The following is a 278,478-nucleotide window of genomic DNA, read 5'->3' as shown; positions in this document are numbered from 1 at the left end:
TTATGTTTGGGTAATCGGATTTGTCATTCTTTTCCTTTGTCATTTTGGAGTTTGTGTCAGGAATTCTTCCCTCTTCAACCCGTTCCTCCGCCTCCCTCCACAGACCGGCCGGTGTTCTCTCTAGATCTGCCTCTCCCTCCATGCCATGCTCTCGGGCCCTTGGTGGTGAAGCCAAGTGGCCGTCCTCCTGCCCCTGCCCCTGAAGGAGAAAGCTCCAAGAACTGCTGTGTTCATGTTCCCTTCCTGGAGCCCCACCTTCACGTGCCCACCTACCTCCTCGACATGTCTGAGCCCCTATCGCTTTCCTCTCGCAGCAGCCTCAGGCGCAGAGCGTGGGGACTCTGGTCTGACATCGATGGCTTCTTAACTGCAATCAGCACACCTGCTGCTCACCACCCCTGGCCAGGCCAAGCCACAGCTAGGCCCAGTCCTCGATTCGAGATTGTTATTTCTGCAGAATGGATCATCCAGGCATCTCTGGCTTGTCTCTGGCCCCCCTGCAACGCCCCCATGCCCCGGAGCTGCTGCTGCTGATGTCTCCTTCCTGCCTACATCAGACCCAGCTGCCCCATGTTCATCGCTGGGGCCGGGCCACCTGCTGCTCCCCCTGGCTCATCCACTGCCCGTTACCAAGCCACACACAGTTCATCGACCTACAGCCACACTTGTCACACGTCCTTGCAGACCATGAGTCCAGAGAAGCACGTGGTGCAACCTCCCACACCTGACTCTTTTACAAACCAACAGGCCACTCGGAGGCTGCTCTCCTTGTCTCTGGGGCGGCAGCAGGGGAAGCAGGGAGAATGAACAGCCTCCAAAATTCTCCTCAGACGGAACCGCCATAGAGGAACAAAGGGTCATCATCAACAAAGTCCATTTAGCCCAATCAGCCTCCTGCCCAGCAAACTGGGGAGGCATGCTCTGCCCTCAGCCAGCATCCCAGGGGCCCAGCCCTGGCAGCCTCTTTGTTATTCCTGGCTCCCGGGACCAGGACTCTCAGGGTGCCCATGCCAGGGAGGCCTGCATGGCCTGGAGCAGATGTTTCCTTCTGTGCCCTCTGCGGGCTCAGGAAGACCCCACCCTGCAGGTGGCAGGAAGGGGCTGTGTTGAGCAAGGGGCCCAGCAGCTGGAGTGGGCCTGGGTCTAACTCTCCACTCCTGTTTGCATTGGCAAAGCACCACGGCTGACACGGGCTACGGGAGTGCCACGCTCAGAGGTGCCGGTGACGGCTGTTTCCCAGCTGCTTTGCAATTTGCTGAGTTCAACACACATGTATTGACTGCTCACTGTGTTTTTTGTGCTCAGTTGGAAATTTTGTTGAGCGCCTACTATGTGCTAGGCACTCGTCTGTGTGCTGGGGATATGGCCTGGGGCAAAGGTGTCAGCTCAGGTCCCCTGGGAAGTAGACGACAGGTGGGAGTTAGAAATACAAGAACTGTGTTAGGAGAAGGAGCTGTAAAGGAGAAAGGGGTGAGGGGCAGAGCAGTCAGGGAGAGCCTGGAGCGCACCAAGCACAATGCTTGTGAAGGAGAGGGACCACTGGAGAGCTGGGCGGAGGAGCCTCAGCCGGCCCCAGGGGGTATCTGGAGCAAAGATGGCCAGTACTGGGGTCCCAGGTTGGGCAGGATGATTTGAATGTGGCGGAGGATCCCCAAGTAGCTGGAGGCTGTCAGCTGACTGCACTTCTTGCAGAGGCTTCTCTCTTGAAGGCCGACCTGAGAAGAGCACCTCCATGGTGGCCACGGGAGATTAAATGCAGCTGCCATCCTGTGGAGGGGATGGACAACACGCCAGGCAGCAACTGCACCCCCTTCTAGAGAGGCCCCAAATGACAGTGCTTCAAGGGAGGTGGGAGCTGGCTGTGCACAGTGGCTCATGCCTGTAATCCCAGAGCTATGGGAGGCCAAGGTGGGAGGCTTACTTGAGGCCAGGAGTTCAAGGCCTGCCTGAGCAACATAACGAGACCCCATTTCTACAAAAAATACCAAAAAAAAAATTCAGCTGGACATGGTGGCATATGGCTATAGTCCCAGCTATTCAGGAAGCTGAGGTGGGAGGATTGCTAGAGCCCAGGCTAGGCTGCAGTGAGCTATGATGGTGCCACTGTACTGCAGCCTGGGTGACAGAGTGAGTCCCAGTCTCTAAAAAAAAAAAAAAAAAAAAATTATTAAGGGGAAGGCAAGCCCTTTTCCATACTTTCTTAACCCTGCTCTTTAGGATGTGGACATGATGGCGCACTGTCTTGAGCTACATGGACAAGAGAAACACCCTAGGGATGGGAGAGAGAAGGGTGGATCCCTGAATAACTGCATGGAGCAGAGTTGCCACCACAGCCCTGACCTGCCCTGCCACCCCTAGACAGTGTGCTGGAGAAATGAACCTCTGTCTTGTCAAAGTCACTGTTGTTAGACGTAGCTAAACCTAGATCCTAAATACAAACATAGCATGTTCTTTTTTTTTTTTTTTCCTGAGGCGGAGTGTCACTCTTCGCCCAGGCTGGAGTGCAATGGCACAATCTCGGCTCACTGCAACCTCCACCTCCCAGGTTGAAGCAATTCTCCCACCTCAGCCTCCCAAGTAGCTGGTATTACAGGCGTGCGCCACCACACCTGGCTAATTTTTGTATTTTTAGTAGAGACAGGGTTTCACCACTTTGGCCAGACTGCTCTCGAACTCCTGACCTCAAGTGATCCGCCTGTCTCAACCTCCCAAAGTGCTGGGATTACAGCCACTGTGCCCGGCCAAACATAGCGTGTTCTTTTTGTCCACATAAAACTTACCATCTTGACCATTGTGAAGTGCACAGTTCAGTGGCACTAAGCACATTCACATTGTTGTGCAACCATTACCACCGTCCATCCAAGAACTTTTTCGCCAGGTACGGTGGCTCACGCCTGTAATCCCAACACTTTGGGAGGCCAAGGTGGGCAGATCACAAGGTCAGGAGATCGAGACCATCCTGGCTAATACGGTGAAACCCCGTCTCTGCTAAAAATACAAAAAATTAGGCGGGCGTGGTGGCGGGCGCCTGTAGTCCCAGCTACTCTGACGCTGAGGCAGGATAATGGCGTGAACCCGGGAGGCGGAGCTGGCAGTGAGCCGAGATCGCGCCACTGCACTCCAGCCTGGGAGACAGAGCGAGACTCCGTCTCTTAAAAAGAAAAAAAAAAGAACTTTTTCATCTTCCTCAAATTGAAACTCTGTCTCCAATGAACATTCCCCATTTCCCTTCCCTTAGCTCGTGTAAGTGGAATCATATAGAGTTTGTCTTTTCATGGCTGGCTTTTTTCACAGAATATTACGTCCTCACTTTCTTCCATATTGTAACACGTGCCAGAATTTCCTTCCTCTGTAAGACTGAATAATATTTCATTGTACGCACAGACCACATTTTGTTTATCGATGGTCATTTGGGTGGCTTCCACCTTTCGGTTGTTGTAAAGAATGCTGCTATAGCGAGCCGAGACCGCGCCACTGCGCTCCAGCCTAGGCAACAGAGTGAGACTCCGTCTCAAATAAAAAGAAGGCTGCTATAAACTTGGGTGAACAAACATCTGTTGAAGACCCTGATCTCGATTATTTTTGAGTATTTTTTGGTATATGCCCAAAAGCGGAATTACTAGATTATACGGTAATTCTGCAAAGTGACTTTTCAACTAGTGTTTAACATGGTGTCTTGACAGAATAGCTACAAGATTACACAGAAAAAGCAGCAGGGGAGGTGCTGTGAAGGCGGCCCATGAGCTTATAGGAAAGGCGGTCAGCAGCGCACCTCCACCGTAATGGGTTTGTTTACCCGCTAGCCTACCAACAGCTGAGGCCCCTTTCCTGGCCCTGCCCCACATTGCTCCCCACATTAGACCCAGCTGTGCTGCACCTCTGCCCTTCTGCCCCGGCTCCTGCTTGTTACAGGGAAGGGCTGGAGGGCCCTTTGTCCAGGTTTGTCATCCAATATGAGCGTTCAGTGCACACCGATGGCTTTACCTGGCACTCAGCCAGTGAACTCAGCGTCTGCTCCGGCCCTTTAGCACTGAGCTAGGCTATCGACCTTCACAGGCCAATCACAGGTTGTCACAGGTAAATGACCACACGTGGTTTGTGCCTCACTTTCTGACTTTGGAACATAATCCCACAGTGGGGGTGGGGGTGGGGGAGGGCCTCCTATTTTCAAGCTTTATCATGCAGAACAAAACCTCCTAAGCAGAAGCCTCAATGTCCTCTCTGTGGGTTGAATGTGTCCCCCAAAAGGCGTGTATTCAACACTAATCCCCAGTGCAATGGTATTGAGAGCTGGGGCCTAATAGGAGGTGTTTAGGTTATGAGGTGCCCACCATCACGCATGGATTAATGCTGATTATAAAAGGCCTTGAGGCTGTGAGTTTGGTCTCTCACCCTCCTGATTTCCACCACGGGATGAGGCAGCAAGAAGGCCCTCACCAAATGCTGGGCTCAGGCCGGCACCATGCCCTTGGGCTTCCCAGCCTCCAGAATTATGAGCCACATAAATGTCTGATTATTATAAATGACCCAGTCTCAGGTATTCTGTTACAGCAGCACAAAAGGGACTCAGACATCTGTCTGCCAGCCCTGCCCTCCTGAGGGCTGGAATGCTGTTCGCCGCACTTCCCAGCCTCTCTACTTTGCCTCACACTGACTTTCCTCCCTGGAACCAGCAGTTCCTGCTTATTTGGGCATTTTCAGATCTTATTGATCTTTCAAGGGCACCTCCTCTGTGAACTTACCTGGGTCCTTCCCAGCTTGGAGGGATCTCACAGCACATTCTGTAGCCAGTACCATGTTCTACCGTCTCTTCTAAAGCACAGTTCCTGGGCCAGAGCCCCAGCATGGCCTGCAGGCTGCAGGAAATGCTAATTCCGGGGCCCCCCTAGACTTCCTGACTCAGAAACTGGGGGTGGAGCCAACAATCTGTGTCTTATTGGCATAGATAGTTCTAGGTCTACCAGGCTGCCAGGAGGCCTCAATGGCCTGACAATCATGGGGCACGAAGGCAACGCCCATGAGTCAGCAGCAGGGGGTCCCAGCTGGTCTCCCCAAGGGTTCTTCTTCCCTCCTCTTCTTCTTAAAGTGTGGGAAAATGTACAGCAAAGTACACAAATGTTGGTGTGCAACTCAATGCTGCAAATGTGTCCACCCCATCTTCACACCCCAGATGAAGACATGGAACCTTTCCAGGACCCCAGAAAACTCCCTGGTGCCTCCTTCCCGTCAATAAGCCCATCCTCCACCAGCCCCACCAAGAAACCACCACCATGACTTCTGTCTCCATAGATGACTTTTGCCTGCTTTTTTTTTTTTTGCTTTTTTTTTTTTTTTTTTTTTTTAAGATGGAGTCTCGCTCTGTCACACAGGCTGGAGTGCAGTGGCGCCATCTCGGCTCACTGCAAGCTCCGCCTCCCGGGTTCATGCCATTCTCCTGCCTCAGCATCCGAGTAGCTGGGACTACAGGCGCCCGCCACCCCGCCTGGCTAATTTTTTGTATATTTAGTAGAGAAGGGGTTTCACCGTGTTAGCCAGGATGGTCTCGATCTCCTGACCTCGTGATCCACCCGCCTCAGCCTCCCAAAGTGTTGGGACTACAGGCGTGAGCCACCGCACCTACTGTGCATGCTCTTTTGCATCTGGATTCTTTTGTCTGAATTTATCCGGGAGATTCATCTAACTTGTTGCATGGAAGAGTCATCTGGTCTTTTCCTTTGCTATGCAATGCAGGAGAACATTTGTTTGTTTTTAGTTTATAGAATGCAGTAAGTTTTCTTTTGGTGGACATCAGCACTTGTTTCTCTTGGGTGTCTGACCCTTTCCCATGCTTTCCAACCCTAGCTTCTAAGCTCTCTAAGGGTACAGAGTTTGCCTCTGTCTATCCTGGCCTGACACGCAGGCTCCTCCTGTCAGCATTTACTCAGTCCAAATTGCAACAGGGGCAGGTCCCTGCCAGCTGAGGGAGCTATTCTTCCAGCTCAGCCAGGGGTTGGCCAGTCTTGTCCTCTGGGACAAAGCCCAGCCAGAGTCCTGGGCACTGTGGTTCAGAAAGCCTGAGACACGTGGTTTTACCAGGGCTGGGTACCAAGAACCATGCTTGAGGCTGACGGCATTTCATTGGCAGCATCTGTGGGGGACTGGGGGACTCAGCCGTGGGAAGCCTGTTCTGCACACAGCCATGGTGCAAGAAATGCTTTTTCCTGTGACGGTTCAGTGAGAACCATGATGGCAGTGGTGCAGCATCCTCCCAGCTTGGTTTTTAGACATGGGAAGGGCTTCTAAAAAGTCACACAGCTGGTTAGTGTTTTAACCAGGTTGGCAGAGGTTTATGTGAAGCAGTGAGTGGAGCTGTCTGAATGCCAGGAGGAGGGTCGCCCTGGAGGCGGGTGACACAGGGGGCAGTGCAGGTCAGAGGCACAGGCTGGGCCCAGATGCCAGGCGAGCTCCAGGCCACTTTCCCAGAGAAGTGAGAGGCGGCCAGGCTGCCGGAGGCAGTGTGGCCTCTTCAAGCCCTCACTGGTCCTGATTTTGAGGAGTGACTCATGCCGGCTTGGACATCCACTTCTGGCTCAAGTTGCTCTGAGTTCCTCCACACAGACCAGAGGGATTCCTGCGTCACAGGAATCCAGGAAGGGGCGGGGGGAGTTGAAGGTTGAGAAGACAGAGGTGAGTGGCCCCAGGGCCCCTCCCCTGTTGAGTCACGGGAAGGGAATGGAAATAGTATGGGCTGAAGCTGAGTCAGGGCCCAGCCTCACCTTCTCAGGGCCTCATATGGGCTCTGAGGTGAGAGGCCCACCTGTCCCCCCCTCCTTGCTGCCTCCTCTCCTGAGCATGAGGAGGTCGAGCAGGAAGGATTTAGGTTAGCTCTCAAGAAGGACTTCCTGACTCACACCAGGCAACACTGAGAGGCATCTCTCAAAGGAAGTTGTGAAATCTTCCTTGGGACCAATTTGAGGTTTGGTCTGGGTCCAACCAGGACTATCCTTATGGCTCTAGAATATTTTCAAGTGTTAGACATTCCTTCCTCGACGTGGCTCAGGGAGCCCCCGATGTGTGCCAGGCCTGGTGGCAGGAGCAGGGCCAGCTGAGTGTGGGACATGCTCCAATCTGGGGGTCTTCTCTAGGTCAGCATTACAGCAGCCTTGGAGGAGACCGCCCCACCCCTCCCCTCCTCCCCTCCTCCCTTTCTCCTGGCTGCCTTGGGCAGCCTGCTCTGCCAACCACACCACACTCCACTTTCGGATTCCGGAAAGAAACTATGGGCAATAAATAGGACAAAGGGTCAATTTCCTGCCTGTGCAAATCCCAGTAGCATTTGCAGAGCACCAGGCACGGGAGGGCGCCCTCCTAAGTGCTTTACCTGCCTTCATTCCACCACAGCCCTGTGAGGAAGGTGCTCCCTTTTCAGAGAGAAGGAAACTGAGGCTCAGTGAAGTGAGCAGCCTGGCTACAGTGGCACTGCCAGCGAGCAGCAGACCCAGCCTGTGACCCAGGCAGTGGCGCGGCAAACAGCCAGCAAGCACTGGGTGCTTTTCCTGCACTGGGCCAGCACTTTGCAGGCATCGACTCAATTGAACCCTCACAACCACCACACATTGGTAAGAAAACCACCCTGACAGTCCTGGGAAAATGCACAGTCTTAGCGCACTGAAGGAAACAAAAATGGACACATCAGTCATCAAAGAAAACAGAGAGATCCATCTGGAGTGCCTTGAATTGGCAAATGGTTTAATTTTGCTGTATAGGGACGCTGGCCTTGCTAGGGCGCCGTGGAGCGGAGCCCAGCCCTGGTGGGTTGTTCACTGGGACCACCTTTCTGGAATGCGGGAAGGCGGCGTGGCAGAACCCACCAAATGCCTTCAAAAGTGTTAGACGTTCCTTCCTCAACGGGCGGGTGCGGTGGCTCATTCCTGTAATCCCAGCACTTTGGGAGGCCAAGGCGGGCGGATTACAAGGTCAGGAGGTCAAGACAATCTTGGCTAACAGGGTGAAACCCCATCTCTACTAAAAATACAAAAAATTAGCCAGGCGTGGTGGTGAGTGCCTGTAGTTCCAGCTACTCGGGAGGCTGAGGCAGGAGAATGGTGTGAACCCCGGAGGCGGAGCTGGCAGTGAGCCGAGATCCCACCACTGCACTCCAGCCTGGGCGACAGAGCGAGACTCCATCTCAAAACAAAACAACACAAAAAAGAGCCAGTGGTCCATGCCCCTATTTCCTTCCTTAGACTCTTCCAGAAGAGACTGGTCAGAGGTGCAGCACGGATGAACCTACAAAGCTGTTCATCAAAGCATCACTTACAATGGTGAAAAGGCAGAAGAATCACTGAATTCTACCAAGGTGGAGAGGCCGAGGCAATCGTGGGCAGAGCACTAGGGAGTCACAAGAAACGACATGTTTGAGAGGATATTTATAGCACGGGAAAATGCTCATGATCTAATGCTACACAAAAAGGGCAGGATACAAAATAAGATGTATTTGAAGAAAGAGGGTGGCATGGTTGTCCATCCACTGCTTTCAGGGACTGGACTAAGTGACCCGGATCAGAGGGAGGGCAAGAGATCTGCTTCCTGCCTGAGCCCTGTGAACAGCTGAAATCACTCGTGTGTCTGCAGGAATCATTCTTACATTTGCTATTCTGAGGTAACTTCAAACCTACACAAAATTTGCAAGAATAAAAAATACCCTGCCACGTATTCTTCACCTACATTCACCCATTGTTAACATTTTGTCGCATTTATTTTCTCTCTCTTTTTTTTTTTAGACGGCATCTCACTCTGTCACCCAGGCTGGAGTGCAGCGGCATGATCTTGGCTGACTGCAACTTCCATCTCCTGGATGCAAATGATTCTCCTGCCTCAGCCTCCCGGGTAGCTGAGACTGCAGGTGTGGACCACCATGACTGGCTTATTTATTATTTGTATTTTTAGTAGAGACAGGGTCTCACTGTGTTAGCCAGGTTGGTCTCAAACTCCTGATCTCAAAAGATTCTCCCGCCTCAGCCTCCCAAAGTGCTGGGATTACATGTGTGAGCCACCACGCCCAGCCTGTTTTTCACATTTCTATTTGATGCTCCAGAATTCAGGAGCTCTAAGAGGAGGCTGCCTGGGCGACCTGCCTGCGGTAAGAGTGGACAGGCTGCCTCCCGGCTGCTCTGAGGATGGCCCTGGGTCTGAGGGAGGGCATTGCACTCTGGCGTGTTTGGGACTGGCCTTTGCAGACGTAAACATGGAGCCTCCCTCAGGAACCCAGGGCAGGTGCCCTTGGGAAGAGGAATGGCTCCTTCTTTCCTCCCTCAGTCCCTTTCCTGAATGCCGATGTCACTTCTGGGCACACAGGGGCTGAGCTTGCAGGAGCCGCTCTCCAGGTGAGGCTCAGGTTTGGGGGCTCTCTGTGTGCCCCATCTGCTCCAGCACACTCTCCTCAGATGGGCCTCCTCTGTTCTCTGCTCTGTGCTCCCTGCAAGGAGTCCAATCCTCGAAGGTGGGAGAGTCCAGAGAAGAAAAGAGCCAAATGGAGGAAGAGGACCCTGGGAACCCTTGGGTGCAGCAGAGCTCGGGAGGTGACGAGTCTGGCCCAGCTCTGCTCCTCTCTGCCGGTTCCCAAAGCCAGAAGTAGTCAGCTCCCTTATCCTGTCTTTTTAGAGGAAGTGTTGAGTCCAACAGGATGGGGTTCAAATCCCAGCCTCATCACTGATTCTGCACAAGTTTATTCTCCTTGCTTAGCCTCCATTTCCTCATCTGGAAAGTGGGGCTGTCTGAGAACTAAGCCTGAGAAGGCACAGGAAGGGCTTCCCGTGGCTTCTGCAAAGAGCTCCACGAACACTCGCTCTCCTTCATTGTGAGCAGCAGTCCTCGCTGGGCCTCAGGTTCAGGGGTTAGCGGGGAACAAAACACCATCCTTGCCCTTCTGCAGCTTACAATCTAGTGATTCTCATCATCAGTACATGTGGCCAAAGGCCCCTGGCTGACTTGTAGGCTGTGGCATCAAATATGAGCCTCTGGGCGGTGTGGAAAATTTGGGAAACAGGTGGAAAGGGCAGCTATTCGGACCCCGCGAGGGTGCTGGGGCCATCAGGTTACACGTGGCAGCGCAGGTGAACTCAGGTCTTCTGACCTGGGGCTTGTCAGGTACTAGGGACAGAAGGCACCCAGATTCCTCTAAGGAGCCACAGGGCTGGCCAGGCCTCGAGAAGAACAGAGTGTCAAAGTTCAGGGGACCCTTTCTCTCATCCCTTCAGGAGCCGATGTCCCTGCAGGGCCCCCACAAAGCACAGCCAAGTTTCTCCCACTTTCTCTGCATCTCTTTCTGCCTTCAGCTTCCTCTGTGGTGGCCTTTGTTTTTCTGCCCATCTTTGGTGGCTCTCAAATGTCTTCCTGCCCCACAGAGAAAAGAGTGCCAAGTAGCCAACCAACCAGCATGAGGGTCCCCTGCAGCAGCTCACTCAGGCCAGGGTCCTCCCAGGATGCTGGTCCTGTGGATGGATGGAGGCTCCTGCCTGCCTGGCTACCGTGGCCCCGGTGGGGAGGGGTGGTCAAGGAGCACAGGTGGGATTTGTGCAAAAGATCTGGCCCATGGCTCCTTTTTCAGTAGGGGCTGTGGGCTTCCAACCTTCCCAAGATTCCCCATGCAGAGCCAGGGCCTAAGCCTCAGACCCCTTGGTCATCCAGGCCCCTCCAAGGCCCTGGGCCCACCAAGACCTCTAGCCTTGAAGCACATGGTCCCCAGCCTATGTAAAACTTGGCACGAGTGAGAAACTCAACCTCAGCGGGTGAAGACTGCCGCCTCTTTCCGGCCTGTCTTTCCTCCAGCACACTTCAGGGAGGTGAGGGGACTCCGGCTTGATCATCAGGAGGTTCTCGGGCACCTCCTTGCATAGGAAAGTTGTTTCTCGCCACCCCAGCATGGGCTTGGCTTCTGGGAGCCCTTCTTCCTCCTGGGCTGACTCACCTGCTTGGCACCAGGACATGGGAGATTCAGGGCCGGGGCGGGGTCCTGTGGTTGTGGGCTGCACGTGGGTGGTGCAGGTGAATCAGAGTTGAAATGCATAGAGGCTCTCTAGGACACAGTGCAAATGTACCCGCAATCCACCCACCGATTCCAACACCTGACCAAGATCCCCGGATGCAGAGCAGGCAGGCTTTGCCCGTAGCCATGGAGAAACCAAAACCAGTGGGAGGTTCCCTTCCCATCTCTGCAAACGTGCTGTTCCCAGGAGCTCTGTCTACCGTGAATGCCCCATTTCTAGCTCTAGGATTTGCATCTGACAGTGGGATGTGTGTTTATGAAGGGAAGACCACAGAATAGAAGCTTTTGGGAAAATAAACGGTCTTCCCTGCTTGGCCTGCTTTGACAATGCAGATTTTCCTTGAACTTGGAGTTTTCCTTCTCTAGGCTATTTTCAATATAACAGTGGATGTGAGTTTGGCCTTGGAGCCAGACTACCTGGCTTCAAAGTCACTTGCCACTTCCTACCTGGGACCTAAGGTGAGCCGTGAAGCTCTAGGTCCCTCACCTGTGAAACGAGAAGAACCATGGTGCCCACGTTGCATCATACACTTGCATACGCAGGCACACCCTAGCTGCGAAAAGCAAGGAGCAGGGTAAGGGAGCAGCTATCTTGATCATGTTCCCCAGAAGCAGACCCTAATTTGTATGGCAGTGACTGATGAAGGACAGGCACCCAAGGAGAGTGGTAAGGGAACGGGGGTAGCAGACAGAGAGGGGAGAAGCCATGCAAGTCTGTGGCCCCAGGCAAAATCCTACAGAAGCAAGTCCCTCGGGGGACTGTGGAGTGGAGTCACATCTCTGTTTCCCAGCCTGAGCTACGGATACACGCATCAGTCATTAGTGAAGGGCCATCCTGCGGCAGGGGGACACTTCCAGCTCTCTGCAGAAAGGTCCAAGGGGCTCCAATAGCCTGATGACAGTCTTGCCGCAAAGAGTCATAGGTGAGGACAGTTGGAAACCAAGGCCATTGAGGCCAGGAAAGGGGCACATGGGAAGCTGCGAGGGGTCACGCTTCTGTGACCTACAGGTGGAGAGTGGACAGTAGCCACACAAGACAAAGGTGAGCGTTCTGAATTCAGAGACCAGAAATGGAGGCTTTCACAAATATGCATGCACCATGCTTTTTCATGGGATAGTCTATCTGGAAGATCATTCCAGGCTGCAGTATGTAAAGCTACCTCATTCTTCTTTTTCACAGTTGCAGAGTTCACTGAGTGGCTACATTATTATAGAGCTCACCAACCTCTATTGATGGGTATTTAGATTGTTTCCAATCTTGCTATTACAAGAAAAACATACCACAATAAATATCCTTGTACTAGGGCCATCAGCACATTTGCAAGTGTCCCTGTACATTTCTAGGAGTAAGTTTTCAGATCAAAAGGCACGTGCATTAAAAAAAATGTTGATAGTGGCCTTACCAGTTTATACGCCCACCAGTAATGTGTGAGAGAGCTTGTCTCCCACACCCACGCCGACACAGTGTTATCATAGTTTTGGATGATTGCCAATCTGATAGTTGAAAAATAGTCTTGAACTATAGGTTCCATTTGCACTTCTCTGATTATAAATAAGGCTAAACATTGTTTATAAGCTCCAGGACCATTTCTACTTCCTGTTCTGTGAACTATCTGTTCATGTCCATACTTGTGGACATTTTTTCTACTTTGTTTTTTCTATTGCAGTTTTATTTGTCTTATTGATTGTTAGGAGCTCTTTATATATTAAGGAAATTTGGATCTTGAGTAGAGTGACTTGAGGATGAAAGCAGAGAGAATTCATTCATCCAAGGGCTTCCCATTAGTTCGGCTACCTAAAACTCATATCCAAACCAGTCCTTTCCACTATGTGGTTTTTTACTTCTTCTTTTGGTTTTGTGAGCTAACCTATAACCTCCCAGCACATTCCTTGCTTGCTTTGCCTTGGCTAGACTTAGCCAGAGCTGATTTCAGTGGTGTAAGGAGTCTTGATGTATCCGCTCTCCCTCACCAGGTTGAGTCTGAGGGTCTGAGTTGATGTCGTCCCCATCTTCCAGCTGAGATTCCCTGCTTTTCTCTGTGGGCCCCTCAATTCCCAGGTCCAGGCAACTAGTGACCCTTCCTAGCCAGCTCACTCAGGGGCGTTTGCAGCCTCCTCCACCCTGTCCTCATGTCTAGGCCAGAGGTCCTGTTTTCTTCATTTGGAAGGTGATGTCACTGATTGATTTAAGAGCTTGTTTGGGCTCTCAGCTCTGGGAGTGTAGGCAGCGGGTCTCCCTTGATAATTGTGTCCCAGAGCTTCAAAGGTGAGGGCCAGCACGGCCCTTGGGGATCTTGGGGACCAACCACCACAGTGGACAGAGGAGATGCGGTGCAGAGGGGGAGCTGTCCCAGGTCACACACTGTGTTGGGGGACACATGTGGGTCCAGGAGACCCTTTCTGAATCACTGTTGAGGGTTCGTTCATTCTCTTGGCAAGAACTCTTCAATGGCTGGATTCCCCAGCTTACAGGCAGGGCCATGCCATAGTGAGCACCAACTCCACATGCAAAGGCAACCATAACTGCCCTGCAGGCCAAGGACGGAGGAGCCTGTTTGGGGAAGTGGGGAGGTGGCTCGGAGGGGGTGGCCTGGAAAGACTAGCTTGGGTTGGGGCATGGCAAGTGCCCCTGAGACAGGTGAGAATGAGCATTTTGAGCATGGAGGCCACAGGGAAGGGGTCCCACGGGCAGGGGTGTCGGTCAGAGATACAGTCCTCCAACCAAGACCACGTAACCAAGACCTGGCAGAAATGGAAACAACAGGCAAAGAGCCCTCTAGGCAGGGGAAGTGGCCCAGGGAAGGCCGTGCAGTTGGAAGGAGCCGCAGTGCTGCGAGGAAGCGTGGCTGCAGACTGGCTGGGACAGAGACAGTGAGCCGAAGCAGTCAGACAGGATGGGGTGGACACACATGGGATAGTGCTCGTTGGTCTGGCAGGCTTTTATTCTGAGTGTACCTGGGAACACTGCAGTGGCCATGGTGTTTCTAGCGGGCAGGCCATGGCACTGGGTGAGAGATGTGACCACGTGGGAGTGGGTGCTCCTTCCATGGCCATGAAAAGGGCCTTAGAGATTGTGGCAGAAGCTGTCCCAGTACCCACACCCCAGGCCTGGCCACAAGGACATGGGCCACGCTTCTGGCTGCCTGGGGCTTTCTCTGCGACACATTGCACCCCACGGGGAACCGCAGAACCAGCTCCATCACCGTCAACCCAGAACTGTGGCAGCCAATGCCCGTGAGAGCTGGGTTCAACACCCCCGCTGGCTGGCCGGGCTGGGGAGCCTCTGAGGTATGTTCTGCTCCCCCAGGGAGGGAGCTCCATGTGCCCACAGCGCTCCCTGTCACCCCCTCCACCCCACCAGGAAGGGATCCTCCCCCAGGGATGGAGGTTCAGGTGCCCAGAGCGCTCCCTGGCACAGCCTGTCTCGGCTCTTTCTCTTGCCTGCCTCACTTCCTGCCTCATTTCCTGACTCAGCAACTGGTGTTTTCTGGACCCCTCCACATACGCTCAGATCCTCCTCTCAGGTCAAGGGAGCCCACCATAGCCAGGGCTCTTCCCAGAGACATACATGTATCCCCACTCTCAGGCCCCAGCCACTCGATGTCACCTGATGTTCCTGAACTATGACTCCCACAAAAGGTTGGGATCCATCCTTCCTGCTCACCGCTGAACCCCCAACTCCAGGCAGAGCCCCTGTGCATTGTAGACTCCTGGTGGGTGTTGTTGGAGGGATGGTGAGGTGGGCCCTGAAGGCCAGGGAGGCTGAGGAACAGTCCCCAGGCCAGGGAGAGAGAGGCTCAGCCAGACCTCCTGGGCCAGGAGCCCTCAGACCTCCCGCAGGTGAGGGACACGCTGTTCTGAACATAGGCTGAGTGAGTCCTGTCCACAGCAATCCTGTCGAACCTGTCTGGCCGGGTACAGAGCTGCAGGGCCCATATCCATGCTCAGGGGCAGGTGTCCTCAGGCGAGGACCATCAGGCAGCTTTGCCCCTCCAGGGCCCCTCCCTAGACAGGGCTCACACCAGACTTGCCCAGGGCCACAGCACAGGACAGAGTGTTTGGCCTGTCTAAGGACCAATATAGATTCCAGAATTCATTCACGGTTGCTGAACATTCCAGTACCAGACTCCAGGCCTGGGGCTGGGGACATGGGACGGGCAGGAGGGGTCTGCTGCCTGATCTGATGGATATTCCATCCTGGTGGGGCAGGGGGCAGATGAGAAGCAAGTGGACACACAGGGAGATGGGAACTCAAGGCGGGGGGATGGTGGCAGCTCCATGGGCAGCTCTGTGGGCCAAGGACAGAGGAGGTTGTTTGGGGGAGTGGGGAAGGTGGCTTGGAGGGGGCGGACTACAAAGACTAGCTTAGGTTGGGGCATGGTGAGTGCAAAGGTCCCGAGGCAGGAAAGAATGAGGATTTTGAGGTCCTGAACAGAGGCTGGCAGTAGAGAGAAAGGAGGCGGCGGTTGGGGGCGGGGGCAGGCCTCAGGGCCAGGAAGCCATGGGGGCAACCAAGTGTGGTTCTGGGGGCACGGAGGAGCCAAGAGGAGAGGGTGAGGTGGAAGGTGGCCCAACTCGATTTGTGTTTTTAGCAGACCCCTGCAGTCAGGACTTGGAATCTGGACCAGAGGAAGGGAGAGCGACAGCTGGGCTGTGACCATTTTCACTGCAAGGGACTTGGGAAGGGGAGAGGGCGTGAAGCGGCCCGGACGTGGCTTTCCATTGGTGACCTCGTGCCCCACTCTCCACTGCCCCTTTTCACTTAACACTTCAGGAAACAGGTTCAGAGAAGGGAAGGGAATGGCCCAAGGTCCCTTGGCCCGTAATTGCACCTAGACAGGTGCACCTGGTCCCAGACTGCTCTCTTCTCACCACCCCACACTGCCCCCAATCTGTCAGGTAAGAAACCTTGGGTGGGAAGGGAGAAGGAAAGTGAACCGGGGAGGTGATTACTGCCTCTCACACACAACTGGGCAGCAGGCGAAAGGCCAGGCTGCCCACCCCCTATCCAGGGTCTCCAGAGCTTGTTATTGGTATGTTGTGCTCACCTCCCTGTCCAGGAGTGAGAAGTGGCTATGTCTGACTCCTTGGGAAGGCCGTGTCCCCAGCCTGGGCCCTGTGGGTATTTAGTCATCTCGCACCCCAGAATCACTCTGACCCCCGATGTGAACTAACCACTGAGCTTCAACAAATTAAGGGCCAAGGGCAGGAACAAAGTTGGATCCCACCTTCTTCTGCTTCCTCAAGCCATGGCCCGGAGTGATGAGCCACCTCCGCTCTGACATCACCTCCTCCCAGCTCCCTGGCTCCTTCAGCCGGAGGCCTGGCCAGCTTGTTCAGCCACTCTGGGCTCCAGGCTCTTCAACTGGGAAGAGATGCTCGTGGAGTTCCTCCTGACAAGTCTGGGCAAGCCAGCCTGACGGCCAGCCTGCGACTTCTTGTCCAGCCACTCTGGGCTCCAGGCTCTTCAACTGGGAAGAGATGCTCATGGAGTTCCTCCTGGCAAGTCTGGGCAAGCCAGCCTGACGGCCAGCCTGCAACTTCTTGTCCAGAACTCTGTCGACTCCACCAGTGCCTCTCACGGAAACCGCATGGCCACCAGCTTCAGGTGACAGGCCTCTTGCCTGGGTGACGAGCTTCCCGGGCCCATGCTATGGTGTGCGCTTTTTCATAGGAAGAGGGTCGAGAGCAAGGGTCCCATCCTGGTGGTCCTCAACCCGCATCTGGCCCACAGATGTTTAATTGGGCTGACATAATATATAGTTTTACCTTTTTCTTTTTCTTTTTTTTTTTTGAGACAGAGTCTCGCTCTGTTGCCCAGGCTGGAGTGCAGTGGCGCCATCTCGGCTCACTACAAGCTCCACTTCCCAGGTTCACGCCATTCTCCTGCCTCAGCCTCTGGAGTGGCTAGGACTACAGGCACCCGCCATCACGCCCGGCTAATTTTTTTGTATTGTTAGTAGAGACAGGGTCTCACCATGTTAACCAGGATGGTCTCGATCTGCTGACCTCGTAATCCGCCCACCTTGGCCTCTCGAAGTGCTGGGATTATAGGTGTGAGCTACCGCGCCCGGCCTAGTTTTACATTTTTAATGCATCGCCAACATTTGAACATGAGTAGCTTTCACACAGAAAGATGGCTCTTTGGCTCCTCTGAAACACTGGACGACCGGGTGCTCTGCAGGGCCACAGTGAGCCAGAGGTGGGGGACATGGGCTCCAGACAAAGCCCATGCTGAGCAGACCATGCCAGCCATCAACACTGCAGGCCTGGCCCTTGGGCATTGGAGTAATAGTCTAAAATTTCCTTTACATTGTCAAAGGAGCCTGTGACCCAGAAATGGTAAGTAAGGTCCGATTCTCACCAACAAAGCAGGCATGACCTCAGACAAGTCCCTACCCTGCTGTGGGCCTCCGTTTCTCCTTTAGTGAGGAGGTGAGTGAGAGTCTTGTCCTGCTCCGGGAACTGGCGATTTGGGAAGGCGGAGACATTCCCAGAATCCCCCGGAGTCCTGAAGACGCCCACGCCCTTTGTCCCAGCAATCCTGAGAAAGGCCACACTGATAAAGCTGTGGGTGGCCAGATGACAGCATTCTTGGGCCTCAGACGAAGTGGGAGGGGCCCACCCGCTCAGCTCCTCATAGCCCAGGGGAGTGGGGACAGTGCCTGCTGGGGCCGTGGGCGGCCCAGTGCCAGCCCCTACTGGCATTTCAATGATGCCACAAGTGCCGGGCCACAGCAGGGAGCCGCACAGTCATATTTTGCAAGGTTTCGAGGAAAGAATGCCAATGTGGTAGGACAGGAGACCAGTCCCCTCCCTCCCACCCCTCTGGGCTCCATCTGAAGCTGGTTCCTGAGAAGCACGATTGTGCCTTTTCACTGAAGGAGGGGCCCCCAGCTGTACTACGGACTTACTGACTTGTTTCCCAGCTCAGCCCACCCCGGAGCAGAGCTAGGCAGGACCTTGGTGAAGAGGGTGCAGGGCTGGCCTGGCCTGGTCATGACACTGGAAGCCTGCTCTCCTCCCACCACTTCCAGCTCACAGGAGAATCTGAAACAGCCTCTCCTCTAGGCCTAGGGGTGCCTTTCAGCCACAGCGCCTGTAATCCCATCACGGCACAGTGTTTGTCAGATAAGGCATCATCTTGGGTGAAAAATGTAGATTTTCCCTCCTGTGAAACGCAAGTAGGATGAAATCCAAATGGACTTAGGGAGACACAGACACCTTTGTTGTTTCAACACCTGGCCACAGGGCCCCCCAGAAGCTTCTATAAACAAAAGGGCTGACAGATCTAGCTCATCCGGTAGGCCCAGATCTTTTTTGCCCGGGGTGCCATGCAGGCAACCCACCCCGGGCTAGGGCAGTGGGGGCTTGATGACCAGGTGAGCTTGGGAGTCCCTGGACAGAGGCAGGTCTCACGGTCCCAGGGCCTTGGGTCTGCTGCTGGGTGTGATGAGTTAATAAGGACGGCATGGTGCGCAGAACGAGCTCGGGTCCTGGCCGTGGGACGTCTGGCCAGCACTGTGCCCCTTGGAGCCCATCTTTCCATGGGATCATTAGAGTCCTTCTCTTGCAGCTGTTGGGAGAATGAAACACAATGGAAAGCCCAGGGCCAGTACCAGGCACAGGGTCAGTGGTGACAGGTGAGACCACTCCATGTCCCCAGACACATCTGTCCTCTGAGCCTTTCACCTTGGGCTTGCCACTGGACTATCTCTCAAGTAGAAAGGGCCATGGGCACCCCTCCCTGGTGGTCAGCAGTGGGGTGACCACCTCCTAAGGCAGTGAGTTCCCCATCAATGCACGTGGCAGTTACTGAAGTGGGGCTGGGGCTGGGGCTGAGCCTGCTGGTGGGGAGAGGGGAAGGCTGCAGTGGCTGGGGAGCCAGTTCCAACCCAGCAGCCTGGCGGCCCCTTCCCACTCTCAGGGAATATCCCACACCTTCCCTGAGTGCTGCCTCTGGGCCAGGCCCTGCTGGGAAGGGAGCTGAGAATACCACAGACTGGTCCCCAACCTTGCGGGGCTCACGGGCTGAGGCTGCTAAGTAACATCCCTGTCCCTGTGACACTCGGAACAGGAAGTCGAGAAAGAAGGTTCAGGAATCCTTTGCTGTTTTCCTAACACCAGACCCATCTTTTTCTTTAGCATGTCAACAGCTCCCCTCCCTTCTGCGCCTGGAGATTCCTCTTTCTCCTTCAATACATATTTTGAAATTATATTTATTGACATAAAAATTATAAAACCTTTCAAACATCCAGAAAAATATAAAGAAACATACCAAATATCCATGTTCTCACCACTTGGATTTAACAAATGTGAACATTTGCCATGCTTCAGATCCACCTTTTAAAACAAAATTGTATGACACAGCAATTGATGAATGGATCATCAATACAATGGACTGTTATTCAGTCATAGAGAGGAATGATGTGTGGACTTGCCACGATGTGCATGAGCCTTGAAGACATGATGCTGAGTGAACAAATCAGACACAAAACGCTGCAGACTGTCTGATCCCATGTATTGAAATGTCCAGCTCAGGCAAATCCGTGGAGACAGAAAGCAGGTGAGTGTCTACCAGGGGCTGTGGGGAGGGGATGGGGAGTGACCACTTAGTGGGTACAGGGCTTCCTTTCGGGGTGAAGAAAATCTTTTAAACTTAGGTCATGGTGATGGTTGTGCAACTATTTTACTAGAATAAAAAATCACTGAATTGTACACTTTAAATGAATGAATTTTCTGGCATGCGGATTGTATCTCTCTCTCTTTTTTTTTTTTTTTTTTTTAAGACGGAGTCTCTCTCTGTCACCCAGGCTGGAGTGCGATGGTATGATCTAGGCTCACTGCAACCTCTGCCTCCTGGGTTCAAGCGATTCTCTCACCTCTGCCCCCTGAGTAGCTGGGACTACAGGCACCCACTATCACACCCGGGTTAATTTTGTATTTTTAGTAGAGATGGGGTTTCACCATGTTAGCCAGGCTGATCTCAAACTCGTGACTTCAAGTGATCCACCTGCCTTGACCTCCCAAAGTGCTGGGATTACAGGCATGAGCCACCGCGCCTGGCGAGTGGACTGTATCACAATAAAAATGTGCATTAGTCTACTAGGGCTGCTGTGGCAAAATACCATGGACTGGGTGGCTGAAACAAGCAATTTTCTCAGAGTTCTGGAGGCTGTAAGTCCCAGATCAAAGTGTCCGTGGGCAGGGCCTTCCGAGGGCTGTGCAGGAAGGCTCTGTTCTGGGACTGTCTCCTTGGCACAGCAGTGCTGTCTTCTCCCCATGTCTCTTCTTGTCTTCCCTCTATGCACATCTCTGGGTCCAAATTCCCCCCCACCTTTTTTTTTTTTCGAGATGGAGTCTCGCTCTGTCGCCCAGGCTGGAGTGCAGTGGCACAATCTTGGCTTCACTGCAACCTCCGCCTCCCGGGTTCAAGCGATTCTCCTGCCTCAGCCTCCCGAGTAGCTGGGACTACAGGCACCCACCACCACACCCGGGTAATTTTTGTATTTTTAGTAGAGACGGGGTTTCACCATATTGGCCAGGCTGATCTGGAACTCCTGACCTTGTGATCTGCTCGCCTTGGCCTCCCAAAGTGCTGGGATGACAGGCATGAGCCACTGTGCCCGGACCCAAATTTCTCCTTTTTATAAGGACACAGGTCATGCTGGATAAGGGTTCACACTACTGACCTCAGTTTAACTTGATGACCTCTGTAAAGAGCCCATCTCCACATAAAGAGAGATCATTATTGCTCCCGTTGCTGTGGCATTGATGCCATTTGGGGCACTCGTGGCAAGAAGGATGAACTGAGAGCGTCCGCGACATTGGGATCCAGGCTGGCAGCATCTCCCTGGCCGTCTGAGAGGGCTCTTTTCCCCGCCTGGGTGCCTGATCCTACCCGCCCTATGCCCTGTGGTCCCCAGTGCTAAATTCCCGAAAAGCCTGGTAGGCCCTTGGTGCCACGAAGCCCCCGAGATCCCAAGTATAAAGCACAGGCAGAAACTGTAGGGGCAGGGGGAGCCAGGGCAGGCCTCAGAGAGCTCGGGGAAGGCCACACAGCTCTGGGCTTCCGCCTGCTGTCCAGAGGCTATTAGTAAGGACAGAGCCTGGGACCAGAGTTCAGGGCAGGCGGGCAGCAGGAGACCCTGAGGCACCCCATTCCTCGAGCAGGGCTCCAGCCAAGCTTGTTGGGAAGTACCTGACTCCATCCCCCATGCCGCACATGGGTAGGCCCCTCTCCCTTGGGTCAGGGCCAACCACATGGTCCTGCTGAAAGCCAGCCCCCTCCCTTCGGTGACCATGGCCTGCCGAGGGACTCAGGGTTGGGAGAGCAGCCAGGAGCATCTCCAAAAGCCAGGAGCTGACCGAGTCCACAGCCAGACCCATTGCTCTCTGCAGAAACTTCCTGAGAAAGAACAGGGCTCCTGTCTAGCTGTCCCAGAGGGCAGCTGGGCCCACACCCCTGGCCAGGGGCATCCCCACTCCCTCTGATATGTCACCCCACATGGCCCATGGCTGGCTCTGTTAAGGGGCATCCTCAAAAGCAGGCTCTGACATAAGGGTTGGGGACAAGTTGTTTTGGGGGACATATGGTCCCAGGAAACACCGGTAGAGGAGGGAGGAGGTAGACCTGAGGGTGGGAGGCCAAAGTGACCTATGTTAGTGAGTGGGGCCTCGCTGTGGGCCTGGCTCCCCTGGAGACCCTGCAGAGAGGCAGAGCACCCTGTACTCTCCCTCCTGGAGCCCAGTAGTGGGTGTCACTCACTAACTCACAGCCCTTGTTGCTCTGAGTTCCCAGGATTTCTGTCCCACCTCTCTGGAGGTGAAGGCACAGGATCCCTGGGCTGGGCAGGGACTGTCTGTCAGGACCTCAGGAATACCCCAAGCACAGGCAGCAAAAGCATATGCTTCCCCCACAGAGGGGTCAGGCTTGGGTCCCCTGAAGCACTTCTAGCTGTGCAGCTGTGGGCAAGTCACAGTGAGCTGTTGCTGACAGCAAAGGCGCTAGAATGTCAGCTCCCTGAGCAAAGGGGCTGGGTCTGTTCTGTTTCCTGCTTTATCCCCAGAGCCCAGCCCAGGGTCTGGCACACGCAGTGCTTGGCTAATATTTGTAGGTAAATGTCTCGTGGCTTATGGTGTAAATCTCATTATCAATCATTGCTACCAATTCATTGACACTTTCTATGTGCCAGGCACGGCGCTGGGTGCTTGGTGCCTCATTTCTGCTCTGGATAATCCATTGTTGTTACAGTAGTAGGATCACCCCCAAACATACACATGACGAAACGGAAGCAGAGAAACCAAGGTCACCCAGCCAAAAGCAGCAGAGATTTAAGCCAGGTTCCAGAGCCTGCATTTCTTATTCATTAAAAAAAATTAGGCCGGGCACAGTGGCTCACATTAAGCCCAGCACTTTGGGAGGCCGAGGTGGGAGGGTCCCTTGAGGTCAGGCATTTGAGACCAGCCTGGCCAACATGGTGAAACCCCATCTCTACTAAAAATACAAAACTTAGCCAGGTATGGCAGCACACGCCTGTAGTCCCAGCTACTCGGAAGCTGAGACATGAGAATTGCTTGAACCAGGGAGACGGAGGTTGCAGTGAGCTGAGAGCCGAGATTGCGCTACTGCACTAAACCTGGGCCACCTAATGAGGCTCCGTCTCAAAAAAAAAAAAAAAAAAGAAGAGGAAATCATGTGTGGAATTGAAGAAAAAAAGTCAAATACACACAAAGAACAAAACAAGCCTAGAGATCTAAAGTACAGCATGGGAACCATAGGTAAGAAAGTTGCACAGTGCGTGGGATTCATGTTAAGTAGATTTTAGCTGTTCCTGCCGCAAAAGCAAAAACTACGGGTCACTTAATATCTCAGATGATGGATCTGTTTATTTGTTTCATTGTAGTTAAACTTTTACTATCTTTATATATAATATAGCCTTTATACCTTAAATATACACAATAACATTTATTTATTTATTTTTAATTAATTAATTTTTTTGAGATAGCGTCTCTCTCTGTCTCCCAGGCTGGAGTGCAGTGGCGCAGTCTCGGCTTACTGCAACCTTCGCCTCCCAGGTTCAAGCGATTCTCCTGCCTCAACCTCCCGAGCAGCTGGGATTCCAGTGGTGTGCCACCAGGCCCAGCTAATTTTTGTATTTTTAGTAGAGACGGGGGTTTCACCATGTTGGCCAGGCTGGTCTTGAACTCCTGACCTTGTGATCCACCCGCCTCAGCCTCCCAAAGTGCTGGGATTTCAGGCCTGAGCCACTGGACCCAGTCAGCATTTATTTATTTATATATGTATGTATTTATTTATTTTTTGAGATGGGGTCTCACTCTGTTGCCAAGGCTGGAGTGCAGTGCTGCCATCACTGCTCACTGCAGCCTCAACCTCCCAGGCTCAAGTGATCCTCCCACATCAGCCTCCCAAGTAGTTAGGACTACAAGGGGTGCACAATCACACCCAGCTAATCTTTGTATTTTTTTAGAGGCAGGGTTTTTCCATGTTGCCCAGGCTGGTCTCCTGGGCTCAAGAGATCCTTTCACCCCAGCCTTTCAAAGCACTGGGATTACCAGTGTGAGCTGCCACACCCGCCTTTGCCTATACTTGAAATTCAACCAGAGCCTGGCCTTTTTGCCATCATGGTATGCTGTGTCGTTTGTTCAATAAAGATCTTGAGCAAATTCTGGACCAGGCCCTGTGGACGGGTAGGTGGAACTCAACCCTCATGCCCAGTTTTCTCAGCCCTACCCTATGGTTCCAGAGTGACGGCTGTGTGCACTATGCTGAAAGCTGTGTGTGGTGCTGCTCAGGAGCCAGCAGGACACTGGGCCATGCTGGGTGTGAATCCTGGCCCCCCCGCTTCCTGGCTGTGTGAATGTGGGCCAGTTACCCAGACCTCAGTTTCCCCATCTGCAAAGTGTGAGTAAGGATAATACTTCCTCCTCAGACAGTTGTTGTGAGGATGAAGATATGGGCTTAAACCGGGTGCGGCGGCTCAGACCTGTAATCCCAGAACTTTAGGAGGCTGAGGCAGGAGGATCCCTTGAGTCTGGACGTTCCAAGATACTGTGAGCTATGATCACACCACTGCCCTCCAGTTTGGGTGACAGAACAAGATCTTATCTCAAACATTTTTTTTTAATTAATGAAAAAAAGAGTCCATGCTTAGAATAATCCTGGCATTGGGCAAGTCATACAGAAGTTGTTTTTATAACATGTTTTTTTTCTCTCTCATTATAAAAGTCACACGTGTGTGTGGTTGCAAGGTCAGGTGGCAATGGGTACTCTGGTCCTTTTTCCTGGAGCTGCTGGACCATCACAGGGCAGAGGGGGTCAGCCTTCCTTGGGCGCCTCACTCAGCTGCCCTTGTCCGCCTGGACAGACTTGCCTCTGGGTGTGGCCATTGCGAAGGAATCCTGCCCCATCGCTGACAATGAGCTGCATTCTTCAGAGAGGCTGCCCCAGTCCCCCCAGCTGACGTAAGCCCCGGGCGTGGCAGGTGCACTCAGGAGGCAGGGCTGCCTGCCCAGTGATGGGTGGAGCCACATGCCTGTCCAGGGCTGGGTCCACCCAGTGTGGACTGAGGCCACCATGCACACGTTTTTCAGCTATGCCTCATTCGCTTGCTGTGTGAATCTGGGCTGCAGGGCCTGCTGCTGTGCGCCACAGGACAGTCCCCTGCAGTGGTGACTGTACCTGAGGACCCAAGGTGGCCGGGGAAGCCCCAGGTGGGACTTGGCAAGGGAAGCAGGGCCTGTGGACGGATGGAGAGCTGTCATGTGGAAAGGCAGTGTGTCCCCAGGCCCTGGCCCAGCCTCCACCCCTCCAGAGTCCTCTCCAGGCCTCTCCAGGCCAGGCCCACCACATACTGCCTGTGCAACCTCGGGTGAGTGACCTCACCTCTCCAAGCCTCAAAGTCCTGATCCCCATTGGGAGGGTGTAGTGAGAGGGTGAGTCTGAGCCCGCTGGGGCCTGGCAGGCTCTGTATGCATGGCAGCCACCTGCCCACACTCACCCCAGACGTCTGCTCATTCCAGAAACCTCCTGGGAATGTCCACCATGTGCTAGGCACAGTGTCAGACAGGAGGGGACAGAGAAAAACAAGATCAACAACCGCCCTGCCCTTGTGGAGCTGGTGTTCTAGTACCGGAGACAAAACAAGGTGCTTCCGAGGAGGAAGCCGTGCTCATCAGGCAATCCGCATCACCGCTCAGGAGGAGACTTTGGAGCGAGATGGAGGAGCCACCTGGGGTCTTGGGGGAACAGCATTCCAGGCAGAGGGAACTGCAGCTGCAAAGATCCTGAGGGGGAATGAGTGCCCAGCGTTTGAGAAGCAGAGCCGGCCTCTGGACGCCTGCCCTAGGGAGCAGGTTTTCCACCTCATTCTTAGGGTCCTAGGGGATCCGCTCCACTGCAAATGCACGAATGCACGAGGATGACATCGGCCCTTTTATAGAGGGGAAGTTCTTCCCACAAACAAACCAAAGTCCCTCTGAGGAACTTTGCAACTGAAGCTGAGCCTTCTCTTTTAGTCACTCCCACCCCCCAGACCCAGAGCCAGCTGGTTCCTCCTGCATCCTGCTCACAGCTCTGGGAAAACATCCTGGTGGGGAAAGTCAGTGAAACACCAGGTGGCCTAAGGTATTTTCCCAGGACCCCAAGGTGACCAGACAGGACTATCTTATCAACCCTGGGATGCGATGAGAGGGGCAAGGCCCTGCAAAAGAAACTGGACCCAGGGCACTGAGGGAAGCCTAGGTCCCGTCTGAGTGCTCTGCACAGGGACAGGAGGAGAGACAGTCGGGGGTTTTGTGAGGGAGGGGATAGATGGGTGGTAGTAATGAGGGGTGTTCAAGTCAGTGCCCAGCAACCAAGAGGAGGAAGGAGGAAGAGGGGGGATCAAGAAAGCCATAGCTTCAGGCACAGCTGGATCCAGAACTCTGAGGCTTGGGCTATGATGGCTGTTGCCCACCCCCCCGCTCCCATACCACCCAGGTCTCAGTCACCTTTCTCTCTGTGACACAATAGCCTCCTCCCTAGGGCCCCTTCCTTCCACTCTTGCCCCCACAAATCCATTCTCCATATATTGTTAAAACCATGCCACTCCCCTGCTTAACTCCTCCCCGCATGGCTTCCTGAAGCCCTCTACATAAAGCAGAAACTCCTTACCCGGGCCCAGAGACCCCCCGCTGACTTCCCCAACCCCACCTCTCTCTCCTCTCCCCTGGCTGCCTCTGTCCTTTCTGTCCCTTGAACACACCAAGCACATCCCCACCTGGCCAGCACTGCACCTGCTGTCCCCTCCCCCCGGTGCCTCGCCATGTGGCCACCCCTTCTCGGCAGGACAGCCCAGATGTCGCTGTCCTCGGCCATCCAGCCCCCAGCCTTCTGTCCACTCCCCACACCAGCCCTGTCTGGCAGCTCCTTCTGTGATGGACGTGCTCTTTGTCCACTGTCACCAGCCTCTGTCAGAAGCTACTGGCCCCGTGTGGCTAACAAGCCCCTGAAATGTGGCTACTGCAATGGAGGAACTGGACTCTTAATTTTCAATTACTCCAATTACTTGAAACTCATATAGCCACATGGGGCCAGTGGCCACCATTTGGACAGAGCGACTCCAGTGTTCTACATGATGTAATTTTATTTACTAGCCCTTAGCACAAAGTGACGTGATCTTACTTCACTTGTTTTCTGTCTCTCTGACCAGAGTATCAGCTTCATGAGGTGAGGATCGCCTCTGTCTTGTCCACTGCTGTATGCCGGGGCTTAGAAGTGGGCCTGGCGTATAGTAGGTGCTCAATATGTAATTGCTGAATGAATGAATGAATGAATGCATGAGTGAATGAATGACTCCTGGGGCCATGAACTCTGAATTTCTCCAAAAGGAATGCTAGTTCTGCCGGGGATTGTTGCTGTGTGACCTCAAGTCAGGATCTTGCCTTCTTTGGGCTCAGCATCCTGACCAAGGGGTACCAGGGCCCCTCTGCTCCTAAGGCTCTGAGACTTCCTGCTGCTTACTCTGCCCAAGCTGCCCCACCTATCCTTCATCCCCAATGCCCACCCCCAGCCTCCCCAGCCACCTCATAGGAAAGGGGACAGACAGGCTTCCTGTCCCTGGAGCCTGTGTCTAGAGAGCCATCAGAGCAGGCTGCCTGTACCCATCTCCTAGCAACAAATGGCCTTAGGAAGTATTTGAGGGTGGGATAAACTGGTGGCCGCTGTGGGGCTGTGTCCCAAATCAACAGCTCTCCAGTTGGCCAAGGGCAAGTGTTTCCCAGGAGCCAGGCCAGGGCAGGCTGGCAGTTGTGGTACGTGGACCAGGAGTCGGTCCCAGGGTCCTCCAAGCCTGGGCCCTGCAGTCGGCCACCCTTACCTTCTCGTGCCTGTGTTTGGGGTTCAGAGATGGCAGGGGGTGCTTGGGCCCTACATGCTTCTTGTGGCGACCTGTAGGAACCAGGCATGAGGAAGTGAGGAGTGGGTGCTGACTGTGAGTGACTTGAACCCTGACTGCCCCAGCATCCAACACTCACACGCATGCACATGTGCCTACTCAGCCGGACACAACACACAGCTATGCACGCCGACATGCACTTGTGCAGAGGCATAGGCACAGACATGCACTTACCTTTTTCTATTTATTATTTTTATTTTATTTTTAGAGACAAGTTCTCACTCTGTCGCCCAGCCTGGAGTGCAGTCATGCCATCCTAGCTCACTGCAGCCTCAATTTCCTGGGCTCAAGCGATCCCCCGCCTCAGTCTCTCAAGTAGCTGGGACTACAGATGTGTGCCACCATGCCCAGCTAATTTTTAATTTTTTTGTAGACATGAGGTCTCACCATGCTGTCCGGGTTGGTCTCAAACTCCCGGCCTCAAGCGATCCTCCTGCCTCAGCCTCCCAAAGTGTTGGGATTATAGGTATGAGGCAACTTGCCAAGCCCAAACATGAACATGGATATGGACACGTGGACCTGCATATATACAACAGACATGCAAACATACACAGCTCAATCAGACAGAATACACACACACAATGACACTCATAGACAATCACATAGAAGCCCAGATATATATGCAATGGGGCCAGCCAGATAGCCCATTTGCCCACAAACACACATAAATATGTGCCATCATCTCACAGATCATATGACATGCAAAGATGGATGCATCTGTACAATTCACACGCATATTCACAAGTCAGAGATGCAGGTCAGACCCCCAGATAAACAGGCCAACATGCACGTAGACACATAACATGGTCATTCCCAGAGACACTCTCAGAGATAGCCAGACCACCCCCCAGACATGCACAGACACAGACACATAAGGAGATGATATATCCATGACTCTTACACACACCCACGAGTCGCAGCCCCTGAAGTGATCTGGTGAACTAGAAGTGTCAGCACCCATTCCTGTGGACTCTGAGCAAACCTCCACTCCCCAGCCGGGCCGCACGCAGGCACGCAGGCCGGAAGAGCTGCCGCCTCTCCCTGCCCCGGCCAGCTGGCCGTCCTCCAGGCTTGGTGCAGATGGTGGGGCCAGGGCAGGGACAGCCCAGCCTGTGGCCTGTGTTGCCTGCCTCCTGAGTCCCAGGCCTCTTCTTCTTGGCTGTGTGACCCTGAAGGCCCCCTCCCCACAGCTGAGTGGGCCCTGACAATTTGTGTAACAACCTCGATTTCTGATTTCTTTTGGAAAATTAAAAGATCGATCACGACTAGGCCCAAACCCTGTAGGACATACAGCTACGACCGAGGCCATGGAGCTGCTGCCTGTTGTAGGAGCATGGACACCCCAGCTCACTGAGGCCACTGCTGCCACCTGCCTGGCCCTAGAGGCCTCTGAGTGTGCAACCCTGGAACTACATGCTTCCCTGCACATCTTGAAAAAGAAAAACATGTCCATCCAGAGAGCAGATTACTACAACTTTCTTGGTGCTTTGTTTAGTGATACTTATCAAGAGCCTTACCAATGTGTTTATCTTTTGACTTAGCAATCCCAACCCATGAATTTATCCTAAGAAAAAAAAATTTTAAAAGTACACAAACATTGTTCATGAATGGCTAGATATGCACATACACATACATATGCAGCCCTGTGTCCCTGTGTGTATGTACATGTACATATATATATATATATTTTTTTATTTTAGGTGGAGTCTTGCTCTGTCACCCAGGCTAGAGTGCAGTGGCGCCATCTCAGCTCACTGCAACCTCTACCTCCCCGGTTCAAGAGATTGTCCTACCTCAGCCCCCTGAGTAGCTGGGATTATAGGCACACACCACCATGCCTGGCTAATTTTTTTGTATCTTTAGTAGAGATGGAGTTTCACCATGTTGGCCAGGCTGGTCTCGAACTCCTAACCTCAGGTGATCCACCCACCCTGGCCTCCCAAAGTGCTGGGATTACAGGCGTGAGCCACCGTGCCCAGCCTACATGTGCATATACACATTCATGTAGACACACACCTTGTTATTAGAGTTTTTAGAAATATGGCCTCATTCAGCAAAAACTATGTGAGGCCATACATACTTTCCCCTTAATATGTTGTGAATACATTTCTATACTAATAAATATCTACACCCTGATTTTTTGAATAATTTTTGTTTAGTGATTTTAGATTTACAGCAAAGTTCCACAAAGTTCCCATACTCTTCCCCCACCTTCCCCTAATGTGAACATCTTACGTAACCATGCTACATTTGTCAAAACTAAAAAGTTAACATTAGTAAAACATTATTAGCTGGACGACAGACTCTATTAGGATTTTGCCAGTTTCCCACGAATGCCCTTTTTCTGTTCCAAGATCTCATCCAGCATCCACGTGGCATTCAGTCTCCGTCATCTCCTGAGGCTCCTCTGGTCCCTAACAGTTCTGAGTCTTGTCTTGTTTTTCACAACCTTGACACGTTTGAAGAGTGCTGCTCACGTATTTTGTAGAATGCCCCTCATTTGGGTTTGTCTGACGTTTTTCTCATGAGACTGATTTATTAGTTTTTGGGTAAAAGACCACAGAGGTGAGGTGCCCCTGTCATTGTATCAAGGGCTGCCCAGTAGCCACAAGACTTACCACCAGTGATGTTGAGGGAGCATCTGCTGAGTTTCTTCACTGTAAAAGGACTGTTTTTCTTCTTTCCATAGTCCATTAGAGGATGAGGATGACGTTCTGCCTCTTGGAAGGGGTGGTTATCTATGTGTATTATTAGAATCTGATTTTATATGACAGAACAATGTTTCATTTTATGGATCTGCCCTCATTTCTTTAGCCAGTACCACAATGTCACACACTTCCATGACTTTCAGCTTTTCTTTTATAAACAAAGCTGCAAACCACAGCAGGAGCTCAACTTCAAACTCAACAAAAATCGTGGTTTGTTTTTTTTTTTTCTTTTGAGATAGGGTCTTGCTCTGTCATCCAGGCTGAAGTTTTAGTGATGTGATCACAGCTCACTATAGCCTCGAAATCCTAGGTTCAAGCAACCCTCCTGTCTTGGCCTCCCAAGTAGTTAGAATTATGGTCATGAGCCACCATGCCTGGCTAATTTTTTTTAAATGTTTTTGTAGAGATGGGGTATTGCTATGTTGTTCAGGCTGGTCTGGAACTCCTGGCCTCAAGCAATCCTCCTGCCTCGGCCTCCCAAAGTACTAGTATTACAGATGTAAGCCACCACATCTGGCCTCAACAAATAGTTTTCAAACAACTTCTCTGTAACAGACACTGCACACTCTAGTGAACAATATTTGTATACCTCTTCAATGTTCTTTTTTCTTCGTAGAATAAATTCACAGGTTGGGATTACTAGGGCAAAAGGTAAGCACATTGTTAAGGCTCTTGATAAGTATCACTAAACAAAGCTCCAGGAAACTTGTACTAATCTGCTCTTTGGATTGACAATTTTATCTTTTTCAGCCTTTTTTTTCTTATTACAAAAATAATTTGTTTTTAGGAGATAACTGGAAATCACTCACCGGGCGTTTAATGATATTAAAGAATTATTGTTTTTTTAGGTGTGATAATGGTATTGTGGCTACTCTTTGAAAATAGTTCTTATCTTTTACAGACACACACAGTGGATGAGGGAGTATGGTTGAAACAAGACTTGTCCTGAGTTGATATGGAAGCTGGGTAACGGATACATCTACCTTCATTATATGATTTCCTCTATATTAGTAAGAAAACAAAAGCTTGTATTAAAAATTTTAAACATGATATAAATCTCTAGCTTAAGTGTGAGTCCCCATTCTTTCACCTCCCAGGGTTAACTGCAATGAACGGTTAGGTGTATGTGCCCCGACCTTCTCCATGCAAACACTAACTGTGAATATTGCTAACCCACACACTCTTAAAACAAGGATGAGCTACTACAATGCACACCATTTCTCCAACAGCTTTTCACTTCACCATATTTTGAGATGGTTGGCCATGTCAACACTATCTTAGTCTTTAACAGCTAGCGCCATGGTACTCCCCTGTTTCAAAGAGGCATAATTTATTCATCCGATCCTCTAATGATAGACAATTGGAGTGTCTCCAATTTTTGCTATTAAGAACAATGATGGAATGAACATCCTTGTACATAATATCTGTGTACCTGTGTGAGCAATTTTACAACCTATCTTTCTAGAAGTGGAATCACTATGTCAAAGTGGTCACAGACTTAAAATTTAAATAACATGTCCAACTTGCCCTTCTGATGGAATTTCTGTGTCAAGTGCACTACATTCTCTCCTAGTGCACATCTGGAGACTACTGTCATTTGGTGCCTGCTGTAGAAAAGCCTCATGGAGTCACAGCTGGAAAGGGCCTCAGAGATCTTGTGGTCTTGCTTCCAGGGAAGGGTGGGGCCCAGCCCCCGATGCTGTCAGGGCCACGTGCAGCTCCCTGGGCTGGAGGTTGTGTAGAGCAGTCCTCACGAAGATACTGCCCATGTCTGAATCCCAGTCTTACCATTTACTGTTGTATGACCTTGAATACTTGCCCTGTCCGTGCCTCAGTTTTCTCATCTGTAAGCTGAGGATAATACTAATTCTTGGGTGGCAACTGGAAAGGGGCTAGGAGATTTTTCTCGAAGCTACATTTACAAAGCATATATTTATTTGGGGTGGCTTTCAGGGGATTGATGGATGATGGGGGGTAGGCACTAAGAACTCCCATCAGGCACCGCCAGCACTGCCAGAGCTAATTTCAAATGATGACAGCTGGACTTAGTGAGATTTGACGTGACGAATGCCCAGCACACGGCACACAGCCTGGCACACTGTCAGTGCTCGATGGTCATGAATTCTTGAGTGCTGACAGGTGCTGGCTGGGACAGAGAGACCAACATTTCAGAGAAACTGTCCAGGAGAGGGAGGCCCGAGCAACAGGAAAAGAGGGGACCCAAGAAACAGCCTAATCCAGCCTGCCACTTACTACTTAAATAAAGTTTGATTGGAACACAGCTGCACCCCTTCATTATGTATTGTCTATGGACGCTTGCACGTGACAATATCAAAGCTGAGTAGTTTTGACAGAGACCATATGGCCTGACAAGGCTAAAATATTTAGTATCTGGCCCTTTAAAGAAAAAATCTGCCAACCCCTGGCATAGGGGTTATAGGCATACTAATACATGCTGATAGTTCTTGAGCTCACACCGTGTTTCAGGGACTGTTCTAAGCACGTCACATATAAATTTCTTTAGTCCTCACAATACTCCTATGACATGGCTACTATTTATGGTAGCTAGTCTCAATGGTGGCCCCAGTGAACCATGTCTCCTGGGGCTCACGCCCCTGTGGGCCCTCCACCTCGAGTCTGGGACATCCTGTGCCATGTGCTGACTAATGGCATGCGGTCGAGTGCCAGGCCTGGCGTTTAGGAGGATGGGCACTTCTGCTTCTTTGCTCTGGTGAACACCGAGGTGCTGCATGCAGAGCAGAAGGGGAAGCCATGGGGAAAGGAGAGGCTCTGAGGCTGCAAGGAGAGGACGAAGGTCCAGCCAGCCCTGTCTCAGTCCAGCCTCCAGTGACCTCACCCAGCTACCATGAAGCCACACTTACAGCAAGCAAGACCAGCAGGACTGCCGGGCAGAGCCCAGTCAACTCTCAGAACCAGAGAGGCAAGAAAACAGTGTTCAAGCCACTCTGCTTTGTGGGGTGGGGTGGTTCTGCAGCAATAACTGGCTGAGACACACCACACCAGAGCCTTCGCCTTTCCACCCTCCTTTATCCAGTGGTTCGAACTCCTGTGTGGTTATGAGAATCCCCCGAGTAGCCTTTACAGACACCAATTAAATCAGAATATCTGGAAATGGACCAGAATAGGAATCTTTTTTTTTTTTTTTTTTCTGAGACAGGGTCTAGCTCTGTCACTCAGGCTGTAGTAGCACCGTGGCACAATCTCGGCTTACTGCAACCTCTGCCTCCCAGGTTCAAGCCACCCAAGTAGCTGGGATTACTGGCCTGCACCATGATGCCCAGCTAATTTTTGTATTTTTAGTAGAGATGAGTTTTGCCATGTTGGCCAAGCTGGTCTCGAACTCCTGGCCTCAAGTGATCCACCTGCCTCGGCCTCCCAAAGTGCTGGGATTACAGGCCTGAGCCACCGCGCCCAGCCTCCAGAGTAGGATTTTTTTTAATCCCCCAGGATTTGAGAACCACAGCTCCACCCACTATTTCCAAAACTTGCCTAGCAGAAATATTTTAAAAACAGATTATTCGGCTGGGCATAGTGATGCATATCTATAATCCCAGCACTTTGGGAGGCCGAAGCAGGAGGATCTCTTGAGCCCAGGAGTTTGAGACCAGCCTGGGCAACATAGTGAGACCCTGTCTCTACAGGAAAATTAGCAAGCAAGGTGGCACACTCCTGTAGTCCCAGCTACTTGGGAAGCTGAGGTAGGAGGATCACTTGGGCCTGGGAGGTCAAAGCTGCAGTGAGCCCAGATCACACCACTGCACTCCTGGGCGACAGAGTAAGACCCTGTCTCAATAGCAATGACAAAATAGATTCGTGCACTCCAACAGACACACAATTCCATGGGAGGCCCTGGAAACCTGTAGCATTCACACATTCCTCCAGATGAATTGTATTATCAATGATTAGCAGAAAAAGGGCGAGATGAGAGCCCAGCTCTCAGGTATGGAGAACTGCTTGGCAGTTTCCCATTAGGTTAAACATTCACTTCCCAAAACTTAGCCATCCCTACTCTTGGGTATTCCCAATAGAAATAAGTGCTTGGCCGGGCGCGGTGGCTCATGCTTGTAATCCCAGCACTTTGGGAGGCCGAGGCAGGCGGATCACGGGGTCAGGAAATTGAGACCATCCCAACACAGTGAAACCCCGTCTCTACTAAAAAAATACAAAAAAAAATTAGCCGGGCGTGGTGGCAGGTGCCTGTAGTCCCAGCTACTCAGAAGGCTGAGGCAGGATAATGGCCTGAACCCAGGAGGAGGAGCTTGCAGTGAGCCAAGATCGTGCCACTGCACTCCAGCCTGGGCGAAACAGCGAGACTCCATCTCAAAAAAAAAAAAAAAGAAAAGAAACAAAGAAGTGCTTATGTCCACCAAAGACAAGCACGAAGATATTTGTAGCACTATTCATAATGGCCCCAAACTGGAAACATCCTGAATGTCTATCCATGGGAACATGGACAGATAAATTGTAGTATTTCCACACAAGGGACTACCAGGCAGCAATGAAAAAGAATGAAGTACTGATACATACAGTAGCCATGTGGATTGATGAATTTCACAGGCATACTGTTGAAGGAGAAGAGCCAGGCATAGCTCGCAGCGGATTCCACTCATCTGTGGTAATGGAGATCAAAATAGTGGTTACCTCTGGTTATGTGTGTGTAAATTCTGCTCCCTAACAGGACACAGGGAAAACTTCCCAGGATGGCAGTCAGAGCCACAAATCAAGACTTACCTGCATTTGGGGCTCACCTGAGCGGCCTTTTCTTGCTTGCTTGCTTATTTGCTTTTTTGAGATAAACACTATACATTGAGGTGTACACAATGCAGTGAAAAAAGCATACAGCCCAGTGAATCTTTACATGTTTACACTGAGTATTGAACTTCATGCAAAGTGCTGTTCTAGGCCCCTGGAAAGGGAACCCAAGGTTATGAGACACAGACTCTGTCGGTATGGATTTCATAATCTGGTGGAGGAGATATTACAATACAAGGTGGAACGATGACTTTTCATCCATTCACCCATGGGGTGTTTTTCTTGTTTGTTTTGTTTTGTTTTTTGAGACAGAGTCTCACTCTGTCGCCCAGGCTGGAGTGCAGTGGCACGATCTCGGCTCACTGCAAGCTCCGCCTCCCGGGTTCATGCCATTCTCCTGCCTCAGCCTCCCTAGTAGCTGGGACTACAGGCGCCCGCCACCAAGTCTGGCTAATTTTTTGTATATTTAGTAGAGATGGGGTTTCACTGTGTTAGCCAGGATGGTCTCGAACTCCTGATCTCGTGATCCACCCACCTCAGCCTCCCAAAGTGCTGGGACTACAGGTGTGAGCCACCGTGCCCCCATGGGGTGTTTTTGAGCCCCTGCTCTATGCCAGGCACTGAACTAGACAGGGGAAATGGAGTAGCAACCAAGACCCCACTCTACCCTGAGGGTTTTGGAGAGGAGCACAACTAATTGATTCTACCTCCTAAACATTTTCCGAATTCATTCCCTTGCCTCCCACCGACCCTATCCTAGTCAGGCTGCTACCCTCTCTCCTCTGCAGCTCTCTCAGTCCTTGCCCCTGATTCATTCTCCAGATCAGCAGCCCTTACCTAAGTGCTCAGCCGAAAAAAATTCAAAATTGATGACTGCCCCTGGCCCAGGCAGCTCCGGTGCTGGCCTGTGTGGGCTCAAATCTTCACCTGTAGGATCTATAATTGTGACCACAGGCAAGTTCTTGATATGTCCTGAGCCTCGTGTGTGTCTTCTATAAAATGGAGATGAAATAGTATTAACAACAAAAACCATACCTGTCTCCCTGAAGAGGCTGGGCTTGCACCATCCACTACTCCTCCCAGTGCCTCTCGATGCTGGTCACTCCTACCTCTCTGAACTACCCAGTGATAGAAAGCTGCTTCTGTTCATGAACACACCCTTTGGTTTCAAGGCCTGAGACTCTATAATTGGTGCCCCAGTTTGACGTGTCTTTCCCTTCACCTTCTCTGGCTGGGTCTTACTCAGCTCCAGACTCGGCCTAGGCATTGCCTCCTCCAGGAGCCTTCCCTGAAGCTGCCTACAGGGCTGGGTGCCCCTTTGTGGGCCCCCACAACACCCCGGATTGAACTTCTCTGTCTCCTGTTTCTGTTTGTCTCCACTTGCTTGAGTGCGGGCTCCTGCCGGGCAGGCTGCCTCTGAGTTGCTGAATGAAACTCTTCTTTGCGCCCCTACTGTGGACCCCTCCATTCCAGTGCAGGTGCTGGATGTGCCTACTGACCTGAGCAGAACATGCTGAGCACTTTAAGGGAGGTGGCCTTGAGGCATGGGTAGGACATCAAAAAAGAATATATATATATATATACACATATATATTTTAAACAAGTTGTACATGCACACAATACTAAATTCAGCAGAAACAAAAGGGATTGCAATGAAAATTAAAAGTAGGTCACCTCTCAACCACCCAGCTCCCCTCCCCGGTGGCCACCTCTCCTATCAGTTTCTGAGTATTCTCTGCAGGGCAGAATTGTCAGTCCTCCGTCCCCTTTTTATTTTGCAAAAATTTAAAGCAACAGAAAAGTTGCAAGAATAGTACAATAAACACCTTTTGCCTATATTCACCAATTAACATTATGCTACTTAACAAGCATTATATCATTTAATGTTCACATTAATTAATTAATGCCAATTTTGTACATGAGGTCACTGAGGCACCAGGCAGGTTAAGGGACTTGCCCGAGGCCACAGAGCTCCTGCCGGGTGGAGCTGGGCTTTCCCCCTTAGGCTGCCAAAGGACTTTGATCTGCCTTCCCCACAGTTCCCTTTGGAGGAAAAGCATTTTCTTATACTAAGTTGAAATCCACCTCCCTGGGATATTTACCAGATGATCCGTGGAAAAGTACACAGCTCTGGAAGCATTTGCTACTTCTCCTCCTAAAACCTCCCCATTCCCTGAGCAACAGCTGCTGTGGCTGCCACTACATGCTCCCATGTCACCTCCTCCGTGAAGGCTGGGTTAGCTCACCCCCGTTTAAAGACTCACCATGACTCCCAGCTGCCAGTGGGATGACATGTGCACGCCTGGGCTTGGAATACAAGGCCTGGGTGATAGAGCCCTCTTCCAATCCCTCTTGCTCCTTCTTCACCTATCTCCACTTCCAGCCACACTCAATCCTCTCACTGTCCACTTAAACTTCCCCTCCTCCTTGAAGCCACCCGAATTTTTCTAAAGAGCGCATTTCTCCCCTCTCTGGGCTTCTACAACCTTCTGCCTGAGCCTTTGACAGCCTTTTCCAGGTTGTCTTTTGGCCAGGAGGCTGGACAATGGAGGACGGGAGTGACAGCTCGGCCTCTTCCTAGCAGAGTGATCCTACACAAATTACTCCAGGCGTCTGACCCTTCATTTCCTCAAGCACATCATGGGGGAAAGAATGCCTAGCTCAGCACCTGGCAGAGAGTCAGCCTTCGCTCATCTCCCCTAATGGAGCTGACAGCTCTTCAAGTCCGCTGACATCTTCTCTTAGTCATCCGTTGAAACACTACCCGCTGTTACTTCTCTGCTCCTCAGTCTCCTCCTGTGTAAAATGGGGATGAGAATGGAGAGGTTGTGAAACTTTAATGAGCGAGCCCTTGGAGCAGTATCCAGCCCTTACCGACGCTAACTGACTCCTACGAGAGGGCCTGGTACACAGTAGGTGCTAAACTAATCCTTTCCGAGCTGGGCTTGGGGAAGATGCCTCCGTTGGGTGTACAGCGTGGGCGCGGGAAGGCGAGCCTGGGAGCGAGGGGGTTGCCGAGAGGCAGCCTGAGGTCGGCTCCGCCTTCCCCCGCAGCCCCCGCCCGGGCCCTGCAGCTGTCAGCCCGGCCGGCCTCGGCGCCAGTCCACCAAACCTGAACGTCCCATGCCGGCGCCCCCACCTTCCCGGCCTGCACAACTTACCTTGCGCTCGGCGGCCCTCGGTCCCGCCCCCAACTGCCATTGGCCCAGAGGTTCCTTTGTTAACGAGAGCGCGCCATCGCCATTGGCCGGTGGGGCTGCCGATCGCGTCGGGCGCGGCCCCGCCCCGTACGCCCCGGCACCTCCCCGCGCCCGGCCGCCCGCCCGCCCCGCCCGTAGTGCGTGAGGCGCTCCGCTCCCATTTGCAGCGGCCGCAGGGCGCCGAGGGCAGCTGCGGCGGGGCGGACTAGCCGGGACGGCGGCGACCGGCGCCTGAGAGGCGGGCCGCAGCGGGAAGCAGCGGGCCCGAGGCCGCGTCCATGGGCCCGCGGCGGCCGGGCGGCGGCGGTGCGGGCGGGAGCTGGGCGTCGCGCGCGCTGTGAGGCCCGGGCGGCTCAGGAGCCTCGGCGCGTGCAGCGAGCCGCCCGCCGGGAAGGAGGCCGGGCCGGGCCTGCGGCGGGGCCGGCGAGGGATGAGGCGGCGGCCGCGCTGAGTCCCTAGCCCGCCGGGAGCGCCAGGCCGGCCAGGCCTGCGCCGCCGCCGCCGCCGCCGCCGCGCCGACCATGTCGGCAGCCAAGGAGAACCCGTGCAGGAAATTCCAGGCCAACATCTTCAACAAGAGCAAGTGTCAGAACTGCTTCAAGCCCCGCGAGTCGCATCTGCTCAACGACGAGGACCTGACGCAGGTGAGCGACCGGGGCCGGCCCGGACACCTCCGTTCTGGGAGCCGCGGGCCGGCGGCCGGGGTGCAGCCAAGGGCTGCAGGGAAAATAAAAATGGAGCAGGGAAATGCGCGAGTCCTGGGGCATGGGGACGGGGACGGGGACGGGAAGTGCATTGACAGAGCTGGGACAAAGGGAAAATCCTCGAGTATGCCGAAAAATAACATCCTTTCCCGTTCCCATTGCCCGGCTGTGTGATTCATGCTTTTTGGGTGACTCAAAAATGCCTGGTTTCGCTTAGTAGGAACAAAGCGCTTAGAGATTGCATGCCGCTTGACGGGACCCCCCTGAGAGTCTGGCTTGGGACTGGACTTGGATTTGTCCAGCCAGAGTGGCCCAGGGGTCGGATTGTTGGGGAGGACTGTGGGCTTCCGTCTAGTGGGACGCAGCCTGCCCCGATTCTGAATCATCGTCACTGTCAAGCACTGGAGAGAGGTGAAGGGTGTCCAAGTCTGGCGAGGAGGGTCTTGTTCTTGAACTTAGGCTGGCAGGCCGTGACCAGTTAGTTCCCTGGTCACTGGCCGAGGGGTGAGGAGACCTGTGGGTCCTCGGGAAAGTTGGTTTCTGTCTCCCAGCCTTATCTGTCAAACAGGGCTTTGAACTAGTTGTGGCTCCCAAACGTGCATTAGAGTCATAGCCATTAAACACAGAGTTCTGGGGCCCCCGCCCTGGAGTGATTGGGGAGATGGGGAATTTGTATTGATGAAAGGCTCCAAGAGGCTTGGCTGCAGCCCCCATGGCCCTTGGGAACCCCTGCAGTGATTGCTGTTTGAACTCCTAGTGTTCCAGGATTCCGAGCCTTGTGTGCACCTCCTTGGGATGTGCCTCGGTACCCTCCCCACGGCCATCATCTCCATCCTCTTCAGAGCTTTCTCTCAGCCTCCTGAATGAAGCCAGGGGAAGTCCCTTCACATTCCAGTCCAGTGTGACCTAGTTGTAGCCACTCCTGTCGCAGAAGAACCCCTTAGACTGAAAACGAGTGAACAGGCCTGGTTGTTTTTAATGCCACTTCAGTGCACCCAGGGTTTGACTTGTTTACATGGCCGACTGGAGTAGGCTGGTGGAGCAGGGGTTACGGCCTGGGGCACGGGGCCTTTCTCTGAGGTCAGGTTTCCAACTGCCAGGAAAAGATGCTTTTCATCTAAACCCCAAAAGCTTAACCAAACACTCAAGGCTGCAAAGTCATAGATGGTTAAGATACCAAGGGTTTTAAGGACGGTCAGCATGGGACGGGTAGAACTCATTTACTTCGGAGGGTGTTCTGGAGTGTAAAGGAGTACTTGATTCCTTCTTCTCATCTGGATGCTTTTTTGGATGAAACAGTTTATGCGATGAGGAGTTGTTAGGAGACTTTGCTTCAAGTCTTGGCTGTCACTTCCAGCTGTGTGACCTTGAACACATCCCTTTACCTCTGCATCTTTTAATTTCCTTATCTGTAAATTGGGAATCCTGGTCCCTGGCTTACCTCCTTCACTGAGCATTTGTGAAAAGCAAGAAATGATATTTTATGAAACTTTTCTCTTACAATTTAACAAACCAAAAAAACCTGCCACTTTAAGAAGTTTCTGGGCAAGGGTTGTTCTGAGAGAGGTTTGTAAGTTTCCTGGTTATTCTAAGCAACTGACAAAATTGGTAAATTTACACCTCGTAGGGGCTGTTTGCGAATTCTTGAGCTTAGATAAACTAGGATGGAATCTGCATGTTTGAGTCCAGTCTGCTGAGATTTTTTTTAATCTGTTGATTATTAATTGGATTCACGGGGAGAGGCAAACTTAAAATACTGTACTCTCACTGTATTCAAAGTTGAATTGTGGGTTTTGAAACAGGCCTGAGACCTTCAGGGCACAACTGGAATGGTAGTTTCTGAAATAATGAGTAGGGTTATTTGTGCTGGGATAGATTAGCCCAGCCTTCTACCTCCTGGGATCTTTCAGGAAGAAACTGCTCTTGAAAAGAGAGGAGGGAGACTCAGGGCTGTTGCCAACAGCCTTCTCTGCTGCTCTCTGCATCCGGCCCTCCCTCTCACTCTCATCCTTATGGCTCCATTAGAAAACCTCAACCAATCGGTTCCCATCAGTCTCCCCCAAGCCCCTGCTTCCTGCTGCCCCTCCCAGCCTGGAGCTTATTTTAGACCGTCAAAGCTGGAAGATACATCAGCCACCATCGAGGCCACTCCCTCTTTAAGAGGAGAGGATACTGGGCCCAGGGAGGTGGTGGGCAGCCTTGGCCGGCTTTTGCTCTTGAGATGTCATCTTCCCAGGAGTAGACATTTCTCTGAGCCTTTTGGTTTGAGGTTTATTTCCTCAGCTGTGGGTTTTGTTTGTTTGTTTTTCCCCTGGAGAGGCACAGAAACCTCTTGCAGGGACTGTATTATGGCATCAGACCTGGAAGGGACTTGGAGATCAGCTAATGTAACCACTTCCTCTTACCGGTGAGAAGATTGAAACCCAGAGAAGGGAAGCGACTTGTCCAGTTCAGGGATGGAGCCAGGATTCTGAAGCCAATGTTAGTTCCCCTACTCCTGTTCAGTGTCTACAGTGGCCGCACCATGAGCACATGATGAGGACAATAATGTCAGGGATGGTTATGTTGCAGGAGGTGCCTTGAGAATGCTGGCTTGGAGCAGTGGAGTTCTTTGTCTTTTCCTCCTCACGGACATTTGGAGTAATCTGGGATAAGTGATAAGTGACCGTCCTTTATTACTTGTTCCAGGCCCCTGTTCACAGAGTGTCATTTATCCTCCAGTTCTCCTGTGCATTTCTCAGCAACATACGGACCCAAATATACAGTTTTGTTTTGTTTTGTTTTGTTTTGTTTTGCGGCAGAGTCTCGCGCTGTCGCCCAGGCTGGAGTGCAGTGGCGCGATCTGGGCTCACTGCAAGCTCCGCCTCCCGGGTTCACACCATTCTTCTACCTCAGCCTCCCGAGTAGCTGGGACTACAGGCACCCGCCACCATGCCTGGCTAATTTTTTGTATTGTTAGTAGAGACGGGGTTTCACTGTGTTAGCCAGGATGGTCTTGATCTCCTGACCTCGTGATCCGCCTGACTCGGCCTCCCAAAGTGCCAGGATTACAGGCGTGAGTCACCGCACCCGGCTCAAATATACAGTTAAACCTTTTTATCCTGAACTGGGTGCGTGTATTTGCTCTGCGACATATTTTTTGTTTTCTGCTTAACAGCATGTCTTAGCATTCTTTTCATGGTGTGGCATATAAAGATGCCAGAACCATTTTGCATATTAGGCCTTTAGGAGTGTACTATAATTTAACCTGTTTCCTTATTGATAGACATCAAGGTTGCTTACGGGTTTTGCCGTTATATACAGTGAATGTTTCGGCAAACAGCCTTATAAGTACTTTTGGGTGTGTGTGTGTGTGCATGCACGAATGCAAGTATTTCTCTGGGGGCAGATACCTATAAATAGAATGGCTGGGTTGACATCAAGCGCATTAATTTTTTTTTCAGATGCCATGAAATTGCCTTCCAAAAAAGGCTGTGTCATAACATTTCCAGGACTGGATATTATCAAATGATTTAATTCTCTAATAATTTTCCTAATTACTGGTGACGTTGAGCCTTTTTTATAGTATTTACTGAGCATTTTTGTTTCTTTTGTGGATTGCCTGTTCTTATTGCTTGCCCATTTTTCTGTCAGGTTAGTTTTTCCCCCAGTTGATTTGTAGAAGCTTTCTATAAGTGCTTTAGGTCGGGGTCTGCAAACTTTTTTGGTAAAAGGCCAAATAGTAAATATAATTTAGTCTCTGTGGGCTATATGGTCTCTGTCACAACTGTGCAGACTTTGCCGTCTCATCGCAAAGGCAGCTGTAGACAACACATTAACGAATGAGTTCGAATGAGTTACTGTGTTCCAGGGAAACTTTATTTAGCAGCAGGGCGCAGTGGCTCACGCCTGTAATCCCAACACTTAGGGAGGCTGAGGTGGGTGGATGATCTGAGGTCAGGAGTTCAAGACCAGCCTGGCCAATATGGTGAAACCCTGTCTCTACTAAAAATACAAAAATTAGCTGGGTGTGGTGGCACATGCATGTAATCCCAGCTACTCCTTGGGAGGCTGAGGCACGAGAATTGCTTGAACCCAGGAGGCAGAGGTTGCATTGAGCCAAGATCGTGCCACTGCACTGCAGCCTGGGCAACAAAGTGAGACTCCTTCTCAAAAAAATAATAATAGTAATAAATTTAAAAAACTTTATTTACAAAAACAGGCAGCTGGCATGATGTGTGGCCTGCGAGCCATAGTTTGCTGACCCTGCACTAGATATTAATCCGATGCTTGCCACGTATTGCAGGTATTTTTTCCCAGAATGCCACTTGTCTTTTATGTGTGGTTATTTTTCTTTTTCATAATATGAATGCAGTTGGTCTTTTTTTTTTAAATAGTTTGTAGTTTTAATGTCATATTTAAGGCCTACTTTCCAAGATTTGTAAAATAATTTCTCATATTTTATAGCTATTTTTATGCTTAGCTTTTTAATCTATCAGACTTGCTTTTTAGGAAAATAATTCTGGTTAAAGGCAGAAGATCTCCTGGAGGCTATTAAAGTAGGTAAATTACAATCAAGGCATTCTCTCCAGATCAGTGCTGGTGAGGATGGAAGGAATCAGACTCTAGGGACAGGATGTTGGTTGATCAGAGGTGGGTGTTGAGGAACCTGGGGTAGTTAGAAGTACCTTTAACACAGATTGAGAAGAACAGATTTGGAGTAAACTTGGGGGATGGGGAGGGGTAAAAAATAATATGGTAAGTTTGACCCTTATGGACATAGAGGGAGGCTGGGTTGGAATTCTTAAGTCTTGGATGTGGAGGTGGTTGCTGAAATGATGGGAGTGAGTGTGAGCACTCAGGAGGCTGCATAGAGTGAAAGGAGAGGAACCAGCCTAGGAAGCCCCCATGTAGTGGGCAGGCAGAAGGGGAGCAGGTGCAGAGGCTGGGAGGTGAATCAGAGGGGTGGGCATTAGTGGGAGAAGCAGGTCTGGAACCCAGGGTGCTCAGCTTCTACATCCACGTGGGTTCCCAGTGGATGTTGATCTGGGGGTGATGTCTCTTTCTCCTGCTGACTGTGTAACTTCAGGCATTGCCTCTGTGGAAGGAGCCTCCAAGCCTGTTTCTAGTTCTTTGTCTAGCCCTGTTTTTTTGTGGGACCTTGGCTGGGTCATTTTCATTGCTCAGGCCTGTTTTCCCATCTGGGAATGAGCTCGGTCTTGATCTCTCCCAGGGTTCTTGTTCTTAGTCTTCCTGATGTGATTCTGCCCTCGCTGTGCCCATACCCCACTGCCAAGGCTGCGGGGGCCTCAGGTGGGAATTTCAGACAGAGGGTGTGGGCCAGGACGAGGTCTCAGGGAAGCATTTCATCAGGTTTCCCTTTGTTCCTGTAGACATTCGTAGAAGTTCTAAGGCATAGGACTTCCTGATTTGACTTAATGTGTATCTCAGAAACAATGGGGAGATTTCGCATCTCCCCCCCTCCGCCCGCCACCTTGTAGGAGATCTGTAACAGGAGTTGGTGTATTGCTTGGCAGGGAGCGTGTCAAAAATCTCAGACACACAAAATCCCATTTCAGACTGCCAAGCACCATGAGAAATGCTCAGCGTTGTCATCAGCGAAACCTAAATTGAAACCACAGTGAGATATCACTTCATACCTGTCAGGATGGCTAGAATAAAAAAAAAAAAAAAAAGAATATAACATGTTGGCGAGGATGTGAAGAAGTTATAACCCTTGCGCGTTGCTGGTGGGAATGAAATGGTGTAGCTGCTGTGGAAACAGTTTGGGAGTTTCTCAGAAAGTTCAGCATAGAACCTACCACATGAGCCAGCATTCCCACTTCTAGGTATATGCCCGCAAGAATTGAGGACAGGTGTATTCAAACAGATGCTTGTATGCAAATGTTCATAACAGCACTACTCACAATAGCCAAAAGGTAGCAACAATCCAAGTGTCCATCCACTAATGAGTAGATAAGCAAATCGTAGTGTATCCGTACCATGGAATATCATTCAGTTCTAAGAAGGAGCGAAGTACTGAGACATGCCACAACATGGACGAACCTAGAAAACATTGTGCTAAGAAGCAGACATGAAAGGTCATGTGTCACATACTGTGTGATTCCGTTTATGTAAAATGTCCAAAACAGGTAAATCTGTAGAAACAGAAAGCAGATTGGTTGTTTCCAGAGCCTGAGGGTTGGGTGGGCGATGTGGAATGACTACTAATGAGACTGGGGTTCTATTTTGGGGGTGATGAAATGTTTTGGAACTAGATAAAAGTGCTGGTTGCACAACATTGTGAAATGTACTAAATGCCCCTGAATTGTTCACTTTCAAATGCTCCTTGACTTATGATGGGACTTATGGTGGGGGTACATCCAGGTAAAACCCATCAGACCTATCACAAAGTCAAAATTGTAAGTCAGGGACTGTCTGTACAAGAATCGCTGTCTCACACACACACACCTGCCTTCTGCTCCTTGTGTCACCTGGAGTGAATATCTGATTGTTTCTAGAGTCTAGACCAGGGCTTGGCAATTTTTTTTTTATAAAGGACTCTTCTTTTATCCTGGGGAACTCCTTCCCCAAGCCACTCTTTCCCACCTGAATGACACAGTTGGACCAGGTCGGTGGTTTTCAAGCTTTCATCAAATCTCAGAGCCTTTTACTCAAAGAAATCTTGTATCTTTTAGGTTTTGCAGGCCAACAGGCAAAATCGAAGAGGTTGTGTAGGATATAGCCACTTAAAAATATAAAAGCCATTCTTGGTTTTGGGGTCTTAGAAAAGCAGCTGGTGGGCCAATTTGGCACGGGGCACAGTGTGCCACCCTTCAGTTAGACCAGCCCTGTCCTCTAGAACTATAATGGAAGCCACATAGGAAATTTTAAATTTTCTAGCGGCTACGTTAAAAAAATTAAAAGAGGGGCTGGGTGCAGTGGCTCACACCTGTAATCTCAGCACTTTGGGAGGCCGAGATGGGCAGATCACGAGGTCAGGAGATCAAGACCATCCTGGCTAACACAGTGAAACGCCGTCTCTACTAAAAATACAATAAATTAGTCGGGGCCGGGCGCGGTGGCTCACACCTGTAATCCCAGCACTTTGGGAGGCCGAAGCAGGTGGATCACGAGGTCAGGAGATCGAGATCACGGTGAAACCCCGTCTCTACTAAAAATACAAAAAATTAGCCAGGCGCGGTGGCGGGCGCCTGTAGTCCCAGCTACTCAGGAGGCTGAGGCAGGAGAATGGCATGAACCCGGGAGGTGGAGCTTACAGCGAGCCGAGATTGCACCACTGCACTCCAGCCTGGGCAACAGAGCGAGACTCCGTCTCAAAAAAAAAAAATTAAAAATAAATATATTAGTCAGGCGTGGTGGCGGGCACCTATAGTCCCAGCTACTAGGGAGGCTGAGGCAGGAGAATGACGTGAACCCGGGAGGCGGAGCTTGCAGTGAGCCGAGATCACGCCACTGCACTCCAACCTGGGCAATAGAGTGAGACTCCGTCTCAAAAAAAAAAAAAAAAAAAAGAGGTGAAATTAATTTTAATTATATTTTATTTAACCAGATATATCCAAAATACTGTCATTACACCATGCAAAAAAGTTATGATGTGCTCATTTTACCTTACAACACATTTCAGCTCAGACTAGCCACTTTCCCACTGCTTAGTAACCCAGTGGTGTGGCCACTGCCCGCAGTCCTGGCGGCAGCCCTGGGGTGCCACAGGTGGTGATGAGTTTCCTCCCTCCCTCCCTTGGGCCCTGGGTTGGAAGGTTCCTGGAGTGCTGCTTTTCTGGGACTTGTTACTCCTGTTTGTGTCCCGACTCCTCCTTGGCCCTTGGTGTCTCTTGCCAACTTTTGAAGTTTCTTTCTTTGACTATCACGTCTTTGATGGCTTCTTTTGGTGTGTTAGAAGTTCTCTTCTGGGCTCTGATCCCCACTCCCTGCCCAGAGGCAGAGTTTAGGGGCAGAAGGGAGGAGGGTCCTGGCCAGGGCCTCAGGCCTGTCCCGTGGGGAGCCGGTGAGGGCCGTGGTGGGCAGGCTGGCATATCCTCCTCTAAACTGGACGTGCGATGTTCCAGTATTATGTAGTTGCACCCTAGCTTTTTTTCCCTGGGTTCTAGCCTGTTACCTGATCTTTTCCTCTGCGTTCTGTTTCCCTTACCAGACAGAAGGACTATAGTCCAAGGCCTATGTTCTCTTCCTGACATAAATGTGCAAGGTGACCCAGGAAGGTGACTTGTGTCTCCCACCTGTAAAGCGGATGCCTGCCTTCTCTTTGCAGGGGAGGAGTAGTGTGCTGATGGAATGGGGAGTTCCTGAGCCCCCCATGTGGTGAGGGATGTTCCAGGAAGCACGCTGGCTGCCGCCTCTGGGGGAAGTAGCCTTTCTTTGGGCAACCTCATGCTCTTTAGCAGAAATAAAGAAATCCAACTCGGAATGTTTGAATTGTTCCCAAGCTGCCACTTAGTCTTGAAAGAGGGAGAGAGCGTGGCAGCGAGGCACAGGGGAAGACATCCTACTACTGGACATGGAGGATCATTGGGTGCTAATTTGGAAGCATCTGACCTAAGAAAACGGGCTCTTCTTTTATCCTGGGAAACTCATTCCCCCAGCCACTCTTTCTCAGCTGAATGACACAGTTGGACCAGGTGGATGGTTTTCAAGCTTTCATCAAAAGCAGTGCGGCTCTGGGCAAGGCAGCCAAAGCCTGGAGCTTGGCCTCCCATCCTGGGGCGGGGTGGCGGGGGAGGGCCTTGGGTCATCTCTGGGGCCATTTGGGGCAGGTTCGAAAACTCTGCCCTAGATTTTGTGCTTTTTCCAGTTTTAGCAATTGAGGCAGTCTTACAGCTGCTCTGGAATGGAGCCCCCATGCCCTACCCAGAGCTCTCAAGGCATTGTCACTTCCGTTGGGGGCAAGAGCACCTGGGGGGTTGATTCACTGACATTTTGTCTCTGGAAGCTGGAACTGGAATCTTCCAACCACTCACTGGTTGTCTCAGTCAGGGTCATCCTAGTTCACATGAAACCACAGCCTGGTTTTTGCCTGGAGCCTGTGACCCTTCTGGCTCCTTCCCCTTGGGCACAGCTTGGCGGTTGCATGCTGTGCCAGAGGTGGCCCTGGTGTCAGAGCTGCTTTGCAGCAAGACTCTGAGTGGATGGGCCTGCTGGATCCTTTGAACCTCTACCTACTATATCTTGTCATAGCCCGTGATTTCACACAGACCTCAGCAGGCAAGGGTGGCCAGCAGGGCTGGTGGCAGCAAGGCCTCCCTTGGAGGAGGGGACCCTGAGTTTTCAGAGTGGTTGAGCGGCCTGCCCAAGGTCACTGAGCTGCTCAGCGATGGGGCCGTGATACAGATTTCAGCTCCATGAGGCTCCTGTGCCGGAGTCCACCCTGACTCCAGACTCATCCTCCCTGTCCTTGGGAAGGCCACTTTGCTTTGTAAACTCCTTAGTGTTTTTGTCTGGCCCGGGGCAGATGGGTAGTAGGGAGATTGGTATATTGCAATGCTACAGAATAAATCACAGCTGTTTCCTGGACTTCTAGTTCCCAGCCCTGGGAAGAGGGACCTGCCGGGGCTGTCTGCACCCGCCCTCCCTGCCTTTCCTCCACATTATGCAGGTGAGGAATTGTCTTCAATTAGCAGATGGAGCCACCGAGACCTGGAGAGGTTTAGCAGAGGTTCAGTGACCTGCCTAGGTCACAGGAAGTCCAGCACGGTTTTTTCCAAAGTCCTGTTTGGCCACCTTGTCTCTAATAAGTGTTAACCTTTGCTATCAGGAATAGGGCCTTGTCCCAACTTGGACTCCTTAGTTCTTGAGTGTGTGCTGGGGCGCGTGTGTGAACGGTGCAGGCTGTTGTGCAGGGCATCGCCCAGATCTTCACCTCTCCTCAGCCTCGGGATGCCCCACATCCCCAACATGGGCTACTGGCCTAGGCAGCAGCCACACCTTTGGCATAGCTCTGAACAGGAAGCACAATTTTTTCCTCTGAAAGAGGAATTCAGAATCAGGAAATAGCTTTGTCCTTGATCTCTGTAGGTTCTGAGGCACTGGTTTTAACAGACCCACAAGCAACCATGGCGCACTTTCCACACAAGGTTTCTGACCTCCTCGTGGTCCTGCCCATAGATAAAGGGGCCAAGGGAAGGGGGAGCAGCTGCAGGGAGCCCCAGCTGAGCCAGAGAAAGGGGCCATGTCTCCTGGGTCACCTGATGCCATACCCAGAGCCTCACTATCAGGACTGGGTGAGCCACTTGAGGCTCAGGAGCCTCAGGGCTGTGGGAGGGGTGGGTCAGGGCATTTTCATGGCTTCTGCTTGGGGACCTGCTCTGACCTAGAAACCTGACACAGTCCCACTTTTCATTTCAGTGCGCCCAGGCAAGGGAATTGGAATGGTGGTGAGCCCAGATTTGAGTTTCCATTCTAGCTCCATTTTCCATGCTGATGGAGCAAGTTACTTACAGCTGAAGCATCTATGCCCCTCATCTGAAAACTGGGGGGTTATAATAATAATACCCATGGCTTTGAGTCCTGATGAGGATGCAGAAAGATGCTTGCAAAGTCCTCAGCAACCGCAGGATCTGTGGCAAGGGCAGAGTTTGTGAATACTGGGTTATATGGTGGGTGCTTAGTAAATGGGGTCTGTTTTATCAGCAATAAACCATGTAGTATGGAGCTGTGTGTGGGACACGGATCTTGCCCTTGGGAAGCTCGCACTTAGCATGCTGGCCCATCTGCTCTTGAATGTCCACCATGGGCCAGGCCACGGGTGAGATGGGGCAGGGGCAGTGCAGGGAGTGCCAGGTCCCCATCCCTCTTAGGTTACTGCAGAGAAAACAGCCCAGGGAGGGGCCTTCCACTGTGATTTTGTGGGCAAGCTGGCCCTCAAACCTGTTTCTGTCTGTCCCATGCCCATTAAACAGAAGCTCAGGCTGTCTCCTCTCCCACTGAGCTGCTCTGCACCACCCTGGCAGCTTTCTTATGTCAGCCCCTTGAGGACTGGAAGGAAGTAGTCAGTTTGCCTTGTGTGTGTTTGATTTTTCAGAATGTATAAGTACAGTAAGTCCTCACCGTCATTGATGGGCTCTTGGAAACTGCTACTGTAAGCATAACAACACACAACCAAACCAATTTTATCATAAGCTAATTGATATAAACAGGATTTAAGTTTCTACGACATATTTCAGGGTACAAAAATTAACCAAACTTCTAAATAAAGATCCAAAATATTTCTAGTATTAAACATGGAAATACATGTGAGCTATTACATACACTTCAGGAAGATGAATAAAAACAAGTAAGATCATTATCTATACAAGTTTTGGTGAGTGATGACAGTGAGTGATGACAGTCATGGTGGTGGGTTAAATCAAGGAATAAATGTCTGCAAAGTGAAAATTGTAAGGCACACCTCCTACCACCAGGAAGTTCAAAAACAAGAACAAAAGCGGCAGGCTCGCTGAGTGCTTCTTACTGCATAGTTTATTGTCATGTGTTTGTGTGATTATCATAGACTTGATGACTTTTTAGTAGGCAGTTACCTATATTCATTCATGCATTTTCCAGCTTACTTATTCCAGTTCAATGTCACCGGTGGCTGGAGCCTCTCCCAGGGCACAAAGCCTGGACAGGATGCCGTTCCATCACAGGACACACTCGCACCCACACCTGCTCAGACTGGGACCACTTAGATGTCCAGTTCACTGAATGTGCACATCTCTGAGATGTGAAAGAAAGCAGAGTACAGAGAAAACGCACGGAGTCGTGAGAGCACACAAACTCCACACAGGCAGTGGGTGCAGGAATTCTTTTTTTTTTTCTCAACATTGTTATAACAAATCAATGTTGAATGAAATGACATTATTTGAGGAACTGCTTTGTAAGGACTGAACTGATTTTAAGAATTTTTAGGTCAGTTGCTGCGGCTCCCACCTGTTATCCCGGAACTTTGGGAGGCCAGGATGGGCAGATTGCTTGAGCCCAGGAGTTCCAGATCAGCCTGGGCAAGACAGGGAAACCGTGTCTCTACAAAAAAGTAAAAAACATAGCCAAGCTTGGTGGCACATGCCTGTGGTCCCAGCTACTTGGGAGGCTGAGGTAGAAGGATCGCTTGAGGCAGGAGGTGGAGGTTGCAGTGTGCTGAGATCACGCCACTGCACTCCAACCTGGGTAATAGAGCGAGACCCTGTATCAAAAAAAAAAAAAAAAAATTTTTTTTTTAGAGGGTAGGAAATGAAGGGGCCAGGCTTCATCAGCTTAGGATTTAACGTTAGAGGCCACTTCTGTGCCCCTGTCAAGCCCAGAGAAGTCATGCAGGTCCCATGAAGGGCAGAGCAGATCCCAATTTTAGGAATTTCTTTGATGGGAGTATGAGTTGCCATGGGCAGTATGGGAGAAGATTAAGAGAAGCCATACTTATCCCACTCGTATCTGTGGAGCAACTGCCTTGCAGTTGTCTGGGAAGGAAAATCCTAGTGCCGGGCCTGGTTGAAATGCCCAAGGAAGGTAGAGAGGATCCCAGAGCTGGGGAGTCGGGTCTAGTCCCAAATCACTGGGTGGGTGGGAGATCTGGCCAGGACGTTTCATGGCCCCCTGGTCACCAGTGTTGAGTGGGTCCCCTCAGCTGGCAGGCAGGTCCTTCCAGCCTCTCTGTCCACCCCACCCCCAGCCTTTACAAGTCATTCACCCTTGCAGGGAAAGGAGCCTCTGCTGAGGGGACGCTTCTATGAGATCTAAACAAGAGGAGTCTCTTCTTTTGAGCCTGAGAACGAGCTCTTCTAATAGGCAGATGTCACCTCGGCAGACAGCCCACTACTTCTCAATTCCACATCTCCCTTCCCGCCTGGAAACCCCGTGAGCCTGGGAGCTTAGGAGTCCTCTTCCTAGGGGGCCCGGCCAGCTAGCACCTGGCCTTCTATGGTGTGGAGGTTTTCCTATACGGAAATTGCTGAAGGGTGGCCTGCCCTGGCATTGTTTTGTGGCGCTGTTGGTGGTATTCATAGCTGACAGGAATTGCCCTGTGCCAGGCCACTATTAGCTCATTTATATTTCCAGCAGCCTCAGAAGGCAGAGTTAAGAGAAGGGTAGAGAGAGGTAGTATAATATGCCTAGAGCAGCTCCTCTGGTGGCAAAGCCAGGAGGAAACCCAGCTGTGGGACTCCAGGCCTTCCCTGTCTCCACATGACCCGAGAGGACTGAGCTTGGCCTTGAGACCATCACTCTCTGGCTGTGTGTGGTCCCCTTGGCCCCTAGTGTCCAGGAGCGGGGCTGACCACCTTGGTGTGTGCGGGGAAGGGTAGGGCTGACCTCGTTTAGCTTTCCTGCCCCTTTTTTGCTCCTTCTTCCACCATGCTTCTGTCCTACCTGTTTCTGAATGGGAAGGACGGCTTTTTGAGGAACAGGGTGTGACTCTTCCCTGCGAAGACGTTGCCCCAGAAATTTGTCCCCACGCATTCTCCAGCCCACTTCTCTTTGCCATGAATGGCGTCATGTTCCAAAAATCCTGTGGCCATGGGCCGTTTGTCAAGACCAAACAGGGAAGAGGCTTTTAAAATGTCACTTTCCCCCTCCAGCTGGAATACAGCAGGAAGCAGGGGCAGGGGCCAGGGCTGGGCTTGCAGGACCTGTGTGTGGGCAGAGGGGGGCCAGGAGCCCAGTGGGATTTGGGGGGAGTTTACAGCCGGCCAGCAGCTGTGGGCCCTGCTGTCCCCGTGCTATGATAGGGTGAACTGTGTGTGTGGTTTCTTGGTTTTGAGGGGTTTTTTTTTTTTTGAGGTGAAATTCACGCAGCATAAAATTAACCATTTTAGCATGTGCAATTCCATTGCATTTAGCATACAGTATTGTACAACTGCCACCCCTCTTCAGCTGAAAACATTTCCATTGCTCCAAAAGAACCCCCCCCACCTTAACTATTAAGCAGTCACCCCCGCCTTAGTCCCCAGCAACCACAAATCTGGTTTGTGCCTCAATGGATTTACCTATTCTGGAAATTTCATCAAAACAGAATCATACCATACCATATGTGACCTTTTGTCTATGGTGTCTTGCACTTGGCCTAATGCTTTCAAGGTTCATCCACCTTGTAGCACAGGTCAGAATTCATTCCTTGTATGGATGGTGGACACTGGGTTGCTTCACCCTTTTGGCTGTTGTGGATAGTGCTGCTGTGAAAACAGGTGTGCGGGCATTTGTCTGAACACCCCCTTTCAGCGGACCCCAGGAGAGGACTTGCTGGCCTGTGGCCATTCTGTCAGTGAGCTGTTTGGCATCAGCACCTGGAGCCACATGTCAGCCCTGCAGACTGCTGGGTGGGAGGGCTATGGGTGGGTCCCAAATAGGGCCCGCCCAGAGCCTGGAGCTCTTCACAGAGGAGTCTGGGATGGAAACTGGGTTCCTGGAACATCCCTCAAGAGTCGCACACATGAAATGCGGCCATGAGGCAGTGTCACAGGGGGCCGTGCAGGTGCAGGGGTGGCTCAGCTGCTCGGAGGTACACGCCTTCTTTCTTCCCTTTTTGTCTGACCTGAAGATCAGCTGAGCTGCCAAGAAAGAGGCAAGTTAATCCTTAAACATTGTTGGAAGGAGGGCTGTGGGGCATGGGAGCTGAAGGCTGGAGACCCCAGGGAGACGTGGTGCCTTCCCAGTGCTAGGTGTTGGGAGCTGCTGGCAGAGGGCCCACAGAGCCCCACAGTGGTCCCCAGAGGACCTTGGGGTCAGCTAGAGGGAAAAGGCCTTTGCTGCGCTGTTCATCACTGTTACCAGTTTTCAAGCTTTATTTCTTTGGCAGCAAAACACCCACCCCCTTGAAATGAAACATGGAGCTCACATATATGATGCATGAATGTTCTCATGTTGAAGCCCAGGAAGAGGAATGGCATCAGCTATGAGACCACCCTGACCCCCACCCGCTGCCCCATCCTACACCTGAGGTGGCCCCTGAAGCATGACCTCCAGGGATCTTCACAGTTTGAAGAACCACTGATATACTCTAATACTTGCAGTAATATTTTTTAATAGAATGCAATATTGGATGTACGCAAAAGGGTACAAGCAGCATACATTTACAATATAAATCTAAATAATAAAAATGAATGCTCATGAACCTGCCACCCGACTTAAGAAGGAGAACACTGACATCCATTCAAAACATCCTTCACTCCCCTCCCCAGTGGTATCCCTTTCACAGAGGTGACCTGAGATGATTTAGGGGTGGGAGCCGAGGCCCAGGTGGGTAGCTCAGGCATTGCCCTTCACGCCAGTGCTGGTCGAGCTGTTCTAGGGAACACGGACAGAAGCACATTCCAGTGGAGTCCCCTGCTTTTCTGACTCCTCTCCACAGGCTTAGGGACGTTAGTCTTGTGGCACAGTAAAGATGCTTATGTTTGTGGTCCTTCAAGCCCCTCTTTGCAAGCAGGGACCTAGGGAGAGGATTCTAGGGGCCACGGGGAGCAGGGACCCAGGGAGGGGATCTAAGACTATGGGGAATGGGGATCCAGGGAGGAGAGCTCCAGGACTAAGGAGTAGGGACCCCGGGAGGGGAGCTCCAGGGCCGTGGGGAATGGGGACCTGGGGAGGAGAGCTCTAGGACTATTAGGAGTGGGGACCCAGGGAGAGGAGCTCCAGAGCTGTGGGGAGTGGGGACCTGGGGAGGAGAGCTCCAGGACTATTAGGAGTAGGGACCCCGGGAGGGGAGCTCCAGGGCCATGGGGAATGGGGACCTGGGGAGGAGAGCTCTAGGACTATCAGGAGTGGGGACCCGAGGAGAGGAGCTCCAGAGCTGTGGGGAGTGGGGACCCGGGGAGGAGAGCTCCAGGGCTGTGGGGAGTGGGGACCTGGGGAGAGGAGCTCCAGAGCTGTGGGGAGTGGGGATCTGGGGAGGAGATCTCCAGGGCTGTGGGGAATGGGGACCTGGGGAGTGGAGCTCCAGGGTCGTGGGGAGTGGGGACCCGGGGAGGGGAGCCCCAGGGGCCATGGAGCGTGGGGACCCAGGGAGGAGAGCTCCAGGGACTGTGGGGAGTGGGGACCCAGGGAGAGCTCCAGGTCCATTGAGAAACAGGTGTTGCCTCTGTCGCAGCCCCTCCTCCTGGCCTCCTCACCAAGGCAGAGGTCCGCATTGTTGAGAGAAAGGTTTTCCTGTCTGCCTGTGCCTTGGAGTCTGTTTCATTTCCAGATGGACCGTATGTAACACAGCCACCAGGAGCAAGTCTGGGGTTAGATGTCGCCTTTTAAGGCAGTGCTGTTGGATAGAAAGGACTCTTGAGTAGAAACCAGGAGATAGACTTAAAGGCAAGTTTGTGTTTGGGCGCATGGCAACTGAGAAGTGGGATCAGCAGGGCTGCTCCCCAAGCAAAGGTGCAGAAGGGGTGAGGACGTGCTAGGGGAGGGGGTGGCTAGGTCAGCAGTTCCCAAACTTTTTGGGTTCCAGACCCCTTTATGCTCTTGATTATTGAGGCCCTCAGAACGCTTTAGTTTACCTGGGTTATGTCCATTGGTATTTCTTGTATTAGTTAAAACTGAAAAAGTTTATTCATGAATTCACTTAAAAGTAACAATAAGGCTATTATGTAGTCACGTAAGTAACATATATTCTGAAAAATAACTTTTCTAAGACAAAAATTTGCTGAAAAGCCCCACATTTTTAACTCTTTGCAGAGCTCTTTACGGTCTGCCATAATGAAAGACAGCTGGGTTCTCAGAGCTTCTGCAGTCTGTGGCCATAGCATGTCCTGTGTAGCCTTTGGGCAGCTCTACTGTATACTCATGAAAGAGTGAGAGAGGAGGCAAAGGATGTTTTAGTATTTTTATTAAAATAGTTTTGACTCAGGGACCCCAAAAAGGGCCTCAGGGACTCCCACCTTTGTGGACCACTGGTCGAGCTTAAGTTGGGCCATGGGCTTGAGGAGCATGTCGGCCTCTATAGGAGGGGCAGTGCAGTTCACTGTTCCAGGCTACGCCGCTGCCTCAGGGCCTACTTGGCTGTGGCTGTGTCAGCTTCCCACAGACGGTGTCCCCTGACTTCCATTTCTGAAGTCTGTCATTTGCCCCCTCCCAGGGAAGTCTCCCAAACTCCTCCCATTTGCTCCCTGGCACGGTGCTGAGTTCCTTTCGCTTTGCACCACCTTTCGTGCCTTCGTCTCCTTGTTGGTATTCCCAGAGGCTTTGCGATCTTTGCATCAGTGGCCTTGCAGAGGCTGGTAGACATCAGGGGCATCCCTGACCTGCCTCCATAGAGAGCAGCAGAATGCGGGGATGGAGAGTGGCCCAGTTGGGAGGTGAGCCAATTGCAGTCTGCAGGGGCCGGGGTGGGCATGGCTGTTCTGAGTTCTGGGACCAGCAGTCCTGGCATAATTAGCAGAATCCCTTTTCCTTCCCCAAGTACCCCCAATTAAGACAATAAATTACGTTGAGCACCTTACCGATGAGGCTCTGAAGTAGGTGGCTTATTGGCCCAGCTTTTCCTGGGGTGGGTGGAGGTGGTAGCCTGCACCCAGCCTTGATGTCTTTGCACAGGTAGGAAAGAGTCCTTCTGGAGGACAGCCCCCAATCTCCGCCAGCTTCCTGACCTCCTGCGCAGCTGGCCAGGCTGGGTGTGTGCTGCGGGAGGGTGGTCTGTGGCTGGCTCATCTGGAAGTAAAGGCTGTAGGGCTCTTCCTTCCATGTGTGACTCATGGGCAGTGTGCTTTGGGGCCCCACTGGGTCCCTAAGCCCCCACTTGCAGCCTCCCAGGGACGTGGCCCCAGCTGCATGGATGTAGGGCAGAACTGAGTGCTGTGCTGGTGAGGACCAGACCCCTACCCTTGGGAGCACGTCTCACTTGGGAACATGCTCTTCACCTGTGTCATCCTTTACCTTCTGGAGTGGCCTGCTACACTGGGGAGGAGTGTCCCATGGGCCAGGGCCAGTGTGGAGCCAGGTGGCCTTGGCGCCTGTTTTGCTTCCACCGCTTCCCGGCTCTGTGGACTTGGACAGACCACTGAGTCTCTGTGTGCCTCGGTTTCCTGGGGTATAAAATGGAGATCATGAGAGCTCATATGCCCTAAGCCCTGGGGTCAGCTCCATTGCCAGCGGGGAGGAGCCCTCGTGCTCCCATAGCAGGGATGTATGTCCTCCCCGCAGAATGCTTTCCTGGCAGCTGGTGAGCAGGTGTTCTCCCTCGGAGGCTTGGCTTCCTCCCGGGACAGGGCTCTGGGTCCTGATGATGTTGAAACACTTGCAGGGGCTGTAGCTCCATCTTTAGTACCTGCACAGTGGCTGGCTGTTCGTGGAAGCGTGTGCCTTAACCTGTATTGAGGAAGGTAGTTTGGGTCCACAACTGTGTGGCTGTAGAGCAATCGAACAGTATTCTCCAGGGCTCAAGGCCCCATGGACAACTTTTAGTAGTTCAGCACAGTTTGGTCAACACAGGACAAGCCTGTGGCCTCTTGAGGGGTCTGCAGTGGGGACCAGTGTTCGTCTGCCCTGGCAGGCTTGTTCTGAAAGAGAAGCCCCCATTCTGAGCATGGTCAGAGGTGTGTGCTGAGAACCCACTGTGGGTGAGGCAGGTGGGCACAGCTCCGCCAAGAATTCAGAGCCACTGATCCTCTCACAGTCCATCTGGGTGGCCACAGGACACACAAGGTCTTGGCAGGGGTGAGGCTTGAGACTGGACTTTGATGTGTGCTCACCCCTGACTGTCTTTTACTGACTTACATCAGAATGTCCTAGAAAAGACGGGCAACCTTGAAGTCTCCCATGATTTACAAGCTTAGAAAGAGGGCCAGACGGCTGCTACCCAGGTATCCTTTCTCTTTGGAATTGAAATGCAGAGAACATTATTAAACAGCCTATTTGCTGTGAGTGTGGAAGTGTTTCCACAGACACCTTTTTGGGAAAAAGAAAAGGGCAAGAATCAACCTGAAAACTACAGAGAATATATTAGCCACGGTTTGCATGCATTCTGCTTATGGATCTTTCAGTGACTCCAGTGAGGGGCCATCTGTCCCATCCAGTGCCTGAGTGCAGCCCCCACCCCCACCTTTGGTCCAGAGCAGTCTTTACCCCAAGAATCTGCCCAGAGTTGGGGCATCAGCCCCTATAGGTGTGGGTCCTTCTTCAGGACTGGGTGGAACTTTTCCTCTTAAAGAACTTTCCTGGAGATGACCACTCTGCTTGGAGTCTGGGGTGGAGCCTGGTGTGAGGGAGCCAGTGTAGGGTTTGGGTGCCTGCCCCACCCTCAGAAGCAGAGCCTGGCAGCCCTTGGACTGACCAGTGCTGTTCTGAGGCTCCCACTGGCTGCTTCCACTGTGGAGCACTCCCGTGAACACTGCTTTGGTTTGAGTACCAGTGCAAGTGTTGGGTGTATGTTCCTGACCTTGAGGCATTCTTGATTGTGCAGTTACCTAGGGTATGCTTGTGTCTGATGTGATCTTTTTTTTTTTTAATAAAAAATGGCATGGAAGGAGTATGTGTATTTTTCTACTGCAGATGATGAAAATGAGAATCACAGAGATACTGCCTTGCCCTGGGCCACACATCGAGTAGGTGGTGGAGCCAAGACTTGAATTGGCCTTCTCGTTCCCAGGCCAGTGTACATTAAATACCTGGAGCTGTGAGGTCCTGTTGGTGGACAGTAGAGTGTAGGGGTTCCCTAACTACACCTGCTTCTTGTTCTGCCAGGAATGACCAAGATCTCCCCTATTGAAGCCACTCTGCCAGGGTTATATCAGAAGTCCTGCATGCTCGGTCAGGCAGGCATCTTCCCCTCCCTTAAATAATAACTGGTAAGTGCTATGTAGTGGCATTTACATTACAAAAATGGTAAAATCAAGCAAAAGCCCCCAAACCTGCTGCTGATCTTGGCAGTCCGCATAATAGCTGTTTTCTCATCAACTCTCAATCTTTGTCCATCCTTACATGTGTTATAAACAGAACTGACCACGAGCCCCTTGGGAGATGTGTGTGCTTCATGTTTTTATCTGCAGGGCCTTGAGTGGTGCCAGCTTCAGGGCAGCTGCTGGAGAAATTCTGTTGCACACTTCCAGGGGGTGCCTTTCACCAGCGGACAGAGCAGCGGAGCCATGAAGGCCTGTGCAGGACAGGCTGGCTGTGTTGATAGTGTGGGCGGTACTCTGGAGGGCGTCTTGAATCCTCGTCCTCGCTGGTAATTAATGGCCAGGTAGCATGTTAAGGAGTGGATGTATAGTCACTCTCGAAACTGTTTCTCTGTTGGGTGTTGAGCTCTTCCCACATCAGGAATGAGACTGTTTGCTTCTCTCTGTGTGAGTTCTTCAGGCCCAGGCTCTGGACATGGGCTCACTGTATCAGGAATGTGGAAGCATCATGGCTCTTGCATGTGGCCGTGTGCTGCTGTCTTGAGTGCCAGCTTTGTCCACACCCTGTCTCTTGTCCTTGGTGGCATAGTGCACACAGTGGCACAACTGGAGACTTGGACTCGAGAAAGGAGAAGTCCAAGTTGGATTCAGCTGTGCGCGGGGGCAGGCCCTGGCTCGTGTCTACTTGCGCCTCAGTGCTTATCGTCCCTCACTGCTGGGTGCTGACCAGCATTGTCCTAGTGACCTGGGAGCTTGGGTGTGGGAGGCAGAGGTGCAGCCTGGCTCGCCCAGGTGTTGGCTGGGAGGGCCTTCCAGCAGCACTCAGAGCTGTTAGAGAGCAGTTACCTTTTCAGCTGGGTGGGGGTGACTAATAAGTGTACCCGTAGACTTGTGTTTATTTATTTGGTCATTGGAGCCCAACTTTGTACTGGGTGCTTCACTGGATGAGGCAGGATTCTTGTCCCCAGTGAGGAGATGTGGTGTTGTGAGAGAGAAGGAATACATTTGGCCTGGGGCCGGTTAGTGTTCTTGAAGGAGGTGTGGGATTTTGAGGGGTCTGTGTATGGGACAGTGAATCTCCTTATTCCATGGAATAGAAGATGTTTGTGTATGGGAGGTGAGGGGGTATGGGACCATAGAGGGCCTTCTGGGTGGCAGGATGTGATGGGGTGAGAAGACCACCTGTCTGCATCCACTGTTTGAGGCCTGCCCTCTTTGGTGCCGGATTGCGCAATGTGTCTGACTACCTTTCTCCCCACCCACTGCAGTCTAAGGACAGGTGAGTCCAAGGGGACAGGAAACCTGGGTTAACCACCGTTAGAGATCTTGTCACCGACTGTTCCCTTCTTCTCTTGGAGCCACAGACAGGCCACACGGAGTGAGAGCCAAGCATGTCGTGTGGGCTGGTTGTGATGGGGTGACTGTGTCCAGAGACCTGTGCACGTCTGAGAAGCGTCAGTGGTGGCAGCTTGACAACACTGGGTATAGCAGGCTGAGATGTTTCTCCGTCTCTTGCCCCTGGCCACCCGCTTGGGGCAGTTGGGCAACCCAGAGTTGAGACAGTTGGGTTCGTCCTGGCATGCATCCCAGATTTGCCTGGGGAGGGTGGTGAGGGGAAGGAACAGAAGAACCCTTGAGAGAGGGCATGTGGGTGGCCTCCAGGGAAGTAGCTGGAGAGGCAAGCAGAGCATACGCAGTGCAGCTCAGGGCCATGGGAGGCAGGCGTCACTGAAGGAGGCCTGTGGCCATCCCCTGTAGACCCCTGAGGACTGACTGCAGAGGCCACAGTGGCTGAGTTTTGTTTTTCGGTTTTTTGTTTTGTTTTGTTTTGTTTTGTTTTGAGATGGAGTCTAGCTCTGTTGCCCAGGCTGGGGTGCAGTGGCCCGATCTCGGCTCACTGCAACCTCCGCCTCCTGGGTTGAAGCGATTCTCCTGCTTCAGCATCCCAAGTAGCTGGGACTACAGGTGCGTGCCACTGTTTTTCCTTTTTTATTAAACTACTTATGTTGAGATAATCGTGTTTCCCCTGTGGTTTTAAGAAATAACAGAGATCCCATGTACCCCTTTGCCCAGGTCCTCCGATGGTGACCTTCTGCAACACTGTGGTACAGCACCACAGCTGGGATACTGACTACAATGCAGAAAGTACCCAGTGTTTCCATCGCCTTCTCCCTCCCACATCAACCCAACCCCAGCCACCCAGGAATCCTGCTCCATTTCCATAAATCTGACATTTCAAGAATGTTATGTGAAGAAAATCATACAACCTGGAACCTTTGAGATTGGCTTTTTTCACCTAGAATTCTCTGGCTACTCATCCAGGTTGTTGCTTGGATCAGTAGTTTGCTCCTTTTTATTGCTGACTCGCATTCCATGGTAAGAGGGGACACCTAGGCTGTTTCCAGTTTTGGGCTGTTACGAACAAAGCTGCTATAACCATTCACATGAACACCTCTTCATGCTATTTATCTTCTGTAGAAAGTCTTCTCGTGTCTTTTGCTCATATTCTAATTGGATTGTTTCGTGTTTTCACTATCGAGTTTGAGGGTCTTTATATAGTCTAAATACTAGTATATAGTCTAGATATTAGTCCTTTGCAAAAGGACGTTTGCAAGATATTTTATCCTACTTCGTGGCTTATCTTTTCGTCTTCTTAGCAGGACTTTGTGCAGAGCAAAAGTTTTTAATTTTAATGAAGTCCAGTTTATCCATTTAAATATGTTTCATTTTGTCTTGTTTTTTGTATAACATTACTTTCTGTATCAGCTTGAGGTGATTTTTTTTTTTTTTTTTTTTGCCTGTGGACGAAGGGTCACTCTAGCACCATTTGTTGAAAGACTGTCTTTCCTCCATTGAATTCTTTCTGCACCTTTGTCAAAATTGGGCATATTTGTGTTGGTTTATTGCTAACTTCTGTTCCATTGATCCATGTGTCTGACTTTCCACCAATACCACACAGTCTTCATTACTGTGGATATATAATAAGTCTTGTAATTGGGTAAATAGATTATATCCTCTTTATTTTTTTTTAATTAAAAATATTCTAGTTCATTTGCCTTTCCATGTAAATTTTAGAATAATCTTGTCCATATCTACAAAAAATCTTGCTGGGATTTTGATGGGAATTGTGTTAAACTGAATATCAAATAGGTGAGAATTGACATCTTAGAATCTTCCAGTCCACGAACACATTATGTCTCTCTTACTTAGATCTTCTTTGATTTCTCTCATCAGTGTTGTGTAGTGTTCAGCATTTCCTGTACATATTGTGTTGTATATACACCTAAGTATTTCTTTTTTTTTGAAACAATTTTAAGTGGTATTATATTTTAATTTTGATGTCCACATGTCCGTTGCTAGCATATAGAGATACAATTGATTTTTGTATGCTGATCTTGTATCCTGAAACTTTGTTGAACTCACTAGTTCTAGGAGTTTTTTGTAGATTCTGGGATTTTCTATACAGACAGCTATGTCATCTGTGAAGATTTTATTTCATCAATTTTAATCTGTATGCCTTTTATTTCCTTTTCCTGCCTTACTGCAGTAGCTAGAAATTCGCGCACTATGTTGAATAAGAATTCTGAGATGGCTATCATTGCCTAGTTCCTGATATTAGAGGGAAAGCAATCAGCATTTCCCCATTACGTATAATGCTAGCTGGAGGTTTTTTAGAGATGCTCTTATGAAGTTGAGCAAGTTCCCCTCTATTCCTACTTTCCGAGAGGTTTTTTAAAATAATTATGAATGGATGTTGGATTTTGTCAAATGCTTTTTCCGCATCAGTTGATAGGACCATGTGTCTTTTCTTCTGTAGAGCATTAATTTGGTGGATTACATTGGTTGATTTTTGAATATTAAACCGGCATCCCTGGAATAAACCCCCTTGGTCATGGTGTATAATTCTGTAAATATATTGCTGAATTCTATTTGCTAATATTTTGTTGATTTTTGCATCTATAGCAGTCCCCCTTTATCTACAAGAGATACATTCCAACAGCCTCAGTGGATTCCTCAAACCACGGATAGTACTGAATCTGATTGCTCTCAGTTGGAACTCATTTCTGATTGGAAACAACCTAGATATCCCCTCATATCAAACCCACAAATACTTTTTTCATCTTTTTTTTTTTTTGAGACAGGGTCTTGCCCTGTTGCTCAGGCCGGAGTGTAGTGGTACAAGCACAGCTCACTGCAACCTCGAATTCCTGGGCTCAAGTGATCCTCATGCCTCAGCCTCCCAAGTAGTTGGGCCTCTGCCAGCACTTGCCACCACACCTAGCTATTAATAAATTTTTTTTTGGTAGAAACAGGGTCTTGTAATTCCCAGGCTGGCCTCAAACTCCTGGCTTCATGCCATCCTCCTGCTTCAGCCTCCCAAATGCTGGAATTACAGGTGTGAGCCACCACACCCAGCCGTAAATACTTTTTCTATCTTACCTGGGCACTTTATCACGCACAAGGGCTGTAACATTTGCAGTTCGAGGTGTGATAGAAAAATTAGCATGAATTTCTTTTTCTTTCTCAATTTCAGCGATAGAAGATTTATTCTTACTGTACATCTTAGCAACCTCAGCATATGATTTTTTTTTCTTAAATTGAAAACTTTTACCATTTCACTTAAAGAAAGCACTTCATGGCTTCTCTTTGGCATATCCAAATTGCTGTCATCACTACTCTTGTGCTTTGGGGCCATTATGTATAATGCTAGCTGGAGGCACAAGCACTGCAACACCACCACAGTCCATCTGATAACTGACGGCTACTAAGTGACTAAGGGGCAGGTAGAGTATACAGCGTGGATGCGCTGGACAAAGGGAAGGATCCACATCCTGGGAGGATGGAGCAGGACGATGCAAGATTTCATCACACTACTCAGAATGGCATGCAGTTTAAAACCTGTAAATTATTTCAGGAATTTTCCATTTAATATTTTAAAGCTGTGGTTGACCGTGGGTAAGGGAAACCGTGGAACTGTGGATGGAGGAGGGGGAAACTACTGTATATTAATGAGGAATATCAGTCCATAGTTCTTTCTTGCATTTTAAAAAAATTTTGGGGTTTTGTCATGTAGTTTTTTTGGTTTTGGTGTCAGGGTAACGCTAGCTTCATAAAATGAATTGGAAAGTGTTTCTTCTTTTTTTTTTTTTTTTGTAAAGATTATATAGAATTAGTGTCAGTTCCTTAAACACTTGGTAGAAATCTCCAGTAAAACCATCTGGGCTTGGAAATTTCTTTTTTGTGAGTTATGGAATTACATATTCAATTTCCTTAATCGTTATATGATCATTTAAATTATGTGTTTTTTAGAGAAGTGGGTCCATTTCCTATATGTTGTCAAATTAATGTTGGTAGAATTGTATTAGTATTCCTCATTATCCTTTTGATGTCTGCAGAATCTGTGATGCTATCCCTGTTTTATTTCTGATAACAATTTGTGCCATTATGTCTTTTTTTTCTTTTTTGGTCTTGTCAGCAGTTTTGTTTTTTTGTTTTTTTGAGACAAAGTTTTGCTCTTGTTGCCCAGGCTGGAATGCAATGGAGCGATCTTGGCTCACTGCAACCTCTGCCTCCCCCCGGGTTCAGGCGATTCTGCTGCCTCAGCCTCCAGAGTAGCTGGGATTACAGGCGTGCTCCACTACGCCTGGCTAATTTTATATTTTTAGTAGAGACGGGGTTTCTTCATGTTGGTCAGGCTGGTCTCGAACTCCCGACCTCAGGTGATCTGCCCACCTCAGCCTCCCAAAGTGCTGGAATTACAGGCGTGAGCCACCGCGCCTGGCTGAAGTTGATCAATTTTATCAGTCTGTTCAAAGAACCAGCTCTTTGTTTCACTGATTTTTTTGTTTCAATTCCATTGATTTCTACCTTTATCTTTTTTTTTTTTTTTTTTTTTTTTGAGACGTAGTCTCGCTCTTTTGCCCATGCTGGAGTGCAGTGTTGCAATCTTGGCTCACTGCAACCTCTGCCTCCCAGTTTCAGGCAATTCTCCTGCCTCAGCCTCCTGAGTAGCTGGGACTACAGGCGTGTGCCACCACACCCAGCTAATTTTTGTATTTTTAGTAGAGATGGGGTTTCACTGTGTTGGCCAGGCTGGTCTCGAACTCCTGACCTTGTGATCCGCCTGCCTTGGCCTCCCATAGTGCTGGGATTACAGGTGTGAGCCACCGCGCCCAGCCTGATTTCTACTTTTATCTTTATTATTTCCTTCTTTTTCTTGCTTTTGGTATATTTTGTACTTATTTTTCTAGGTTCTTGAGATAGAAGCTTAGACTATTGATTTGAGACCTTTCCTTTTTTCTAATGTGAGCATCGTAGTTACATTAGTTCCCTCCTAGGACTACTTTAATTGTGTTATTGAGAAAGATGTTGAAGTCTCCAACAATATTTGTGGATTTATTTATTTTTCCTTTTAGTTCTATTAGTTTTAACTTCACATTATTTTGCAGCTGTGATGTTTAAAGGTGCATGAACATTTAGGCTCATTATGTCTCAGTGAATTGACCCTTTTATCATTATATAATATTCCTCTTTGTCTCTGGTCATTTTCTTTGTGCTGAAATATAATTTATCTGATAATATAACAATTCTACTCTCCTTAGATTAATATTTTCAGGATGTATCATTTTTAGTTTTTTTCTTTTCAACTTGCCTGTCATCATTATATTTGCAGTGAATTTTTTGTAGACAGTGTACAGTTGAATTATTTTAAAAATCTACTCTATCAATCTTTTAATTGGTGTATTTACATCATTTACATTTAAAATATTTACGGATAACTTAGGGCATAGTTAATGTGTCTCTGGTTATTCTGTTTTGTTTTGCTTTTTTTTTCCTGCTTTGGGTTACTTGAACATTTTCTTTAGAATTGTATTTTGATTTATATATCAAAATATAGTTTTTAAAGTATATCTCTTTGTATATATTTTTTAGTGGTTATAATAAGACATGACTTTATATAGACATAACTTGTCACAGTCTCATGGTGGTGTCATTTTACCAGTTCAAGAGAGTACCTATCTGTTCACTCCTTTACCTTTTCCTTGTATAATTGTCTTAAGTGTTTCCTTTACATACATTTAGAACCACATTAGACAGTTTTTGCTTTAGTCACGAAACAGAAAACTCAAGAGAAGGAAAGCCTAATTATTTACCCCCTCCCCCCCCTTTATTTTACTGTGTTCTGTCTTCCTTTCAGATGTTCCAGGATTCCTTCTTCTATGATTTCCTTTTTGTTTAGAAAACTTCCTTTGGCCATTTTGCTAGGGGTAAGTCAGCAAAAAACTTTTGTTAGTTTTCCTTCATCTGAGAAGGTCTGGATTTCCCTGTCATTCCTGAAGGATATTTTTACTGGTTATAGGATTCTAGGTTGACAATTGTTTTCTTTAGCACCAGAAAAGTAGTGTGCCACTTCCTTCTGGTCTCCATGGTTCCTGATAAGAAATCTGTTGTCATTCTGCTTAGTTTTCTCAAAACTATAAGGTCTTATTTTTCTCTGGCTGCTTTTGAGATTTTTTTCTTTGTCTTTGGCTTTCTTTGTCTTTTAGGTTTTTCTTTAGTTTAGTTATTATATGTCTTGGTCTGGAATTCTTTGGGTTTATCCTTTGATGTTCACTAAACTTCTTGAATGTGTAGGTTGCCACTTTTGCCAAATTTGGGAGGTTTCTAGCCATTCTTTGAGCCCTTTTTCTACTTCACCCTTCCTCCTATCCTGCAGAGACACTGATGACATGAATGTTAGACTTCTTGTTACAGTTCCACAGTTCCCTTTTATTTATTCATTTTTTCCTGTCTGTTTTTCCTCTGTTGTCAGATGGGATGATTTCTGTTGTTCTGTGTTCCAGTTCACTGATTCTTTCATTGCCCCCAATCCTTCTGCTCTTAAGCCCACCCAGGAGCTTTTATTTCAGTTACCGTATTTTTCAATTTCAGGATTTTTGTTTGGTTCTTACAGCTTCTATTTCTTTGCTGTCTTTCCCTTTAATTCAGATGTGCTCATAATTTCTTGTTGAAGCATTTTATCATGGATGCTTTAAAATCTTTAAATGTGGGATAATTCTAGCATAGCTGTCATCTTGGTGTTGGCATTTCTTCGTTGTCTTTATTCATTCAGTTTGTGACCTTCCTGGTTCTTGGTATGATGATGATTTTTGGTGGAAACCAAGTGTTTTTGTATTCTGTTGGGTGACTCTGGGTCTCATTTGAACCTTCTCTTTCAGTGGATTTTTCTGACAGTGCTTCTGTGGGGGAAGGGAGTTACCACGACCACCTAGTTACTTAGATGGAGACAGAAGCCCACCCCTCGGCCTCCGCTGATGCCTGAACTGGGAGGCTCCTCGTCATGGGTTCCCTTCCCACTGGGCAATGGTAAAAACCCTGACCCTCCACTGGGCGCCCTCTGACACACCCTAGCATGGAGCAAGAAGGGTCCTCATTGCTGTTGGTGGGATGTAAGGCCCTTGTGTCTTCTGACACCACCCTGGCCGGGGTGTGGGGCACCTCACAAGGGTGGAAGTCTAACCTTTGCTCACTTGGGGGTGGGGTGCTGCCTTTCCTGTGACTTTTGGCCAGAGTAGGGCGGTTCTTGTCTAAGAGTTTTCTGTCTTGTTGGGCTGCTCCTTTCTGGTTCTTCAGCTATGGAAAGTAGCTTTTTGTTGTTTTTTTTTGGTTGTGTGCCCATTGGCGTTTTCAGGTTGCCAGTTTCTCCAGTACCCACTCTGCGATAGTGAGACAAAAAGAAAGCCTGGGAGGGTCACCACGGTGTCCTTCCTTGGGTCCTGGGTCCCTGGCCCACCTACCTTTTTTTCTCCACCTTTCAGAGTCTTCTCATGTTTGTGTTATACGTGATGGCCCCAGGTTTTTGGTTGTACTTAGCAGGAGAAATCTACATCTGCCCCATCGTCCAGAAAGCAGAAGTTTCAAGGCACTGTTTTTGAAAGAGCTTCAGGTTGAAGGCACACCCAGACCACCAGCAGCCTCTTCCTAGAGGCCAGCCAGAAGTGGAGCCTCCGACTTGTGTGGGTCATGAGTGAAGGCCGAGTTTAACTGGAGAGGAGGTAGCTCGGGGGAGTCTCTCATGTGGTCACTTTTATATGGGATCCGGAGCCACATGCATCCTCTGGGAGGACCTGCATAGAAAGGGGCCCTGTGTGCAGGGCTGCTTGAAACAGGACTCGGGCCCCATCCTTTGGGTCCTTACAGCCCAGCTCAGATCCCCCATATCAACAACAGATACCTGCTTCTCCTGCCTCCCTCCAAAATGCCCAGCAGCTCAACCAGAAAACAGCAAAGCTAAGCCTACCCACGCAGCATTTCCAGAGCACACTCCCTCCTGCCCGCTGCCTTTTGGGCTGTCTGTTTTAGTGTCCCAGTTTCAGATTATTATAGGACCGTCTGGAAGAGAATACTTTAGGGCCTTTTAGAGGTGCTGCCCCAGGACCAGGTGGGCGTGCGTGGGAGCCTCTGCCCGTGGGCATTTCTGCACTTAAAGACACTGTGGTCTGCTGTGCGGGGGAGGATGCAGCATTTTTAGATAGTCTGAGACATAGAGAAGCAGCAGCTCTTCCTGGGAGGCCTTTCCCACGCCTGGGGGATGAGGACAGGTTGTCTGAGTCAGGACCTAGGTTATGTAAGGAGAAGGAAGCTCAGAGAAGGCACCGCGCACCCACTGCTGGCCTAGGCTGCCGGGCACTCACCTCCACTCCCTCTGCACACCTGCCTCAGGATCAAGGACACAGCCAGGGCTAGGCAGACCCCATCCCTGCCTTCCTGGAGTGAAGGTTCTGGGGTGGGGGTGGGGGGCAAGAAATGTCATAGCAATGTAATTACGTGCATAATGAAATGGTAGGTAGAAATTAGTTCTGTGATGTGCAATGACGGTAATAGCAGAAGTGAGTTGTTAGAGACTGAGGGGAAGGGTCAGGACTGTCCCCTTGAGGAAGGGACATTTCAGGGAAGCCCTGAGGGATGGTAGAGAGGGCCAGGTTTTGGGGAGCTGAGGAGGCTGGGGGAGGCTGTGCAGCCCACGTGGCTGGCTGTGAGAGGGAAGAGTGGTGGTGATACAGCTGGCCAGGTGGTCCTCCTGTCCCTGGCTCCCTGGACTTGAGGAGTGAGTTCTCAGTAATTACAGATGGCTCCTCGTGGCCCCATGGCGCCATCATTCCTGCCTCTGCACCTGTGTGTCAGCTGCGCCCCTGCCCGGAGAGTCCTCTCCACCCCAGGCCTCCCCCTGTATCTATGGGGTCCTTACCTTCAGGGCTTTTTTAAACAGCTTTATTAAGATAAAATTCACATGTCATACGTTTAACCTATTTAAATGATACAATTCTATGATTTTTAGGATATTCCCACAGATGTGCAACCATCATCACAGTCACTTTTAGAACATTACATCATCCCCAAAAGAAACCCTGCACCCCTTGGCTGTCACCACCCCCTTCTGCTCCCCAGCCCCAGGCAGCCAGTCCTCTGCTCTCCATCACTCTGGAATTGCTTTGATGAACGCTGGATGGGGTGTCGCCTGCATCCCAGCCTGCTCCTCCACCCAGAGGCCCTACAGCTCGCTCTCTGCTCTGTGTCTGCACCGCCTGCCCACCTGGATCAGTCCCCTCTGTGGTGATCCGTATCAGGAAGTCACAGCCCAGCAAGGTGGCTGCTGCAGGCTCCCTGGTGTACAGCACCCAGGGCCATGCACACGGGGTTCCTGGTCAGAGGTTTGCTGAGGATGCCTGGGTTGAGACCAGGGCTCGGGTTCTGAGGAAACAGATGCTGATCCCTCGGCTCCCCACAGTTCCTCCTGGAGAAAGGTCAGGTAAATGTAGCTGATTATGTGATGATACCCCAAGCCCTGCCTCCAGAGGCCAGGGTGGTGGCACACAGTCAAGATGGAGATAGAAGAATGGCTTGGCGGGCTAGCCTCTGGCCTCACAGGTGGGCACTTGTGGCCGGTGAGAGGCCGAGCTGGGAGTCACAGAGTCCAGATACACACAGGGAGTTGTCCAGCTCCGGCTTTCCTATGCAAGGCCTCTGGGTGGGGTCTGCTTAGGATGTGCACTCCTGGGAGGGGTGTGGAGAGGCCTAGCATGTGTGCCCACCTAGAGGTTTTCTGGGCACAGCTGGAGTTCGTAGAGAGCACAGACCTCTCCTCGCCTTTGCTTCTGCCTTCCCAGGTGGGATCTCCACCACATACCCCTTGGCCCTCCTGGACTATGTCTGCAGCCAACACCCACTCCCCTGTTGCATCAAAGCAAGCCTCTCCTAGCCTTGCAGCTTTCCCCCGGCCCCAGGCACACAGCTCCACTTGCGCCATTCATGGGGAAAGCCAGTGCTCCTGGGGACCTTGAGGACCCTGCAGGCGGAAGCCAAGTAAAGAGGGGTTCTTGGTTCAGCCTGGAGGCTGTGTGGCCTCTGGCATGTGGCCTGCCCTCTCTGAGTCACAGTCTGCAGCTACCAAATGAGGTAGTGTGGTGGGGCCTCCTAGTTTGGAGAGCACTGAATAAAAAGCACATCAGGAGGACCCATGAGGGGTCCTGTGTGTGTAAGCAGCAGTCAGAGAACTTGGGTTTTAATTTGTGTTACCACCCTCTGAAAGAGACTGGATAAATGGGCCTGGTTGTACCTTTTCCAGTGCATTCTTGCCAGCTGGGTGTGGCTGAGAAAGGAGATTGAGCCGGAGTGTCTGTCTAGATTCCCCGTGTTGAGCTCCTTCCGTGGTCTGGGGAGTAGGGACTCTGTGGCTGGTAAAATAGAGCAATGCCTCACATTTGTTGAGACCTCACAGCCCAGACACTGTGCTCAGTGTTCTTTGTGCAGCTTTTTAAATTGAGATATAATTCACCTATCTTAAGATTCTCTTAAAGTATACAGTTTGGTGAGTTTTAGCATATTTACAATGTTGTGCAACCATCTCCACTGTCTAATTCTAGAATATTTTAGTCACCCACGAAAGAAACCCCATACCTGTTAGCTGTCTCTCCTTATTTCCTTTCCTCCAGTCCCTGGCGACCACTAATCTGCTTTCTGTGCTGTGGATTTGCCTATTCTAGATCGTTTGCGTGAGTGGAATTCTGTAATATGTGGGTTTTTGTGCCTGGCTTCTTTGACTTAACATCATGTTTTCGGGGTTCCTCAGTGTTGTGGTATATGTTAGTGCTTCATTCCTTTTTCTGGCTGAATAATGTTCCCTTGTGTGGACCCATCACACTTTGTTCATCCATTCATCTGTCCATGGATATTTGGGCTGTTACCACCTTTTGGCAGGTGTGAATAATACTGCTATGAACATTCATGTGCAAGTTTTTATTTGAGCCCATGTTTTCGGTTTTCTTGGGTGTGTATACGTAGGGGTGAAATTGCTGGGCCCTAGGGTAACTCTGCCTTTAACTTTCTGAGGAACTGCCAGACTTTTCCAAGGTGGCAGCACCGTTTTGCATCCCTTTGCTGGGTTTTACTGATTGCATTATCTCATCAGTCCTCACATCAGAGTCGTGAGGTTTAGGTAGAATTGTCATCACTCTCACTTTTCAGATGGGAGAGTTTGAACTCAAAGGGTTTCTGCACGCAGTCACACAGCCAGTCAGTTGATGATTCTTTGGCCAGAGCTGGCTTTGATCACGAAAGCAGTCTCTTCTCCAGGCCCTGTTTTGTATCTTCAGGATGAGGCTTTTTGACTGTGTTGTTGATGTCCTATTTCCTGGCACCTGGCACATACTGACACTCACATATTTGTTGAATAACATGTCATTTTTTCCTGATCTTGGTGGCTTGATCAGTAACTTGCGGGAGACAGCATGTCTTAGGGGATCCTGTACTCTCCAGATTCTCACACTCCTGCCAGGGCCTGTATGCTCTCCACCCCGGATGCTGCAGAATCCCCACCAGCCTCTGACTCTCAAGCAGCTGCAGACGCACCGCAGTGGGAATAGGTGTCATGACCTCTGCAGAGCAGAGGCAACGTCTGTTTCCAGCGAGTGCTTGCTGTTAACTTGACCTGTTCTCTCTTCTGGGTTGAAGGCTGCTGGTGACCTGCCCTCTTTTTTCTCCTCTAGGCAAAACCCATTTATGGTGGTTGGCTGCTCCTGGCTCCAGATGGGACCGACTTTGACAACCCAGTGCACCGGTCTCGGGTAAGGGCATCAGAGCTAACTCTCAGGGTGGGAGGAACCAGAGAAGGGACCCATCTAAGGGTGAACTGGCGGAGTGGAAGAGGGAGATGGAGAGTTGAACAGTGGATCCTGGGATAGCAGGACCAGCAGGGCTCCCCCATTTGGTGCACTTGTACGTTGCACAGAAAAGGTCTCAATTATACATAGTTATGTGTAGTGTTCCCTTCAGAATGAGGAGCTCTCATGTGGGTGTTGCCTGTTTTGTGGGTCAGCTTGACTCTAGGAACAGTCAAATGGAAGAGGCAAAAGAGCAGTTAAAGATTTGCATTATACCGAGCAGCTCCCAATTCCTTCCATGCCAAGGCCTGCCCCTGTAGCACCTCCCTTCCTCCTGAGCCAGGGGTTCAGCACACTAGCACTAGTGAAGGGTTGGGGGCCCAGAGGCCTTGGCTTACCTCTTACTAAAATGTGCATTGCCCAGGGCAGGGCCCTGCTAGAGCTGGGACCATCATTGGCCTGACCTGTGGTTTGTTTCTCTGCCAGGAAGCCCATCTGGATTTGACTCCAGTTACAAAACTCTCCTTCCTCACAAACGTTCTTACAGTGCTGCTGCTTGCACCCTATAAATGGCTTCCACTCAGCCCCCTCCATCCCCGGGAGCTCTGTTTCCTCTTCTTCTTAGTTTCTGCTGCTCACTCTTTCCCCACCCTGAATATTACACTTTGGAGTAGGGGCCTTGGGCTGTGTATTCTGGTCCCACCGGCCTTGCATTGTGTCTCTGTTCTTTGGGATTCCTTCTGGAATGGGTTTTGATTTCAGAGGCAGCACATAAGGCCCTTGGAAATGTTCCTGGGAAACATGTTCAGGTGGCCTCCTCTACACACCCAGCATAGACCAGCCCTCTACAAGGCCTCTTTGCAAGGCCCTTTGAGTCCTTATTCATGCCACCCAGATGGGAGGACTCAGGAATCACTGGTCCAGCTGGACTGCAGTTTCCAGGGAGTAGTTCCCTTTCGTATTTTATATCAAGGTTGTGCAAAATTGCCATTTCCAGCCTCTGACAGGAGTCATTATTATAAACGATAACCCTGGCCCAAAGCAGAGAGATGTGCTTTTATAGTCAGTTCCTGTGGTCTCACTGCCAGTTAAACTCTTGAGTTTGCTTTTTTTTTTTTTTTTTTTTTTTTTGTTTGAGACAGAGTCTTTCTCTGTCACCCAGGCTGGAGTGCAGTGGCGTGATCTCGATTCAATGCAGTCTCAACCTCCCAGGTTCATGTGATCCTCTTACCTTAGCCTCCTGAGTAGCTGGGGCTATAGGCGTGCATCACCATGCCTAGCTAATTTTTGTATTTTTGTGTTTTTTGTAGAGACAGGGTTTCACCATGCTGCCCAGGCTGGATTGGGCTTGTTGAAATGTTGAAAATAGGTCATGGACCCTTGTGATGATTTGGGGCTGGGAGCTGTGCCTGTCATTCACGACCTGGGCCAGCAGACTTGCATTATGGACAAGGCCCTTCTCCCCACACAAAGGAAGACATACACCGCATAGTCCATTTCATTTCAGCTCCTGATGGCATCTGACCACTGTGGGCACTTCCCAGTGGTCTGGCTTTTGGATGGAGAGTAGAGCGGGGGATGCTCTGTGCCAGTTGGTCACTCCTTGGATATTGGAGTTATTTCCACTGGTCTTGCTGCTCCTCTGTTTTGATTTTCATTAGCTCATTTCACCTCAGTGAATTCTGGAGCCTGGCTGTTTTTGTGCCTCCTCTTTGCCAGTGGATCATCAGAACAACCCCTTTTGTAGCAGTTTCCCAGGTTTTTTCAGAAGTGGTGAATCCGTGCCTTGGCATTCCTGGATTATTCCATGTCATGTCGGATCATTCATCAAATAAATATTGACACATGTCATGTGATGCATTCTGTGCTGAGCACCATCAGGAATACAAAAAGGTAACCACACATTGTTTCTGCTCCTGAGGAGCTTCCAAGTGTTAAAAAAAAAAAAAAAAGACTTCTTATTAAGCCTCAATCACTCATGTGATTTGGGCCTGTCTCCCAGCCCAGTCCTGGCTGATGAATCAACATTCTTATGCTTCGGGTCCCTCTTTTCCTGCCACCTGCCCCAGAAGTGGAATCTGTGGAGTCACCTTCCTTAGATATGGACTTGTCAGACATGGGAACTCCAGAAGCCAAGCTCTGGGGCCAGGACCCAGATCCTCCTAACCACCCACCTTGTGTTCCATTGCAGAAATGGCAGCGACGGTTCTTCATCCTTTACGAGCACGGCCTCTTGCGCTACGCCCTGGATGAGATGGTAAGTGTTATCCTTGCCCACTCCCTGTCCCCAGCCTTCACCAAGTCTCTCCATTACAGTGCCCTTGCGTTGTGGTGTGAGAGCACAGCAGCCATGTGCTCCTGCTTGTGTCTGTTTGGGAGTGTGGAATGTTTTGAAGAACTTGTGGCACCTGCTGGAGACAGCTTTAAAAACCCAGACCTTTGGTTTGAAGCATCATCTTCTGTGGTCTTGAGTGAGAGGAAGAAGTGAGGGAGGAAGTCATTTCTGTTCAAGGCTAATAGTGTGGACTTCGCCGGAGCACTCCTGGTTAGTGGAAAGCAAGGGCAAAGTCCTGGATCACGTGTGCAGGCTGTGGACCTGTGGGCGTGGGGCGGGGGCTGGCCCTGGGGCTGGCACATGTGCTCACGCACCTAGTCCTGGGGTTGCCTGTCAGTTCTGCGACTGTAATTGGTTTTGCTTGTCTCATTTGAGCTTGGCTTAGTTTTCTGAGCTGACTTCAGAGGCCTCCTGGTCACAAGGTCAGCGTTCTTCTGGTCGCTAAACCAGGCAGACAGGCTCCTTCCTGCTCCCCACCTCCCTGGTTTTCCAGCTGCTTCCTGGGCTGGATGAATGTTTGCTGCTGTTGCCCCAGAGGCCAAACCTGAAAATCAACTAGGTGGAATTTCTGGCTCTTCTTTTTCCACCCATTTTATCTCCTGACTTTTTCTCTAAAGGAGATTAGTCTCTCCTAATTAATCTAAATTTGGACTGCATTCCAGACTTTGTAAAGGGTTGAAGATGCGATATTTGATCGCCTTTTCCAGTTCCACTTGATAGGTGAATGTTTATGTGCACATATGTGCAGCATTTTAAAATTTGGGCTGTCCTGGAAAGCCTAGTCTCACTATGTAAAATAGGCAGCCCCTGCCTATCCTACCCAGAGTTTGTTTCTTTGCCGTAGGGGCGAGACAGACTCTGGAAGTATGAGTGGAGATAACTGTCCCTAGAGGGACCTTCCAGACTGCGGCAGGGGGGTGGCGGGGGTGCCTGGGAATTTTGGGTGGTCATTACAGCTCACATGTGCAAAGGTCAGAAGTGGGCGTGTTTGTACTCGAGTCCTAACCTTTGTGATGTGATACTTTTTCTACTTTTGTTTGTGGGGTGAATTAAGAGGATGGTACCATAATCCTGTATCAACTGTCACCTCACTGGTTCCTTCTAAAAAAGAATTGTCTTCCTTTTCATTCTTTCCGGTGAGCACGTTTGTACATCATGATTAGAGCATAGGGGGTTTTTGCTGTGGGAACGTCTGTGCTCCAGGGTAATGTATTGGAGGTGAGCACCGATTGTGGACTTGGCTGGAAGTAGGAGCAGGGAGACAAAGCATTTGGACACTCCGTTCCTTTGAGGCAAGAAAGCAGACCTGGAGGATTAGACTTCACACTTTGTGTTCTCCTGGCTTAGCCCTTACGCAGGGAGTAGCCCTGGGGTCAGAGCTGGGCTCCTGCAGCTGTGAGGTTTACCTTGCCTCCCTGTGGCTGACTGACTGGCTAAGTCCTGCAATTGACTTAACAGTATCAGAGGAGCCTCAAGAGGTCACTGGATTACATTCAGGCTGGGCTGGGTCATGAACCATCCCAAAAAAACAAAGTTCCCTGCACTGTTTCCTTGGGGACTGATAATTTTGGTCAGGTAATCTTTCTTTAGGTCTAACTAAAGTCCAGCAAAATCCATTATTCCCTCTGGCTCAGTTGCACAAGCACAAAGAGGGTAGCTCCTGGGGACGCCTTGGTGCTGGCACAAGTGCAGAGCACATGCTGCCTCCCAGGCATGGCTTCTGGATAATTGAGGCCGCCTAGCCAGGAGCACCGACGCTTCACAGTGCGCTGTGGTCTCCCAGCAACCTGGATATGAGTTGCGTATTATTTCATGGAGTGCTCAGGCAGAGGTGGGACTGTGCCAGGGATGTGGGGAAAGAAAGAAGTCCCAGGGAAAACTTAGACTGAGAGAGGGCATGGGGGCAGGCCCAGAGCTCGGAGTTTTGGGCCATGGGCTGCTTTTTGGCAGATGACCTGGGAGCTGGAGAGACTGACCCAGTGAGCCCATCAATAAATACTGCTTTGCTCAGCCGAAGCTGTGGAGGGGTTTCCCTGTTGTATCAGGAAGGTCACAGGGGAAGGTTGCAAAGAGGCACTTGGGGTAGAAGCCAGGAGGAGGCAGAGGCTGGAGGGATTTCTCTAGCACCCAGTGCTCTGTATCAGAGTTTGCTCCTCAGAGCCACTCCCCAGGGTGAGCAGACAGCCCGTAGCCCAGGAGCTCCAGCTTAACGGTCAACCGCCCTGAGCTGAGAGTCCCACCCCAAACAGGCTGGCAGGATCCTGAGACCTGGAGCAGGAAAACTCCATTTCAGGCAGGCTTATGTGTGGGTGAACTCCAGCCAAGCTGGAAGCTTCCTTTGTGAGTGCCTGGAAATAGACCAGTGGTCCTCAGCGTCATGCCTCCCAGGGCCACTGGCCATGTCTGGAGTCATCCTTCATTGTCATACCTGGGGCAGGAATGCTGCTGGCATCTAGTGGGTGGAGGCCAGGGATGCTACTGAACCTCCTCCACAGAACAGCCCCCAGAACAAGGAAGGCTCCAGCCCAAAATGTCAACAGTGCCAAGGCCAAGAAACTGAGCAGTTTCAACAGGGGTTTATTTAAATTCTTGTTTATTTTTAAAAATGAAAATGTAAATGTGATTTGCTATTAGCTCTGCTCTTAAACAGCACAGGACTCACCTGTCAGATTTCCTGGGAGTGAGGGGGGTGATGGTGCAGTGCCAGTTGTGGAATGGGGTGGGCCTGTTTCTGATCTAGAGAGGTCTATGGGGTGCCCCTGCACACCAGGCAATCACAGGGCCTGCAGAACTGCTTGTGTGTGTGTGTACCAGGGAGCACATAGGTGGCACTCCCTGTGTGGTGCCCTCAGACCGTGATGTTGCAAAGCAATCCCTACCTGGGCATTTGTCTCCAAAAGCAGCAGCTCTAAGCAGCCCGTGGCTACCTCTGACCCTCCCAGGCTCATATAATAAACTGTAGCATTTTATGGCTGGTCTGTGCCCTCCACACTCAATCAGCATCTATTTTGAATTGTTACTTTTATATGATGTTACCATTTGATTTCATTTGTTTGAGTGTTATCTTGCCAACTAGAGTGACTTCTTGTTGTTGTTGGGCCCGTGATAATTCTTGGTGTGTCTCCCCATTGTCTAGCATGGGGTTTGGGCAGCACAAATCTAGCCAGGTGTTCTGTAAATATTTGTGGAGTTGAACTACCAACTTTGTAAATGCCTTGCTGCATAATTTCTGCTCCCAGCTTGAAAACCTTAAGACAGGGCGGGTAGGAAAAGAGAGAAGATAAGGTAAGGGGTGTTCCTCAGAGGGAGATTAGGGATGTAGTGACGTTTAGGGATTATTCAGCAAAAGGGAGAAAACCTCCCAAGAGCTCCAGAGAACTGGGATGGGGAAAATTCGGTTACCTCAGCCCCACTGGGTTGGGACCTGGAGAGGAAGGTGGACATCAGGAGGTCACAGCATGCAGGAGCGGGAGGAAGGCAGCAGCAGTCCCTGGATCTGGGGACAGTGGCTTCAGGAAGCCCTTTCTGCTCGGGGACTTCTGCTGGGGCTGGGGCTGCTGGACTTCATCCAGTTCCGGAGGCTGACCATTGCCTCTCCAGGCAGCCCTGAGATGGGACTAACTTTGGGGAATCTCTTTTCCTTTTTTGGGAAATTTCTTTCTCGATACACCCACGTACCCTGTAACTGGTGGGTGTGGAAGAGAGGCAAATTTCCCGAAAAAGGAAAAGAAATGTCTCAAATGCAGGCTGAGGTGAGGTGGGGTCCGGGCAGCCTCACAGACAAGTAAGAGCCTGAGAGATTTGGCTGGGCCCCTGGTTTTTCAGGAGTGGACAAAGCAACAATCTAGAAACCCAGATTGCTGCCTCTGTCCTCTGCCTTTGTTTCTCCGCCTGTAAAGTGCTGCCCATGATTTTACCTAATTCTGTCACTGAGTTTTTGGGGACTGATGTCGAGCTGAGGTGTGGATGTCACCAGACATCACTAGAAGGCTCTCGGGAGGAGCTCCAGGTCTAGAAGGAGAGTGGGAGTGCCAGGAGCTTGGGGTGGAGCAGGCCAGGCCATGAGGCTTTGGGATTCTCAAGGGCCTGCTCTCCAAGGCAAAAAGCTGATCAAATGCTTTGTTCGATTTTTTTTTTTTTTTTTGAGACGGAGTTTCGCTCTTGTTGCCCAGGCTGGAGTGCAATGGCGCAATCTCGGCTCACAGCAACCTCCGACTCCCAGGTTCAAGCCATTATCCTGCCTCAGCCTCCGGAGTAGCTGGGATTATAGGCATGCGCCACAACGCCCAGCTAATTTTGTATTTTTAGTGGAGATGGAGTTTCTCCGTGCTGGACAGGCTGGTCTCGAACTCCAGACCTCAGGTGATCCGCCCGTCTCGGCCTCCCAAAGTGCTGGGATTACAGGCATGAGCCACCATGCCCGGCCTGTTTGAATGTTTTTAACTGTGGTAAGTACACAGGAAATTCACCATCTTAATAATTTTTAAGTGTGCAGTTCAGTGGCATTAAGTACATTCACATTGTTGCACAAGCACCACCACCGTCTCTCTCCAGGACCCTTTTCAACTTGCCAACTGAACTGTGCACCCATTGAACTATAACTCCCTTCCCCAGCCCCTGGAAACCCCTATGCTACTCTCTGTCTCTATGAATTTGACTCCTCCAGCACCTCACATAAATGGGATCATGCAGTGTTTGTCCTTTGTGACTGGCGTATTTCACTCAGCATAAGGTCCTGAAAGATCATCCTGGTTGGTGTCAGAATTTCCTTCCTCCTGATTATGGTAGGTCTGATGATCTTGGACTATGTCTGCTGACCCCGAGCCTCTCACACATGGAAGCCATGGAGAGACTGAGGCCACCTTCTGTGGCAGGCATGGTGCTGAGGGCCAGCCTCCATGGTGTGGAGCTCTGCTCCTTCCTAGCCTGGAGAGTCCTTGAGGGTCACGAGAGATGAGAGCTGCCTGACTGTGTAGGGGCCATACTAAGGACTCATAGCTCAGCTCACGTCCTCAGACATAGTAGAGAAAACACTTTTAGCTCTTGGATATGTGCCTTTTTCAGGGTCAACGTGGGAGTTTGTTAGTCCCATAAGATGTGAAGTTCCAGCCTGAGAAATTAATTTGGGGTGCCTGTGTACTTGTGTATAAAGTAAACAGGCTTGGTCCAAAGGATCTTCAGAGCACTCCAAGTGCAGACAGGTTAGGATTCTGGCTTATTTTGAGTTTGCTTCCTATAGGAGAGTGTCCAGGAGGTTGCCTTGTTCTTGGGACCTCTGCTCACCTCACTCTTGACAAATTTCTGCGACTTTTGGTGATGTTAAAGCCATGAGCAGCCCAACGTTGCCGGGGCCTGTGAGAGCCTAGGAGGAGGGGCATTACCGCTGAGCCCTGCTGTCTTTAGGATCTATCATTTGAGGTTTCTCTCCCTTTTCTGCAGCTGATCGCCCAGTTACCGTTGCTCCCTAAGCCATTTTTTTGCAGATGTTGCCCTGCATCAGAATCTGCAGGGCGAGGCTGGGAAACCAGTTTAAATGACCACTTTATGTGTTTTTTTGGTTGTTGTTGTTGTTGTTTTTGTTTGTTTGTTTGTTTTTGAGATGGAGTCTCACTCTGTCGCCAGGCTGGAGTGCAATGGTGTGATCTTGGCTCACTGCAACCTCCGTCTCCTGGGTTCAAGTGATTCTCCTGCCTCAGCCTCCCAAGTAGCTGGAACTACAGGCCTGCGCCACCACACCCAGCTAATTTTTTGTATTTTTAGTAGAGACAGGGTTTCATCGTGTTAGCCAGGATGGTCTCGATCTCCTGACCTCGTGATCCGCCAGCCTCGGCCTTCCAGAGTCCATGTGATTTCTAATCACTCCATTTGAGAACTGCTGCTTCAAGCTCTGACTTTGTTTCCTCTATCTTGGAGCTTTCCCAGGCAGGTGAGAGGAATCGTCTGCTCCTCCTTGGTGCTGAGGCACCTCCCGGGCATCTGATTCTTTGCGAACCATAGTGGCTGCTGTGTCCGTAACAGAGCAGTTAAGAGGACACTAGGCCATAGAAGGCCTCTTCTGTGGTGAAGCTCATACCTTTCAGGACCCACATGAACACATGCAGACTAAATCCCTAGCGGAACCATGATGTGTAGGCTCTTAAAGGTGGTGGGTGGTTGGGGAGGCAGAGAAGTCTTCTGGGAGGAGAGAGGTGGCACTTGGCTGCCTTTCCGCTCATCACAGAGATTCTGGAGGAGCCATGTGCCCGGCCGGGGCTCCTTGCTGGCACTTTCTGCCCATTCTCTATCGTACTTCTCATAATGGTAGATACCATGTCCATTTCAGTTGAAAAGACTGAGGCCCAGAGAGATTGTGAGGTGGCTCAACTAATGAGTGACAGACCTTGTTGTGTAGGCAAGGCAGACTCCTGCTGAGAGAGGGATAATGTCTTTCCTTCACCAGGTGATCTTATCCTTCACATTCAGAGAGGCCGCTCCACCAGCACCTGCTGCCTTGTGTGGGTGGGAAATAGGGCTTGCTGGAGGCCAGGCAGGGCTCTCAGCGTCCTTCCTGACCCTCTGGCTTGTCTGTTGCTGCAGACTGACCCAACTATAGTAGCTGACCTGTGTCTTTATTAATGCCATTGAACCAAGCTAGCTGCAGGCCTGCAACCCTGTAGGGTCCACCTGCCTTTTTTGCTACATGGGCATATGAATATATATTCAGAGAGATTTATAGAAATCAGAACAATAAGAACATAGAGCCTGTAACTGAGAGGCAGAGAAGCTTCCTCAGGCCTGGAGACCCTTCATGTTTAAAGGACAGGAAGGGGCAAGACAGGGAACCAGGGAAGATGTTTTATGGGTCAGTCTTATACTTTCAGGTTTAGCTTTAAATCTGTCATGTTTCAGCCTTGCCCTGGCCTTTTTATGAGGTCCTGGTCGCAAGGGGAAGGAGGCAGGTCCTGTTGTGTGGTGCGTGGAGCCCAAGTACCTTAGGGAGGGCTTGTTGGGGTGGGGTCAGTAACTGTGGGGTCACCCAGGCCCTCTCTCCCTGCGTAGGCACCTCCTGGGCTGTTTGGACCACAGGAAGCCCTGCGTTCTTCCCTCCTCTGCTCAGCTGCTCATTTCTATTTCTGTGCTGTGTGTTTTCAGAATCAGATCATTTTAAAAAACAACTTTGGACTCTGGTGTGTTTTCATCTTTACATGAGCCCCACGAGCAAGGTATGAGGGGCTGTTAATGGGGGAGGCAGCCCCCCCAGGCCCTCCCCATGCATCGCATTCCCCCAGGGTCCCTAGGTGCTTTCAGACTTTTGGTTGAGAGACTTTTCGGTCTTTAAGTGGAATTCTGCACGGAGTCTTAATACAAGTTTTAAAATGTATACAGTCAGATGCTGCTTTATTTGAAGTTTTGGAATATTTCTGACCCCTCCCTCATCAACAACCCCTGCCCCTGGCAGCTACAGAAAAGTATACACACTGACGGCTGGGCGTGGTGGCTCACGCCTGTAATCCCAGCACTTTGGGAGGCTGAGGCGAGCAGATCACGAGGTCAGGAGATTGAGACCATCTAGCTAACACGGTGAAACCCCATCTCTACTAAAAATAAAAAAAATTAGCCAGGCGTGGTGGCGGGTGCCTGTAGTCCCAGCTACTTGGGAGGCTGAGGCAGGAGAATGGCATGATCCCGGGAGGCGGAGCTTGCAGTGAGCTGAGATCACGCCACTGCACTCCAGCCTGGGCAACAGAGTGAGACTCTGTCTCAAAAAAAAAAGGAATACACACTGACCAGACCGGACCAACCTCCTTCTCTGCGGAATTATCCAGGTGCCCAGAGGCCCAGATCACAGACCTGTTCAGGAAAGGCACCTCTTCTTATGCAATCATTTGATTATTTTTCCAAATGAATAAATTTATTTTTTAAAGATTTCCCAAAGTAGTCAATGTCTTCAAGCTCTTTGCCAGTGGTGACTGGTGAATGAGCAGTGCCCATGTTTATAGGTGAACTCTCAGGCACACGGAGGCTTGTGTTCACAAGGAGAAGCGGCTGGGCCTGGAGCACAGTCCATTGGCTTTCAGGGCTGGCATGGCCACGAGATTCCAGAAATTGAGGACAAGCCAAGGGTGTTGAGAAGGTTCTTCCAGGGTGTTGATGTTTTTTTACCCCTGCCCTCCACCCCACTTGACTTTTCTGGACACGGAGCCTTAGATGAGTCTCCATCCCGTCTTGATGTGGTCATGACAATTGAGATGTTGCCTATTTGTAACAATGAATTCCTTAATGAAGGAAGGTAGATTCTTGGCTGGAAGATGAGGTCTGAACCAGTGCGGTGGAGTCTGTGTGATGCTCTTTCAGCAGCAGGGAGTTGGTGGGATAATAAGTGGGGCAGGGAGGGCCCTGCTCGACTGAGCTTCCTGTAGGCCACTTCACCTTAGAGCATCTGTGGCCAGATTTAAGTTATTTTGAAACACTAAAGGTGAGTGAGCCAGGTCTGGGTGCAGGTGAACCCAGGTGGGATGGAAATGCTTCCTAAGTGCTGTGAAAGTGGAGGGTAGGGGTCATAAGGGAAGCTCAGAGCTGTTTGCTGACAAGTGACACCCACTTTTTTTCCCTGAAATGTAATTTACTGTGACTTATGAAAGTTCACCCATTAGAGTGGAGCACGTAGAGGTCAGAGCATTCTCTGTACCTTTGTGGGACCTTCGAGATGGATGTTCTCTGGAAACTGGAGGCTGAGCTTTAAGCCCCCTCCCTTCCTTTTGTCATAGTTGGGAGGTTGGGGGAGGAGAGCTAATGACAGGTCCGGGAAGGGCTTGGGACCCAGTCTTGTAAGACTCTTGGACCCGGAACTGTTAGGCAGGGGCAGGTTCTGCCTTCGGGAGCTTTCTTGTTGTTTGCACCTCTGCCCAAAGGCCCAAGTGACATTTCCCACACTGAAAGAATCAGGGAATGGAAGCCAGCAATGGTTAATCGTGGAGCTATGTGGACCAAAAACAGCCAACTCCTGAGGGTGACAGTTGGGGGTTCCCACTGTGACCTGATCCAGACCTTCCATTTTGTAGTGAGGAAGCTCAGCCAGGGGGAGGGGGAGGGGGAGGGAGTGACTGAACCACAGATGTGAACAAATAGCCGGGTCCCTGGATTTCCTGTCCCGACTTAGAGCCTGGGAGTTGCCCTTCAGGGAAGGAAAGAGTGAGAGGGAACTGTGTGGGGCAGTTTGAATGTTCTGTGCCTCCAGTATTGGATGTTCTGCACCTCCAGTGTTGGAGTCGTATGTGGATGGCTGAGCCCTATAGAGGGAAGAGGTTGGAGCAGAACGTGCCAGAGTGAGCAGGCAAAGAGGATCAGAGGAAGGGACCTCTGCAGGTACTGAGAGGGCTCTGCAGGTCACCCTGGGTCATTCTGGAGAGCCAAGAGAAGACACAGGTTGGCCCTGGCCAGACGCGAGTCCTCCCTGTGTTCCTAACCCTAGGATACCTGTCAGAGCATGCGGAGCACCTTGCACTTAACTTCCACGAGGATCTCCCTCTACAGGACGGTGAGCGCCTCTAGCAGCACTGATGTCTGCCTACGTAGACAGGGTGCATGTTGGCTGGCTGGCGAATCAGGCAGCTGTCCTCCCCAACTCTTTCTTGCTTGAGTTTCTGATGTAAAGATTTCAGGTAGGCCACTCCCAAAAGTCCCCCTTCTTTGAATCTCAGGCCGCACTGAGAGGATTTGGTGACCTCAGGTGCCCAGTGAGTGCCTTTCTGTCTCACCAGGACTGTCCCGTGCTCTTACCTTCCTGTTACGTAAGTGGTGAGTCAAGGACACAAAATAGGAATTAGCTGCCCGCCTGTGTTCAGGGCTATAATGAGATACCCACATTCTCTCTGCCTTCCCTGTGTTGCCTGAGTGGGGCGACTGCTGGCCACCCACAATTAATTATCAAGGGGCTGAAGAGGGGTTCCACGTGGTTGTCCACTTAGGTGCTCTCTGTTCAGACTTTTGCCATGTGCACAGCTCTTTCAGTGATGGGAGGAGGTGATGGGAGCGGCGAGAGCTGTCGTGAGGGTGAAGGGGTTTCTGTGGCCCACACCCCGCACTGGGGAGGCAGCTGGGAAGATGGGCTGTGATTGGCACCCTTGCTGGGCTATCTTCAGAGCTGTGGGTGGACTTCTCTGCAGCAGCTGTGACAGTGCCCTGCAGCGTGAAGGCTCGTGATAATGCACTGGGCGTCTCCCTCCCACACAGAGAGAAATGATTTTAGGTATTAAGAAAGTGAAAAGCTTGGAATAGTTGGTTAGGAAACTAATTAAGTAGCAGCGGGGAAAGAAGTGTCAAAAAAAAAAGTCATTTCATGGGAGTAGCAACAGAAAATATTTAGGGTTGAAAAAGCAAAGCCACATGGCTGGTGCTAGTGTGTTCATGTGTTTGTGCAGTGCTCACACACTTGCACAAACAGGGCTGGCAGCGTGGAGCCAGACTGCAAAGTCCCCCAGGGGCATATCCCTTCCACTCTCACCTTTTAGGCGTTCCGTTGCTCTGCCCCCTACTCAGATCCCCACCTGCCTGGCCATGTCTTTTGCCTGGGTCATTCCTGGGAAATATGTCATGTCCAAAAACAGTCTGATGAGCTGATCCACGTAGGGCACCACTTGTGGCAGGCAATGTAGTATGTTAGTGTCTTAACCTCTCCTGGCCTCTGCAAGACTGTTTTTCAGAAAAATCTTTTCTTTGGCCGAGAAGGAAATGTTCTTTATGGTGGGGAAAACTCTGAACCCGGGGAGCAGTTGCACTGGTGGGATCTCAGAGATGCAGGTCAGCAGCACAAGGGACCTTAGGAAGGAGGTGTCCTTCACCTTGTGCCATGTACTGGCCTGAGGGCTGGTCCAGCCCACACACAGGCACGGACCAGTCACTCACAAACATCTGCCCTCAGTGTGTCAGACTCGAACTCCAGGGTGGCTTCCTTTGTGGGAAGTGCCGGTCACAGCACACAACATGGCAGGTGTGTTTGTTTCCTGTGGCCACTGTGACAAGTTGCCACAAACTTAGTGGCTTAAAACAACACATCTTTGTTCTCTGAGGGCTCTGGAGGTTGAGTCCAGAATGAGTACCACTTGGCTAAGGTCCAGGTGTGGGCAGGGCAGCTTCCTCCTGAGGTCCCAGGGGAGAATCCCCTCTCCACTGCTTGCAGACTCCAGTGGCCACCTGCCTTCCTTGGCTCGTGGCTTCTTCCTGTCACCACTACAGTCTCTTGCTCCTGTCATCACATTTCCTTATCCTCTTTGTCACATTTTCCTCTGCCTCCCTCTTAGATCAGAATCTGGGTGGCTTTTTCTTTCATTTTTTATTTTTTAGAGATTGGGTTTTGTTTTGTCACCTATCCTGGAGTGCAGTGGCGCAGTCATAGCTCACTGCAGCCTTGAACTCCTGGGCCCAAGTGATCTTCCTACCTGAGCATTTCGAGTATCTGGGATTACAGATGCTCCGGTGTTGAGCTCTGGGGTGTTCAGCAGGGCTAAGTAGGACTTGTGGGGGCTGCTGCTAGGTGTGAGGTGTAGGCGTGAGAAACGGGGAAAGGAAGATGGGGCCACCAGAGACTGCCCTGATGGACGACATAGTCCCCACCTGGGTATCAGCATCACCCCACTTCCAGAGCATTTGTGTTTTCAGTTGAAGCAGGATCAGGGAATGTCATTGCAGGAAAGGACCTAGAAGAGCCAGCCCTGTCCACAGTTGGGGGCGATGGAGAAGTGGCTTTTGCCCCGGTTGGGGCAGCATGGAGCCTGGCACTGCAGAGCTTTGAAGGTTTCCCTGACTCAAGTCAGCACGGAAGCTGAGCCCCTCAATGTGTAGAGCGCAGCAGACATGACACCCAGCCTCCTGTTCACTGATTCAACCCCAGGGGGAGGTGGGGAGACAGAAAAGACTTCTTATCCTGGAGCAGTGTCGTCTTGTTGGTGGGACTGGTTTTGTGTTTCTCAGGTGTGAGGTGTAGACAGGCATGGTGTTGCAGACCAAGACCTTGGGACACGAAGGTGAAGGAACAGGGACAGAGCAGGTGGAGGAGGAGGGAGACTCCTGGAGCCACAAGGCTCTGAAGGACTGTGCTGTCCCAGCTGTGACCTACCTCCAACCAGCCGCACTAAGGCAGGCTTGTCCCACAGGGGCAGAAGGATCTTACGGCCCCAACCCATCCCCCACTCTCAGTCCCTCCTGAGGTAGCTAATGCTTGCTTTTGGGCTTCTGTCTGTTCCTCTGCCTCGATGGAAGGGTGGTAGACTGGCTGCTCCACAAAGTCTAATAAGCAGTGAGTCATTGTCTTCCTCTGAGCCCACCAGGGTTGCACCTGGTGGCTGGAGAATGCTTTGTGATGCTCAGGCCCCAGCTGAGAAGCAGTGGTGTTGGGGTTCATCAGTGGTGTTGGCCGTCTGTCTGCAGGGTGCAGTGGCTGTCATGGGGCAAAAGTCCAAGGCTCACTTCCTCTGGATACTGAGTACAGTTTTTGGAACCAGCAAGCCTCTGTGATCAGTGTAGAGGTAAAAAGAAATCACACGCAAACCACAGTGCTAGCGTCCTCACTGTGTTTGCATTTAATCCTTAAAATGGTTGCATGAGGAGAGCAGTAACTTGCCCAAAATCAGGGTTTTTCTGGGAGAGCTGGGGGTTTTGCGTTGAGCCACAGGTTGGAGACCTGGTGGGTGGAGCTGCTCTGGCTCCATTCCCATTCTGTGAGCTGGGGCCCAGACACGCCCTGGCCTGAAGGTTTTGGAGCCTTACCTGGTTAATGTTTGAAGATCTCGGCTATGCCAGGATAAACTGGAGCAGGTATTTACACCTCTGCCAAGTGATGGGCACTAACGCTGTCAGGTGGCCAATACCTGTGGAGTGTGCCAGCCACAGGGGAGCACAGGGCCAGGAGTCCTCTTGGCTTCATCCCCCAAGACAGCTGAGGTTTGAAGATCTCGGGGGCGGTTGGGGAGGGGGTGGGGTTTGACTTGCACCTGGATACGGGGGACATGCTTGCTTGGCCCTGACTTCCAGTGGGTTTTCAGCAAGAGACCCACCGAGGACAACCATATATTCTGGTCCCAGCGGCCGTTCTAGCTGTATCTGGAGGGGCCATGAGAACGGTAGGTGTGGGGTGGTCTGGGAAGGAGGGTCTTTGGGGACATCATCTAGTCCAACCCTCACCTTTGACAGATGAGGAAACTGAGACCCAGAGGGCAGGCAGGGTCCCCACTATCACTCCCAGTAGGTTTCAGAGACAGATGCCGCTTGCTCCATGCAGCATCCCTCCCTGCCCGGATTGGTGTGAACAGGGCAGTTGTCAGCGAGCAGTGAGCAACCAAAAGAGACACTCCTTAAGGCTCAGCCCAGCAGATGCTCTCGTGCGTAGCAGGTGCTGGGTGACTGGGGGCTGAATGGAATGTGTTGTCCAGGGTCATGCGGCTGGTTGTCCCAGAACCATGGCTGGACAGCCGACCCTTTTCCAGTGCCCTTTTCACTACACCACATCCCTTGCGGTCCTCCCGGCCCTGCTTAAAGAGGCAGGGTTGGTGTGGCTCTCCCTCAGGAAAAGCCGAGGGTGCAAAGAATGGGGAGGGTGAGAGGCTGTGATGAGAGATATGGACTTGCAGTGGGAGAGGTGGGGGATGTGTGTTGCAAGAACGCCTTGGGTTTCTTGTTTCTTGGGGCCTCCATTCCAAGGTGGAGAAGAGAATACTATTTGTGCTCCACGAGAAAAGATTAGGAAAACAGCCCCGTTCCAGTGGACCTGGCAGCATTCTATATAAACATCGACATCTGGGAGAGAGGTCCAGTTGAATATTGTTGCAAATGGACTTGTGCTCTTTTCGGGTGATGCTATGGCGACCCACACTAGAGGAGGGTGCTGGAGCCCAGCGTCAGGCCAGGGCCCTCTGTGGGAACAACCCCTTACCTCCCTGGGCCCCGCCTGGCTTGCTTTGTTTGACTGCCTGTACCATCTTGTCACTTCTTCCACCATATTCCCCATGGCATCCTCTCCCCCCTCCAAAGATGGGTGGCGTAAGCCCTACAAAGTGGGCAGATGGCTAGAGCCACAGGTGTTAGCCTCATTCACATCATCCGTGTGGCCAGACTTCAGCTTCCTCTTTCTCATGGTCTGAGGCTTGTTATAGTCGTGTTAAATGTCCAGCACTAGAATTTTAGGGAAGGGGAGTGGCTGTGAATGTATGTCAGGTGCACAGTTGGTCATCTGCTTGACTTGTGCTAGGCACTGTACTGTGCAGAATATGTCAGTGTGACAGCCGCGTCCTCGAGGGTCGGGTTAGGTAGGTGAACACTTAGAATCTTTAGCCCCTCCCTTCTTAGCGGAGTGGGAGTGGGGGACGGAGAGGCCAGAGCCTAGTTGGTGGGAATTCCCGAAGGCTGCCCTCATCCTTTTCTTTCTCCTCACTGGCTTCTATTCACATTTTCTGTCTCCTTCAGCCCATGGGATCAGACCCTGCGCTGAGCTCCTTCACTATGTGTCTGTTGCTGAAGTAAATGCAAGCCCTGTCCTTTCCAGAGCAGGAAAGGGGAGTAAAGTTTTCCTCCTGGGGTCATTTCACCCTTGTTCTCTTTCTCTCTCTCTGTCTCCTACAGAGACTCTGCAGGCAAACACAGGTGTAGGTAATGTCAAAGGACATCCAACTTGTGTTCTAGGACCGCAGCCTCGCCCTTCTGTCGTGGCCCCCACTGGGTGAGGAGAGTGCCCCGGCCACACCAGGGGTCAATTGTCGATGGAAAGGAATAGACGTGCAAGTGTGCATTTACTGTTTGTTCTGTCACTCACCAGCCATTTGAGAAGTCCTGGGTGCTGTGAGGTGGCCTGTGCAGTAATTTGAAGGGTGGGGAGGGGTAAGAGGCTGTTGTATAGAAGTCTAGCCTTAGAGTAACATATTTGAATTTTGGATAAACGGGTGGCCGTTTTGGCCATGCTGTTTTCCTTCATATATTGTTAGCCTTTTCCTGGCTGGGAGAAAAGCATTTGCCTAATTTTAGAACACATCAGTCATTTGGTTGAAACATCGTATTTCCCCCAAAGTCAAGTGTTTGAATTGTAACAACCTTGGAGGCTTGGAAAGGATCTTTGCGTAGTCCCTGCATGAACTCTCCTGCATTGGATGCCCTGTCTGAGGAGTTTGACCTAGGACTTAGGGAAACAATCTTTATTTCCAATGAAGAATTTTATGTATAAACACACCTAAAGAGAGGTGCAAAATGCTTGACCTGAGGACCTTGGGAGCAGTCTCTCAGACCCTTAAAACTTATTCTGTATTCTCATTGGTATGATAGTGGGGCAGTAGTTTGTTGTTGTTATTTTTTCCGTGGCAGGGGGATTACATAAGATGTACCCATTTCTCTCCCTATCATGCAGTAGTTACCCTTGGATCTTACTGTGCTCCTGATATATGTGAAGGTTGAAAATGGGCCAGATGGGAATTTTAAAGGCAATGAGGGGCTTTAATTTTTTTTTCAAAATAGTATACGTGCAGTAGTTCAAAAAGTCAGATATGTAACCACAAAGCTTATACTAAAAGAGTTTTCTGCTCCATTTCTTCTTGCTCCTGAGTCCTGTTCCCAGAGGAAGCCATTTCAGCTCTTCTAGCCAGAATACTCCAGTGCCTACCTCTGTGTTTGTAAATAACTGGTTTTTACTGCTACTTCTTGAGTTTTAGAAGATATTATCTATTGGTTTTATACACCACAGATAGGATTTAGCTCTTTCATGGGCCTGGCACCTTGCTCCTACCCAACTACCCTTGTTTTTCCTGGTAATGTTACTCACAGAGCTGGCCGTCCTCATGTTCCATACTGACTGGCTGTCCTCTGAACCTGCTGCATAGCTCTCCATCTGGGCTTGACCTTCCCCATCATCCTGGGAAGCCTCTCTCTCTTTCTCTCTCTCTCTTCCCCCTTCTCCCCCACCTGTTTTTTTGTTTGTTCGTTTTTGTTTTTGTGGGGGTTTTTTTGGTTTGTTTTTTGGTTTACTTCATTTGGTGAAACCTCTTGAGAAACGCACAGGGAGGAAAGGTTTTGTGGCCTTGCCTGTCTCAGGATGCCTGTCTTGTGCACACTCTTGACCAGGAGCTGGACTGGCTGTAGAATGTTAGATGGGACCTAATTTTCCTTGGAATTTTGAAGGTGGTGTTCATTTTTTAACTTTATCATTGCTATTGAGAAGTTCATGTGCAAGGGTCTGATTCCTGATCCTTTGCAAATAAACTGAATTTTCTTTCCGAAAATTTTTAGGAGCTTCTCTTTATCCCTTGAGTTCTAAAATTTCATGAAGATATTCCTTGGTGTGGATTTGTTTTGTTTTATTAAGCTAGAGGCTTGTGTATATTGCAGTGTGGGAAGTTCTGACCTTCTAGTGCAGAATGTGTCTTGTAATTTCTTTCTTTTTTAGCTCATCTCTCTCCTCTCTTCGCTGTCTTTTTTTTTTTTTTTTTTTTTTTAATGGAGTCTCGCCCTGTCACCCAGGTACAGTAGCACGATGTTGGCTCACTGCAACCTCCGCCTCCCGGGTTCAAATGATTCTCCTGCTTCAGCCTCCCAGGTAGCTGGGACTACAGGTATGTGCCACCATGCCTGGCTAATTTTGGTATTTTTGGTAGAGATGGGGGTATCGCCATGTTTCCCAGGCTGGCCTCAAACTCCTGGACTCAAGGAGTCTGCCCACTTTGGCCTCCCAAAATGCTGTGATTACAGGAGTGAGCCACTGTGCCCATCCTGGTAATTTTTTTTTATTTTTCCTGGTCTTTACTTCTGAAACTCCTGTTATTTGGCTATTAGTCCTTCTGACTCGATTCTCTAAGTTTATTGTCTTTTTCTGTGGCTTTGTTGTGCCTGAGATCACATTAACCTTGCCTTCTAACCCTTCTGTTGGGGTCTGATTCCAGCTATTGAATTCTTAATTTCTTAGAGCTTGTTTTTTGTTTTCCGTGTGTCCTCTTTTGTTGCATCCTGTTTGTGTTTCATGGGTGCAGTACTTTCTCTAATCATTTCAGTTATTTTGAAGTTGTATTCTGTCTCTGGTCTGACTCATTCTCCTAGTTCTCTTTGTTTGTTTTGGTCTTGGGCTTTCTCGAATGATGGCAACCCTTCAGAAGGAGGCTGTGTGTGTATATGGGGTGCGTGTAGGAATATCGACTGGTAGGCCTTGCCTTAGAAGGACAGGCAGGCAGGGCACCGGTTTGTTTTGGGAGAGACCCTAGAATGTCCGCGCGTACGAGCCCTCTCGTCTCCATTACATGGAGAATGACAGTTTTAGGAGGTCTTTCTCGGGCTAGTTGGTTTCCCCTCATAGGAATTCTCTCATCTCCAATCTAGGGAGGCCTGTGGGCAGCAGAAAGACTTGGGATGAGGGACTCAACTTTTAGGATGCAGACTTCCTTGGACTTTTCCTGCTGTTAGTCCTTCACCCCTACTTCCCCTGCCCCCTCAGCTGTGCCTGCTGCCCCTGACTCTAGGGGCCCTCCTAGGGCAACCCTCCATGCTGGTCAGTATATAGGATTCTCTGGCCAGAGGCAAGCCCTGGGATCTGCCTGCCCTTGTACAGGTGCTGATCAGTTCTCCTGCTCTCAGCCCTGCCCCTGCTGTTGGAGTCCCCTCTGCCCCCAGGCCTTGAGCTTTCTGGTGTCTGCAGCAGTGCCAGCCTGCCTCCTCCTAGCTGTCCTCAGGAAGCTTCATCCATGCCACCAGGCCACTTTCCATGTATCCAGCCACTTCCCAAAGTTTACTTGATATCCTATATCTGCTCTTGTCTCCTCTCCAGCTTTTTATCCTTGAGAGTTTATACCTCCCCCCAACACACACACACTTTATCGTCATATTAATTAGGATTTTAGCAGGAAATTGAACATTCTGGTGTGTTAAGTCACCTGTGTTTAACTGGAGGCCCCTCTGTGCGTCAGGAACTGGCCTGCAGCCTGTCAACACGTGTTGGTGTCCATCATGGGCATATCGTGCCTGCCTTGTACCCACCTGTTTCCATGCCACTGTTCCCTGTCCTTTCCCACACTGTCCCCTGTGTGGGTCATATTGTTGGTCTGGGCCTGTGTAGCTCTTCGTGCTTGGCAGGGGTGTGTGTGTGTGTGTGTGTGTGTGTGTGTGTGTGTGTGTGTGTGTGTGTGTGTGTGTGTGTGTGTGTGTGTGTGTGTGTGTGTGTGTGTGTGTGTGTGTGTGTGTGTGTGTGTGTGTGTGTGTGTGTGTCTGTGTGTCTGTGTGTGTCTGTGTCTCAGAGTCAATGCACATGCCTGCCAGGGGACCTGTGTGTGTTGGCATCCTGCATTAAATGTACCATCTATAATTTGCTCCGGTACCTTGGAGAAAATTTTATGAGGAAAAGATACTTTCATAAATAGTTTAAATTCCAGATTCTTCTGGTTGGAAACCCAAGGGTTAATGATGACTGTTGTTCCAGAAAGGTTGGAGGGAGAGGAGACAGTTTATCTCATTTCCCTCTGGTGAATAAGGCCATTTACTGATGGGGCCCAATCACCTACCTGGGACTAACAGTAAGGCCCTTGTTGTTGACTGGGCAGGTTGCACAGCTGATACTCTGGCTGCCTTGAGCAATACCATCAGGCAGATCTGGGGCTCAGCCCTGTCCTTACCCGGGGCCTCAGAGCACTAATATATGTTCCTTTTCCTCACTCCAGATGTCTTCCCAGTGACTCTCCTTGGGGCCTGGGGAAACCACAAGGGAGCTTGGATTCATTCACCCATTGCTGCCTTGCTGTGTGCCTCAGAGGGGCTCAAAGGTGGAAAATAAATGGGAAAAAGCATGCTTGTCTTCTAGAATCTCGTCAGCTGGCTGGGAAGACCAAGGGGCCAGCCATCGCAGGGAGCATAAGCACTGAGACAGGCACACGTGCCTGCCCAGCTATCATAGCCAGGCTGGCAGCCTTGCAACTCCCTGGGGAAGAACAATCTAGGAACATTCTGGGGTGTGGAGCAGGGAGGGAGTGCCCCATGCAAAAGGCAGGATCAGCCGAAGCAGAGGGGCTGAAGAAGCCGTGATTCCCTCACCTAATGTCAGAAGTAAAATCAGTTCATGGTGAAAATTTGGGGAAACAAAATCATGCAGCAGAATTGCCTATTAAACCCCACCCAGGGGTAAAAATCGGTTCATATTGTGGTTATATATCTATTCTCTTATGATGTGTATTTATATGCTTATGTAAGACCTAAAAACAATAATTTTTAAATAAACCAGTTATTTTTGATAAGAATATTCTGGCCAGGTATGGTGGTTCATGCCTGTAATCCCAACACTGTGGTAGGCCAAGGTGGGCAGATCGCTTGAAGCCAGGGGTTCCAGGCTGCAGTGAGCTAGGATTGCACTATTGCACTCTAGCCTGAGTGACAGAGAGAGACCCTGTCTCTTAAAAAAACAAAACAAATTCTATCTCACAGTTCCTTTCCTATCCGTCTACGCATGGTCTTTAATAGCTACACCCCATTCCATTGGGTGGCTTTATTTGATTCCTTTATTCTGTACTTTTGGACATCCAAGTTGTTTTCAAATTTTTACTTTTTTAATATGATGCTTCAGAGAACATTCCTGGAAGTAATGTTGCCAGTACAGAGGTGCAAGCATGTTTGAGACGGCTTATAGTTACCTCTCTCCAGAACTGGCCCGCTCCCAACAGCAGCAGGAGGCACCCAGGGTCTCTCACTTTCCTTTCAATTTTCCTTTCTCCACATCCTACCCCCAGATTTGTCCGACTTTTCCAGAGGCTATTGAGAGATGCTTTTTGAGTGAGGCACCACACAGATGTTTAAGACTAAGTTTGTAGTCTTTGAGAACCGAGGTAGCCTGGACCCATTGGAAGCCTGCAGATAATTGAAAAAATCGTATTTTAGATCCCGTGTCATTCTTCTGCTATCAAACCAGAGCCAGCAGCAAAGGAAGCTGGGCGGGGGGTGGGGGGGGGGTGATGGGCTTTCATCCACCTGCCATGTTACCTCCCTGTGCTGCTTCTGCCAAGAGTGGGCCGCTGGGGGTGTCCTGCTGGGGCCAGGCACCAGCGTCCCAATGCCAAGTAGTGGCATTCACCCACCTTTTGATAAGCGAGGAAACCACTAGGCAGCAGGAAGTAAGGGTAAAGCAGCTGCAGGGAGCTCAGCACTCAACCTCAACCTCTTTCCCCAGAACCTGCGCCTGCCCACTCCACCTCCAAGGCCCCTCACTCTCCACCACCCATTTGGCCTTTTGGAATTGGGACTGGAATTGTTTCCGGCTCCAGAAGGCCCCTGCCTGCCTAATTCCCATGTCTCTAAAAATATCTGCAAGCCTCTTCCCACCCAGGCCTGTCCCCACAGAGCCCACTTCTCTCCCCCAACCCTCGGCTAGGGGAGGAAAAAAGTTCTCCCTCTCTTTACAGGATTAGAACGGAATAAATAAGAAAGGCTGAGTTTCCAGAGTTGAAAGGGTAGGGCTGCCTTTGTCGGGTCTGGAGGGCTGGCGTGGCATCGGTGCAGGCCCACACTCGGAGGAGGAAATCCAGGAGAAAGAAGGAAGGGGAAAAGAGCAAGAACCCCTTTCTCCCTTCTGCATATGGGATGGCCAAGAGAAGCCAAGCCCTGCTGTGGGTCCCTGGTGGGAAAGAAGCCGGCTCCCAGGGCTCCCAAGCCCCAGCCACGGCTGGTCAACACAGGCGAAAGGAGTCTGTGGGAAGCCTCCAACCTCCAGGCTGCCTGAGGCCCCTGGAGCTTTCTCAGGCATTCCTAGATTGGGACAGAGCCTCAGACCCCTCCCTGCCCCAACCCCCAGCATTGGATGCCTGCCTAATAGAGGCTTTATTTATCTCCACATTTTCCCAGCTCTGTATAAAGAGACAAGCACGTGGGTGAGGCCTACAGATATTCCAAAAGCAGGGGACGTGGGGTGGGGGATGAAGAATACGCAAGGATCTGCTTCTACCATCCCCTAGAGGGGCTTTGGAGGGAGGAGGGTGGGCTAGGGCAAAGGGTGGATGTGCAAAAGGCTTCTTTTCTTTCATTTTCCCCCACTCAGAAACCCAAAAATAGCCATGTCAAAGGCACATACGTTGCAAATAGCAGCCGAGAAGAGCCAGCTGAAAGCCATTTGCTTCTCCCTCCCTCCTCCCTGGACACACTCCCCTTCCTCTGCAGTCCCCTTCTTTCCAGGCTCTTGCTGGGCCAACCGACTGGTTGTAGGGTCCAGCACCTCCCTATAGGGTAACTGAGTTGCATCTAAATTCACTTAACAGGCGGTCACAGCTTTTTGTGAAAACCCATGAGGAAATGTGAAGAGTCCTCCTTTGGTTTACTTTTCTTGCAACTTTGAATTTTCCTACTAAGAGTCCTTAAAGTGAAGCAAACCTGTAGCTAAAATGTAGACAAGAGCCAGGCACAGTGACTCAGGAGGCCAAAGTGGGAGAGTCAGTTGAGGCCAGGAGTTGAAGACCAGCCTGGGCAACATAGCAAGACCACTGTCTCTACAAAAATTTTAAAAATTAGCTGGATGTGGTGGTGCATACCTGTAGTCCCAGCTACTTGGGAGGCTGAGGCCAGAGGATCACTTGACACTGGGAGTTGGAGGCTGCAGTGAGCCTTGGTTGCACCACTGCAGTCTAGCCTGGGAGACAGAGCGGGAGACCCCATCTCTTTTTTTAAAAAATGTAGACAATAAAAAATATATAAAGATTGGATTTGATCTCAAGTCAAGAGGAGTGGTCATATGCAAGAGAGCAAATGCCATGAAAATGGTCTGCTGTGCCAAGTGTTTTTCCCAGTTATAAAACATATGTCTTGTACAAATTCTGTAAAAATTATAAATTTTGTGAAAATAGGTAAGCACAAAGATGAAAAGATGTTCTCCAGGAAGAATCCTTCCAGGTGGGACATCTCCACCTGATGTCACTCGTGGCAGGCAAGGGGACACTTATCCTTGTGTGGTGGTCTCTTCCTGGGATGGTGCTGGGTGGGGAGGCCCACCTTTTGGAGGTCCTTTGGTGGCTCTGACCAGGCTCCACCCTGCACTATAGCTGTCCTGAACGGAGGTTGAATAGAAGGGTACAGATTTAGAGTTGACTTGGAAACACGTTAATTTGGAAGCCTACCTTCCCCATTCCAAAGAAATTCTGACTTGAGAGCCAAGGTTTCCGGAGCGCCTCGATGCCCCTCCTGAATCACCAAGTTCAGTCTGGCTTAGAGAACATGGCACGGCTGACCCAGTGAGTCCAGGGTACAGAGGCCAGACTCACAGCTCATTTCAAGCTGGGCTTTTTCCCCCTTGTCGAACCAGTCAAATGAAATTGGATTAGTCTGTCTTCAAGCACTTTGTCAGAAAATACATAAATTGTTGTGTGTGTGTGTGTGTGTGTGTGTGTGTGTGTGTGTATTTCAGTTCTGCCATCTGTTGGCTCAGGGGTCCCCAGTGCCGAGGCAGGTCCATGGCTTATTGGGAACTGGTCTGCACAGCAGGAGGTGAGTGGCAGGCGAATGAGCATTACCGCCCGAGCTCCACCTCTTTCAGCATTAGATTCTCACAGGAGCATGAAGCCTAGTCTGAACTGCACATGCAGGGGATCTAGGTCGTGCTCCTTATGAGAATCTAATGCCTGATGATCTGTGACTGTCTCCCATCACCCTCAGATGGCACCATCTAGTTGTAGGAAAACAAGCTCAGGGCTCCCACTGATTGATTCTACATTATGGTGAGTATGTAATAATAATAGAAATAAAGTGCACAGTAAATGTAATGCACTTGAATCATCCTGAAACTATCCATCCATTCCCTCTGGCCCTGGAAAAACTGCCTTCCACAAAAGTGGTCCTTGGTACCAAAAAGTTTGGGGACCACTGTATTAGCTAACCTTGAACAGTTTTGCAATCTCATTAAACCTAAATTTCCTCATCTGTAGAATGGGAAGAATAAGAACAGTTTTTTAGGATGACTATGGATTTAAACCAGAAGTCAGTGGAGCGCTATATCCTGTCTTCTCTGCCACCCTTCTGCTTCACTCGGAATTTATCTTAAGAGTTGGAGAGAAGGCAGGGGAACCTTCTGCCATGTCCTGCTGTGCTTGTGTGGCCCTCTGAGCAAGGGAGAGCCTTGCTTCACCCTCAATAAAGTATCTTCCTGGTCTCAGGCCCAGTGACACCTGCCAACTGGTTAAGAAACAGAGTTTAGCATTTGAGTAATGTTATATCCGGATATTAAGAAAGAAAAGGCTGGGCATGGTGGCCCACACCTGTAATCCCAGCACTTTGGGATGCCAAGGCAGGTGGATCACCTGAGGTCAGGAGTTTGAGACCAGCCTGGCCAACAGGATGAAACCCCATCTCTACTAAAAAATACAAAAATTAGCCATACATGGTGGCAGGCGCCTGTAATCCCAGCCACTCGGGCTGAGGCTGAGGCAGGAGAATCGCTTGAACTCGGGAGACAGAGGTTGCAGTGAGCTGAGATTGCACCACTGCACTCCAGCCTGGGCAACAAGAGTGAAACTCCATCTCAAAAAAAAAAATTTTTTTAAAGAAAAAAAAAAAAAAAATATATATATATATATATGTAGTTACTTCAAAGAAAAACCTTCAGCAACATTAAACAGTAGTGTAGACAGCAGTGAGGACTTCAGTTGTGTATATATTTTCCTGCCTGGGGAATTGTTTCCTGAGGATAGAGTTCTAAAAATAGAAGGGAAAAGGCCCATAGCTGTAGGTACTGCTGTGGCTCCTGTGGCAGGTTTGCAGACTGCTCAGGCAGCTGCAGTTCAAGTGCCCTTTCCAGGCCATGGGCTCCCTTCAAGCCATGCCCAGAAAGCCTGCCTGCCTTGGCTCCACATCCTGATGTCCAGGGGGTCAGGCTTGGCCTAAAGGAGGGCTGGCTTACCATTGGCTCAAATGTCACCCGCAGGGAGCTGGGGGCTGAGGAAGAGGAAACGTCCAGGTGGGTGTAGTCCTCTGGCTTCTAGGCTTTCCTTTCCTATCTTTTTTTGTTTTTTTTTAATTTTTTTTTATTTTTTAAAAATAGAGACAGGATCTCCTTATGTTGCCCAGGCTAGTCCCAAACTCCTGGACTCAAGCAATCCTCCTGCCTTGGCCTCCCAAAACACTGGGATTACAGGCATGAGCCACCCCACCCAGCCTCCCTTCCTGTCTTTATGGGCCACTCCTGTCTGCGTTGCCCATAGTCAAGGCCAGGCCTTGGGCCGGGAAGGGGGCTATGCCGTCAGCTCCCCAAGTGTACAAGGCCCTTGCCTCTCCTTTGGCCTACGTGAGCACCTGCCTTGTGCTCTATGTTGTGCCAGGCATTGTGGGAGATGCCAAGAAAGCCAATCCCTCTGCTGCCCCTTCAGTGCTGAGACACCCAGGCCTCCAGAGGGCTGGTGCAGTGTGGAGCTGTCAGGCTTTCTTCTCTGCCAGGTCATTGTGATGGGGCAGGTGATCATCAGGGCACTTGTGGAGTGTGCGAGCAGGTCCACGCATGACTAGTGGAGCAGCCTTGGCTAAGCCACTTTCTCACCTGTGCAGTGGTGACAGCCCCCTCCTCAGGGTCATTAAGGAGTCAGTGAGATGGCCATGTCTCATGTCCCATGCGCTTGGTATGCACACCCCCAAGAGAGGCCAGGCCTGGGCTGACACAGGTGCCCCTCATTCTGTGGCCCAGGTGGCATCTGCTGGCAGCACACCCACCCTCCCTGTCTTCTGCAGTTCCAGCCCAGCTAGTGGACACCTGTCCACAGAGGACTCTGAAGGAAACATCTGAAAGGTTAGGGCCCTGCTGGGCAACATTGAAGTCAACACTGTGGACAGGCAGCTCCATGTAATTCTTCTTCCTGCCCTTACCCAGCCAAACCTGCACCCTTCTGGGGGTGGACCTCTGTTTATCCCGTTTGTAACCACTTCTGTCTGGCATGGGCTCCCAGAGTTGATGCTGCATGCAGGCCTCATGTACTTTGACACAAGTGTGAGAGTGCTGGAGGTTGGAAGACTCATGTGTGCCAGCCTCCAGGAACAGCTGGCCTGTTTCCTCCGTGCCGAGGCCTTGTCTCCCTTGAGGCAGAGTGGTGTGGTGGAGCGAGTACTGGACTAAGTCAGAAGGCCCAGGCAGTTCAGGCAGCCACAGATTAAGTCACTTCCACTCTCTGGCCATGGGGTCTTTGTAAGATGAGGAGGTTATGTCAGATGCGCTCTGGTGAAAGTATGGAAAAAAGCATTGGTGATGTGTGGAGCTAAGGAGGTCAGGCTTGTCACCAGGAGCTGGCCCTGTCCTCAGCCCTGTGTCCCCATCAGCACTTCTGGGAAAGCAGCTCAGACCCCAGGGCCAGCAGCCGTGAGGGTATCTTGCAGTGGCTCTTTGGGAGCAGCGGCTGCTATTTTTAGTAAGCTGCCTAATTGGAGTCCCTAGTGGAGCTTAACCAGCTCACCTTGTGCTTTGATCCTTCTGTTTGGCCTTCTCTTTTGACATGGAAAGAGCTGAAGTTCATGCCCTGACCAAAGCAGATTTGTTTTTGCAGGAGACAGAGGCTTTTGCTGTTAAAAAACTGCCCCTCCCAGGCCCCTGCTCTGTCTCTTAAGTAATTTCCAGTGGGTTGTCAGCATTGATGTTGGTTCCATCCTAATAAGATCTCCGCCTCTTATCTGCTATATCAGGACATCAGGGGTGGGGGCTGAAAAGAGTATTGAAAAAGATGGAAGCATAAGTCTCTGCAGGAAAACAGATTGGTTTTAAAAATGCTGTCCTACATCCTGCCTCAGATGATGGCCCTTCGCACATGATTTCTCTCACTTTTGATGCCCTCACTTTATTTTAAACTGAAAGAACCAAACCTTCGAGTAAAGCCTCTTTGTTCCTTTTTAGCAATGAGCTATCTCCTAGGATGGGAGACCGGGTGTTTTCTCGGGAACAGTCATCATTTAGCTTTTTCCCAAAGGAAAGGAACTCTGTGCGTCCCTGGTGGCTCTGGGAATGGCATGTGAGCCCATTTCCTCAGAAGTAAAACTAAGATGATAATGAATAATGTCTGTCTTATTTGTGTCAGATATTCATGTGACACAGACACTAGGTGCTCGTAAACATTCTCAGTGAATCCTCGTGACAGCCTTCATGGAATAGGCCTCATGCTTACCTCCATTATACAGATGAGGAAAACTGAGGCCTAGAGAGTCTGAGTCATCCCACTGCTATGTGACCATGTGCCTGCACCATCTAACGTGGTGCCAGCGCTCCTGACGTGTGGACGTGAGCGACTGTTTTCTGGATGTGCATACAGCAGTGTACCAGGCTGCATGACCATGGGGTGCTGCTGCTGCGTAGAGCCTTTGGCCATGAGCGAGTTTTTGGTGAACTAGCAGAATTCATTGTCCCCTTCCTGGTAGAGAATTGCTTCTGTGTCCTACCAGTAGAGGAGATGTGGCATGAAGGGTGGGCAAGGATTGTTCCTGCCAGCTGGGTGGCCGTGTCTTTCATCCTTCCTTCCTCCCGACCAGTCCACAGCTGTGTTCAAGCCTGGTGGGGAGCCATGAAGGCAGAACCGTTTCTCCGTCCTTCCTTTTGTCCCTGTCACCTTCCCCTGGCTGCTAGCAGAGTACCTGTCCTGTGTCACAGAGAGACAGAGCCCCGATTGTTTTCTTTCCGCTGCGTCTGCTCCTTGCCTCCCCCTCAGCCACCCACGAGGTCTCAGTGCCGTGCCAGCTAGCTTGCTGCAGGGAGTCGCTGCCTCCCTTCGGAGCACCCACGCTTCCAGTCTCCCTTCCATCTTTCACAAAAGCATGGGCCTGTGGCTCAGTGGTATGGGCCACCAGCTTTGTCCTTAAGACCCCTCTTCATTATTTCCCTGAGCCCACTCTGGGGCCCAGTGTGGGCACTTGTTCAGGTTTCTCTGTTGGGGTTCTTCCTGATTTAGGGAGGGTGGTTGGCATGTGGTGGAGTTGAGAGGGGCCTTGTTTCTTCCAGGTGCTTTGGTAGAGTGGTGCCAGGTATCCACTGGGCGTGGATATCCACTGCTGCTTTCTTCTGTCTTCCCTGTCACAGCCCACTTTAGGGTTATATAAACCGCACACAGAAGCCTACAAATAGACTTTTGTTGTTCATCCTCAAGTAGACACTAATTCCGTTCAGTGGAACCTGGGATGGGCATCGCTTCCTCCCAGGGCAGGGAGCACTGCCTGCTGTCACAGCGTGTCTCACCCACCCTCGTGGTGGGGCAGGTCGAGGGCCCAACAGGGATGCTCTTGGGCTTTTTCACTGCAGGCCTCAGCCAGCACCCCCAGGCAGCCCCTATTGCTGCTCTCTGGCCAACAGTCTCCTAAGAGTCCAGGGTTGCCCATTGCTATTGTGGGGTCACATATCTTTCTACATCTATACTCCTAGGGAGGCGGAGTCGGTCTTGAAACTGGGGGGGAGACCCCTCCATTCCCCTGTGCTCCTCTTCACTGGGGCAGGACTGCTCTCGCCCCCTAAGAAGGGGGTAGGGGTGAGGTCCCTGTCACCTTGTCTTGGAGACCACTCAAGACAGGAAAGCTCTCACCTCAGAGATGGATGGGTCCTTTGGCCACTGAGGCAGAGGAGGACAGGCAGTCACTCACTGGTGGTGGTGTGAGAGACGCTGTCTCTGATTATCCGAAGTCCTGTAATGAGACACTTTTCAGTGAGGGCTGTTCCCTGGAAACAGTGTGACTCCAGAACTATGGGAAGGGGGTCTGATTTGGGCCCTAATTCCAGCTCAGCCATTACCAGCCTGGTGGCCTAGGCAGGGCCTTCCTTTCAAGGATTTGATCTTTGTAATAGTTTTGATCTTTATTTAGGATTAGGGTTAGGTTAAAGTTTTGGTCTTTAAAATAGTCGTTCCTACCGTATATAGGACATCTACCACTCAAAGGGAGACATGTTAAAGAAACCTTTTATTGTGGTAAGCCGTAAGACAAAAAAACATGTGCATCCCAGGTTCAGCTTGATGAAGTGTCACAGACTGAGCATACCTGTGTAGCCAGTACCATGATCAGGATCTTCCTGAGTCCCTCAGTGGCTTTGAGGGATCTCAGAGCACGGCATCTCCAGGTGCGCGTGGGAGCTTGTCCAGGGCGAAGCGTCTGCAGTGTTGCAGTGAGGCATGGGGTGGCCTCACCACCATGTCCCTCTCAGCCCTGCCAGCGTCCAACACGGCAGAGGTGCTCAGTACGCCGTTGTCCACTGAGTGACTGAATGGGTGAAAGGCAACTGGATTCCTACACTCTTGGTCTTTTCCAGGGAGTCTGTGTCTTGGTGTTTCTGCTTCTTCACCCTTTGTGGTCGACTTGTAGAAGCCCCTTAGCCCAGAGGACTTGATCCTGGGCAGGCAGCGGCAGGAACACACCATGCCTGGCATGGGCAGAACCTGTGATCTTGAAAGAGTTGAGCCTCCACCACTTCTGAGAGAGGGTGGCAAGAGCGTTCCAGAGCCTGCCCTCCACAGAGCTTGGTGCTTTGAGACCTGGACAGTGCCCACCAGACAGAATCCACATAGTGTTTCCTCTCCTTCCAGAACCAGATCTTCCTGAGTCCCTCAGTGGCTTTGACTGGTGAAGGCTGGCCAGGCCTGCTGGAGAGATCCAGGGTGGAGAGCTGTTTAGTCTGGGAGGCAGGTCAGTCTCAGAGGATGGGTGGGTCAGGGCTGAACACAAGGAAAAAAGATGCCACACATGGAAGGAAATCACCACTATGCCATCATAACTGACCAGCTACATTTTCCCAACCTTGGAAGGACAAGGTGGGAGTGGCAGGCTAGAAGGATAGGTCTTCAAACATCACCGTTGATGCAGAGCTCCCATAACAATTTGGATTTCTGAGAAGCAGATTGGGAATTCCCAGTGGGAGAGAGGCAGATGAGAGCATCCAAGATAAGGACTTCTTTCCCAGATGCTGGCCTTCCTGGAATGCTGGCAGAGGATCTCAGTTCTTAATAATTATTTTATTGGGTGGGGAAGTCTTTGGAAGCAGAAAATAAGCCAAAGAGGAACTTAATGTCATACCCCCTTCTCAAGGAAAGTTTTATCTACAACACATTTGGTCGATTCTTAGTTTCTTCTCCTGTCCTTTGGAAACGTAGACTGGAGGGTGTCGGGATTTAATGGGCTCTAGCCCCCTGCCCCTCCCTTTAGAGTGAGGGGGTGGATTGGTGTTTGTGGGTTTTCTGTGTGAATCAGTTCTGAGAACACCAGGGTGCTTCTTTCAGGGTTCTGGACTTACAGCCGGGAGGCCCAGTTCCTCTCAGTGACAAAGAGTCACTGAAGACAAGAGTCTTCAGGAAGGAGCCTCAGAGCCTGGGCAGGGCGGGGACTTCGAGGCTGCTGCCAGGTTTGGGTAGATGTGGAGAGCAGGAGCCAGACAGAGGCTGGGTGCTATTCAGGTTGCTCCGGCATCTGGCATTTGGGCACAAGACCTGTCCTTAGAAGGTTTGAGGCTGGCAGGTGCCTTGTGAGCCTGACACTGTTGGTGCAGGGAGACACCTGCATCGTCTCACACAGCAGCTTCCTCTGGAGTTCAGTGTCCTGGGGGGCAACAGGGAGGGCTGTGGCCTGGCCTGTATTCAGGTGGATTTGGCACACAGGCCCAGGCTGGTCCTGCACATCCCCTGCTAGAGAGCAATCCTTACCCTCCTTTGTCCCCTTCGTGTCTGAGACCCTGATGGCGGGGGAAACCCAGAGATTCCTGTTGTGTGTTGAGCTCGTTCTTGAGTTCCCATCTCTCTAGCTGGTTTGGAATCTTGAGTTTCTCCCCAGCAGGTGATTTGAAGTCCTTTGGGCCTCCAGCTTGCATGGGTTCCTCTGTGCCTGCCTGCTGCCCTCTGGGTCTGTAAGTGGTTGGCAGGAAGGTGCATGTGTGAGAACCTATGGTGTGCCAGCTTAGGGCCAGGGCTGCAGAGGTTGCTTGCTACTCAGGGGCCTGCCCGGAGCCCTGGCCACATCTCCCGCCTCACATACCTGCAAGGGCCATTTTTCTGTAGATAGAGCAGTTGCCTGACACAACCACCACCTCTCTCTTTTTCCCAGGCCTGCTGGAGAAGGATGGCCCTCCCTCCTCCCTTGTCCCTCAGGCTGCCTGAGGGTTTCGTTTTCTTGCGGCTGGCATGGCCTTTCAGGGTACTGCCCCCAAGCACTTTATGAATCATAATCTCAGCTCCAGCATGTCCATTCACCCCCACTGCCGGCAGGCTCTTTACAGCTGCATTTTGTCTCCACACTCTTCTGTCTTTCTTTGCTTTCATCAGGCCCTCTTTGGCCCAGCAAAAAGCTGTAAGTGACTTAATACAGCTGGGTGGCCGGCCTGGGACAGACAAGACAGCCATCGGAGCCAAGCCTCTGGCATCAAATATAGGTCAAGGTCTCCCTTTGAGGCAGTGGTTCTCAGCCTTGGCTGAACATTAGAATCACTAGAGAAGCTTTTAACAATTCCTATGCCCCAGCCCTACATCTGAGAATTTAAATCTGAGTCTCTCCCTGGGCTTAGAACCTCTATTTTGAAATCTTCCCAGGTGATTACATTATTCAGCAAAAGATTGGAACCATTGCTTTAAGCTCTAAAACCTTCCATTTTAAGCCAGCTGGCCTTTGTCTCTAGCCTCTAGAGAGGTCTGGGCCCCCTGAAGCTGCTTCTCCCTGCTTTAGATCCCTTAGGGGTGACCGGGAGGGTGCTGGGGATGGGGCCGGGTGAATGTTATGGGCCTCACAGCTGCATTGCTTTCAGTCTCACTGCAGCAAACAGCAGCTTGTTTTCTCTAGATCTGCCTGGCAGGCCTTTGGGCAGAAAAGGCAGTTATGCCATGTGGCATGGCAGCGCCCTCTCCCTCTCAGGCTCAGGCAGACTTGGAGACCAGGCGAGCTGGGACACAGGAAGCTCCATCTGAGGCTACCAGCGGCAGCACTCCGCCCGTCTGTGTGCCAGCACTGCCTCTTCTCCAGCACAACTTCTCCCATGGGCTATGGTGCGCAGATTTCTGAAAGCGCTCGAGCAGGCTGAAGGGCCCTTAGCCCCCTTCTCTCCCTTTCCTTCTGTGTCCTCTCCTTACCCTCACCACTTTGTTCCCCTCTCTTCTTATCCAAACTTGCCTCGGAAAGGTCTCAAAAACTCATGCCGAAGGTATAAAATATTCAATCAATATCTGTTCTGCCCACTGCGGAGCTCGTGGGTATATGGGGCACCGTTGCAGGTTCTTCTCTGAGAATTCACCGGAGGGACTTCCAGACAGTGGTGTAAAAGGGAGTGTGCACTTTTGCAGTGGAGTGGAGTCTGCAAGCCAAGAGGCCAGAGGAGCCATGCACAGGCTCTGTGTGCAAGGGGAAGCAGTTCCCTCACACGAGTACTGACACTTTTGAGACCACCATGCATGTGTACTGGGATTCAACAGTTAAATAAATGGATGGCAGGTGGCAGGAGCCACTGTTGGACACAGTGACAAGGAACAGGCAGGCAAGGGAAGGAGACTAGAGTGATCCATGGAGGTACTAGTGTGTTTAGTTGATAGAGACTTTAATAAAGATACATAAGGATACAGAGAGAAGTGTTTATAGATATGTGGTATACCCAGGTTATATACACCTCTATTTCCTTGTTCCGTTAGCAGAGAGGGCCTAGAAGCTGTGAGACCCGCGAAGCAGTGAGCACACCTGCCATCCAGATCTTGATTTTTAATGGCACTTTCCAATAAAAGTAAACCAGGGCTTCTGGAGGAAATGATCGATTCTAGGGCTGGGGCAGGAAATATACCCTAAAGGTACATGAAGCACCTTGCAGTGCCAGGAAGTGCTTTGAGGCTACACAGGTGCACATGTGGATGGGGGTGTGTCAGGGGGACATGGGAGCCGGCTGAAAAGCTCCCAGTGGCCAAAACTGGAACACTTTGAGCAACAAAATAAATACTGTAATGTTGGATTATGGTGTAGTGTGGATGTTTGTCCCCTCCAAACCTCATGTTGAAGTGTGTTCCCCAGTGTTGCAGATGGGGCCTAGTTGGGAGGCTTTTGGGTCATGAGGGCAGATCCCTCATGAGTAGATCAATGCCCTGCCCCAGGTTGGGGCAGCAAGTGGATTCTTGCTCTGTTAGTTTCCTGGAGACCTGGTTGTTAAAAAGTGCCTGGCAGCTTCCTTCTCACTCCTGCCCTCCTCTCTGACCATGTGATCTCTGCAGACACCAGCACCCATTTGCCTTCCACCCTGAGTAGAGCAGCACAAGGCCCTCCCCAGATGAGATCCCCAATCTTGAACTTTCCAGCCGTCCAGAATTGTGAGCCAAATAACCCTCTTTTTCTTTATAGATGACCCAGCTTCAGATATACTCTTATAGCGGCACAAAACAGACTAAGACAAGTTATAATCCAAGGTATAAAATCCACAAGTCCATACTGGCATAAGGAAATCATTTAGTAAAGAAATAAATAAATGGGAGAGAAGAAACAAAATGTCCTGTGCAGAATTGCAGGTAATTTATGCACCTACTCCTTACTTAAGGAGATGGCCATAGCTTCCCACTCCGTGTTGAGTGGTGACTTCCTTCCAGGGAGCACAGGGGGGGGAGCAGCTCTGCAGCAGAGAAACTGACAGGCACGACCCCAGCCAGGCACTTAAGGTCATCATCAACAGTGATCAGTCGTGAAGCCTTGAAAGGATGGGAAGAGAAGGGGATATCACCTCTATGGTTGTCCTCCCTTAAGCACATAACCACAGTCTAGTCATGAGAACAACATCAGACAAACCCAAATTGAGGTGCAGTCTACAACACACCTGATCAGCGCTCCTCAAAACCATCAAGGTCACCCAAAACACAGAAGGTCTGAGAAACTGTTGCAGCCAAAAGGAGCCTCAGGGGACAGGACACTTAATGTGATGTGGGATCCTGAGTGGGATCTTGGAGCAGAGGAGGACAGTAGATGCAAGCTGAGGCCACCTGAATCAAGTTGTGCTGAATGAGGTGTGAGCTTTAGTTGATAACAGGTCAGTATTGGTTTATTCATTGCAGCAAATGCATTGCACTGATATATTAATAACAGGGTAAACTGGGTGAGAGGTGTAGGAGAACTCTTCACACTCTCTTGTCATCTTTTCTGTAAATCTCAATCTATTCTGAAATTAAAAGGTTATTTAAAAAGTTAAAAAAAAAAAAAAAAAACCTCTAGGCACAGTGTCTGTGGGGGAGCCCTGTTTCACAAGGAGTAGTACCAAAAAAAAAAAAAAAAAAAGTACCATAGAGACTCGAAGAGAGGGAGCCACTCTAGGCCAGGCTGCTAAGAAGGACCTGGAAAGCAGGTGCAGTGGCCTTGTCCTTAAAGGACAGGGAAGACCAGCACCCCGGCCATGAAGGCCCCAGCAGGTGTCCTGAGGCAGGACTGGGGCCCCAGGTCATGAGAGGAAAGCTAGGAAGTGGGGGCTCAGCGGGGAGCCTCACCAGGGACTTTCTCCCATCTCTCCTGCAGCCTGGGCACCTGCCTGCTGACCTGTGTGTCCAGGGGGGGTCTCTGTTTTCTGCTTCTGCTGAGGAGGGAGACCTGGCAACGGGTGGCCCCTGAGAGACCATGCTGGGGAACAGCTGTGGAGAGTGAAGCCGGCGTCCCTCTTGGGACCACATGTTCTGTTGTTGTAGGACTTGTTCAGACTCTTCTGCCTGTTAAACTGAGGCAGCAGGACCAAGTGGGAACTGTGGACTGACTCAGCCGTCATGGGCGGTGCCAACAGCAGGCAGTCTCCTACCTTCCTGAGTGTGATGTCTGGTCAGACCTGTGCCCAGTCTCCCTCAAGCGGGCTGCCTTTCCCAGCACTGCCCACTCACTCTCTGTTCCCAGGAGGCCTTTCCCACCGTATCTGCTGGCTTCTCACTGAGGCCCTTCCCCACATTGTGGCATGCTACCCACCCTGGCATTTGTTTAGCTTGCCTGACCGCTTGGAAGGGCAACCGTCCAGGCCAGGTTTCATCAGTTCTGTTCATTGTCGCATGACAGTCGTCGGCACCGCACAGAGCAGGTGTTAGGTAAATATTAATTAATATTTACGAGGTGTGCGGGTGCTGCGGGCAGCGTGGTCCACCTTGGGCATGCTGCTGCGGTTTTCCAGCTGGTGTCCCTGTGTATGTGATGGCAGTGATGCACCTCACACTTGCGGGACAGAACATGCCTGTGTGAAAGGCCTGGGTAACTGCGCTTTCTTATCTCCAGCTGAACTCTATCTCTGCCCTCCCACTCCTTGGGCCTAGCTCTCTCTGTCGGGATCTCCCAGGACAAGTCTCGAGCCTTGTGCCTGGAGCCGCCTTTAAGACATCTGAGTCCTCCAAACCCGGCCTCCTTGCCCCTGCATCCCACAAGTGCTCATGTCACAGCGACTGTGTATGCCCTCTCTTCCCCCCGGATCATGAAGTCTGTGGCAGGTACCATGTCTTCCTCATCACTGTGACCCCAAGCCTGATGTCCAGTAGATGCCATGGAGTTAAAGGATTTGGGGGATGGTGGCCCTGCCCCACAGCCCCAGCCCCTCCCCAGCTGCCCCTGTCCTCTGTACGTGGAACAGTCCTGGCTCCTGCCATCTGCTCCTGCAGGGCTCACTCAGGACCTTCATCTGCATGGTTCATCGCTCCCATGAACCGAGTTCCACTTACTCCCAGCCTCCTCCCCTCTGCCCCTTTAAGGGGAGCCCAGCTCTGCGGGAGGAGGACAGCCTCCTGAGGCTGCAACTGGGCTGTGGGTTGGTGCCACTGGACAAAGGCGTTTCAGGGCAGCCGGTGGCATTGAGGGGGAGGGAGGGAGGATGAGGCGGCCCTCAGGCTGTGCATGTACTGCGTTCCATCCCCACTGAGCGGCACACAGGCCTTGGGAGAGGCTAGGCATTTCTGCTGGTGACACAGCCAACTCACTCTGTCCTTTCTCCCTGGCCACAGGAGGCCAGTGAGGCGTCCTCAGCCCTGGACTGTTTCCCAGCAGCCCTCCCAGCTCAGACAGCTGGGATGGAACTTGGGGTCTCACTAGCTCCCATGAGCTTGGGAGCTGTCCACTTGGGGACTCCCCAGGGTTGGGGCTGGAACTGTTCATGGGCAACTTGGGGCTGCCCTTGCAGACGGCTCCTGGCCCTGTCCTGCAGTCTCTTCTTCCACTGATTGGTATCCCTGCCTGCCCTTGCCAGCTGAGTCCATCACTAGTGGTATAGCTCTAAAGGGTCTGTTTTCTATGAAGACAGAGACAGAAATGCCAGAGAAAGGTAGCTGGGGTATAGGTCAGGTAGAGAATTTTCGAAAAGAAATTTGCTAGTACCTGTTCCCACCCTGGCAACCACCATTCTACTCTCTATGAATTTAGTACTTTGGGTGCCTCACGTAAGTGGAATCATACAGTATCTATCCTTTTGTGACTGGCTTGTTGCACTTAGCATAGTGTTTTCAAGATTCATCCATAGTATAGCACATACCAGAATTTCATTCCTTTTTATGGCTGAATTATATGGCAGTGTATGTACATACTACATTTTGTTTATTCATCTATCTATTGGTGGACACTGGAGTTGCTTCCACCTATTGGCTATTGTGAATAATGCTGCCATGGTATGTGGGTGTACAAATATCTGTTCGAGTCCCTGCGTTCAGTTCCTCTGGGTATATACCTACAAGTAGAATTGCTGGATGAAACAGTAAATCTGTAAAGTCCAGTTTAATTTTTTGAAGAAGCTCCATACTGCTTTCCAGAGTGGCTGCACCACAGTTCCAGTTACTCCATGACCTCATCAACACTGACAGTTTTCTGTTTTTTGACTTACCTCTACCCTAGTGAATGTGAACTAGCATCTCATTGTGGCTGATTTGATTTGCATTTTCTTTTCTTTTTTTTAAGAGACAGGGTCTCACTCTGTTGGCCAGGCTGGAGTGCAGTGGTGCCTTCACAGCTCACTGCAACCTCGAACTTCTGGGCTCAAGGGATCCTCCCTGCTCCCAAGTAATTGGAACTACAAGAGTACACCACCACATCTGGCTATTTATTTTTTAATTTTTATTTTTAGAGATGAGGTCTCACTACCTTGCCCAGGTTGGTCTGAAACTTCTGGCCCCAAGCAATCCTCCTGCTTTGGCCTTCTGAAGTGCTAGGTGACTTTCATTTTCTAATGACTAATGATGTCAGACACCTTTTTATGTGTGTCTTGGCCATTTGTTTATCTTCTTTGGAGAAATGTATATTCACATCCTTCGTCTATTTTTAATTGTTTTTTGTTGTTGAGTTTTAGGAGCTGTTTATTCTAGATACTAATACTTTATCAGATACATGATTTGCAAGTATTCCCTTCCCTTCCCTAGGTTGCCTTTTCACTCTCTTGGTAGTGTCCTTAGATGTACAAAGGTTTTTAATTTTGATGAAATCTAGTTTATCTTTTTTTTTTCTTATGTTGCTTGTGCTTTTGGCGTCATATCCAAGAAATGATTGCTAAATCCACTGTTATGGGGCTTTTTTCCTTGGTCTTCTGTGCATTTTATAGCCTTTGCTCTTGCATTGAGGTATCTGCTCCATTTCAAGTTCATTGTTGCATGTGGTGTAGTGTCACACTTGGTTGGTGGATCCTGCTAGCTGACCATTGTGGTGGGTGAGGGGGATGAAAAGCTGTTCTTCCCCAGTTCCCATGCCTCTCCCACCTTCTTCCCATCTACCCCCGCCACCAGTTTTAGGAGGAAGGTGGGCCTTAACTGGGTGAGGGCTCCCAAGGGAAGCTCCTCTGGCAGAGGGCGCTTGGCCATTTGGCAGGGGCCCTGGTATCTTGCTGCCCAGGCAGCAGCCAGAGCCAGCAGGCCAGCCTGGCACAGCAGGTGTGAGGAGGAACTTCCTGGTCTTGGCAGCAAGTGAAAAGGGTCCTTGTTTTCTTATTTTCTCCGTTAAAAAAAAAAGTAGTTTAGTGGTTCTAACTATGCCCCTGGGAAATCCCTGAACGGGTCATTTCCTCAGCATCCCACAAAGTCCCTTGTAGCAGAAGGCGAGGCCCACACTGCATTGTTGCTGCTGGCATTAGCAGATGCTGCACATCTTGGAGGCCCTCTCTTGCTAATCCACGAATGCCTCAGAAAGCATGTACTGTCTCTGGGGCCAGAGCTGAGTCTTAGAAGAGGGCCTACTTGGGATGGGAGCAGTAGCTCTGTGTCTGTGGTGACGCCCACTGTCACATTCCAGTAGAGGGAAGGAAAGGTAGGGCCTCGGGATTTTGGCCCTGACTGCATGGTTCCTGCTTCTTCTGTGATGGAGGCAGCATGCTGTGGTGGGCTAGGAGTTAGGAAGCCTGGGCCTGAGTTTCCACGTCCAGATGTTAGGGGAGAGGTGGGGTGTAGAGGGCCTTCCAGGCCTGGGTTGGCAGGGAGGCGAGCTCTCTCTCCTGATGGAGCCATGAAGGCCTGTTGAAAGGCCTGGCCTGCTTGCTGCTGAGTCTGTGGTTTCTCCCTGTTATCTGTGCAGTGTTCTGTTTTGTTTTGTTTGAAGTGTACAAGTCATTGTCTTTCAGGATATTCATGTGGTTGTACAACCACCAACACAATCTAATTTCAAAGCATTTTTCATCAACCCCCAAACAAACCCTGCATCCCTTAGCTGCCACCCCCACTCCTCCCCTCCTGCTTCCCATCTTTATCGATTGGCCTGTCCTGGACGTTTCATGTAAATGGAGTCATGCAGCGTCATCTCACAACTTTACCGTCTGCTGGTTGCAGCAGAGTCCTTGGCCCAAGGCTGGGGTGGTGGCTTCAGACCAACACCATGGCCTTGGTGGCCTAGGTGCTGATCATGCAAAGGCCATTCCTCAGGGGCCTGCATCTCTTTCCAGACAGCTTCTCCACCTCATGCCCTGCAGAGCCTGCCACTGTCTGGTCTTTGCACACATATCATCCTGTTAACTCTTAATGAGTATGGGATTTTGGTAAAATTGATGGTTTCTATTTTATAAATAAAACATATCTATTACATATATAAGTAAATCAAATATTTATATTATAATTAAATCTATAATATAAATCTAGCAGGGTTGGCTTGTTCCGTCATTCAGAAATATTTACTGAAGCACATATTGGAAGGTGCTGACCTAGGTGTGTAGAGTAAATACAAGGAGTTTTATCAGGCACCTTGCGGCTCAGTATGCAGAGCAGTTGGGCAGACCTGTGGGTGGGCCATGGCCTCTGCACAGGGGCTCCCTTCAGGGAGCACAGGACAATGATCCAGGAGGGGAGATGTGCCAGGCAGGCATCTCCGGCAGGACAGTGGTAAAGGAGGCTGCTCTGTGCAGCGGGTAACTGTGGGTCTCCCAGGCCAGCAAGTAGGACCAGGAGGCAAGGTGGGGCAATTGGTGCAGGGAGCAGAGCTTGGGCTGGGAGCTGTTGGAGCAGTCGAGTTGGGGGTTGGCCTGGCCGTATCTGTGTTCATGAAGAATGGTTCTGGGGCTGTTCCTATTGAACCATTCTGAGGCTCCCAGCGCAGCTGTGCCTAGGAGAGTAGAACCCATGGGCCTCTTCACTGTGTACCAGGTGTTCCCAGCTGGCTGCATCTGGCCAAGCCTCCCACGGAACTCCCAGAATCACAGGTCTGAGGCCTCCGTCCTGCCAGTCTCCAGTCTGTATTGGTGGGCAGTGGGAAAGGGCCTGCCCCACGTGCATCTGCAGCTGGGGAGAGGGGTTAGAAATGTTTTGCAGGTGGCGTCTGGGGCCAGATGCTGTCGGCCTGGGGCTCAGCAGAGGGGCAGACCCTGCTCTCCCCTGGAACGTGGCCTGGGAAACCAGCCTCTGGTGCTCCCCAGGGCCCCAAGGCAAGGGCCAGAGAGGCACAGGGAGAATCTGCACGGTACTCAGCTGCCTTTGGATTGACCCTTCGACTTGGTCCATTGTTTTCAAGAGCCCTCATCAGCCATCTTAGCACAAGTAGACGGCCATGGTCACTGAGTAGAGGATGTGCCCCCTCCGCTTGCAGGAGACGGTGGCCCATGATGCCCAGAGCTCCTCAGTGCACTGAGCCCTGCCTCTCTGCCCCAGGGTAGAAGACAGAACATGCCCGACACTGTCCTCCCTCCTTCCCAAGCATTCAAGGAAAGTTGTTGAACCTATCGTCTTCTGACCACCACCCTTGCCTGGTAGGAGAGTGGTGATGTGTACTGAGAAGCAGCAGGCCGCACGGGTGTGCCATCCTGAGCCTGAGCCCGAGTCCTGCTTCAGCTGTGCAGTATCGTTTGTAGTCTTGTGACAGAAGGGGGTAGATTATCACCCCAAAGGGAAATCTCTAGGCCAAAACATTAGGCCACTTCTCATTCCCCTCCCCTAGCCCCTGGCAACCACTCCTCTGCTTTTTCTCTATGGGTTGGCCTTTTCTGAACATTTCACCAAGATGGAATCACACAGTGTGTGTCCTTTTGTGACTGGCTTCATTCACTTAGCGTGATGTTTCCAAGGTTTGCTCATGTTGGAGCATGTGTCAGGATTTCATTCTTTTTATGGCTGAATAAAATAATATTCCATTGTGTGAATATTGCATTTTGTCTATCCATTTGTCCACTGATAGACATTTGGGCTGTTTCCACCTTTTGGCTATCGCAAATTATGCTGCTACGATATGATTTGTGTACCTATTCGAGTACCTGTCTTCTGTTCTTTTAGGTGTATATCCAGTAATCAACTTGTTGGATCATATGGAAACTGTCTGTAATTTTTTGAGCAACTATTAAAGTTTTCTACAATAACTACACCATTTTACAATCAAAATGAGGCCTACATTTACTTCCATTTTATATTAGGGAAACTGAGGCTCACAATTTGTGACTTGCCCAGAATCACAGAGCTAGTGAGTGCAGAGCTAGGACTTGACTCCAAGGGTAGGCTCTTCTTGGCTAGAGAGCTCTGAAAACAGATTGCTCAGAGTCTACCTTAGATCTCAGAACTTCTGCAGAGGGAAACATCTGGGAGAGCAGTGGTTTGTGGCTCCAGCTCTCCCTCTTGTCCTGGGCTGATGGAAACCCCATGAGCTGGTCTCCCTGGCCTATGCTGTAGGTCCAGCCGAGGTAGCCCTGGCTGACCAAAGCTGCCTAGGGTCCTGGGAGTCTCACGGGGGCTGTGTGGCTAGCCCAGGTCATGGGGTGGTCTCCCGGCCCTTCTTGCTGCAGCCAAACTGCTTCTAGGAGCCTGATCTAACAAATCACAAGCCTCTCTTTTGAAGAGGTGCTGGTGACCACCCCAAAGCCATCAGGTATAGAGTGGGCATCCAACTCTTGGCCCAAAGTCCTCTGGGGTTGCAGGACCCTCTCTGGGGTCCGCCAGGTTGTAGGATGCATGTTTCATGTGGGACACCTGAAGGGTGGGGAAGAGTGCAGAATCATGGCTCCCTTCCCAAGGAGGTGATATGACGTGGAATCAGACCTGACACCTGAGGACAGGCATTGGGATGAGGGCTCAGCCCAGCCTAGGGGCTGTTCCGTGCAGCCCCAGGAGGCTACAGTGTGGAGGATGATTGTGGAACTGCCCTTTGAACCATGAGGACTGTGGAATACACCAGGACTGGCAGTGACAACTGGGAAGGGGGAAGGGAGTTCTGCCCGGTGGGTACCTGCTATGGCCCATTGTCAGTCCCTAGGCGTGGTTGCCCTAACACTTCTCTGAGTTGTGGCACAGAGGCCAGGCAGAAGCTTTGCTTACTCTGGGTCTGCATGGGATCATGACCCCTTTTCTGCGGCTCTTTCCGGTTTCGTCAGAGGACTTGGGCTTTGGGGATATCTGTCTGTGGAGAGTGCTGCTCCCTGGGGAGGTCTGCAGCCCCAGAGGGACTTTGGGCCAAGAGTTAAGTGCCCTTTCTACACCTGATGGCCTTTGGGGTAGTCACCAGCGCCTCCTCAAAAGAGAAGGGCTTGTGATTTGTTAGATCGGGCTCCTAGAAGCAGTTTGGCTGCAGCAAGAAGAGCCGGGAGACCACCTTTGACCTGAGCCAGCCACACAGTCCCCATGAGCCCTGCTCCTGTGTTGTGCCTCCCAGGATGTGGGTTCCGGGGGCGCCTAGGAACTCAGCTGGTGCTCCCCAAGGGCTGTGTTCTTTCCTGAGAAAACTCTGGAGCCAACCTCCTGAATTCCAAAGAAAGGAGGGGCCTCTCCTTAGACCTGGCTCGAGCAGCCAGACCATGTCTGCAGCACAGCCCGCCAGCCCAAGGGAGGAGAGAGTTGGTGTTCCCGCCTGGGTGCTGCCTGATCAGGCCATAGCTCAGTGAAGGGCCAGGCTGAAGGCAGGGGCCGTGCTGGGCAAGTCTCCACGTGGTCCAGGCTGGGTAGCCCTGCCTACAGTTTCTCTGATAAACTTAGGCATGACCTTGTGCAAACAACTGTTAAGTCCAGGGAGGAAAGATGCCAAGGAGAGAGGGGCAAGGGTGCCAGTCAGAGAGGACCAGACTTGTTCTGGGTGGCCCCACAGAGCGCCATGTCCCGTAACCACTTGGAGCCCCAGCTTGTACATTTGAAAGTCAGAACAATGATGTGCCTGCCTCCTGAAGCTGTCATCAGTACCTGTAACTACTCAGGGCCTGGCCACAGTGAGCACCCAGGAAGTGGTGGGTGCACTTCCTGCTTCTACTGCAAGGCAATTCCCTGTGTCCTCCCTGGAACTTGCCGAGCCGCCTGTCCCTGCCAGAGTGCAGATGAGCAAGGTGACCGCTCAGCCCCAAAGTTTGCAGGCAAAGCTTTTCATACTCCTTAAGTGAGTCACAGTGCATATGAAAAAATAATAAATACAGTGCACATGGTAGAAATACTGACTCACCGTTTTCCATTTCATGTGCATGTGTGCACTTGTGTGTGTGCTCATCATGGTGTGAATGTGGTGTTCCTTGTGGGCCTTGGTTGGATGAGTTTGTGAAACATGCTGTCTCAGGACCTCAGGTGTGGGGGAAAGTCAGGTTTCACCTTGAAATCCCCTTTCTGACCTTGAGATTTTGGGAGTAATTCTTTGCCCTAGGGGAAAGCCTTTGTTTCTTGGGTCTCTGTTTTCCAGTCTGAATGAGGGATTGGGGGATAAAGGGAAGACTCCCACCCAGGTCTCATGTGCGACTGGTTCTGTAACAGCAGCTGCCTGGAAGGAAGGGCGTCCTGATGATAACGCCAAACAGCCCCTCACTGTATTTCTGCTTACTTTCCTCTTGTTTCCCTCTGGCTCTTAGAAGCTTGCCTTCCCACACTCATGGGGTCAACAAGAAACAAAGGCCGGTTTTCCCAAAAGTGCTCCTGCTTGGGTCAGGGGTGTGGTGGAGAGTTCCCGGTTGGAGAGGCTGCTATAGCAGTATTATCCTAACCCGGGAAGGTCGCTCTGGCCTCTGACAAGATGCCCTGGCTGCAGTGCACAGAGCTTCCAGCCTCCCGTGGGCCTGTGGACAGAGGACAGGCAGGAGGAGCAGGGTGTGCTCATCTCTTTGGAGAGAAGCCTTAGTCCTGTGTCCTCCTGGCTAAACAATCTGCAGCCTGTAGCAACTCTGCCCTCTTAGCTGGGGTAGGGTGGAGCCCAGAAGAGGACCAGAGGCTCCAGATAGCTGGAGGGCTATGTGGGGGCTGAACCCATAACTTGGTGACATAGCAGAGTCGATGGCCTACAGAGGGCCATCTCTTTTTTGGAAAATGAATCAAGCAAAACTAGGTGAAGCTCGGCCTCCTAGGAAACCTGGATTCCTGACCTCTGGAGGTACAGAATTAGGGCAGGGCGCTCATCGGAGTTGCTTTGCTGACAGCGTTAGAGCTGAGGCGTTCCTTCTGGCTGGATTTGGGTTACAGCCTAGATATTTGCCCTTACTCTTGCAGCACAAGATTCAGGCCTACCCAGACACAGATGGTTGTGTCCTGCCCCCTAGGCAGAGGCAGGGGAGGGGAGAGGTGCTGGCTGAGGGGCTCCCTGGAGCCATTGGTTGAGTCTGCTCCAGTCTGGAAATGCTGCTGAGTGCAGAGCAGCAGGGAGACCAGCTCTGGAACCAGAGTGCCTGGGTTTGAATCCTGGCATGGCTACTTCCTAGCATTGTGACCTTAGATCTAAATTACAGTCCTGCGTTGTTTAATGACAGGCACACATCCTGAGAAACGCGTCCTTAGGCAGTTTGGTCCTTGTGTAAATATCCTAGAGCGCACTTACACAAAGTTAGACAGTACAGCTTACTGTACACCTAGGCTTTGTGGTAGAGCCTATTGCTCCAAAGCCATAAACCTGTACAGCATGTACTGTAATATCTCAAGCAGTTATAACGCAGTGGCAAGTATTTATGTATCCAAACCTAGCAAAACATAGAGGGCGCTGTTGACTAACACCGTTGTGCAGTGCATGACTGCACTTAGCTTCTTAGCGGTCTGCTTCCTTGTCTGCAGGATGGGAGTGACGGTAGTGCCTGCTTCATAGTGTGTTCGGAATGTACAGTGAGAGGATGCAGGGGAAGAGTTTGCAGCAGTGCCTGGTATTCAAGGGCATGGGCGCAAACATGAGCAGCATTGAGCCCTGCGCCTGTGCTGGTGCTGTCATTGCTGCTTCCCCCATCGGCGGCAGGGGAAGGGGGAACACTGCGCTACTGAGACTTGGAGGGAGCTATTTTCTTTTTCTTTTTAAGTTCAGGGGTGCAAGTGCAGGTTTGTCACATAGGTAAACTTCTGTCATGGAAGTTTGTTGTACAGATTATTTCATCACCCAGATATGAAGCCTAATACCCATTAGTTACTTTTCCTGATCTTCTCCCTCTTCCCACCCTCCCCCCTCTGAAAGGCCCCAGTGTGTGTTGTTTCCCTCCATGTGTCTATGTGTTCTCATCATTTAGCTCCCACTTATAAGTGAGAGCATGTGCTATGTGGTTTTCTGTTCCTGTGTTCGCTTGCTAAAGATAGTGGCCTCCAGCTCCATCCATGTCCCTGCAAAGGGTATTATCTCATTCTTTTTTATGGCTACATAGTATTCCATGGTGTATATATATCACATTTTGTTTCTCTGGTCTGTATCATTGATGGGCATTTAGGTTGATTCCGTGTCTTTGCTATTGTGAATAGTGCTACAGTGAACATACATATGTATGTGTCTTTATAATAGAATGACTTATATTCCTTTGGGTATATACCCAGTAATGAGATTGCTGGATCAAATGGTATTTCTGTCTTTAGGTCTTTGAGGAATTGCCACACTGTCTTCCACAGTGGCTGAACTAATTTACACTCCAACAGTGTATCAGTGTTCCCTTTCTCTCCACAATCGAAGGGAGCTATTTTTTGTTTTTATTTTTTATTTTTATTTTTTTTTTGAGACAGAGTCTCGCTCTGTCACCCAGGCTGGAGTGCAGTGGCAGGATCTCGGCTCACTGCAATCTCCGCCTCCCGGGTTCACGCCATTCTCCTGCCTCAGCCTCCCGAGTAGCTGGGACTACAGGCGCCCGCCACCACGCCCGGCTAATTTTTTGTATTTTTAGTAGAGATGGGGTTTCACCGTGTTAGCCAGGATGGTCTTGATCTGCTGACCTCGTGATCCGCCCGTCTCGGCCTCCCAAAGTGCTGGGATTACAGGTATGAGCCACTGCGCCCAGCCAAAGGGAGCTATTTTATAGCAGGTCCTCAGTACGTACCTGGACCTGTCTTCCAAGAGTGCTGGTTAGAAGCAGTACATAAATACAATTTAAAAAGTTAGTCCCAAACCCTCACGCAGTGCTAGTGGGAATGTGAGATGGCACAGCCACTTTGGGAAATAGTCTGGCAACTCCTCAGAGTTAAACATATAGTTTCCATATGACCCAGCACTGCTCCTAGGTACACACCCAAGAGAAATGAGAGCACAGGAACACTGTACAGGAACGTGCATAGCAGCACTATACACAGTAGCCAAAAAATGGAAACAGTCCAAACGTCCATCAGCAGATGAATGGATAAACAAAATGCGGTATAGCCACACAATGGAACGTTATTCAACTGTAAAAAGGATTGAAAGACTGACACATGCTGCAATGCGGAGGAACCTGAAAATATGCTAAATCCTTGAAAATATGCTAAATGGAAGCCAGATTTTTCCATTTATGCAAGGTATCCAGAAGAGGTGCGTCCACAGAGGCAGGAAACAGGTTAGCAGTTGTTGAGGTGGGGGCAGGTATCAAAGGGAAGTGACTGCGAATGCTCCAAGGCTTTTCAGGGGGAGATGGAAATGTTCTGCACTTGATTGCTGAACAGCTCTGTGAACCTGATGCTAAAAGCCATTGAACTGTACACTTTAGGTAAATTGTATATAAATTATATCTCAATAAAGCTGTTGTTAAAAAGAAAAGTTAAGCCAGGGGCGGTGGCTTTACGCCTGTAACGCCAGCACTGTGGGAGGCTGAAGCAGGTGGATCAGTTGACATCAGGAGTTTGAGACCAGCCTGGCCAACATGGTGAAACCCTGTCTCTACTAAAAATACAAAAATTACTATAAAATACAAAAATATAATACTAAAAATACAAAAATTAACTGGGTGTGGTAGCATGCACCTGTAGTCCCAGTTACTTGGGAGGCTGAGGCAGGAGAATCGCTTGAACCCAGGGGATGGAGGTTGCAGTGAGCTGAGATCACACCACTGCACTCCAGCCTGGGCAACAGAGCGAGACTCTGTCTCAAAGAAAAAGAAAAGTTAATACCAGGATTAAATAAAAATGAGATCATCTGATTAAAAGCAGGAAGTTTTTTTTCCCTCCTCCATGGAAATAGATTGGGCTCTGGAGTTAAAATTTTCCCTTCTTTGATAACTGTTATTTACCCCCATTTGGTCTCCTTTCTCTGTGTGTGATAGGGTTAGGTGATGCCCGCCTCACAGTAAGTAATATTGAAGAGAGCATAAAAGGGAGTGTAACTGTGAAATCTTGACACACAGGTAGTTAATACATGCTAATTTCCTTCAGTCCTGGCCCAGCTTGGTATGTTTTTGCCTTTTATTAATGCTTCTGAAATCCTTTTTGGAAAGAGGTAGAACCCTCACTTTGCACATGAGGAAACTGAGGCCCAGAGGGGTGGAGAGGTGGAAGGCATTGCTTCATACTCAGTTGGTGAGGCTGAGACACAACCACGTTCAGCGGCAGAGCAGGGGTTTTGTTCGGCTGGGGGCCAAGTGCCCAAACAATTACTGTGTAAGAGGGAAGAGTGGGCTTCAGGGACAGTGAGCAATTTGGTGACACTGAACCCTGGAACAGTGACCTTAAAGTGGGGCCTGTGCCTCCAGGGGGCCAGTGGATGATCCCTTGAGAAGAAAACTTTGGAATTTCTGTTGATATATTCCATCTAACATATGTCTCTGTGTATGTGTGTGCACACGCATGCACACTCATAGTAGACTGGCACCATGGTATGGATACACAGCTCATCCAGGACCTGCACTGTCAGCATTTTGAGACCACGGTCCCAAGGACCAGGGTGGGAGTCAAAGACCAGAGAGGAAGGGCCACCTTAGGAAAGCCCCTCTGCCTCCATAGTGGTTCCTCCAGGATGGCTTCTGACACTCTGGTAACGAGTGCACCGGCCACTTTACCATTTCATGTCATCCAGTCCTCACTGTGGTCCATGGAGTTTCCTCAGCAAACAAGAGGGTCCACCTCAGACAAGATGCCTTGTTTAGGGAGGTGGAGGTGGGTTGCGCTTTTGCATGGGGGTGTTGGGCTCAAGAGGGGAGTCAGAGCAACCCTTCATTTGCCCAGAGGGTTCAGACAGGCACCTGCACTATGCCAGGATGCCCAGGACGAGAATTTCTGTCAAATAGAGTAAAGGGACTGGAGCTGGAGAGAGGAGATTGGGAAAGCCAGGACCCCCACCTTGGGCAGGAAGGCCCATCTGTCCTGTGGCTGTGGCCATAGCACTCAGCGTAGGCCTCCCCAACCAGAAGGTGGCAGGGGCTTGGATCCAGACTTTCTGGACTAGCATAAAGATGGGGTCTGAGGCTGCCTCCTCTACACTCTCCTTCTCAAGAATCACCCACTGCTTGGTTGCAGAGCAACCCCACCCATCTCCCTTTCCTGGCTCCTTCTCAAGGACCCTCCAAGAATGTCTGGAAGAGACACCTGCGGGCCACTCCACTGATGGAGAGCACTGAGCTGGGCTTGAATGCGGCTCCTCCTCGTGTCCTCCCAGGGTCAGTGCTGAGGCAGGATGCCAATGGTGTATGCCGAAAGGGTGAAGCCACTGAAGGAGGCTTCCCTGTGAGCCCAGCCTCCATCCCACCTGCTGTGCCACCTCCATTCTGAGCTGGACCCACGGGGGATGGCTGAGTCCAGAGACCCCACAAGGAAAGGCTTCTTGGACCCGGACATTTAACCATGGAGAAAAGAGCCAGCAGCCATGTAGGCAAGGGCTCTGCAAAGCCAGCAGCCCTCGGGTCTGACTCCTGCAGGCAGGCATCAAGGGGTGTAGAAAGAGGTGGCAAGTAGGTCAGAGGAAGTAACAGGAAGATCACAGGAGCTTGAGGTGGAGGGACGAAGAGGTTGCACCTAACTTGTGTCTGAAAGGAAGAAGGTCGGGGGTGTGGAGAATGGTTGGTCTGAGCTCAGCGTGGGCACCAGACCCAGCATCCTGCTCTTCAGACCAAGCCCCCATTGACTGTCAGCAAGGAGCTTGAGGCTGGTTGGTGGTAGGAACCTTCTAGACCTCTGGGTGGAAGGCAGCCCAACTGCAGGCCACCCCTCAGATGGATCAGAAGCATCTTCTACTTCTTCAAGAATGAGAACAAGGAGATGATGGGCTGTTGGGGGTGCTCAGTGGAGAAGCCAGCAGCTGTCCATTAGTGGAGTGGAGTCAGTGCGGAGTGTGTTAAGGACAGGGGCACCCCTGGTGTGGTGGTAACCATGGCAACCCATCTGCTGTCCCAAAGCATCCTTACCTTGGGAGAGTAAGAAAGAGGCCAGAGGGCACAGGGCTAAACAAGTCATCTCCATAAAGGTCCTCTTGCCTAGCGCTTTGCCTCAGTAGGGATTTCTTAAAGGCTTCCTTTCCTGCTTTTGGTTTTCTGTCCCTAATTTCAGTGTGTAACAGCTTTTGCTGTAAGAAAAAAAGTTACTGTTTGCCATGCCAGAGCTGGCTTGGCAGCCTTTGCTGGGCTCTGCTCTGGCCCTGGGAAGGTGCCGTGGGCCAGGCTGCCGGGCGTGCTCCTTGGCCGCCTCTAGAGAAGGCACAGCACACCCACCCCACAGCCTGCTCTCAAGGATGTGGCTTCTCTCTGGCCCCCTCCTTGCCTCTAAAAATAACCCTGCTATTTTGAGACTGCCTCCTCTGGAGCTTTTTCTTGCTTCTCTGTGGGATCAGCAGCCCTTCTGAGACCAGGATCTCAGCTGCCCCTGTCACCGCAGCTGTCCCCATCCTGTCCTCCCCTGCATATCCCCTCCAGTGCAAGTGGGATGTCGCTCTCCACGTAGGAGGAATGTTTAACTGGGTGTCCTCTGGAGAAGGCCAGGCCTGTCACCGTCCTCCCTGGGATGGGCACAAAGGAAGAGGAGCTGGGGCTGGAGTGAGGAAGAACACTCCTAGAGGCCCCACAGGCTGGGAGGGTCAGGAATGGCCTGGGGCAGTGGGACGTCTGTGACCCCATTGGCTGGCCTCTGGGTGACTCTCTGCCGCCTTCTTGCAGCCCACGACCCTGCCTCAGGGCACCATCAACATGAACCAGTGCACAGACGTGGTGGATGGCGAGGGCCGCACGGGCCAGAAGTTCTCCCTGTGTATTCTGACGCCTGAGAAGGAGCATTTCATCCGGGCGGAGACCAAGGAGATCGTCAGCGGGTGAGTATGCTGGCGCTGTGGAACAAGGCACCACCACCTGCCACAGGGCCAACACCAAATGGGCCGCCTGCCCCTGTGGCAGTGTCGATGTTGTCTACTTCCCCGTGTGCCTCTACTTCTGGGCTCTGTCTCTGTTCTCAACACCGCCATGTGCTGAGCACAGCAGAAATCAGGACATCCACCATTCCACCTGCAGCCTCTGGGGGCCCCTCTTTGCTCTGGCCACCTTACCCTCCTCGGGCCTCCCCACCTCTGCACTCACCACACCCCCAACTCACCTGCCCCTCCACCTGGAAGGGGATCAGTCCCTGAAGCACATGACCTGGGCACTCCCTCTCCCAGTCTGGAGTGGCTGCTCCTTCCAGGGCTGGAGCCCAGCACAGGCTCCACCACCTATGAAAGCACCAGGTTATCTGCTGTGTCCATGTGTGTCTCCGTCAGTGGTGGTGGGGGTTGGAGGTGTCTCAGTCACATCCCCAGCACCTCACACCCGGGCCACTCTGCTGCCACTGCACAGATTGGTTTCTGTGAGTGGAGAGAATGGATAAGTCTCTCGCTCACCCAGGTCCCCTGAGAGTGGTGGACTGGCTCAGGTTGAGAGAGCCCACAGTCCAGGGGCCTGAGCGCAGTGCTGAGCCCAGGGCAGCGTCTGCCTTCCCAGAGCTCCCAGTCTAGCAGGGAATTCTTTGCTACCCGCATGGTCTGGGCCATGGTGAAAAGCCATACATGGTCCGTGCAGGTGAACAGGCTCATTGGGCCTGACAGGAGCTCACAAACTGGATCTCCGAGAATCCCTGTCTTGCTTAAGGCTGAGAAGGAGGCACATGAGTCTAAGAAGCTCTGGGAGAAAGTAAACCTGGGGCTTACTGGGCCAGGCTGACTGTAGCAGTACAGAGTAGAGGGAATCAGGAATACGAAGCCCTTGAGTTTGAACACACAGATGACTCGGAACACCAGCCTCACTTTAGCCTCAGCTGCAGCCTGGCCAAGCCTGGTGAGTGAGCACGGCTGGAAGTCCAGGGCCACATGGCAAGGCGTCCGGGAGCCAGTGCTGGGTCCCAGGGGCGCTCTCTGCGGGGGTGTGCTCTCCCCTAGAGTCCTCTACTGGAGAGAGGCAGGTTTGCATTTCTGAGCACCTGGAGCCGTGCTGGAGGAGCACTTGTGTCTCCCCCAGTCTTAATCCAGAACCATATGATCAAGAATGTCAAGGGCTTCTGAAGAACCCTCATGGTACAGTCGAGGAGACCCAGGGCCTGGAGATGGGAGCCTGGCCAAGGGCACCTTCTGCACTTTCTGGCTCACACGTGTTGCTGCTGTTGGCTGGGCAGGACACAGCTGAGGCTTCCTCTGCCCGGGTGGCTTTCCTAGGAAACCCTCACCCTTTCCACAGGAGCTGGGTCCCAGGGAGGGTGTGGGTAACAGGTGGGATGGATGGGAGTCCTGGGTCTCCAGGGCAAGCTGGGGAGTGTCTGGAGCAGGGTTGGTTCTAGGACCAGCACATAGAGGTATGTGGTATTAGGAGAGGGTGATGTTTAGCATTTGGACTGCCTCCAGCAGGCAGCCTAAGTCCTGCCAGAAGTCCTCACTCCATCCCAAGTCCCTCTCCTGGGTCACTTCTCTGCTCTTCTGTTGCATGTTCAGGCTTGCCATACCCATGCAGCTTGGGTAGACAAGATCGTTAATGGACCAAGGTACCGGGTGCACATGCCATCTGGGCCCCACGTGTGTGGTGGCTCAGTGGCGTATCCAAAGCCAGGATAAGCTGCCTGAGGCTCTTCCCCTTCCCCTCGCCCTGGTTGTGGGCCACGTTAGTTCGTGTCCAACGGGCAGGTTCTCACGTGGCATAACCTCATGATCCGCCCTCACCTTCCCACAAGCTGGGATGCTCAGCTGCGTGAGGGAGTCAGGCGTGGCCTGTGCACCCTGGGGACAAGCGCTTTTGCCTCCTTCTCCCATTCCTCTGTCTCCTGCCCTCGCTGACAGCCCCCTTCCTCTGCTCCCTCTCTTGCCTCCTTCTGTTGCCCATTATAACTCCTCTTCCCAGTAACCTCATCCCTAGGCTCTGGAGCGCCATTCTGGGTCTGAGCTCTCTGATCACATCAAAGCTGGTCCCTAAGGAGGTGCAGACACTTCTGCCAGGCAGCTGGGAGCAGGGTGGGTTGGGGACAGTCCCACCCAGTCTTCTTCCCAGGTCTTCTCTGCATAGCCCTGACAGCTGCGTAGGCTGCCGGGTCTCTCCTGGGCCTGGGTAGAGGAAGTTGGCAGCTCTTTCCAATTCCCACTTCCAGGATTCTGGGCCACACTTTACATAGCTCTTTTAGACGAGGTGGGTTTGGTTAGGAGTTGGCAAGGGAGCTCTTCTGTGCTCTCAGCTGGGTGAAGCCTGGGCTTCCCTTCTCCCTGCCCTGCCTTTTAACCTTACCCACTCCCCCGTTCTCACTCATCCGGGCTCTGCCGTCCCCATCTGGGAAGCCCCAGCACCTACCAGTCCCATATTCACACTCACCCCTCTCCTCTCTTCTTGGGGTTTGTTTTGTTAACATTTATAACACATCTGGATGATGTTAGACGCTTCTTATTGGGCTTCCTTGAGAAATCCAAGTGCAGAGGACACATTCCATCATCTGTTCCTGGACCCTGCATCTCTGCGACTCCAGCCACAGACTCCAGTCTGAACAGAGATTAAGATGCATAATGGGACTGAGGTCACGTGGGACACCAGCTGTCCTGACTCCTCCCGAGTCCCAGGCTTGCTGGAGCCAGCCCAGGAGAGCTCAGCAGCTCCAAGCAGTCAGCAGAGCACCTGTGGTGCAGCCATCTTCCCTCCCCTCCAGGTTCCATCCTGCAAGGCCATTAGTCATTGCTGACTGATGGAACCTGGGCCAGTCTGCAGGGGCCTGGGGTACCTGGCAGGGTTCTGCACCTCCAGCATTCTCCACACCTCGGTGAAGTTTTAAGTGCAGCCTTCTGCAGGCACAGTCCCTCAGAGTGGTCAGAAGAAGTGGCAGCTGCCATGGCAGACTGGAAGGGCAAACCTCTTTAATCCCATAGGGCTTGTGAACATCCCAGGTCGTATGAGCGAGGCCCTCTCCTGGGACCTCTGCTCCCAGCCAGCCTTGATGAGAAGTGTGACCAGGGAGGAGAGGGGCTCAGGACCCTCAGAAGGCCTGCCTGTCTGCTGGCTTTGCAGATAGTCACAGCCTTCTTTCTTGTTTTGGGGCCGTGGAGGAATGACCCACAGGACCTGTGGCTTGGGTCTGTGGCATTGCAGGTGTTCATTCATTCTTTCAGCAAATCAAGCATCACTAGCTGTGGGCTGAGCTGGGCTGAGGGGGGCCCCTCAGCTCTGTTGCTGTGGTTCCGTGCCTTAAGCCTGGCCTCTGCCGCCACCAGCTGTCAACAGCACACCCATCCTGAGGCTGTCTCAGAAGCCAATGACTGTGACTGATCCTTCCTTTGTCTGTTTGTCCCTCCTTCCCTCCTTTTCTCCTTTCCTCCTCCCCATCCTCTTCCTCTCTTCCCTCCTCTATCCCTTTTCCTCCTCCCCTCCTCTCCTCTCCACCTCAAAGAAATACCTCTGGACACAGAAGACTTGAGCCCTTCTCCTGCCCCAGGCTCAGTGTGCTGCTGGTTGCTGCACCCGTGTGATCTCTAGCAGGGTGCAGCAGTACAGACCCCTCCATCCCCAACCCTGGGCCCAGGCTGCCAGCAGGCCCAGCGTGGACCCTGGTGCTGAAAGAAGACCTGGAGCAGTGTCTTCTGAGGCTCCTTCCACTCTGGAGAGGACACTAGGGCTGCCCTTGCACAACCAGGCCCAGGGCTGGAGCTGGGGCTTCAGAGGCAGGACCTACACTGCCCTCCGCTCCTCCCACCCCTGTCCTCCAGCCCCCACAGGACTGGCAGGCAGCTCTGGCAAGGCAACTGCTGTTAGTTCCTTTGTCTGTTGTAAAATTCTATGTGGTGGAAGTAGTTGTGCCATGACCTGATCTAGCTCCTGATTTCAGAAATGAGAAGATTGAAGCTCCTAAGGGGCCAGGAGCCACCCAAGATTGTGGTGGGATGGTGGCAGAGCCAGCTCCAGAGTTCTCCTGCTGGCAGCGCCTGCTCTTGCTGTGTTCCCTTGCTGCACCCCTGGTGTCTATCCAGAGTGAACTTCCCACGCACAATCCCTGATGGGGTCCCTGGGCAGCTCTGCCCAGCCTTCCTCAAAGCCAGGGTGCCCAGCACCCTCCCTCTGCAGGGACTGTGGGAGTTCAGCAACCCCCAACACCCCAGTTCCTCAAGAGGACCCACTGTGGGAACTTGACCAGCACAGCTCCTAGATTCTGGCCTCAGGGCCAGCACCTGCCTCTGTTTCCCTAAATGGGCACAGCTCATCTGTACTCTCACCAAGCCCACTCTGGGAGAGCAGTGTTAGGGCAATTCCAGGCCCTGGAGACAGGGTCAGTAATGGAAGTTACACGTCCTGTGCTCTGAGGCCATGGCCAGGCCGGGCCTCTCTGCCAGCACGGAGCCTGTGTCGTGTCCTGAGCCTGCTGTGGGTGTGGCAGGGTTATCGTCCAGGCTTGCTCTGTGGCACTTCTGGCCCCAGCATAGCAGTCTGTCTTTGGGGACAATGCCCTGCTCTCGTCCTGGACCACCCGGCATGGGCCAGGGCTCCTAGTCCCTGAGTGCCCGCGTCTTACCTGGTACTTGTCTCCTTTTCTCTTCCCAGGTGGCTGGAGATGCTCATGGTCTATCCCCGGACCAACAAGCAGAATCAGAAGAAGAAACGGAAAGTGGAGCCCCCCACACCACAGGTAGGCAGTGGGTTTGCCAGGTGGCATCCCCTCAGTGGAGCCAGGGCTTGGGAAGAAGTGAGGGCTCCCTGGAGGTTAGAGGGTGAGGACACAGTCAGGCCAGGGCTGAGGCAGTCACCAACTCTGCACATCCTTGCTGTGGGCTGCAATCTGCAAGATCCTCACTGAGCCACAGGGGAACCACAACAGGGACAGGGTGGCCTGCTAGTGTGCTCTGGGGCTGCCCAAGGGAAGTTTCCAGCCGGCTAGCAGTATACAGCTGTGATCCCTCCCCTTGCTATCCTACTGGCAGCTGGGGAGGGGCAGCACGGGCAGCCTGCAGCCACAGTCAAAAGGACTCTGCACCCACAGATGGCCTTGCAGGCAGCCGGATGCAGTAGGATGGGGAGGAGAGTCCTGGAGTGATATGGCCCATAAGAAGCTCACAGGGGCCCTTGCTGCAACTCCCATGTGACCTGAGCAGGGCGTGCCTGACTGGGGTGGTCCCTCAAGGCCCAGTCCTTCCCCACAGGCCATGATCCTCCTTCCCTCCCTGGCCAGTGTGCAAGGCTCAGGGCATAGAAGGGTCCTATACCGCCTTACCACACTCCCCACGTTCCTGGGGCCATGGGGGAATTAGGTAACCTTTTTTGAGCCTCAGTTAATCAACTTGCAAAGCAGACCTGTTGCTGCTTAATTGCCAAGATTGTTGTGAGCATGAAAAGTTTTGGACCTATTATAGGTTCTCAGTAAATGTAATTCCTTTCCCTCTGTACCGTACGCTACTGTTCCCAAGTGCTTTGCCTTGTCCTGAGCCTCATAGTCACTCCGAGAGGGAGCAGGGTGGGGATGGGGGTCCCTTGGGCATCACAAGGCCAGAGGCCCACAGAAGTGAAGAGAGCCAGCCCACGGGCTACGGAGGTCAGGGGGCATGCACTGGCCTGGGTCCCTTTCTCTCCTCAGCTCCTTGGGCTGCCCTTGGATATACCTGCCCTGGGCTGCTGTGTTGGCCCTCCTGCTGATGGAATCAGCCTGGGCCACTCTCAGCCCATGGTCATCCACCCTCCATCCTGGGATCAGGGAGGCAGGTGGGGGACACCCAAGCCAACAACCGCTGGAAAGGAGATGTCGCTAGCAAGAAGTCGGCGAAAAATACAGAGTGGTTCCTGGGACTGAAAATGGAGCTTCCTGCTGGGGAACAGCAGTTAATACGTAAATCCCCCAAAGCTTCCCAGTTTGAGAGAAACAAACAAATCACAGGCAGAATAACAGCGTTTAGGATTACACTGCGTTTCCATGGTGATGCCTTGGAAACAGTGCAGAAGCAGAGCTCCTGCCTCTAATAAGGTAACTCCAAGTGCAGAAGCCGCTCTCTGCCCACTCCAGGGAACTTGCTTGCTCTCCGTCCCTCATGACACCCAGCTCCCCAAAACAGCTACCCATGACCAAGCTTCAACTTTTTTGTTGGTAGAAGGAGCCACACGATCCCAGGGTGGGTAGGTTACCCACTTCACTGAGGGTCTCTTGGAGTCTGGAGCACAGGGTTCCTAGCCTTCCGCACTCAGCCCCGTCCTAAGACAACCTTGCGGGGTCTCTCCTTTCTACCCTTTGGTCCCGAGAGCATCCCATTTGAGGCTGCTTGTTTCCAGAAGCTTTGAATTTTAATCAGAGGCCATCTCTTTGTCAAGTCAGTCTTGTGGAGTGACATGGGGGCACTGCAGAGTAGCAGCAGGGGCCATGGTTGAGATGGGATCTTTGGGCAGGCCTCCCCTCTGCATGCAGCCTGATGCTAAAGGCATTCTCATGGCCTAGGGTGGGGCTGGGGGTAAACCTCACACCTTCAGAGCACCTGGAGAGGCGAGAACCCAAGACCCTATACTTCTTTCTCCATGGCCCAGTGTTGGCCCAGGAGAGTTTCAGATTGAACCAGTGGAGAGCTTGAAGCGTTGGCTGCCTGTTGTGCCCAGTAAGAATCAGCTTCTCCCCTTAAGGAACTCAGGTGGGACCTTCTGGAAGGTTCTGCTTCCAGAAGTTGGGGCCAAGGATCGCACTGCGGGAGCAGCAGACAGCCTTTCAGCTGAGGGCAGGAGTCTCAATAGAGTCTAGGGCTGGGAGAGGAGAAGGGCTTGGCCCTGACCAGAGTTTCCAAAGCCTATGACCTGAGAGGCATGGGCTCCAGGCAATAAAGTAAAAAGCCTGGAGCAGAAGGAAACGATGACCCATGTAGGTGTGAAGGGCAGAAGGATGGAGATGGATGGGAAGCCCAGAGCTGTGTTTCCAGCCAGGTGTGCAGGCCCTGGGTCTCCACTCCTCTGGTGGAGCTGAGGGAGGCCCGCTCCTCCATCTCCCAGCCCCCCAGGTTCTTCTGCTTTTCTCCGGCTTTCTTCTGAGTTCAGTGTGAGCCCAGCCAGCACCACCGGGCCCACATGTGTGTCTCCTTCCTTAAGAACCTTAAGAATCCTGTTTTTTACTGGGGTGTCTACTGTCACCCCCACTCCAAGTTAGAATTCTTCCTTCGCATTGGTTGCCATGCTCCGTGTTCCTGCTAGGGAAGTGGGGAGCCTTCTGAAACCCCTGCAGAGAGAGGCCCTGCTTGGCAAGCAAGGCTCTAGAGCAACTTGTGCTTTGGGGAAGCGCTGCTGCCGGGGTGGGCAGTTAGGGTGGTTCTGCATCCAGCACAGCTGCTGGTTTCCCATGGGTAAGCAGCCCAGGATGCTGTGCTTGGTGCAGGGACAGGTGGTCCTGGGGTGGCATCCCCTTGGGTCATTGGAACCCTTGGGAAACTTGTCAGGAGAAACCTTCACTGTTTGCTTCCGAGAAGCTGGCTTCTTCTAAGGGGAGCCTTCAGCCTGGGAGTCTGTCTGCTGGCAGCCCTAAGCTGAGTAGGTGGCCAGGTGTGCATCCTGGGTCTGTGGGAAGAGCCTCCTTGCCTTTATCCTGTCCATGAGGCCTGGAATCCTTGCAAAAGCGCCAACAGCTTTGGACCCAGAGCCCCACCCAAGGCAGTGCCCCACCACCCCATGGCCTTCCTGCTTCTGGAGCACGTGGTGGAAACACTCAGACCCCCATGCTGCCCCTCACTGGCTGTGTGCGTGTGGGCCTGCTGCCTCTTCTCTCAGTGCCTGCGGCCTCCCTTGAGAGGTGGGTGGGTGAGACTGGATGTATGGATCCCAGCCAGGCTATTGATAAATAGTCTGGTGGTGATGCTGCATCTGCAAGTGTGCGCACACACATGCATATAAAGAACCTGTGTCATCTGCAACCCTCTCCAAGGGCCCAAGCCAGAGAGGGACTAAGGTGGGTTTCTAAAAATGAGGCTTGGCCATCAGGATGGGAGTGGGAAGTGGGCACTTGTATATCGTGCTCTTGTCTTTTGCGAGAGAGCTGAGATGTGCTTCACTTTTGGAGAGGGGCCAAAGCCATCCTGTTGGCAGCCCTCTGGGCAGGGTTGTTGGGGCCCAGGATGTGACCTGGTACTGCGGAGCAGCTGGGGATCACAGTCCTGCTGTTGTCTGGATTCTGTGTTTGCAGAGTCGAGTTAGGGTTCTCTGCCCAGGGACTGGACTCTGCATCTACCTAAATGCCTGCCCCACAAACACTTCTCCCTCGGAGCAATACCACTTCCAGAACCTGGAGAGATTGGGGATTGACACCTTTTCCATCTGGGCTACTGGCTTGTATCTAGCTTGTGCGTGTGTGAGCTTGTGAGTGTGAGAGAGCGAGCATGTGCACGTGAATACGTGTATATGCATTTGTGAGTGTGTGCCTGTGTGCAGATTCAAGTGGGGTATTTGGTGTCTTTGTGTGTTCTGTCTGTTATAATAAAATACCACAGGCTAGTCAGCTTATAAATAATAGAAAGTTTTCTCACAGCAGGCTGGTTAGTCCAAGATTAAAGTGCTAGTACTTTGGGTGTCTGGTGAGGGCCCCCTTGCTGGTCCTCACATGTTAGAAGGGACAAGGCAGCTCTCTGAGGCCTCTTCTATGAAGGCACTAATCCCTTACATGAGGGCTCCACACTTATGACCTAATCACCTCCTAAAGGCCCCACCTCCTGATACCATCATCTTGGGGGTTAGGATTTCAACACATGAGTTGTGGGGAGACACAGACATTGAAACCATAGCATTTAGTTTGCATTTGACGACTCTTTCCTTCACATAGCATCTGGGCACTACATTTTAGCTTCTTAGGAGCAAAAAGCAGAGGGTGGGTAAGGCCACAGGGCTGGCCCAGACTTGGGCGCTGTGCACTTGTTCTTGCATTCACCGTAGGGAGCTACAGATGATGCTGGACCTGTCTCGAGGGTGTGTTCTCTTTCCTCACTCTGTTCTGTCTCACCTTATTTGAGTCTTGGATGTCTAGGAATGACAGACTCCAAAGCAACTACTGTGGTCTCACTGTTATGGGGCAGTATCTGAAGATTCCAGGCCCTTGACATTGTGTAGCTGGCCCGGGTGCCCCCTATAGCTAGGCAGCCAGGACCTGTGACCCAGCCTGAGCTGTGTGCTCCTGCACCTTCACAGACACCACTTTCTCTCCTCCAGGAGCCTGGGCCTGCCAAGGTGGCTGTTACCAGCAGCAGCAGCAGCAGCAGCAGCATCCCCAGTGCTGAGAAAGTCCCCACCACCAAGTCCACACTCTGGCAGGAAGAAATGAGGACCAAGGACCAGCCAGATGGCAGCAGCCTGAGTCCAGCTCAGAGTCCCAGCCAGAGTCAGCCTCCTGCTGCCAGCTCCCTGCGGGAACCTGGGCTGGAGAGCAAAGAAGGTGAGTGGGGGCCAGGCTGGCTTGTATGCACTGGAATGGCCCTCCCTCCCATCAGAGCTGGCCCTGGAGATTCAGCCAAGGCCTGTAGAGCCCAGTCACAAGCCCTGGACCTCGATTCCCTTTGTCCATCAGCCCTGGGGGTAGCACCTGGCCTGGTATGTTCTGAGATTCCCGGGCTCCAGTCTTGGCCTTGCCCCTTCTAGCTCTTAAATCCCATCTTTAAAGGAGGAAGAAAGCTCCTGTTCTGTCAGCCCCAGTTGCTTGTCAGGAGAATCATAAACGTTTTGCAGCAGGGTCTGTGGATGGGAAGGCCTCTGTCATTGCACCATCGTGTTTCTGTGTGCATCCTGCCCCAAGAAGCAGCGGTCAGTCTCATCCCTCTCACCATCCGCATTCTGCCTGGGCCTCTGGCGGAAGGAGGGGGAGGGGTGCTGGGGAGGCAGCAGTTGGCATCCTCGTGCCCTATCTTTTAGCACTTCGGAATTGCCTGAGCAGGAGCAGATCTTCCATCTTTGCCTCTCTTGTTCTCAGGCTCTAGAGGGCTCTGTAAGACACAGGCTGGGCTTTCCCATCTGTGTTTTGTCTAGATTGTTAAAAATAAGTGAGCAGCAGGGGCCAGCCCAGCTCGCTCTGGCTGCATCTTTTACATGCACTCTGGGTGGAAGGTGTCTCAGTCTTCCTCTCAGGCCTATCCATGTCAAAAATCTGTTCACTCTGTCTCACTTCTGTAGAAGTCTCCTGCCCCTTCCCACCACCAGAATGCATTAAAAGACTGAAGGGGCCGGGCATGGTGGCTCACGCCTATAATCCCAGCACTTTGGGAGGCTGAGGCAGGTGGAACACCTGAGGTCAGGAGTTTGAGACCAACCTGGCCAACATAGTGAAATCCCATCTCTGCTAAAAATACAAAAATTAGCCAGATGTGGTGGTGCACACCTGTAGTCCTAGCTACTTGGGAGGCTGAGGCAGGAGAATCACTTGAGCCCAGGAGGCAGAGGTTGCAGTGAGCTGAGATCACACCACTGCACTCTAGCCTGGTGACAGAGTGAGATTCCATCTCAAAAAAAAAAAAAAAAAGACTGAAGAGCTTGTTGGCTGTCAGCTTCCCCCTTGATGTTGGTGAGAAGCGGTTGGTGGTGGGGGTCTTGTGTCCTGAGGTACAGAGCTGGTCTTCCAGCCAAGCCCCCAGACTAGAAGTGCAGGGCCTGCCTGCCAGTCTGGCTGAGAGGCAGCCAGCTGCAGGGGAGAGATGGATGAGAGAAAAAAGCATGCATGGAATATTTCATTCACATCCATGGTTCTTTCTGTCTGACTCTGCCCTTGAGTGGGCTGTGCTGGATGTTAGAGACGGGAGGTAGAGAAGGCCCCTGCTTGGATCCTACATGAGCTTTAAAAAAAAAAGTCCTCAAAGCAAAGCTGCCAGCAGGCTGAGTGCGTCTCCGCCCTCCCACTGTCTCTTCCAGAGGAGAGCTCCATGAGTAGCGACCGCGTGGACTGTGGCCGCAAAGTCCGGGTGGAGAGCGGCTACTTCTCCCTGGAGAAGACCAAACAGGACTTGAAGGCCGAGGAACAGCAGCTGCCCCCGCCGCTCTCCCCTCCCAGCCCCAGCACCCCCAACCACAGGTACAGTTGCCCCGAGTCACCCTCCCGGGAGCTCGGTGGTCCTCTTCCTTCCCCAGGTCCTCAACTCCCCCACCGAATGGTCTGCAGCATCTCCCTCGGCTCCCTGGATGTGGCCAGCCAGCCACCTGCCTACGTGGACTCTGGCAGCACTAGGGGGCGGGGGACAGAGAGACTGGGGAGCGCCTTTGCCTTTAAAGCCAGCAGGCAATATGCCACCCTGGCCGACGTCCCTAAGGCCATCAGGATCAGCCACCGAGAAGCCTTCCAGGTGGAGAGAAGGCGGCTGGAGCGTAGAACTCGGGCCCGGAGCCCTGGCAGGGAGGAGGTGGCCCGTCTGTTTGGCAACGAGCGGAGGTAAGGAGCAGGTTAGAGGGCTGAACACCCAGGCCCACACACATGCACTTCCACCCACGCACATACACTCATACTCTCTGTTTCTCTCACATACAGTCCCCAAGCCTCCCTTGGCAGAGCATGCTTTCTGTTCAGAACATAGGGGGATTTTCCCTCTGGGCTCAGAACTCAGCTCTTGTAGCCAGAGTGCAGAATTTCTGAGCATCAGAGGTCGAGGCCAAGAATAGCAGTTTTCACGTCAGTGCCTCCTAGGACTGGGACCTTAAGGTTCCCTGATGGGTTCTTAACTGCCTGGTCCTTGTGGGGCTGGATCTTTTCCTCCTGGGCCATTTCTATTCTCTGAAGTGGCATGAAGGCAGGGAGACCCTAGAACTACATGTGGTGACAGAGGCGCTCCTCACCCTGGCAGTCCCAGGGTGGGCAAAGGTCATTGAGAGGTTCAGAGGCAGACAGGCGTGCCCAGGAAGGTGGGGGCAACACAGGTTCCTCTCTCAAGGACATGCTCCCTGGGGAGCCACAGCCCCAGGAAACCTGAGGTAACCTGTGAAGCAGCCCAGCACCCAATAGCATTGCTTTTGCCCTCCGGGGAGCATTGCTTTTTGCCCTCTAAGACTGACTGGCTGGAGAGAGAGAAAGTTTGGATATCTGGGCCTAGGGCAGGGACCAGGGGCACAGGTGCAGAACTTGACTGCTGCCTAAGAAGACGAGGGCCCATGCCCTGCCCTGCCCTTGTTCTCCAGAGTTTCCTGGAGAACTAGAGAAAGAGCTGGATGTCCCCTGAGGCCTCCAAGCCCAAATCCAGACACAAGTGCCCAAGCACACCTTCCATCAGGCTTGCACCCCTGCATCTGTATACTGAGGCTTTGCCTTGACAGCAGGGTTCCTCGGCCCAGTTTATGGATAGACTTACAGACTTCTGGAGGCCCATGATGACCTGCCCCCTCAATAAAACAATTTCACAGTAGTCTTCCCAGAAAAGAGTTAGGGTTAGGCACTCTTCTGGGAAGAAGACCCATAGTTTTCATTAGGTTCCCAAGGTTCACTGTCCAGAAAAGAGGTTCAAACCATAGTTCTGGAAGTCTTCTCAGAGTGTCCTCCCTTCCCCAGCCACAACCTGGAGCTCAGAGTTAGAGACGCTACCAGGAGGGACAGGTGAAGGCAGCCATGGGCTCCCGTGCCTCGAAGGGCAGGTGGAGGGAAGTGTTTTTACCTCCTGCCCTCTTTTCTTCTGAACACCCACTATTGGCTGACAGCCCCCCCACTCTTCCAAACGTCCCAGATGAAAAGGCCTGTGAGCCTGCAGGTTAGTCTCCAGGATAAGGAAGCATCTCCCAGAGATACTGTTCTTGAGAGGAAAATGACACATTGACTTCCTAGGGAAAGGAAGGGCAGCCAGGTGGTTCCTAGCCCCTGCCTAGTGCCCCAGGGTGCTCTGCTAAGCACTTGGCTGCCTTAACGTTTCATAGTAGCCTGATGAGGACCTGTTACTACTGCCCCCAGTTATAGATGTGAAAACTGAGGCTCAGGAGTAGGTGACTTCTCAACAATGGATAGCTGGTCAGATCCCAGTGGGGCCTTAGCCGGGAAGTCCCTCCTCCCATCCTGTGACCCAGGACTGATGCCAAGGGTGCTCTTTTAAGCAGTTAAGAAAATATATAAGTAAAGGGTTTTGCTAGAGAGAGGAGGAGGCCAGTGGGTGGGCAGGGGAGGCTTCATGCTGGCTGGCAAGCAGGCTGTGTGTCGTGGTGGCTCCAGAGCAGGATCAGCTATGTCCTGGTTTAGCGCCAGACCACAGAATTAGCATTCAGCACACCTGCTTGGCTTGGCTTCTTCTCAGAGAGACTCCTTTTGAACTCGTTCTTGTCTCCTGTTGCCTGGGACAGGTGCAGTCTCTGGGGCTTTGTACTCTGCATGCACTGCCACACGGGGATGGGTTTTCACCTGGTGCTGGCCCCACCCCCCGCCAGTTCTGCATACTAATACTGCAGCATCCCTTTCTCCTGACCCTGGTGACATCTGATTGGCTGCCGTCGCTTTCTGAGGCCTGCTCACTGGATCCCTAGTAGCCCACCCTGTGCTTGGTTGGATTCCTGTGCCCTGGTTGATTAGAGCAGAATCTCCAAATTGGCAAGAGATTATTGGCCACACCTACCTGGAATGGCAGCCACAGTAGGTGTGCCCAGGAGCCAGACTGCTGGGACCATGGGGTTGGTTTTTTGACAAGCCACAGTCATCTAGGCAGGCCTATCTGAACCTGACCGGCTTTGGGCTTCGATGTGTCTGTTCCTCAGACTTTCAGAGTGTTTCTTGGATAGTGAGTCACCTCTGGCTGCTGAGTGGAGGAAGCTGTTTTCCTGGTTGGCCTGCTGGTGACTGGCAGCAAGGCCAGCTCCCCATGTAGCCCTAACCCCCCTGCCCTCAGCACAGCGGTTAGTGCCCTGGGAACCCTGGAGCTGCAGGATGCAGGCCCCATTTTCTGTGCTGACCAGTAAGGCGCTTGCTGTCCCACCTGCAGCTTCCAGGGCACCAAGTAATAACTTTCCACCTCGCCCAGTAGATCAGGGCAGCCGGTGTGCGAGCCTGTGGTCTTACAGGATCTCCCCAGGCCCCCATGCAGAGCAACTGTAGCAAGTGCCTTTCCTGTTCTCCACCACGACTCCTCTGTCTGGATCCCCACAGTACCACGGCATGCGATTTGCATGGGGTTAAAGCCCAGCAGCTCCTCACTGCTTTTCTGGGGCTTTCTAGGCCCCAGTGTTGGGCAGAGGAGCCCTCATCCTGGAAGTGGCCTATTGGTGAGCCTTGAATCTCACCGAGATCCCACCACAATCGCTCAAGTGTGGTGGATGCCTGGCCTGCACTTACCAAGCTTTCCCTGGGTGCCCTGGAACTCCAGCAGCTTCCTTAGCTTCCTGCTCTCACAATGCCACGGCCTCTCCTGCTCCCCTACCCCAGCACCTGCCTCGCTGCCGGTTCTAGCAGGCTGGCCCGGCACAAGCTTCTTTCCTGAGGAAGACACTTTGTGTCTAAGCGCAGGGAGGAAGCAGAGCCTGGGTCCCTCGCCCTCCTCTCTCCGGGAGTGAAGACACCTTAGGCAGCCGGTGTTCCCTCGCCCTCCCTGAGAAGCAGCTGGCCTCTTGGGGGAGGTGGGGTCTCAGGAATTGATCTTGTTTCCTCTCTTCCTTGTGGAGATAATTAGGCTTCCAGGCTTGGGAGCCCTTCACCCACTTCCTCTGGGTTCTTATCCTCTTGTCTAGAGCAGCAGTGACACCCTCCCCGCCAGGTAACTTAGGTGCCCCTGGGAGAACAGGCCCGGCCCCGTGAGCTGAGCCTCAGCTGGCGTATCCCCCACCTCTGACCCCACCAGGGTGACTTCTTGCAGCTGGAGGACAATCATGGTCTCTCTCCCTCTTCAGTGATTACCTTGGGTTTTTGCTTCTTTAATTCTTTGGATAATTTTGGTTCACCATTATTTGATTTGAAAAAGCAGTGCTCTTCCGTGTATTCATTTCCCAGCCTTGTTTTCTTTCAGGTCTTGCCTCTGCGCTCTCCTGCTGTGCCGCTGGGTGGCGCTGCGCCTCCTCCACCCGCTTCGCCCCCATCTCAGCTCCGTCTCCGGCCGTAGACAGCCTGAGGAGGCCGCCAGCCCTCTCACATGAAATCAGCCTGCTTTGTTTTTGTTTTAATTTGGTCTTTGATTCCTTTTACTGTTGGCAGAAACAATGTTAATTCCTGGGCCTCTTTCTTGCTAAATTTTGGGGTGGGGGCTGCACTGTGATCCATGAGGGATGCAATGAGAATGGAGGCCGCCGTCCGTGGTGGTGGTTGCCTTTTGATCATGTCTGTGGCTCAGGAGAGGCTGCCGGGTGCCAAGCTGTGTGAATGCCGAGTGGGTCAACACCACAGAGCCTGCAGGGCCTCCAGCGTGGGGGCAGAGGGCAGGGGCAAGCACAGGCCTGATGGGAGGGAGGGCCGTGGAGGGGCACGGGCGGAGCTCGGATTGGCTGAGCACGTGTCTAGACGACCTCGGTGCTGTGCAAGCCTGAGGGGAATCAGGCCCAGGCCAGGCCGGGCATGGGAGGAGTCGGCTCACTGCCACCTCACAGCTCACCTCACTGCCACCTCAGGGCCTCGTGTCCTCTCTTGCAGGAGGTCCCAGGTGATTGAAAAGTTTGAGGCCTTGGACATTGAGAAGGCAGAGCACATGGAGACCAATGCAGTGGGGCCCTCGCCATCCAGCGACACACGCCAGGGCCGCAGTGAGAAGAGGGCGTTCCCTAGGAAGCGGGTGAGCTCCTGGGGCTGGGCAGCACCTCAGGGGTGGCTCGGGGGCGGGTCAGCATGCACCCCATGCGCCAAGTCCCCTCCACACAGGCCTGGGATGTGCTCCTGCCAGGCTTCTCTCCGACCACCTCCTCTGCATAGTGACCTTCTCTAGGGCAGGCCTGTCTCCTGCAGCTTCATATCAGAGCCTTCTCCATCTCTGCTGAAGGATATTCTCATGCATTTTAGATCCCAGATTTAATTAGGATCACTCTCTTCCTATCTGAGACAGCCCAGCAACAAGGCTGAATGTCACACCTTCCTAACTCTTTCTTTCAGTACAGCTACACCCCTCGTGTCTCCACTCAGCCCAAGGTAGACTCGGCTTCTGAAATCCTCCTGGGCACCCGCCTGCTGCTTTTGTAGCCGGCCAAGTCTAAGCTCATCTTCGCCTGGCTTCTCTCTTGTTCACAAGGTGCCTAGTGCCCACTGCCTGGCCCACAGCTTGCCACCTGCCGCCACAGAGCCCAGGGCTCTTCCTTCTGTGACCCAGAGAAGCTGGAGGATGGGGTGGGGCCAGGAAAGTGACAGTGACTGGGAATCCAAAAGAAAAGGCTGCTCTATCAACCAGGGCATCTCAGGACCCGGGTCCTGTCCTGGCCCTGCTGGAGACTTGCTATGGGGGCTAGGCAGATCACTGCCCCTCGCCAGGAGCAAGGCCCTGGCGGCTCTTGGAGGGGTGGACAGCACCAGCTCGTCCCTCACATGCCCACATTCCCCTGGGCTGCACTGACTGGCGGCTGCTCTCTGCCACAGGACTTCACCAGTGAAGCCCCCCCAGCTCCTCTCCCAGACGCCTCGGCTTCCCCCCTGTCTCCACACCGAAGAGCCAAGTCACTGGACAGGAGGTCCACGGAGCCCTCCGTGACGGTGAGCCCAGGCACCGCGTCCTCCGGAGGCCGTGCTCCTCTGCTTCTGGTCACTCTGAGGCGCTGTCTGTTTCTGTCTATGCGTCCACGCCAGCTGTCCCTCTGTGCACAGGCCCTCGTGTCCGTGAGCACCCCCACCCACCGACCCACAGGCTGTCGAACGCAGATTCTGTTTCTTCCCTTTTCTGGTCCCAGCAGAACCAAGGGCTCCATGGCATCCTGAGCTCTGGGAGGAGGCCCTGCAGAGGAGGCCACCTCGGCCAGGCAGACTCCCAACTCTAGGTGGCAGGGCTGCAGCAGGGACCCTCTGCTTCTCTTGCTTTGGGCATTGCTTTTTGTGGCACTTCAGAGGCAGAGGCCACATCTTGCTGGAGCTTGTCTCGTTCTCCATGTCATGCCTCAAGTGGAAGAGCAGGCCTTGCACCAGGTTCTCCATGGGCCTCAGAGCTATGACAGCAGAGGTGCAGAAGGAATGGTCAGGGTACAGGAGCAAGGCCAACTCAGCATGCTGACCCAGCTCCTCCCCACTGTCTTCAGCCTCCAGGGGAGCCTGGGGCCTGCGCACTGCCTCTTGTCTCCTCCTTGTTGCCTGCACAGCAGCTCACCATGGGCCTCCGGCCTGCCCCAGGGCTTGGGGGCTGCCAACCACGGATTGATGTGTAACATGAAGTGTGAGGAGGAGTAAGGTTTGGGTTTTTCCTTCAGTCTGGGTTTTGCTTCAGGTGTCTTGAACAAAACTCCTTGTTTCTTTGTTAACTTAGCTGGGAGCTCCTGTCCCCAACAGAGAGCACCAGCAGGGAACCCACCTTCATAGGCCTTGCCATTGGGGTCAGATTGCAGGCTTGGCTTCAATGGCACAACCATGATATGGAAATTACGAGTTTTTGTTAAAGATCCGCAAGCTAGGCTGGGCACGGTGGCTCACGTCTGTAATCCCAGCACTTTGGGAGGCCAAGGCGGGCAGATCATGAGGTCAAGAGATCGAGACCATCCCGACCAACATGGTGAAACACTGTCTCTACTAAAAATACAAAAATTAGCTGGGTGTGGTATTGCGCTCCTGTAGTCCCAGCTACTCGAGAGGCTGAGGCAGGAGAATCACTTGAACCTGGGAGGCGGAGGTTGCAATGAGCCGAGATTGTGCCACTGCACTCCAGCCTGGCGACAGATCAAGACTCCGTCTCAAAAAAAAGAAAGATCTGCAGGCTAAGCAGGCTGTCAGAGAAGGGGCAGGTGGCAGTCCCACGTCTCAGGTCCTGTGCCGCAATGGCAACTACAAGCTTGCAGGAGAGGACCTCCCTATTTAAGGGTCACTTGGGGTAGGGTGTCTTAATTTCACAGTGTTGCTTTTGATTGGGTGCCTCAAATAACTCTGGCAGCAAGGACAGTTGCACGGCTTGGCAGGACGTTGGGGTTGAAACAGGGCTCTGTAGAGAGGCTTCTTATCTATCTGGGTCAGTCTTGGCCAGACCTAGGCAGGAGCCAACTGATTCCTCCCTCACTCCTCAGAGACAGGGTTCTGAGCAGAGGCTCCCAGGGCGCTTTGTCCTGGTAGTTATCCTGACAATTCTTGCCTGTTCTCACTCTCACTCCTTGGAATAATACAAAAAGACGTCAAAGCTGGTTTCTGCTCAGATGGCTGTAGAAAAGAGAGCACCTGGGACCAGAGGTAGGGTGACCCATGTCTCTGTGGTGCCAGCCAGGTGGGCTGTAGGTGGCAGTGCTGTCTCAGGCTGTTCCTCAGGGCCCAGGTGTGTCTGGGCAGCACAGGTGGAGGAAGGACAGAGCCCTGTGCCTGGGCGCTGCCCCGCCGTCTGCCATCCTGCTTCTTGTGGGGAATACAGGTCAAGCCTATTCTTGGTGGAGAAATGGCCTGAGGGTCTCAGCGGGGCTGCAGCTGCTGCTTCCTCAACACCACACGTCTCTGTTTCCCAGGCTTCCTGTGGCTTCTGCAAGAACTTTTGAATCACTTCTCCTTTCAGCCTTCCCTGCAGATGTTTCCCTTCAAATAAAATGTTCTGTGACTCTTCATCTGGGCTTGTTTTCTGACCCCCAGATAGGCCCTGTGCAGTGGGCCCTGTACAGGCCGGAGCCCACACTGCTCACAGGGCAGTGAGACCATACCTTCTCTCCTGCCAGCCTGCCAAGCCCAGCATCTCCTTCCTCAAGGTCGCGTGTGCCTACAGAAGGCGGGTTGTGGGCAGCACCCACCAGGGTGAGGGGGCTGCACAGGCTTGTCTGGCAGGTGGAGAAACCCCTTTCCTGGTACCCGCCTCATCTGGACAGAAATACTGGCCCCATCAGACACTCATTACACTAGAAGAGTTTCCTCTGAGCTGTTCTTTTTTCTCCCTTTCTCAGCCCGACCTGCTGAATTTCAAGAAAGGCTGGCTGACTAAGCAGTATGAGGATGGCCAGGTGAGTGTGCAGGGTTGCCGTGGCCCCTGAGGGGTCTGGAGACAGGGTGAGGGTGAGCTGTCCTTGTCCCCAGCCAGTCTGCAAGTGCTGGCTCCATGCCTTCCTCCTCCATGCCCCTTGTCTTCGTGACCAGGGCTGTGGCTGAGACTCCCATCTGCTTCTAGAAGTACAGGCACACAGCCTTCATTTCTGCAGTGGGGGGTGCTCTGGAGGGGCACTTGGTAGGCCTGTCTGCTGATGGCAAGGGGGTCTTGGCCTCAGGCCTTAGGGATGCCTTGTAACACTAGCCCCCACCTGGTGATCTTTCCTAAAAGTTGTTTAGGGGCCTGGCTTCCCCAGGGACAAAGAAACTCTCTGGCTGTGGGATTGGCTTGTGTTTCCATGCAAGCCAGCCAAGTAGACAGTAGCCTAGCACTGCAAGACTCTCATGCCAGAGACTCCTCAGCTGCAGTGGCAGTGTTAGCCCTGGAAGGAGCAAACATGGTACATTCTTGCCATCAGACTCAAGCAGGAAGAGCCATCTGAGGCTGGACCTGCCAGCCCACCTTGACCCTGTGCCGTGGGCTGGAAGGCCAGGCCTCCCAAGGAGGCGTGAAGAGAAAGCCTGCTGGGTCCTTACCTAAGAGGCCCTGATGCCCAGCCCATCCGCACTCCCTTCCTGCTTCCTGAGCTGCTATCCCAAGACATTCTCTTTCTTTCTCCTCCATATCAAATGCCCTTGGCCTGGCGTGAAGACTCAAGTTCCCTTCCTTACTGCTCACAGTGAAGACTTGGTCTCTAGCTGGTTAGTTACCCCTGCTGGTTAGGAGGCCACGTGGCCATGGCTTGCGGGCTGCCACCTGCAGGTGGAGATGCCATTTCACAGCCACCTTTCCATTCTGATGGGCCCAGCCTGTCATCTGCAGCCTCTGTAGTTACTGAGGACCGCACGGCCTGGCCACCAGCCACACCACTGGTCATAGAGCCCACAGCCAAGGCCTGCTCAGCTGTCTGTGCTGCCTCTTCACTGGAGGGTCACAGCTTAGTGAGCGTCCTGAGGGCGTAAGCGCATGGCTGCCTGCAGTCCGAGCAGAGTCCTCTGTATGCTGTCAAGGGAGGGGCCAGCCTGTCCCCTGCTTTCCCTGTGCTCTGGGAGGGCCCCACAGGCTCTGGCTGCGCATCGCCATGGAGTGGCAGGCGTGCCGTATAGGAGTTGGTAGTCGAGTCATTTTTCTTTTCTTCCCCTTTAGTGGAAGAAACACTGGTTTGTCCTCGCCGATCAAAGCCTGAGATACTACAGGGATTCAGTGGCTGAGGAGGTGAGTGTCTGGGCTTTGCCTCTGCTGTGGAGACAGCTGGAGGGGTCCAGGTGGCATCTGGGGCTAGTAGATCTGCTTCCCCCTGGGCTAATGTCCCCACCTCTGAGGACAACGCCCTTCGGTGGTGTTACCTTGCCGAAGGTATGTCCACGTTGCCCTCTTGGGTCTCCCAGTTCCGACCTGGTGGGAAGGTGAGCACAAGACCTTGAATTAAGTGCCCAGTGCAGTGGGTTTGGGCAGCTTTTCTTTTCTCTGTTCTTTGAAAAACACTGAAATTTGAAAACTCAGGATGAACAATTTTGTTTTTTCCACAAAGAGATTTCATGGTAAATGGAGTTGGAAGAATTGAGCTACATCTTACGCCCTGCCTTCTGGACAAGGACAGGATATGGTAGATGAGCTTTGTTGGGCCCCTGGACAGTCCTGATTCTGTGGTCAAGGACCAAGTAGAAGGGGTTCTTTTTTTCTTCACCTACAAATAAAATAACCTCTTCTAAACAGTTTGGCAAGTCTCTCTTGCCTTTTCCCCAGTAGTTCCACTCCAGGAATCCCTCAGATAACTCCCACATATGGAAAAACGTCTGTTTCAGGTTAGTCATTCCCACACGTTTGTAACAGCCAGATGATTAGAAAGAGCCTAAATACCCACCATTAAGGGCCGGGGTATGTATTAAATACTCTGAGCCAGTCTTTACAGACTGAAGGGGAAAAGGCGGTAGTGATAAGAAGTAGGGGTAGGAGAGTGTGGGCGGTGGGCCTCTGGTGGTGTCCAGCGTTGGGGAAGTAAGGAGCCTGTGTAAGTGTTTGGTTGCGTGTGCATAGGAGAGCACTTCCGAGTGTGGTCTGTAGACCTCTGGGGGTCCCTGAGGCCCTTTCAGGAGAGCAGTGATGGTTAAAATAATTTGTAATATTAAGATGTCATTGACTTTTTTTTTGCGTGTGACCATCTGCACTGATGGTGCAAAAGCAATGGGAGGTAAAGCCACTAGCACTTGGCACAGCCCCATCTGTAGCAACAGGCTGGAACAGTGGTCACTGGATTCTTCACTGCCATACATTTTAAATAAATAATCGTTTTAAAATAAATAAAGGTCCTTGAAGGAGCAGCAGAAGTTACTAATTTTATGAAGCCTCAATCTTTAAATGCCCATCTTTTTAATATTCTGTGATTTGAAATGGGAAGTAAGCATCACCTGGCTGCATACTGGAGTGTACAGGCTTTCTCATGGAAAGGACTTGTGTGATCATTTGAGTTGCCAGCTGAACTAGCAGCTTCTTTTGGAGCACCACGTTTACTTGAAAAACAACTGATAGACAAAACTGTGGTCATTAATTTTGGGTGTTTGGCATATATTTTCATGAAAATGAACCAAGTTAGCTCATTCCTCTAAGGAAAACAACTGACAGAGTTTGTTGCCAGTGATATAATTTGAGCTTCCAAGCAAAAATTAGAACTTGGGAAAATTGTATTCACCATCATGAACTTCCCTTTACTTATACTCTCCTGATGAAGTAAGTGGTGGTATTAGCAAAGGCGATATTTTAATATTGCATAATGAAATGTGTAGACAGTTGGAAGCTGTGCATAACTTAATATTTTCCGTGTGACCAATACCTAATGTTACAAAAGCATGCCTGGGTTTTAATGTAACACAGTACAGAGAGTTCATGGGCGTGATTTCAGATACCACATTGCAGTTAGCCTTTAAGAGCCTACTACTTGTCAAAGAACAGCCACAACTACCTGAAAAAGCTATTAAAAATACTTCCTTTGTTGTCCGGGGGCGGTGGCTCACGCCTGTAATCCCAGCACTTTGGAGGCCGAGGCAGGCGGATCACCTGAGGTCAGGAGTTTGAGACCAGCCTAGCCAACATGGTGAAACCCTGTCTCTACTAAAAATACAAAAATTAGCCGGGCGTGGTGGTGGTCATCTGTAGTCCCAGCTACTCGGGAGACTCAGGCAAGAGAATCACTTGAACCCGGGAGGCAGAGGTTGCAGTGAGCTGAAATCGTGTCATTGCACTTAAGCCTGAGTGACAGAGCAAGACCCCATCTCAAAAAAAAAAAAAAACTTCCTGTATTGAACAGATGGAATGCAGAAACAAGAATCCAGCTGTCCTTTATGAAGACAGATGTTAGAGAGATTTGCAAAAATTCAAAGCACTGTGACTCTTACCACTGATTGTTAAATCAGATTTTTATTTTAAAATGAGTTTATTTTATTCTCAAATGAACAAATATATTTAAATTTTGCATTTATATTAATATATATTTTCATATATATTTAAATATTTTTATAATATATTTAAAAATATATTTAAATATTTTTAAATTAAAATTTTTAAAATATTTACATTTTAATTTCTAACATGGTATACCATCAATAGACGAAATCCACCTAACGGAGGCTCTTCTAGGGTCCCCAGTTTTTAAGAGTGTGAAGGGATTTCAACAGCAGCATGTTTGAGGACCACTGGCATGGACTATCTTTGGCTGGATACAGGGACAAATGGTGGTGTGGTTGCACCCAGGGAGGGGCCTGGGTCATGCAGTAGTAGGATAGACGGTGTCCTCACTTGTCAGTGTGTATACTATTAAAAATAAAGTCAGTGCAGGAAATTACTTATGGAAATTTGCTCATCTAGGCATTGGTTCTACTTCCTAAAAATCTCAAGACATTCTCACTTCTCTCTGCAGGCAGCCGACTTGGATGGGGAAATCGACTTGTCTACATGTTACGATGTCACAGAGTATCCAGTTCAGAGAAACTATGGCTTCCAGATACATGTGAGTCCAGGGATGGAAGTGGGGCCACAGGCTTGACAGGCAGGGACACATGTCAGAGTGCCTAATGTCTGGGCTGGGGGCACTTCTGGACAGGCCTGATGCAGCGTGTGTGGTCAGCACTTAGTCTTTCCCACTACCCTTGACACCTCTGTCCTATGGCACCTGACCCTATTCCCCAATTCGTGATGTGAACAGTACATTAGACGTTAGTATCTTTTTTCTGAAGACTGCTTAAAGCCTTTTTGTTTCTGAAGGTTCCTTTTTTCTTTTGTTTTTTGTAATGCTAGAGTTGGGGCAATTGGAAGGATGTGGGGTATGGGGAATAAGAATGAAAGTGTTAGTCAATTATTTACATCCGTTTTTTACTCACTTATTCATGTGTTTGTTCATTCATTTACTTACAAGACTATTTTTTCCCAAAATCTTGTGAGGTACTCAGATGAACAAGGCATTGCGCTGTTCTCAAAAAAAAAAAAAAAAAAAAAAAAATATTATTGGTAGGACAAAATGGTTCTCATTGGCTGTTTCTTCAAAACTATGTGGATCAAGGGCTGCCTGCAGTCAGCCAGACTCCAGGTTAAGAGCACAATCCTCCCGACTGCCACATCTGCCTCCATTTCTTTTTTTTTCCCCCAAGACAGGGTCTCACTCTCTGTCCAGGCTGGAGTGTAGTGGCACAATCATGGCTCACTGCAGGCTCGAAATCCTAGACTCAAACGATCCTCCTACCTCAGCCTTCAGAGTAACTGGAACTATAGGTGCATGCCACTATGCCCAGCTAATTATTATTATTATTATTATTATTATTATTATTACTATTTAGAGAGACAGGGTTTCACCATGTTGCCCAGGCTGGTTTTGAACCCCTGGGCTCCAGCGATCCACTTGCCTTGGCTTCCCAAAGTGCTGGGATTATAGGCATGAATCACTGTGCCCAGCCCTGCCCCCACTTCTGACACCAGTTGTGAGTCCGGAGGTTTCCATAACCACCTTCAGTTTCGAAAACTAGAATGACTCAGAATTCAGGAAAGTACTGTCTTTACAATGAGTTTTGTTATAGAGAAAGTATATAAGTCAGAACCAGCCAAAGGAGAGCCATGTGGAGTAGAATCTGGGACTGCGGGAGTCACAGATGCCAAAAGTTTCTTCATCCTTGGGGACACCGTGTCCTCTTAGCCCTGATGTGGGGCAGTGCGCAGAGTGTTGCCAGGAAGCCCACCTGAGCCCCGGTGTTGAGTTTTAGGAGGTTCTGTAGCTGCTGTGGTTGATGGAGTTGTTGTCCTCATAGTTGAACTCCACCTAAAGCCCTTCCCGCCATGGTTGGCTACTTTCACATGGCCGAAACCCCAACCCTCTGATTTAATGGGTTTCCTCTAATTTCCTGCTTCTGGCCAGGCCAGCCTCTACCCTGAGTTGTCTTGTCAGCATGAAGTGTTAGGTGGGGTCCCAGGGTACCATCATGAGTAACAAAGACTCTAGTCATTCAGGAAATTCCAAGGCTTGCAAGTTACCTCCCAGGAGCTAGGACAGAGGCCAGGCCTCTCTTTGGGTAAAGTTAGTTCATCACTCGCAAGGGCTTTAAGATGGGTGGAGAGTGTGATGAGTAGAGAGCTGCCCCCCCTGGGGCTGGGCCCTGGCCCTGGGACTTGGTTTCTCACACAAGGCTAAACTCTGGTGGGCTCACCTGTAGCAGGGTCATACCTTCAAATTTTGGGGCCCAGAAACTCAATTGTATTGCTATGTTGAGAGTTGATCCAGTATTTGGGGCTGACTCAGATTGACCCAACTTAGAGGAGACTGAAGTATAGACCCAAAGGCCAGTGTGTTCATTTACTAAGAAAATCCTGGCTGCCAGCCCACTGGGCTGCTGGCTGTGGCTTCCTGCGTGCAGGCATCTGCGAGAGGAGCTGAGTCACAGTTGGAGGCTACACTGACAGCCTGGCACCAGGGCCGGGTGTGAGTTGTCTGCTCTTAGTGGCCTGCATTGCCCAAGTTTCGAGGCTCCTCTGTCCTCATCCCCTGTGGGAGGGGTAGGCGGGCATAGTGCCCGGTGAGCCTCCTCTCCTGCCGTCCACCTCCCATCTTCATGAGCAGCTTTCTCCAGGCAAGGCACACCTGAAGTCTGAGAACTCACCCTGCTCTCCTAGTGACAAATGAGGGCATCAGCCACTCTCATCCACTGATCAACTCCTCCTCTCTTCACCCTGGTAGGGCTTATCCTGATGACTTTCTGTGAACCCCAGCTACTGAGAGTTCTAAGGAATGAGGAGATGCTTCCAGTGTGGAGAATGCTTCCTGGGGGAGGCTTCCTGGAGAAGGATCCCTCGAGGCTCAGCAGGAGGGATGAGTGTGAAAGCATGTCCCAGACTGGACTCCAGACCTGGTGGTGCAGAGAGCACAGAGCCAGTCTGGGGCTAGAGTGCTGGGTGGAGAATCAGGTTGGCGCTGGTCCAGCGTTTGTGGAGAGCACTGAAGGGTGTTAGAAGACGCCGGTCAGTTGTGCGTTCATGATACATGTCCAGCAGGACATGCAGGTCCATTAGAAAGGAGCCAGGCTGGCACGGTAAAGCTGGGCAAGAAAGGAAGGAGCGGCACCTGGGAGGAAGAGGTGGGGGCAGGGCCAGGACCTGGCAAGAAGGCCCCGTCCACTTAGAAGCCAGCAGAAGAGCTGACTTCACAGAAGCAGGGGGATCCCCTGGAATTCTGGCTGTGATCCATTTGAGGCATGATGGGCTCTCAGAGAACATTAGGCAGCCGCTGGGAAAGAAAATTCAGCTGGAGAAAACAGCTGTATGTGGAGCGCTGAGGCAAAACTCCAGCAACGCCCACACCTGGGGGTGGAGAAGGATGGACCCAGAAGGTGGGACCCCCAACTCAGCTCACGTGGATATGAGAACTGATGAAGGAGGACCGAGCTGGGCAGTGGTGGTGTCTTGATCGGGCATGTGGAGGGGCAGGTCAGGTCCCTCCCAGCTGTGCTTTGTGGCATGTCAGGCCGGTGCGTGATCTCCTGCTTTGGTTTCTGGCCAGGCCACTAGCACCTGTCCGAAAACCATCCTCATGATTGCATCCTGCCGTCAGCTTCCCTACCGACTTGGCTGCTGAGTCTGCTTGTGAGCAGCTCTTGGTTCAGGGCTGCAGCCGTCGCTTCTGTTGGGCAGGTGCCTGTAGGTGCAGAAGCAGGCCTCCAGCTCCATGCAGGCCACTGGCCCTCCCCTTTCCGAAGGTACCCAGGCAGGTCTGCTCAGGGGCGCAGCAGTCATGTCCCAGAGCCATGTGCTCTTTGCTGCTTTGTCCTACCTGCTGCCCCGTTCCCCACCTAAAACAGGCTCCTCCCCTGTTACCTTGCACAAGCACCTAGGACAAGCCCTAGACTCCACCTCATCCAAGCAGGAGTCTAGGGCTTGTCCTAGGTGCTCCCCAACCCAACCAGCCAGACACTGTCCATACCCCTTTTATTACTTCTGAGCTGCCCCGTCCTGTGCCATCACCTTAATTCTCATCACTTGGACAGCTGTAGTAACCACCCAGCAGGTCTCCCTGCCTTTTCTCAGTGCCACCAACAAGACCCTGATACCCCTTGTTCTTAACCACTCCCCGGGCCCCATCATGCCATGTGCCTGTGTGAATGCAGACTGCAGGTGCCACTCCACACACCCAACACACATATCCTTCCCGATTCCCCACCTCCACCACTGCTCAGCACATGCTGATTCTGCCCTTCCCCCGAGGCTGGGAACTCCTTAAAGAGGGGTGCAGCATCCTCCTCTGTCTGAATGGACAGGCTACTGGTGGGTGCTCAGTAACTGTGAACTTGTTGCTGAGAGAAGATACCGGATTTACCATTGCCACAAATACACGTCCGTCCCACAGCTTTGCCGTCTCCTGCTCTCCAGCTCCCTCTTGTCCCAGTAGTGGGCACATGTGGCGCTCCTAGAAGGGTCACCCAGTCACAGCCCTTCTCCCTGTGGGACTTTGTACCCAGTGCAGGGAGCTTCTTTGGAGATGGAGGGCAGCAGGCACCCTAGGGGACAGTCACTGATGGTGCCTTATCTTTCCTCTGTAGACAAAGGAGGGCGAGTTTACCCTGTCGGCCATGACGTCTGGGATTCGGCGGAACTGGATCCAGACCATCATGAAGCACGTGCACCCGACCACCGCCCCGGATGTGACCAGGTAGGATGGTGAAGACACCAGGGAGCCCCTTGTGCCTCTTGTGGGTGCCACTCCCGCCAGGGCAGTGTCAGACTCAGGTCTGAAGTCTGAGACCTGAGCTCAGTGCATCCCAGTCTGCTGCTCCTTCCTTCCTGTGTCCTTCTATTGCTCAGGTTCCTGTCCCAAGTAATCAGAACAAACATTTCTGGTTCTTTTCTCTTTTAAGCCCAGGTGATTTCATCTTGCAGGTAGCGTGTGTGCTGGTCATTAGAACTGGGCTTTGGTGGAGAATCTTCCACCTGTGTCAGCAGGCACCTGGCCAGACCAGCCTGAGCCCCGCAGTCGGTGCTCTCAGGCCTTGGGCTCTGCTGCTGTGAGGGTGGCCCCGTGTGCGGCATCCATAGGCCACCCAGCGCTTCTTTGTCTTGGCCTTATTTTCACCTCACTCCTACGTCTGTTTGATTTCTGTGCAGCCAAGTTGAAAAACCCTCTCCTGTTTTAGCATTCTGTGGTTCATGGGCCTCAGATTTTGCTTTAGGCTTTCTTCCTCCTGCCCTGAAGGTTAAAGACCTAGTTCTCATTTTAAAAGAAAGTGGAGAATCAGAAGACTCAGACATATCCAAAACAAAACAAAACGAAAAAAGCAGGGAAGATTCCCGTGTGGGGGCTGGTCCTTTGATGGCCAGAACTCTGCTGTCCCCACCTTCAGAGCCTCCACGCATCTGAGCACCTCTGGTGCCATTTCTCAGGTCATGTGATGTAGATTACATCTCGAATGTGTTTCTTGTGCTGTGGGTTAGGCTGCTTGGGTGTGGCAATGTCACAGGAGGGGCTGTTCATGGAAGCTTTGACCTAAAAGCGCGTTTTTTTTTTGTTTTTTGTTTTTTTTGAGATGGAGTCTTGTTCTGTTGCCTAGGCTAGAGTACAGTAACGTGATCTCGGCTCACTGCAACCTCCACCTCCTGGGTTCAAGCAATTCTCCTGCCTCAGCCTCCCAAGTAGCTGGGATTACACACCACGCCCGGCTAATTTTTGTATTTTTAGTAGAGACGGGATTTCACCATGTTGGCCAGGCTGGTCTTGGACTTGTGACCTCAGGTGATCCACTCGCCTTGGCCTCCCAAAGTGCTGAAATTACAGGCATGAGCCACCACGGCCGGCCTAAAGGCACATTCTGTATCCAAACCTTTGCCTCCTTCCTGCAGACCCCACACCTCTTTACATAAGAAGGAAAGAACTCCTAAATTGATTTCTTTATAGTCCTCTTTTCTGTGTCTGTCATTTGTTCATGACTTCATTTATTAAACAAACACTGTCTAGTAAGGCCAAGAGGCCGTGACCAGGACAGGTTGCCCTCTGTCTCTCAGGATCCTGTGCAGAGAGCTGGCTTGTTGGCTAGTGACAAGTCCTCTTCGTGCACAGCCAGCGGGAGGCACCCAGAGCTGCAGCAAGCTCTCCCGCCCTCCAGGGGCCACATCCTGTGGTGGCCTCAGCTTCTGCCTCCGTGGCCCTCCCATGAGGAGCAGACACCCAAGCTTGACGAGCTAAGTGCTCTTTTCCAGGCACCTTTAGGAAGCCACCAGAGCAAACTGAGAAAGGCCTCAGCTTCTTTGCCCAGGCTGTTGGCAGCAGACAGAGCTTATCACGGGGGTCCAGGACGGGGAGTGGTGGGCAGTGCATATGGGTAGCTGGCCTGAGGTCCTCTCCTGCCCGTCTTCCCAGCCAGGCCTGGGCTCGGTGCTGTAGATTGGCAATCCTGTCGGGAAGAAGTCAGCTTTGGGATGTCAGGGCAGGTGTCGGGAATGCACCTGTGCACATGGCTGTGCCTGCACACAGCTCAGGAGAGGCGCCTCCACACTTGAGTGCCTGCTTCCCTGCGTGCAGGGGCTTTGGGCCCAGGGGAATGAATGAGGAGACAAGGGTTTTGCTCTCATACAAAAGTTGACCTGGCAGTTGGCCTCCTGACTAAGAATTAATTCATAATCTAGCATATCTGCATAGTCTGGTAGAGTGCTCACCCTCCACCAATTTGTTTTCAGCATTTATTCTTCCTCTGTGTAGGCTTTTATTATTTGAGGAAAAATGTGAGTTTTTTAGTGCTGCCAGGCAAAATCTCAAGGAGGCATGAGAACAAACTGCAGTCTCAGAAGCTGCTGTCCTCGTCCTGCTCTCATTGCCATCTCCAAGTCCTGGGTGGGGAAGTTGCAAGGGTGCTTCCCGCCTTTGGCGCTAGAGGAGCCTTGTGGGGAGGTTTCTCCTGGGGAGTGCAGCCGGTTCTGGTGTGGCTGTGACTTTGGCGGCTGTCAGGGCCAGGCTGGGGGCCTCCATGCATGCCATGCCCTGTGTGTCATCCTGACACTCTCCATGGCCAGGAGCTCTTAGTTCAGCGATGTCACAAGATCTGCCCTGTGTCATCTTTATCCAGATGTTAGCATGCTCTTACAGCGGACACCTGCAGATCCTGTTGCTCTGAAGCACTTTGCCTGTCACTCGATTGCTGCCTGGACAGGTGACCCTTGCTCCAGGTGGTGACGGCAACCATTTCCTCTTTTCCTTGGTTCTCTCTCTAAAGACTCCTTTCCTTTTGGCCCTAATTGAAACACATGTGCTCCCTGGAGCTCCTCCTTGGGCCCTCACTGTCCTCAGGTGGGCTTGCAACTGCCTTCTGAGGGCCTGGGTGAGATTAGGGGCTACTCAGTCAGCCTCGGACCAGCTGGCAGTCTGTGAGGCCTATCCCTAGAGTCTACAAACCTCTGCCTCAAACACTCCCAGCCTCCTTGACAAATTGCCATCAGCAATGTCCCTGTCCCTGCCCTACTGCAGACGAGGCCTCCCCAGGAATCTCTGCTTCCAGCAGATGGGGACTAGACATGGATTCCTCAGGCAGACCTGGCTTCACTCCACTTACTGCAGGGCAGGTAGCAGCGCCATGAGCATGACCTGCGCAGCTCATGTCCCATTGCTGGCTGCCGCTTGCCTCCTCAAGGTGGCAGGTAACCCAGTGTCCTTCTCCCCTTCTGCCTTCCTCTCCAAGCCTCTGGCTACTGCATGGTGTGAACTCGTGGCCACCTGGGCCTCCTGTTTCCCTCACCCATAGGAGGTCCCAGCCTTTCATACTGATCCATCTGTCATGCCAGCAGCTGGATTGGGCTTTTAAAACATAGATTCAGGCTGGGCACAGTAGCTCACGCCTATAATCCCAGCACTTTGGGAGGCAGGCGGATCACCTGAGGTCAGGAGTTTGAGACCAGCCTAGCCAACGTGGAGAAACCCCGTTTCTACTAAAAATACAAAATTAGCCAGGCATGGTAGCACATGCCAGTAATCCCAGCTACTCGGGAGGCTGAGGCAGGAGAATCGCTTGAACCCAGGAGGCAGAGGTTGTGGTAAGCCGAGATCACGCCATTGCACTCCAGCCTGGGCGACAAGAGTGAAACTCCATCTTAAAAAAAAAATAGATCTGATCATGTTACCTGCTTATTAAAAGGTAAGCCCTTCTAGAGAAGTGCCAGTTTTCCCTCATTCTGTCACCACTGTCCAGTCCAGGGGTGCACAGGGCCCAGGCCTCACCAGGCAGGTACGGTGGCTGTGCCCAGGTGCAGCCTAATGCAGTTCTTGGCCCTGAGCAAGGCAGGGCTGGCGTGTCCTGCCTGTGAGGCTGTGGGAGTCCTGGGACTCCCCTGGCTCCATACCCTGGCAATGGGGCCACCACAGTGAGCCCCTAGCAGCCTCTTCTGTCAAGGGACCCCCCCAGTGTCATCACGTGGGAAACCTCAGCTCTCTGAGGCTCTTTTCCCTTCCTTTCCCCTTCCCCTCCCCGTCCCCCTCCCCCTCCCCCACTCAGAACCAGTTTGGGAAGGGATGTGGGGTAAAGGGAGAGTATTCCTGCCCTCCCTGCACTTAGGAAGCTGGGATTAGGATAGAAAAAGGATGTGGTGCCCACAGGGGCTGGGTCGTGGCTCAGCGTTGCCAGCTTCTGCCTGGCAGGCCACACCAGAGCCGCCCCTGACAGGCTATGTCCATCCTCCTGCCCCACAGCTCGTTGCCAGAGGAAAAAAACAAGAGCAGCTCCTCTTTTGAGACCTGCCCGAGGCCTACTGAGAAGCAAGAGGCAGAGCCCGGGGAGCCGGACCCTGAGCAGAAGAGGAGCCGCGCGCGGGAGCGGAGGCGAGAGGGCCGCTCCAAGACCTTTGACTGGGCTGAGTTCCGTCCCATCCAGCAGGCCCTGGCTCAGGAGCGGGTGGGCGGTGCGGGGCCTGCTGACACCCATGAGCCCCTGCGCCCTGAGGCGGAGCCTGGGGAGCTGGAGCGGGAGCGTGCACGGAGGCGGGAGGAGCGCCGCAAGCGCTTTGGGATGCTCGACGCCACAGACGGGCCAGGCACTGAGGATGCAGCCCTGCGCATGGAGGTGGACCGGAGCCCAGGGCTGCCTGTGAGCGACCTCAAGACACATAATGTCCACGTGGAGATCGAGCAGCGGTGGCATCAGGTGGAGACCACGCCTCTCCGGGAAGAGAAGCAGGTGCCCATCGCCCCCGTCCACCTGTCTTCTGAAGATGGGAGTGACCGGCTCTCCACAAACGAGCTGACCTCTCTGCTCGAGAAGGAGGTAATAGCCTGGGACCAGATCCTCCCCCTGCTCCCAGCAGCCTTTCCAGAGCATCGGCTGTACCCAGCTGTGGCCTGAGGGGTTCATCTACACAGTCCTATCCTCAAGGGACTTGCAGAAAGACCCCTAGGGGAGACAGATGCACAGATGAGTCCTCATAGTTGAGGCAGACCTGAGAGCTGAGGGAGCGTGCCAGTGCATGCAGGGCAGAGAAGGGGGCCTTCCAGGCACAGAGGAATTCGTCCGATGGTGCGGGCCCCTGCCATTGAGAGGCAAGCGGTGTTGCAGGGCCCAGATGGTTTCCTCGCTCTGACTCCCGATGGCAGGAGGGGCGTGAGCAGGGCAAGGCTTTTGCATTAGGCAGCCCTGGCTTGGACAGGTCAAAGCTGGAGGCACAGACCAGCCCCAGGTGCTCTTACAGTGGCATGGGGACAGCCGATCAGATCTGAAGCCAGGGGCATCCAGCAGGAGATGACAGTTGGGTCCCAGGTCATGAGGATATGAAGCAGAAGGCAGTGGTGAGGCGGGGTAGGCCGTGGATGAAGGCTGCCCTGTGACTGTCACTCCTCCACGAGGCCTTCAGTGCACTTAGGTACAGAGATGAACAAGCTGGCCCCCGAACTATAAAATAAGATGTTCTTTCATGGAAATATATCCAGAAATCCAGTCTGCAGAACTTCAGTGGTGGATTGACATGTCTGGGCAGGGAGTCTCATAGCTGGGGAGGTATAGCGTTACAGATTTTGTAGAACTCCCTGTTTCACTCTCCATTTAGGGACAGTTTTCAGCACTGTGTTTCAAATGTGTTCTCTTACGTAAGTAGCTTGTTAAAGATTTGCCACTTGGGTATGCCTCAAGCTTCTCATCTTTTTTGTATTTTATTAACTGTATGAGGCTGAGTTACCACCAGCACTGATACTTGTACTTTTTCATTTTCCTCATCCATTAACAAATAACAAAAGCAAGATGAAATAAAATAACAGTTGAAACTCACATTACTTCAGGCTACCAAAATGGGCCAGCCAGCAGGCGACACACTGGCTCAACAATCTGTGGGGGTCAGTCTTCACTGTTTAAAAGTCAGGGGTCGGCTGGGCGTGGTGGCTCACGCCTGTAATCCCAGTACTTTGGGAGGCCGAGGCGGGCGGATCACAAAGTCAAGAGATCAAGACCATCTGGCCAACATGGTGAAACCCCATCTCTACTAAAAATATAAAAATTAGCTGGGCATGGTGGTGCGTTCCTGTAGTCCCAGCTACTTGGAAGGCTGAGGCAGGAGAATCACTTGAACCCAGGAGGCAGAGGTTGCAGTGACCTGAGATCGCGCCATCGTACTCCAGCCTGGCGACAGAGCGGGAGTCAGTCTCAAAAAAAATAAATAAAAGTCAGAGGTCTCCCCGCCTCTCACAGCACAGTCTGTCAGCACCCTGGGCGGCACTGGCCTGACTGTCCACCACACACACAGCTCCACTCAGCACGAGCCCTGGGAGCAGGATGGGTAGCCCTGCACACAGCCAGGCATCAGGAGGCACCTGGGAGGTGTGTGAGGAAGAGGTGGATGGATGAATGAGTAGCTGAAGCTGTTGAAAGCAAGAAGAGTGTAAAATAGCTTACTCATGGGTATCCACACCTTGTTTGAGGGAACTGCAGGAACCCTTTTTGCAAACAGAACTTTGTGGAATCCATCATGTAAAGCCGGTCAAATGGAGTGGTTTCAGTTGAGACCATAGTGGGCCCTGGAGTGAGGCCTGCTTGGGGCCACCACTCACAGTGGTCCCTGTAGAGCCTAGCCTGGCCTGTGTGACCAGCTGAGGACACCCAGAGGACCCCTGGGGTGGTCTTCCTCCAGATGCAGATGCAAAACCCTTGTTCCCCAGTGGACACGTTCCCCTTCTCAGAAATGAACACCCCGTATGGGCCTTGGCACCTATATAGGGCATGCACGTTGGAACCTTGAGCAGGTATGGGAAGTATGTGGGCATCCAGGGCTGCCTGGAGTAGGGAAGGACAAGGTAGTCCCTTGGTCCCCAGAGGGTACCGAGTCTGCCATTGTTACTGATGGCTTGCATTGGAAACTTCACTTCCAAATGCTGCTGGTAAAGGCCATATCAGCACATCTGCTGAAATGTGGAGACTCCAAAACTCTTAGGCCACATGGAAGACCAGTGAAAGAGTCTGTGCTGTGCAGCTGCTTTGTTTATCATTGTCATTTTGCATAAAAGTGTGTGTCTTTTTGCCAACAGCTGGAGCAGAGCCAGAAGGAGGCCTCAGACCTTCTGGAGCAGAACCGGCTCCTGCAGGACCAGCTGAGGGTGGCCCTGGGCCGGGAGCAGAGCGCCCGTGAGGGCTACGTGCTGCAGGTAGGGTGGAGGGGCTGCTATGGCCCATGGTGCGCTCAGGAGCTTCAGTGTGAAGGGTTCATGCTCAGGCAGGCTAGGAGTGTGCAAAACTTGGCTGAGCAGGAGCTGCCTCCCGGGAGCTCACGTCCCTGGGCTCTTCCACCACAGGACTGGACACTCAATGTGCTTGGGGGGGTCTGTTTGTTTTTCCCTCCTGGTATGACATTTTGGGGAATCTCCCTGAAACCTCTATATTTAAGGACTTTTTTTGGTAATAAAATCATTTTGGTGACCTTTCCCTTTGACTCTGAAAGTAGCCAATATACATTTATTATAAATAACCATACATTTACATGTGATTTCTCATAGTTTTCACTATAGTAATATTGGACCTATTGTACAGATTGAAGACATTGAATCACACAGCAAATCCAGTGCCTGCTTACAACCAACAGCAAGTCAGTGGCAAAGCTAGTACTGGACCCCATTCCCATCTGTTTCTATACCACACCTGCAGGCAGACCTGGGGCTCTTACCACTACTAGCCCAACCCTGGGATACCTCCACTGAGATCCTGTACCACAGAGCCCTGATATAGGGGTGTCACAAGGCTGGAGCTAGCCTGGCCCAAGGGCGTGCCTGTGTCTGCTGACTTTCCTGCAGCGTGCCAGGCCCTGTGCCAGGTATCGGGCATAAAACAGATATACTCCTGTCCCCATTGAGTGGTAGAGGAGATTGTGATAGGAAGATTGATATATAAATACTGCAGGAGAAGTGAAGTTGGGGTACCAGAACGGGGAGCCTAAGTACTTAGCAAAGGCTGAGGGTATAACATTAGAATCAAGGTCCTAGGTTCAAGACTTGGCCCTGCTACTGACCCCCAAAGCAAGTGCACGTGTCCCCTCCTCTACAGCGGCAGCCTGCTGCCTATGTAGACTTAGACCCAGTGATCCCTGAGGGCCCTTCCGGCTCTTAAACCCCGAGTCTCTGTCATGTATTGAGTGTCTACATTTCCAGACCGCAGTGTGCTGACCTTGGTCTGAGTCATCCCAGGCAGCAGATGGAACAGGGGCACTCAGCTGGCCTCTGACCATAGTCTGCCTCTTTGCAGACTCTCTGCTGTTTCTTCTCCTGTGTGCTCCCTGGGCCTTCTCTTTCTTTCTGCCCCACGTGCCCTAGACTCTCCTCTCCAGCCTCTTCTGCCATAGTCATTGCCATGCCCAGTTCAGACCTGGTGACTGTGGGCCTCCCTGCCAAGGTCATTTGCGCTTGCCCTCCAGGTTTGAGGAGCATCTTTTTAATTCTTGATTGGGCCTCATCCTACAAGAACTGACTTCAAATCAGGTAGTAAAGATACAAGTTCAGCATCCCAAATTCGAAAATCTGAAATGCTCCAAAATCCAAAACTGAACACTGACATTATGCCCAAAGGAAATGCTCACTGGAGCATTTCAGATTTTGGATTTTTGGATTGGGGATGCTCAACCAGTAAGTAGAATGCAAATATTTTAAAATCCGAAACAGTTCTTGTCTCAAGTATTTTGGATAAGGAATACTCAACTTGTACTAAGCAGCGGACTTTGCACATTGCTAACCTAGGAACCTGCCTCTGTCTAACTTGCATAATTGCATGAGCCTACACTGAAGCCCCTGTTGGTCAGCACTGGGCAAAGCTGGTCTTTAATACCTTTTCCCTAAGTCTAATAACCTGTGACTTTTCACCACCCTTTATGCTTTGGAAATGCTTTTAATCATGACTCAGAATGAGCAGGGGGTCTGTGGGGTTAAGGGTCAGGAGCCAGCTACTGGGGTGGGTGCTACACTAACTGCTGGGAGGAGCTTGCATGGTTTGGACATTGAGCGTGAAGTGTAACTTGAACTTAACATAACTGAGTGTCACATCTGTGGCTTCCCCGGCCAGCAGACCGAGAGGGAGCCACAGGCAGGCCAGATTCTTAGGCTGGGCTCAGCTCACTCTTGTTTGTGTTGTTTTTCCCTCTATTAATGAGTTCTGTCTCTGCATGCCTTTCAGTGTGGGGAGTTTTGTTTCATTTACATTGTGTTTTGTTTTTGCATGCTTCACTTTTTCTTATTTTGAACTCCACAAAGGTTTGTTTTGTTGATTATTGTATTTTACTCCATGGTTCCCGTTCCCCCCTCGTTTTGTCTTCTTACAGGTAGAGATTAGTTCTTCCTGTTACTCTAGAGGACTGACTACACTTTCCACAGGAAAATGTTTGGGTGTCACCTTGCTGACATCTCCCGAGTGTTACCTTCCTTCCTTCTCCTCCTGTCTTAGAAGGAAGTGGTATCATTTACCTACACCTTGCGTCCTGCGCTTGTTTAGGATTTGTTGTCAAGACTGCGTACTTTTTGTTTTGTGAAACAAACAGCTGCAGGTGCTCTGCTCCTCCCGCCTGTCCCTCTTCCTGGCGCTCTCTTGTCTTTTAGTCTTTGTTTTGCTTCTCAGTGTGTTCCATTATTCAGTTTTGTTTGGTTTATTTCTCCTAGAAGCTGTTTGGTTAAAGCTGTTTTCTGATGTTATTGTCCATGTTTTCTGTTTACCTGGAAGCAGCTACTTACTAAAAAAAAAAAAAAAAAAAAAAAGATGTTGGATTTTTTTAATGGGAAAAAAAAATAAAGTTGTGCAAAGGATAAAAGCCAAAGCCATCAAGGAGCTTTCTGTGGTTGTTCCTGGCCAGAGGTGTGACACTCAGAACTGGGAGGCCCGAGTGTTACTAACCAGTATTTAATCGGTTTTTTTAAGACTGAAGTGGCCGCCTCCCCATCGGGTGCCTGGCAGAGGCTCCATAGAGTCAACCAAGACCTTCAAAGTGAGCTTGAAGCCCAGTGCCAGCGCCAGGAGCTGATTACACACCAGATTCAGACCCTGAAGCGTAGCTATGGGGAGGCCAAGGACACGATCCGGCACCATGAGGCTGAGATCCGGAGCCTTCAGGCACGGCTCAGCAATGCGGCCGCCGAGCTAGCCATCAAGGAGCAGGCGCTGGCCAAGCTCAAGGGCGACCTGAAGCGGGAGCAGGGCCGGGTCCGCGAGCAGCTGGAGGAGCGGCAACACAGCGAGGCGGCACTGAGCAGCCAGCTGAGGGCTAGCGAGCAGAAGCTCAAGAGTGCCGAGGCCCTGCTGCTGGAGAAGACGCAGGAGCTACGGGGCATGGAGACACAGCAGGCGCTGCAGCGGGACCGGCAGAAGGAGGTCCAGAGGCTGCAGGAGCGCATTGCCGACCTCAGCCAGCAACTGGGCGCCAGTGAGCAGGCCCAGCGGCTGATGGAGGAGAAGCTGCAGAGAAACTACGAGCTGCTGCTGGAGAGCTGTGAGAAGGAGAAGCAGGCATTGCTGCAGAACCTAAAGGAGGTGGAAGACAAGGCCAGCGCCTATGAGGACCAGCTGCAGGGTCAGGCACAGCAGGTGGAGACCCTGCAGAAGGAGAAGCTGAGCGCCACTTTCGAGGGCAGTGAGCAGGTGCACCAGCTGGAGGAGCAGCTGGAGGCACGAGAGGCCAGCGTGCGCAGGCTCGCAGAGCACGTGCAGAGCCTCTGTGATGAGCGGGACCTCCTCAGGCAGCGGTTCCAGGAGCTGACAGAGCGCGTGGCCACGTCCGACGAGGATGTGGCTGAGCTCCGGGAAAAGCTGAGGAGAAGAGAGGCCGACAACCAGAGCCTGGAGCACTCCTACCAGAGGGTCTCCAGCCAGCTGCAGAGCATGCACACTCTGCTGAGAGAGAAGGAGGAAGAGCTGGAACGCATTAAGGAAGCACATGAGAAGGTTCTGGAGAAGAAGGAGCAGGACCTCAATGAGGCTTTGGTTAAAATGGTTGCCTTGGGGAGCAGCTTAGAGGAAACAGAAATTAAGCTCCAGGCAAAAGAAGAGATTTTAAGGAAATTTGCAAGTGAATCTCCAAAGGACATGGAAGAGCCACAGAGTACCCCTGAAGAGACAGAAAGGGATGGCACTTTGCTCCCAGGCCAACCAGTCCAAGCCACTAGGGCACCTCTAGGCCTCCCACACACAAGGCTTGAGGATGAGGACGAGGACCTGGAGGCTCCTCCAGGGGAGGAGTACGGTGACAGCAGCCCCAATAGGGAAGAGAGCATGGTGCCCCCAAAGTCAGTGGAGGTGCTTGACAGGGAGGGCCATCAGCAGGGCACAGCCAAACTCGACCAGGGGGCACCTGGTGTTAAAAGGCAAAGAATCCGGTTCTCCACAATCCAGTGCCAAAGATACATTCACCCCGAAGGGTCTGAGAAGACCTGGACCAGCAGCACATCTTCCGACACCAGCCAGGACCGGTCACCCTCGGAAGAAAGCATGTCCTCAGAGCCTGCACCCAGTGTACTGCCTGCAACTGGCGACTCTGACACATACCTCTCCATCATCCACTCCCTGGAGACCAAGCTCTACGTCACAGAGGAAAAGCTCAAAGACGTGACCGTGAGGCTGGAGAGCCAGCAGGGTCAGAGCCGTGAGGCACTGCTCGCACTGCATCACCAGTGGGCGGGCACCGAGGCCCAGCTGCGTGAGCAGCTCCGTGCCAGCCTGCTCCAGGTTGGCGCACTGGCCTCCCAGCTGGAGCAGGAGAGGCAGGAGAGGGCCAGGAGGGTTGAAGGGCATGTTGGAGAGCTTGGGGACTTCCAGGTCAAGAACAGTCAGGCCCTGATGTGCCTGGAAAATTGCCGAGAACAACTGAGATCTCTGCCTAGGGCCAGCCAGGAGGATGAGCAGGACGCACGCGCAGCCTCCCTGGCCAGTGTGGAGAGTGCACTCATCAGCGCCACCCAAGCCCTGCGGCACTGGCCGGCCCCAGCCCATGGCGGGGCCTGTGCACAGCTGGAGACAGGTGGCACCGAGGAGAATGGGAAGCCTGCCTCCCTGCAGCAGTGCTCCCAGTCTGAGCTGACAGAGCAGGAGCAGGTGAGGCTTCTTTCTGACCAGATTGCTCTGGAGGCTTCGCTGATCAGCCAGATAGCAGATTCCCTGAAGAACACAACATCAGATGTCTCCCGAATGCTCCACGAGATTTCTTGGTCAGGACAGCCACTGATGGAATCTGCTGGGGCCCCCGTAGACACCTGGGCCAGGAAGGTGCTGGTGGATGGTGAGTTCTGGAGCCAGGTTGAGTCTCTGAGGAAGCACTTGGGGACGCTGGGAGGAGAGGCAGTCGGTGCCTCAGGAGACGGGCAGCAGAGCATCCCACAGGGCCTGGCCCCCGTCCTGGCCAATGCCACATGGGTCAGGGCAGAGCTCAGCTTTGCCACACAGTCAGTGAGGGAGTCGTTCCACCGCAGGCTACAGAGCATCCAGGAGACCCTGCGGGGCACCCAGACGGCCCTGCGGCAGCACAAGTGCCTGCTGAGGGAAATCCTGGGAGCCTACCAAACCCCAGACTTTGAGAGAGTGATGCAGCAGGTCTTGGAAGCCCTCAGGCTTCCAGCGGGCCATGAAGATGGTGTTCAGCTGTCCTGGGACCTGAGCCCCTTAGGAGAAGTCCTGGGCCGAGACTCAGACGGTTCTCAGGAGCCCTTGCATGTGTCTGACCAGAGCCCTGGGGCCTTTGTTGCTATTCAGGAGGAGCTTGCCCAGCAGCTGAAGGAGAAGGCCAGCCTCTTAGAGGAGATAGCGGCTGCCCTACCATCTCTGCCACCTGTGGAATCGCTGAGAGATTGCCAGAAGCTTCTCCAGGTGTCCCAGAGTCTCTCGTATAACACTTGTTTGGGAGGCCTCGGTCAGTATTCTTCATTGTTGGTTCAGGATGCCATTATTCAGGCCCAGGTGTGCTATGCGGCCTGCAGAATCCGGCTAGAATATGAGAAGGAGCTCCAGCTCTGCAAGGAGTCCTGGCAAACCCGGGAGCCCTCCTGCGCAGAGCAGGCACAGGCAGCGCAGGCCTTGAGGGAGGAGTACGAGGAGCTTCTCCGCAAGCAGAAGAGCGAGTACCTGGATGTCATTGCCATTGTTGAAAGGGAGAATGCAGAGCTCAAGGCCAAGGCCGCCCAGCTAGACCATCAGCAGCAGTGTCTGGAGGATGCAGAGAGCAAGCACAGCATGAGCATGTTCACCCTGCGGGGCAGGTATGAGGAGGAGATTCGGTGTGTGGTGGAGCAGCTGACCAGGACCGAGAGCACACTGCAGGCCGAGCGCAGCCGGGTCCTGAGCCAGCTGGATGCCTCGGTCAGAGACAGGCAGGACATGGAGAGGCATCATGGCGAGCAGATACAGACCCTGGAGGACAGGTTCCAGCTCAAGGTCCGGGAGCTGCAGACGATTCACGAGGAGGAGCTGAGGACCCTGCAGGAGCACTACTCGCAGAGCCTGAGGTGCCTTCAGGACACCTTCTGCCTCCACCAGGGGCCGCACCCCAAGGCCCTGCCAGCCCCTGCCCCCAACTGGCAGGCCACCCAGGGAGAGGCTGACTCCATGATGGGGCTGAGGGAGCGCATCCAGGAGCTGGAGGCCCAGATGGACGTCATGCGGGAGGAGCTGGGACACAAGGACCTGGAGGGCGATGCAGCCACACTGCGCGAGAAGTACCAGAGGGACTTGGAGAGCCTTAAGGTCTTAACGCCCCATTCAATTTGCAAAGTAGATCTTCCTTGATAACGGGGTGGGTGTGGGGACGTCTGGCTCAGCTACTGTGCAGGCAGAATTGAGGGGATATGCTGCTGTCCCTCTACTTGCTAGCCATGGTGTGGTCTCAGCAGGGCCTGGGCCGCAGGCTTAGCCTCTTGTTCCGCATCCCCCAGTGTCCTCCACCAGGAGGAGAACTAGCAGGAGGGCTGCCAGGGTCTCTGGTGGGAGAGAAGCACATAGTCTTCCCAGCACTTCTCTGCCTGCCTAATGTGGCCTCTCCGTGTTCCTGAGAGCAGCCCCCAATCCCCTTGCCAGCCTTGCCTTCTTCCTGCCCCTGCCCCCGGAACCCCGCCTGGCCCAGTCCCAGCCCAAATCTGAGGCAGCTGCCTGAGGACAGCCTTGTACTCACAGCAACACCCCGGAGAGCCAGGGCCCGGTTGGAGGGCAGTCTCCTCTTGATTGCCCTAGGAGAGCACAGTTGGGCGGAGGGTCCCTCTCTGGAACTGGCATTTGATGTGTGCTCTGGTGAGAAGAGCTTTCCCACTGAGCACAGCCTCCAGCCACTCTTGTCCCCTTCCCCAGGACCTTTACAAGTAGATTTTCCCCAGAACTGTCCTGCACCCCCGCCCCTGAGGTCCTGGAGCACAAAGGCGAAATGCCAGGCCCTGGAGGTGGTAGTGGGCTGAGTGGAGGCCCAGCTCTCTGGCCCCACCCTTTGTAGCTGCAGGCCACACCCACCATGTGTGGCTGTCAAGCGTCATCCCTTAGATTCAAAAGTTTACCATGATACCTGTGCCCTTATGTTCCTCCTACTCAGGAAGCTGCCCCAGTAAATGACTAGGATGACTAGGCCCCTCAAAAGCCATGTTCAGGTGGTGTCTCCCACGCTCATGTGGCAGAGCCAGGCGCACACACAGCCAGCACCATTGTGTAGCGAGCTCCTGACTCCCAGGCGGCTGCAACTGCTCCTGCCCACACATCCTCACAGCCACTGTCTAGCAGGACACCTGTTTTTCCCAGCCCCTTACTCCTGTAGCTCTGAATGGAAACAGCAGCTCACATGTCACCTCTGTGATGGACTCGGCCCTACCCAGACACACAGGTGTGGTTGTCAGCGAGCACCTCAGGAGAACTGAGAAGCTCTTTTTCACCATTCTTTCCCCAAATCAGTCAAAACCTTTCAAAAACCATTATGAGTTGTGAGAAGGTTTCAACAGCTATGTTTTGAAAGTGTGTGTATATGATGACACTGTGGTCATTTTAAAATGACCAGGAGCAGCACCAAGATGGGTCCAGGTGCACCTTGAAAAGTTAATTGCGCAAACCTTTGCTTTGACCCCAAATATGCTTGCTAGTGCCCTTCCCTGCAGCTTCCCAGACAATCAGCAGGGTCCACGGGGGCAGGGCCTGGGTACAGCGATGCCCTGCTTCCTGTCTGCATCCGTAAGAGCCCCCTCCACACCAAGGCTGCCTTAGGTTAGCCAACCAGGTGCAGGGGAGGCCCCATGCAGGTGCCATTATGCCAACACTGAGCAAGAAATCAGAAAAAAGAGGACTGCCTTATGTTGAGAACTGACCAGAGATTGTGCTGGGCCAGTGTCACCAGGAGGGAGAAACAGATGATGCAGGTCGGGATGAGGCCCCTCCTAGGGGCTTGGACACTGTCCACTCCCTGCTGCCTTGGCTGCCGTTGCATAGTGTCTCGTCCTGTGCCTGGGAGCTTCTAGCCCAGGTGTGGTGTTCTCACCCACCCCTGCAGGCATACAGAACTTGTAAATAGACAGCACCTTGAGATTTCATCACTTTACGCAGATTTCCACTTGGGTCGTTGGGGACAGGGTCTTGGCCTAACAGCCGTCCTCTGACATCCACAGGCTCCCACCACACCACGATTGCAGTCATCGAGGAACTTCTTTTGGTCCCAGGAATGATTGGCTTAAATTAACATTTGTTTGCAAGATCAATTATTTTTTTAGCATATAGTTTCTCTCCAAAGAAGCAACTGGGTCTTTAAAGATGTCCCAGTGCTTCTGTTAGATTTTTGACTCTTACCTGCGTAATATTCCAAAGCACTCAGATCAAATTAAGACTTTTCCCAGCAAGTAGACTCAAAGAAAAAATAAGACTTAAAAGACCTATTAATACTAGTTGTGCTCGCTTTAGCAGCATATATACTAAAATTGGAATGATACAGAGAAGATTAGCATGGCCCCTCCACAAGGATGACACACAAATTCATGAAGTATTCCATATATATATATTTTTTTTTTTTTTTTTTAATTAAAAAAGACCTGTTAGTTAAATGTGTTACTGAGAAGCCACATACAAACCAAAGCGAGTGGGAGGAAGAAAGAAGAGCTCAACCTTGGGGCCTGAGGACCAGGAGCTCCAGAGCTCCGAGCTCCTGCAGCCGTCCTGAGGTGTGAGGGTGGCAGGAAGAGACAGATGCTTCCAGGTGGAGCCGCTGGGAGAGGGGATGGGATGCCTAGTTAATAGTGGCAATAGCTGAGACATTCGCCCAGAGCAGCACATAGGTTGCAGTCAAGTCCAGACTGACCATGAGTTTGGAAATACTGCCTGAGGCTCTCAGAGTTGGCCATCGCCAAAAGTGGGCCCAGAGAAAGATGCCCAGGCATGCTGATAGGATTTCTTGGTATCCTTTCTAGAATCCACATGCAAGAAGAATAACCAAGTGGTGCAGGCTATGAGCCCAGAGTGGGGAAGCTCCCACACTTGAATTTGGAAAGGAATGTGGCCACGTTCTTCCAGTTTTTAAAACTCAGCGAGAGGCCCAGTCCCTTCTCTGAAGCAGACCACTTGAAGGATTTAGACAGAAAGTGTGTGCCTCTGTGCTCAAAATAGCTACACACCCACCTCTCCCGGCAGCTGTGCAGCACGCTCACCTGCTTTGTTAGTGAGCGCAGCTCTGATAACCAGGCCTGGGCTTCCTGGTGTGGCTTGCTCCCATCCTGGGGCATGCCTGTGTTGCTCTAGGGAGGCACAGGAGAGTTTGGAAAGCAGGTCTCCTGTCATGTACTTGTTAGAGTTAGCAGAGATGCTAAGTCATTGGTGCCCTTCTTTAAGAAAAGAGTAAGAAATAAGACACAGGCTAGAAGGAAGGAGATCCTGTAGCCTGATCTTACTCCCTCAGTCAACACCTGAGCATTAAGTGACCAGCTGGAGGTTGTCAGCTGGCTAGTGGCAGAGTCCCAACCCCCAGCTCCCAGAAGTGGACTCTATGTACCCCCAACCCACTGTGGGCTGAGAGGCTCCCAGCCCAGTGCCCGCCAGGCCACTCCCTATATGTGGAATGGCCTTGGCTCCCTCCAGCAGACAAGTACCTCATCCCTGTTTTATGGGCCTTTCACTGTGTCCCTCCAGACCAGACACAGCCAGCCTCTGCACACGTGCTCTCTCCTCCTTCCTGTGGGTCCCACCTGGCAGCAACGCAGGAAGGTCTGGGATTGGCTGGTTTCCATTTCATAGCAGCCTCTCCCCACCCACCACACCAACTTCTCCCAGGAAGAAATGGGGCACAGTACAATCACAGAAATAAGAGGTAGAGTTGACTGGTAACACCCTTTTCTGAATGCTCTGATGGCATTGCTGAGAATCCCCAGACAGCCCCAGGGATCCTGTTCAGGGCGCCCATGGTGGAGCACGCTCAGTGAGTGCCCAGTCACAGCTGGGCCTGGACAGGGTGGGATTCCTGGCTCCCTTATTTAAAACGGCGCCCAACTTAGAGATAAAGAAAGAAGTCGATGAAGTCCCTTTTGCATTTTGCAGGCCACGTGCGAGCGAGGGTTTGCAGCAATGGAAGAAACGCACCAGAAGAAGATTGAAGATCTGCAGAGGCAGCACCAGCGGGAGCTAGAGAAACTTCGGGAAGAGAAAGACCGCCTCCTAGCCGAGGAGACAGCAGCCACCATCTCAGGTGGGGGGTGGGGTAACCCTGAGGGCAGGGTGGGTGGCCAGCTTTTTTTGAGCTAGACACACAACTCAGAGGGATGACAGCCTTTAAATTGCCTTTTGGCTGAGATGTAAACTTCATTATTGAAGGGTTCTTTGACTATTCACTCTGAGGCAAAGGCCAATTTTAGGTCCCTTTTGAGAGCTTGTAAGCTGAGAGCGCACACTTCGACCCCTGACAGCCCCGTCGGGCCGGCTGCACAAAAGGAGCTGTCCCAACCTGTGACTTTCCAGTCCCAACAAGTAGACTGACCAGTGTCAGTCCAGCCAGTGACTTTCCCCCTGACAGACACCTGTCAGCGTGGGACCATCCCTGGCCAGAGTGCCCCTGCCGTCAGCGTGAGGATATGTCGCTTCACCGGCAGGTGGCCCTAAACAAGCACGTCCCCTCCGCCTTGTGCTGCCTTCCCCTTTATGTAATCGCCACCTCAGTGGTTTGTTAATTTAGTTCCAAGGAAGAAAATACACCAGCACAAAAGCTTGCTTGTTTTATAAACTCATGTTGGAATTTAACATTGACATTTATTTAATCAGTTTGGTTTTCTTCTAACACCAAAAAAAAAACCAAACGAGCATTCCTTCCAGGGGGAGTTCATGGAGAATTCTCCCAGCCTGCACCCACCTCAGAGAATTGGTTCATGAGGGGCCAGCCTGTCGTGCAAAATCCAACTGCTGATTGACTAAGCAAGCATCAGCAGTGGCAGGCGCCACCCCATTGTGTGGAGCTCCCCACCCCCACCCCGGTCAGTAGGAAGGGTGTGGCCCCTCGGTGCTGAGGCCGTGTCCTTGCCTGCAGCCATCGAAGCCATGAAGAACGCCCACCGGGAGGAGATGGAGCGGGAGCTGGAGAAGAGCCAGCGGTCCCAGATCAGCAGTGTCAACTCGGATGTTGAGGCCCTGCGGCGCCAGTACCTGTAAGTGGCTGGACCTGCCCATCTGCCCTTGGGAGGGCCCCTGGGGGGTGACTGACCAGGCCACAGCTGGGCCCTTCCTGTGTCTTTGCAGAGGCCTCCAGAAGTTGGGGCCTGGGGCCCCTGGGTGCTGAGGGTAGCTCAGATGCCCTCTTGTCCAGTGCAGGATATGGCCCAAGTGGGGCCTCCTTTATTCAGAGAGACTGTTCCTCGAAATGCCAAGAATGAGATGTAACAAACCAAATCTTAAACTCCCCTCTTGTCCAGGGCTGATCCCAGTGACTGCCCAGATGTGTTCCTCGACAGCTGCCCTGCTAGCCCACCAGGAGCCAGGCAGCGGGTCTTGGTCGTACAGGGCAGAAGTGAGAACTAGTACTGTGGTTTAAAACCACACGTGCTGATTCCCTCTGCACAGGCAGGATAGAACAATACCAGAAAAACTGCTGGAGACTTTTTTCACTTGGTAGAATTGACACAGCTAGAAGCCCACAGATTGGCCACCATGAGCGTCACGGTACTCAGGCTCTACCAGGAACCTTTATAGCATAGCCGAAGTCAGGGGCCCTGCCTCAGGAGCTGGCAGCGGTCAACGGCACCCTGTAGAGGCTCACGCTGACCTTGGTCAGAGCAGGGTGGCTCACCTGGAAGCCCCTCATCCCTGGTTCATCTGCAGGAGGACGGCCCTCCTGGATCCAGGGTGGCAGAACAACCTCAGGAAGCTTGGTTTTTTGAGTCTTGTGTAGAGCCTGGTCCTGGCTGTCAGACACAGATGGCTTCAAAAGTGGGTTTACTGAAAACAAATTCTGAGTCAGAAGAGAGTTCTAGAAATGGGGGTTCTGTGTGGCTGCAGACTGGATTCTGTCCTGACTGGCATCACCAGAGAAGTGCTAGCTGTAGGACTGTCAGACTGTGAGAAAGGACCAGGGAGGGGCGTGAGGCCATCTCTGTAAGGGATCCCTTACTCTGTATGACCCAGGCTGATTAAGACAACAGACTGTGCAGGCCTGACCTGTGCTTGGCTGTGTCTGGTGTCAAGGAGGTGCACCAGCCTCTGAGAGGCCTTGTCTAGAAGCAGGCAGAGGATTGAGTGCTGCCCTCTCCCCAGGGAGGAGCTGCAGTCGGTGCAGCGGGAACTGGAGGTCCTCTCGGAGCAGTATTCGCAGAAGTGCCTGGAGAATGCCCATCTGGCCCAGGCGCTGGAGGCCGAGCGGCAGGCCCTGCGGCAGTGCCAGCGTGAGAACCAGGAGCTCAATGCCCACAACCAGGTGAGCCTGCAGCCAGGTGAGCCCAATGTTAGTCAGGGGCACTCAAGGTCAGGTAGACCCATAGTCAGGTGAGTCCACACTGGAGCTGGAGCCAGGCCTCACCTTCAAAGTGGCATGAAGGTCCCTGAGCCACAGAGTGGTCACCTGCCCCAAGGCTTCTCCCTGCCACCCAGCGTGGCCATCTGTGTTGTCAGAAACATCACCGCGGATAGCTAGAGCAACGCTGTACTGCCACGTGCACCACCTGCTTACACATGACATCACTTTTGCTTTGACCCTTTCTGAGACTCTCAGGTGTCTTGGTGTCTTCTCTGTGCTCCTCTGAACCTCTGGCTCACTGTTTCTGGGCAGGGCCTGGCAGGGTCATCCCAATCCTCCAGGATCCTGTCCCCCAGGGATTGAGCTGACACTTCTCAGGGTCAGGCTTACAGCTCACATTTATTTTTGTCAGATGTTTTTCTTAAGATTTGCTTGCTCTGGCCGGGCGCGGTGGCTCATGCCTGTAATCCCAGCGCTTTGGGAGGCCAAGGCGGGCGGATCACGAGGTCAGGAGATTGAGACCATCCTGGCTAACATGGTGAAACCCCATCTCTACTAAAAATACAAAAAATTAGCTGGGTGTGGTTGCGGGCACCTGTAGTCCCATCTACTGGGGAGGCTGAGGCAGGAGAATGGCGTGAACTCGGGAGGCGGAGCTTGCAGTGAGCCGAGATAGCGCCACTGCACTCCAGCCTGGGCGGCAGAGCGAGACTCCATCTAAAAAAAAAAAAGATTTGCTTGCTCCTTAGTTAATTGGGGTGCATTTAAATCCTGGCTAATGGAAAGGTTCAAGTCAGGATTCGTTCAATATTGGCTTTTCTGTGGGCATCAAATTAAAACAGCTCTCTATGACCCCGCCCTGCATAAACACCCCCTGGGGCTGGGCACATAGTCCCATTCTCACCTGAGGCCTTCCCAAGGGGCATGGCTGCTGCACAGGGCTGTGTATGAGCCTACTCAGGCAGGACTGGGTCCACTCATTACTGCTGTGGCTTAAAGATTACCCCACAGGAGCTCAGATGGGACCAGCCATGGAACAGATTGACACTAGTTATTGTGACAGAAGGGAATTAAGGGTTATCGATTGGATCCTGCCTATGCAGTTCCACAGATACACACAGAACCTAGGGAAATGGCCTTCCCGGGTTGTGTCATGCGACTTGGCCCCAGGCAGCTCTGGAGTGTCACTGTTGTATTGCTGTCCCCCAGGAGCTGAACAACCGCCTGGCTGCAGAGATCACACGGTTGCGGACGCTGTTGACTGGGGACGGCGGTGGGGAGGCCACTGGGTCACCCCTTGCACAGGGCAAGGATGCCTATGAACTAGAGGTACCATCAGGAGCCAGGCCCTGCCTGACTCAGCTCTGCACCCAGGAGCCCCAGGGGAGTGCAGGATGGCCCCTGACTTACAGGGTTGTGGGAGGGACAGACCTGAGACAGCAGGAGTCGCAGGGTCCAGGAAGATCCAAATCACCCGGAGGCGGCGAGCAGCAGTGAGCTGCCAGATGGCATGAGAGCCACTAGCCGAGTGGAGCCCTCGAGAGGTTGTGGGGATCCTGACCCCATCTCACTCCACCCACTCCCCTCCATTTCTGCCATGCCACAAACACTGACCACTCAAAAGGACACGTTCTGTAGCCATGTGGCTGCTGCCCCTCAGGTCAGGGAGGCTCTAGAATGATGGATTCTAGAGTATAGGGTGTCCTTTTAGGAAGGCACTTAGATTTATCCACATTCAATTAAAATTTCACCCTAAAATGTGCTAAAATTTCAGCACTCAGCCAGCCAGAGCTCACCTGGCTGAGCTGGTTCTGGTGGCTTTGAGCTTTGTCTCTGTCGTGGAGCCGCCTCCTGGCAGTGACACTGAGAGGCCAAGGCTGGGAGGGAGCGGTGCTTGGTGTGATCAGCTCCTGCCCCGAGTTCAGGTGTTGGGCCCCTGTCTGCTGTGCCTGTGCCTTGTACTAAATGAGTGCTTTACCAAAAGGGCGGGCAAGAGAGGCTGAGTGAGTCTGACACGTGTCAGTGGTAACATTTCCTGATTCTCGCGGGCTTGGTCCCCGGAGACAAGCAGGTCTAGCTCACAGCACCCCAGGCTAAGGAGGGAGTCCTTGGCACTGGGAGGAATCACGGCCGTTTCCTTCCTCTTCCTGTTTCTGTATGTGAGGCTGAAGCTGTGAGCGGTGTTTAAACGATGCTTCCCCGCATTGGGCACCACGAGGCTGCCCTGCTCACTGGTGATTGGAGAGCCCTCTGCACGCTTCAGCCTGCTGTGGAGACTCTGGAGGTTTCTTTGCTCCTGAATATTGGTCCCTGATCTCTCTGTCATTTTAGGTCTTATTGCGGGTAAAGGAATCAGAAATACAGTACCTGAAACAGGAGATTAGCTCCCTCAAGGATGAGCTGCAGACGGCACTGCGGGTAAGGCCACCGCACCACAGGAGGGCGGGTACGGGAACAGGCTCTAGGTGACATGCGCCTCCTGAACTCAGGCTGGGGCTCAGCGCGGGCTCTTCTGAAGCAGATTTTACTCTTGTGAAGAAGGAGGTTTCCAAAATCAAGTCCTCTTAAAAGACCAGCCTGCAGGCAGGTGCTGTGGGAACGTGGACATGAGCAACCTGCCTGACCTGGCTCCAGCTTCAGTGTGTATGTGCTTTTTGTGTGCCTTGGGAGGAATGCTCCAGAGAAAAGGCCTGTGAAGTGAGGCAAGGCTTGACTTCCATTTGAGCCGCCCCCTGGCTTCCACCAGCGTCCTCCAGGGACTGCTGGAGTCAGGGGAGACGACAGAATCATTGGTGGTCACTCAGTCACCTAGGGAATCCAAGACACAGAGAGGATTTTCCAGGCTGAAGCCCACAAGGGAGGGGCCTGGGCACTCAGGGCCACACCAGGCTGGTCGGGCAATCCCGGAACTGCCTCCTGCACTCACCGGGCCTGGAGATTATCCTGCCATGTCCTGATGGCTGTGCCCGTATCCTCAGGCCCCGTGGTTTTTCCTCTCTGTCCACTGTCTGCCTCTAGAAGACAGAGGTGAACAAGCCTCCTCTCCCGCCCACAGCAAGCCTCCCCACCGTGTTCAGTCCCCAGGAAGACAGGCCACGTTGTGTGTGCTTCTCTTTCCTGGATATAACTACCATTCTCTGTCATTTCACTCCCAAGGACAAGAAGTACGCAAGTGACAAGTACAAAGACATCTACACAGAGCTCAGCATCGCGAAGGCTAAGGCTGACTGTGACATCAGCAGGTTAAAGGAGCAGCTCAAGGCTGCAACGGAAGCACTGGGGGAAAAGTCCCCTGACAGTGCCACGGTGTCCGGATATGGTACGTCCTCGGGTCATGCCCTCTCAGTTATTGCTGGGGGGCTTATGGGGTTTGGTTGTAGAGGTTTCCCGGTGCTTGACTTGAAGCAGAAGAGTCCCAGTGATGCTTGTAGACCCAGGCTTCCCAGTGGAGCAGGAGCACCAGCCTCACGCGGCTGCCGCAGACAGGCCTTGCTCTCCCCATCGCAGCAGTGGATGCTGTGCTGATGGCTCTAGGGAGAACCCATAGTATCACCATAATATTTTCGAAATAATAACGAGTCTCGTTTTTCTAAAAAACTCAACCACTGGGCAGAAGTAGCTCTCACTAGCTGCTTGATCCTAGGATTTGACTATAATATCTGTAAAAGGCCATAGAGTGGAGAATGGGAGGGAGCTCCCTGCTTTCTGGAATGAACAACAGGACTGGCGTTTTTTTTCTTGGCTAAAAACATTTAGGTACCCTGTAAAAAAATAGATGGCAGGGAGGATGAAAGAGTTAACATTTTATCAAGCATTTTCAGCTCATACGTAATTTTTCTTTTTTTTTTTGAAACTGGGTCTTTCTCTGTTGCCCAGGGTGGAATGCAATGGCGTGATTTCACTGCAGCCTCTGCCTCCCAGGCTCAAGGATTCTCCCACCTTAGCCTCCCCAGTAGCTGGGACTACAGGAGTGCGCCACAAAACACCCGGCTAATTTTTGTATTTTTAGTAGAGACAGAGTTTCACCACGTTGCTCAGACTGATCTCAAACTCCTGGGCTCAAGCGATCCAGCCACCTTGGCCTCCCAAAGTGCTGAGATTACAGGTGTGAGCCACTGCACCTGGCCAGATTATACATAATTTCATTTGACCCTCATCTTGACTTTTTATACAGAGATGCACAAACAGGAAAAGATGTGCTAGCTCACTAATATAAAAAAAAAATCAACTTTTTTTCTGTCAGGCAAGGAATAGTGATTATGTACTGACAGATGCTGGGAGGAAGACTTCATTTTTCCATAAATACCTTGAGTAGTCAGGCTTGGTGGTAGGCCTGGCTACCCAGGAGGCTGAGGTGGGAGGATCACTTGAGCCCAGGAGTTCTAGGCAGTCACACACAAAGCTAAGTCGATCAGGTGTCCACACTAAGTTTGGCATCAATATGGTGACCTCCTGCGAGTAGGGGATCACCAGGTTGCCTAAGGAGGGGTGAACTGGCTCAGGTCAAAATGAAAGAGGTCAAAACTCCTGTGCTGGCCAGGCGCAGTGGCTCACACCTGTAATCCCAGCACTTTGGGAAGCTGAGGTGGGCAGATCACTTGATCTCAAGAGTTCAAGACCAGCCTGGGCAACATGGCAAAACCCTGTCTGTACAAAAAATAGAAAAAAACTAGCTGGGACTGCTGGCATGCACCTGTAGTCCCAGCACTGCTTGGGAGGCTGAGGTGGGAGGATCACTTGAGCCCAGCAGGTGGAAGTGGCAGTGAGCCATGATTACACTGCTGCACTCCAGCCTGGGTGACAGAATGAGACCCTACCTCAAAAAGAAAAAAGAGAAAAAAAAAAAAAAACCTGTGCTGACCTGTAGTGGAATCATACCTGTGAATAGGCACTGCATTCTAGTCTGGGCAACACAGCAAGAATCTGTCTCTTAAAAGAAACAGAGGGCTGGGCGCAGTGGCGCACACCTGTAATCCCAGCACTTTAGGAGGTCGAGGCAGGTGGATCACGAGGTCAGGAGTTTGAGACCAGTCTGGCCAACATGGTGAAACCCCGTCTCTACTAAAAATACAAAAATTAGCTGGCCATGGTGGCACGCACCTGTAGTCCCAGCTACTCGGGAGGCTGAGGCAAGAGAATTGCTTGAACCCAGGAAGTGGAGATTGCAGTGAACTGAGTTTGCACCACTGCACTCCAGCCTGGCGACAGAGCAAGACTCCATCTCAAAAAAAAAGAGAGAGAAAACAACCCCACACATGGACAGGATGTGTCATATGACTCCATATCTGTTTGTGTAACAGGTATTTAAGTAGACATTTGTAAGAAGCCTAAAGGACTGCTATCTGGGTGGGTGGACAATGAGAAGGCCTTGGCCTTATCATCTTGCTTTAGACAGCCCTGTGCTACCAGGAGGAAGGTGGAGAATCATGGATAATGGGGGTAGGGGTCTGCTCAGCATTGAGGTCCCACACCAGAGTGAGGGGACCAAGTCCCTTTGGAGAGAATGCTGTTGTGGGCTACAGTCACAGTGCAGGAAGCCCTGGCAGGGCCCCACATACACATTCTCCCATTGTGCTGGTGTTTTGTGGTGGTCTGAAGAGATCTAGCATGTTTTATGGTTATTGGCTTTGAATTCCCTTAGAGTTGTTTAAGGAATTGTCCTAAGTATGCTGCAGTAGGAAGCTTGGGAAATGTTGCAGGATTTAGTCTGGTTCCAGAGGGTTTTAGAAAGCAAAGGTAACAGGTCTGTTTGTTTTCATTATATACCTCAGATATAATGAAATCTAAAAGCAACCCTGACTTCTTGAAGAAAGACAGATCTTGTGTCACCCGGCAACTCAGAAACATCAGGTCCAAGGTGAGTCTGGGGTCCAGCCCCCTGGTGGGAGGGGCTTGAGGGACACTGGGGAGAGGAGCCCAAATTGAAGTATGGGTGCTCCCATGGGCCGCAGCTGCCAAAGCCCCAGGGCCCAGCACTCAGCCAGCCCGAGCTCACCCTGCTGGGCTGGTTCTGGTGGCTTTGAGCTCTGTCTCTGTCTTGGAGCCACCTCCTAGCAATGACACTGACAGGCCAGGGCTGTGAAGACCAGTGCTTGGCATGATCGGCTCCTGCCTCGAGGCCAGGTTTCACCCAGCCCCACTCATGTTGGCCTGCTGTCAGCTGTGCCTGTGTTGTTCCTTGCACATCACTGTTGTGACACTGGTGCCGCCTCCAAGAGATGATGCTACCTGCTCTTGTTCCCCAGCCAGGAAGCAGCACATCTTTAGTGTGCTGTCCAGAGCCAGCCATGCACAGGAGGGCGGGCGGAGGTGGGAGCGGCACCGCGTGTGTTTGGGATTGGTTGTGTGTCTCATGTCTGCTCTCTCCTCTGACAGTCCGTAATTGAGCAGGTCTCGTGGGATACCTGAAATGCACCCGCTTCCCGGCCCATGCAGGAGGTAAACCGCCTCTCCCGCCGCCTGCATGCACTGCTCACACCCCCATGGCAAACGCCTGCGTCATGGTTACTTTATTTCAATTCATCCTGCTCCAACAAACACATACCAAATCCAAGTGAGGTTTCTTTAACCTGCTCTGGGGAGTTAATTGGCACTCTAACCTCTTAACAGAGATGACCCTGGCAGTGAGGTGCTCCTCTAGCCTGGTGGGCAGGCAGAGAGCCAGGCACGCATCAGCATGCATGTTGGATAATCTGTGCACAACGGCTGAACTCACTCCAACCTCTCAGGGGACACTTGTCTTGCCCTCTGTCACGAGGTGGAATTTACAGAAGTCCACGCTGGCAAGTGAAGTCTACCGTCACCAAAGGCCTCGCCCACCTAGTGAGCCACTTAGTGGCCTGTGTCTGTCAAGGCTAACAGGTCGGTCATTCTAGGAATGGATAAACCAGGACTAGAGCTTGGTGAAGATGGTTCAGAAGAGCATGATAACTACAAGCAATAGGGGCGAAATATTTACCAGTATTTTTTTTTTTTAATAAAACAAAAGCTTCTCACTAGGTGCCATTGAAGGCCCTATCCCAGAGAGGAGGTGGGGGAGGGCCCATTGTGGGAGACACCTTGAGAAATGAGTAGTTGCCGGCTCAGTGGCTTGATCTCATTCATTCCGGAATGAGAACATGGAGGAAAGCAAGAACCACATCTTCCTCCCCATGCTGGCCCTTTCTCAGGCACACCCACAGCACCATGCCGTCCGAGGGACTTCAGCCTGAGGCTTGGTTAAAAGAGTTGAAGGTTTTAAGCCTAGTCAGTTTGGTTTTATTTTTCTACAGTTCTAAGTCCCCTGTACCCAAATATGGTTTAGGCTTGATTGAAAACTTAGCTTGGGCATTTTTCTTTAAACATAACGTTTTGTTTAGCAAAAGGAAACTTGTCCTTTTTTGGTTCATGGTTTTCTTACTGAAGATTCTACTACTTATTTGAGGCTAAACTGTAGCTAGTATCTTTGAGCTTTTTTTGAAGGAGTTTGAAGTTCACTATTAGTGATTTGGGCTTTTGGACCATGCCTATAAGTGACAATTGGGGGAGGGGACCGGCTGTCACTGACAGGACCCTTCCAGGGAGGCTGTGCAACACCCACGGGCCCCTGACAGTAACTCTGTGCAGTGAGTGGGGAGGGGGTGGGGCACCTCTCACAGTGGCTGGGAACCAGCCAGAGCAGGGATGAGGGAGCAGACTGTCTGGGCCCCAGGGCAGACTGAAAAAGATGGAGAGAAACCCCGGGATGGGGTCCTCCTCCTCATGTGTTTTTAAGTTGATGGTTGGCTTGGCTGGGTTTCCGTCATAAAAATCCTTGGAGTGCAGGGCCAGTCCTGCTGGCCCCAGCGGAAAGACAAGGACTTCCTAGATGTCTGTGGTGCAACAGGGCAGGATGGGGCCGTGTTAGCGCTCCCAGGAGACATTAGGAGGCACAGGCATGGGTGGGTGTCATCCTTTTCCTCAACTGTATCTGAAGACTCCACCCAACCCTTCAAGAAGATGGAAATGAAGTTGCCCAGAAACTCTACTTCTCATTGGTGTTTTTTGATATGGCATTTGATGTGCACTGATCTGTGTCTTTTGTTCTGTTCTGTTTTTCTGTCCTGCCTCACTCAAAAGGACCGCAAGTCTCAGCTGCTACAAAATCAAAGACAGCAAGTTGCTTAAGAGCAACACAGCCTTTTCTGGGATTGAGACCAGAGAATGCTTCCCTCGGGGTTTTTAAGGGGCCCCCGTGTCTGTGGTCAGCTCAGTATGTGGGGCTACAGGAGGCACTCAGTGGAGAGAACAGCCTAGAGGGAGATGAACCCCAGAGGGAGCTGGCTGAGCCCCAAGGGCCAGGCATGGCAGCCACACCTGTTTAGGGGTGCTTGGGCTGAGCAGCCACCAGGAGAGAATCCAGAGGACGTAGAGAGAGAAACAGCTTCCCGCAGCCAGTGTAGGAATAACGTAGGGGATTTCGCTTACTTCCCACCCTTGGAATTGTAGCAAGCCCAGCATCACCTGAGCCTGAGCTCTGCTCTTGTCACTGGGGCAGGAGCCAGCAGCGAGCATGCTGGGCGCTGTGGCTGTCAGGGCGCTCCCCTACCCTGGGCCTGCTGTAGCAGGATTCTGGGGCTTCTGACGCAGTGCCTGCAAGGAGCAAACCCAGGCCTTAGGAGTGACCAAACTCACTACAGTCCTGACAGAAAGTCCCCAACAAGCAGGAACCAGGATGTGACAGTGACATCCCCAGCCATGCTCCGGGGCCTGCCTCTGAGTAGCACTTAGGCTCAGGGCTGCCTGCCTGGCTTGGCCCCAGCCCCTTCAATGGTGACCAGATGTCTACCCAGGTCCTCTGCAAGACTGACTGCTGTGAGAACCCTGCACCCTGCGGGGAGGGACCCCAAGGGCATCTGGAAGCAGGCATGGGTGTTGAGGTACATCTGGGCTCAGAATGGGAGATGGATTTTCCCCCCATTCCCCCAGCCACTCTCTGTAGCAGACTTCCATAGAAACCCTCTCAGACACACACAGTTATCAAGCTGTGACAACTGCTTGAGGTGAGGCTCACCTGGACCAGTGAGGTTGTTTGTTTGTTTGTGTTGAGATGGAGTCTCGCTCTGTCGCCCAGGCTAGAGTGCAGTGGCGCAATCTCGGCTCACTGCAAGCTTCACCTCCCGGGTTCACGCCGTTCTCCTGCCTCAGCCTCCCATGTAGCTGGGACTACAGGTGCCCGCCACCACACCCAGCTAATTTTTTGTATTTTTTAGTAGAGACGGGGTTTCACTGTGTTAGCAAGGATGGTCTCGATCTCCTGACATCGTGATCCGCCCGCCTCGGCCTCCCAAAGTGCTGGGATTACAGGCGTGAGCCACCGCGCCCAGCCTGGACCAGTGAGTTTTAAAATGCTTAGCAGCAGAACCCTGTATTTAAAAATCACATTGTTTATTTATTTACACAGACACACAGCTCCAGAATATAGCAAACAAGCAGGTCTGTTCTGGGTAGAGCTGGGTGGGGTGGGGGACAGTGGAGCTCCCCCTTCCCTTGAGCTTTGGAGGGAGCCTCAAGCTGACCAGCTCATGCTCAGTCCCCAGTCCATCACACCAGGGTCTCCAGGACGGTGCCAGAGATGCCTGAGCCTAAGCTGGCGACTCCCCAGTAGATGGGGTACAGCCTGCAGTTTCACGTTGCTCAGGTTTTTGGTTGAAACTGGTAGAATCAGGCAAACCCTGAGCTAGAGGCCATCCCTTCAGCTTCCGATTTCTCAGTAAAGCCTGTATCTGCACCAGCTCTGACAAGGGTAAGCCACAGGAAGTCAGCAGGGCTGAGTGTGACGGCGACACTTAGCGTGAAGAGGGAGATAAGTGAAGAGCCACAGCACTTTCCAGGCAGTACTGGAATGCCCTTCATTTCCAGTCATTCTCTGAAAAGTGCTCTTCCTTTTCTTATTCAGAAATTAAATCATTGAGAAAAGTCTGTAAGAATGAGATGGAAAATACTCTGTCCGCCAGTTAGTAAGATCTCATTCATCTCTGGACATACAGATTTAAGCTTTAGCAAGATCCCACGTGAACAGAGTATTGGTTTTACGTTTTGAAAATCTTACTAGATATGTTGGCGTGTTCCCAAATCCCCATACCACTCACAGGCCTCTGATCAGGGAATGCCAGAAATGGGTCTGAGGGCAGCAGGTGCTGCAGAGGCACTGTAGGAGCGAGGCCCTGTCCCGGGACACCCATCCTGCTGGGGATGCCCTGGAGCATCTGGTCCTCCTCAGCTGAGGCTGTCAGGTGAAGAATCTCTCTGGAGCTGGATGCGGACAAATCCACACACAAGACAAGACACGGGGATGGGCAGTCTCCTTGCTCATTGCACTGTTTTCCCTGGCTGGATTCGTCTGATCACTGCTTGTCTAAAGAGCCCTAAGCTCAGAATTTAGCTGCTTAAACACATGGTCTTGTCTCTCTGATTTTTTTTTCCTTTTTCATCCAAGTAATTTTCTGAAGGGGAAAACATCCTCCACCAATAACAGCATTTCCCGGGGCCTCTCCTCCTGGCATGCCCACTAACCGCACCTGCACCCGGCTCTCTGATGCCGGCTCCACCAGCGGTCCGGTCTGGTCCGGTCCGGTCCAGTGCAGGGGGTCTAACGGTGTGTTTATTTTCTCCTCCTGCTCTGTCTCTACCCAGAGTCTGAAGGAAGGCCTGACGGTGCAAGAACGGTTGAAGCTCTTTGAATCCAGGGACTTGAAGAAAGACTAGCTGTGTCCCATCCAAGTTGAGCACGCGCCTTCCCCAGCTTGCAGCAGCACACCCCGAGCGCTGCTTTTCACCTGTACCTTTGTTTTATTATTATTATTGCTGTTGTTGTCATCGTTAACTGTGGGCATGGAATGCGTGAGGCTGGCTTCTGGATTGTCCACACCACTCTCTGCTGTGTTGACTTCCTGTTGTCTTCATCAAAGCTTTTTTCCGTGGTATTCTAAAATTAGGCCAGCAGTGGGGGCTGGGAGGGCATCTGTGTTAGTCCCTTCCTGGCTGTGACCCGCCATACTCACTGTCAGTATTAAGGCCCAGCAGCCTGTTGATAAGCTACCCTGTCTCACCACGCGCTGGTGTGGAAACAGGGCCCAGCCAGCACGCCTCAAGGTAGATGGAATCCCCACTGGTCAGAGAAAAAGCCATGCGGACACTCCAGCTTGGCCTGGGTCACAGCACTGACTCCTCACCCGCTAGTCTGGCTGTTAAGAGGAGAAGGTGCACTGCCTTCCAGCCTGGGAGGAGGACAGCATTTTGTATTTGTTCCACTGATGCAGCTTAGAACCACACCCCTGAGAATCGTGGCAAACCTTTCACAACCTGGAAAATGTTGAAAGCAACCATTCCTATTTTTGTTTGTTTTTTATTAAATCTTGCACAAAATCCCCGGCCCCTCTCCTTCCTTCCTTCCTTCCTTCCTCCGCTCGTTCCTTTCTTGGTCTCCAGTAACCCTGGTCTTTTCATAACTACTCGAGATTGTTGACCTGCAGCCCAGGTTTCAGACTCTGATTGCAAAAAACAAATGAATTCCCCCCAGGAATCATTCAAAGTGGGGGAAGGTTTGGGGGTTTGGGTTTTTTTACCTTTTGGAAAAGAAACCGTCACATTGCTTTGGAAAAGGTTGAGAGGAGACCCCTGTTGAGACCCCTGTTAAGTCAAGAGGAAAGTAGAGAGGATGTCAGAATCTGATGAGAACAGCACATGAGTGTGTATTGAGACTCCGATCTTAATTCTCATTTAATTAATCTGAGCTCTGGAAACCTGTCTTGCAGCATTTATCTTTAAAACAGCCTGGTTAAAGTAAACCTATACTAACCATTTTGCTTTTTCTAACAGTTTGAGGAAGACCTTTTTAACTACCACAAAACATTCTATAGCAATTCTTGAAAATCTCTTAAATTGGAGTCTATTATGGCCCCATGAAAACCATTAATCCCATTAAGATAGGGAGTATAAACCCCTGGCTGGTGGAACAGGTTCTGCTACTTTAGGAGCAAGGTGGGGTGTGAGCAGATGGTTTTCATGCCAAGAACATGCTTTCACTTTGTATTCATGCTTGAGTTGGTGTGATGGTCTCTGTGGGGGTGTGGATGCTTTGGGTGTTGAAATCTAGAAATCCTGTTGCTCAGTTTCTAGATGAAGTCATGAGCAAGGCCGTCTGTGGAGCTCTGGCCCTGCCCCCAATGTGCAGAAGGGCCGGGAGCAAGGCCTGGAGTTTTCATGTGTTTTCAGACCCAGGTTTAGGTGCTCTCTTCTCACTGAAATAACTAAGTGCTCTCCACTGGCATCGAGCCCTTTCCACAAGTTTTTAAGGCTCTTAACCCACACTTTCACTCCTCTGCTACCAGTCTTCAGTGTTGTTAACAGCAAGAGAAAATTGGATTTGTTTAAAAATCTACTTCTCTGAGGTGGCACAGTTGCGTAGCTGCAGTCCCAGCTACTCAGGAGGCTGAGGTAGGAGGATTGCTTGAGCCCAGGAGGTCGAGGCTGCAATTAGTCGTGATCGTGTCACTGCACTCCAGCCTGGGTGACAAAGCAAGGCCCCATATCAAATATAGATATACTTATCAGACCCCCCGGCCATTTAGATTGGCAGTGCTTTGAGAAATGCACTACGACCTTTCTGTGTCAATGGGAATATACAGAAGGAACGTTCGGGACCCCGCTGTCCCCAACAGCCCCATTGTTGTCTCCAGGACACTGCTGGGACACATGAATGCTCCAGGATAGACAGGGACCTGATGTGCGTCAGGATCTGACCAGATAGGAGTTTTTGCCTGGTATCTGGGTGCTACAATTTTGTGCCGTTCTTTGAGGTCCACCACCTGCCCTGCCTGGCGTGGTTTCCTTCGTGACCAGCCCTGCTGCCCCTGGGGGTGGACCCACTGGCCCTTCTGCAGACAGCTCCCTGCCTTCTGCCCTCCAGGGGGTTCTGGGCAGAGTCCATGCTTGGAGAGAGGATCGTCTGCCTTCAGCCCTCACAGTGCTTTAAATTAAAGCAAGTTTGCCCATAGGTCAAAAGAGCATTTGATTCCCTTTTTTCCATCACGTATCCTTTGAGGCTGGACTTCAGGAATCCTGGAAAATTAATATGAGTGCAGCATGTGAGGGGTCAGAGACAGGCCAGCTGGGCATCTGCATTCCTCCCTGCCACAGGCCTCTCCCCAGAGGCTGGTTTAGTGTAGGGTATTGCCAGGAAACAGACTGAGGCTGCTTTGCTAAGAGCTCCTGAAAATGCCCTGGGCCTGTCCTGGCGTTTCTGAAGAGCCCTCATCCAGGGACAGCCACCATCTGGGTCAAGGAAGTCTGGATTCCCTGCTGGTGGGCTCCATCCTGCGAGGGAGTGAACCAGGTGAGAAAGGATGACGATGTTCTTCATGTTCCACCTGGACATGCCCCAGGAACAGAGACTTGCCCAGGTGGCAACACTGGCACAGATGTTGATGGCTGCCCAACTGGTGCCACACTGAGCAGGGAGCCTTGTGCTGCACAGGGCTGGGCCCTCTCTCCAGTTTCCTTCCTGCAGGTATCCAAATACCCTGGAAGGGATTTAGCCCCTGAATTCCAGAGAGAAGAAAGAAGAACAGTGAAGAAGTAGAACTGGTTTCTGTATGGGGAGAGGAAGGTCTTAGGGGCAGCTGCAGACAGGGTCTCAGGCTGCTCCTTGGTACCAGCGACACAATAGTGGGCTTTCCCAGCTTTACTGATGAAGAAGATGTTCAAATAGATAGACTTCAGCATTTTAATTATTTTCCTATAAATGTATTTGTGTGTAGTATGCTAGCACCAGCCAGTAAGCTGTGCCCCACATATGAATGGGAAAGCGAGGCAGTTTTGCCCATGTGAGTTTTTGCAGGCTTGTGGGTAATTACCTTGTGTGCACGCCTGCACGTGCAGAATAGTCACTTTCTGCTGGTCAGTTTCTTTATCCACACATGGTGCCCCAGCCCCAAGCAGGTGTGGAGACCAGCATTTCAGAGGACGCACTGTCCACAGCCTCCCGGGTCTGAGTGGATCATTGGGCAGGGGTGGAGACAGTGCGCTGCCCTGTGAGCTGGAAGCCTGTGCTTCAGGGAGTCATAATGGGCCTGTGCTAAGTGGGTGATGCAGTGGACATCCCAGGGTGACTAGAGGTGGCAGTATCGCGAACTTGCGGGTTTATTGAACAAGAGGTAACATCGGAGAGGATCTTGCTTCGGATTCAGCAAGTATGAAGGCAGAAGAGCATGGAGAGCAAGGCCCCACAGCCTGCTTAGTGACGTGGAAGGCCCGGCAAGAACCTGTTTCTGCAGCAGCCACCAGCTCCCATCACTCCTTTACCCTCCAGCTCATGCAGCCATACAGGGAGAAGAGGGAATTTTGGCTGTTTAAAGAACACAGTTGTGAATCTCAGAATGTGCCTGAAAGGAATACTGACAGATAAGGCTGGAAACAAAACTGATGGCTTGAAAAACATTTTTATGGAATGTATTTACTACCATTTGTTTTACTATAGAGGTAGATGGGACTCTTTAACTTTTGGGTACATGGAAACATGCTGAGAATTGAACACAATCCTGATCATCACTCCTGCCTGGCCGTCTCCTGGGAGGCTGGCGGGTGCCACGGAGCTGGGACACAGCAGAGCCCGCTAGGTGTAGGGCCCTGGAGGCCAAGGCCATCCTGCATGGAGTCCCTGTCGGCAGCCAGGTCCCTACACAAACAAGTAATCCTATTTGGCCTCCTAGGTTTTTAATATGACCTGCAGCCTAATTTGGGGTATAGGGGAAGCTCTGCTGTCCCCTGCTCCTTTGTATGTGTGGTGACTTTAATGGCTGGTCACATACCCCTTTCTCCCAGCTGCTCATTCACTGACGGGTAAGTTCTAAGACAGTTTGCACTTAGAAAAGAATGTGGCACATCAACATTAACTTTTCCTGAAAAGAAGAGTTTGCCTAACGTGGTCCTAAAGAAGCTTAGAATTTATAAGACCTTCCTTTATAAGATACAGTGGGTTTTTTGGGGGGTGGGGGGGGGTTGTTTTTTGTTTTTTGTTTTTTTAAGACAGAGTCTCGCTCTGTTGTCCAAGCTGAAGTGTAGTGGCACAATCGGCTCACTGCAACCTCTGCCTCCCAGGTTCATGCCATTCTCCTGCCTCAGCCTCCCGAGTAGCTGGGACTACAGGTGTCTGCCGCCACGCCTGGCTAATTTTTTTGTATTTTTAGTAGAGACGGGATTTCACCATGTTGTCCAGGATGGTCTCGATTTCCTGACCTCGTGATCCGCCCGTCTCAGCCTCCCAAAGTGCTGGGATTTCAGGCGTGAGCCACTGCGCCTGGCCTATAAGATACAGTAAAAACTTAGTGACCCCCTTTGCCACTAAGGGAGAAAGAAATTAAGTATTGTCAAAGTTCTATAAAGAATGGAAATGTATGATATTATACTTCAAAGGAATTTGATGTTGAAATTTTAAAGAAAATTTGTCATGTTGATGAGAAGCTTCACTTTCCTGGGAACTTCATTCATTTTAGGGTGTGAGATAAAAGTCCTGGCTAGGGGAGTCATAGGTCTGTTGTACAAGGAATTTGCTTTCTAAACAAGTTGTAACTTGCCCTGAGGTCCATGTTGGAGCACTAAGAGGTGACACAGGCCAGAGACAACATTTCGTTTCCCCTTTCCTGCAAGCTGGGATCAGCCCTGTGTTTTCTCCTTTCAGCTGAAGTGAGCGAAGGTTCTCAGTGCTGGCAAAAGAGCCCCCTTTCTGAAAGGACTTGGGAAGAAAGCTGCTGGGAACTTGCTTATTAAAAAGTTCCTTAGAATTAAGGTATCTACACGCTGTTTTCCCACTTTTCACCTTCCTGGGCTTTCCTGCCTTCCAGCATTCTTCTGAAGAGAGGTTCCTAGCCCGCTCAGCGCGAGCGTCTCCAGTAGGTAATACTCAGCAACTGAACGTGAGTTTTCCACGCACTTCAGGCTTGGAGGTGCCATGTACAAGCACACTCCTTCCTTCCCCTGGCTTCTCCATGCCACTACCTGCTTTAAAGATGTAAACTCAGATAGTAGATTTTTCATCCCGTGAACGGTCATCTTCACATCCAAAGGTGAAGGCCACCACTGTTCTCAATGCCAAGCAACAGAACGTTCTGAGATGGGCGTTCTTCCTTGCACAGCAGCTACGGCAGGTTGTTCTGCAGCCACCCTTTAGAGGGGGCTCTTCATTGTACCTTTGTACAGTTCTTGTGTTTACACATTTGGGCCAAACAGCTTTCAGCAAGGGCATGTGTCCACAGCTGATGGCAGTTAAGAACCAGCCTGAGCTGAAGGCTAGTAACACCGTGCTGTAGGCTCTTTGAAAGGAAAGCCTGGCATAAACCCAGCATGGAAAGGAACATTATCGGTTATCTCAAATTTTGTCTGCCAGGGACAAGACCCTGTTCATTCTCTTGCCCTTTTCAGAACCGTGAGCTTCAAGTATTCTTGCTTCTCTGTAAAGGGAAGACATCTCCCTACTCTGAAATCCTTCAACAAAAGAAAAGACTCTTGGCAGGATAGGGGAGTCAGTAGCTCAACACTAGATCATCCCTAGAGATGGGACAAGTTTCTGTCTGAACACGTCTTGGGTCCGAGTCCTTAGGTGTTCGGATGCAGTACTTTGTGAATACTTAAGCTATTGCATGCTTGGTGTAGCTTGCAATTTCTCTGTATTTAAAAGCAGCTGTGTTTATTTTCTTCAAAATAGCCTGTATATTATTTAGAGCAAGCAATGTAAATATTACTGAGAAGTTACTGCAGGGATTTTTGTGACAAAGTTTGTATGGGTTTTTAAAAAAATCTTAAACAGACACCCCTTTTTAAGATGGGGAGAACAGGGTTGACTGCACCGTTGAAACCCGCTCAGCATTATAAGGAAATGTTTTTAATGACTGCTGCATCTTTGTAAAACTTTTGGTCATCTAATAGATGGTTTTAAAGTATACAATATCCAAAATAACGATAGCTCTGTATCCATACATTGTTTCATTGAAAGAATTCTGTATTGCCTCTTCTTGGTAGAGCCAGAGTCCTTAAGGAAAATCAGGAAAATGAAGAAAATGATGGTGCCATCTTGACCAGACTTCTGCACAGTAATTTAAGGCTATCCTAGGGAGACTTGGTTCAAGGCACAGTTCTGGGATCGGGGTCTAAATGTGCAGTTTCTGAGAACCTTCAAGACCACTCACTGGGCAGGGCTCTGTGGAGCACCGGAGCTGTTTGGATTCCCCAGCTCTTTGGTCATATCCTGGAATTCCATGGAGGCTGCAGAACTTAGATGCAGCTGTTTTTTACAACACCTATTTTTGTGAGATTGGTAAGGAAACACTGAGTCACAGAATACTTAAGAATCGGAGACTCCAGTACTGTAGGATGGCCTGAGAGGACGTCCAAGTCCCAAGGGGTGGACACGGCATGTTCCTCGGGCACGTTCCTCGGGCACAGCCTCAGTGGGGGCCTTTCCCAGGCGCAGCTCGGCCACCTGAGGAAAGGGTGTTTCGGAGGCGCAGCCACACACACGCACAGCGCTTGCAGCCTCACAGTCACGCCCATCACTCCCTGACCCCCCACCCCCCTTGAGAAGTTAGTGGTGTCACATACTTAGTTTTATAGACAGCTAGGAATAGATTGTGAAGAACACTCAGTTCACTACTGTGTTACGTTTATATCACAAGCTTCAATTAAAATGGATTTTAAAGGATTTTAGGATTTACCTTTAGTATTAACAACTTATCTACTGACATACTGTTAGGATTCAAAACCAGTTAAGTATAAGAATTACTTCATGTGGTTTTTCCTAGGGTACTATTTATAAAAGGTAGAAAGCATCCAAGTGGCTCCTCAACAATTACAATTCTTAATGATTTTTCTCACAACTGTGCCCTTCTGTCAGGGTCAGTGTCTCAATTCGTTATCAAAGACAAAACCTACTGTGCCAAGCTGGAGCGCTATATGTGAACGGAGTGGAAATGCTTCAGTCACCTCTGCCGCAGCTTGTGATTCCAGCAGTTCTCATAAACGTTCTGTCACATGATAAAAAGAAGCAGCTGATATAATTCCAACTGGTGTTTCATTTCTGTTCTAATGCTAAATGGTAATGTTTAACAGACTAAAAGCCGTGTGCAGAAGAAAGGGCTGAATGAGTACCGCCTCCCCAGGTTCCAGCACAGCGCTCGGGTCTGAGAAGTAGAGCTCCGGGGTAGGGTGGGCCATCCACTGTCAGGCCAGTGTCTCAAGAAAGCCTGACCGGCTGAGCTGCTGCTCTCTTTTGGGGCGGGGAGGGGGGAGGGGCCTTTTGAGGCTTTTTTTTTTTTTTTTTTTTTTTACAAAGTTTGTGATCAACTATTCACTACAATTGAAGTGTTACTTTGTCAGGATATTTATTCCTCTGTGTGACATGCTAGATTCCCTGGATGTAGCTGATCGTTTTTGTTTTGTAAATATTACCTAACTTTACATAAACTATATCATAATAAACTATTTTTGCATCACGCTTTGTATGCTGTGTAATGAGATTTTGTTTAATTGAGAGACATCTGCAAAATAAGCATGCAGGTCAGAAGTCAAACTGAACAGTAGCCTCCAGCTCTAGAGTGGGTTGATTTCAGTTTCATTACCTCCTTTTTTTTTTTTTTTTTTTTTTTTTTTTTTTTTTTTTTGAGACAGTCTCACTCTGTTGCCCAGGCTGGAGTGCAGTGGCGGGATCTCGGCTCACTGCAACCTCTGCCCCCGGGGTTCAAGTGATTCTCCTGCCTCAGCCTCCCAAGTAGCTGGGACTACAGGGGCGTGCCACCACACCCAACTAATTTTTTGTATTTTTAGTAGAGACGGGGTTTCACCGTGTTAGCCAGGATGCTCTCCATCTCATGATCCGCCCACCTTGGCTTCTCAAAGTGCTGGGATTACAGGTGTCAGCCACCGTGCCTGGCCCTTTATTTATTTATTTATTTTTTGGAGCAGGGTCTCACTCTGTCACCCAGGTTACAGTGCAGTGGCATGATCTTCGTTCACTGCAGCCTCTGCCTCCTAGGCTCAAGTGCTTCTCCCACTTCAGCCTCCCAACTAGCTGGGACTACAGGCATGCACCACCACACCCAATTAATTTTGCATTTTTTGTAGAGACGGGGTTTCCCTGTGTGGCCAAGGCTGGTGTCGAACTCCTGGGCTCAAGCAATCCTCCCACCTTTGCCTCCCAAATTGCTGAGATTACAGGCATGAACACAGTGCCAGGGCCTCATTACCTCCTTTTGAATTACAGTGGATTTTTTCGTCGTTGTTTTTTTTTTGAGACAGAGTCTTGCTCTGTTGCCCAGGCTGGAGTGCAGTAGTGCGATCTCAGCTCACTGCAACCTCCGTCTCCCAAGTTCAAGCGATTCTCGCGCGTCAGCCTCCCAAGTAGCTAGGATTACAGGCATGTGCCACCACACCTGGCTTGTGTGTGTGTGTGTGTTTAGTAGAGACGGGGTTTCACCATGTTGTCCAGGCTGGTCTCGAACTCCTGACCTCAGGTGATCACCTGCCTTGGCCTCCCAAAGTGCTCGGATTACAGGTGTGAACCACCACGCCTGGCCAGTTTTCAGCATTTTAGAATTACGGTAGTTCACATAAAAATATGGATTTTACCTATTCACACACAAGCCATTGTAAGAAATACTTTACAACCAGAATCTAATTAAGGTACACTGCTTCAGTTAAGCCTTCAGGGGCTAAAGGGACAATGAGAAGTGCTAATGGTGGTGGTTCTTTTATTAATCAAGGTCCTGTAATTCCCCATCCCTGTCCGTCTTATTAATAGATTTATTTACAATAAAATTTTACCTTTTGCTTAAAAAAGAAACTGCATTTTACATCATGACCCAATATACACACACGCCAACAACCTGAAATTTAACAAAATAATGCACCCTTACTATATATACTTTGATGATTTTGTTCACTTTTAAAAATTCTGATTGATTGTGACCCACTAAATAAATTTAAAATAACAAACTGGGATTTTTAGGTTGGGCGCAGTGGCTCATGCCTGTAATCCCAGCACTTTGGGAGGCTGAGGCAGGTGGATGACTTGAAGTCAGAAGTTCAAGACCAGCCTGGCCAACATGGGGAAACCCTGTCTCTACTAAAAATACAAAAATTAGCCAGGCATGGTGGTGTGCACCTACCTGTAATCCCAGCTACTCAGGAGGCTGAGGCACAAGAATTGCTTGAACCCAGGAGGCGGAGGTTACTGTGAGCCTAGATCGTGCCACTGCACTCCAACCTGGGCAACAGAGCAAGACCCTGTCTCAAAAAAGAAAAACTGGGTTTTTTAAACAATATATTCACAACCTTTAGAATGAAATGGGTGAAATTTGTGGGAATCTAAACTTTTATCCAGATAACATTGAAAAAAAGTTGATTCTACCAATAAATAAATTTAAGAGGCCAGGCGTGGTGGCTTATGCCTGTAATCCCACCACTTTGGAAGGCCAAGGCAGGCGGATCACTTGAGGTCAGGAGTTCGAGACCAGCCTGACCAACATGGTGAAAACCCATCTCTACTAAAAATTCAAAAATTAGCTGGGCGTGGCAGTACACACTTGTAATCCCAGCTACTGGGGAGGCTGAGGTGAGAGAATCACTTGAGCATGGGGGGCGGAGGTCGCAGTGACTGAGATCGCGCCACTGCATTCTAGCCTGGACTACAGAGTGAGACTCTGTCTCAAAAAAACAAAACAAAAAGTCAAGAAATTTATAAAACATAGCCAAAAAAAGTTAAGTACAGACATAAAAAGATACACATTTTCAGTCTGCTATTCCAGTTGTTTAATTTTTTTTTTTTTTTTTTTTGAGATGGAGTCTCACTGTGTCGCCCAGGCAGGAGTGCAGTGGCACGATCTCAGGTCACTGCAAGCTCTGCCTCCCAGGTTCATGCCATTCTCCCGCCTCAGCCTCCCGAGTAGCTGGAACTACAGGCACCCGCTACCACACCCGGCTAATTTTTTGTACTTTAGTAGAGAGGGGTTTCACCGTGTTAGCCAGGATGGTCTCAATCTCCTGACCTCGTGATCTGCCCACTTTGGCCTCCCGAAGTGCTGGGATTACAGGCGTGAGCCACCATGCCCGGACATTTAATGATTTTTCAATAATTTTTTTGCCCATTAAAAAAATTATTATAGTCAGATGGTGTCCTGTGGTTTCTGTTTGGTTGTTGTTTTGTTTTGTTTTTTGTTTGTTTGTTTGAGAGAGAGACTCTTGCTCTATCGCCCAGGCTGGAGTGCAGTGGCAGGATCTCAGCTCACTGCAGCCTCCGCCACCACCCACCACCCGGGTTCAAGTGATCCTCCCACCTCAGCCTCCTGAGTGGCTGTGGCTGCAGGAGCACACTACCATACCCGGCTAATTTTTTTGTATTTTTAGTAGAGATGGGGTTTCATCATGTTGGTCAAGCTGGTCTCCTCAAACTCCTGATTTCAAGTGATCCACCTGCCTCACCCTCCCAAAGTGCTGAGATTACATGCATGCACCACCGCTCCCAGCCTCCTATGGTTTTAACATACGCTATTTTTGTAAAGCTATGTAAATGCAATTTTTAAAATCAGTTGGCATTTGAAAATGCAACACTGTTTCATGACAGCCTGGCGACAGAGCGAGAATCTGTCTCAAAAAAAAGAAAGAAAAAAAAAAAGGCCAGGCACAGTGGCTCATGCCTGTAACCTTAGCACTTTGGGAGGCTGAGGCAGGCAGATCACAAGGTCAGGAGTTCGAGACCAGCCTGGCCAATATGGTGAAACCCTGTCTCTACTAAAAATACAAAAATCAGCCAGGTGTGGCGGCACATGCCTGTAGTCCCAGCTACTTGGGAGGCTGAGGCACAAGAATCGCTTAAACCCAGTAGGCAGAGGTTCCAGTGAACCAAGATTGCATCAGTGCACTCCAGCCTGGACTATAGAGCTAGACTCTGTCTCAAACAAACAAACAAAAAAACAGTGTGGTCTTGGCATAAGGATAGACATTGATAAATCAGTGAAACAGAATTGAGAGTTCAGAAAAAGGGTTCTTAACGTTTACGGTCAATTGATTCTCAACAATAATGCCCAGACCATTCAGTGAGGAAACAATAACCTTTTCAACAAATGGTACTGGGACAACTAGATATCCACATGCAAAAGAAAATGAAGTTGGGCCTCCTACCTTGCACCATACACAAAAATTAACTCAAAACGGATCACAGACCTAAGTATGAGTGATAGGAATATAATATACAAGAATGGCCGGGTGCAGTGGCTTACGCGTGTAATCCCAGCATTTTGGGAGGCCGAGGCAGGCAGATTACTTGAGGTCAGGAGTTCGAAACCAAGCCTGGCCAACATAGCAAAACCCCGTCTGTACTAAAAATACAAAAATTAGCTGGGCGTGATGGTGGGCGCCTGTAGTCCCAGCAACTTGGGAGGCTGAGGCAGGAGAATCATTTGAACCTGGAAGGTGGAGGTTGCAGTGAGTTGAGATTGCACCACTGCACTCCAGCCTGGGCAACAGAGTGAGACTGTCTCAAAAAAAAAAATTATATATATGACAGAAAAAAACATAGGAGCAAATCTTTGTGACCTTAGGTTGGGCAATGGTTTCTTAGCTATGACACCAAAGCACAAGCAACAACTGTAAAAATATTAATAGATTATGCCAAAATCAAAAGCTTACATGCTACAAACAATTCCATCAAGACCTATTACCCAAAGAAGGGAAACATTTGCAAATCACTTTTTTTTTTCTTTGAGATAGGGTCTTGCTCTGTTGCCCAGGCTGGAGTGCAGCCTCAATTTCCCAGGCTCAAGTGATCCTCCCACCTCAGCCTCCTGAGTAGCTCAGACTACAGAAGTGTGTCACTATGCCCAGCTAATCTTATTTTTATTTTTTATTTTTGGTAGAGACAAGATCTTGCTATGTTGTCCAAGCTAGTCTCGAACTCCTGAGGTCAAGCAATCCTCCCGCCTCGACCTCCTAAAGTGTTGGGATTACAGGCGTTGGCCACTGTCCCCAGCTTGCAAATTATGTGTCTGTTAAGGGATTCTTGTATCCAGAACATATACAAAGAACTCTTAAAACTCCACAATAAAAAGACAACCCAAAAAAATGGGCAAAGGATTTGAATAGACATTTCTTCAAAGATGACATACAAATGGCCAATAAGCTCATGAAAAGACATTCATCATCTTTAGTCATTAGAAATGCAAGTCAAAACCACAATGAGACACCACACCCACTAGAAGGGCTATGATCAGAAAGTTAGATCATGCTATATGTTGGCGAGGATGTGGAGGAAAAGGAACCCTCATTCACTGCTGGTGGGAATATAAAATGATACTTCCATTTTGGAAAAAGTCTAGCAGTTTCTCAAATGGTTAAATAGTGTTATATGACCCAATAATTTCACTCCTAGGTGTATACTAAAGAAATGAAAACATGTCTGTGCAAACACTTGTACACAAATGTTTATAGCAGCATTATTCATAACAGCCAAAAGGTAGAAATAACCCAAATTCCCACCAACGAATGAATGGGCAAACAAAATGTGTTTTCCATACAATGGAATGTTATTCAGCCAAACTAACAAATGAGGTGCTGAAACATGCTGCAGCACAGATTCCCTTGAAGCATGACGCGAGGTGAAGAAGGCAGAGACAAAAGGCTGCAGAGAGGATTCCATTTCTATGAAATGCCCAGAGTAGGCAAATCTATGAGACAAAGTAGACTAGTGATTGCCAGGAGCTGGAGGGCAGTAGGGAATGGGGAGTGACTGCTACTGGAACAGTGTTTCTTTTTGGGGTGATGGTTACACAACTTTGTTAATATACTAAAACCCACTACTGAATCTCATGCTTTTAACGTGCGGATTTTATGGTATGTCAATCTTGATCAAGTGTGTTTTTAAAAACTGGGTTGGACCCTGGCAGCTCCCATCGGTGCTTATCGCAGCCAGCAGCCCGGGGCCTTTAGTGACGCCTTTCTTTAGCATCTGCAGACAGCGAAAAGCAGAGCTGCAGGTTGAAGGCTCAGAGTAATGGACAGAGCCCTAAAATGAGTAAGAATAGGTGCAGGCAGGGCCTGAGTGGTCACTAGAAAAGAGAAAGCGGAGTTGGTGCCATCACATACATCCACCTCATGCCTTATTCTGAAATTTGAGTGTGAGAATACATGTTGACACATAAGCCAGCTATGATTTTAAAGGCGTCGGCTGTGGTCTTGAAAAGAGTCATGGGGAAACCCATCACCTTAAGTTTTTTTGTTTTTTTTTTTTTAGATGAAGTCACGCTCTGTCGCCCAGGCTGGAGTGTAGTGGCGCCATCTCGGCTCACTGCAAGCTCCGCCTCCTGGGTTCACAGCATTCTCCTGCCTCAGCCTCCCGAGTAGCTGGGACTACAGGTGTCCGCCACCACGCCCGGCTAATTTTTTGTATTTTTAGTAGAGATGGGGTTTCACCATGTTGGCCAGGATGGTCTTGATCTCCTGACCTCGTGATCTGCCCGCCTCGGCCTCCCAAAGTGCTGGGATTACAGGCGTGAGCCACCACGCCCGGCCACCTTAAGATTTTGAGTGTAAGGATCTTCATGATGAAATTTCGGAAAATGGTCCATTCTTAGCTTCAATTTCTGAGGCTGGAGAAGGATCCTCTAGTAGCCACACTGTAGCAGCTGCCCTGAGTCAGCACCTCCACTTGGACCCAAAGTAGGATGTCTCTCATGCATGTCACTCCCAGCGACACCAGATGGGCTCTGCCCAGGGCTGCCTCTGCTGCTCATTGTTAATGCCTCTAAAGTCATCTCCATGGTTCTTTGGGCTTCATCTTTAAAGCATTCAAGTGACTGAGACTATCCCAGAAAACTTTGCAGCTAGTGAAACTAGAGTACAACTAAGAACATTTTCAGACCTCCAGTGTGGATGACCTGGGCATAATCTCACAGACTGATGGGACTGCAAGGACTGTAAACTGAAATTGACATGAATATACTCTGTTGGATCAGACTGAAAAAAAAAAATTGGGCCGGGCACAGTGGCTCACACTGGTAATCCCAGCACTCTGGGAGGCCGAGGAGGGCAGATTATGAGGTTAGGAGTTCGAGACCAGCCTGGCCAACATAGTGAAACCCCATCTCTACTAAAAATACAAAAATTAGCCAGGCGTAGTGGTGGACACCTGTAATCCCAGCTACTCAGGAGGCTGAGGCAGGAGAATCACTTGAACCCGAGAGGCGGAGGTTGCCGTGAGCTGAGATCGCGCCATTGCACTCCAGCCTGGGCGACAGAGAGAGACTCTGCCTCAAAAACAAAATTGTGGGTTGCTTTAAAAACCTATAGAACTGGCTGGGCGCGGTGGCTCATGCCTGTAATCCCAGCACTTTGGGAGGCCGAGGCAGGCGGATCACCTGAGGTCGGGAGTTCGAGACAAGTCTGGCCAACGTGGCGAAACCCCGTCTCTACTAAAAATACACACACACACACACAAAATTAGCTGGACTTGGTGGTGGCACATGCCTGTAATCCCAGCTACTCAGGAGGCTGAGGCAGGAGAATCGCTTGAACCCGAGAGGCGGAGGTTGCTGTGAGCCCAGATTGCACCATTACACTCCAGCCTGGGGGACAAGAGCGAAAACTCCATCTCAAAAGGAAACAAAAACCCTATAGAACCAACATAGTGCTTTAAAATATGGCATCGTTGCACTGGTTCATTCCAACAACCTAGGAATATTCAACAGTGTGGGCAGACTGTTAAGGGCATATGGTACTATCAGAACTTTTTGTTTTGAGACAGAGTCAAGCTCTGTCACCCAGGCTGGAGTGCAGTGGCGTGAGCTTGGCTCACTGCAGCCCCCACCTCCCGGGTTCAAGCAATTCTCCTTTCTCAGACTCCCGAGTAGCTGGGACTACAGGTACACACCACCACGCCCAGCTAATTTTTGTATTTTTAGTAGAGACAGAGTTTTGCCATGTTGCCCAGACCGATCTTTTTTTTTTTTTTTTTTGTTTTTGAGACGGAGTCTTGCTCTGTGTCTCCCAGCCTGGAGTGCAGTGGCGTGATCTCGGCTCACTGCAAGCTGGGCCTCCCGGGTTCACGCCATTCTCCTGCCTCAGCCTCCCGAGCAGCTGGGACTACAGGCGCCCGCCACCACGCCCGGCTAATTTTTTTTATTTTTAGTAGAGATGGGGTTTCACCATTCTCAAGCTGTATCACTGCCCACATAGTTAACATTGAACCCAAACCACTAAGCTGATGAGAGCCCATCCCAAGAGAAGAGGGCAATTAGAGGGGAATCTTCCTAGAGCCTCTTTTGTGACTGCTGAGCCTACTTGGCGAATTTATTACTTCTTTTAAAGTTTCTCTCTGGGAGGAGCCGAGACAATCTTGTAGGCAAAAAGAGGCTTCAGGTGACACACACACTACACAACCCCCTCCCCAGCCCTCATCTTCAGCGAACCCCTGCCTTCTAGCATCACTTACCTCAGGTGTTGGAGCAGAGGCCGGCCTGCAGTTCTAGGGTTTCCTGGGCATGCCTGCCTATTACTGGCACAGCAATCTTTGTGTGTGGGCCAAGGATCTTCTATACTTCTATACTTTTAATAACGGTCTTCCAAGATCGGGTGTCTGATGAGCAGGCACACCCAGCACAGTTTCAACAAGCAATTTATCCCCTAGTGTGCAGGCTCCTCCTTCCTTACAGGCTGAGTACTATGGGGTCACAGTCTTCCCAGACATTGCTTATTGGTTGTTAGGCGGGGGCTTTAGGTTTTTTGTTTTTTTTTTTTAGGGTTGTCTTGTTGCATTTTGTTACAACCCACAGTGCATTGCAATCTTAGTCTGCTTAGGGGCTCTTCAAGTATTTGACTTATGACCTAAGTAGCTAGGCCGGCTGGTAGGAACAGACAAAGCGAGCTATTTTGCAGGCCAGTAAACTTTCATGTTAAACTTTTTTGGTTCGGTTGAGGGCAACTAAGGAAGGGAGAAGGGGGCGGAGGGGGAAGCCAACAAGGCATCGGCTAGCCTGAGGGGCCTAGTACATCCCGTTTCTTCCGTAGTTTGCTGACCGAAGCCGATTCAAGGCACTTAGTCTTAAAAATGGACCACTGTATACCTTATTTCCTTCACCCAAATAACAGCTTAAAGTTTTACTTCTCTTTGAGTCTCCTGTTCTTTGACCAACAGTTTCTAAATAGCTGTATACTGCCCCCCAAAAGTTATATTTAACAAAGAGTAGCCCCTATTTGAATGATTTAGCAGCAAGCTAAGGCAAAGACACGCAGCGCTCACATTCCAGAATAAGAACATGTTTATTCAGATGTGCCAGAAGTCCAGGGTCATGCAGCTTCGCATTTAGTAGATGCTTTACAAGCTCTCCCATTTTCCTTTCAGAACATACACTGTGGGAATTCACAAACTAAAACAATTTCTGGTGACTTCCAATCTGTATATTATACTTTACAGCTTCAATTGAATTTTCTTAAAAGTTAACTTCCAAGCTGGCTTGCCTAACACTGTGAGTCAAAAGTAACCCTAAAAAGGAAAAACACACAGCACTGAAGGGTCTCTGGGTGGTAATGCCAGCGTGGGTTGGGGAGGTGAAACTAAGCATATGGCTAGCAGACCTCAGGACGGGCCCTGGGGCTCATCATACAGAAATATGACAAGATGGTGAAGTCACAACTTCAGACGTCATTGGAGCTACCTGTATATGACATACACATTATAAACGAATAACCTGGAACATTTCACAATGTATGACACCCGTTCTACCTGGGAATGCAAACCCTGAGCTGCAAATAAGAACACAGACGTGGGAGACACCACGGCCTGAAGCTGCTCTCCTCTTCCCACCTCTGCTCTCCTCCAGTCCCGTGATGGGTTACGCTGAGCCAGCAATGTGCACGCACTAATTCCACAGGTGTTAAAGGTAAGGTCACTTCTAAACACACAACAAAATTACCTTAAACATTAGGACGTTAAAAGTTAAAAGCCCGGCCGGGCATGGCGGCTCACACCTGCAATCCCGCCTTTGGGAGGTGGAAGTGGGTGGATCACTTGAGGTCAGGAGTTTGAGACCAGCCTAACCACCATGGTGAAACCCTGTCTCTACTAAAAATACCAAAAAAAAAAAAAAAAAAAAAAAAATTAGCCAGGTGTTGTGGCAAGCACCTGTAATCCCAGCTACTCGGGACGCTGAGGCAGCAGAATCGCTTGAACCCAGGAGGCAGAGAACGCAGTGAGCCGAGGTTGCGCCACTGCACTCCAGCCTGGGCCACAGAGTGAGACTCCATCTCAAAAAAAAAAAAAAGTTAAAAGCCCAACATGGAAATAGAAACAGCTGCTGGCCATCAGTCCTGACAGACCACAGCACTTACTACCCAAGGACAGGCTGCTGCAGAGCTTGGCACTGGCGTGCATACTGGTTTTAAAGACCAATTATGCAAGGAAGCAAGGGAACAGCCAGCCTTTGGTGGCAATGACGCTCATGGGGTTGCCCCGAAGGCTGCTTTTGTCACCCGCACCGCACACTCACATCTTCCCTTCCTCCTGACTTCCATTTCCTTTCCCTACTCTGAGGACCGAGCCCTGACAGGGGCAGACTGTGAGGGACAAAGAGACTGTCAGCCCCAACCAACCCCAGTCGTGCCACATGGAGAGAGGGACGAACTCTCAGGGAGATGCTGACAGGGCCCACGTCAGCCAAAGCAGAAGGGACTTTTCTAGAATCAGGGAAGGGAATGGGATCGACCTGGAAGAGGCACTGTGCCTTTTCTGTGCTGTGGCGGAAGCTTCGATTCCAAACCAAGATACGGACTACACTCCTGAAAGCACCCCGTGGCAGGTTGTCACTGAAGTTATTTTGGCAAAGGAGCAAAAAAAAGGTCTGGCCCGAAATAACTGACCTGAAGTAACAGAAATTTCCCTTTCCTAACCTTCTTTAGTTCAATTTAGTATTCTAATAGACGAGACTTTGGTTTAACGATTTTTTTCTAGTGCTGAGGTCTCCCTCCCTCAGAACGCACAGCAGCCCGCAGGGAGGGCTCAGCCCCATTCTTGGTTAGGTTTGGTTTTGGCTGGAGGTGCTGCAAGTTCTGTGCCATGAAAGCAATCTCCCTCCAAATCTGGAGACAGGTGGGGCACAGCTTCAGTGACTTTTCCTTTTTTGTGGGAAAAAGGTATACTTTGTAGGGTTAAACTCTTCCCAGATGCGCTCAAATTCTTCCAGAAAAACCCGCACGTACTCGTCATCCTCCATGATGAGAACGTTCTCCCTGTTGTTCTGGATGGCTTGCGTGGTCCAGTTGAGCGAGCCAGTGATGAGCACCCTCTTGTCCACGATGGCAAACTTGTGATGCATGTAGCCCAGGTCTTGATCGTGCCGGACCTGGATCCCTGCAGAAAGGACAAGGTGATTTCATTTCATGCAGGAGTCCCACCTCCAGTGTGGACTGTTCCTGGGGGTTACAGGCTTTACTATATGTTTCCAGTTTGGTGGGCCAGGAAAGCCCGCCATGCTTTCACAGAGTGGTGGTGGCTAAGCTCCCAGGAGGGACACTGAGAACCACAGAGGGGACATCACACATGGGGCCAGAGCATCACACACAGGCTACGGGGGACTGGGCAGGCCGTGGTCTGGGTGAGACCACACCTCCGAGTCTATGCCAGCCAGTATGTCCCTTCGGGGTTACTGGTTGCTGCCAAGGCTGTCACTAACCCAGTCAGAGGTGACCAGGGCAAAGACAGTGTGTGAGCCTTCAGGTTCTGACTCTTCCACAGCTAAGGCTGAGAGCCGTGCCCACTCTGCCCAGAGAGGCCCTGGCATCTGGGAGCAGAGCCCAATTTGCTGGCACAACCTCGGCCACCAAGGCAGGAAGGGCCTTGACAACGCACAAATGAATTCTCCTCTTCCGCACCCCCCTGCTTCCTTCACGGAAGAACCAGGCATCCCGGCCTCTGCTCTTCCCAGCTTTCAAACTCCTCTTGGGAAGGGCCTGTGTCTGTCTCCTCTGGAATAACACTGCCTCACTCACGACCTGCTCAAGGAATGAGGCCGTCAGAAATGGGGTTTAAAAGAAGTTTTAAACAGGCTGCCATGGAACACAGTCACCAGACTTTCCGAATCAAAATACAGGACATCCAAGTTAAATGGAATTTCAGATAGAGAGTAATCTTTGAAGGGAAGTGTGTCCCATGGAGTACTGGGAACATACCCTAAAAATCACTCCCTGTGCATGGAACTCATATTTAATTGTGCCCCCTGAATTGGGCCTGGCAGGATGAAGACGCGATGGCTCCCTTACCTCGGGGAGCCAGCCCGTCTTCTCACACTGTGGCCACACTTCCAGCACGTCCTGTCGGCACAGCCCTCCAAACACATTCCTCCACACGGTGGGCAGTCTAAAACCCCACCATTGCCGACACCGCCTGCCTCCGCTGGGATCCACTGCCCACCTCCCCGTCCCCTCCCCGAGGCCCGCCACCTCTGGCCACAGAGGACTCCCTGCCGTTCCTCACAAGGAAGTCAGTCTGTGACCCAGGGCGTCTGTGCTGCTGCCCCTTCCAGCCGCATGCCTCTCCCTCCGGACAGTCCACTCGTGTCAGCAAGCTCCCTGCCCTGAGTGTCCCTGCCCCTGGGCAGCTGACCTGGCCCACGCCACTTCCTCCCACACCACTGCCTCCCTACCCTGCTTTATGAAGTTGTCTTGGCCCTTCTTAGTGCCCTAAATGAAATATTTGTGACTTAGTCGGCATCTCCGTGGGAACCTGGCCTTGTGCCCTAGGATGTTCCAGCTCCTCACAAATACTGGCACAGAGGGGACATTCCTTGAACAGATGAATGCCACTGGACAGCCCCGAACTCAGCAAGGACGCTGGGAGGCCACCCCAGAGGGGATCCGATGGGACCTTGGTCTAGGGGCCCTTGAAGGGTCTTCACCAACCTCAGCTTCTACGACTCTAAAAGTGACTCAAACAGAACTGTATTGTGCACGCCTGGAGGTCCCCAAACCTCCCGTTAAAATGATCAACACACGGGAGGACAGCTCTTGTGGCTGCCCCAAAGAGGAGGAGACAACCTCAATAGGAAAACCACGTGCCCCATTCTGCTCCCACATGGCGTGCAACATGCCCCACACCAGCCAGAGCAGGGAGGGACCCCGGCTGACTCTGGAGAGGCTGCTCTGAGGCCCAAGTCAACAAGAGGCTACGGCTGTGCAGAAGGAACAGCGCGGCGGTGACCACTGCCCAGCCTGGACGATTCCCAGGGCTCCACACGTCTCTCGGTCACTGCGACCACCAGAATTATCAGATCCAACGGTTGCACGTGCAGGCGTGACTTTCTGGGTGCCTGAGTGACGGAGACAGAGAGAAGCCCAAGAGTCTGTGGGTGCAAATACACAAAAGGCAAGAGCAGGCTGGGCCGCCGAACTGGGCTAGGATGGACTGAGAATCTTCAGGTGGGACAAGGATCCCAATTATTCACATTTCCTGGTCCCTTCTGTCCCCACCCCATGAGAGACGCGCCCCCGCTAGAGAGATATGTGTTCCCCTCCTTTTGCAGCTGGGAAAACAACAGAACGTTCTGGCGCTGCTTTCTAGAACATATGTTTAGGTCTCCCAGAGCCCGGTGGCCTGAGATTCACTCGGCAGCAGGTGGCCGCCTCTCCCCAGAGCCCTTCAGTCTGGAAGTCCAAGCACAACCCTGGCGTCTAGCTCCCCGGCCAGCAGGATCCAGGTTACCAGAAGCTGTCCGGGGGTCTCCGGCAGCCTGTGGGAGGGCGGGACCCGGCTGCAGCAGTCATGAAAACTCCGCTGGCGGCGCCCGAGGAGTTGCTTGGGGAGCCTGCTCCGCCTAGAGGCGGTTAGAACCCGGCACACGCAGGCCCACCTGCTTCCAGCATGCCGGGACAGGTCACTTAGAGAACCGCCCCCATCGCGGAGGCACCGAGGGCGTGGCTCGCTTATGTCCGCGCAGCCGGCTAGACCTTCTGTGGGGGCTCTGCTTTCTCCGCGTTACACCACCCCGACCCCACAAAGCCACGAGGAAAGTAAATGAGGCCTCAGCCCGTTCCCAGACCCCCTCCCCTAAGTGTCCACTTTTGCCTAGGACCCCGCGTGGGTCAAGCCGGCCTTCTCCGCCTGGACCCCGCCGGGCCTACCTGCCTTGCGCAGCAGGCCGATTTGCGAGCCGTTGAGGGCCATGTAGTCGCAGTCGGTGACGACCCGCACTCGCACCCCACGCTGGTGCAGCAACTGCACGGCGCGGCCCAGCTGCGGGCTGGAGAAGGCGAACAGGCAGAGCTCCAGGCTGGCGCGGGCGGACAGCAGGGCACGCAGCAGGCGGCTTAGCGCGCTCTCGCCGTGGGGCAGGCCGCAAGGGCAGCCCTCGGGGAGCCCGACCAGCGCCGCGCCCGGGGCCCGCAGCAGGGCCTCGGTACAGGTCACCTGAGATGGGAAGAACAGCACCTCGCGCCGCGGCCGCCGCCGCCTGGACCGCAGCCAGCGCAGCACCCAGGGCAGCGCCTCCAGAGCCAGAGCCAGGCCCACAGCCGCCGCGGCCGCCACCTGCCAGCGCAACCGCCCCATACCGCCGCTGACCCGGGACCCCGGGCCACGCCGCGGCAGCCGAGTCTGCGCGCCCCCAGCCCCAGACAGCCAGGCCACGCCCCCGTCACGCGCCGCCAACGGCCACGTGCCAGGCCACGCCCAGCCCCCCATGGCCACACGCCAGGCCACGCCCCCGTGACGCCCCACCAACGGCCACGTGCAAGGTCACGCCCTCAGCCCCCGAGGGCCACGCGCTAGGCCGCGCCATGCCCCCCACAACTGTCACGCACCAAGCTGAACCCACCCCTCCCACCAGCCCGCCCCCAGCCCTCAACAGGTGACCACGCCTCCCTCCACGCGCCAGGCCACGCCCCCCGCCATAGGCCCCACCCCACCCCCAACGCCAGGCCGCGCCCCACATTTTCCTTCCAGCCAGGCGCCAGGCCACGCCCTCCAGGTTCCACCTCCCACCACGTGCCAAGCCGCGTCCCCAAGCCCGCGCCACCAGGCAGCACTTGCACACCCGCGGGCCACGGGCCCTAGCACACCCGTCACCTGCCCAGGCCAGAGACTGCTCTCCGCGCTAGAAGCCACAGCAACCCCGGCTTTCCTCGTATGGAGCACAGCAGAGCTGCTCGGGAAATGTGGGGTCATACCTTCAGTGTCTTCTTGGGAGCAGCTAGGCTGGGCTGGGGAATGACCTGGGAACACAGATAATCAGGGAATCAACACAGCTGGAGGCAGCATTGGAACCCAGCGTACTGCAGGCGGTGGCGGCCCAGAGCTAGGCCCCTAAAGGTTTTTTTCCCAGCCCAACGGTATCTCCGGCGTTGTTGGAAGGCCTGCCCTGCTTTAAGCATAAACAGAGGAAGAGACTAAGGCAGCCGAGGGCACTGGGCCGGGGGCACAGGGAAACGGGGCAATGTGGTGTTCTGGGCTGGATCCTGGAACAGAAAGAAGGCATTCACGGAAAAACTGGTGAGAGCCAAATAAAGTCTGGAGCTTAATCGCATTGTACTAATGTCAGTTTCTTAGCTTTGACAAATGTATGAAAGGAATGTAAAAGGTTAACAAAGGAAGCTGCGTGGGGGTAAATGGATCTCTCTGTTCTATCCTCGAAACTTTTCTGTAAATCAAATTATTCTAAATTAAAAGTTTATTAAAATATTAAACTTGCACCTTCCATATGATCCAGCTATCCCACTGCTAGGAGAAAGGACGGGATCCATTAACACAAGCACGTGTCCTGGCAGGCTTATGTGCCTAGAACAACCCAAACAGACGTCAGCAGGTAAATAGGTAAATAAGCTTTCGTATATCTATACAAGGGAATGCTATTTAGCAATAAAATAGAATGAAGTGGCCTGGCACGGTGGTTCATGCCTGTTATCCCAGAACTTTGGGAGGCTGAGGCAGGAGGATAGCTTGAGTTCAGGAATTTGAAACCAGCCTGGCCAACATGGTGAAACACTGTCTCTACCAAAAAATACAAAAATTAGCTGAGTGCACTGGCATGTGCCTGTAATCCCAGCTACTCAGGAGGCTGAGGTGGGAGAATCGCTTGAGCTCTGGAGACTAACGTTGCAGTGAGCCAAGATCATGCCATTGCACTCCAGCCTGGGTGACACAGCAAGACCCTGTCCCCCCTCCAAAAAAAAAAACAGTACTCACATGTGCTACGACGTGGATGAATTTCATCAATACTGAGTGGGAAAAGCCAGACAAAAAGAGTACATACTGTATGATTCCATCTACATAAAATTCTAGAAAACGCAAACTAGACTGAGGGAAAGCAGACCAGTGTAGCCTGGAGGCCAACAAAGCCACGAGGAAGTGGAGTGATGGATGTGTGTTTATCAGGTTGACTGTGGTGGTTTCACGGATATACACATATGTCAAATTGTATGGTGTAAATAAAAATGTATGTCAGTGATTACGTCAATAAAATTCTTTTTTTTTTTTTTTTTGAGACGGATCCTCGTTCTTTCACCCAGGCTGGTGTGCAGTGGTGTGATCTTGGCTCACTGCAACCTCTGCCTCCCGGGTTCAAGTGAGTCTCTGCCTCAGCCTCCCGAGCAGCTGGGATTACAGGCGCCCGCCACCACACCTGGCTAATTTTTGTATTTTTAGTAGAGACGGGGTTTCACCATCTTGGCCGTGCTGGTCTCGAACTCCTGACCTCATGATCCACCTGCCTCGGCCTTCCAAAGTGTTGGGTTGGGATTACAAGCGTGAGCCACCGCGCCCGGCCTTTTTTTTTTTTTTTTTTTTTTTTTTTTTTTTTTTTTTTTTGAGATGAAGTCTTGCTCTGTCGCCCAGGCTGGAGTGCAGTGGCATGATCTCGGCTCACTGCAACCTTCACCTCCTAGGTTCAAGCAGTTCTCCTGCCTCAGCCTCCCAAGTAGCTGGGACTACAAGTGCACACCACCACATCGGCTAAATTTTTTTTTGTATTTTTAGTAGAGACGGGGGTTTCATCGTGTTAGCCAGAATGGTCTCGATCTCCTGACCTCGTGATCCGCCTGCCTCGGCCTCCCAAAGTGCTGGAATTACAGGCGTGAGCCACCGCGCCTGGCGAATAAAATTCTTAACAAAGAAAAAGAACACTTGAGTTTAGTGCTGGCTCCCAGGCTTCCTAGCTGCATGGTCTAGGACAAATTGATTCATCTCTTCTGAGCTTCACTTTCCTCATCTAAAACGATAATGAGAGGAGGGACTTGGAGTTGTGGAAGTATAAAGGAGGACTCAAATCCCTCCAGAGAGGACTCAAATCCCTCCAGAGAGGGATAAACAAAAATAAAACTGGGGGAAAACAGTTTTCAAAAACAGCCACTTCAGGGCTGGAAATCTACCAAAGGCAGACAACAAAATGAGAAGCTTTATTTGACTTTTATTTATTTTTTGTCTTCCAGTTTCTATTTTTAATTTTGTGGGTATATAGTAGGTATATATATTTATCGGGTACATGAGATATTTTGGTACAGACATGCAATTTGTAATAATCACGTCAGGGTAAATGGGATATCCATCACCTTAAGCATTTATCCTTTTTTGTGTTACAACATTTAGTTATTTGTTTGTTTGTTTATTTATTTATTTGAGACGGAGTCTTGCTCTGTTGCCCAGGCTGGAGTGCAGTGGCGCGATCTCAGCTCACTGCAAGCTCTGCCTCCCGGGTTCATGCCATTCTCCTGCCTCAGCCTCCCAAGTAGCTGGGACTACAGGTGCCCGCCACCACACTCAGCTAATTTTTCGTATTTTTAGTAGAGATGGGGTTTCACCATGTTAGCCAGGATGGTCTCAATCTCCTGACCTCGTGATCCGCCCGCCTCGGCCTCCCAAAGCGCTGGGATTACAGGCATGAGCCACCGCACCCAGCCTAGTTTTTTTATTTATTTATTTTTCAGATGGAGTCTTGCTCTGTCAGCAGTGACGTGATCTTGGCTCACTGCAACCTCCGTCTCCCAGATTCAAGCGATTCTCCTGCCTCAGCCTCCTGACTAGCTGGGATTACAGGCACCCACCACCACGCCCGGCTAATTTTTGTATGTTTAGTGGAGACGGGGTTTCACCATGTTGGCCAGGCTGGTCTCGAACACCTCACCTCAGGTGATCCGCCCACCTTGGCCTCCCAAAGTGCTGGGATTACAGATGTGAGCCACAGCGCCTGGCTATAATAACCATTTTAATATATGTGTGTGTATGTAACTCATAACATCATGTCGTGTGCCTTAAATATACACAATTTATTTTTTAAAAGGTTATACAAAGTATATTATCAGATAAGGGGTTAATTTCCAAAATATATAAGAGCTCAAGTGATTCTCCTGCCTCAGCCTCCTGAGTAGCTGGGACTACAGGTGTACATCACCAGCCTGGCTAATTTTTTTTTTTTTTTTTTTTTTTTAAGTAGAGACGGGGTTTCACCATGTTGGCCAGGCTGATCTCAAACTCCTGGCCTCAGGCAATCCTCCTGCCTCGGCCTCCCAAAGTGCTGGGATTACAGGCGTGAGCCACCGCGCCTGGCCCTGAATGTAAGTATCTTGAATGTAAAATCAGGAAACCCTTGACTGCCTTCAAACACATGGGGAAGGTTCAAGATCTGAAACTTGCTTTCTATCTCTTCCACTTGGTGTGAAAAGCTACAAAATCAGGAACCCCTATTCCCTCACAAGGACAGCAGAGTCTGGCCTGGTCTTGGGCTGGCATAGGTTCAGCTCAGCCTCCTGCTCTTCTGCACTCATGACCAATGGGAAAAATCTTCAAGAACTGCATACCCGTGGGGAGAAAAAGCCCACAGCTGCCTAGAAACACCAGTCGGCGGCTGGGTGCGGTGGCTCACCCCTCTAATTCCAGCACTGTGGGAGGCCGAGGCAGGCGCAACACAAGGTCAGGAGTTTGAGACCAGTGTGGCCAACATGGTGAAACCCCGTCTCTACTAAAAATACAAAAATTAGCCGGGTGTGGTGGCATGTACCTGTAATCTCATTTACTCAGGAGGCTGAGGCAGGAGAATTGCTTGAACCAGGGAGTCGGAGCTTGCAGTGAGCCGAGATCACACCACCGCACTACAGCCTGGCAACGGAGCAAGACTCTGTCTCAAAAAACAAAAACAAAAACAAAATACCAGTCGGCATAGGGCCCTGCCTGCCCCCTCGCCAGCGAACTGTTAGACATGGGAAATCCAGGTCACACATGCCCCTGAAGTGAATGCAGAGCTTACACTGGGCTCCTACTTGCCAAGTGGATTCAGCCACTAAACTGGCAGACAACTGGCAAAAACTGAGCACAGAGCCACGTTCCCAGGAATGCCATGCACGAAACAGAGGAATCTGTACCCGAAGCCGGGGGGGACAGTGGGTGGTCATCTCTCCCTTGACCCACACTGGCCAGGGGGTCCCCTCCCACTTGAGGTAGATGACTAAACCGTGAACCCTGCTGTTTTAGGGATTGCCACGGTCACCCAGGGTGATTCCAGCCATCTTCCTCTCAGATGGACATGTCTTTAAATATCATCATCATTAAGGGATGAGCCATTTCCTAAAGCTGAACAAAATGAAAAGGACATGGGCATGGACACTCAACAGACGTCTTTGGGATAAATGAGTGTTTGCTTCTCTCCAACACCAACTCCAACGACTACCTTGGAGAAGATTGTCTATGATCATTATAGCAGCTTAACCGTGCGAATTGGCCACTCACTGGTATTTTGTTTTGTTTTATTTTTTGAGACGGAGTCTCACTCTGTTGCCAAGGCTGGAGTGCAGTGGTGTGATCTGGGCTCACTGCAACCTCTGCCTCCCGGGTTAAAGCGATTCTCCTGCCTCAGCTTCCTGAGTAGCTGGGACTACAGGCACCCACCACCACGCCTGGCTAATTTTTCTATTTTTAGTAGAGACAGGGTTTCACCATATTAGCCAGGATGGTCTCGATCTCCTGACCTCGTGATCCGCCTGCCTCAGCCTCCCAAAGTGCTGGGATTACAGGCGTAAGCCACTGCGCCCAGCCGACTCACTGCTATTTCTTAACCATAGTATTCCTGTGCCTGAGCACAAATAAATATTAGGCATCAAACCAAGAAAACCATGTGGTAACAATTTACAAAAATACATCTTTATTGTGTTCCAATGTTGTTGCATTATACAGATACCTAGTTATATAAACTTGGTCTTCATGTTAAATATAAACACAAAAAACTAGAAACAAATCATCAAAACTACCATAAAATCCCTCTGAGCCATTAATCCTTATTAAAAATGTATAGTGGGGAGTACCTGTAGCTGTAGGTTGAAGCAGGAGGACTGCTTGAACTCAGGAGTTCAAGACCAGCCTGGACGACATAGCAAGATGCCATCTCTTTAAAAAAAAAAAAAAAAAAAAAAAAAAAGGCCAGGCAGAGTGGCTCACGCTTGTAATCCCAGCACTTTGGGAGGCTGAGGTGGGTGGATCACTTGAGATCAGGAGTTTGAGACCAGCCTGGCCAACACGGTGAAACCCTGTCTCTACTAAAAAATACAAAAATTAGCTGGGCATGGTGGTGGGCACCTGTAGTTCCAGCTACTCAGGAGGCTGAGGCAGGAGAATGGCGTGAACCTGGGAGGCAGAGCTTGCAGTGAGCCAAGATCGCACCACTGCAATCCAGCCTGGGAAACACAGTGAGACTCCACCTCAAAAAAAATTAAAAATAAAAATAAAAATTAGCTGGGTGTGGTGGCACGCACTTGTAGTCCCAGCTACTCTGGAGGCTGAGGCAGGAGAATCGCTTGAACCCAGGAGGCGGAGGTTGCAGTGAGCCAAGATCGTGCCATTGCACTCCAGCCTGGGCAACAAGAGTGAAACTCCCTCTCAAAAAAAAAAGTACAGTGGGATGATGAAATTGTCTTCAATCACCACACTCTGAAAATAGTTAACTGTAACCAAATGTAAATGTTGAAAGCGGCAATAAAGACAAAAGCGATACAGAATAAAAGCATGGTGGGGCTCACCATATCCAGGGGATTGGGCAAATCAGATGCTTGCTGACCTCTCAGCAACCTATCTTGTGCAAAAATGATCAGGGGCTCCATCGTTAAGCCCCAGGTTACCTTCACCAGCACCTGCAGGGGAACACCCCAGAAGATGAGCCCCATGGCTTCAGAACACACATTTCAGAGGACCGGAAGATGAGGAACAGATCCACTTCACTCCCCAAAGTCTCTTGCGGAGCCCTAACTCAATCACTCAGTGACCAAGAGCTGGCAATGTACTGAATATTCACAACTGCAGCAAAAGGTACCCTCAAACATAAGGCCCAGAAACTCTTGCTGAATTTCAAAGTAGAAACGCTTGAATGTTAACCTCAGGAGCGGACATGTTATTGCGACTGCATACCGAGTCGGACCTGTTTCTCCTGTGGGTTTTGAGTCTAAGTCCACAAGGGGCCTGAGAGGCAAGCTGTCCTCCTAGGTGTCTCTCCAAGGGGTCTGAACACAGAGAGAGCCCATCATCCCTCCGCCTTTCATTGCCATCTTCAGCGATTCCAACGGCTTGAGGGAGAGTGTGGGAAGCACACAAGCCCCAAACCTGACAGGGCCGAGCCCAGCCCTGACGGTTTCCCTTCCTTGCTGGGACACAGCTCCTTCCAGCAGTTGAGAAACTCAAGGGACAGTCCCTCTCACAGGGCTGCAGGAGCCTGTGGACAGCCATCCCTGTCTTCGGGCAGGTGTGTGTGACAGGTCAGTTCCGAGACTCCGAGGCTGTGGGGCTGCGGACTGTGGACATGAGGTGTGACTTGTAGGTCTTGCTCAGGCCAGTCATCCAGAACTTCAGCAGCTTGACATTGTCTTCCTCGGACGCACCCAGGATGCTCAGCAGCTTCTGTGTGTCCTCTTTGGGTCGACTGTCCACCTTGGTGAACTTAAAAAGCACCTTCACTTTGCTGAAGAAAACCAAAACAAAACACTCATACACCACAGCACAATCCCTCGAGCCCTGGTCACGGGGCCAACCAGGGGTGACACGGCTTTGGCACCAGCAGGAGCTGTGCAGGCAGAGCTGGAATCCACACCCTTGGGGCAGCAGGCTCGGCCCCTGAACTGCTGAAAGGAGCTGTGTCCCAGCAAGGAAGGGAAGCTGTCGGGGCTGGGCTCGGCCCTCTGTCGGGTATGGGTATGGGGCCTGTGCGCTTCCCACACTCTCCCTCAAGCTGTTGTCAAGAGGCCAAGAAGAAAGAAAAACCTTCCTTAAACTCATGGAAGACACTCGTTGCTCCTAAGCTTCACTGCATGATTTTAAATCAGGACAATGTTTGATTAATAAATTTGACCCAAAAAACTACCAAGAATCGAGGCAGGAGGAAATAAATTTGCTTACAAAAAAAAAAAAAACCCAGGGGGCCGGGTGCAGTGGCTCACGCCTGTAATCCCAGAACTTTGGGAGGCCAAGGTGGGCGGATCACGAAGTCAGGAGTTCAAGACCAGCCTGGCCAACATGCTGAAACCCCGTCTCTACTAAAAATACGAAAATTAGCCAGGCATGGTGGGGGGTGCCTGTAATCCCAGCTATTTCAGAGGCTGAGGCAGAAGAATCGCTTGAACCCGGGAGGCAGAGGTTGTGGTGAGCCAAGATCATGCCATTGCACTCCAGCCTGGGCAATAAGAGCACAACTTTGACTCAAAAAAAAAAAAACAAACAAAAAAACAAAAGCTGGGGGGGGGCATGGGTTACTGGGCTTTCAGGTTTTGAAGTTAATTGCACAGCAGATGACAGAGCTTCCATTATGAACCCTCCTGTGAGCGTGGAGCCCTTGCCCAAGCCTCAACCGCTCTCCAACGCAGGCACCACCCCCACCTCCCCATGCAGGAGCCGGGGGCAGAGATGATGACCACTTCCCGAGGCCACCTGAGCTTTGCAGTGGCGGACCTGGAGTTGGAACCCCACCCCCAACCTCTTCTCTTGGCTCCTCCCTCAGTGGCCACGGCCCAGCTCCTCTTTTGGAAACAGCTCCAGGTTTCCTCCAGGGTCGCAAGCAAAGGGGCCTCGCCCACACTGTTGCTTACTTCATCCACTCCTCCTTGAGGCAGACAAGGCACTGGTCCACCACATCCACAGACAGGTTCTGGTTGGTCAGAGCCGCTTCAATCTTATTCAGGATGGTGGGGCCCACTGGGGAGAAGGGCGGGGGCAGAGCAAGAGCAGGCATTAGCGCAGGGCGAGAGCATCTTCTCACAAAAAGGACACTCCGCCTGGGGGCACCCACCTCGGTCTGCAGCTACAGGGCTCCCGCTGGTCACCACAAACTCGTACTTGCTGAGAGACTGGTCATCCTCACACCCCACAGGGTGGAGGGTGGAACGTGCGGCTGCGTGGACCTCCACAATGACAGCAAACTCTGTAACAACACAAGGCCCATGGCTCCTCACCTCCCCCACGCTCCTCACCTCCCCTGCGCTCGCCCACCGCGGGCCCCACTCTGCTCATCCCAGGTCAGTGGGGAAGGCTGCTGGTGAAAAGGCTGGCCCAGATCAATGCTTTGGTATTTAAAACCTTTCAGGTTATTTATGAATAGTTAAGGGTTAACTTTTGTCTCAGTTAAACTAATAATTTATTATATTACAATAATCACAAAGTACTTTATATACATCAATTTACCTCTGGCTAAGCAGCCCTATGAGGGTGGTCTCACCATGACCCTATTCTACAGATGGGGAAACAGGCCTGGAGATGTTAAATAACCTGCTCGTAGTAGTAAGAATTTGAAGTCTCTTTGAAACCAGAGCCTGTGTTTCCAATGCTACCCGGAAAAAAGGCACTGCCTCGCAGGGAGTCAGGACCCAGCCTGGGTGCTGACTGGGGGCTCAGGGCAGCTCCACTCAGACCACGAGTCAGCAGCTGCTGCTCACAGCTGTGCTGGGGGAAGTCACTGATGAGCCTGGGGGGCTGACCCCTGGACATCCCCAAACCAAAAGACCAGGGGTTTGCTGAGCCCTGACCATACCAGTGAAGGCCGGGAAGACCTCGGGCACGGGAGGTGAAGAAAAAGGCTGGAGGAGAGCAGAAGGCAGGACAGGGGAACAGCAGAAGAGTGAGGAGAGGACGGCAGGGCCCACAGAAGCAGGCGGCTCACACCCAGCGTTCAGCAGGCCTCCGTCTCATGGGCACCCACTCACCAGGATGACCAGGATCCTCCGGCCAGGGACGCATCCCCCCACCCCAGGATGATGGCCTGCAGCCCACTGACGACAGTCCCTGCTAGCCACCCTTCCCATCAGGTCCACTCACCCACCGCTGCCTGTGTGAAGATAGAACACGGAGGCCCACAGCCATGGGGGAAGCTGGCCCTGCAATGAGGCCTCCTCTCCACAACCCATGACAGAGATCTGGTTCCACTCTGGGCCCGAGGCGTGGGGACCCTCAGTGCAGGGCATGGCCCCACAGCCCGCAGGGGCACGCACCTGAGGAGAGCACGTGGGGGGGTATCTGCACGTGTGGGCTGAGCCCCAGGAAGTTGCACCGATAGGCCTCCTCGTACTGGCTGCTGTATGGGATGATGCGGACGCAGCCCACCGGCAGCATGGTCTGAGGAGGAGAGCAGGACTCAGACCAAGGATGCGAGGAAGCCCTCAGCCCTGGCCGTCAATGCTCCACTACCCAAACCCCACACGCCTCCTGCAGCCCGGTCCAAGCCCTCCCTCCTGCCAGAGGAGTCCCCAGACTCTCAGCCCACAGTGGGGGTGGGGGGGTCCTCCACCACCAGGTCCCTAACTCTTGTCTGGACCGCCAGTCACACACCAGCTTGTACCGCCCCTTGCTCTGTGGTGTTAACTCATATTAATGTTTTCCTGCACAGATGTTTGTCTCTTACCACATCCCACAAAGAAGCTTTTACCAAGACTGTGTCATATGCATTTTTGTTCCCTCTCAGGCATAGGCAGTCGGCAGGCACATGCGTCCTTCTGATGATTTAAACATCATCAGACCAGACCCGGGTCTCCATGCCCACTGCGCCCCAGGTGGAGACAGTGTGGTGCACAGCAGTTCTGTGCTGGGCAGTCAGTGCACCTTGGCATCCCCACCCGACGCCAGGCACCAGGCCAATACTGCCCTGCGCCGCACACCTAAGGAAAAGATGTTCTCACCCGAAGCACTTCAAAAGCTGACTGGACGAGGTCCACGTCTCCGCTTTTCCAGATCACCTGGTTCCCCATGAGAACGTGCCAGGCCAGCATGCGGAAAGAAGGGGCACCGAGGACCTAAACAAGAGAGTGCAGTGCTTTCGGCATGACTAGCAGAAATGGTTTTTCTCTCCCTTCCCATGAAGTTATTTATTTGTGTGTTCATAAAACTTTGTAGAGCAAAGACAGGGCTCAGGAGAAAGTCACTTATCTCCTCAGGGAGGCGGGTGCCCGGCCCAGGGTTAAAGGGGCAGAGAGAGAAGTTCCAGGTTTGCATATAAATGCTAGATTCCAAAGCTCTTGCTCCAAGATCTTTCTCCCAGTTTTGTTTTTAAAAATTTGAAGCAAAAAGATGTTAAGTTTGTGCAATATTCACCTTCTCTCTACAGACACTTTCTGCTGAACCATTTGAAAGCAAGCTGTAGGGCCCTCGACATGGCAGCACCCAGGAGAACAAGGGCATCTCCACAGCTGAGACCATGACTGCAGCCAGGAGTGCCTGGACGGACGCATCTGACATCCAGCCCAGGGCTCCTGCCTGCTTGACGGCTGCTGTTCTTTGGAGCCAGGAGATACTACAGGACCCATCATTGCTTTTAGTTGTCATGTTCTTCTTCTTTAACCTAGAACAGCCTCTCCCCACACCCCACCTGTTATTAACTTCCGTGACACTGACACCTTAGGAGAGTCCAGCCTGCTGTCTCATGGCTTCTAAGACGCCAAACCCAGCTTTGAAACACAACATAAGAGAGAGGCCACAATACCACGTTTCACCAAACCCCAGCAGCCTCAAAGCAGTCCCACCTCCAGAGGAATTCCAGACCCCTTCCAACTTTCATCGACATAAGCAATGGACAAGGAAGGTTTCAGCCAAATGCAGGATTTTGATGGAATGGGTGTTTACATCCAGAAGCCCCAAGGACATCTGCCATGAAATCAGTCTCACTCAATTTTCCAAAACAAATAACTCTCTTCTAATGAATCAGTGCTCATTGGAAAAATTCATACAGAAGAATTTTATAAGAAGGCAGCCTGCCCTTGTAATCCAGCAACCCACACCCCTCTCCTGGCATCTGACTCGATGTAACTGGAGGCAACCCTGTTAGATTTTGTCGTGTCTGGCAGGCACACATGTACATACATCACCCTGAACACACACTGTCTGCTTTATTTCTTCTAATTAATCATATTCCACGGTTTGGCTACTGTTTACTAGTATGGTATGATATGCAAGTTGTTTCTAATTTTTTGTAAGAATGACCATCACTTTCTTTTTTTTTTTTTTTTTTTGAGATGGAGTCTCGCTTCGTCACCAGGCTGGAGCGCAGTGGCGCCATCTCGGCTCACTGTTAACCTCTATCTCCCAGGTTCAAGCGATTCTCCTGCCTCAGCCTCCCAGTAGCTGGGACTACAGGCACATGCCACCATGCCCAGCTAATTTTTGTATTTTTAATAGAGACGGGGTTTCACCATGTTGGCCAGGCTGGTCTCGAACTCCTGACCTCGTGATCCGCACCCCCGTTGGCCTCCCAAAGTGCTGGGATTACAGGTGAGAGCCACCACGCCCAGCCAGACCATCACTTTCAATGGGCAGGGTCCAGGCTGCATCCAAACCAATTACTCCTAAAGTTCAATGCCTTTAGGAGCTTCTTAGAGGATTAGAGGAGCATGGGACGCCAACTATCTGGGCTTTTCTCTGAAGATACTTAGGTCATCACTGAAAGGGGAGCACTGACCCTATGGCTAATACCCCTGCCGCCCTGTGCCCTCAGCCACCCACCGGGGAGGCTGTCAGTCACTTCCTGCAGGGCTTTGAAGATGGAGGGTCCAGAGGCAAGGCGTGTGGGCAGGGACAGCTGGGCTCTCCTCTTGAGCTCCTGATGCGCTTTGCTTCTGCCGCCTACCTGCCTCATGTGCCGGAGGGACTTGAAGACTGGCAGCTTCCGGGGCTGCCAGCTCCCACAGCCTGAGAGAGAGGAGGACTCTGCCGGGCCCTGGGTCAGCTCCCGCCCTTCTGTACCCTCTGGCAACACAGGGGCTTTCTCCTCCTCTTCAGCCTCAGAGTTGTCCCAGCTTTCTGATTCCTCTTCTAAATCTGCAAGACAGACGACAAGGACAGTTACAGATACAGTCTTGTCCCGTGACTTCAGCCCAAGGTACTTCATGGGCTGAGCCGGTCAGTGTAGATTCCTGGCTGCGGCCAGGTCCTGTGCTCCCGGCTCCCTGTTGCTCTGGGAGCCCTGGGGTGGAGGGAGGGCTCAGCTGCTGTCTGCTTAGCCCGGGGTACCACGCATCTCTCTTAGAAGCACTTATGGAAAGACCGTCAGCTGTTCTTTGCTGGTGAGAAAACTCAAACCAGTAAGAAAAATGCCAACAGCGTGTCTACGGAACACACCCAGTCGGCCACAGTTCTCGAGGATCTACACGTTGTTTCTTTTTTTTCCGCTTTTTTTTTTTTTTTTTGAGACGGAGTCTCGCTCTGTCGCCCAGGCTGGAGTGCAGTGGCGCAATCTCGGCTCACTGCAACCTCCGCCTCCCGGGTTCAAGCGATTCTCCTGCCTCAGCCTCCCGAGTAGCTGGGACTACAGGCACCTGCCACCATGTCCGGCTAATTTTTTTGGTATTTTTAGTAGAGAAGGGGTTTCACCGTATCTGCCAGGCTGGTCTCAAACCCCTGACCTCATGATCCACCCACCTCGGCCTCCCAGTCCACTTTTATTTTAGATTGAGGGCGTACATGTGCGGCCTTGTTACAAGGGTACGCCACGTGGTGCTAAAGTTTGGGCATCTATGAATCCTGTCACCCAGACAGTGAACCACAGGAAGTAATATGCCCAGATAGTATCCAATAGAAAATATTTCAGCCCTCCCTCCTTCTGGAGCCCCCAGTGTCTACTATTCCCATCTTTTTTATTTGAGACAGGGTCTCGCTCTGTTGCCCAGGCTGGAATGCAGTGGCACGATCACGGCTCACTGCAGCCTCAATCTTCTGGGCTCAAGTGATCCTCCCAACGAAGCCTTCCAAGTAGCTGGGACTACAGGCATGTGCCACCTTGCCCAGCTACTTTTCATATTTTTTGTAGAGACTGGACCTCCCTATGTTGCTCAGGCTGGTCTCAAACTCCTGAGCTCAAGCAATCTGCCTGTCTCGGTCTCCCAAGCGCTGGGATTCCAGGCGTGCACCAGTGCCTGATTTCGTTCTTCTTTATGGCTGCATCCAACATCATTTCATTTGGTCCTCTCAGCTGTTCTGAGGTCAGCACTATTATCTCCATTTCACAGATGAAGAAATGAGTATTTGTCATTACAATGAACCTTCATGGAGCCCTCACAAATGACAACATCTCCATTTCACATCACGAGACCCAAAGGGAAGGGTGCACGTGAGAAGCAAAACCAGGATGTGAAACCAGGTCTGTCCGATGCCAAAGGGCAAGCCCTGAGCCCGAAACCCCACACTGCACATGCCCAGCACACCTGCATTTCCAGCTCTCACAAAGGCTTCCACAGACCTGGCTCTTTGTGCTAAAAAGCTCACCAAGACACTGCCCTTGCCATCTGCACCTGCCTAGAAACATGGTTGGCACTATAATAAATGGCTCCAGGGCCAGCCAACCCGCAGGGCATGGGGGTGGATTCCCAGGCTTTGTCTTTCCTGACCAGGTTCTGCTCTTGCTAAGACTCCACTGGCAAAGCTTAGTTGAGGGCACGCCTGCACCTGCCTGCAGAAACACCTCAAAACAGCTCTGGCTGTTTGGAAGGCTGGTCATTTGCAAGCAGAAGCATGGGAAGCATTATTAATGACATGTGGTGTGAACAATGGTTGTAACCACAGACCTGTAGCACCAAGATCAAATCATCCCTGATAGAAAGCTTGGCCAAGACTGGCCCAGTGCTTCCGGGCTGGTGCACACAGTGCCAGGATCCCCAGACACAGGGCCCCAAGCCCCAGATCACGAACCTGGGGAAGCCCAGGCACCTGGGAGGTCAGGGAACCACTGCCCTTGATGGAAAACTTGGGACGAACTGAAACAGAACACTTTATTTGTAAAGGAGCAAAGACTGTCGACCAGGCCAAGCACTTGGCTATCACAAAATCGGGACGAGAAACCTTTAATCAGCCAGTTCTCTCTACGGACAGCCCACCTGTGAATTTTCCCCACCTAGTTGGGGAACAGATTCTTTCACATGGCGGTCAAGGCAAACGAGACAGGAAATCACAACAATCACACCGAGATCAGAGGGTAAGCTTCCCGAAGGCTCGTCCTGGGCTGATTCAGAGCCGCGTTTCCCTCCCTCAGCTCTTCCTGCCAGGAGAGCAGAGAGCTGGTACCGCCCCACGGCCATCTGGGCCAAGGCCCCGGCAACAGCACCCCTGCCTCACCAGCGAGCTTCTCCATCTGGACCAAGGTGTCCTCGGTCGGAGCACCTTCCAGGAGCTTCTCAGTCAGCCGGCTGCCACACGCCTTCAGGAGCCTGGAGAACACAGCACCAGCTATGAGTCTTCTCACCAAAGGAAAAAGCAAACCTGACACTCACCCAGCCCCCAATCCTACCAGTTTAAAGAAAAAATGGGTATAAAAGAACACCAGCAGGGCACAACCAGCCAGATCCTGCATGCAGGCAGTTCCACAAGTCAACGACCAAAGTCCTTCAAAAGACGGATGGGAGGAACTTGGAGGGGAGGGGATGCAAGGGGAAGCTGTTCTAAACCAGAGAGACTTGGGGTGCTGCTCCAGTGCCAATGCAGTCACTTGTGAGACAAAAGGTAAACTGCACAAGGGCTTGTAGCCTGGAGAACACTCAGGAGTCTGTCGGTTTTGTTGGACATGATCACGGTATTGTGATTATATTTATGGCTGGAATGATACGACTCAGATTTGCTTTAAAAAAAAAAAAAAAAAAAGGCTGGGTGCGGTGGCTCACGCCTGTAATCCCAGCACTCTGGGAGACTGAGGCAGGTGGATCACGTGAGGTCAGGAGTTTGAGACCAGCCTGGCCAACATGGTGAAACCCCGTCTCTACCAAAAATAAAAAAATTAGCTGGGTGTGGTGACAGGCGCCTGTAATCCCAGCTACTTGGGAGGCTGAGGCAGGAGAAACACTTGAACCCAGGAAGAAGTGAGTTCCACGTCAATATGTTTTCCGCACACTCAGGGGAAGAGGCCTAGAGAACAAGGACTCCCAGCCCAGATCTGTGCTCACTGACAAGTGCCCATAGGTCAGTGCTCCTCACAGAGGCAGCAAGAAAACAAGGCTAAAGACTGTTCTCCCAAATCTGTGGACAAGCCAACCAATGTATCGTGACTGCTATATCCTAACAGCAAAAGCAGAGACGCCCATTACCAGGCAAAGGAGGTGTGCAGGCACGCCCACAAGTTGTCATCACTTGTCAACGATGTCAGCGAGCGGGCGGCGTTGCCGTTCCTCTGGTGTAGGAATGGCGTGAAGGCTGTGTTCATCCTCTGAGCACGCTGTGGGCATCCAAACTGCTCTGCCTCAAACACCTGAAATGCAAAGGGAAGGGATGGCCTCTTTAAGCCAAAGCTGCCAGCAGCCCGGACCCCCACTCGTTCACAGCCAACTCCAGGACCTGACTCCTAGAGGATCAGTCCCACTGTACTCTCTCAATGCAGAGCACACAAAGTGCCACCAGCCCAATCATTCCCAACAGCATAGCTCTGCCCCGGCTACATCAGGAGCTATCCGAGAACAGGAATTGGTTGAGCTTCTCCTAATGAGCTCATTGGGTGCCTAATGAACGACCCAAGGCACCCAGGGGGATTCTCATGAGTGGCCATCTGCGCTGCTCCCCACCTGTCTCCACCTCCCCTTCTGGGTGCACTACTTGGCTAAGGCACACGTGACTGGCTCTCGCCAACAAGCTGAGACAAACAAGGCCCTCAGCACCATCCGTGCTTTTGGAGGGCAGAAGGAGCAACACTTTTTCTTTTCTTTTTCTTTTTTTTTTTTTTGAGATGGAGTCTCAGTCTGTCGCCCAGGCTGGAGTGCAATGGTGCGATCTCAGCTCACTACAACCTCTGCCTCCTGGGTTCAAGCGTTTCTCCTGCCTCAGCCTCCCAAGTAGCTGGGATTACAGGCATGCACCACCATGCCCAGCTAATTTTGTATTTTTAGAAGAGACGGGGTTTCTCCATGTTGGTCAAGCTGGTCTCCAACTCCCGACCTCAGGTGATCTGCCCGCCTCGGCCTCCCAAAGTGCTGGGATTACAGGCGTGAGCCACCGCGCCCGGCCTAGGGGAAACATTTTCATATGGCTGCCACTCTGCCTGCCAGGACGACCACAGCAAGCAGAGCCCCGCTCTCCTGCAATGCACACAGCATGAGCAAGAAACGGGCCCTATGGCTTGAAGGTGCTGAGATCCGGAGGCTGTTTGTTACCAGAGCACGACCTGGCCTGGCCTGAGCTGCATCTCCACAGCTGGAGGTCTATATTCGGTGGTGCAACTAAATGGGATTAACAGAAGTCCCTGAGATGAAGGCCAGAGGAAACAAAGACACCAGGGGTCTGACTGCAGCAAAGAAACCAGAGCTGATCGAGAACCAGGACAACGGGGACGAGAGAGACCAGCAAAGCAGGCGGGATGGCCTGGGAGGCTCCTCACCACGACCTCCAGCCCTGAAGCCAAGAGACTACAATTCACACAGTGCAGTGGCTACAAGCAGAGGGGAAGACGCCACGTGGGCTCCAGGCTTCAATCTCAGCACAGAGCGACTCCTGCGGTGCAGGAACCCCTGCCACCCCGGCACCTCATCTCTGAATTCACCTTGAGCGCCTTGCCCTGGAGCTCATCGATGATTCCCCGGACCTTCCCCAGCAGGAAGGGCCAGGAGTTGATGAGGTAGATCCGGTCCATCATGATGGTGATGATGCTGTACCAGCGCTGGAAGCCCCTGGCCAGGCTGTCCTTGATGAAGAAGGTGTGGCTGAACACAAAGCCGTGCTGCTCATCTCCGAAGAAGATGGGGCCTTCACGGCCAGGGCAGACCTGGAGGGACACCAGCGACTCAGACAGCCCTTTCCTCACTTAGTGACACCAAATCAAAGCCTCTTCTTCAGACTTTTCAAGAGTCAGCTGGCACAAATCAGCCAGTGTTAGTAACAGGGGAGAGTGGCACGGTGGGGGGGGCCATGAGAGCCGAAGACTGTACTCTTCTGCTCCTGTGATCAAGTTTCCAACAACACTTGTCATCGTGGACTGCAAGGGCTGGTAACAAGGTTCACTGCTTTTTTTCCACCTTGAGCCATAAATAACTCCCATGCATATGTCACACCTCTCCCAGACTCAAATGTACCAGCTTACTCACCTGAAGCACGCAGAAGAACCAGCAGGTCAGAGCAGCCACTGCACTCTCCCTGCACTGAAATCCGCACATTTTATTCTTTTATTTATTTTTTATTTTTTTGAGATGGAGTCTCGCTCTTGTCGCCCAGGGTGGAATGCAGTGGTGTGATCTTGGCCCACTGCAACCTCCGTCTCCTGGGTTCAAGCAATTCTCCTGCCTCAGCCTCCTGAGTAGCTGGGATTATAAGAGTGTGCCACCACGCCTGGCTAATTTTTTTGTATTTTTTTTAGAGAGGGGGTTTCACCGTGTTGGCCAGGCTGGTCTTAAACTCCTGACCTCAGGTGATCTGCCAGCCTCAGCCTCCCAAAGTGCTGGGATTACAGGAGTGGGCCACCACGCCCGGCCCCACATACTTTATTCTTATAAGAGGACTTCGGTCCCTCCTCATGACATACTTACTCTTCCTTAACACACAATTCTAACAGACATGCCGAGCTGCCTGCTAGCAGACCAGCGGTAGGAAATTAAAAGGAGAGGACGGTTGAGGGCAGGCACACAGCCACACTGAATAAGAACAGTAAGGGAGCTCGATGTGTCGAACCGGGTGGACACCGATGACAAGGAAGTTTAGTAACTGAACGATGAATTCTTTGTAACAAAGACCTGAGTTCAGAGTCAAGAGCAACAGCAGCAGCGATGTAGTTTAGGAAGAAATCATCCACACCTCAGCAGGCTGAGAGCAGCATGGGATCATCACTGAGACTTGGAATGAGGACTGAGATAATAAAAAAAGGTGATGTTGATGCAATGAACCACCTAACCTAGAAATGCTTCCTATCTTAGGAATACATCCATCAAGAATGGATACACAGGGCTGGGCGTGGCGGCTCACACCTGTAATCCTAGTGCTTTGGGAGGATGAGCCAGAGGACTGCTTGAGTTCGAGACCAACCTGGGCAACATAGTGAGACCTCATCTCTACAAAAAAATTTTTAAAAGGCGGGGCACAGTGGCTCCCACCTGTAATCCCAGCACTTTGGGAGGCCGAGGCGGGCAAATCACAAGGTCAGGAGTTCGAGACCAGCTTGGCCAACGTGGTGAAATCTCGTCTCTACTAAAAATACAAAAAATTAGCCGGGCATGGTGGCACATGCCTGTTGTCCCAGCTACTCAGGGTAGCTGAGACAGAAGAATAGCTTAAACCCAGGATGGAGGTTGCAGTGAGCTGAGATTGCACCACTGCACTCCAGCCTGGGCAAGAGTGAGACTCTGTCTTAACAACAACAATAAACAAACCCCAGTTGAGCATGGTGGCACACACCAGTGGTCCCAGCCACCTGGGAGGCTAAGGCGGGAGGATCGCTTGAGCCCAGGAGTTTGAGGTTGCAGTGAACCATGACGGCGCCACTGCACTCCAGTCTGGACGACAGAGCGAGACCCTGCCACAAAAGAAGGAAAAAAGAAAACAATAATAATAAAGAAACGACAAATAATAAAAGTTTGGTGCTTAAAGTGCAAAAGCTAGCACTCAATCAGAAAATGCTCAGCAAGTCCAGCATGACTCCTTCCGCAATTTGGACAAGGGAGGCATCCTGTACCCTGTGCTGTGCTGATCTGCGGGTCCGCCCTGAGAGAGGACCAGTGCCTGCCTCCCTGTGCAATGCTGGCTCCGAGCCCACCCAGAGCACCTGGGAGCATGTGGGCTCCCACAGAGACAGGCTCTGTGGCCACGAGGCTCACCTCACAGCTCAGGCTCCGGACACAGGCCTGGCGGACAATGCTGAAGAGCTGGGGGTGGCTGGGGTGCTGGTGGCTGACGTATTTAATGGAGGTCTCTTTATCATGGCTGATATACCCCGGGTGCCCTGCAGCAAGTGACCGGCAGCCCTGTCCATGAAAAGGAAAAGTAAATCTGTTAGTTGGGAAGCAGGGCAACAAACTGTCTTAGGTTTATGCAAATCTGAGCTCGGAAAACTCAAGCTATTTTTGTATAAAAATAATTGGCTTCCAGATTTATACTTATCTGAAGATTTAAATGTTTCCTAAAGAGGAAAACAGAACACAGACATCACAGCGATTGCCAGGGGTTGTTCCTAACCGATATTTGCTGAGCGCTTACGAAGCAGGCAACATGAAAAGGGCCCTGCATGCTCCATCTCATTCAATCCCAAGTGCCACTCTCTGAGATAACGTCAGTGAGAAGCCCCATTCTACAGAAGACAAAACTGAGGCTGACGTGAGAAGTAGCTGGCCAGAGGGTGAGGGGCTCTGTGGTGGTAACATTACCCACTGCCCCCAGCTTCCGTCATTGGTTCTGAACTGACACCTGAAGGGGCCTCAGCCACAGGCGAGAGGCCCAATAAAAAACAGGGCGAGCACCAAGCTCCAGGATATTGGTGTGGCAGCTCACCACTGCTGCCCCGCTGCCCCGCTGCCCTGCTGCAGCCACAGCCACCCCGATGCTGAGGCTGTGCACCCTGGAGCTGCTCCTATCCCAAGACTGTGCAGCAGCGCGTCAGCAAGCCTCTCCCCACAGTGTCGCAGGATTCCTCCATGGGCAACCCCAAAACCAGCTCAACGATGCCCCAGCAGCCTGGCGGTGCCCTCTTTCCCAGGTCTGAGGTGCTCCCCATCCCCCATTCCTCACAGGCATTTCCAGCAATGGATGCAGCTCTTACACGTCCTCTGCTTCTGCAGCAGAACCAAAAGAACAAGCTTGGGTTCCTGTTTGCACTGCAGTGGCAGGTCCAACACCCAGCCCTGATTTTGGGCCCTGACCCAGGTCCTCCACACAAACAAGTGGCCCACTGGGGAAAACTCACACTAATTCCCGAGAGTTTGAGAGCTGATGGAGTGACCCACTGAGAACACTGGGGGTCCTGGGAGCAGGAAACTCCACTGGGAGCAGGGAACTTTGGGGACCCGCCTCCAGGACAGGCTGGAGTGTGTCAATACAAACATGAAGGCCACGGCAGGGAGGCAGAGTGGGTTAAAGAAGTTAACATAGGCTGGGCGTGGTGGCTCATGCCTGTAATCTCAGCACCTTGGGAGGCCGAGGCAGGTGGATCACCTGAGGTCATGAGTTCAAGACCAGCCTGCCCAACATGGTGAAACCACATCTCTACTAAAAATATAAAATTAGCCAGGCGTGGTGGCAGGCACGTGTAATTCATTACTCGGGAGGCTGAGGCAGGAGAATTGCTTGAACCTGGGAGGTGGAGGTTGCAGTGAGCCATGATCACACCATGGCACTCCAGCCTGGGCAATAAGAGCAAAACTCTGTCTCAAAAAAAAAAAAAAAAAAAAAAACTACAGTCAGGATGAGCGGAGAGAACTGAAGGGCCCCTGGGAAGCAGTCTGTGTCACCCCGGGAGGCCCCATCCACTGCTTTCAGGTCCTCCCACCCATCCCACACCTACTGCAGGGATCACAAAACCAAGACCCCAAAGACACTTGCCTCGCACATGTCCGACTTTTTGGGCCCCGGGCTGCTGGACTCGACGCTGGCCCCCTCTGCGGGGCTGTGTGCACGCATCCGACTGCTCATCTGAATGCCGCCTTCCTCTTCTTCCGCCTGCTCACCCTGGCCAGGACTGTCCTCATTCCCAGCCCCTTGAGGAAGTGGGGCGTGCAGCACCTCTGTGCAGAAGAGAGTGCGGGGGCCGTGGAGCTCGCAGAAGTGGCAGAGGGCCACGATGGCATTCATGGTGCCTTGAGGACTGCAAGAGGCCTGCGCAGGACAGGGGACATGTCAGCTTGCCAATGCCTATTCACTCCATGAAACCTCCCCAGCCCCTCAGGAGCACAGGGAGCACCCGGGTGCCATGGACTTCCTGCCCAGGAGAGGCCACCCGCCAGTTCCCCAGCTCCCTGCCAGCATTGCTTTGCCCCAGTGCTGCGCTGGGTGCAGGAGAGAGGAGAGGAACAGAGATAGGATCTTCCCACGGGAGTCACAGCAAACAGGGGAGGGGACAATGTGGACCAATGATAGCACAGCTGGAGCTGTGACAGAGCCACAGCCACAAAGCCAAGGGCGCAGGAATGTCCTCGAGTGACATGAACTGCAGCCAAACATGGCAAACCCCGTGAGAACAAACAGATAAAAGGCCAGAGGGAGAGGGTCCTCCACCCAATACATATCTGCTTGGCACCTGCTCCATGTGGGGCGAGGTGCTAGGCGACATGATACTGCTCTCATGCAGCTTACCTCCTGCAGGGGGTTGGGGGCGGACACAGGAAAACTGCTTCCTGCGAGAGGCCCGTGCAGGGAATGACCAGAGGAGGCAGGAGCCTGGAAGGACTGGCTTACGGGGCCAAGCACGAGTTGAAGGGCAGGGTGGGTGCTGTTCTGTCCGAGGGGTGTGTAGGGTCTGGTGTCTGAAGAGCAGCAGCAGACAGGGTGGAGGCTGTAGGAAGCAGATCTTATAGCTCCTCCAGGCCACCAAAAGACCCTGGATGTGTTATCAGAGACTGCGGAGGCTTTGGGGGTTCTGATGAGACATGAGAAAATGTGAATTTCACTTGAATAGGTTCACTCATGCCCATGTGCAGAAAAGATGGCAGGGGGCCAGGCTGGAGGTGGGGAACAAGCTGAGGCACCCTGCTGACTGATCTGAGCAGGAAGGGACAGTGGCCCAGGCCAGGCAGGGTGAAGAGGCACAGTGTGGGTGGAGTGCCGAGTGCAGAGGAGTGAGCAGGGGAGGAGACCCAGTGAGTGCCTGCTGAGCCTTCACGGGGACGGGACACAGCAGCAGAGCCAAGCGCGCGGTCGGTGCTGGCGCATGGGACCTCTGTGGAGTGCAGCCCTTGCAGGCTCAGAGGTGGAGAAGGGAGGACAGCTAGCCAAGGTGACCAAGCACAGGCAGTGAGGCCAGAGGGGAGCTCCAGGGTCACCCCAGTGACCAGGTGAACCGCTTTAGCAAGGCGGGACTGGAATGTCACATGGCCTTAAAAAGGAAGGAAACCCTGCCACAAGCTACAGCACGGCTGAACCTGGAGGACATTACGCCAAATGATCTACACTGGTCACAAACGGATCAACACTGTAGGATTCCACTTAGATAGGAGGTACCTAGAGTCCTCAAAGCCACAGAGCCAGAGAGCAGAATGGCGGCTGCCGGGGGCTGGGAGGAAGAGCGGGGCTCAGTTCTGGAGATGGAAGGTGGCGATAGCCGCACAGCACTGTGAACATACTTCATGCCACGGCACCACACGCCGAACAGTGGTTCAAACGGCGCATTTGATGTCATGTATTATTTCACCACAATCTTTTTAAAAGGGGGACTGGTAACCTGCAGAACAATGATGAGGTCAAAGGTGACCTTAACACAGTTTCTGGTGGAGAAAAAGCTCACAGGAGTGGGTAGAGAGAGCCCTTTGGAGAGTTTCTGTGGCAGAGCCAGCAATGGGACACCTGGTGGGGACACGGAGTCAAGGAAAGCCCCAAGCTTGGCCACAGTACAGCTGGGATGCCGGCGGTACCATGTGAAAGCCAGGGACAGCTGCAGGCACAAAGTCTCAGGGACACCACGCACTCACTGCAGAGGGCTGGCCGCGGCAGCATGAGGCAGTATGCCTTCCTAACGGATGCAGGAAAGCCAGAGGAGGCTTTAAAATGGGGGTGTGTCATGGGGTTCTGACAGGCAGAGAAGTTCTGGAAATGAGACCGCAAAAGCAAAGGTGCACAGTGGGGACAGCCACAGCCAACGGCCTGACACGTGACACAGCCTGCCACATGCAGCCAGACCCACATCGTCCATACGGTGGCCGCAGCCATGTGTGACAACTTAAATTTAAAATTTAAATTAGCTAGGCGAGGCCGGCACAGTGGCTCATGCCTGTAATCCCAACACTTTAGGAGGCTGAGGCAGGTGGATCACTTGAGGTCAGGAGTTTGAGACCAGCCTGGCTGACGCAGTGAAACCCTGTCTCTACTAAGAATACAAAGATTAGCCAGGCATGGTGGTGTGCGTTGGTAGTCCCAGCTACTCAGGAGGCTGAGGTACGAGAATCACTTGAACCCGGGAGACAAGGTTGCAGTGAGCCGAGATCACACCACTGCACTCGAGCCTGGGCAACAAAGTGAGACTCGGTCTCAAAAAAAAACCAAAAACAACAAAAACAAAACAAAATAAAACAAAAACCTTAGCTGGGCGTGTTGGCGGGCACCTATAAACCCAGCTACTTGGGAGGCTGAGGGAGGAGAATCGCTTGAACCTGGGAGGCGGAGGTTGCAGTGAGCCAAGACTAGGTCACTGCACTCCAGCTTTTATGACAGGGCGAGACTCCGTCTCAAAAAAAAAAAGTAGCCTGGAGTGGTGGCGCACGCTTGTAGTCCCAACTACTCGGGAGGCCTAGGCAGGAAAATTGCTCGAACCTGGGAGGTGGAGGTTGCAGTGAGCTGAGATCATACTACTACACTCCACCCTGGGCGACAGAGTGAGTGAGACTTCGTCTCAAAAAAATTAAATAAATAGGCTGAGTGCAGTTGTTCGTGCCTGTAATCCCAGCACTTTGGGAGGCCGAGGCAGGCAGATCACTTGAGGTCAGGAGTTCAAGACTAGCCTGGCCAACATGGCAAAACCCCATTTCTACTACAAGTACAAAAAAATTAGCCAGGCATGGTGGCGCACACCTGTAGTCCCAGCTACTCAAGAGGCTGAGGCAGGAGAATTGCCTGAACCCAGGAGGCGAAGGTTGCTGTGAGCCAAGACTGCGCAACTGCACTCCAGCCTGGGCGACAGAGAGACTCCGTCTCAAAATAAATAATGAATGAATTAATTAATATATTAGCTAGGACAAAAGCTCAGCTCTTCTGTCTCACCGGCCATGTCCTGAGTGTTTGCTAGGCACACACAACTCATGCCACCCCTCTGAATAGCCCAGGTCACAGAATATTTCTGCCTTCCCAGAAAGCCCCATTGCTTTCTGGGTGTGGCTGGCAGGGAATGGAGGGCTGGTGCTCAGCAGGTGCACTCCGAGAGGGAGGCAGACAGGCAGCAGGAAAGGAAACAGAGTTTCAATAAAGGGCCCAAGTCAGACTTGCTTGGGACGATGAAGAATCATGTAAGTTTCCGAATGTTTGACTGAGTAGTGGACACTGGCCAGGACCCAAAGCCTCTTCTCTTCTGGGGAGCCCCCACCCCTGTTACGGATCCAAAAGTCAGACGTTCTGTGTTTGCTCCTGACAGGCAGGCTGTGAACACAAACAAGGCATGGCCTGCCAAAGCCGCTAACTCTAGGGAGAAGCAAAGCAGAATGTGCACGGTGGTGGGGGGTGCTGCAGCCAGCCTCTCTGCTGGCGGCCCATGCCTGGAACTGCTTCTCCAGCATGCCTGCGAATGCACCACCCACCTGACGTTTCTGCAGTTGGCTGCTTAGCTGCACGAGCTGCTCCGGCACCTGTCCTCCTGCCTGAGATACGGCTGAGCACGAGCGGTCACACTGGGAATGGCAGAGACAGACAGAAAACAGACATTTGAAGAGAACCTTAGCTGGGCTGGCAGTGAGGCAGGTGTGGGAGTCAGAGAGGGAGACCCTGGGTGTGGCTGGCAGGGAATGGAGGGCTGGTGCTCTGTAGGTGCACTCCGAGAGGGAGGCAGACAGGCAGCGGGAGAGGAGACATATGCATTTAATAGACAGCAGAACTTCTAGCTGGAAGGCCCTAAGGACTCAGCAAAGATGCAGGCTTTGGGACAGGAGAGGGCAAGGCTGGGGACAAAGGTCAGGAATGCTCCACACACCTTCACCTGGCTCACTCCTCACCACTCGGCCTCCACTTGCAGGTCCCCTGCTCAGAGGACCCCTTGCCAGCCCACCAGAAGAGCTCCCCTCCACCCCGACACCCTCCCCTGCCCTGCTTTGAGTCGTAGCGCTCCTCATCGCAGAACTGCGCCTCCAAAGTGCCTTCCTGACACACAGGAGGCACCACATTCACGTGTTAGATAAATGAGAGGACTGAGAAGTCGCCCTTGGAAAGATGACAGCTGTTGCCAAGAAAGGGGTGGAATCTAGGGGCGGCAGAGGTTCAGGAGCCACAGCTGTGGGGAAGGCCGGAGCTAGAGTCTAGTGGCACAGGAACCAAACAGACAGTTTCAATAAAGGTCCCACAGGGTTCACTATGGTGAGTGGCTTAAAAATCTACTGCTCAACAGGAGATGGGGCGACCACTGATGGAGTAAGGGGTAGCAGGACCCAAAGGAAAGGTAAAGGCATTAAACTGCGAAAAGGAAGGCCACGCCTTTCTCTGAGAGGCATCAGGGGAAGAGAAACAAGGTTCCTTCTAGCAAGACACGCACAGGACAGCAAGCCTGGGCCAAGTCTCAGCCCACCTGCAGAGCACCCACACTAACCTGACACTCAGCAGAATCACGCTTACACCGTCCACACCAGACCACCACACACGAGGCTGCTGCCAAATGGGTCAAGCATGGTGGTGGCAGACATCCTTGAAGACCTGGTGTTTTCTAGGTAAGAGAAAAAAAAATTAGAGCTATTTCTAAGATTAGAGGCCTTTGTAGCATGAAAAATAATGGGAGCAGCTTACAGCCAGTCTCAAATAAGGACGTGTCCGATGAGGATGTAGACCCTCCCCAGGGTTCTGAATGACTTAGCAGGCCTCTCACCTTCTGAGCAGGAGCTGACATTTTAGCTGAACTCTTGCACCTCTGAAGCACTCTAAACCAGTATTTGATCAAGGATCTCTGTATTTATTTTTTTAGAGATAGGGTCTTGAGGCCAGCTCAGTGGCTCATGCTTGTAATCCCAACACTTCGGGAGGCCAAGGCAGGAGGACTGCTTCAGCCTATGAGTTTGAGACCAGCCTGGGTAACATAGTGAGACCCCCATCTCTACAAAAAATGTTTTTAAAAAATTAGCCAGGCCCAGCGCGGTGGCTCACGCCTGTAACCCCGGCACTTTGGGAGGCCGAGGTGGGTGGATCACGTGGTCAGGAGATCGAGACCATTCTGGCTAACACAGTGAAACCCCGTCTCTACTAAAAATACAAAAAAATATTAACCAGGCATGGTGACAGGCGCCTGTAGTCCCAGCTACTCAGGAGGCTGAGGCAGGAGAATGGCGTGAACCTGAGACGTGGAACTTGCAGTGAGCCAAGATCACGCCACTGCACTCCAGCCTGGGCGACACAGCAAGACTCCGTCTCAAAAAAAAAAAAAAAAAAAAATTAGCCGGGCATGCCTCTAGTCCAAGCTACTTGGGGGACTAAGTTGGGAGGTCACTTGAGCCTGGGAGGTCAAGGATGCAAGTTCCCATCTTTACTTTTTTTTTTTTTTTTTTGAGAACAAGTTTCACTCTTGTCGCCCAGGCTGGAGTGCAATGGCGTGATCTCAGCTCACTGCAACCTCTGCCTCCCGGGTTTAAGCAATTCTCCTGCCTCAGCCTCCTGAGTAGCTGGGATTACAGGTGCCTGCCAACACGCCTGGCTAATTTTTGTATTTTAGTAGAGAGAGAGTTTCACCATGTTGGCCAGGCTGGTTTCGAACTCCCGACCTCAGGTGATCGACCCACCTCAGCCTCCCTAAGTGCTAGGATTACAGGCGTGAGCCACTACACCCAGCTAAGTCCCCATCTTTCTTACTCTTGGTTATAAGGAGGTGCTCTGGCAGCATCTACATCACACCAACTTACTTTTCAGGCCGTAGGCCTGGCAGTTTCCTTCTCAAGCAGGAGAGGGAAACCAAAGGCAACATTGACAAGCCACTTCCCAGCACCCAGTGCCAACATGGGCTACACTTTTTTTTTTTTTTTTTTTTTTTTGTGGCAGGGTCTCATTCTGTTGCCCAGGCTGGAGTGCAGTGCAGCAATCTCGGATCACTGCCACCTCCGCCTCCCAGGTTCAAGCGATTCTCCTGCCTCAGCTTCCCAAGTAGCTGGAATTACGGCTGTGCGCCACCAGGCCCAGCCAATTTTTGTATTTTTAGTAGAGATGGGGTTTCGCCATGTTGGCCAGGCTGGTCTTGAACTCCTGACCTCAGGTGATTCTCCTGCCTCCTCGGCCTCCCAAAGTGCTGGGATTACAGGCGTGAGCCACCATGTCTGGCCAAAACATGGGCTACTCTTATTCGTTTTTCCTTTTAATGAAAAGCACTTGCTGGGTGCAGTGGCTTAAGCCTGTAATCCCAGCACTTTGGGAGGCCAAGGAGGGCAGATGACCTGAGGTCAGGAGTTCGTGACCAGCCAGGCTAACATGGTGAAACCCTGTCTCTACTAAAAACAGAAAAACTGCTGGGTGCGGTGGCTCATGCTTGTAATCCCAGCACTTTGGGAGGCCGAGGCAGGCGGACCACGAGGTCAGGAGTTCGAGACCAGCTTGGCCAACATATTGAAAACCCATCTCTACTAAAAATACAAAAATTAGGCCGGGTGTGGTGGCTCATGCCTGTAATCCCAGCACTTTGGGAGGCCGAGGTGGGCAGATCACGAGGTCAGGAGATCGAGACCATCCTGGCTAACACAGTGAAACCCCGTCTCTACTAAAAAATACAAAAAATTAGCTGGGCGTGGTGGCGGGCACCTGTAGCCCCAGCTATTGGGGAGGCCGAGGCAAGAGAATGGTGTGAACCCGGGAGGCACAGCTTGTAGTGAGCTGATCGCGCCACTGCACTCCAGCCTGGGCCACAGAGCAAGACTCCATCTCAAAAAAAAAAAAAAAAAAAAAAAATTAGCCAGGCATGGTGGTGGCGCATGCCTGTAATCCCAGCTACTGGGGAGTCTGAGGCAGGAGAATTGCCTGAACCCGGGAGACGGAGGTTGCCGCGAGCTGCGATCGCACCACTGCACTCCAGCCTGGGCAACAAGAGTAAAACTCCATTTCAAAAAATACAAAATACAAAAATTAGCCAGGCCTGGTGGCATGTGCCTGTAGTGCCAGCTACTCAGGAGGCTGAGGCAGGAGAATCGTTTGAACCTGGAAGCGGAGGTGGCAGTGAGCCGAGATCACACCACTGCACTCCAGCCTGGGCGATAGAATGAGATTCTGTCTTCAAAAAAAAAAAAAAGAAAGAAAGAAAGAAAGAAAGAAAACAAAAGCACTTGTCAGACGAGAGCTCTGACTCTGACTCCATGGATCATGTGCACCAGAGGCCCAGGCAGCCCTGAAAGAGAGGGGGATGCCCTACAGAGCACAGAGCACTTAGCTTTGCAGTCACTGGAGCCTGCTCTCACCACCCAGGTGACACCAAATGTTACTAGACCTCTCTGAATACCACCCAAAAGCTGGGAAACAGAGGCCTCTCAGGATTCGCATTACACATGGAATCAGAATTCTGGGCAGCGTGAGGTCATTCTTCACTCACTGTTCAATTCCAACCTCTACCAGGTGTTTGCTGAAGAAAACAAACTGGTTTGAGTATGTCTCACGAGTCTGTTTCCAATAAGCTTTCCAAAACCCACAGAGGAAGACGAAATCCCCTGGCTGACACTCTCTTCATCATCATACCCAAAGACAGTATTCCAATTCCCTGATGTGGTAGTCTGTCCACGTCCCCCTCCCACAATGGCTGAGTCCCAGACCTGGACAGTGACTTCACCACTACCCGTGGTGCGCCCTGGCCCTATTTCAATCCTACTTCCTATGGTCTTCTCTTAGCACCGTAGAGAATCAAAGAGGCCACTAAGTAAGGGCACTCTGTAAATAAACAAGGCACTGTAACGGATCTTAGCCAGCAGTGGACATACAGCTTCTATAACTAGTCTCCCACTGGGGAGCCTCATTAAGTTAGCAGCTGGGATCCCAACAAGCCCAGGGTGAAAAGTTCTGCAGGGGATGACTGCCAGCTCAGACCCACTCTCACTGTGGCTCTATTTCCACCGTTTCCCTGGATTTCCATTCACAGAGCTCCCTGACATAGGACACTAGAAGGGCAAACACAGTGTCACCTGCCACTATTACTCAATTACTTGATGACCACGGTGATAATCTGGCACTAAACTGGCTGTGGCCAAAGGCTAGAGAGCCAGAACCTACTTCCAGCAAGCTCCTCCTTGCCCTGTGTCCCCATTTGAAGAGACTGCTGGTGACCACACATTGGACTTCAGTCCACAAGCCAATCCATTCTTTCCAGGTGACAAGGACGCAACTGACAGTACTCTCAACTGGAGAGAAGCGCGGTCTTCCACCCTCTCTGGAGAACACGGTGCTACCCTATTAGCGCATCAGAGGACCCTCCTGAACGCCAAACTGGGAGAAGAGGATGACACACACCCTCTCCTCCAAACAGAGCGAAGACAAAACCTGGGAGAAGGGAAGGCAAACAGTCCCGTTTCATGGCAACATCAAATGAGATCACAGTCCTCATCCCATAGACTTGGTTAATGGGCGTGCCCCCAACCTATCTTCAAATCTCAGGGTCTCGGCGACGCCCTGGACTCTGGCCCTAAACCTTCCCCCATCACTCGTCCACCTGGGACCAACGAAAACTCGGACATGCCCCTCCGCCAACCTCTCAGACCCCCGCCCACCTGCTCCCCGAATCGAGGCCCGCGGGACACCTGGACTCGGCAGCCAGGGTCCCGCTGTGGGTCCCAGCCCCGCCCCTGACTGCGCTGGGTAGGTGGTCGCTGCGGGACCCGGACCCGCGGGATCACACCCAGAGCCCCCAAGCCCACGGCAGGGACGTCACCCGGGGTGGCGAGGCTCTCAAGCCCGGGTTCGGGCTCTCAGGAGGGCTGGCAGAACCAGGAGCGACCACACTCACTCGCTGTCCTGCCGCCGAGATCCAGGCGCGTGACTCCCTGAGCCGTACCACCACCCAGCCCTGCGGTGGGGGTGCGGGAGCCGTCCGAGCGCGTCCTGCACCTCGAGGAGAGCCGGGCCTCCCTAGCTCCCGCAAGCCCAGGAACACAGTCCGAGTCCTGCAACTCCGAGGTCTGACGGAGAAGCAGGGGCCGCTGCCCGACAACCACCCTTTTCCGCCGCCACTATTCCGGTGCCCCCCTCCGGGAGGTTCCGAATGGTTCAGACCGCACCAGCTGGGGATGCTGGGGGAAACCATTTCATTAAGCGCGGGAGTATGCTGAAACTTAAAAACCATTTTAAAAAGAGATTTGAGGGTCAATATAGCCAACCTAAGGCTTCCTGTCCACATAAAAGAGAAAAATAAAGAAAAAACGTTATAAGAGGTTGGCAGGCTTTTTTTTTTTTTGCTTCACCAATGGTTTTTATTAAATTGCTGATGGAACCCGTCCTCTCCCTACATTGAGAGTATGGAAGGTGCGGGCGACGGCCGTCACGTGACGCGGGGAAGGCGCGGCGCCCGTGGGAGGTTGCTTGCGGAACACGCGACCGGTGTGCGCGCGCATGTGTGGGATTCGGTGTTTCTCAGTGGGTCTTTTTTAAAAATGTGAAAATCAGTTTTTGAATAATATTCTTATTTTGAGACGGAGTTTCGCTTTCGCTCTTGTTGCCCAGGCTGGAGTCCAGTGGCGCGACCTCGCCTTACTGCAACCTCCGCTTCCCGAGTTCAAGCGATTGTCCTGCCTCAGCCTCCCGAGTAGCTGGGATAACAGGCGTCCGCCACCACACCCGGCTAATTTTTTGTATTTTTGCAGAGACGGGGTTTCACCCTGTTGGCCAGGCTGGTCTTGAATTCCTGACCTCAGGTGATCCACCAGCCTCGGCCTCCCAAAGTGCTGGGATTACAGGCGTGAGCCACCGCGCCCGGCCTGAATAATATTTTTTAAAACTTGAGCGCCCATTACTAAATTTAGCTACTTAGAAGTTAATTGTAAAGCCATTAGTTTGTGATGTAGTGTGGGTCCTTCTAGTGAAGACCGGAGCTCTAGAGATGGGAATCAGAGCCTGACCCGCCCGCGCGCGCTGCCCCCTGAGGTGTGGCCGCCCGGGAGCCTTCCGCCGCGGCCGAAGCTGTGGTTGCCGCAGAGTCTCCAGAATGTGCTCACCAGGAATAGAATAGAAAAGTGGGTGGTTGTGTTTTTGAAATCAGAGGTCACTTATTTTTTCTCTTTAAATTTCCACGTTCTGGTCGGGCGCGGTGGCTCACACCTGTAATCCCAACACTTTGGGAGGCCGAGGTGGGCGGATTACGAGGTAAAGAGATTGAGATCATCCTGGCCAACAGGTGAAACCCCGTCTCTACTAAAAATACAAAAAAAATCAGCTGGGCGTGGCGGCACACGCCTGTACTCCTAGCTACTCGGGTGGCTGAGGCAGGAGAATTGCTTGAACCTGGGAGGCAGAGGTTGCAGTGAGCCGAGATCGTGCCACTGCACACCAGCCTGGCACAGAGCGAGACTCCGTCTAAAAAAAAAAAAAAAAAAAAAAAAAAAAAAAAATTCCATGGTCTGTTGAAAACGGGACACGAGAAAAGAACGAAAGTGCATCTTGTGTTTTCTGCCGTTTTATAGTGGCTTGGTAAAGATTAAGGAATATGGGGTGGCGTTACGAGGTTAGGGATTGCCTTTATGTGTTTAATTATTCTTATCAAACGAATTTCCCCTGCTGTTGGACAGCGCAAACTTAATTTATGAGGCGGTAGTAAGTTACAGGGTGATTTTATTTTATTTTATTTTATTTTTGAGACGAAGTCTTGCTATGTCTCCCAGGCTGGAGTGCAGTGGCGCGATCTCGGCTCACTGCTACCTCCACCTCCCGGGTTCAAGTTCTTGAAACTAATGTTTGTTAATGAGATTTTTAAGTCAAGAACAAGGTTTTTTTCACCTTGTAACTTTAATTCCAGGAATTACCTTTTTCAGTTTGTTAGTGGAGATCACCACCTTGCTCAGATTATCCTTATTTCCATGGTGATAGGCTAATGGAGGAAGGTTATTCAACCACTGCATTTTCAGTAAAAGTCAATGTGCATTTACCACACCTGGGCTCAAGTTAGGCCATTAACATCTTTCCCAGCACCACTGGCTTCAGCCACCTACCTCTTTTGGAGGTACTTTCTTAAATAAACCTATAAATCTTAAAAAAAAAAAATTAACAACTGCCAAATCTTTGCCTCAGTGAATTGCACCAAAGGTTATTTAAATTGGGCTCTCATGGGGTATACATTTTCAAGGACATGCAACAAAAGGGACATCTTAGAAGTCAGAAAATGTACCCATTCTCATGGGAAAGACAGTTGAAACTCAGCAGTAATGTTCAGAAAGCACAGATACCAATAATGTCCAACAATCCACAACCAAATGAAATGCAATGCTAATCTCAAAGCTTCTATCCCATAATGGAAATTGTATGAAATGATTCCAGAAGCTCTGGATATGTTACTGCCTGGCATGCATACAATCCAGAATGTGTTTTTTCCACCACTGAAACAGGCTCAATCAGAATTAAGACTTTTTCCACCACTGAAATAGGCTCAATCAGAATTAAGATTTTTTTTTTTTTTTTTTTTGAGACAGAGTCTCTCTCTGTCGCCCAGGGTGGAGTGCAGTGGTGCGATCTGGGCTCACTGCAAGCTCCACCTCCCAGGTTCATGCCATTCTGCCTCAGCCTCCCGAGTAGCTGGGACTACAGGCGCCCGCCACCACGCCCAGCTAATTTTTTTTTTTTTTTTTTTTTGTATTTTTAGTAGAGACGGGGTTTCACCGTGTTAGCCAGGATGGTCTCCATCTCCTGACCTCGTGATCCACCCACCTCGGCCTCCCAAAGTGCTGGGATTACAGGCTTAAGATTTTTTGGATGCTCTTCTGCCTTCTTACTACTGCTAAACCAAGAGGCTTCATTACAGCTGAGTATCCAAACTGATCAATCACTTCCAAGGCATCATTTGCCAGGACCATAGAGCCAAGTGGTAGGGAAAAGTCACATCTCATTCAGAAATTTGTTTTAGAGTTTTTTATATGTACCCTTAGCCACAGGGGCTCTGATGCAGCTGTAGGATACAGCTGGGCTTTATCTTTCAGTCAAACCACATGTCAATGACTCTTAGTTTCCAGTTTCAGGAAGAAGGGGTGTATTTCATTTGTAAGCATTTCAATTTAATATTTTTAATCACATCTCATTATTTTCAAGTTACTATAACTGATTCCCTGTTATAAAAATAATGATCTAAGTTTTTGTTTCTTCCAGCAACTGAGAAAAACATTCCGTTTTTAAATGTTTTGAACAGTTTAGGAGTCTGGCCAGCTGCTGAAAGGCAGCAAGCAATGAGTAACATTTCAGAAGGTGAGATAAATGCACAATTTCTTTTTTTTTTTTTTTTTTTTGAGATGGAGTCTTACTCTGTCGCCAGGCTGGAGTGCAGTGGCGTGATCTTGCCTCACTGCAACTTCCCCCCTCCCGGGTTCAAGCACTTCTCCTGCCTCAGCCTCCCGAGTAGCTGGGACTACAGGTGCGTGCCACCAAGCTCAGCTAATTTTTGTATTTTTAGTAGAGACTGGGTTTCCCCATGTTGGTCAGGCTGGTCTCGAACTCCTGACCTCTTGATCTGCCCTCCGAAAGTGCTGGGATAACAGGCGTGAGCCACTGCGCCCAGCCCATGCACAATTTCTTTCTCTTTTTTTTTTTTTTTGAAACGGAGTCTCGCTCTGTCGCCCAGGCTGGAGTGCAGTGGCGCCATCTTGGCTCACTGCAAGCTCCACCTCCCGGATTCAAGCAATTCTTCTGCCTCAGCCTCCTGAGTAGCTGGGACTACAGGCGCCTGCCACCAGGCCTGGCTAATTTTTTATATCTTTAGTAGAGACGGGGTTTCACTGTGTTAGCCAGGACGGTCTCGATCTGCTGACCTCGTGATCTGCCTGCCTTGGCCTCCCAAAGTGCTGGGATTACAAGCGTGAGCCACTGCGCCCGGCCCAGCCCATGCACAGTTTCTAAGTTCAGGTTTTAGGTAATTAGACAATCAACTCTGCACATAAGGCATCCAGTCAGTTGTGAGATATGAGTTATTAGTGGTCCAATAAAGGCTGTTAGGATTAATTTAATATTTCTTACCATAGCAATTTCTGTAAGCTTTTAAAAATTAACCTCTCTCCACCAATTAGAATTCATCTGCTATGCCTTTTGTGTTTTAATCTACTACTAGTGCCTATTAAATACCAAGTGTAGAAATTTTAGTCTAACAATCAACTGTAGAGCCAGTCTATGGATTCAGACTTATTAAATGCTTTTTGCAATTAAAGTTCTCTGATTTCAGCCTTTGATGTTAGGAAACGATACAGATAGGATTTTGTCTTTGTTCACTATCATTGAGTAATTCAGTTACTTAAAAAGATAGCCATCACATTTTTTTATTCACAGAGATCTGATTTACCTAGTCATTTATTTTCTCTGGCCCCTTTGCAACTGCTCAGACTTAGGTCCAAATAACATAACCTTCCACAAAGTGGGTACCAATTCAGGTTGGAACCCAGAAACTTAGGACTTACAAACCCAAAACTTCATATTTTGTTTTGTGTTTTTTTTGTTTTTTTTGTTTTTTTTGAGATGGAGTCTCACTCTGTCACCCAGGCTGGAGCGCAGTGGTGCCATCTTGGCTCACTGCAAGCTCCACCTCCCGGATTCAAGCGATTCTTCTGCCTCAGCCTCCCGAGTAGCTGGGACTACAGGCAGGTGCCACCATGCCCGGCTAATTTTCCATATTTTTAGTAGAGACAGGGTTTTACCATGTTAGCCAGGATGGTCTCGATCTCCTGACCTCATGATTTGCCTGCCTTGGCCTCCCAAACAAAGTGCTGGGATTACAGGCGTGAGCCACCGTGCCTGGCCGATTTGATGGTTTTTAAGATGGGAGTTTCCCTGCACAAGCTCTCTTTCTGCCTGCTGCCATTTGTGTAAGACGTGACTTGCCTCCCGCCATGACTGTGAGGCCTCCCCAGCCACCTGGAACTGTAAGTCCATTAGGCCTCTTTCTTTTGTAAATTGTCCAGTCTCAGGTATGTCTTTATCAGCAGCGTGAAAATGGACTAATACAGATGACATGGAGAAGATCTGGCACCACACCTTCTGCAGTGAGCTGCACGTGGCCCCAGAGGAGCACCTAGTGCTGCTGACCAAGGCCCCCCTGAACCCCAAGGTCAACAGAGAGAAGATAACTCAGATCATGTTTGAGACCTTTAACGCCTGGGCCATGTATGTGGCCATCCAGGCCATGCTGTCCGTCTACACCTCTGGGCACACCACTGGCATTGTCCTGGACTTTGGAGATGGGGTCACCCACATGGTACCCATCTACAAGGGCTATACCCTCCCCCATGGCATCCTGTGTCTGGACCTGGCTGGCCAGGACCTGACAACCCCATGAAGATCCTCACCAAGCTTGGCTACAACAGCTCGATCACCATGGCCAAGCAGGAGATCAAGCATGACAAGGAGAAGCTGTGTTGCCCTTCAAGCAGGAGATGGCCACCGCTGCATCCTTCTCGTCCCTGGAGAAGAGCTATGAGGTGCCCTATGGCCAGGTCATCGCCACTGGCAACGAGCAGTTCCAGTGTCTGGAGGCACTGTTCCAGCCTTCCTTCCTGGGCATGGAATCTTGCAGCATCTACAAGACCACCTTCAACTCCATCATGAAGTGTGATGTGGACATCTGCAAAGACCTATATGCCAACACGTGCTGTCTGGCGGCACCACCATGTACTGGGGCAAGAAGATCACTGCCCTGGCGCCCAGCACCACGAAGATCAAGATCATTGTGCCTCGCCCCAAGCGCAAGTACTCGGTGTGGATCAGCAGTTCCATCCTGGCCTCACTGTCTACCTTCCAGCAGATGTGGATCAGCAAGCAGAAGTAAGACGAGTCAGGCCCCTCCATCGTCCACCACAAATGCTTTTAAACGGACTGTGAGCCGATGCATAGCATTTGCTGCATGGGTTAATTCCAGAGTATAAATTTACCCTTGGAGGCCTGGCGCGGTGGCTCACGCCTGTAATCCCAGCACTTTGGGAGGCCGAGGTGGGCGGATCACAAGGTCAGGAGATCAAGACCATCCTGGCTATCATGGTGAAACCCCATCTCTACTAAAAATACAAAAAAATTAGCCGAGCGTGGTGGCAGGCGCCTGTAGTCCCAGCTACTCGGGAGGCTGAGGCAGAAGAATGGCGTGAACCCGAGAGGTGGAGCTTGCAGTGAGAGGAGATCGTGCCACTGCACTCCAGCCTGGGCGACAGAGCGAAACTCTGTCTCAAAAGAAAAAAAAAAAATTTGCCCCTGGCAAATGCATACACCTCATACTAGCCTCACGAAACTGGAATAAGCCTTCAAAAAGAAATGTGTCCTTAAGGTTTGTATCCAACATCAGCACTGGATTGTAAAACTTGTTGCTAATTTTGACTTTGTATTCAAGTTAACTGTTCTCCTTGGTATTTGTGTAATACCCTATACATATTTTTTATTTCAACCCTTAGTACATGTGGCTTGGTCACTTCATGGCTGAGGTAAGAACTGGCTTGTGGAAGACAGGTCGTTAGCTTGGTGAGTCTGTGTGGCCAGCAGTCTCCGATCTGTGCAGTGTATTCATGTGTCAGGGCAGAGTGTTCTGCTGTAGAGCCTGGTAAGGGGTCCTGAACCAATTGTTACTGTCTTGCCAGTCTATCAGGGTTGGAAAAGTCCAAGCCATAGGACCAAGTTTCCTTTCTTAGCTGATGTTTTCATGCCAGAACGCCATGAGCTACTTGTCTTGAGTTGGAATTAGTTTGCATTTCCACCTGTAAATGTATTCATCCTTTTATTTATGTAGGGTTTTCTTGTACTCAATTCTTGATTCTTTGAGATGACAACACATTTTCTTTTTTTACTGTTATGTGAGAACATCAGGCCCCAGCAACACGTCATTGTGTAAGGAAAAATAAAAGTACTGCGGTAGAAGAAACAAAAAAAATCGGCTGGGTGCGGTGGCTTAACACCTGTGATCCCAGCACTTTGGGAGGCCAAGGTGGGTGGATTGCTTGAGGTCAGGAGTTTGAGCCTAGCCGGGCCAACATGGCGAAACCCTCTCTAGTAAAATGCAAAAGTTAGCTAGGCGTGTGGTGGGTACCTGTAATCCCAGCTACTAGGGAGGCTGAGGCAGGAGAATTGCTTGAACCCAGGAGGTGGAGGTTGCAGTGAGCTGAGATCACACCCACTTCACTCCACCCTGGGCAAGAGTGAGACTCCATCTCAAAAAAAAAAAAAAAATTGAGGAGTCTCACTGAGGTAGTAGCTACAGTGAGCAGATACCACCCCTTAGGGGTTGGAGAACAAAGGGAAAAGACTGGGATGAATAGAATTTAAAATTCTGAAGGAGGGCGCAGTGGGAAGATGGGGGAGGCCTGCCTCCTGGGTCCCTGTATCTCTAAGGGGCTGTGCTGAGGCTGATTCTAAGAGCATGGGGGAAACTGCACACTGGAAGCAGACTTGCCTGGACCATACTGCTCAACAGAGGCAGATGCAGGGAGCCTGTCGCTTTCTCCCCCGAGCTCTAATCCCCTTCCTGCTGGTTTGCAGAGGTCTAGCCCAAGAATCACAAAGCAGAACACAGAACAGAGGATTCAAAGCTGAAACGATTGTGACCAGCCAGCACTCCCCTCAAACACTGACTCAGGGTTTGCAGGTACTAGGACAAGGTTCTAAATAACATATCCCCTTTCAGTTCAAAGTTTCCAAAAAATGCAGTATTTTAATGAATTCACCTTGGGAAAGAAATTATAATAGCATCCACATCATTAGCAGCTCACAATAGAGTTACTTTTCACTTATATAGTCACGACTGACAAGTACTAGCAATTCGCAGACACATTCTAAGTGATTTTGATTTCAGATCCAGATAAATGAGAAGCTAATTGTTTTTTAAAAATAAAACAGGGTCTGTAATTCATGACACAGATAAAAGATCATTTCCCATTAAATATTTTGTTTCCTAAGTGCAGGTATACGTAAACAAGTGAAAGGGATGCAACCCACAAATAGTCCTAATTCAAGTGCTAGAGAATTTGACAGTTTAGTTGATGGGTCAGCAAAATACAGGCTTTAGGTCAGACCTAGCCTGCCGCCTCCTTTTTTTTTTTTTTTTTTTTTTTTTTTTTTTTTTTTTTTTTTTTTGAGATGGAGTTTTGCTGTTGTTGCCCAGGCTGGAGTGCAATGGCATGATCTTGGCTCACTGCAACCTCCACCTCCTGGGTTCAAGCGATTCTTCTGCCTCAGCCTCCTGAGTAGCTGGGATTACAGGCACCTGCCACCACACCTGGCTAATTTTTGTATTTTTAGTAGAGACGGGGTTTCACTATGTTGGCCAGGCTGGTCTCAAACTCCTGACCTCAGGTGATCCGCCTGCCTTGGCCTCCCACAGTGCTGGGATTACAGGCGTGAGCCACCGTGCCTGCCACTGCCTACTTTTTATAAATAAAGTTTTACTACTAACACGGCCACAGTTACAATAGGCCATGTGACCTCCAGAGCCTAAGTATGGGCTCTATTAGGGTAACTTTTTATGTGACTCATGAGTTTTGTTTTGTTTTGTTTTGTTTTAATACAGAGTCTTGCTCTTGCCACCCAGGCTGGAGTGCAGTGGCACGATCTTGGCTCACTGCAACCTCCGCCTCCCGGATTCAAGCGATTCTCCTGCCTCAGCCTCCTGAGTAGCTGAAATTACGGGCACCCACCACCATGCCCGGCTCATTTTTTGTATTTTTAGTAGAGATGGGGTTTCCCCATGTTGCCCAGGCTGGTCTCAAACTACTGACCTCAGGTGATCACCTGCCTTGGCCTCCCAGAGTGCTGGGATTACAGGCATGAGCCACTGCGCCCAGCTGAGGTTTCTTTTTTAAATAATGAAAATATACCTTACCAGACAACTTGAAACATTTTAAGAATTGAATGTTTGTAGTAAGAGACAGATGTTTTTTAAGGACCAAATTGGATGTGTTTTAACCTGACCACACTTTATTCTGCTCCACACCATTCCAGGGCTAAATCAGTAAATCCTAGTGCAAATTCCTGTGACAGGAGAAGCCCTCAACATAAATCAAAATGCAACTATCAGTTTACCTGAAATCCTTTGACAAGAAAAAGTGGGAAAGCCTGCCATTTGTCTCCTAAAAACTGCAAGTCAAGAGGGGGAAAAAAGCCATTTTCAAGACTACAAAAGTGTAGTGCCCACTAAAGGTTGGAAAGTGCTTTTGACACCACCTGCACAACACGGCAAAACCCCATCTCTACAAAAAAAAAAAACCTGGCTAAGCTGGCTGTGGTGGTGCTCACCTGTAGTCCCAGCTACTTAGGAAGCTGAGGGAGGAGAATCACCTGAGCCTGGGAAGTTTAGGTAAGCCACGATGGCACCATTGCACTGCAGCCTACGTGACAAAGACCCTGTCTCTTAAAAAAAAAAAAAAAAAAAAAAAAAAGTGAAGCACCAATGCCATCTCATAATCCACAACTCATACTCTCACTAATATGCATATTAATTTTAATTTTAAAAATTAGCTTATGCCTCAGGGATGCTCCTTTTTTTTTTGTAAACAGAGACAGGGTCTCACTATGTTGGCCAAGGTGGTCTGAATTCCTGGCCTCAAGCAATCCTGCCTGGGCCTCCCAAAGTGCTAGGATATTACAGGTGTGAGCCACTGTGTCTGTCTGGCCTTTCTTTTCTTTTCATTTTCTGAAGACACTGATTACAACTTTTAGATTTTTTTTATATACAAATTTGTCAATAAACAAAAACCTTTCAGATTCAAATCTTGCAAAAATTCCTAAAATCCAGCTATTTCTGTTCACAATGAATGTGCTTATTAAAAACTTCAGCGGAGAAAAAAGTGATACAGAAGACACATTAATGTTCAAGCAACTTAAAACAAAAAGGTAGATTTAATGCAATAACAATAATCTGAGGATAAATAAATCCACGACAGACTTTAAAGTCTGCAAATGTTTCCTTTCTTTGCAGAGAGAATGGTTTTCTGAAAGCACACAGGACTGAAGATGTCAAAACAAAACTTAATTTCTTAGTCTCCAGGTGACACAGGCTTGGTCCTCTCTGCTGCCCTCCGAACACTTGTCACTGGCCCAGATGGTAGTTTCTCTTGTTTAGCTCAGGATGGATGTTAGTTTCAAGAATAACTGGATGGTTTGTTTCCTGAATCATCTTCTTGTGAGCCCATACTCTGTAAAGGTAAAGTGAAGTTATGTATTTATGTTTGCTTTTATCAAGGGTTCCCTGGCAGCCCAATAAGCACACCAGTTATCCTGTCCCTCCGAGAACAAAGCCCCCTGTGAACAAGGGCAGGCAATTCCAGGAACCACCCTAAGCATCCCTAAGTGTACTTCCAGGCCATCATCTGAAAATGCTCTCAACTAATATTTCTCCATGACCGTACTGGTAAGGTTCTCAAGAAATATTTAATAACGTGAAACTTAGTTCCTGTGCCTGATGTGACAACGCCCCTCCTTCTCCACCCAGCCTACTTCTTAAAATAAGGGAACTCTCATCACCTTTTGTACAAACTGAGGGTTCACTGTGATCTCCTGGTCCATGGCTTTCAGCCGCTCATCCAGCTCAATGCACTTCAGCATCTGCATGACAGGCACATTAGAAGGTGGTCAGCGGCGGGTTTAGGTCAGCTGCATCCTTTCTAACTTACACTGTTCACAAGGGTGCTATAGGTTCACAATCTCTTGATCTGAAACCCCTGGGGCCACATGGGTTTTGGAGCCAGAGTATTTTGGACTCAGAAAGCTAATACATCTATCGTATAATACCCAATATCCCACCCAGCAGGATCTAGGCAAACCTCATAATCAAACACATAGTATCTTCTGCAGTGAAACTGGAGTATATTCACACTGAGATAAATGAAGACTAGACACCATTTCAGGTGACATTTTGCCATTAAATTAGTTACAAAAAATATATAGTTTTCTGAGATTTAATATTCAGTTCACTTCCCTGCTCAGAGGTAAGAAACACAGACCACCCACAGAACGCCCCCTTCAGCCCCCAGAATCAGGGGCAGCATGCCCTCAGGAGACACAGAGGTGGCTGCTGCAGCTGCAGCCAGGCTGTTGCCTAAAGGGGACTGTCAGGGAGGGCTTTGCTCTTCTCCTCCAGCCACCCCGACTCTGCTTCTCACATAGAGAGAGATGTTTCCTGACCTCCCAACCTGGAACTCCACAGACATTTCAGCAAAAACACAAGGCTCTATGTTGTAAGTGGCAGCTGGGAATAGATAAAATTATACTAGGCCCTTTAAGTGTTTTCAGAGTTAAGGGAGGTTTTGATGAGCTAGCTGGGATAACTAACCCACCATTTATTTATAGCCATACAATCTGAGAGAGTTTTGTTTTTTTGAGACAGTCTCCCTCTGTTGCCCAGGCTGGAGTGCAGTGGTGCGATCTCAGCTTACTGCAACATCTGCCTCCCAGGTTCTAAGAGATTTTCCTGCCTCAGCCTCCAGAATAGCTGGGATTACAGGCGTGCACCACCACACCCGGCTAATTTTTATTTTTATTTTTAGTAGAGACGGGGTTTTGCCATGTTGGCAGGCTGGTCTTGAACTCCTGACCTCAGGTGATCCACCCACCTCAGCCTCCCAAAGTGTTGGGATTATAGGCATGAGCCACCACACCCGGCCCGGAAGAGTTTTAAGCAGCCCATTCTGGGTTTCTTTTGTTGTTGTTGTTGTTGCTCTTCTTGAGACAGAGTCTTGCTCTGTCACCCAAGGTGGAGGGCAGTGGCACAATCTCCGCTCACTGTAACCCCTGTCTCCAGGATTCAAGCAATTCTCCTTAAGCAGCCCATTTTGAAATTAACTTTCTAGTAACTAAGATGTTCACAGACTGGGAACTACCTGTACTTAAAACTAAAATTATCCTGGAACATAGGAGCAATTTTCAAATACATCTCAACCATCAATTAAAAAAATAAAAACCTGGCATTCATGTTTACCTCCTGATCAATGTTATGAAGCATCGCTGGGTTATTATATTTTTCAGGGTTATCATGGAAACTGACCATACCGTCCTTCTGGTTAATACTTGCAAAAATCTCACCATCTTCTATCTACAGAAAGAAAAAAAAAAAAAATCAGGAAAGCAGTTTAGACCTCAATGCTATATGAATAGTCATCCAGTATAATCACAGAAAAGCATGGAAGGCAACATGGATATAAATAAACTTGTATATTTTTAAGTGCCATCTGTTTATCCAAGTATTTATTAAATACCTACTATTTGCTAGGCACCATTGTAGATGCTAAGAGGTGTAAAACTGATACACACAAAATCCCTGCCCTTGCATTTTTGTTATTGAGGTGAAGTCCACACAACATAATTAACCATTTTATTTATTTATTTATTTATTTATTTGAGATGGAGTCTCACTGTCCCCCAGGCTGGAGTGCACTGGTGCGTTCTCGGCTCACTGCAACCTCCGCCTCCAGGATTCAAGCAATTCTCCTGCCTCAGCCTCCCAAGTAACTGGGATTACAGGTGCCCACCACCACACCAGGCTAATTTTTTTTTTGTTTTTTTTGAGATGGAGTTTCGCTCTTGTTGCCCAGGCTGGAGTGTAATGGCGCAATCTCAGCTCACCCCAACCTCCGCCTCCCGAGTTCAAGCAGTTCTCCTGCTTCAGCCTCCCAAGTAGCTGGGATTACAGGCATGCGCCACCATGTCTGGCTAATTTTGTATTTTTAGTAGAGACAGGGTTTCTCCATGTTGGTCAGGCTGGTCTCCAACTCCTGACCTCAGGTGATCCACCCACCTCGGCCTCCCAAAGTGCTGGGATTACAGGCGTAAACCACCGTGACCAGCCATTTTTTTGTATTTTTAATAAACACGGGGTTTCACCATGTTGGCCAGGCTGGTTTCGAACTCTTAACCTCAAGTGATCCACCCACCTCGGCTTCCCAAAATGCTAGGATTACAGGCATGGGCCATCGCGCCTGGCCTACCTTTTTAAAGTGAACAATTAACTGGCATTTAATGCATTCTACAATGTTGTGCCACCACCATCTCTATCTAGTTTTGGAGCATTTTCATCACCCCAGAAAGAGGCCCTAGGCCCATTAGCAGTCCCTCCCCATTCCCTCCTCCTCCTCCCAGCCCCTGGAAACCACCAATCTGTTCTTGTCTCTTATGGATTTGCCTTTTCTGGATATATGAATGGAATCATATACTATGTAATCTTTTGTGGTCTGGCTTCCCTTAGCATGATGTGTTTGGGGTGCTCTTGCATTTTTCAACATCAACTGCACTGAAATATAACTTACATTGCCTTTTTTTTTTTTTTGAGATGGGGTCTTGCTCTGTCGCCTGGGCTGGAGTGCAGTGGCTTGATCTCTGCTCACTGCAACCTCCACCTCCTGGGTTCAGGGGATTCTCCTGCCTCGGCCTCCTAAGTAGCTGGGACTACAGGTGCGCACCACCATGCCCAGCTAATTTTTTTTTATTTTTAGTAGAGACGACGTTTTGCCATGTTGGCCAGGCTGGGCGACTGTATTTTAAAAAGTAAAGCCTAACACGTTTTCTTTTCATCCCAGTGGAAACTATCTTCTGATTCTTCAAGAAAACTTTACTACCACTGGGGATTCCAAGACAGATTCAAGGTCTATATATTATTTATTTGCATCAGTTACTGGGGAATTATTTGACTGATCCTCAAAGCCAAATCCTGCCCGTGAAGTTAAAAAGTGAGATACCAATAAAAGTACAAAACAGTTATTTTATTCCTAACAAGATGTTCCACACAGTGATAATAACTTGTCCATTTGTTAGCAGTGAAACTGCTGGCCTACTCCTCTGTAGCTTTGGAAGGGATAGATGCTATTTAGTGAAATAGCAACCAGCCCAATACATATTATACACAATGCATGGTTCTCTATGTGATCACAGAGAGCTGCCTCTTTAAGCAGATGGAATGTATCTAAGTAAAATTTGGACCTATCTTCATCACAGCAGCACTATTCATGATAAATAAACCAGAACTGGAAACAACCCCAATGTCAAACTATTTATTTATTTATTTATTTACATTATTTGAGACAGCGTCTTGCACTGTTGCCCAGGCTGGAGTGCAGTGGCGCGATCTCAGCTCACTGCAAGCTCCGCCTCCCAGGTTCATGCCATTCACCTGCTTCAGCCTCCGGAGTAGGTGGGACTACCGGCGCCCACCACCACGCCTGGCTAATTTTTGTACTTTTAGTAGAGATGGGGTTTCACTGTGTTAGCCAGGATGGTCTCAATCTCCTGAGCTCATGATCTGCCTGCCTCAGCCTCCCAAAGTGCTGGAATTACAGGTGTGAGCCACCATACCCGGCCTATTTATTTTTTTGGAGATGCAGTTTTGCTCTTATCACCCAGGCTGGAGTACAATGGCGTGATCTCCAGTCACTGCAACCTCTGCCTCCTGGGTTCGAGCGATTCTCCAGCCTCAGCCTCCCAAGTAGCTGGGATTACAGGAGCCTGCCACCACGCCTAGCTAATTTTTTTTGTATTTTTAGTAGAGATGGGGTTTCACCATGTTGGCCAGGCTGGTCTTGAACTCCTGACCTCAGGTGAGCCGCCTGCCTCAGCCTCCCAAAGTGCTCGGATTACAGGCACCACGCCCAGCCTGTCCAACTAATTAAAATGGAAAAGTGTATCAAACACTGGAATATTGTAGCCCTGAAAACAAATGAACTACAGCTACATACAGCATCACGCATGACTCTCACAATGCTGAGCCAAAAAACCAGATTCCCAGAAAGAATGTGCTGTGTATTTCCTTCTACATCAAGCTCAGAAACAAACAGAACTAAAATAGGATGTTAGAAGTCAGGATGGGAGGCCGGGCACGGTGGCTCACGCCTGTAATCCCAGCACTTTGGGAGGCTGAAGTCAGGAGATCAAGACCATCTTGGCTAACACGGTGAAACCCCGTCTCTACTAAAAATACAAAAAATTAGCCGGGCGTAGTGGCAGGTGCCTGTAGTCCCAGCTACTCGGGAGGCTGAGGCAGGAGAATGGCGTGAACCCGGGAGACGGAGCTTGCAGTGAGCCGAGATCACACCACTGCACTCCAGCCTGGGCAACAGAGCCAGACTCCGTCTCAAAAAAAAAAAAGAAGTCAGGATGGAACAACCTTTCTAGAGAGGCACAGGGCTGGAAGCAGGCACAAGGGATATTTTCCAGGTGCTGGTCATATTCTGTTCCTTCTTCTAGGTGTTGGAATCTTTGTTTAAATGTGTTTAGCTGTACACTTAAGTGTACTTTTCCAATGTTTACTTTAAAAAAAACAAAAACAAAAACAAAAAAACAAAAAAACAACCCTGGTCTCACAGACCTTTCATTCCAGAAGGGTTTTTCAAGCCTGGCAGTCCTGACATTTGGGGGCAGATAATGCTCTGGTGTGTGGGCTGTCCTGGGTACTGTAGGACGTTTAGCAGCATCCCTGGCCTGTACCCATTAGATGCCAGTAGCACCCCCATCTGTGAAAACCAAAACTGCTTCCAGACGTTGCCTAATGTCTCCTGGCAGACAAAATCACCCTCAGAGGAGAACCACTGCTCCAGAGCCTGTCAGGGTGTCTGGGCTGGTTAAGCAGGGTTCAAAACTCACACCCACTTTGACCCCTCAACGTGTTGCTAGCTAGTATGTTCTGTCTGGTGTCATAACCAGTCATGTATTTCTTCTCACTCACCACTGAAGAGGGAATTTCTTGGGGAAAGCGTCCATAGCTTACTTATTCTGTGTAACCCCTGTGGGGTTACCAAGATGCTCTTAGCAGACACAAGTCATAGACATATGGTTTTGTTTGGTGTGTGCATGTTTTGAGTGGTAGGTTGAAGCAAAAAACCCTTTAGAACACTTGTAAATTGAACTATCAAAATGAAATACTCAGCTGGGTGCAGTGGCTGTATCCAGCTGTAATCCCAGCACTTTGGGAGGCCAAGGTGGGAAGGTCACTTGAGGCCAGAAGTCTCAAGTTATGCCTGGCCAACATAAAGAGACTCTGCCTCTACAAAAAATTTAAAAATTAGCCGGGTGTGGTGGCACACATCTGTAGTCCCAGCTACTTGGGAGGCTGAGGTGAGAGGATCATTTAAGCCTAGGCAGTCAAGGCTGCAGTGAGCCATGATTATGCCACTGCACTCCAGCCTGGGCAACACAGCAAGACCTTGTCTCAATCAATCAATGAATCAAAATACAGTACTCTGTTATCACAAGGGAAACTAGTTTTATTACTCCTAATTCTGAAATCATACAGGGGGTCATATGAAGCTTTGCCTGTCCTGAGCTGAGGACACAGGTATTCCGTGAACTAAAACCAGATCAGAACTATGTACTTATGTAACTGAATAGGTAGGTAGATTACAATACATCAATGTGGTGGGTTATCATATAGTCATTTAAATAATGCTTATCCAAATCAGGAGTGGTTGCCTGGTTGGGGTGGGGCTAAGAGTGGGGAAATGCAACTGGGAGGTGATAAAGAGGGAGTGTCAGGGCACTGGTGCTATCTCATTTCCTAAGCTGGGTGCTAAGTCCTGGGTGTGTGCTCTGGCCTCCTTTATGTCAATGCTGCTTATGGACCAAAACCCTCAGTGAGGGAAGAGGCTGAGTCAGAATGTCAGTCAATGATATCACTAAGCACATTGTGTAGTTCAGCAAACATTGTTCGGCAAGATTTCTTGCTGCAGCAGTTGCTTGATGTACGTACTGGCAAAAGCTTGTGATCTCATCACAGATAAGCAGAGAAAGTAGCCCTACCTTATACCTTTATATACCCCAAATATTTCATGAGTGTTATGAGGTTTACAAAAATTCTGATAATGAAAATATGTAAATATAGCCACCTGTAATACCAGCTACTCGGGAGGCTGAGACAGGAGAATTGTTTGAACCCTGGAGGTAGGGGTTGCAGTGAGCTGAGATCACACCACTGCACTCCAGCCTGGGCAACAGAGCGAGAGTCCGCCTCAAAATAAAATAAAAGAAAATAATAAGGAGTACAGGGCTGGGTGCAGTGGCTCACGTATGTAATCCCAACAATTCGGGAGGCCCAGGAGGGCAGATTGAGCCTAGGAGTTCAAGCCCAGCCTGGGCAACATGGAGAAACCCCATCTCTTCAAAAAAAATACAAAAATTAGTCAGGCATGGTGACACATGCCTGTAGTCCCAGCTACCTGGGAGGCTGAGGTGGGCGGATTACTTAAACCCAGGGAATTGAGGCTGCAGTGAGCCGAGATTGCACCACTGCACTCCAGCCTGGGCAACAAAATGAAGCCATCTCCAAAAAAAAAAGAAGCACAAATAGGATGCAAGCCTGATGTGTATATCATATGAGCACACCAAAACTAGAAACCATATGGATAAGGAAACAGACCAAATTGTCAATAGTGGTAGACTTTGGAGGCTCCCCCGGCTTTTCTCCTTTTTAATATTTTCCACAATGAACATCTGTTACTCTTACAGAAACAAAAATCCAGTAATTAATTTTTTAAAAAATGAAAATCCAGGCCAGGCACGGTGGCTCATGCCTATAATCCCAGCACTTTGGGAGGCCAAGGCGGGCAGATCACGTGGTCAGGAATTCGAGACCAGCCTGACCAACATGGTGAAACCCCATCTCTACTAAAAATACAAAAAATTAGCCGGGCATGGTGGCGCATGCCTGTAGTCCCAGCTCTCGGGAGGCTGAGGCAAGAGAATCACTTGAATCCGGGAGGTGGAGGTTGCAGTGAGCCAAGACTGTGCCACTACACTCCAGCCTGGTGACAGAGCGAGACTCCACCTCAAAAAGAAAAAAAAAAAAAAAAAGAAAGAAAAAGAAAAAGAAAATCCACTTACCATGTGCAGAACATATTTTTCTGCCTCCTGAGGTCCAGATAACTGCACACGACTTGCCATATCTTGTAATGATAGAGTTAAAAAGGTCTGAAAGTCAGAAGCAGAATTAGTCACAGGTAGGAACAACGAAGGAAGGACATTTTATTAAATGTGTACAGAGCGGCCAGGCGTGGTGGCTCATGTCTGTAATCCCAGCACTTTGGGAGGCTGAGGTGGGCAGATCATGAGGTCAGGAGATCGAGACCATCTTGGCTAACATGGTGAAACCCCGTCTCTACTAAAAATACAAAAAATTAGCTGGCATGGTGGTGCGCCTGTAGTCCCAGCTACTTGGGAGGCTGAGACAGGAGAATCGCTTGAACCCAGGAGGCGGAGGTTGCAGTGAGTGGAGATTGAGCCACTGGACTCCAGCCTGGGTGACAAAGTGAGACTCCGTCTCAAAACAAAAAACAAAAAACAAAAAAACCCCAAAAAAGAATTAGCCAGGCGTGGTGGCACGTGCCTCTAGTCCCAGCTACTTAGGAGGCTGAGGCAAGAGAATCAGAGAATTGCTTGAACCCAGGAGGTGGCGGCTGCAGTGAGCTAGCTGAGACTGTGCCACTACTCTCCAGCCTGGACGACAGAGCAAGACTCTATTTCAAAAAAAAAAAAAAAAAAAAATGTGTACAGAGCTCTTCCCATTGATGTACAGAATAAATTTGTGTAGATGACTTAAAACTGATGGGCCAGGCGTGGTGGCTCACGCCTGTAATCCCAGCACTTTGGGAGGCTGAGGTGGGTGGGTGGATCAATTGAGGTCAAGAGTTCCAGACCAGCCTGGCCAACATGATGAAACTCCACCTCTACTAAAAACGCAAAAATTAGCCAGGCATAGTGGCAGGCACCTGTAATCCCAGCTGCTTGAGAGGCTGAGGCAGGATAATTGCTTAAACTTGGGAGGTGGAGGTTGCAGCGAGCCGATCGCGTGATTGCACTCCAGCCTGGGCAACAGAGTGAGACCCCATCTCTAAATAAATAAATAAATAAATAAATAAATAAATAAATAAATAAAAACTGATAGGCTGGGCGTGGTGGCTCACGCCTGTAATCCCAGCACTTTGGGAGGCCCAGGTGGGTGGATCACAAGGTCAGGAGATTGAGACCATCCTGGCTAACATGGTGAAACCCCGTCTCTACTTTAAAAAAAAAAAAAAAAAAAAAATTCGCCAGGCGTGGTGGTGGGCACCTGTAGTCCCAGCTACTTTGGAGGCTGAGGCAGGAGAATGGCGTGAACCCAGGAGGCGGAGCTTGCAGTGAGCCAAGATCGCGCCACTGCACTCCAGCCTAGGCGACTGAACAAGACTCCATCACAAAAAAAAAATAAAAAAATAAAAACTGATAAACCCAGTGGTTTGTCATCAATTTCCTAGAGGAGTAATGAAAAAGAATTTTATATATTTGTAAACTGAAAAGGAATCCAAGGTATGCACATCATTATGAAGATTTTCATCTTTTGAATTTTGTATTATAAATGTATAATCTATTAAATACAATTGAAAAAATAACATTGATCATTCAAAATTCAAAGTTAACATTTTTAAACAAATGGGGGAGTTAAATAGAAGAGGCTACACACTTGTGATACATGGGGAAAACCAGTGTTTACCACTGCTCTCTTGGGATCTGATGAAAATGACCCCTTTCAGAAACACATTAAAAGAGCTCTATTCTTAATGGCAGCTGGTAATATTTACAACAATGGCATTTTCAGAGCTGGGCATATTAAAACCCTCATCTTGAAAATTCTTTTTTTTTTTTTTTTTTGAGATGGAGTCTTGCTCTGTTGCCCAGGCTAGAGTGCAGAGGCGCAATCGTAGTTCATAGCAGCTCAAGGGAACCTCGTTTCAGCCTCCTGAGTAGCTGAGGCTACAGGTGTGCACCACTGTGCCCAGCTAATTTTATTTTTTTATTTTTTGTAGAGATGGGATCTTAGTTGCCCAGACTCGTTTCAAGCTATCCTCCTGCCTCAGCTCCCCAAAGTGCTGGAAGTACAGGGGTAAGCCACTGTACCTGGCCATAAATTCTTGATGAGCCAATAATTTTAAAACCTACATATACTTTAGTTCAGAGAATAGTACCCAAGAAATTGAAATTACTGCTAACTTTAAGAAGTACACAAGCAGTTTAACACAAACGAAGACTCAAAAGTCAACACTCTAGCCTGGTCAACACAGTGGGATCCCATCTCTACAAAAAAATGTAAAAGTAGGCCAGGCGCGGTGGCTCACGCCTGTAATCTTAGCACTTTGGGAGGCCAAAGTGGGTGGATCACTTAAAGTCAGGAGTTTGAGACCAGCCTGGCCAACATGACGAAACCCCGTCTCTACTAAAAATACAAAAATTAGCCATGTGTGGTGGTGTGTACCTGTAGCCCAGCTACTCAGGAGGCTGAGGCAGGAGAATCGCTTGAACCCAGGAGGCAGAGGCTGCAGTGAGCAAAGATTGCACCACTGCACTCCAGCCTGGACAACAGAGCAAGACTCAGTCTCAAAAACAAAACAAAACAAAACAAAAAAACAAAACAAACAAACAAACAAACAAAAAAGCAGGGTCAAGAATAGCACATAGAGTATGACCCCAATTACATATAACTGGGAAAGTCTATGCATACACATAGAAAAGAAACAGAGAAGAGGAACCTAGAAAAACATCTACTAGGCCGGGCGTGGTGGCTCATGCCTATAATCCCAGCACTTTGGGAGGCCGAGGCAGACAGATCATGAGGTCAGGAGATCGAGACCATCCTAGCTAACATGGTGAAACCCTGTCTCTACTAAAAATACAAAAAATTAGCCGGGTGTGGTGGCGGGCACCTGTAGTCCCAGCTACTCGGGAGGCTGAGGCAGGAGAATGGTGTGAACCCGGGAGGTGGAGCTTGCAGTGAGCCGAGATCCGCGTCACTGCACTCCAGCCTGGGCACCACAGCAAGACTCCGTCTCAAAAAAAAAGAAAAAAAAAAACCAAAAGAAAAACATCTACTAAAATGTTAACACAAAGTAATATTTCAATGGGAGAGGTGGCAGATTTAACCCATCCCTAGCTGCCTTCCATCCCAGCCATGCCATCACCTACTGATACAGTCTACCTGTTGAGACTTCTTTGGATTTTCTACTAAGAAAAACTTGGCTAGAAAAATCCTTTGATGTTTCCCCCTCTTTTCATTTTAGCACTGGGACATCATGCCTAAAATGGAGCAGCCACTATCACAGATGTAACCTTCTGACTAGCTATGTCCTTTAAAGACATGGTTCCTGCCCACCATACCTTATGGTAGCCCTCCCCAGGTCCCTCTGGCAGGCAGTGCTTGTGAATTCAGTGTACCACAATCCACCACTTCGTGTCAACACATGAAGGACCCAGGACCTTGATGACTTTGTGAGTCACTGCCCCAGCCCTGGAAAGACCATTTCGAGTTGAGACTCTTCCTGTTTGATCAAAAAAAAAATTTTTTTTTTTTTTTTTTGAGACGGAGTCTCGCTTTGTTGCCCAGACTGGAGTGCAGTGGCGCAATCTCGGCTCACTGCAACCTCTATCTCCCAGGTTCAAATGATTCTCCTGCCTCAGCCTTCCAAGTAGCTGGGATTACAGGTACGTGCCACCACATCCAGCTGATTTCTGAAACCGTTATTTAATTTTCATTTGCTATTTTGCAATTTAACATCTTTTGTAACATGTACTATCTTTTATGTTTGTTAACATTTGGGTTCTTTTATCTAAACCTCAATTACTAGTCACAAACAGAGTGCAGCTGTTTTTTAATGGCTACCTCTTGATGGCGAAAGACAGAAATTTACTTAGAATGGTCCTGTTGGCACTTGGGCCAAAAAGACAATTCTATGGAGAGAATTAGGCTGCTTGTTATTTAAGTCTCTTAGATCCTGGTCTTTTAAACCTGTAGGTCAAGCTGGTTTTTCTGGCTCACTGGTTTGGTCTTTCAGCTGATTTCTCTTTCACGTTCTTCATTTTTCTCTCATAAAAATTAACTTTTTACAAATTCACTACTGATTTCCTTCTATTCTAGAAGCTATGGCTAGTCTTTCTAGAGTATTTGGAAGGATTCTTTTTCTTGCCCATTGACCCTCTCCTCACCTTCCTTCCTCTTCTCCTTAGGATCCTTTATCCTTGTATGAGGTCTGCCCACCTCAACAGCCACCCCGACCCACCTCTCTTCTCTAGTTTCTCCATTGGGCTAGGGGAAGTCACCTCTCCCCTAAGTCCTCACATAGCCAAATCCATCAGCCTTTTCCATTGCTGGGTAGCCTGGCAAAAAACAGCTATCCTATTCTGGTTCTTTGGCTCGTCCCCAACCATCCATCACCATGGTTGACACAAGGCAAAGGATGTGCACAGGAACAGATACATCGTGTTCTCAGCAGCTGTGAACTGTGCATCTCTGGCCAGACTTCCCAAGAGAAAAAAGCAATCCTCTATTTGTTGAGCTACAGGATTCCTGTAACTTGCAGCCTATACCTTCCTAAAACACAAAAGATTTCATTTTTCATTACTTTTCTGTACTGTTTGAACGTTTGATATTAAGCATATTTTCTATAGTCAAAACCCAGCAGGTTATTTTCACCTTGAAAATAAAAATTAAATAATTGGTTTATATCCTAGAAGAAAATAAAAATTATATAATTGGCTTACATCCTAGAAGTCAATTGCACAAAGTTTGTACAACCCTGGCCGAAATGGTAATGTCCGAGTAGTACTATGTTCACATAAGATGTTCTCATTGGCTGGGTGCGGTGGTTCATGTCTGTAATCCCAGCACTTTGGGAGGCCAAGGCAGGTGGATCACATGAGGACAGGGGTTCGAGACCACCTGGCCAACATAGCGAAACCTTGTCTCTACAAAAAATACAAAAAATTAGCTGGGCGTGGTGGCTCACACCTGTGGTCCCAGCTGCTTGGGAGGCTGAGGTGGGCAGATCACTTGAGCTCAGGAGGCAGAGGGTGCAATGAGCCGAGATCACACCACTGCACTCCAGCCTGGGCAACAGAGCAAGGCACTGTGTCAAGAGGAAAAAAAAAAAAAAAAAAGATGTTCTAATAGAGATCAGCACAGACAGACAGGTTGCAAGGCTGGTGACAATGCACTGAGGTCTGCATCATTAGCATCCCTCATCTGCCCTGCTGGAGCTGCCGACCTCTCTGAGGCTGCCTTTCACTGTCTCCCAATGTAGCCTTGTCTCCTACCTTTCTTCCTCTTCACCTGCTCCAAATACCCTGCTCTAGCCCTGAAAAGACCAAAGTTATAAATCAAATTCTTTCTAAGAAGCCAATCACAAGAGAGTTCTCTCTCAGCACAGAAATCCTGCCATGCTTTATCCCTGTACCTGCTTCCTCAGCTCTGAAAAGGGAGAGAAAGGGAAACGTGGCTCCCAGGGGGTCAGGAGCTGCCCTGTGAAGGTGGCGCTTTCCTCACCTTTGTTAGCCTCTGAATATTCTTCTTATAAAGAGATGACAAGCATTGCTTCACCAGTCCCATGTTGTTATCGCGAGTGAAGGTTTCACTGTGCTTATTCACCAGATTTCGGAGTTCTGAGGGGTTGTTGGTTGAATACACTTGTGCTAACTCGTGGTATGCATTGCTAAGAGGCTAAAGATGCAAAGGAGGGAAAAAATTCAGATTAAAACTTCAGAAGAGGCCAGGCGTAGGGGCTCACGCCTGTAATCTCAACACTTTGGGAGGCCGAGGCGGACAAATCACCTGAGGTCAGGAGTTAAAGACCAGCCTGACCAACATGAAGAAACCCCGTCTCTACTAAAAATACAAAATTAACGGGGCGTGGTAGCACATGCCTGTAATCCCAGCTACTTGGGAGGCTGAGGCAAGAGAATCGCTTGAACCTGGGAGGTGGAGGTTGCGGTGAGCCAAGATCGTGCCACTGCACTCTAGCCTGGGCAACAAAGCAAAACTCCATCTCAGAAAACAAAAAACAAACAAACAAACAAACTTCAGAAGACTCAAATGTGTATAGGAAGCAAAAACACACTTACATACTATTTTTTAAGCAAGTATATCCCATATTGTCAGGTAACAACACACTGTTACCCTAAAAATTATAATTTACCCAAAGCAAATGCCTAGTTTTTAAGACCAGGGATAGAAAGTCACTATGGAGTAATTAATTTTCCACAAAATTTTGTAGTACAGACTAAGTAATAACACAGCAGGTGAAAACCCACTGAATTTAGTGAAGGCACACATCTTCATCAGTGGTTCTGTTTTTCTACTGATAAATCATATAGAGAAGAAAGGAGTCAAAACATTCATCATTCCCAACTCTCCCTCTCTCTCACACCTCACCAGATGCAATGGGACAATCTGCTACTTCTGCTAGCAAGCAGAAAGACAGGGCTGGGCATGGTGACTCACGCCTGTAATCTCAGCACTTTGGGAGGCCGAGGCGGGTGGATCACGAGGTCAGGAGATCGAGACAATCCTGGCTAACACGGTGAAACCACATCTCCACTAAAAATACAAAAAATTAGCTGGGCATGGTGGCACACGCCTGTTGTCCCAGCTACTCGGGAGGCTAAGGCAGGAGAATCGCTTGAACCCAGGAGGCAGAGGTTGCAGTGAGCTGAGATCACGCCACTGCACTCCAGCCTTGGCGACAAAGCGAGACTCCGTCTCAAAATAAATAAATAAATAAATAAATAAAATAATAAAAAAAGAAATATAACAAAACAAAGGCCAGGCTCAGTGGCACACATCTGTAATCCCAGCACTCTGGGAGGCACAGGCAGAAGGACTGCTTGAGGCCTGCTTGAGGCCAGGAGTTCAAGACCAACCTGGCCAACATGGCGAGACTCTGCCTCTGGGGAAAAAAAAAAAATCAACTGTTATAGGAGCTTAAACATCTATAGCTGTTAAGTATCTAGAGCACAAGTTTGAAAACGGGTTCCTGAGAAATATTCCATCCCAATCGGGTAACAAGAATGTGTAGCAGACATTCAATAAACGTCTGCTCACCTGAAGCTGTTAGGAGAGCTAAATCACTATAAAACCAAGTTACAGAACTGTATTATTGCAATTTCTTTATATACTCAACATGCTCACGTAAGAAATCAGTTTTATGTAAAAAACTTACCTTAATGAATCTACCCACAATTTGAGATGTATATTTTGGTAGCTGTTGTACTTTGCCAAGTAATATCAAAGACACTAAAATATACTTTTTATATGATTCCAACATGATATGACTGACCGCCATGGCAGGAGTAGTTATAGCCTAGGCAAGAGAAGAATGCTTACTGTAAAGAGAACATACCACAGTAGCAAACAGCAATCAACCATGTGTATCACATTATTTATAAGTCAATAATACTTTTTAAATGTCCCATTATTTTTATAACAGCCTTATTGAGATAGAATTCATTTTATTTTTATTTATGCATTTTTTAGAGACAGGGTCTCGCTCTGTCATCTAGGCTGGAGTGCAGTGATGTAATTATGGCTCACTGTACCCTCAAACTCCTTGGGTTCAAGCAATCGTCCTGCCTCAGCCTCCTGAGTACCTGGGACTATAGGCATGGGCCACCATGCTTGACTAATTTTAAAATTTTTTGTAGAGGCCAGGCGTGGTGGCTCACGCCTGTAATCCCAGCAATTTGGGAGGCCGAGGCGGGTGGATTACGCGGTCAGGAGATCGAGACCATCCTGGCTAACACAGTGAAACCCCATCTCTACTAAAAATACAAAAAAATTAGCCAGGCTTGGTGGTGGGCACCTGAAGTCCCAGCTACTCGGGAGGCTGAGGCAGGAGAATGGCGTGAACCCGGGAGGCAGAGCTTGCAGTGGGCCGAGATCGCGCCACTGCACTCCAGCCTGGGCAACAAAGCGAGACTCCGTCTCAAAAGAAAAAAATAAAATAAAATAAAATAAAATTTTTTTTGTAGAGATGGAGTCTCACTATGTTGCTCAGGCTGGTCTTGAACTCCTGAGCTCAAGCAATCCTCCCACTCCAGCATCCCAAAGTGCTGGGATTACTGGCATGAGCCACCACGCCTGGCCACTTTCTTGCCTTTTTATTTTTGAGGAGGAGTCTTGCTCTGTCACCCAGGCTGGAGTGCAGTGGTGCAATCTTGGCTCACGCCTGTAATCCCAGCAATGTGGGAGGCAGAGGTGGGCAGATCACGAGGTCAGGAGATCGAGACCATCCTGGCTAACATGGTGAAACCCCATCTCTACTAAAAATACAAAAAATTAGCCGGGCGTGGTGGCAGGCGCCTGTAGTTCCAGCTAGTTGGGAGGCTTAGGCAGGAGAATGGCGTGAACCCGGGAGGCGGAGCTTGCAGTGAGCCGAGATTGCGCCTCTGCACTCCACCCTGGGCGACAGAGCAAGACTCCATCTCAAAAAAAAAAAAAAAAAAAAAAAAAAGAGATTCTCCTGCCTCAGTCTCCTGAGTAGCTGGGATTACAGGTGCCTGCTGCCAGGCCCAGCTAATTTTTGCATTTTTAGTGGAGACATTTTCACCATGTTGGCTAGGCTGGTTTTGAATTCCTGACCTCAGGCAATTTGCCTGCCTCAGCCTCCCAATGTGTTGGGATTACAGGTGTGAGCCACCTCGCCCAGCCTCTTGCCTTTTCTTTTTTTTTTTTTTTGAGGTGGAGTTTTGCTCTTGTTGCCCAAGCTGGAGTCCAATGGTGCGATCTCGGCTCACTGCAACCTCCGCCTCCTGGGTTCAAGCAATTCTCCTGCCTCAGCCTCCTGAGTAGCTAGGATTACAGGCATGCACCACCATGCCCGGCTAATTTTGTATTTTCAGTAGAGATGGGGTTTCTCCACGTTGGTCAGGCTGGTCTCGAACTGCCAACCTCAGGTGATCCGCCGGCCTCGGCCTCCCAAAGTGCTGGGATTACAGGTGTGAGCCACCGCACTCAGCCACCTCTTACCTTTTTAACACCCACATCATCTTGGTATTTCAAGATCAAGTTTGCTCATAAGTTACTATATTTGGCTACAGCAATGATAATGCATCCAGTGGCTACGAAGTGCATTTTTATAATTTTCTGAATGCGTAGTCTTAAAGAGAAGTCACCTTGAAGATTTAACCTGACTAGACACGTGCTTTAATGACACCATCTCTGCCTACTGGCACCTTATGGTGGTCCTCCTCAGGTCCCCTCAACAGGGCACATCAACCACTCATTGTGGTATGGTTCAGAGCCACGGATGTGTGTACATGTGTGCGTGTGTATTATGTATTAGAATTCCAACTAAACTGAGCTCTCTGAAGGTTTTAAATATCCTTTATTACTTAATACATGCTATGAACTAAAATAGGAACTTACAAACATCTAACTAATTTACCTTAAGACAAGTGGTTTATTAATCAATATTGTGTATCTCTTTTTCAGAGTCTGAGTAAACCTCCAGAATATTCTACCAAATTGTGTACTATGTTTCATTATACAGACACAGAAAGGGTGGGAGGGACTTTTACTGTGTACTCCTTTATACCCTTTAAATTTTGAATCAAGAAAATGTTTCACTGATTAAATAAAACTTAACAAAATACCACACATAGTTTTAGAATAAGACACACCCAAGATCACTCAGTTCAATCTCTTCCTTATATGCAAAGGAAGCTATAAAGGTCAAGAGATGTCATAACTTATTCCAAATCAGATAAGGTATAAGTGCAAGCCTAGATTAGAACCCCCAGACAAGCGCTCTTCTATGCACTGGCACTGCTCCTCAACTTAGGGATCAGGTTACCACCATTTACATAATCACAGAGAAGTAGTCTCTGAAAGGACCACCACCTGAAACGGAGGCCCTGGGATCAGTCCACTCTAGCCACAAACCTATGGGAGCACTTTTTTGATCACACAAGTTCAGAACAACCTCAGCTAATTTTTAGAGAGAAGATTACCTGTTCATAAAAGTAGAGAGCTCTTTCAAAGTTCTTCAGCCCAGTATAGATCATCCCTCCATAATAATAGTAACATAAAAAGTGCTTTGCATCATAGGCTCCATTCTCTTTACAGATATCCATCATATCCACGTCAAGATATGGAAGGGCAGGCTTAAAGCATTTTGCTAGCAAACAAAGCTGTGAACAAATTGATATTAAATCATCACTTTAATTTTACTTAGGCAGGTATTAGCAGAAGGAGAAAATTCATAGATTCCAGAAATTTCCAAATAATGTAATTGTGTTTTACATTTTATTGACCAAAATTATCTAAATGTCAACACATTTCATGTATCTGCTATCTGAAATGCTTAGGACCACAAGTGTTTCAAATTTTGGAATATTTGCAGAATACATACCAGTTAAGCATCCCTAATCTGAAAACCTGAAATCCAATTGCTCCAATGAGCACTTTGAGTGCCAAGCTGGCATTCTAAAGATTTCAGATTTTGGAGCATTTTGGGTTTCAAATTTTCGGACTGGGTTTCAAATTTTCGGATTAGGAATACTCAACCTGTACTCCATTTTCTTAGCCATTCAGAAGAAAATAGCATTACTTTTTTTTTTTTTTTTTTTGATACAGAGTCTCACTCTGTCACACAGGCTGGAGTGCAGTGGCATGATCTCAGCTCACTGCAACCTCTGCCTCCCGGGTTCAAGTGATTCTCCTGCATTAGCCTCCCGAGTAGCTGGGATTACAGGCGTGCACCACCACACCCAGCTAATTTTTGTATTTTTAGTAGAGACAGGGTTTCACCACATTGGCCAGGCTGGTCTCAAACTCCTGACCTCAAGTGATCCGTCCACCTTGGCCTCCGAATGTGCTAGGATTACAGGCGTGAGCCACTTCACCTGGGGAAGCATTTCTTTATAAAAAGCTAAACAACTATAAGGCCAAGCATGCTAGAGATGATTGAGAATAGAGAACTCTACAGACAAGACTCATTTATCCCTTAACCTATCCCTACCCATCTGATTAGAGGGAAAAAGAGTGTGTCCTCTTTCTCTTTACTGAACTAGTGGAATGGAAAGAGACCAGCATGGTGTGATAAAAGTAGAAGTGGTTCCTTTAATTAATCCTTTCCAGTGTTTTAATCCTTTAGGTAAATATAGGGAATTGTGCAACTCAAGAAAGCAAGCCCTTAGAACAGTTATCTAGCTAATGGAGATGCAGTGTAGACATGCGTACAAACTCATGAAGCTATACACTTTAGTATTCTACTGTCTGTATGTTGTACCTCAATCACAATTTTTTTAAAACATTAAAAAGCACATCTTCATATGAAACTAGAACATGTCTTTGACATAATCCACATACCATGTTATTCTTTTTTTTTTTTTTGAGACAGAGTCTTGCTCTGTTGCCCGGGCTGGAATGCAGTGACGCGATCTCGGCTCACTGCAAACTCCACCTCTTGGGTTCACACCATTCTCCTGCCTCAGCCTCCTGAGTAGCTGGGACTACAGGCGCCCGCCACCACGCCCGGCTAATTTTTTGTATTTTTAGTAGAGACGGGGTTTTACCATGTTAGCCAGGATGGTCTTGATCTCCTGACCTCATGATCCACCCGCCTCGGCCTCCCAAAGTGCTGGGATTACAGGCGTGAGCCACCGCGCCCGGCCACCATGTTATTCTTGAAGGAAACAATGTAAATATCCCATGCAGACTTCTAAAACCATCGCATACTCATATTATAGAATACTCCCTACCTGTAGAGTACCACTACAGAATCATCTCCAAGATATGTTAAATACAAAAAGCAAGCTACATAAGAGTATGCATAGATCATTAAAATTTGTGTAAAAAATGAGAAAACATATATTCATATTTGCTTTTATGTCCATAAAAAGTCTTTGGAAGGATACACGAGAAGTAACTAACATAGTTTCCTTTGTAGAGAAGAAATAGATGGCTAGCAAACAGAATGGGAAGGAGACTTCATTATATACCTGCCCTTTTGCCTTCTGGACTTTGAACATCGCAAAATAAGATAAATAAATGAGGCCAGGCACGGTGGTTCACACCTGTAATCCCAGCACTTTGGGAGGCTGAGATGAGCAGACCGCTTGAAGTCAGGAGTTCAAGACCAGCCTGGCCAAAATGGTGAACCCCCATCTCTACTAAAAATACAAAAATTAGCCGGGTGTAGTGGTGCACATCCGTAATCCCAGCTACTCAGGAGGCTGAGGCAGAAGAATTGCTTGAACCTGGGAGGCAGAGGTTGCAGTGAGCCTAGATCATGCCACTGCACTCCAGCCTGGGCAACAGAGCAAGACTCCGTCTCAAAAAAAAAAAAAAGATAAATGAATAACATTTTAAGGTGGAAGAAGTTAGCTGTGTTAAGTCTCAGGTTCCACAATTTTTTTTTAGTAGAGATGGGGTTTTTCCATGTTGGTCAGGCTGGTCTGGAACTCCGGACCTCAGGTGATCCACCCGCCTCAGCCTCCCAAAGTGTTGGGATTACAGGCATGAGCCACTGCACCTGGCAGGATCCACAATTTTAAAAAAATGATTCGGGATTTTTAAAAAAGTTACACGCTGGGCGTGGTGGCTCACGCCTGTAATCCCAGCACTTTGGGAGGCCAAGGCGAGCGGATCACGAGGTCAGGAGATCGAGACCATTCTGGCTAACACAGTAAAACCCCGTCTCTACTAAAAATACAAAATAATTAGCCAGGCGTGACAGCGGGCGCCTGTAGTCCCAGCAACTCGGGAGGCTGAGGCAGGAGAATGGCATGAACCCGGGAGGCGGAGCTTGCAGTTAGCTGAGATCGCGCCAGCCTGGGTGACAGAGCAAGACTGTCTCAAAAAAAAAAAAAAAAAAAAAAAAGTTACAACTAGGGCCAGGTGTGGTGGCTCACACCTGTAATCCCAGCACTTTGGGAGGGTGAGGCTGGTGGATCATGAGGTCAGGAGTTCAACGCCAGCCTGGCCAACACGGTGAAAGCCTGTTCTACTAAAAATACAAAAATTAGCTAGGCTTGGTGGTGGGTGCCTGTAGTCTCAGCTACGCGAGAGGCTGAGGTAGGAGAATTGCTTGAACCCGGGAGGCAGAGGTTGCAGTGAGCTGAGATTGTGCCACTGCACTCCAGCATGGGCGACAAAGCGAGACTGTCTCAAAAAAAAAAAAAGTTACAACTATTAATTACCCTATCTGTTCGACAAGCTTACTAGTTGAGCCCCATCCTAGAGTTTGCATCCAGCACCCGCCTGAATGTAATACATGTACCCACATATTCCAACTTCTATAACACATCACAATATCCACCAACTTGCCTTCGCCTATCAAACCCAATGTTGAGCAAGCCCATAAACAACCTACACCTCTGACTTGGTGTGAATCACACACTTTGGTTGCTTACCTGGCAGAGATCAGCATGTATTGAGGTCAGCTGGTTTGTATTCATCTGCATCTTGTCTATGGCTTGCTTAAGGATGCCAATTCCTCGCAGGGGCTGTCAGAAATGACATCTCTTTCAGATAAGTTCTCAAAGATGGCAGCACATTGGATCTTATGTTGTCACTTACAAATAAAAAATAATACTAATTGATAGGTTCCTTTAAACAGCAATATGAGGTTTCCATACTCTTCAAGAAATTTCTGTCCCATTTAAGTCAGAAAACGTTTTCTTAAGCTGTTTCTTGAAATTTGTAAATAACTCAGCACCATTTTTTAAATCATAAAAAGCTTTTATTTTTACAATGAAGATCAATAATCAAAAACAGTATTACTTTCTCAACAGTTCATTATATTAACATCTAAACAAATTAAAACTTTCCAAATCACTTATTATACAAGAGACAACAGCCTATGCTTAGGAAAATTACTTGTGGCTAAGGGTGTTGGCATTTTCCCATAGGGCAGTCTACCCCTTACCTGGTAGTAAATTACTACCAAAACTAACACCATAGATTTCAAAAGGACTGTTTCCTGCCCTGATTATAAATAACAAGACCAAGTGTCAAGTGAGGCATAATCAGTTTTTGGAAGACTAAAATACAGTCTCTTCCAAAATTGCCGGGCACGGTGGCTCACACCTGTAATCCCAGCATTTTGGGAGGCCAAGGTGGGTGGATCACGAGGTCAGGAGATCGAGACCATCCTGGCCAACATGACAAAACCCCGTCTCTAATAAAAATACAAAAATTAGCCAGGCATGGTGGCATGCGCCTGTAGTCCCAGCTACTCAGGAGGCTGAGGCAGGAGAATCGCTTGAACCCGGGAGGCAGAGGTTGCAGTGAGCTGAGATCACGCCACTGTACTCCAGCCTGGGCAACAGAGTGAGACTCCGTCTCAAAAAAAAATAAAATAAAATAAAATATATATAAATATATATATATAAAAATATATATATAAATATATATAAAAATATATATATATAAAAATATATATATATAAATATATATATAAAAATATATATATGAAAAATAGCTCAATAACTTATAGCTTTTTCAAAAACTCACGATTTTTCTTAACCATCTCTTTCAAACACAGTTACTTAGTACTACAAAATAACAACTGGTTCTATTTTCAGCCTCTTTCAAACCACTAATCTTAAATTTACTTTCAAATTAAAAAGAAACACCTGGCTGGGTGAAGTGGCTCACACCTATAATCTCAGCCCTTCGGGAGGCTGCAGCAGGCGGATCACCAGAGGTCAGGAGTTCTAGAGACTAGCCTGGCCAACATGGCAAAACCTCACTCTATTAAAAATACAAAAATCATTGGGAGGCCGAGGCAGGCGGATCGCCTGAGGTCAGGAGTTCGACACCAGCCTGGCCAACATGGTTGAAACCCTGTCTCTACTAAAAATACAAAAATTAGCCAGGCATGGTGTCAGGCATCTGTAATCCCAGCTACTCGGGGGGCTGAGGCAGGAGAATTGCTTGAACCCAGGAGGTGGAGGTTGCAGTGAGCCGAGATCGCGCCACTGCACTCCAGCCTGGGTGACAGAGCAAGACTCTATCTCAAAAAACAAAACAAAACAAAAATCAGCTGGGAAGGGTGACATGCGCCTGTAGTCCCAGCTACTCAGGAGGCTGAGGCACGAGAATCACCTGAAGCCTGGAGGTGGAGGTTGCAGTGAGCTGAGATCATACCACTGCACTCCAGCCTAGGAGTGCACTGAATGAGACTCCATTTCAAAAAAATAAATAACTAAATAAATTTTTAAAAAATCCACACTATAAATTGTGTCAGTATTATAAAAGATAAAGAATGAAATAACTGTTCAGATTAAGGGACACTAAAGAGACAAAGCAATGTAATGCAATCCATGGTCCACGGTTTTCTTTTGCTATTATATAGTACACTGTCCAAACAGCTAATGTCCTTTTATAGCAAAAGACAGTTCTTTTCACTGGTGGAAAATCTAAATGGGGTCTGTCAATTTGTTGATGCATTATATTAACGTTCATTTCTGGGCCAGGTGTGGTGGCTCACGCCTGTAATCCTAGCACTTTGGGAGGCCAAGGCGGGAGGATTGCCTGAGCTCAGGAGTTCGAGACCAGCCTGGCAACATGGTGAAACCCTGTCTCTACTAAAATACAAAAAATTAGCTGGGCATGGCAGCATGCACCTGTAGTCCCCCCAGCTATTCAGGAGGCTGAGGCAGGAGAATTGCTTGAACCTGGGAGGTGGAGGTTGCAGTGAGCAGAGATGGCGCCACTGCACTCGGGCCTAGGCATCAGAGCGAGACTCTGTCTCCAAAAAAAAAAAAAAAAAAAAAAGTAAGAGTTCATTTCTGGATGCTGACCATTACACTGTGCTATGTAAGAGAATGTCCTAATTTTTCGGCTTTACCCACTGAAGTATTTAGGGATAAAGAACAGCAACAGCATATCTGCAATTTACTTTACAATGGCTCAGAATAAAAGAGGAAGAGAAAAAAAAGAGTAAGTGTGGTAAAATGTTAACATTTGGAAAATCTAGGTGAAATGTATGAGAATTTTTTATATTATTTTTGAAGCTTTTTGTAAGGCTAAAATAATCTCCTAATTAAAAGTTAAAAGAAAAAATGTAACAGATAAAACCCAGCATATTACAACATAAAGGGTACTGGCTTGGTAATTCCAACTACTTGGTAGTTCCAGCAGCAGCCTCCCTGAGGAAAGAAACCACTCCGTGCCCCCACCTCATTCAGGGGACACGGGGGCTGCCTGTGCTTACAGCAATGGCTGTGAGTGCTCTCAAGTGACCACAGATATCTAGGTGGTGGATGCTCAGTACTAACTGGAATCTTAATAAAGTAATTCATTGTGTAAGCTACTTACATATTATAACAAAACTAGGAATACTTGAATAGTATTTCTTACCTGTTTTCTTTCCACAAGTGCATTTGTTAGCTGATGGCAAAGCCCAGCAACTAGATACAATAACAAAATATTCAAAATATAAATATAACCACAAGGGCAAAATATTTTCAATGGAGAATAAAATGTTATTTAGCTTACAAGTGTCTGTTGCATATCGAATGTGCTCCCCATTACAAGTACTGATGAAGAGCTGAACCTGTGAGAATAGCGTTTCGAAGTCAGGAACACTGGGCATAGAAAACTTCACAAACCTAGAATAAGGAGAAAAGAATTGTATTACCCTGATAGTTCATGGGATAAAATACAGAAGCAACGTATGCAAGAAATCCATCCTGCCTCTAATACTCTGTAAAATTAAATGAGCAACAGTATTTTTTAGAATTAAGAACTAGGCCAGGACAGTGGCTCATGCCTGTAATCCAAGCACTTTGGGAGGCTGAGGCAGGAGGACTGCTTAAGGCCAGGAGTTTGAGACCAGTCTGAGCAACATGGTGAGACCCTGTCTCTACTACAAAAAATAAATTAGCCAGGCATGGGGGTACATGCCTGTAGTTGCAGATACTTGGGAGGCTGAGGCTGGAGGATCACTTGTGCCTAGAAGGTTGAGGCTGCAATGAGCTATGATCATGCCACTGCACTCCAGCCTGGGTGACAGAGCAAGATCCAGTCTCAAAAAACAAATAAATTAGAACTAGAATCCATGAGATTTTCCTGACCTGGTTATTTTGCACAATCAAGATACAGAACAGACACAAATAAGGGTTAAGAAAAATATGTTTAGGCCTGGCGCAGTGGCTCACGCCTGTAATCCCAGCACTTTGGAAGGCCAAGGCAGGCAGATCACCTGAGGTTGGGAGTTCGAGACCAGCCTGATCAACATGGAAAAACCTCGTCTCTACTAAAAATACAAAAAAATTAGCCGGGCGTGGTGGTGCATGCATGCCTGTAACCCCAGCTACTCGAGAGGCTGAGGAATCGCTTGAACCCAGGAGGCGGAGGTTGTAGTGAGCTGAGATGGTGCCACTGCACTCCAGCCTGGGCAACGAGCGCGCGAGACTCTGTCTCTAATATAATTATATATTATATTATAATTATATATAATATATTATATATATAAAAAATATATATATTTAATAAGGAACAACTTTCAAGATGAAAAATTCCACTAAATGAAGCCAAACAGGCTGGGCATGGTGGCTCAAGCCTGTAATCCCAGCACTCTGGGAGGCCAAGGTGGGCAGATGGGCAGATCACAAGGTCAGGAGTTCGAGACCAGCCTAGCCAATATGGTAAAACCCCATCTCTGCTAAAAATACAAAAATTGGCTGGGCCATGTTGGCACATGCCTGTAATCCCAGCTACTCGGGAGGCTGAGGCAGGAGAATTGCTTGAACCCAGGAGACAGAGGTTGCAGTGAGCCGAGATTGCACCACTGTACTCCAGCCTGGGCGACAGAGGGAGACTCTCTCAAAAAAAAAAAAAAAAAAAAAATCAGTTGCTTTTCCTGCTTTGAGAACATACTAAGGGGGATCAAGAGTGAGAGCTATGGGCTGGCTGGAGGTGGGCAGCAGCTTAGGTTAAAAATGTTGCCACCAGCTGTGTGGTCTATCTGAGAATAACACTGACAGAACAACTGATGGGCAGGACAGGAGGAGTGGAGTGGTGAGAAGAGGGAGGACTCAGGTGATCCTTCCCAAGTAACTCAGACTGCCATGAGAAACACTCCGAGAAGGCACTGGTGATAGGTTTTAGGGGAGAAATCATGTAAACTAGCACTATTAAGGCATTGGTTGTAAGTAAATTTCAAATCCTTTAAAAAAAAAAAAAAAAGCACTATTGAAATGTAATTTCAAGAAAAATTAGGCCAGACACAGTGGCTCACATCTGTAATCCCAGCACTTTGGGAGGCCAAGGCAGGTGGATCACGAGTTGAGGAGTTCAAGACCAGTCTGGCCAACACAGTGAAACCCCTGTCTCTACTAAAAATACAAAAATTAGCTGGGTGTGGTGGCATGCACCTGTAGTCCCAGCTACTCGGAAGGCTGAGAATTGCTTGAACCTGGGAGGCGGAGGTTGCAGTGAGCTGAGACAACGCCACTGCACTCCAGTCTGGGTGACAGAGTGAGACTGTCTCAAAAAAAAAAAAAAAAAAAGAAAAAGAAAAACTAAATGGATATTATCTAATCATAATTTCTACCACATCTTTTGGTTTATCTGCTTCCATCTATACTGTATTATTTGACTTAATAATGTCACCATACATCTGTATTTACACTTTGTAATTATCAAGACATGCCAGAAACAATTTCATTTGGGGATCACAATAGGTCAGTGAGGCACTGCGACTGCCAGTTTATAAATAAAAATATGAAGCTCAGGGCCCCACAACTCAAAATTGGAAGAATATGTAGATTCAAAACCAGGGTCCTCAGCCAGAAGCTCAGTATTCTTTCCATACCTTATCTAACATATACAACAGTAAACACCTTATAGCTTCAAAATGCTTTCATGTCCATTACTCACCTGATATACATGTATATGTGAGTTTATGTGTGTATAAAACATGCATGCTCTCTGTTCTGTTTTGAGATAGGGTCTTGATGTCACTCAGGCTGAAGTGCAGTGGTGCAAGCATAGCTCACTGTAGCTTCGACCTCCCAGGCTCAAGCAACCCTCCCACTTCAGCCTCCTGGGTAGCTGGGACCACAGGCATGTGCCACCACACCTGGCTAACTTTTTTTCTTCTGGGGAGACAAGGTCTTGTTCTGTCACCCAGTCAGGAATGCAGTGGCATGAGCACAGCTCATTGCAGCTTCAATCTCCTGGACTCAAGTGATCTTCCAACCTCAGCCTCCTGAGTAGCCAGGACCATAGGTATACACCACCATGCCTGCCTAATTTTTGTGTTTTTTTGTAAAGACAGGGTTTCACCACGTTTCCCAGGCTGGTCTCGAACTCCTGAGCTCAAGCAATCTGCCCACCTCAGCCTCCCAAAGTCCTGGGATTACAGGCATAAGCCATCATACCTGGCCACTTTTTTTTTCTGTAGAGATGGGGTCTTGCTATGTTTCCCAGGCTGGTCTCAAACAGAGCCTCCCAAAGTGCTAGGATTACAGGTGTGAGCCACTGTGCCCAGCATCTGCTCTTTCATATAAATAAGAAAATACAGACAGTAGAAATCCTTACCAGCACTGTCGAATAGAAGTATCTGCAGTGGTGGATATGTTACAAACCTGTGCTGAGACAAGGACATGTGACGACATGTGGCTACTGAGTACTTGAAACATGGCAAGTGCACCTGAATCTTTAATTTTAATTTAAATAGCTGCATATGGCTAGTGGCCACCATACTGCAGAGCATAACTCTAGATCCTTCCATTCTGACAAAGCTTCTTCTTTAAACTCTGCTCCGGACACATACCTTTGTCTCAGGAATCCCAGCGTAAGTGAAGCCAGACTCTCACCTTAAGTCAATTTCTTCTCAGTTTATTTATATCATTTCAAATGTCATGACAACCACAATATCCCAATTTATAATACTATAACATCAAGAGAAAAAGAATTCTACTGTCAAGTACACAGTTACAAGGAACCCCAATTAAAATAAGGTCTATTTAATTTGGTCTTAAATAGCTTAAATTTGTTTCAAGGGAATTCTAAGCAATGTTGCTTTGGATCTTTGATACTTTTTCTTTTTTTGAGAAAAGGTCTCACTTTGTCATGTAGGCTGGAGTGCAATGGCTTAATTGTAGCTTACTGAAGCCTTGAACTCCTGGGCTCAAGCGATCCTCCCACCTCAGCATCTTGAGAAGCTAGGACTATAGGCATGTACCACTACACCCAGCTAATTTTTTTATTCTTTGCAGAGATAGGGCCTTATTATGTTGCCTAGGCTGGTCTCAAACTCCTGGCCTCAAATGATCCTCCAACCTTGGCCTCCCAAAGTGTTAGGATTATGAGCAACTGTGCCCAGCCGATATTTTCATTCAATGTATTCTGCCATGCCCTGTGGCAGTACTCTTCTGAACTTCTTTTTAATTTAGAAAATGTGGACAATCCTATGGATTACATGGATAAAAGTACTCAGATAAATGCAAACTATAGTCCCCACAATTGAGATGGCCATTTTTTAAAACAAATTTTCAGGATTTGTATAAACATAAAGGAGTTTTTTCTTTTTGAGACAGAGTCTCACTCTGTCACCCGGGCTGGAGTGCAGTGGCATGATCTCAGCTCACTGTAACCTCTGCCTCCTGGGTTCAAGCAGTTCTCCTGTCTCACCCTCCCAAATAGGTGGGATTACAGGCACCCGCCACCACACCCGGCTAATTTTTCTATTTTTAGTAGAGACGGGGTTTCACCCGATTGGTCAGGCTGGTCTTGAAATCCTGACCTCAGGTGATCCACCCGCCTTGGCCTCCCAAACTGCTGGGATTATAGGTGTGAGCCACTGTGCCTGGACACATAAAGGAGTTTTTAAAAATGATAAAATTGAACAAAATATAACAAGCAATGATTAGCTGGAATGAATAAAACTGTCACTGCTATAACTTTAGTTTTGCAAAAGAGCTCAATGTTATTTACAATGGTTTACTTTCTACACCAAAAAAAATAAATAAATAAAAATAAAGCCAGGGCCGGGCGTGGTGGCTCACGCCTGTAATCCCCGCATTTTGGGAGGCCAAGGTGGGTGGATCACAAGGTCAGGAGATCGAGATCATCCTGGCTAACACGGTGAAACCCTGTCTCTACTAAAAATACAAAAATTAGCTGGGGCGGGTGGCGAGTGCCTGTAGTCCCAGCTACTCAAGAGGCTGAGGCAAGAGAATGGCGTGAACCCGGGAGGCAGAGCTTGCAGTGAGCCGAGACTGCACCACTGCACTCCAGCCTGGGCGACAGAGCGAAACTCCATCTCAAAAAATATAAATAAATAAATAAAAATAAAGCCAGAAAGTGCAGAGTGTTCAGTTTTAACAAGCACAAAATTATAAAAGAAGATGCCCCTTACAAAACAGCAAGGACGCCCAAGGAGTGTTCTTGTACATCCAGAGCCCCGAGAACAGTGTCCAGATGAGATAAGTTCTTCGCAAGGAGTTCCCCACTCTTGTTGATCAGTTCACAAAGCTGTGTCATTTGCCCTGGAAAACAGGAACAACACTATTGCATTTCAGCTACAGCACTAACCAAACTAATGGAACTCTAACCACAACTTTGTACTTCAGAGCCTGAAGTTCCCAAAAATGATTCTTAATCTCCTTCACTTCGGATGAGGATCCAGGACCACAGGAGTGAAACAACCTGTCCGTGGTCTCAAAACGAATTAGAGATTACACTGGACCTCCCAATTCTCTCCGACCTTGAATGTTTCACCTTTTTCTCTATTCTGTTTTCCAGTCTCCCAAGCCAGAAATGCACGTTACTATTAACAGCTCTCTGCATCCAAATGATTTAGTTTTACTTCCTAAGTCTCTCAGCTCCGTTTCTTTCTCTCTCTCCTCTCTGCCCTAATTCAGATCCTCATCATTTTTTGTCTGGACTACATCATAAATCTTTTTTTTTTTTTTTTTTTTTTTTTAAGACGGAGTTTCACTCTGTCGCCCAGGCTGGAGTGCAGTGGCGCAATCTCAGTTCACTGCAACCTCCGCCCTCCGAGTTCAAGCAATTCTCCTACCTCAGCCTCCCAAGTAGCTGGGATTACAGGCGCCTGCCACTGCACTGGGCTAATTTTTTTGTATTTTTAGTAGAGACGGGGGGGTGTCACCTTCTTGGCCAGGCTGGTCTTGAACTCCTGACCTCGTGATCCACTGCGCCCGGCCTACATCATAAATCTTCTCAATGGTCTGCCTACTGTGATCTTTCTCTCCTCCAACCCCCACTCCATATTAGTACTGCCTGTTCTAAATTATGCATTCAATCAAGTTATTCCAATGACTTTAAGAAGTGCAAACGCCTCAGCCTGGACTAAGGCCCTTCAGTAACTGGTCCCTGCTACCTTTCCAACCTTATCTCCTGCTGCTTCCCCTCACACACCTACTCTTCGATCAGAGCAAGCTCAGAAAATCAACATCTGTCTTCTCTCCTCTTTATGCTTCTACACATGCTGTTCTCTGTCCTTCTCCCCCACATCCTCTGCTACCTGACTGAGCCTCATCCAGCATTCAGCAATCAACTTGTGGCGTCTCTAGACCCTCATCTCAGCTCCCTTCCCTCAGCTGGGTATCTGCCCTCTCTGCCTCGCATGGGACTGTAGTGGTTAGGTAATTCAGTAAACTCAGGTGGAGGGATTGTCCCTTTCTCTAGCTCTAGAATATATCACCTGCTTAGCAGTTCATCAAGCAGCTACTTGTTGAATTAATCTCCTAATTGATCTACTTTTCCCCTATACTGCAATACTATGTTTGTTTTGTTTTGTTTTTTGAGACAGGGTCTCATTCTGTCGCCCAGGCTGCAGTGCAGTAGTGTGATCACAGCTCGACGCAGCCTCCATCTCCTGGGCTCAAGCAATCCTCCCACCTTAGCCTCCCCAGTAGCTGGAACTACAGGTGTACGTCACCATGCCCATCTTATTTTTTAAGTTTTTTTAGAGACAGGGGTCTTGCTATGTTGCCCAGGCTGGTCTCTAACTCCTGGGCTCAAGCAATCCTCCCGCCTTGGCCTCCCAAAGTGCTGGGATTAGAGGCATGAGCCACCACACTCTGCCTGCAATGCTACATTTTAACAACTAAGGTACAGAATCTATTAATAATTAGGCCTCAGCCGGTTGCTGTGGCTCGCACCTGTAATCCCAGCACTTTGGGAGGATAAGGTGGGCAGATCTCTCGAGGTCAGGAGTTCAAGACCAGGCTGGCCAACATGGCAAAACCCTGTCTCTACTAAAAATACAAAAATTAGCTGGGTGTGGTGGCGCACACCTGTAATCCCAGCTACTAGGGAGGCTGAGGTGGGAGAATCCTTTAACCTGGGACAATCCTTGAACCCGGGAGACAGAGGCTGCAGTGAACTGAGACTGCGCCCCTGTACTCCAGCCTGGGCAACAGAGCAAGACTCTGTTTTTCTGGGGAAAAAAAAAATTAGGCCTGAATTGGTACCTTGAAGTAGACCCATCAATTTTGAAAATGACTGTCATGACAGATACCATGGTCACACTCTAGCTGTCTTTCCGCTAACAGTGAGGATATATCTAAGTCCATGGGCACTAACCTCAAGTTTCCAACTTCTCTATTTCTACAGAGCAACTGCATAATCTTTTCCTTACTAAAAGAATACAACATAGTATAATGCTTAAAATACATGTGACTATAGCTAGGTACTTTTGATAATTTAACACTTTTCAATTTGATACGTTTTACTGAAAGCAAAGAAAATATATCATTATTATATAGGCATTACAAAACAAGAATAAAACAGCTGTGATCTTATTAGGTGTCACCTCTTGAGATCACACAGATTTAACTGGGAAATACTAACTCATCATCATTGTATTACAGATCTCACTGGTAGGTATGAAGTAACTTCTAGTTGAGTAATTTGCCTTTGTAACCCATTACTCTAAATATATTAACAATAATTTGTAACACCCAGAAATAAACATTGCAATCCATTAGTTCTCTACTAGTTAACAATCAGTGCCAAGTTGAGACTGAAATAAAAGCTGGGTCACTATGAAATCACCAGATAATTAATTAGTGCAGGGCCAAGGGCAGAGCAAAAAAAAAAGCTTAAGTGTCACAGAGTGTATTTGAAATCAGTGCAACCAGAAATGTGGCCAATAAAATTCTTTTTTTTTTTTTTTTTGAGATGGAGTCTCACTCTGTCACCCAGACTGGAGTGCAGTGGCGCGATCTCGGCTCACTGCATGCTCTGCCTCCCGGGTTCACACCATTCTCCTGCCTCAGCCTCCCGAGTAGCTGGGACTACAGGCGCCCGCCACCACACCTGGCTAATTTTTTGTATTTTTAGTAGAGACGGGGTTTCACCGTGTTACCCAGGACAGTCTTGATCTCCTGACCTCGTGATCCGCCCGCCTCGGCCTCCCAAAGTGCTGGGATTACAGGCGTGAGGGCCAATAAAATTCTAATTAGAGAAAGCTGAATATTGTAATATTCTCTTGAGGTTTACATTAGAAAATTCTGAAGAAGAGCAGAGAAAACAGAAACTCGAAGATTTCCTTTTTTGATTTTTACTTTTTTTAAAATTTTTTTGAAACAGTTTTGCTCTTGTTGCCCAGGCTGGAATGCGATGGCACAATCTCAGCTCACCACAATCTCCACCTCCCAGGTTCAAGCGATTCTCCTGCCTCAGCCTCCCGAGTAGCTGAGATTACAGGCGCCCGCCACCATGCCTGGCTAATTTTGCATTTTTAGTAGAGATGGGGTTTTGCCATGTTGGCCAGGCTGGTCTCGAACTCCTGACCTCAGATGATCTGCCCACCTTGGCCTCCCAAAGTGCTGGAATTACAGGAGTAGTGCTGGAATTACAGGCGTAAGCCACCGCGCTTGGCCTGAAACTCAAAGATTTCCTATCCAGTGAGTGAGGCACAGTGGCCGACAGCAATGAAAGTTACCATATTTATCTCTGTCTAGCAGACTGTTCCTATAGCATCCTATAACCTGATGCCCACAACAGCCCTAGTTCTGTTTTGTAATTAAGAAAATTGGCCCAGGAAAATTAAGTGGCTCACACAAGAAGTGAGCGAGACAGGATTTCAACCTAAAGCTTCTAACTACACTACACCCCAGGAAGGAGAAAACTAAGTATTTGTGGCATAAATTAACAAACCAGTGGTTCCTTTATTCATAGAAAAGGCAAGCCTGTGCCTTCCCTGTGAACCTAATTTCTATTAATAAAAAGGAAAAAGAGGAAGAATTCTTATTAAGTGCAGCTCCATATCAGATCATTTGTCTTACACCAGTGAGGTAAAAGCACCCCTCCATTTTTAAAACGGAGATGCAAAAGACTCAGAGATTGAAGGTGATTTGTCCAAGGTCACGCAGCTCCCAGAACTTCACAATTAATGACGGTAACAATAATTTGCGGCTATATTTATTGCACCCCTTATGACAGGCACTGTTCCAAGTGCTTTTACATGGTTTCTCTCATTGAACCTTCACAACTCTATACAAACTAGGGACTTATTTTGCAGACGAAGAAACTGAAGCACAGGATAGTTAAAGGGGCCTTCACAGCCAGCATTTAATCATTCTAATTTCAGGTCCAGAATTCGGTACATTCATATGCAATGAATGAACCAAACAACCTGGAAAGTGAGAGTAAAATCATCACAATTCTACCCGTAGAAATGGAGTCCTGGCCGGGCACAGTGGCTCACGCCTGTAATCCTAGCACTTTGGGAGCCCGAGGTGGGCGGATCACTTCAGGTAAGGAGTTCGAAACCAGCCTGGCCAACATGGTGAAAACCCCATATCTACTAAAAATACGAAAAAATTAGCCACGTGGGCTGGCCGCGGTGGCTCACCTGAGATCAAGAGTTCGAGACCAGCCAGGCCAACATGGTGAAACCCTGTCTCTACTAAAAATACAAAAATTAGCCGGGCAGGCGCCTGTAATCCCAGCTACTCGGGAGGCTGAGGCAGGAGGCAGGAGAATCGCTTGAACCTCGGAGGCGGAGGCTGAGGTGAGCCGAGATCGCGAGACTGCACTCCAGCCTGGGAGACACAGTGAGACTCCGTCTCAAAAAAAAAAAAAAAAAAAAGCCGTGTGAGCTGGCGGGCGCCTGTAATCTCAGTTACTCGGGAGGCTGAGACAGGAGAATCGCTTGAAGCCGGGAGGCTGAGGTTGCAGTGAGCCGAGATCGCGCCACTGCACTCCAGCCTCGGCTAAAAAAAAAAAAAAAAAAAGAAATGGAGTCCTACGAGCGAGAGCTTCCGCAGCATTCTGTGGGACCAAAATAGGCGCACAGGTTCCCGAGCGTGCGACGCCTAGCAGCGGAGGAGCTGGCCAAGGCGAGCCGCAGAGCCAAGGCACCCAGAACGGACTCGCCTCCCGCCCGCTCCCGGCGGCCTAGTCAGCGAGCGACGGAGCGGCGGCAAAGATGACACGGCGGTGCGCCAATCACCGAAGGCAAGAGAGACAAAGGAACCAATAGTCGCCCCAGATGGATCGTGGCGGAAGTCACGCCCCCAAACTGTCAAGCAAAGAGCCCGGTGGAAGGGGCCCAGGCCGGGGGGAGGGGGCTCCCGGCGGCCCGAGGGCGGGGAGGCCGGCCGGCGAGGACAGAGGAGCGCGAGGGGGCTGCCTACACTCGGCCGCGCTCGATCCTGCCCTGATCTAAATGCCGCAACCCCAAGCCCGACCCTGGAGAAGAGTCTCAGGACTAAAAGGGCTGTCCCAGCCGTCCGTGCTGGCGCCTGGGGATCCAGGCCCGTCCCTGGTACCCGCCCATGCCCAGCCCGGCGGCCTAGGGCCTCACCTTGAGCCGAGAGCTGTCGGACACTGTTCACGAACTGCTCCAAGGCAGACGCCATGTTTTCCCCCGGGCGGCCCGAGCGGCGAAAGCAGCACGCGCGGGAAAAGGCTGCCGCTCTGGGAGGAGGGGCCGCGGCGATCCACCTGAGGTCCTCGCGAGCGGCGACGTCACTTCCGCTGGTTCAAGCACCGCGAGAATATACCTAGCTGCCAACCCGTTACTGTTTCCATGGAAACAGCCTCAATTCGCCGTAGCCGGAAATTAGTGTTCCATAGTCCCCAGCTTCTTTATTCACTGCACTTCTGAAATCCCTCCGCACGTTAAATGGGGATAGTGGGCAAAGGAAGGAACGAAACTCATAATTAAGCAGGTATTTTCTGGTTCTGGAGTTTGCTAGAAAGGCCCTGCGGTTTTCCACCTGGACAGATACTTCAATGAAGCGCGACTTCGTTGCCACGTCTCCCATGAGGTTTTCCCCGTGATATTAGACTCTGGAGCCAAGCAGCCTGGGTTCAACTGCCTTTTCTACCACTTAGTAGCTGTGTGACTTTGAGCGAGTGACTTGACCGTC

The 278,478-nt window shown here is 50.5% G+C and overlaps 4 protein-coding genes, 2 long non-coding RNA genes, 1 other non-coding gene and 1 pseudogene across 24 annotated transcripts; 3 read left to right on the top strand and 5 right to left on the bottom strand.

Annotated features, from left to right (window-relative positions):
* Positions 1–22,896: 22,896 nt before the first annotated feature.
* On the bottom strand, positions 22,897–28,513 carry LOC134760464 (uncharacterized). Its single transcript, XR_010137943.1, has 3 exons — positions 28,391–28,513; positions 27,406–27,476; positions 22,897–24,786 (listed from the first exon to the last, which is right to left on the bottom strand). It is a non-coding gene; the product is annotated as an uncharacterized LOC134760464 (long non-coding RNA).
* A 9,783-nt stretch (positions 28,514–38,296) lies between these two features.
* On the top strand, positions 38,297–181,349 carry MPRIP (myosin phosphatase Rho interacting protein). Of its 3 annotated transcripts, XM_054535504.2 has the most exons (24): positions 38,307–38,808; positions 71,720–71,797; positions 74,025–74,090; positions 122,716–122,867; positions 127,582–127,666; positions 132,193–132,415; positions 133,879–134,392; positions 138,542–138,680; positions 139,472–139,585; positions 141,946–142,002; positions 143,232–143,300; positions 145,999–146,088; positions 150,155–150,264; positions 154,282–154,852; positions 157,096–157,212; positions 159,959–163,765; positions 167,567–167,714; positions 168,546–168,663; positions 169,766–169,925; positions 171,174–171,293; positions 172,296–172,382; positions 173,121–173,283; positions 175,736–175,821; positions 180,618–181,349. In XM_054535504.2, the coding sequence occupies exons 1-24, from the start codon at positions 38,686–38,688 to the stop codon at positions 180,687–180,689; spliced, it is 7,269 nt and encodes a 2,422-aa protein (XP_054391479.2). In that variant the 5' UTR covers positions 38,307–38,685; the 3' UTR covers positions 180,690–181,349. The 3 variants fall into 3 exon arrangements, with proteins under 3 accessions (XP_054391478.1, XP_024091335.2, XP_054391479.2); XM_054535503.2 differs by lacking the exons at positions 159,959–163,765; positions 180,618–181,349 and adding an exon at positions 176,340–176,407 and having other exon boundaries at positions 38,297–38,808; positions 133,879–134,038; XM_024235567.3 differs by lacking the exon at positions 159,959–163,765 and having other exon boundaries at positions 38,298–38,808; positions 133,879–134,038.
* On the top strand, positions 165,931–166,037 carry LOC112129862 (U6 spliceosomal RNA). The gene has a single exon (XR_002912199.1). It is a non-coding gene; the product is annotated as a U6 spliceosomal RNA (small nuclear RNA).
* LOC129051022 (uncharacterized) lies at positions 178,176–188,711 on the bottom strand. Its single transcript, XR_008514982.2, has 2 exons — positions 183,839–188,711; positions 178,176–182,489 (listed from the first exon to the last, which is right to left on the bottom strand). It is a non-coding gene; the product is annotated as an uncharacterized LOC129051022 (long non-coding RNA).
* Positions 188,712–197,260: 8,549 nt separating this feature from the next.
* On the bottom strand, positions 197,261–202,649 carry PLD6 (phospholipase D family member 6). The gene is made up of 2 exons (XM_002827097.6): positions 202,131–202,649; positions 197,261–199,365 (listed from the first exon to the last, which is right to left on the bottom strand). Exons 1-2 carry the CDS (start codon positions 202,555–202,557, stop codon positions 199,118–199,120), a joined length of 675 nt encoding a protein of 224 aa, XP_002827143.4. The 5' UTR covers positions 202,558–202,649; the 3' UTR covers positions 197,261–199,117.
* Positions 202,650–203,172: 523 nt separating this feature from the next.
* On the bottom strand, positions 203,173–233,264 carry FLCN (folliculin). 14 transcript variants are annotated; one of them, XM_024235569.3, is made up of 16 exons: positions 233,195–233,256; positions 232,465–232,731; positions 228,830–228,943; positions 227,832–227,921; positions 224,686–224,968; positions 223,936–224,208; positions 222,219–222,365; positions 219,959–220,180; positions 218,517–218,677; positions 217,555–217,646; positions 215,075–215,265; positions 213,135–213,248; positions 212,451–212,574; positions 211,256–211,387; positions 211,056–211,161; positions 208,110–209,935 (listed from the first exon to the last, which is right to left on the bottom strand). In XM_024235569.3, exons 6-16 carry the CDS (start codon positions 224,182–224,184, stop codon positions 209,734–209,736), a joined length of 1,740 nt encoding a protein of 579 aa, XP_024091337.1. In that variant the 5' UTR covers positions 224,185–224,208; positions 224,686–224,968; positions 227,832–227,921; positions 228,830–228,943; positions 232,465–232,731; positions 233,195–233,256; the 3' UTR covers positions 208,110–209,733. The 14 variants fall into 14 exon arrangements, 13 of the variants coding, with proteins under 13 accessions (XP_054391476.1, XP_024091337.1, XP_024091339.1 ...); XM_024235571.3 differs by having other exon boundaries at positions 233,120–233,208; XM_024235573.3 differs by lacking the exon at positions 233,195–233,256 and adding an exon at positions 233,087–233,151.
* Positions 233,265–238,173: 4,909 nt separating this feature from the next.
* Positions 238,174–239,194, top strand: LOC100433858 (actin, cytoplasmic 2-like; annotated as a pseudogene).
* A 4,027-nt stretch (positions 239,195–243,221) lies between these two features.
* Positions 243,222–278,070, bottom strand: COPS3 (COP9 signalosome subunit 3). 3 transcript variants are annotated; one of them, XM_063717824.1, is made up of 12 exons: positions 277,911–278,059; positions 272,490–272,638; positions 267,620–267,732; positions 267,482–267,531; positions 264,529–264,621; positions 261,124–261,303; positions 258,336–258,476; positions 256,664–256,837; positions 251,200–251,286; positions 245,318–245,431; positions 243,865–243,945; positions 243,222–243,536 (listed from the first exon to the last, which is right to left on the bottom strand). In XM_063717824.1, exons 2-12 carry the CDS (start codon positions 272,612–272,614, stop codon positions 243,483–243,485), a joined length of 1,212 nt encoding a protein of 403 aa, XP_063573894.1. In that variant the 5' UTR covers positions 272,615–272,638; positions 277,911–278,059; the 3' UTR covers positions 243,222–243,482.
* Positions 278,071–278,478: the final 408 nt, after the last annotated feature.

This window comes from Pongo abelii, chromosome 19 (genome assembly GCF_028885655.2).
Source record: "Pongo abelii isolate AG06213 chromosome 19, NHGRI_mPonAbe1-v2.0_pri, whole genome shotgun sequence".
Classification (NCBI taxonomy): Eukaryota; Metazoa; Chordata; class Mammalia; order Primates; family Hominidae; genus Pongo; species Pongo abelii.
Note: the sequence above shows the minus strand (reverse complement) of the source record. Positions and strands in the feature narration are given on the sequence as shown.

Bases quoted from the DNA above. Each gene is read 5' to 3' on its own strand.
- MPRIP (XM_054535504.2), top strand. From the start codon at position 38,686: ATGTCGGCAGCCAAGGAGAACCCGTGCAGGAAATTCCAGGCCAACATC. The intron at 143,301-145,998 runs GTGAGTGTCTGG...TTCTCTCTGCAG, and splicing joins GGGATTCAGTGGCTGAGGAG to GCAGCCGACTTGGATGGGGA. The intron at 175,822-180,617 runs GTGAGTCTGGGG...GTCTCTACCCAG, and splicing joins TCAGAAACATCAGGTCCAAG to AGTCTGAAGGAAGGCCTGAC.
- COPS3 (XM_063717824.1), bottom strand. From the start codon at position 272,614: ATGACACAGCTTTGTGAACTGATCAACAAGAGTGGGGAACTCCTTGCG. The intron at 256,838-258,335 runs GTAAGTTTTTTA...TTGCATCTTTAG, and splicing joins TTGTGGGTAGATTCATTAAG to CCTCTTAGCAATGCATACCA. The intron at 243,537-243,864 runs GTGATGAGAGTT...TTACCTTTACAG, and splicing joins ACCCTCAGTTTGTACAAAAG to AGTATGGGCTCACAAGAAGA.
- PLD6 (XM_002827097.6), bottom strand. From the start codon at position 202,557: ATGGGGCGGTTGCGCTGGCAGGTGGCGGCCGCGGCGGCTGTGGGCCTG. The intron at 199,366-202,130 runs GTAGGCCCGGCG...TCCTTTCTGCAG, and splicing joins CGGCCTGCTGCGCAAGGCAG to GGATCCAGGTCCGGCACGAT.
- FLCN (XM_054535500.2), bottom strand. From the start codon at position 224,184: ATGAATGCCATCGTGGCCCTCTGCCACTTCTGCGAGCTCCACGGCCCC. The intron at 213,249-215,074 runs GTAGGCGGCAGA...TCTCTTGTTTAG, and splicing joins CCCTCCGGCACATGAGGCAG to GTCCTCGGTGCCCCTTCTTT. The intron at 211,388-212,450 runs GTGCGTGCCCCT...GTGTTGTTACAG, and splicing joins CCCCCACGTGCTCTCCTCAG to AGTTTGCTGTCATTGTGGAG.